The sequence below is a fragment of the Nycticebus coucang genome, chromosome 4 (assembly GCF_027406575.1).
Source record: "Nycticebus coucang isolate mNycCou1 chromosome 4, mNycCou1.pri, whole genome shotgun sequence".
NCBI classification, from domain to species: Eukaryota; Metazoa; Chordata; class Mammalia; order Primates; family Lorisidae; genus Nycticebus; species Nycticebus coucang.
Genome location: NC_069783.1, coordinates 110,791,240 through 111,014,028, shown reverse-complemented (window position 1 = coordinate 111,014,028; position 222,789 = coordinate 110,791,240). Strand labels below are relative to the sequence as shown.

The following is a 222,789-nucleotide window of genomic DNA, read 5'->3' as shown; positions in this document are numbered from 1 at the left end:
CAGCTGCATCTCCAGCACCAGTGGATTCAATGAATGAATGAGGGGATGTGGAGCCTGAGGAAAGGCTCATCTGAAGCAGCAGTACCTTAACCAACATCAGATGGCCAGAAGGGAGTCCAGCTGTGCACCTCAACTTTGACCTATGACTAAGAATCCCTAGGAAGAAGCCAGACACGGTGGTTCATACCTGTAATCCCAGCACTCTGGGAGGTCAAGGTGGGTGGATTTCTTGGGCTCAAGAGTTTGAGACCAGCCAGAGCAAGAGCCAGACCCCATCTCTACCAAAAATAGAAAAATTAGCCAGGGTTGTGGCAAGCACCTGTAGTCCCAGCTACTTAGGGGGCTGAGGCAGGAAGACAGCTTGAGCCGAGAAGTTCGAGGTTGCTGTGAGCTAGGCTGACACCAGGGCATTCTAGCCTGGGCAAAAGAGTGAAACAAATAATTAAATTCCTGGAGGGTGGGGGCTGGCTCTTGTGCCCCATCTTGGGAAATCTCCCAGGGCCTGGGGTGGGGCACAAAGGTTGGTGTCACTTTGAAACTCTCCTCCAGTGGGCAGCCTGAGGACTTGATAGGAATACAGATTGGCAGTCTCATCCCACCTATGAATCAGACAATCTGCGTTTCCTCAAGCCCCATGGAGTAATAACTGGAGCAGACTCTTCCAGAATCTTCCAGAAGGACAAATGCTTTTGAGCCATGCCTGGTGTTGAAGGGAGAGACTCCCACACTGATGGATTCTCCTCACCGAGACAGGTCCCAAGCTGCCTCTGATACTATCTCTTCCCTGGAGGCAAAAGATCTAGAGCAGCTTCAGACCTTGGGACCTTGAATTTATTGGCTTTAAAGTGTTGCCCTGACCTGGAATTAGTGCAATCTTCAATGGCAGGGCCAGGAGCAGGTGTAGGAAGGAGGGGGGATTCCTATCTCCTCCCTCTGCAACCCAGCCCTACAGGGAAGCAAGAAAGGTCTTATGGCAAGAAGTTCATTTCAGCAATGTGTTTACCAAGATCTTAGAACAAAGTTCCTGAAATATTATCCTAAGGGAACTCATTCAGAAAGAAAAAAGACACCAACCTTACTCCGTGGTTTGTTATTTGTGTAACAAAAGCAGGGCATTCGAATTCTTTTTCTCTTTATACTACTTCCATCTCTCTCTCTCTCTTTCGCACACACACACACACACACACGCACATGCACACGCACACACACACTCTAATCACTAAGATGAAATTTCTCTCATTTTGATATTTCCAGAACCGCTTCACTTCTCCCATCTGTGGTGGGCAGAATTGTGCTCCAACCCCAGGTGCCTGTGAATGTGACCTTACCTGGAAATAGGGTCTGTGCAGATAAGAATTAAGAGGAGGGCACACTGGATTAGGGTGAGCATCTTTATCAGAAGGGGAGGATCTCATCACGGAACGTCTTGGGAACGTCACAAGGGAACGTCTTGTGCCCATGTTGGCGTAGGTGGAGATGGGAGTTACAGCCCGCATTCCAGGGGATGCCAGGGATTGCTGGAACCACAGAAGCTGGAAGATGCAAGGAAGGAGCTTCCCCTGGAGGCTCTGGCGGGAACTCAGCCTCTTATCTTAGTGATTAGCTGGATGTCGACACCTTGATTTCAGACATGTGGCTTCCAGAACTGTAAGAAATGAATTGCTAGTGTTCAAAGCTGCCCAATTTGTGGCACTTGGTTACAGCAGCGCCAGGGGACTGATGCACCCTCTTTACCACCTTCGTTTAGTTCAGGCCAGAGGTTCTGACCCTTGAGCAAATATCAGAACCACCTGATGGGTTTGTGAAATCCAGACATCCCTTCCCAGAGTGCCTCATTCTGTAGGTGTGGATGGGCCTAATAATTTTGCATTTCTAGCAAGTGTCAAGGAGATGCTGAAGCTGCTGGTTCAGGGACCACACTTTCAGAACTGTTGATCCAGGTCACAGCTGTCTTTGCCCTAGCTGGACTGCTGTCATGTGATCATAGCTCACAGCAACCTCAAATTCCTGGGCTCAAGGGACCCTCCAGCCTCAGCCTCCCAGTAGCTGGGACAACAGGAGCCCCCTCCGCCCACAATACCTGGCTAATTTTTTTTTTTTCGGTAGAGATGGAGTCTCAGGTTGGTCTTCAACTCCTGTACTCAAGCCACCCTCCTGTCTCCACCTCCCAGAGTAGCTAGGATTTCAGGCATGAGCCACCTTGCCCAGCCCCTATATAAAATTTGATTTATAATTTAGGCACAGTAAGAGATTAATCACGGTAACCAATACTAAAATAGAGCCATCTAACAACATACTGTAATAAAAGTTATGCGAATGTGGGCTTCCTCTCTCTCTCTCAAAATATTTTACTATGTGTAGTATTTTCAGATCGCAGTTGACAACTAGTAACTGAAACTACAGAAAGCAAAACCATAACGGATAATGAGGAACTACTACGCATCTTTGAGAAGGGGAACTATAACTTCTCAGAGCTTGAAACCTCTCAAAGCCCCACTTCATACCTGCCACTACTAGCAGGTTCTGCCTGGTTGCCATTCTTCACCTCTCCATCCCCCCTCACACAACATGATGTTTTGTGGCCAGCAGTTTTTTGCACATCCCTCCCTGGACCTGGGATCTGCTGCCTGCATGATATTATAATACCTTATAAACATATTATAATATCATTATAATATAATACTTATAATATGCTTATAAGGTATTATAATACCATTATAATGTCATTACACCCATAATATGTTTATAAGGTATTATAATATCATTATAATGCAAAGTTTAAAACCATTCAAGTAAAAATTTTATTTTATTTATTTATTTTGAGACAGAGTCTCACTATGCCACCCTCAGTAGAGTGCTGTGGCATCACAGCTCACAGCAACCTCAAACTCTTGGGCTCAAGAGATTCTCCTGCCTCAACCTCCCAAGTAGCTGGGACTACAGGGACCCACCACAACACACGGCTATTTTTTTGTTGCAGTTGTCACTGTTGTTTAGCTGGCCTGGGCCGGGTTCAGAGCCACCAGCATTGGTGTTATGTGACTGGCGCCATAACCACTGTGCTACGGGTGCCAAGCCCAAGTAAAAATTTTAAATGTATATCAGCTATTTATATACATTTTAAATATACACATATGTCATATTCAGAAAAATCTCCCAGATCAAGGATTTTCTTTAAATCCACATTCTTTTCCAGTGTTTTTATTGTTAACTCTCCGCCTTACTTGGAATTCATTTGTTTTCAGCTATGGAATAGGGAAAAGATCTGGTCATCCCAAGCCACTATATTTCCAATCCTTTTCCCAGGGATTGAAGCAACTATTTTGTACATATCAGTTCTTCTATGTACATGGATCTCTTTCTGGAGTTTTCTCTCTTTTGACATTGCTCAGTCTGCCATTTCTTCTGTAGGACCAACTGTATTGAATAATACTCTAGCTTTAAAATTAATTAAAACATTTAGTAAAGCTAGTCTCTCCTCATTATTCTTCCTTTCCAGAATTTTCCTGGCAGTTCTCACACATTCATTACTTTTGGCCAACTTTGACTCCATTCTCTGAAATTCACCCAAATTTCCTATTGGTTTTTCCTCAGGACTGCATGGATTTCTGGTTAAATTTAAGAAATTCTGAGCTCTTCCCCAGACTGATTCTTCCTAAGGACAGAGATTGTCTTGTCACTAAACTCAAGTCTCCTTTAATATTATAATAGTAGAATTTTAAAGCTTTTTACATTTATATCCTCCACTTTGCTTGGGAAGTTTACTGTTGAGTATTTTGCCATTGAGTTTGCTATTGGAAATAGGGTCGTTTCTTTCATTATAAGTAAAGTTACCTATGTATAGCCAAGTCCAAACATTGATTCAGTGGGTTTGGGTTGAGACCCTGGAAACCTGCATTGTTAATTAATCATGAGTTAATTCTAAGGCACATTACCCCTGAGAACCAGTTTCATTTGGCTACTACCATCTGGCAGTAGTAGGGGCTGGGATATAACGGTAAACAAGAAGGCACAATTCCGATTCTCATGGAACTTCTATTTCCATAAAAGCCACTAAGCAGTGGCTTTAGAAAGGTAAAAATTAAAGTTGTATAAAAAGAAGAAAGACAGGCCTGCGCCTGTGGCTCAAAGGAGTAGGGCGCCGGCCCCTCATGCCAGAGGTGGCGGGTTCAAACCCAGCCCTGGCCAAAAAACTGCAAAAAAAAAAAAAGAAGAAGAAGAAGAAGAAAGACACCTATGTTAGAGTGTAAGATAAGCTGCTAAAAGATCCAAAATGACAGTGGCCCGGACAAACTGGAAATGCATTTGCAGCCTCTCTCCCTTAACAGCACAGAGGTAGGCTGGTGATCCAGGAAGGTAGATTCTGCTCCACGTGGCCATTCAGGGGCCTAGCCTCCTGCTTGTCTCTGCTGCCTTCCATCAGGGTCAAAGCTGGCTTCCTCAACCCTGACCATGTTCCTGCTCAAAGAGAGCAGAAAAGAGTCAATGACGGTGAGCGTCCTTTCTAACCATATGCCCCAGAAGTGTCTCTATCATGTTTGCTTGTACCTTACAGGCCAGAATATAACCTTAAGGTCACACCCACTTTTTTTTTTTTTTTGAGATAGAGTCTCCATTTGTTGCCCTCAGTAGAGTGTTGTAGTGTCACAGCTCACAGCAACCTCAAACTCTTGGACTCAAGCGATTCTCTTGCCTCAGCCTCCCAAGTAGCTGGGACTACAGGCACCCGCCACAACACCTGGCTATTTTTATTTAATTTTTTTTTTTTATTAAATCATAGCCGTGTACATTAATGCGATCATGGGGCACCCTTCACTGGTGTTATAGACCGTTTGACACATTTTCATCACACTGGTTAACATAGCCTTCCTGGCATTTTCTTAGTTATTGTGTTAAGACAAATACATTCTACATTTTTTTTGTGTGTGTGTGTGTGTGGTTTTTGGCCGGGGCTGGGTTTGAACCCGCCACCTCCAGCATATGGGACTGGCGCCCTACTCCTTGAGCCACAGGCGCTGCCCGAAATACATTCTACATTTACTAGACACGGGCTATTTTTAGAGATGAGGTCTCACTCTGGTTCAGGCTGTTCTCAAACTAGTGAGCTCTGGCAATCCACCCACCTCAACCTCCCAGAGTATTAGGATTACAGGCGTGAGCCACTGGCCTGGCCCAAGGTCACACCTACCTTTGATGGAAGCTGGAGAACTTCAACTCTACTCAGGCAGCCATATGTCCCTCTGAACATTAGGGACTCTAAGACTAACAGGAGAAGGAGACTAATAATGATTAGAGAACAATTGGAAATCTCCCCCATTTTAGGCCCTCTTAGGCCTCCTTGTCCTCTGAAACTGTACCCTGTGGACATGAATCTCAGATTGAAGAATTTTACTAGGGCAGCAGTTTGGAGTTCTTCCTGTCACCTCATTTTACATTCTTTGGAATTTCTGAAAAATAAAGAACTGAAATTAAAGCTTTGCTCAGCATAGCACTGACAAGAGGAACTGAGTTCTTATTTAAGGGGAACAAAACAAGAACTCTGGTGTTCTCCCCAGAACAGTAACTCTGGCGCTGTTCAGAGCAAACAGCCTTCTTTAAGAAATAACCTCCCTGGGGCGGTGCCTGTGGCTCAGTGGGTAGGGCACCAGCCCCATATGCCGAGGGTGGCAGGTTCAAACCCGGCCCTGGCCAAACTGCAACAACAACAAAAAGAAATAACCTCCCTCAATGAATCCCAAACAATAAAAAATAAAAAAAGATATTCCGAAAGAAAGAAAGAAAACCTTTCAAGTCAAGACAGAATCTTTAGAAATCTGGATAAGATAGAAGGAGGTCCAAGGAATGTGTGTCCTGAGTCCCCCACGACAGGACTGGAAAGTAGGATCTTTAGGAATCAGCCGCCCCAATTCCCTTATGTTACCAACGGGATATGGAGGCCACAGAGATCAGTCATGGCCCAGGTTCATTTCTAAGTTCATTGTGCATAAAAACAAACTTTTTTTGAGACCCTGGAAACCTGCATTGTTAATTAATCATGACCCAGTTTATTCTAAGGCACATTACCCCTGAGAACCACCCACCCGAGGTGGGTGTTTTGTTTGCATAAAAACAATTTTCTATAAAAACTTTACATCAAAAAGCTGCAAAGAAAATCTCCAGAAGGCACACAGAAACTAGTAACAGAGGCTGCCTCTGGAGAGGGCAGTCAGGCCAGGGCAAGACTTAGTTTTTGCCAAAATCCCTTTTATACAGTGATGGCTTTAAAACACCTGTGACATTCTTTGACATTTCTTTTTTCTTTTTTTTTTCTTGTAGAGACAGAGTCTCACTTTATGACCCTTGGTAGAGTGCTGTGGCCTCACACAGCTCACAGCAACCTCCAACTCCTGGGCTTAAGCGATTCTCTTGCCTCAGCCTCCCGAGTAGCTGGGACTACAGGAGCCCACCACAATGCCCGGCTATTTTTTTGGTTGCAGTTTGGCCGGGGCTGGGTTTGAACCCTCCACCCTCAGCATATGGGGCCGGTGCCTTACCGACTGAGCCACAGGTGCCACCCTCTTTTTTCTTTTTTTTTTAAGACAGAGCCTCAAGCTGTCACCCTGGGTAGAGTGCAATGGCATCACAGCTCACAGCAACCTCCAACCCCTGGGCTTAAGCGATTCTCTTGCCTCAGCCTCCCAAGTAGCTGGGACTGCAGGCACCCGCCACAATGCCCAGCTATTTTTTGGTTGTAGTTGTCATTGTTGTTTGACAGGCCCGGGCTGGATTCGAACCCGCCAGCTCTGGTGTATGTGGCTAGTGCCTTAGCCGCTTGAGCTACCGGAGCCGAGCCAACATTTCTTCATAAAAAAGGTAGAGCCTGGGCGGCGCCTGTGGCTCAGTGAGCAGGGCGCCGGCCCCATATACCGAGGATGGCGGGTTCAAACCCAGCCCCGGCCAAACTGCAACAACAAAAAAAAAATAGCCGGGCGTTGTGGCGGGTGCCTGTAGTCCCAGCTACTCGGGAGGCTGAGGCAGGAGAATTGCCTAAGCCCAAGAGTTGGAGGTTGCTGTGAGCTGTGTGACGCCACAGCACTCTATCGAGGGCCATAAAGTGAAACTCTGTCTCTACAAAAAATAAAAAAAAAAAAGGTAGAGCCTATTCCACATCAGAAGACACAATTAAATAGTGAAAAAAACAACCTATGGGAAGATAGAAATTATTTGCAAATTATTTATCTATTAGAGGGTTAATGTCCAAAATATATAAAGAATTCTCACAATTCAACAACAACAAAGAACCCAGATTTAAAATGGGCAAAAGACATTTCTGCAAAGACGATAGAGAAATGGCGAACAAGCAAATGAAAAGATGCATGATATCACTCATATAGGAAAAATGCAGATTGAAATCGCAGTGAGACATCACCTCATGCACTGTCAAAAAAACAAGAAAAAGGCCCGGTGCGGTGGCTCATGCCTGTAATCCCAGCACTCTGGGAGGCTGAGGCGGGTGGATTGTTTGAGCTTATGGATTGGAGACCAGCCTGAGCAAAAGCAAGACCCCCATCTCTAAAAATAGCCAGGTATTGTGGCGGGCACCTATAGTCCCAGCTACTTGGGAGGCTGAGGCAATAGAATGGCTTAAGCCAGCAGTTCTCAACCTGTGGGTCATGACCCCACAGGAACTGTATTAAAGGGTCGCAGCATTAGGAAGGTTGAGAACCACTGGCTTAAGCCCAAGAGTCTCAGGTTGCTGTGAGCTATGATGGCATAGCACTCTACTGGAGACAAAAAAAGTGAGACTCTGTCTCTAAATAAATCAATAAATAAATAACAAAAAAATAACAAATATTGGTGAGAATGTGGGGAACGGGACTCTCTGAGCACTGTAGGTGGGAATTTGCAATGCCAGGTGAAATGGAAAATTTTCATTGTGGGAAACAGTGTGGGCACCTGTGGCTCAGTGAGTAGGGTGCCAGCCCCATATACTGAGGGTGGTGGGTTCAAACCCAGTCCCGGGCCAAACTGCAGCAAAAAATAGCCAGGCGTTGTGGCGGGCAGCTATAGTCCCAGCTGCTCTGGAGGCTAAGGCAAGAGAATCGCCTAAGCCCCAAAGCTAGAGGTTGCTGTGAGCTGTGTGATGCCGCGGCACTCTACTGTGGGTGATAAAGTGAGACTCTGTCTATGAAAAAAAAGAAAAGAAAAGAAAGAGAATTACCATATGATCCAGAAATCCCACTTGTAAGAATGTATCCAAGAGAATTGAAAGTAATCCTAGTACTCTGGGAGGCGGAGGTGGGCAGATTGCTTGTGGATTGCTTGAGTTCAGGAGTCAACAGCAGCCTGAGCAACAGCAAGACCTCATCTCTAAAAATAGCCAGGCATTGTGGCAGGCGCCTATAGTCCCAGCTACTCAGGAGGCCGAGACAAGAGGATTGCATGAGCTCTGGAGTTTGAAGTTGCTGTGAGCTATGATGCTACAGCACTCAACCCCAGGGCAAATGAATGAGACTCTGTCTCAAAAAGAGAGAGAGAATTTAAACCTGGGTCTCCAAGAGATATTTGTACACTCATGTTCATGTTCAAAATGGTTAAGATGGGCTTGGCACCTACAGGTCAGCGGCTAGGGCGCCAGCCACATACACCAGAGCTGGTGGGTTCAAATCCATTGCCTGCCAAACAACAATGACGGCTGCAACCAAAAAATAGCCAGATGTTGTGGCGAGTACCTGTAGTCCCAGCTACTTGGGAGGCTGAGGCAAGAAAATAGCTTAAGCCCAAGAATTTGAGGTTGCTGTGAGCTGTGATGCCACCACACTCTACCCAGGGTGACATAGTGAGACTCTGTCTAAAAAAAAAAAGCATGGATTAAGATGGTAAATTTTGTTATGTGATTTTTTTTTTTTTTTTTGAGACAGAGCCTCAAGCTGTCTCCCTGGGTAGAGTGCTGTGGCATCACAGCTCACAGCCACCTCCAACTCCTGGGTTTAAGCAATTCTCCTGCCTCTGCCTCCCAAGTAACTGGGACTACAGGCACCCGCCACAAGGCCTGGCTTTTTTTTTTTTTTTTTGGTTGCAGCCGTCATTGTTGCTTGGTGGGCCTGGGCTAGATTCGAACCCGCCAGCTCGGGTGTATGTGGCTGGCGCCTTAGCCACTTGAGCCACAGGCGCTGAGCCTGTTATGTGATTTTTACTACACTAGGGTGAGGGGACACTAAAAAAATAAAAGAAAGATAATTTTCTTCCCCTTCAAAGTGGTGGCTCTATTTTTATCCCAAGAAAGAAGGGGAAAGAATAGAGGAAAACTGTGCTTCTTGCCCCCTTTTAAGAATGTGGCCTTGAAGTTGCACCTTCTTGCTGCCTGGCTTTGAATGCATAAAATGTGGTGCAAGTGAGGCTCTGTGGCTTTTGCGGCTGAGTCACCAAAAATGATTCAACTTCCACCTAGCTCTCATGGAACTCATGTTCCTGTCCTGTTGGGAAGAAGCCCAAACCACATTTAGGTACTCCAAGGAGTGTTCTCGCTGACAGCCTCACTGAGGCCCCAGCCCAAACAAGATCCAGGTGACAGTCTGAGTGAGAAAGCTTTCTGGAAACCCTTAACTGTGGCTGATCCCAAGTGCATGAGAGACCTGAGCAAGAATCGCCTTGCTGGGGCAAGATGGTTTACATCTTGAACGGACAAGTATTGGACAGCCGGAGTCAGTCTCCATGGAGATTATCTTTGATAACAGATTTCTTCTGGGGAATAGCTGAGTTTGTGGTTTTGTTTTTCAAAACTCTGCTTCAGCAAGATGTGAAGAAAAGAAGAGGCTATGGAAACTCATCTGATTCCAGATATGATGATGGAAGAGGGCCACCAGGAAATCCTCCCCGAAGAATGGGTCAAATCAATCATCTGCAAGGCCTCAGTCCTCCTCCTATGGCTGGTGGATGAGGAAGGTAAATGTCTGCTCTAAGAAGCAGACAAATGGACAAGTACGTTCATAGCAGAAGGAAACCATCAAAAAGTGAAGGGCTGCCCACAGGGGACAAGTAGATGAATGTGTACGTCTAAACAAGGATTGCTCTGTGTCTTCACAGATGAATGAGGTCAGGCTGGGAATTCTCTCTGCAGGGAACTGGCCTGACTGACATGCAGTTCTATAAATGCACCTTTTGTCTCATCTTTTTTGTATAGTTTACTAAAGTATTAATAGTTTTAATAAGTAAATATTTTTAGGTTGCAAAACCGATTCTTCATCTTTATATATTTGAATCACAAACTCTGAATCTGAAGAAATAAAAAGGTGTACATTCAAAAAAAAAAAAAGAACCGCCTTGCTGATCCCAGTCGTCCCCAGAACAGTGTGTGATAATAATTGTAGGTTGTCATCATTTTATATCACTTAATTTGGAATGCTTTATTAAGCAGTAGCAGATAATCAAAATAAAACTTGCAAGTTTTTAAAATCTTGCACCTGTAATAGGTGTGCTCTTAATTTTAAATAGACAGTTAAAGACTTCTGTTTTTATTTATTTATTTATTTTTATTTATTTATTTATTTTTGAGACAGAGTCTTACTATGTCGCCCTCCGTAGAGTGTCATGGTGTCACAGCTCACAGCAACCTCAAACTCGTGGGCTTAAGTGATTCTCTTGCCTCAGCCTACCAAGTAGCTGGGACTACAGGTGCCCGCCACAATGCCCAGCTATTTTTGTTGTTGTTGTAGTTGTCATTGTTGCTTAGCAGGCCCGGGTCTGAGTTTGAATCCACCAGCCCCAGTGTATGTGGCCAGCACTCTAACCACTGAGCTACAGGCACCAAGCCAAGACCTCTGTTTTTAAAGTCTACAGATAAGCCTTGGCCACACACAGTGGATCATGCCTATAATCACAGTACTTTGGGAGGTTTAGGTAGGAGAATCACTTGAGCCCAGGGGTTCAAGGCTGCAGTGATTGTGTCACTGCACTCCAACCTGGGTGACAGAGAGACATTCCATCTCAAACAACAACAACAGGTGGTGGGATCAGATGTGACCAAATGTCTACTCTAAGTTAGCAGGCCCAAGGAGACTTCTCTGTGGTCACAAAGCCAGGAGCAGGGAGCAGTGCCCACCTCCCTTGCTGTAGTTCAGACTGGGAATTGGCTGCAAGCTTCTGGAGGACAGATTGGCAGTGCAGTCAGAAATCAGTTCCATTTGGCTGGGCACAGGGGCTCACGTCTATAATCCTAACACTCAGGGAAGCAAAGGAGAGGATTCCTTGAGCTCAGAAATTCAAGACCAGCCTGAGCAAGAGTGAGATTCCATCTAAACTAAAAACAGAAAAATCAGCCAGGTGTTGTTGGGGGGTGCCTTTAGTCCCAGCTACTCAGGAGGCTGAGGCAGGAGGATCGCTTGAACCCAAGAATGTGAGGTTGCAGTGAGCTATGATGACACTTCAGCCTGAGCAACAGGGTGAGACTCTGTCTCAAAAAATGAAAGGGAAAATCCAGACATGGTGGCTCACGCCTGTAATCCTAGCACTCTGGGAGGCTGAGGTGGGCAGATTGCTTGAGCTCAGGAGTTCAAGATCAGCCTGAGAAAGAGCAAGACCCCATTTCTAAAAACAATAGCTGGGCATTGTGGCTGATGCCTATAGTCTCAGCTACTTGGCAGGCTGAGTCAAAAGGATCACTTAAGCCCAAGAGTTTGAGGTTGCTGTAAGCTATGACACCAGGACACCCTACGCAAGGTGACAGAGTGAGACTGTGTCTCAAAACAAATGACAAAAGAAAACAAACCTGTTCCATTTGTAGGATACTCAAGCAACAACGAAACAAAAAGGAGAAGGGAAGATTAGACTCTGCCTGGGACAGAGATGGGGTGGTGAAGGAATGTGTATTGGCTTTCTTAGTCATCGTGCACTTGGCGACCTACAACATCATGAATTTATTCTCTTACAGTTCTAGAGATCAGAAGTTCCAAACAGTTTCACTGAGCTAAAGTTAAGATGTTGTCAAGCTGCATTCCTTCAGAAGGTTCTAAGGGAGGATCTGTTTCTTGCTTTTTTCACCGTCTAGAGGCCACCTGAATCCCTTCCTTCATCTTCAAGGCCCATCGCTCCAGTCACTTGCCTCTGTCTTCACCTTCTCCTCTGATGCTGACTCCAGTGTCCATCTTGCAAGGACTCTTGTGATTACATTAACCCACCAGATAACCCAGAATTATCTCCCCATCTCAAGACCTTTGAACCTAATCTCATCTGCAAAGTCCCCTGGGCCACATAAAGTAACACACTCAGGTTCCAGGCAATTAGGATGTAGACGTCTTTTATTGGGGGCCCAGGGAGTTCATTATTCAGACTACCACAAAGGGCCTCTTTGATGGGGGTAAAATCTGAGCCCAAATCAAATGATTGACAAGTCACCCATGAGAGTAGAGAATTCTGGGTAAGGGAGCAGGAAGTACAAAGGACCGGGGGCAGGAGATAGTTGGCAGGTTGGTGAGAAGGAGGGTGGCACCAGAGGCAGGAAGGTCCAGGGCAACTAAGTTTTACAGGCTGCAGGCTGTAAAATTGCAAAATCGGGGTCACACAAAAGATGGCAACTCTGTTAGACAAATAAGAGATACATAGAACAGTCTCAGAGTCTTGCTATGGAAATGACTTTGATGTGAGACCTGAATAGTGGGGGAGGATCTGGAAGGCCTGATCCTGCCTTCTTGGCTTTGGAGAGGAAGCTGTATTTTCTTTCTGCACAACTATTTTATTTTTATTTTTTTGAGACAGAGTCTCAATCCATCATCCTCGGTAGAGTGCAGTAGCATCACAGCTCACAGCAACCTCCAACTCTTGTGCTTAAGTGATTCTCTTTCCTCAGCCTCCTGAGTAGCTGGGACTACAGGCGTGTATTTTCTTTCTGGACTTTGGGAAGAAGCCATTGGAGAGGTTTAAGCCGGAAAGAACAGCAATCGAGTGTACATGTTTAGGCAATCCCAAACTGCTTTGTGGAGAATGGAAGGGATTCAAATATGAGCTGAGAGTACCTAAATTGAATAGCTTTGCTCAACAAAATCAAAAGCGGAGAAGAAAACAGCTTGGTGGTTGCACAAGTTAAGCAAGTGATCTGTCAATCACTGACAGTAAGGGGCAGTTAAACGACCAAGCTCCATGATGACATTAGAACTAAGCTCCTTAAGAGAAACATCATGTATGATTTAAATAGTGACAGCCAGACACTCTTACACTTTGTCCGTAGTTAAACACAGAGTCATTACACGATCTCGCAATTCCACGCCTCGGTATATACCCAAGAGAACTGCACGCAAGGGTGCAAACAAATGCCAGTGCACGCATGCTCACAGCGGCACTACCGCACCTAGCCACAGTCAAAACCACGCATTGCATAAAACTCACCATTTTAACCATTTAAAAAAGGACTTGGGCTCTTTCTGTTACCCGGATCTTGTGTTTGGCAAGTATGGGCTCCGGAACAAACGTGAGGTCTGGAGGGTCAAGTTTACCTTGGCCAAGATCCGCAAGTCCGCCCGGGAGTTGCTGACGCTGGACGAGAAGGACCCTCGGGGTCTGTTTGAAGGTAATACCTTGCTGCGGAGACTTGTCCGCATTGGGGTGCTGGACGAGGGCAAGATGAAGCTGGATTACATCCTGGGCCTGAAGATAGAGGACTTTTTAGAGAGGCGCCTGCAGACAGGTCTTTAAGCTGGGCCTGGCCAAGTCCATCCACCCTGCCCGCGTGCTCATCCGCCAGCGCCGTATCAGAGTCCGCAAGCAGGTGGTGAACATCCCGTCCTTCATCATTCGCCTGGACTCCCAGAAGCACATTGACTTCTCCCACTGCTCTCCCTATGCGGGAGGCCGCCCTGGCCTAGTGAAGAGGAGAACGCCAAGAAAGGCCAGGGTGGGGCTGGAGCTGGAGATGACGAGGAAGAGGATTAAGCCCACCCATCACTTCCTGGGTTGGTGGATTGTCTAGTTTTCCAGTCAGATAATAAAGCAAGGTTGACACTTAAAAAAAAAAGGACCTGGGAAGCTACTCAAATGTCCAGCAGCAGATGAATGGATGAACACAACGGAATACGATTCAGCCATAAGAAGCAATGAAGTGCAGACACATTCTACGACGTGGAGAAACCTTGCAAACGTGATCCCGAGTGAAAGAAGCCAGACGTGAAACGCTGCACAGTATCTGAGTCCGCATATATGAAACGGCCAGAGTGGCAAATTGGTGCAGACAGGAAGCCAATTGGCGGTTGCCAGGGGCTGGGGAAAGGTACAGGGTTTCCTTTTGGGCGATGGGAAGGTTCTGGAACTAGATAGAGGTGGTGGTGACACAGCATTGTGAATGTTCTAAAGGCTGCTGCATTGCACACTTCAGAACGGTCAAAGGGTGAATTGTATGTCTTGTGTATAATAATATTATGTATTATTTTATCATAATTTTTTAAAGGAAGGAGGACATAGAGGAATGAAGGGAGGGAGGTGAGGGCAAGGAGTGACAGCTCTAAGAGCGATCTGCCCACCTCCCCTAGGTGACACTCTGCCGAGTCGCTCCTCACTCCCCCTTGTGGCCGCTGAAGGTTTTGTAGCGGCCTTGCAGAGAGCCCAGGTGCCTACACACTCCGTGTATAACTAAGCAGGCATCCAGATTTTGAGTCCTGGACTCTCAGCGTCAATTCTGTAACCTTTCGCCAGGGCCCTTTGCTCACCCAAGCTCACTGTGGCGCCGGGAAGCCCGCGGTGGTTCACGTTGTAGGCATTCAGAAGCTCCTCAAAGGGGAGACTCAAAGACGGTTTCTGTTTTCCCCACCTATTTTCTAAACATTTTCCACATCATGAGGCCATACACATTATGTTTTAAACACTTTACCGATTTTTAAGTGCACTGTGCCGTGGTGGTAAGCACATTCCAGTTGTACAACCATCACCACCAGCTATTCACAGAAATTTTTCATCTGACAGAGCTGAAACTCTGCACCCCTTAACACACCCATTCCCCATTCTCCCTCCCCCTGGCCCCCAGAATAATCTCCTCAAGGTCCCATCAGTGTCATAGCCTGTGTCAGAGTTTCCTTCTTTTCTAAGGCTGAGTGATACTCCATTGTACTCCATTTTGTTTACTCTTTTGTCCAGTGATGGACATTTGGGTTGTTTCCACCTTTTGGCTATTTGATTAGTGCTGTAATGAATGTGAATGCGAGCATACCATAATAATTTTAGATGTTGGGCGGCGCCTGTGGCTCAGTCGATAGGGCGCCGGCCCCATATACCGAGGGTGACGGGTTCAAACCCGGCCCCGGCCAAACTGCAACCAAAAAATAGCCGGTCGTTGTGGCGGGCGCCTGTAGTCCCAGCTACTCGGGAGGCTGAGGCAAGAGAATCACTTAAGCCCAGGAGTTGGAGGTTGCTGTGAGCTGTGTGAGGCCACGGCACTCTACCGAGGGCCATAAAGTGAGACTCGGTCTCTACAAAAAAATAAATAAATAAATAATTTTAGATGTTACACAGTTCAGTTAAGTCACCAGTGTTGCTTCTCTGCTGCTGCATAAATCTTAGATTCCAAGAGTAAATCAGTCTGTCAACATTGACAATAAGGGGCAGTTGGGCAGCGCCTGTGGCTCAGCGAGTAGGGCGCCGGCCCCATATACCAAGGATGGCTTGGAATGTGGCCCCAGCCAAACTGCAACAAAAAATAGCCAGACATTGTGGCGGGCGCCTTGTAGTCCCAGCTACTTGGGAGGCTGAGGCAAGAGAATCACCTAAGCCCAAGAGCTGGAGGTTACTGTGAGCTATGACGCCACAGCACTCTACCAAGGGGACAAAGTGAGACTCTGTCTCTAAAAAAATAAAATAAAATAAAAAAGGGGGCAGTTAAATGATCCAGCTCCACGATGACACTAGAACTAAGCTACCTAAGAGAAATACCATGTATAATTTAAACAGTGACAGCCAGACACTCTTACAGTTTGTCCGTAGCCTTTGGCATTCCATATCCAAGTCTGTCTTTCTCTCTGCACCCACCATAGCTAATAATTAGCAACTCACAGTTTAACATAAATGACCCATGAAGCAACCAAACAAACAAGAGATAACCTCTGGAGGGCAAAGTCCCCAGTTGAGATACAAAGGCTTCAAGAAATGTTTTCTTTCTTTCTTTTTTTTTTTTTTTTTACAATTCCCATTTATTTTTGGCTCTTGAGGCAATGTCATCTTTTCAATATGAAGAAAATCAGTAAGTTCAACACAAAATAGAAATCTGAAGAGTAGGATAGGACAAAACCGAAAGTAAGGAGAAAAAAGGCAACAGTAAAAGGAAATGATGAGATGTTGCAAAAAAAGAGTGTCCCATCCCCTCTCTGGAGAATGAATGACCCATTTAGGTGGCTAAACACACCTTCCCACATAAGTCAGGGACATTACTTTTTTGTGGGTTTAAGAAAAGGTGGGTATGGGCAGCGCCTGTGGCTCAAAGGGGTAGGGCGCTGGTCCCATATGCCGGAGGTGGCGGGTTCAAACCCAGCCCCGGCCAAAAACCACAGAAAAAAAAAAAAAAGAAAAGGTGGGTATGGGGAGGGAATTTCAGGAAGTTTAGGGACCAAGGCTGGTCTCTCTCCCCTCTGATCCCCAAAGGAAGGAATCCAATGTATCACTGAGGTGAAGTGCAAGAGGGGAGAATCCCATTTGACTGGGGAAAACACTCCAAAGGACAGGAGGTAGGTTGAAAATGAAGGTAATACTGTTAATACCTCCCTTGAAGCTGAGAGATGGAACCTGCAAATACCCGGAAGTTATCACTAAATATTCTGGATTATTATTATTATTTTTTTTTTTTGAGACAGAGTCTCACTATGTTGCCCTGAGTAGAGTCCCGTGGCGTCACAGCTCACAGCAACCTCCAACTCCTGGGCCTAGGCAATTCTCTTGCCTCAGCCTCCCAAGTAGCTGGGACTACAGGCAAGGCCCGCCACAATGCCCAGCCATTTTTTATTGCAGTTTGGCCAGGGCCAGGCTCGAACCTGCCACCCTCGGTACATGGGGCCAGAGCCCCACCCATTGAGCCACAAGTGCCACCCTAAATATTCTAGATTTTAAAGGAAGGAGGAAATAGAGGAATGACGGGAGGGAGGTGAGGGCAAGTCATGACACCTGTGAGAGCAATCTGCCCACCTCCCCTGGGTGACGCTCTGCCTCTCCAAAACCATTCTAGGGTATGAAAGTCCCACTCCCTTCCTTGGAGTTACTTCTGCTCCTACTTTCTACTCCCCGCCCGCTACCTGGGCACAGGACAATAGTCATCACCTGCATTTTCAGCATTCAGTTGGTTCTAAAATAAGTGGTATTTGGATGTGACCTATCTTAGAGAGTTATTTTACAAATAGAAGGAAATATTAACGGGACAGATGGGAGACATGGAACCAGAAGGAAATATAGGGTTGCCCAGAATGCAGAATCTAGGTTTCCCAAAGTGGGAAGGGAGAGGAGACATTCAACAAACAAGCATTTTTGCCTATGATGCTTATGCCTACTATGTGCCAGACACTGTTCTAGATCCCCCTCCAAAAGGAAAAAAAAAAAAGATAAGAGGCAGCAGGCTCGGTGCCCTTAGCTCAGTGGTTATGGTGCCATCCACATACATCGAGGCTGGTGGGTTCGAACCCAGCTCAGGCCAGCTAAACAACAATGACAACTGCAACAAAAAATAGCCAGGCATTGTGACAGGTGCCGGTAGTCCCAGCTACTCGGGAGGCTGAGGCAAGAGAATCGCCTAAGTCAGGAGTCGGAGGTTGCTGTGAACTGTGACGCCACGGCACTCTACCGAGGGCGGTAAAGTGAGACTCTATCTCTACAAAAAAAAAAAAAATAGCTGGGCATTGTGGTGGGCACCTGTAGTCCCAGTTGCTTGGGAGGCTGAGGCAAAAGAATCACTTAAGCCCAAGAGTTTGAGGTTGCTGTGAGCCGTGATGCTACAGCACTCTACCCAGGGTGACATAGTGAGACTCTGTCTCAAAAAACAAAACAAAACAAAAAAGATAAGAGGCAGCAAACATGAATCCCAAGGGAGAGGAAAGGGGTAGTTGAGGAAAAAGGCTAAGGGGATGGAGAAGCTTGAGGTGATAGGGTTGTGCCTTAGGCCTCCTCCTCAGCCTCTTCACCGAAATCTTCCTCCTCGTCTGCGGTGGCCTCCTGGTACTGCTGACCTGGAACTGACCTCAGAGACCTCTCAGCCTCGGTGAACTCCGTCCCATCCATGCCCTCGCCTGTATACCAAGGGAGGAAGGCCTTCCGGCCGAACAGGGCAGTGAACTGCTCTGAGATGCGCTTAAGAGCTCCCGGATGGCCGTGCTGTTGCCAGTGAAGGTGACCGCCATCTTGAGACCATGAGGTTGGATGTAGCAGACAGCTGTCTCGACATTGTTGGGGGTCCATTCAACAAAGTAGCTGCTATTCTGGTTCTGCACATTGAGCATCTGCTCACCTACCTCCTTCATGGACATCCGGCCACGGAAGACAGCAGCCACGATTAGGTATTGGCCGGAGGGCCGGGAGGGAAGGGGTCACGGGCAGCCATCATGTTCTTGGCATTGAAGACACAGTGAGAGGGGCAGTGAGAGGGGCAAAGCCAGGCATGAAGAGGTGGAGATACAGGGCACCATGTTGACTGCCAGCTTGCAGAGGTCGGCATTGAGCTGGCCAGGGAAGGAGGCAGTTGGTGACATCACTCATGGTGGCTGAGGCGAGGTGATTCAGGTCCCTGTTAAGTTGGCATGGTCAACTTCAGGGTACGGAAGCAGATGCCGTAAAGGGCCTCATTGTCAATGCAGCAGGTCTAATCAGTGTCCACCACCAACTGATAGATGGAGAGGGCATTGTAGGGCTCAACCACGATATCGGACGCTTTGGGCGAAGGCCCCACACTGAAGGTATTTATGACGGGGTCAGGATACTCTTCTCGGATCTTGCTGATAAGGAGCATGCCCATTCCAGAGCCTGCACTCCCGCCCAGCAAGTGGGTCATCCGGAAGCTCTACAAGCAGTCACAGCTCTCCGCCTCCTTCCACAGCACATCCAGGACTGAATCAACCAGCTCAGCCCCCTCTGTATAGTGGCCCATGCCTGTTTGTTGCCTGCTCCAGACTGACCAAAAACAAAACTGTTTAGACTGAAGATTTGCCCCTAAAAGCCCGAGTGAACAGAGTCCATGATCCCAGGTTCTAGATCCACCAGGATAGCATGAGGAGCATATTTGCCACCTTGCTTCATTGTAGTACACAGAGATTTGGCCCAGCTACAGATGGGTGTCCCCTTGGGAGGGACCAGTGGGATCAATGCTGTGTTCATCGCTGATGACCTCCCAGAACTTCACACTGATCTCATTGCCACACTGACCTGCCTGAATGTGCACAATTTCCCTCATGGTTAAATTTTATTTATTTTTTTGCTCACCTCAAGGTGTTTGTATAGCAACCAGAATATATAATACCAGAAGCAACCAGAATATATAATACCAAGGGATTGCTTAGCTGAAGTATGGTCCATCAACATAGCATTGCCCAAATATATATATATATGTTGTTATATGTATATATATATATGTATATATTTGTATATATATATATGTTGTTTTTTGTTTCCTCTCTGCTGGTCACAGAATGGAATGTGCCCCAGAAGCTGGAGCAGTGAGGTCTGAACCCACCGACAGTAAGGTTCTGAGAGGGAGAAAGAAGAGGGGAGGGTGCAGGAGGGAAGGCTGGCGGGGCCTCAAGAAATGTTTTCGTGGGCGGCGCCTGTGGCTCAGTGAGTAGGGCGCCGGCCCCACATGCGGAGGGTGGCGGGTTCAAACCCAGCCCCGGCCAAGCTGCAACCAAAAAATAGCCGGGCGTTGTGGCGGGCGCCTGTAATCCCAGCTACTCGGGAGGCTGAGGCAAGAGAATCGCGTAAGCCCAAGAGTTAGAGGTTGCTGTGAGCCGTGTGACGCCACGGCACTCTACCCGAGGGCGGTACAGTGAGACTCTGTCTCTACAAAAAAAAAAAAAAAGAAATGTTTTCACAAAGTGATTTTGTCCAGTGCAATAGATAATGAGGCCCTTATTGTGCTGAAGTAAAACTATCATGAGATACTATTACTCATCTAGCAGATAAGCAAAGATCAACACTGGAGAAGCTCCTTGTGCGGGCGAGGGTACAGGGGAATAGGCCCTGCGGGGTGCTATAGGCAGAAATGTAAATTTGTATAACTTCTTTGGAGGGGAATTTGACAAAGCCTGTCTAAATTTAAAATGCATATGGCCTTGGACTTAGCAAGTTTGCTTCAAGAATTTTGTCTTTCAGATATATACATACACAGGGTCAAAGATCTGTCTATAAGAGTAGTCTTCCTCGGCTGGGAAAAACTTCCAGACACTATGGGAATAAGAATAAGACAGATTATATGAACTGATTTTTTTAAATTCTCAAACTATTTTCCTAAGGAAAAAAGGCAATATAGGAAGAGCGTATATCAGATGTTTCCATTTATGCAGGAAAAAAGGGCATGCAAATAGTCTCCCAAATGCATAGACTATGTAGAAATATATACACAAAACTGAGAGCAGTGGAAAAGGGAACTGAGCGCCAAGGAGAGAAATAAGAGAAAAAAGAAATTTTTTTTATTTTTTTGTAGAGACAGAGTCTCACTTTATGGCCCTCGGTAGAGTGCCGTGGCCTCACACAGCTCACAGCAACCTCCAACTCCTGAGCTTAAGCGATTCTCTTGCCTCAGCCTCCCGAGCAGCTGGGACTACAGGCGCCCGCCACAACGCCCGGCTATGAAAAAAGAAATATTTTTATTCTAGTCTACTCATTTTTTTTTCTTTTTTCTTTTTCTTTCTTTTTTTTTTTTTGTGAGACAGAGTCTTACTTTGTCACCCATGGTAGAGCGCCGAGGCATCATAGCTCTCAGCAACCTCAAACTTTTGGGCTTAAGTGATTCTCTTAACGCAGCCTAGAAGTAGCTGAGACTACAGGAGCCCAGCACAACGCAAGGCTGTTTTTTTCAGAGATGGTGGGATCTTGCTCTTCCTCAGGCTGGTCTCGAACTCCTGAGCTCAGGGAATCCACCTTCCCTGGCCTTCCAGAGTGCTAGTATTACAGGCGTGAGCCCAGCCCTGTATTCTAATACATTCTAATTGTTCACATGCACATGGCTTTCTAAGGATAGTTGTTTTAATTCTATGAGAAGGATGCTTTTAATTCAGCTCAGCAATGACTGGCTTCAGAAGTAATGGATCATGCCTATTATCCTAGCATTCTGGCAGGCTGAGACAGGTGGATTGCCTGAGCTCGCTGGCTCAAGACCAGCCTGAGCAAGTTCGAGACCCCCTGTTTCTAAAAATACCCAGGCCTTTTAGCAGGCACCTATAGTCCCAGCTACTTGGGAAGCTGAGGCAGGAGGATCACTTAAGCCCAAGAGTTAGAGGTTGCTGTGAGCCGAGTGACGCCACGGCACTCTACCAAGGGCGGTACAGTGAGACTGTCTCTACAAAAATAATAATAATAATAATAATTCATGCTTAATAAACATTTTGGACTTGCTTCCTAGCCTCACTCCCTGACTAAAAACTATTTTCTCTTACTTGTCACGGTACACACTGGTCTATGGAAGAGTTCAACCTTTACAGAGCCCCTCAGAGGCCTGTGTCATTCATGATAATGCCCCACAGCCAGAAGCAAATTAGACAGCTGTGTTAAAAAGACAAGCCATCAAAAAAAATAAAAAAAGCCATCAGCTTGCCAGGTGGCCTGCAGCCCCTAAGGGGTCTCAGGGAAGCCTAAGTCTGAGGCATTTTAAAGCTAAGCTAACGCGCTCCTTCCGATCTCTGCTTCTTTCAGGCGTCATCCAGCTGCAGCCATGTGTCACAGCAGAGGTTTGGAGATTCTTCTGGCAGATTTAACATTTAACAATCTCAGGGGGCTCCACAAAGGTGCCTGGCACGTTTGGTGTAAACATTAACTCAGGCATCCAATTATAAGCAAGATCTCGGAAAAACAGAAATCAAGATAGAATGCCAGGTCACTGATGACACAGTTTTCCAGGAAAAAAAAAAAATCATATATATCCTCTCTACCAAGGGAAAAAGCCCACCACTAGGCAATGTCCTATGAATAATTCAAATAAAGGCCAGGCAAGATAGCACATGCCTGTAATCCTGGCACTCTGGGAAGCAGAGACAGGTGGATTACTTGAGCTCAAGCGTTCAAGACCAGCCTGAGCAAGAAAGAGAGACCAGGTCTCTAAAAATAGCCAGGCGTTGTGGTGAGCAACTGTCGTCCCAGCTACTCTGGAGGCTGAGGCAAGAGGATCACGTTAGCCCAAGAGTTTGAGGTTCCTGTGAGGTTCCTTGCTATGACACCAGGGCACTCTATCGCAGGTGACAAAGTGAGACTCTCTCTCTCAAAAAAATTCAAATAAATACCCTCCCTTAAGCTCAGGGCTTGAACTTTGGGAAAGCAAAATTATGACTCATCCATATCAGCCCTGCTATTGGAACTTTCAGCAGTGATGGGACTACCCTCCATCCATGCTGTCTTTTTTTTTTTTGAGACAGAGTCTCACTTTGTTGCCCTCAGTAGAGTGCTGTGGCGTCACAAATCCCAGCAACCTCAAACTCTTGGGCTTAAGTGATTCTCTTGCCTCAGCCTCCCAAGTAGCTGGGACTACAGGCGCCCGCTAAAACGCCCAGGTAGTTTTGTTGTTGTTGTTTTTTAATAATAAGCATCCTTTTATTTGCTGATATCATTACAAAAACCAATTACATTAGCAACAAAAAGTATTTTCTTGCATTGAAGTCAGAGCAAGTTGCTCCCCAAGATTTTAAGTAAAACAGTATTCAACTTCAGTATTAAAATATTAAATTTTACATTGTCTTTACCACTTTGATCTTCTGAACAATTTTATTGAGCAAAATAAGATAAAATATTATATGTTATTACATGGCTATTTTTGGAAGTGAGGTCTCACTCTAGCTCAGTCTGGTCTGGAACTCGTGAGCTCAGGCAATCCACCAGCCTTGGCCTCCCAGAGTGCTAGGATTACAGGCGTGAGACACTTCGGATACTGTCCTTTATGGCACCCGTTTCCATTAAGCCCTTGAAATGTGGCTGGTGCAACTAAGGAACAATTTTCATCTGATCTTAATTAAAATGTAAACAGCTAAGTGTGGTTATCATCGTAGAGTTAAGCCAGCAGTTCATGGCAACTTGGCTTTGTCTTTCATTTTTCACCAATAAGTTGTTCCTGAGAACTCCCTGAGGTGGATCATTTTGTCATTCCTAAATGGGGGTTTGGCACACTATTCCTGAGGCCCTCTCCCTCCAGCCCAGCAAGAAGATGGATTGCTGCTCCCAGACACACTCCTGGCCCTGAGTGCTGGAGGCTGTGGTCAGAGCAGTAAAACTAACAAAAGGCCCCCGTCTACCAGGTGCTAGGTGCAGGTCTGAGTGCATACCAGCGAAGGCGCCAGAGCCAGAGACTGGGTGACTAGCCAGCATCACTTTGGAGAAGTCACTTTACCTCTCTATGCTTCGGTTTCCTCATCAATACGACCTGAAGGATAACTGTGTCTTTGTCACTTCGTCACTGAGTTGTTATAATGAAGCAAGGAGCTTAGAACAGTGCCTGGTGCATTATGGGTGTTCATACGTGTTGGTTATTTCTGTTCTTTTTTTTTGAGACAGAGCCTCAAGCTGTCACCCTGGGTACAGTGCTGTGGCATTACAGCTCACAGCAACCTCCAACTCCTGGGCTCAAGCGATTCTCTTGCCTCCCAAATAGCTGGGACCCTAGGTGCCCGCCACAACGCCCGGCTATTTTTTGGTTGCAGCCATCAATGTTGTTTGGCGGGCCGGGCTGGATTCAAACCCCCAGCTCAGGTGTATGTGGCTGGCGCCTTAGCTGCTTGAGCCACAGGTGCCAAGCAGGTTATTTCTGTTCTGACGAGGCAAGGAAAATAACTGCACACATATACACACAGGGAAAATCCCCAGGCATGAGCCTGGTCATTTAAGCTGACAGCTGGGACTGTGGCATAGATGACCCTTGGACAGTCTTAAAAGCAGGTAGGGCTTCTTTTTTTTTTATTTTACTTTATTTATTTATTTTTGAGACAGAGTCTCACTTTGTCGCCCTCGGTAGAGTGCCATGCTTCACAGCTCACAGCAACTTCAAACTCTTGAGCTTAAGCGATTCTCTCGCCTCAGCCTCCCTGGGAGTTTGTACTGTCTCTTTGAAAAGTACTGAAAGGGGCCAGGCACAGTGACTCAAGCTTGTAATCCTAGCACTCTGGGAGGCTGAGGCCGGTGGATTGCTTGAGCTCAGGAGTTCCAGAACAGCCTGATCAAAAATGAGACCCTGTCTCTATTAAAAATAAAAACACTAGGGCGGCACCTGTGGCTCAGTGAGCAGGGTGCCGGCCCCATATACCGAGGGTGGCGGGTTCAAACCCAGCCCCTGCCAAACTGCAACAAAAAATAGCCAGGCGTTGTGGCAGGCGCCTGTAGTCCCAGCTACTTGGGAGGCTGAGGCAAGAGAATTCGCTTAAGCCCAGGAGTTGGAGGTTGCTGTGAGCTGTGTGACGCCATGGCACTCTACTGAGGGCAATAAAGTGAAACTCTGTCTCTACAAAAAAAAAAAAAAGTAGAAACACTAGCCACGCATTATGGCTGTAGTCCCAGCTATTGAGAAGCTAAGGTAAGAAGATCACTTCAGCCCAAGAATTTGAGGTTGCTCTAAGCTATGATGCCAGAGCACTCTACCCAGGCTGACAGAGTGAGATTTGCCTAAAAAAAAAGGGAGGGGGCTAAAGATCAAGACAATGTGAAATTGACTTCACTGATTTTGAACAAGGTCAAATAATTGGCTGGGTGCAGTGGCTCACGCCTGTAATCCTAGCACTCTGGGAGGCTGAGGCGGGTGAATTGCTTGAGTTCACGAGTTCGAGACCAGCCTGAGCAAAATCGAGACCCCATCTCTACTAAAAATGGAAAAACTGAAGCAAGAGGATCACTTGAGCCCAAGTTGGAGGTTGCTGTGAGCTATAATGCCATGGCACTCTACCCAGGGCAACAGCTGGAGACCTGTCTTTAAAAAAAAAAAAGGCCTAATCAGGATCTCAACGCAGGTGTGGTTATCTATTTTTAGGGTGACTCTAGTGATCTCCTCCTCCGGGAGTTCCTGCCCTGTATAGTCTTCCCACAGCAAACAGAGACAGCCTGTGTAACCGATAGGAGATTGTAGAAATCACTGCACCATCCACCTTGCGCTTGCTTGAAGCACTCACTCTGGGGGAAGCTAGCTGCCATGTGTGAGGTCACTCTAGCAGCCCTCACAAGAGGTAGCAACACCTTGTCAGTCATGTGAGGGAGCCCTTGAGGGAGGAGAGCCTCCAGCCTAAGTCAGGCCTTCAGATGAGACTAGAACTTCATTAGAGACCCAAGCCAGAACCACCAGGCCAAGCCACGCTCAAGTTCCTGATCCACAGAATCTGTGTGATTAAGCTGCTAAGTTTAGGGGTACTATGTTATACAGCATGAGATAACTAATAACAACAAGTGATCAGTGAGCACAGGGCGTGGAAGAGGCATGGCTGCTTACTGCCCCAGCAGCCACGACCACAGTCATCCTGCACCTGGAATCTCCTTGGTCTTTAGCTCATGTCCACTTGGTTCAGTAACAGCACTCCCACCCCCAGGAGAAGATTTTGGCTCACTTTTGTCAGTCATTGGCCATCCCATTCACCTCGCTGGCAAGTGGTTTAAGAACAACCATTTACTTGAAGTCTAGAAGCGTGAGAATGCTGTTGTTTTCAAGCTTTCAATATTTTTCTAATTCATCATTTGGGGAAAGACACTTCTTGTTCTAACAAAAAACTTTCAGTGAGTGTTTTGGCCCAAGGAAAAACCAAAATTCTATGCTGATATGACTTACAAAGAATAAGAAGCTAAAATTCCTGCAAATGAATATAAACTTTGTCTTTATCATGGGCAGAATTGTATCTCTAGTGGTCAAGTGTGAAGTGAATCTTTTTTTTTTTCCTTATACTTGGCTCCAGGCTTGGGGGATGTATGAAAAGTACTCCTAGCTTCTTTTCAGCGCTGAGGAAGGGTACTAGGTAACCCAGGGGAGGGGGAGGAGCGTGACCCTGGAGCACTAACATCTGCAGTATACAACTGTGATTTTGTTTTTTTGTTTTTTTTTAATTTTTTTTTTATTAAATCATAGCTGTGTACATTGATATATTCATGGGGCATCATTCACTAGCTTCACAGACCGTTTACCAAGTTTCACATATACCCTTGTAAGATGCACCGCTGGTGTAATCCCACCAATTCCCTTCCCTCTACCCACCTCCCCCCTCCCTCCCCTCCCTTTCCCCCTTCCCCCTATTCTTAGGTTGTAACTGGGTTATAGCTTTCACACTGCAGATTCTTTTCTTTCCCCTTATGTCTGGTTGTATTAAGGAAAGAGCCAGGTCCCTAAAGCAGTGCAGAGTGTTGCAACAGCCCAGAGAAACCATGTAAAGTATGGCAATAGTCAGGGCAGACTCTCCTGAAGCACTCAACTGGATAAGTAACAAGTGACTACAGTCTCAGATTTGTGGAAATTGTAAACATTCTTCAGAAATTCCCAAAAATACCAGCAAGGGGAAACTGGTACGTGAACTTCCTCGAGGCAGTCACACACAATACACCCTGGACTATTGTTATCCGTGCTTGAAAGGAAAGGCTGGCCCTTAAAGACTGGATCTCACAGACCGCTGAGTGACACGCTTCTGCTCCTTCCTGCCTACGTTCAAATTGGTCATCCCCCTGCCACGGCACTCTACCTAGGGCGACAGGTTGTGACTCTGTCTCAAAAAAAAAAGAAGAGTCCTTTTCTGAATGGTGATGTGCAGGCCTCACTGCAGACCTAACGTTTGGTACTTGTTGAAAACCCTTCAGCCCCATCTTCCTACCTGCTTCTTGCACATTAGCTCTGTTGGTCTCCTTTCTGTTCCTCAAATATGCACTCAGCCTCCTGCACCATTTTCCGCGGCTCCACATTTTGCAAAGCTGCCTTCACTCACCTTTCAGGGCTCACTAGCCTCTTCCCGGAAAGCCTCTCCTGACCTTCTGACCACAGGTGGGATCCCAAACCCCTCTTATTCTACTTGAGAGTCTCCTGCAGTTTCTGTTGTTATGTGATGAATGTGTACTATCAGATAAAGAATCAGAGCCAAGCTGTTTAAATGGAAAGAGTCTTAGTATAAAATCGAAAGAGCAATAGGATTTCAGGAAGACAGATAATTCCAGTTGGGACAGTCGAGGAAGGTTTTATGGAATCTTTGAATGAGGTCTTGGCATTAGGTAGGATTTCATTTGTTGAGGTGGAAGTGTTGGCATCTTAGAAAGAGGGACCAGCTTGAGTGAAAGAAGATAGAAAATAGCAGTGTGCATGTTGAAAAAGGAAAGTATTGGGGTGGTGCCTGTGGCTCAAGGAGTAGGGTGCCGGCCCCATATGCCAGAGGTGGTGGGTTCAAACCCAGGCCCAGGCCAAAAACTGCAAAAAAAAAAAAAAGAAAAGAAAAAGGAAGGTATTTGCTTAACAGATAAGCAAAACAGTGCTGCAGAGGTGTCCATTTTTCTTTCTTTTCTTTTTTCTTTTTGCTCTGCCACACTTTATAAGAATAATAGTTGTCTTGGGCCCCACAGTAAATGCACAAACACTAACGACATCTGATTAGCAAAAAAAAAAAAAAGGCTCCTGCATACTTTTCATGGTATCTGACATCACAGATAAGGAAAAAAAGTCCTCACAAAGTCAGCATGCAGCCATGGGCTGCAGGTTGGACACCCCTAACTAATCTAACTAGATATAGCAGGAAATAGAGGGTCCACCCTGAAAATAGCTATAACAGGTGTTATGGAGTAATTCCAGCTTGGGTAGAAAAAGATAACAGTTGCAAGACTGGAAGAGCAGCTTGTCCCAGGCAGAAAAAGAAGAAAGTGAAAGACCTTTGTGGGGACAATAAATTAACTTTTTCTTTTTACTTTTTTTTTCTTTGAGATGGAGTCGCGCTTTGTCCCCCTCGGTGGAGTGCTGTGGCATCACAGCTCACAACTTCAAACTCTTGGGCTTAAGCAATTCTCTTGCCTCAGCCTCTCAAGTAGCTGGGACAACAGGCGCCCACCATAACGCCTGGCTAATTTTAGAGCCAAAGTCTCGCTCTGGCTCAGGCTGGTCTGGAACTTGTGAGCTCAAGCCTAAGCTCCACCCACCTCGGCCTCCCAGAGTGCTGGGATGACAGGCGTGAGCTGCCGCCCCCCACCCTCAAGTAAATTAACTTCTACTGATCAGCAACAAGCCTCCTGAAGTAGAAAGGTAAAAGCATAAATTGCTTGGCCAACCACAACCGCGTGGGAGCGCTGCAGGCTTCCTTACTAAAACCAAAGTCTGTCCCAGTAGCTCCTCCTTCTGGCAAAAATAAGCACTACACATTAAGATAGCCACTCCTTTACTTAAAAGGCACTTGGCAATTCCGGGACAATGTATTTGTAGGGAGGCCATGTTGATAATATCTTGGTAAGGATTTCATTGTGCCTTCAGGCAAAGCATAAAAGGAGCACTGTTAAAAAAAAAAAAAAAAGGAGCACTGTTTTTTTTGAAAAGTAAATTTATTAGGAACACTACTTTAAATAAATACAAATACGTATTTTTTTCTAGTTTGTTCAAGACTCATGCAACTACATCTCTGTGAGTGAATCCTTACACAGCATTCATTCAAGTGTGAAACCAAACTTTGGGGTGCTTTAATATTTAATCATCCAGTGAAACTCCGTAAGTCTAGCATCTCAGTCCTTTTTCATTAGGTCAAGGACCCTTTTGTGGCAGAAACATTTCTCATTCATCACTGTATATCACTATAATTTCTGACATTCTTTTGTTAGATGGAGGGTCCTCTAAATGTTCACTAGGGATTGTGTTACCCTCCTGGTTTTCTTTATTCTTGAGAAAATTACACAAAAGATCTTTTTCCTTTATATGAAATGAGTGTTAGAACTCTGCCAAAACTTTAAAAAATATAAAGTGAAAAAAGCAGGGTTTAGGATAGACTGTACAGATCAGTTTGCTACCCTTTGTGTGAAGGGGAGTTAATATTTTATATATATACATATAGAGAGAGAATATATATAATACAATCACGCTTCTATTATATGCATAAAGTCTGAAAGTACATGCTAAGGGGTGGATGGGAGACAAGAATGGAAGATTTTTTATTACATACAGTTTTAACCTTTTACAATGTTTGAAATAGGCCAGGCTCAGTGGCTCACACCTGCAATCCTAACACTTTCAGAGGTGGAGGCAGTGGATTGTCTCAGCTCAGGAGTTCAGACCAGCCTAAACAAGAGCTAGATCTATCTCTAAAAATAGCCAGGCATTGTGGCAGGTGCCTGTAGTCCCAGCTACTTGGGAGACTGAGGCAAGAGGATCACTTAAGCCCAAGAGTTTGAGGTTGCTGTGAACTATGATGCCACAGCCCTCTACTGAGAGGCTCTGTCTCAAAAAAAAAATTTGAAATAGGGAGGCACCTGTGGCTCAGTGGGTAGTGTGCTGGCTCCATATACCTAAGGTGGCCGGTTCAAACCCAGCACCTGCCAGCTAACAAAAAAAAGCTGGGCGTTGTGGCGGGCACCTGTAGTCCCAGCTACTTAGGAGGATGAGGCAAAAGAATCGCTTAAGCCCAAGAGTTTAAGGTTGCTGTGAGCTGTGACACTATGGCACTCTACCGAGGGTGACATAGTGAGACTGTTTCTAAATAAATAAATAAATTTTTTTAAAAAATTGAAAAATAAGCCAGGTGCAGTAATGTGTTCCTGTAGACTCTGTTACTCAAGAGGCTGAGGTGGGAGGACCACTTGAACCCAGACATTTGAGGTTGTAGTTAACCATGATTGCACCCCTATACACTGCCCTAGGTGACAGTGAGACTATGTCTCAAAAAGAAAAATATCCTGGGACAATAAAAGAAATGCAGTTATCGGGGGGTGGGGCTTTGGTGTGTGTCACACTTTATGGGGGCAAGACATGATTGCAAGAGGGACAGTGCCTAACAATTGCAATCAATGTAACCTGGCTTATTGTACCCTCAATGAATCCCCAACAATAAAAAAAAGAAGTAATAAAAAAAAAAAAAGAAAGAAAAAAAAGAAACAAGTTGTGATTTGTCCCCCATCAAAAACAATCTCATGTCAAATACTTGGGAAATGTTACAGGTCATAAGTCACTGGATATATATTTAAGTAAAGGAGGAATACAATGAAAAAAAAATGCAGTTATCATGAATTAGTTATAAAATTAAGTGCTGAGGGGGCGGCGCCTGTGGTTCAGTGAGCAGGGCGCCGGCCCCATATACCGAGGGTGGCGGGTTCAAACCCAGCCCCGGCCAAACTGCAACAAAAAAATAGCCGGGCGTTGTGGCAGGCGCCTGTAGTCCCAGCTACTTGGGAGGCTGAGGCAGGAGAATCGCCTAAGCCCAGGAGTTGGAGGTTGCTATGAGCTGTGTGACGCCACGGCACTCTACAGAGGGCAATAAAGTGAGACTCTGTCTCTACAAAAAAAAAAATAATAATAATAAAAAAATAAAAATTAAGTGCTGAGACTGATTATTTACATTATTGTCAAGAAATTTATTAAAAGGCCGGGTGTGGTGGCTCACGCTTGTAATCCTAGCACTTTTTTTTGGAGGTCAAAGTAGTTGGATTTTTGAGCTCAGGAGTATGAGACCAGCTTGAGAAAAAGTGCAACCTTGTCTCTATTAAAATTGACAAACTAGGGCGGCACCTGTGGCTCAGTGAGTAGGGCGCTGGCCCCATATGCTGAGGGTGGCGGGTTCAAACCCAGCCCCGGCCAAACTGTAACAAAAAAAATAGCTGGGAGTTGTGGCGGGCGCCTGTAGTCCCAGCTGCTCGGGAGGCTGAGGCAAGAGAATCGTGTAAGCCCAAGAATTAGAGGTTGCTGTGAGCCGTGTGACGCCATGGCACTCTACCCGAGGGTGGTACAGTGAGACTCTGTCTCTACAAAAAAAATAAATAAATAAAATAAAAATAAAATTGACAAACTAAATAGGCTTCATGGTGAGCACCTGTAGTCCCAGCTACTCAGGAGGCTGAGGCAAAAGGGTCTCTTGAACCCAAGAGTTTGAGGTTGCTGTGAGCTGTGATGCCACTGCACTCTATCCAGGGTGACATAGTGAGACTCTGTCTCAAAAAAGAAAAAAATAGAAAAAAGAAATGTGAATCTCCTATTTATAGTACCTTTTCAAAATCTTTTAATGAGGTATCATCAAAGTAGATTTTGCTCTTTGGCCTCAAGTTCCACCTCTTGAAATCCTATAGTTCACTTTTTTTTTTTTTTTTTGAGATAGAGCCTCAAGCTGTCGCCTGGGTAGAGTGCTGTCGCATCACAGCTCACAGCAACCTCAAACTCTTGGGCTTAAGCGACTCTCCTGCCTCAGCCTCCCAAGTAGCTGGGACTACAGTCACCTGCCACAAGGCCCAACTATTTTTTGGTTGTAGTTGTCATTGTTGTTTGGCAGGCCCGGGCTGGATTCGAACCCACCAGCTCTGGTGTATGTGGCTGGCACCTTAGCCACTTGAACTACAGGTGCTGAGCCCATATTTCACATTTTTAAAAAATCAGGCTCGGTGCCTGTGGCTCAAGTGGCTAAGGCGCCAGGCACATACACCTGAGCTGGCAGGTTTGAATCCAGCCCTGGCCTGCCAAACAACAATGAAGGCTGCAACCAAAAAATAGCTGGGCGTTGTGGCACTCTACCCAGGGCAACAGCTTGATGACTCTGTTTCCAAAAAAAAAAAATTCAAAATTAAAAAACAGAATAGGGTGGGCGGCGCCTGTGGCTCAGTTGGTAGGGCGCCGGCCCCATATACCGAGGGTGGCGGGTTCAAACCCAGCCCCGGCCAAACTGCAACCAAAAAATAGCCGGGCGTTGTGGCGGGCGCCTGTGGTCCCAGCTACTCGGGAGGCTGAGGCAAGAGAATCGCTTAAGCCCAGGAGTTGGAGGTTGCTGTAAGCTGTGTGAGGCCACGGCACTCTACCGAGGGCCATAAAGTGAGACTCTGTCTCTACAAAAAAAAAAAAAAAAACAGAATAGGCTCGGCACCTGTAATTCACTGGTTAGGGTGCCGGCCACAAGCACTGGGGCTGGTGGGTTCAAACCCGGACCATGCCTGCTATAACAATGACAACAACAACAACAAAATAGCTGGATGCTGTGGCGGGCATCTGTAGTCCCCGCTACTTGGGAGGTTGAGGCAAGAGAATTGCTTAAGCCCAGGAGTTTGAGGTTGCTGTGAGCTGTGATGCTACAGTACTCTACTGAGGTTGACATAGTGAGACTCTGTCTCCAAAAAAAAAAGAAAAAAAGTTTAAAAAAACAGAATAGTGGCGCCAGCCACATAACACCAGAGCTGGTGGGTTCGAACCCAGCCTAGGCCTGCCAAGCAGAATAGTATGAAAATATGGTCCCTTTGTCAGTTCCAATGTTAGTAACTTATCCAACAGAAATACTGGTGTACAAAAGATGTGTAAGAATGTACTTTGCAGCAGCTATGTAATAGCAAAAACCTGGAACAAATGTTGGTGGACAGGTTAAAGTATAGGGTATCCTTATAATGGAATAGTAGCAAAAGTAAAAAGAATGAGGTAGACCTAGATATGCTAACACAGATGTCCCCATTTACCTTGTTTTAAAAAATCTGAGAAAAGAACTTGAGAATGGTTGGATTTGTGTGTACACATACATATGTACACTAGGTGGATTACTGTCACCCTTGACTTTATAAACCGTGCATCCAGTATATGTACATAGGCATGCATTATAATTAGAAACAAGAGGCAAGGGCGCCAGCCCCATATACTGAGGGTGGCGGGTTTGAGCCCGGCCCCGGCCAAACTGCAACAATAAAATAGCCAGGTGTCGTGGCAGGCGCCTGTAGTCCCAGCTACTCAGGAGGCTGAGGCAAGAGAATCGCCAAAGCCCAAGAGCTGGAGGTTGCTGTGAGCTGTGACGTCATAGCACTCTACTGAGGGCGACAGAGACTCTTGTCTCTTTAATAAAAAAAAAAAAAGGCAAATATACCATGTATTTCTAGTCTTTTTTCCTAAGAGCATATATGGAAATTTCACTTTCATCATCGCCGGTTTCATCAATGTCCTTGTATTGCTCTGTAACTGCTTTTCAAAACCTTTCTACTACCCACACCTATCTCCAATTCCTCTCATTGAACCTGATAGCACTTTAGTTCAAGGAGTCAAGTGTTCACTGAATATTCACTGCTGTTTTTTCAACTCAGGGGTTAAGAATTTTTGAGGCAGGGACTTCTCCCTGTCAGGATGATCTTTGACCCCTAGGCTCAAATCCTCCTTCAGCCTCCCAAATAACTGGAATTACAGTTAACATGCCACCATACCTAGCCACACTTTATTAAATAGACTAATGCTCCCTGCACCAAGATCCTTTCGGCTCTGTGCAATGCACCCAGGGTCCATATTTGTCTTAAAGTGCACTGAGCTGTTAACACTGAGATGACCCAGCCCTCAGTAACACCATTATTAACCAGACTTTATTTGCTTTCTGGATGTAACTTTGAAGCCTGTTTTCAAAAAGCACTCAACACTGATTCACAAACCTTACCATGACTGTCACTTGACACTACTCAAGTTTCTTCTCCCTACACCAAGACCACTCTGGTTTTACTGATGGTCACACAAAGACTAGCGTACTAACAAGAGATTGCCAGCCTGGTAGGTAGTTGGGTTTCTTGGGGTATGTAATGTTCCTGACATTATGTGCTCAGTTACATGGGCAAGTCATGCAAACTCAATTTTATCATAAATAAGCATTTCCGTTAACGTTAAGTAAAAACGCAAATGGATTTGCAAATTCCTCAAATGTATTGATCTCCTAAAGCTAGGACTGGTTTAAACCTGTTCACCCTCACCTGCTTTACAACACAAAATTATTCTAGAGCAGAGGTTATTCATAGATGTCCTAAAACTGAAGGAATGCAGAAAAGGAGTGTTTGTTTGGAAAGAGGAATCCCTCCTCTCCTTTTTTTTGTGAGAGTCTCACTCTTATCACCCTGGGTGGCATCATCCTAGCTCACAGCAACCTCAAACTCTTGGGCTCAAGTGTTACCTCACTCTCCTGAGTAGCAGGGTTTACAGGCACCCGCCACAATCCGAGTTTTCTACTTTTAATGGAGACAGGGTCTCCATCTCCTTCAGGCTGATCTTGAATTCCTGAGCTCAAGCTATTCACCCACCTGGGCCTTAGCCTCAGCCTCAAAGAGCATTAAGATTACAGGTCTGAGCCACCATGCCTGGCCCCTACTTTCTAGTCCTTTAACAGGCAGGCCTCTGGATTTCTGGGATGCCCACCAGGGGGTTTAAACTAGCTTCCCTGCCAAACTCCCTTCTTTGGTTCTAGTTAGGACATGCAATTCCTTACCAGTACCATATGGATTTGGCAACTGCCACAGAACACTTGTGCCAATAAAGACCAGAACCCAACTGCTATACCCACCAATTAGGTGACATGAAGAAACCTTCAGCAGGGTGGCACTTGTTGCCCAATGGGTAGAGAACCAGCCACATACACCGAGGCTGAGGGTTTGAACTCAGCCTGGGCCAGCTAAAACGACAACTGCAAAAAGCTGGACGTTTTGGCATCCGCCTGTAGTCCCAGCTACTTCAGAGGCTGAGGCAAGAGAATCTCTTAAGCCCAAGAGTCTGGGCACTCTACCGAGGGTGACATAGTGAGACTCTGTCTTAAAATCAAAAAAACCCTTCAGCAAGAGGCAGCTCCATGCTTGTAATCCTAGCACTCTACGTGGCCAAGGCTTATGAGTTCAAGACCAGCAAGAGCAAGACTTCATCTCTATTACAGAAAAACTAGCTGGGCATGGTGGCCAGACGTATAAGCTAGGCTGAAATCACAGCCCTCCAGCCTAGGAAGAGACAGACCATCTCAGGAAAAAAACCATCTGGCTCGGCGCCTGTGGCTCAAGCAGCTAAGGCCCCAGCCACATACACCTGAGCTGGTGGGCTCGAATCCAGCCCAGGCCTGCCAATGACAGCTACAACCAAAAATAGCCAGGCCATGGGCGCCCGTAGTCCCAGCTACTTGGGAGATGGGAGGCAGAATCGCTTGAGCCCAGAGTTGGAGGTTGCTGTGAGCTGTGATGCAACAGCAATCTACCCAGGGCGACAGCTTCAAGCTGTCTCAAATCAAAAAAAAAGAAAAAACCCATCAATAACCACTACCTAAAATTTGAAAAATCAAGTTCATTTTGACAATCTCAACAGTAACTTAACAGCTTTTATTCTTCAACCATTAATTCCTATCCTACATAATTTGCAATTACACATTTAATACACATTACCTGCCACATCCTTTTAAAACAATCTGACTGGCTCCCAGCTGCTCCGGAGGCTGAGGCAAGAGAATCACGTAAGCTCAAGAGCTGGAGGTTGCTGTGAGCCGTGTGACACCACGGCACTCTACTGAGGGCAGTAAAGTGAGACTCTGTCTCTACAAAAAAAAAAAAAAAATCTGACTGGCTTGGCGCCTGTAACTCAAGCAGCAAAGGTGCCAGCCATGTACACCAGAGCTGGTGGGTTCAAATCCAGCCTAGGCCTGCCAAACAATGACAACCACAACCAAAAAAAAATAGCCGGGCATTGTAGCAGGTGCTTGTAGTCCCAGCTACTTGGGAGGCTGAGGCAAGAGAATTGCTTAAGCCCGGTAGAGTTGGGAGGTTGCTATGAGCTGTGATGCCACAGCACTCTATCCAGGATGATAGCTTGAGGCTCTGTCTCAAAACAAAATAAACAATCTGACCAAATGAGTTCAATGTACATTTATACAGAGTTATGTATTAAAGCTGTTTCTTACCTAGATCCCTTCCAAACACTTTCTGGTGCCGGAGAAACTTTCTACTTTTCAGTTGTCTTACACCAAACCACAGTAAATCCACCTATGAAAAACAACTTCCACCCCTGAATATGGTTTTTATTTGTACCACCTGTTACAATTCCATACAAATCTGCCATCATTGACCATCTCTTACCTCATAATCACAGTATTTGAAAACTTAAGACCCCCCCCCCAAGACCCCATTGTAACTCTAAAAGAACCGTAACTTTAAAAGAAAAATCACATTATTTGGGAATGCAACAACTTTATTGAAAGAAAAGTGCAATGAAATTTGTTGAAAGCTTAGAATGGGAAACTTAGACACCTCCCCTCAAGCGCAGGACCAAGTGCAGGGTGGACTCTTTCTGGATGTTGTAGTCAGACAGGGTACGCCCATCTTCCAGCTGCTTCCCGGCAAAGATCAGCCTCTGCTGGTCAGGAGGGATACCTTCCTTGTCTTGGATCTTTGCCTTGACATTCTCAATGGTATCACTGGGCTCGACCTCAAGGGTGATGGTCTTACCGGTCAGCGTCTTCACGAAGATCTGCATCCCACCTCTGAGACGAAGCACCAGGTGCAGGGTGGATTCTTTCTGGATGTTATAGTCAGACAGGGTGCGCCCATCTTCCAGCTGCTTCCCAGCAAAGATCAGCCTCTGCTGGTCAGGAGGGATACCTTCCTTGTCTTGGATCTTTGCCTTGACATTCTCAATGGTATCACTGGGCTCAACCTCGAGGGTGATGGTCTTGCCGGTCAGGGTCTTCACGAAGATCTGCATCCCACCTCTGAGACGAAGCACCAGGTGCAGGGTGGACTCTTTCTGGATGTTGTAGTCAGACAGGGTGCGCCCATCTTCCAGCTGCTTCCCGGCAAAGATCAGCCTCTGCTGGTCAGGAGGGATACCTTCCTTGTCTTGGATCTTTGCCTTGACATTCTCAATGGTATCACTGGGCTCGACCTCGAGGGTGATGGTCTTGCCGGTCAGGGTCTTCACGAAGATCTGCATTCCACCTCTGAGACGAAGCACCAGGTGCAGGGTGGACTCTTTCTGGATGTTGTAGTCAGACAGGGTGCGCCCATCTTCCAGTTGCTTCCCAGCAAAGATCAGCCTCTGCTGGTCAGGAGGGATACCTTCTTTATCTTGGATCTTTGCCTTGACATTCTCAATGGTGTCACTGGGCTCGACCTCAAGGGTGATGGTCTTGCCGGTCAGCGTCTTCACGAAGATCTGCATCCCACCTCTGAGACGAAGCACCAGGTGCAGGGTGGACTCTTTCTGGATGTTGTAGTCAGACAGGGTGCGCCCATCTTCCAGCTGCTTCCCGGCAAAGATCAGCCTCTGCTGGTCAGGAGGGATGCCTTCTTTATCTTGGATCTTTGCCTTGACATTCTCAATGGTGTCACTGGGCTCAACCTCGAGAGTGATGGTCTTGCCAGTCAGGGTCTTCACAAAGATCTGCATCCCACCTCTGAGACGAAGCACCAGGTGCAGGGTGGACTCCTTCTGGATGTTGTAGTCAGACAGGGTACGCCCATCTTCCAGCTGCTTCCCGGCAAAGATCAGCCTCTGCTGGTCAGGAGGGATACCTTCCTTGTCTTGGATCTTTGCCTTGACATTCTCAATGGTATCACTGGGCTCAACCTCAAGGGTGATGGTCTTACCGGTCAGCGTCTTCACAAAGATCTGCATTCCACCTCTGAGACGAAGCACCAGGTGCAGGGTGGACTCTTTCTGGATGTTGTAGTCAGACAGGGTGCGCCCATCTTCCAGCTGCTTCCCGGCAAAGATCAGCCTCTGCTGGTCAGGGGGGATGCCTTCTTTGTCTTGGATCTTTGCCTTGACATTCTCAATGGTGTCGCTGGGCTCAACCTCGAGGGTGATGGTCTTGCCGGTCAGGGTCTTCACAAAGATCTGCATTGTCTGTTACAACCAAAGAGAACAAAAACCACCAGAAGAGTTTAGCGGACATTTCACTAGCCGTCCCAATGCTCAAAGTTAAAACATCATTTTATATTGGCCCTAAGACTAAAAAAGGAAAAAATCTTGCCTAAGAAACTTCACTAAACACGCACATCAGACCTGACTGACCAGTGAAAACCCAGGAGGCAAAGCTTAGAAATCTAACCAATGTTACATTCTTTTTCTTTGTAGAGACAGAGTCTCCCTATACTGCCCTCGGGTAGAGTGCCGTGGCGTCACACGGCTCACAGCAACCTCTAACTCTTGGGCTTACACGATTCTCTTGCCTCAGCCTCCCAAGCAGCTGGGACTACAGGCGCCCACCACACCAGTGTTATATTCTTAAGTTACTTTTTTTTATTGTTGGGGATTCATTGAGGATACAAGAAAGCAGGTTACTGATGGAATTCGTTAGGTAAAGTCCCTATTACAATCTTGTCTTGCCCCCAAAAGGTGTGGTATACACCAAGACCCCACCCCACCTCCACTCTTCCTTTCCTCACCCATCCCTCCTCTCGAATTAGCCTGCACTTATCCCCTCTCACCAGACGTCTGGCCCCTGTCAATGCAGGAAGGTCTACTCCAGGCCCACGCCCTGCGTCCTGCGTCCGACTGAAACCTACCACACACACACCGGCAGGTGGCCCCACCCCACATTATGAGCCAACATTAAGAGGTGACGTCACGTGACTGTAACGGCGCGCTGCGCCCCCGACCTCCCCGCCCCCCGGGAGTGCTGATCAGTTCCGCCATAGTCGCCGCCTCAACAGTAACGAAAGCAAGACCTTCCCGGGCAAACCGCGAAACACCGGACTTTTCGTCAGAGTCCCTAAACAGTGCCCCCCGGTCTAACAGCATTTCGTCATCCCTCGCCTTAATTAAGGCCTCAGGACCCTTCCGTGTTTTCCTCCCATCATCGTCCCCAATCTCATCTCGCCGACCTCACAGGGCTCCTTATAGTCAGGCTCCTTCCGATATGGGCTCGGAAACCGCTGTCATTTTGCTGCGTTCCTCCCCTTCAGGGCCACCCCGCTCCCGAGTCCTGGGCGACTGAGAGCGTCGGCTGTCTCTCCCACCCCGCGGGCGGGCGGGTGGGCAACCAGTCGGCCTTCCTCGCGGCCGGACAGTCACTAAGCCGCGAGCCAACTTCAACAGCCCTTCACTTACCAAGTAGCGATGTCAGCAGCTGACACTGAGAAACAGCAACTCAACTCCCGGCCTCGGCGGAACTCGCTGCGCCACACCCGGCGCTTCCTTATATAGCCTTCTTCGGTAAACCGCCCCGAGGAGATCCTTCCGCAGAAACGCCGAGAATGGACTACTTTTTTCCAGCACGTTCCGGTCTCCAGGAAAAAAAAAATAAGTGCCCAGAGTCATTTAGTTATCTTCAAAAGCATGTTCTTCTCCTGACATAGGAGCTTTAGGGATGAATCCATGGGAACTGGGCTGCCCATCTGAGCAGCCCGGCGGAGGGATCAGCGCGCTTGCTGCGCGCAGCGACACAACGTGGACGGTGCCCGGGGGGAGGGGAGCTGGTTGTGAGGAGGAAGGAAAACAGGGCGCGGATCCCACGAATCCCGGAGCGGGCAGGAGGCCCAGGTTTCTTACCCCCGGCCCCGGCGCCCCCTCCTCTCGGCACCAACGGTCTCCGCCGGGCGCGAGACCCGCCCTGGGCGGACAGAGGCCTCGGGCCGAGTGCCCCCTGCAGGGTTGATTCCCCGCACCCTTGGAACACTCTCTGCGTCACTGACGAATTATTATTTTGGGTTATTTTTAAGATAATGACGGTGTTTTTGTTTCGCTAAACTCCCCTGCCGCCGGCCCGGGCCCGGGACTCGGGCTCCCGGCGGCCACGCGACCCCGCCCGAGGCGGCCGAGCCCATCCCCCGCCGAGCGGGCGTCGGGACAAGGGCCGTGACTCGGCAAATCTCGACTCCGGACGCCGGCCAGGGCCTCGGGCCTTGGGGACAAGCAGGCGGTCCCCCAAACTGAAAACCGAAAGATAACTTTCCTGTGGGGAAATGACTCTGGTGTGTTCAGGTGGAATTTGGGACAGAAACGTGGAGAATCCACACAGCGCCTTAAAACTATTGGAGCTGGAGCCGAAGGCTGCCGGCACCGGACTTTCCGAGGCCGTTCCGGTTAATTCTGGGCGTCTCGGGGTGGAGGAGGTTGTGCTCCGTGTCCACAGGGAAGCCCCGAAATTTCTGTTCTGTAGATGTTTGCTCAGAAATTGAACCCATTTACGCCTGATAGTTCAAACACGAATGTCAAATATGAAATGTAATTCTACAGGCTCGGTCCATTTTGATTAAAAAGGGAGGGAGAAAAAAGCTCACCAGCTAGGTTTTATTTTCACCACATCCTGTTTCGTGATCCCTATGTGTCCTTCTTAAATGGTTTTAAAATATATGCCTCTGATGAAATTTTCACGTGGGCTTTTATAGGTTTATAGTGAAATGTCTCCCTAATGTCCTTAATTCTCCAGCAGCTTTCCTTCTGGCTCTTCTACAAATACTGTTTCCACAAATGTGTGGGTAACGAGCGTTACTTTGATTTCTACCCTTAAAGCCTTCCAGAACAAAGATTAAAAAAAGGAAGCTACTAATAAAGTGTCCTGCCTTTAGGAAGAGGCTGCATTCTTGTTTTAAATTATAAAGATTATGCTTAAAACATGAATCAAAACAAAACTGCTGGGTATTTTCTATGGTAACCTTGCATTTATGAAAATACAAGGTCTGCACCTTTTTCAAAATAGACTTTAACCTGTATAATTTTTAACATTTGCCAAAGAGAATGCGTTACTGGGAAACAATGAAAGACACGCATTGGATCTGAGTCCTCTGTGATTGTGGGGGAAAAATTTAAATGTGTGAAATGTGAATTGTATTTCTACAGGCAAATTCCATTTTGATAAAAGGGAGGAAAAAAGGTTCACCAGCCAGTGTTTTTATTTTTACCACAACTTATTTATATAAAATGTCGTTTTCCAGGGTTGGCAGGAGACCCAATGATTTCCAAAGCAGATTTCTGCAAAGGTTATTTCTACATTTCAGGAAGAACTTTTTAAAGAAACAAAAAGCTGAGATTCTTTCTAAGGTGAGCAGACCTGGCTTCAAACCACACCCTGTGAGTTTCTGGCTGTTGCTTTGCTGCAAGCCATGTGATTCATGTTTAAAGGCTGAGTCATCAGCTTTGTGACAAAGGTCTGAAAGGTACAGAGAAAACCAGCCCTGATTACAGAGGCAGGGGAAGAAGGGAAGGAAGGAGGAGGAAAAGAGAAGGAAGAGGAGCTCAGGGACAGAGTTGGAAATGGGGGAAGAAGGGTTAGCTCCAAAGAGAAACTTATGTTTCTAGCAGAAAAAATTATCAAAAAGGCCCCACCAGTCCCTAACTTAAGTCCACCAGAGGGCCGTTTTTTGAAACAAACATTTCTCCAAGAGCGCTGGGATCAGGGAAGGGAAAAGAAAATGGCCTTCTGAAGTAGAGGTGACAGATGTCTTAAGAAGGGCAGTTATCAGCTAGGAGTGAGGTGCCCTTCACAGGGGCATTTGGCAATGTCAGGTGGCATTTGGGGTTACAACTGTGAAGGCGGCAACAGGTATGGGGGCTACTGCTAGCGCCTAGTGGTAGATGCCAGGGTCCTGCTGGACATTGAGCAGTAGACAGGCCCCCCACAACAGAGTCATTAGGCCCAAAATGTCACTAGTGCAAGTTAAGAAACCCTGCCCTAGAGAGGGTTTATGTTGTTACAACTGCTTTTTCATTTTCTGAAAAGGGCTCCCTTAAGTCTAAATGTCCCACTTGGACTCATGACTCAGGTATCAAGTCACGCTCCTAAAACCTAAACCCTCCTGACCTAGAATGGGATGTGCTAGAATGTACGAGAAGCAAGATGAGTCATTGGATCCATTATAGGTTCATTCCACCCACAGATCCATCCTTTGCACGCTCCCCACAAAAGATTGCTTCAGAGCTGGCACCAATGAAAAAGGGACAGAGGCCCAGCAACAGGGAGGGATTGGCGGGCAGGCTTGAGCACGTGATTGGCTGAGCTCACAAAGGGTCTGGATGCTGGGCTGCAGCCTGGGAGGGTGGGGGTGGACTCGTGCCTGTTTGTCTGCCAGCTTTTTCTTCCTTCCCTGGAAGAATTCAGTCTCCCAAGGTCACAACCTTGTATGTGACTTAATCCAACACCAAGAAGCTATCTGAGAGTACAAAGATCAGCAAACATTCTCCCTCCAAGAGAAAGGGTGAAATCAGAGAGCTGGGTGGGAAGGGTTTGCCTTGCTTTGTCATCAGTTATATAACCATAAAAGGTTGTCAAAGGTTTCTGACCTTAGAGGCTTTGCAAACAGGAAAAAAAAAAAGCCCAAGGGATTTTATTCTTTTTCTTGTTCACAAATGTGCTTTTGAATGGTGTGGCAGAACACAAGAGGCTGCATCTTAAAAATAACCAATTCATCTTGCATATGTCAAAGTCAGACTTAAGTTCTGGTCTCTTAAGTTTGTCTATGGTAACCTATCTTTGTGTATATTTATGAAAACATAAGATCTGAGCCTTTTTCAAAATAGACTTTAACTTCTATAATTTTTGGAAGTTATTTAACCTATTTGGTCTTTGTTTTTTTTTTTTTTTTGTAGAGACAGAGTCTCACTGTACCGCCCTTGGGTAGAGTACCGTGGTGTCACACAGCTGGCAGCCACCTCTAATTCTTGGGCTTACGCGATTCTCTTGCCTCAGCCTCCCGAGCAGCTGGGACTACAGGCGCCCGCCACAACACCCGGCTATTTTTGTTGTTGTTGTTGCAGTTTGGCTGGGGCTGGGTCTGAACCCACCACCCTTGGCACATGGGGCCGGCGCCCTACTCACTGAGCCACAGGCGCCGCCCTGGTCTTTGTTTTTGTGTTTGTCTTTGTTTTTAAATTGTAGTAAAATACATAGGACATAAAATTTACCATTTTAAAGTGTACAGTTCAGTATTGTTATGTACATTCACATCCCGGGATGACTGCCACCATCATTACCATCCATCTCCAGAACTGTTTTTATGTTGTGAAACTGAAACTCTGTCCCCATTAATCAACTCCCCATTCCTCAGTCCCCAAGGTCCTGGCACCCACCATTCCACTCCCTACCTCTATGAATGTGACTACTCCAGTAACCTCATATAGAGGGCTTCATTTAATCTAAAATAAATTTTAATTGTTGGAAAAACATTTTCTCTTAAAGATTCACAATTTTTTTTTTGGAAAACTCTTATTTCCTACACAAGGCTTTAACAATAACAACTCCTCATGATATTTTTTCCTTGTTATGTGCTATTAGAAATAATTATAAGATACAAAGTAAAACAGAAGCACATAATCAGTTCTGTGTTAGGCCTCATCACTTTAGAAATAACCTTCAACATTTTTTCCCTTAAAACCTTGTTGAGGGGCACACCTGTAATTCCAGCACTTGCAAGGCTGAGGTGGGTGGATTGCTTGAGTTCACACATTTGAGACCAGCCTGAGCAAGAGCGAGACCCTGTCTCTGAAAAATAGCGTGGGTGTTGTGGCAGGGGCCTGTAGTCCCAGCTACCTGAGAGACTGAGGCAAGAGAATAATCACTTAAGCCCAAGAGTCTGAGGTTGCTGTGAGCTGTGACGCCACGGCACTCTACCTAGGGTGACAAAGAGACTCTGTTTCAAAAAAACAAAAAAAAAACAAAACAAAACTTATTGACATTTAGGGAGAAATAACCTTCACCAAAGCTCATTAGAAGCAAAAGTTGTCACCACTGTGTCACCACCTCACTGGTGAGTCACTCCACAGATTTCAGTTTCCTTATCTCATAAAAGAAAGGTTTGCAAAGACCAGGTCCATCCAGATCGGACATTAGAGGCTTTGACCATGTAACAGATGAAGTCAAGTAAATGAGAGGAGGCAACAGGGAGGAATTCAGTTACTGCACTCATAGAATGTAACTGAATCCCTTCTTTCTATAAAAGTATATCTTTTATTTTTAATGATAAAACAGAGAAACAGGATATGAATATAAATTTAAACAGAATGTTCATTAAAGTCACTGATTTCTTATGCCCCTTTGTGACATGTTACTGATGAAGCAGAAGCCAAACTGGGCGTGGGGAGGCAAGTCTGGGTACTCCTATTATGGGATGAAGAGGGTCTGGCCACGTGTCACTATGCAGAGATGGAGGGATAGGTCCACCAAACTTTGTCAGAAGGCTGGGATTCTGGAGAAGAGTGAGTAGCCTCTCCAGAACAGCGCCCTGTTCTGATTTTCTTTTCTTTCTTTTTTTTGAGACAGAGCCTCAAGCTGTTGCCCTAGGTGGAACACTGTGCCATCACAGCTCACAGCAATCTCCAACTCCAGGGCTCAAATGATTCTCCTGCCTCCACCTCCCAAGTAGCTGGGACTACAGGCTCCTGCCACAACAGCCGGCTATGTTTTGGTTGCAGCCGTCATTGTTGTTTGGCAGGCCCAGGCTGGATTTGAACCTGCCAGCTCAAGTGTATGTGGCTGGCACCTTAGCTGCTTGAGCCACAGGCGCCAAGCATGCATATATACTTTTTGAGACAGAGTCTCACTTTGAGGCCCTTGGTAGAGTGCTGTAGCGTTATAGCTCACAGCAACCTCAAACTCTTGGGCTTAAGTGATCCTCTTGTCTCAGCCTCCCAAGTACCCGGGATTACGTGAAAGCTTTGCAAAGACCAGGTCCATCCAGATTGGTCCAATGGGGGTCTGTCTTTTGCTCAGGCTGGTCTCGAACCCCTGAGCTCAGGCAATCCACCTGTCTTGGCCTCCCAGAGTACTAGGATTACAGGTGTGAGCCACCTTGACTGGTCTGATTTTCCATTTTCAACATTACAGTTTTGGGTGGCTCCTATGGCTCAGTTGGTAGGGCGCCGGCCCCATATACTGAGGGTGGCGGGTTCAAACCCGGCCCCGGCCAAACTGCAACCAAAAAAAAGCCGGGCGTTGTGGCGGGCGCCTGTAGTCCCAGCTGCTCCGGAGGCTGAGGCAAGAGAATCGCTTAAGCCCAGGAGTTGGAGGTTGTTGTGAGCTGTGTGAGGCCACGGCACTCTACTGAGGGCCATAAAGTGAGACTCTGTCTCTACAAAAAAAAAAAAAAAAATTACAGTTTTATACATTTAAGGTCAAAGTGAAGACCATGTTAACCCTTATCTTAAACAATAACCGGCAGAACACACTGTAAACAATAATCACTATGACTCATGATGCCAAACAACATTTCTTTTTTTTGCAATTTTGGCTGAGGCTGGATTTGAACCCGCCACCTCTGGCATATGGGGCCAGCGCCCTACTCCTTTGAGCCACGGTCGCTGCCATAATTATTATTATTATTTTTTTTTTTTTTGTAGAGACAGAGTCTCACTGTACCGCCCTCGGTACAGTGCTGTGGCGTCACACAGCTCACAGCAACCTCTAACTCTTGGGCTTACGTGATTCTCTTACCTCAGCCTCCCGAGCAGCTGGGACTACAGGCGCCCGCCACAACGCCCGGCTATTTTTTTGTTGCAGTTTGGCCAGGGCTGGGTTTGAACCCGCCACCCTCAGCATATGGGGCCGGCGCCCAACTCACTGAGCCACAAGTGCTGCCCCCCTAATTATTATTTTTTTATTGTTGGGGATTCATTGAGGGTACAATAAGCCAGGTTACACTGATTGCATTTGTTAGGTAAAGTCCCTCTCGCAATCATGTCTTGCCTCCAGAAGGTGTGGCACACACCAAGGTCCCACCCCCGTCCCTCCTTACCTCTCTCTGCTTTTCCTCCCCCCCCATAACCTTAATTGTCCTCATATCAAAATTGAGTACATAAGATTCATGCTTCTCCATTCTTGTGATGCCTTACTAAGAATAATGTCTTCCACTTCCATCCAGGTTAATACGAAGGATTTAAAGTCTCCATTTTTTTTTTTTAATGGCTGAATAGTATTCTATGGTATACATATACCACAGCTTGTTAATCCATTCCTGGGTTGGTGGGCATTTAGGCTGTTTCCACATTTTGGCCAAACAACATTGCAATTCAAAAGTTAATCTCAGTGAGTAGGGCGCTGGCTTCATATATGGAGGGTGGTGGGTTCGAACCTGGCCCTGCCCAAATTACAACAAAAAATAGCTGGGTGTTGTGGTGGGCACCTGTAGTCCCAGCTGCTTGGGAGGCTGAGGCAGGAGAATTGCCTAAGCCCAAGAGCTGGAGGTTGCTGTGAGCTGTGATGTCACAGCACTCTACCGAGGGCAACAAAGTAAGACTCTGTCTCTAAAAAAAAAAAGAGTTAATCTCAGGCCAGGCAAGGTGGCTCAGGCCTGTAATCCTAGCACCTTGAGAGGCCGAGGCAGGTAGATTGCCTGAGCTCACAGGTTTGAGACCATCCTGAGCAAAAGCGAGACCCCCATCTCTAAAAATAGCTGGGCATTGTGGAGGGCACCTGTAGCTTCTTGGGAGGCTGAAGCAAGAGAATCATTGGAGCCCAAGAATTTGAGGTCGCTGTGAGTTAAGATGCCATGGCCCTTTACCAAGGATGACAAAGTGAGACTCTGTCTCAAAACCAAAACAAAACAAAAAATCTCCTAAATCATCCACCTAAACTACTAAAGATAGACCTCTTCAGGGTGGGAGCTAAATTTACAAAACAGTAAAAATGGGAGTCGGGGTGAAGGTCAGGCAGGAAACAACCAGACCAGCTGTGTCATGTTGGCCCTAGCCTGTGATTCCATCTTATTTCCACAGCATGTGCTCTCACTCCCTCTGTGAATGGTGTGTTGCCCACAACAGAAAGGAAGAGAACTGACAAGCAGAGTAGCTCAGACCTGCAGGTGACTTACACGCTTGCACCCTGATGGCCAAGAATGAGTTCTTTAGGCCAGTTAAGTGCATCACAGTGCCACCAAACATAGAGTAAATTCCCAAAAGAATTGTTCTGCTCACTTTTGCTGTGGTTTTCATTGCTGAGTCAAGTTTTGCCTTTAGGTTTTTATGCTAATTACCCACTTCTGCCTTATAAGAACTAATCTACATTTGGATCTCATTCTGAATGTTAGGGAATTCAGAATGAGAAGATCATGCTTATCATGGAAATCCCATAGTGATACTAATTTCCCTTACTGGCACTTTAATAATATGAAACCATAAATTAAGAAAAAGTCTGAGTGGAGATGCCGGGGATCGAACCCGGGACCTCATACATGCAAAGCATGCGCTCTACCACTGAGCTACATCCCCCTCCCTTTCCACTCCCTATCTTGAAAATCTCTGCTATACTATATTCTTAAAGTTTTTTTTTTCATTTTTCTTTTTGTATGTGTTTATTTCTATTCTTGTTTTTTATCATTATTTTAATTGACTAATTCTACATATTTATGGGGTACAGTATGATGTTTTGATACATCTATACATGTGTAATGTTCAAATCAGGGTAATTAGCATATCCATTACTCAAAACATTTATCTTTCCTGTGTGCTCACATGTGGTATGTGTGTGTATGTGTTGTGAGAATGTTCCATATCTGTTCTTCGGGCTATTTGAAACATAAAATAAGTTATTGTTGATTATAGTCACCTTCTAGTACTATAGAACACTAGAATTCATTCTTCCTGTTTACCTGTACTTAACCAAACCTTGGCTACCCTTTTCCCTTCCCCAATTGTAGTAACCACGGTTCTACCCTTTACCCTTTACTTCTATGAGCTCAACTTCTTTAGTTTCCACATATGAGACCATGCAGTATTTATCATTCTGTGCCTGGTTTATATCATTTAACATAATATCTTCCAAGCTCATCCATGTTAGTACGAATGACAGGATTTCTTTCTTTTTTTTTTTTTTGTAGAGACAGAGTCTCACTACTTTATGGCCCTCGGTAGAGTGCCTTGACATCACACAGCTCACAGCAACCTCCAACTCCTGGGCTTAAGCGATTCTCCTGCCTCAGCCTCCGAGATTTCTTTCTTTTTTCATAATATTTCATTATGTATAAAGACCATTTTTTCCTACATCCATTCATTTGTTGATGGACACTTAGGTGGGTCCATATCTTTGCTATGTGGCTAACACTGCAGTAAACAGGGGGATGGTAAAAAATTTTATTCTAAATTAAAATTTTGTATGTTGTAATGGGTTTTAGAATTTAATAAAAGCAAATCAAAATAATTCATTTTATGTTCCCCAAGCAGGCCCATTCTTCATAGCCTTGCAACTAAAATTGTAGCTGATACCAGACCCAAGGAACAAATGAAAACTGACCCATTCTTGGGCGGTGCCTGTGGCTCAGTGAGCAGGGCACCGGCCCCATATACCGAGGGTGGTGGGTTCAAGCCCAGCCCCGGCCAAACTGCAACAAAAAGATAGCCGGGCGTTGTGGCGGGCGCCTGTAGTCCCAGCTACTCGGGAGGCTGAGGCAGGAGAATTGCCTAAGCCCAGGAGTTGGAGGTTGCTGTGAGCTGTGTGACGCCACGCACTCTACCGAGGGCAATAAAGTGAAACTCTGTCTCTACCAAAAAAAAAAAAAAAAAAAGAAAGAAAACTGACCCATTCCTGAATGTCACCCCTTAGAGACAATAAAAGGAAGGGAAAATGGGAGTTTCTTTCCAATAAATAATGGCATCGGCTCATTTGTATCTCCACCCACTCTCTGAGTTCTCTTCCTTTAAACCCACCTCAACCTTCAGTGACTTTGAGGTTAGTCAGGTACTGCAGCACACCAGCTTGAAGACTTTTTTTTTTTTTTGCTTCCAAAGAACTCTTCTGAATATAAAAATAAGCAAATTAAAAAGAAATAGACACGGCCCCTGGAATCAGGGCTTAAACACCAAGGTGTCTCACTGAAAAGAGCCCTTCTTTAACTGTGAACTAGCATCTCTCTCTTCCAGGTGTTCATTAAACATATCTGGGGCGAGAAGCTACACAGTGTAGTGTCCCTCGGGTCATCAAGGGGCCATTCAATGGGCAGGGAGTGTGTGAGAGGGTGGAACACTGAAAGTGTCACTTTTTTCCACCAGCCTTGAGATTTCCTGCCTGTGATAGGGATACCTCAAAAAAAAAATAAATAAATAAAATCCTCCCACCTCTTCCCCACCTGCTTCCTTACAGCCTGCTGGTGCTAAAACTCTTTGCACCTAAAAGCCACGTTGTTGGAGTTAGTACCCCATGCTCAGGAAGCACTAGACACTGTGCCATCGCTGGCATTATTATTATTACACAGAGTCTCACTTTGTAGCCATGGGTAGTGCAGTGCTGTCATAGCTCACAGCAACCACAAACTCTTGGGCTCAAGCGATCCTCTTGTTTCAGCTTCCTATCTGGGACTACAGGTGTCCACCTCAATGCCCAGGTTTTTTTTTTTGTAGAGACAGAGTCTCACTTTATGGCCCTCGGTAGAGTGCCGTGGCCTCACACAGCTGACAGCAACCTCCAACTCCTTGGCTTACGCGATTCTCTTGCCTCAGCCTCCCAAGTAGCTGGGACTACAGGCGCCCACCACAACGCCTGGCTATTTTTTGGTTGCAGTTTGGCCGGGGCCGGGTTTGAACCCGTCATCCTCGGCATATGGGGCCGGCGCCCTACCGACTGAGCCACAGGCGCCGCCCAATGCCCGGGTTTCTTTTTCTTTCTTTCTTTCTTTTTTTTTTTTTTTTTTTAAGAGATGGGGGTCTCGCTCTTGCTCAGGCTGGTTTCAACTCCTGAGCTCAAGCAATCCACTTGCCTTGGGCTCCCAGAGTGCTAGGATTACAGACATGAGCTGCTGCACCCAGCCTGGTGGCATTATTTTGGATGTGCATGAGAAGCAAACCAAGAGACATCCTCAGGTCAGCAAGTGTCCCTACTTCCTCCAGTGCTCACTTGCGTGGCAGCCAGAGTGCCCTACTCAACCTGATTCTATTTCTTCTTTGCAGGAAATTCTTAGAATCATACCCACACCCAACCCCCTCCTTGCCCTGATCTGTTGAATGCTCTGCCTTCATTTCCTCCTCCTCCTCTCCTCCCTTGGAGCACACAGACATACCACCTTCAGCTCACCACAGGGCCTTTGCACTTGCTACTCCCGCTGCCTGGAATGCTGCACCCAGCTCTTCTCTCATTGCCCAAGTACTGGCTCAAATGTCCCTTCCTCAAAGTTGCCTTCCTGATTACCTTTCTGAAGGGGCCTGCAAATCCATTCCCCACTGCACACCTCTGGTTTGCTTTGTTTTTCTTCATGGCATTTACCTGTTTTATGCTATTTGTTCATTGCCTGTGTCCCTCACTAGGTGGTCATGTAATCAATGCAGGACCTTGTCTATCTTGTTTCCTGCTGTAACCCTGTGGCCTGAACAGTACCTGGCACAGAACAGATACTCAGTAAATACATGTATTTGTAAAACAAATGTGAAAAATTATATAGGACCATGGGAAGAATGGCGGCTATATTCAGGAAGTTGAGTCTGCAACCGAATTAAGATAAGAAAACGTCTCAAATCCATTAACTTTTTTTTTTTTTTTATTGTTGGGGATTCATTGAGGGTACAATAAGCCAGGTTACACTGATTGCAATTGTTAGGTAAAGTCCCTCTTGCATCCATTAACATTTTCAGTACGAAAACCTCGGGTCGGGACAAAACATAAGATGAAATACAGGCAGCAGAATGAGCAGTTCCTGGCCTCAGAAGTTTACAGTCTTACACTGAGAAACCATTCTTCAATTTGTTTACAGAACTGTGCAGCAGGGGTGCAGAAAGTAGAGTAACACTTCAGCGTGAGACCACTGTCTTTCTTCCTTTCTTGTAAACCGTGTGACTAACCTTTGGGGAACCAGAGCGCGACAGGGACCCAGCAGTGAGTCAACAGAAAAACCTCAGAACCGAATCTCGCTTTTCTGCTGATTTGATTTTTCTAGGGAAGAGTAAGGACCTCCTATGACAGATGAAGAATTTGTTTGGAAGAGGAATGAAAAACGCAAAAGGCATGGGAAAAAAACTCAGCAGCCTCCCCGTCGGGGAATCGAACCCCGGTCTCCCGCGTGACAGGCGGGGATACTCACCACTATACTAACGAGGACGGTCCCTAAATGGGCATTCTCAAGCGACATTTTTAAAGTACGTGTAACTTCTCATAAGCAACACAGCAACAATTCCAAAGAATTAAGTATTTTACATTTTCCCACAAAATTAGTTCAGCTTGACTTACTGCCATTTTAAGGTGGCTGTTTCCTGCTCTTTGATTTAGTAGCGAGGGATCAGAGAACAGAAATTAACAAACAGAAAGCAAAAGTCAACGAACAGATATCAGCAAACACAACAGGTATTAGTAACCATTTAAGACACTAAAAAAAAAAAATGTAGCCAAGGAGAAACTCAACTTTGCTTGTCTTACTGTACTAGGGAACTGCAAAGAAGTTTTCATTCCCTTCTGGCTTCTTGTGGATACTGTTCCGGAGTCTCCTAATACAGAAAGTGAAGCCGATCCTCTTTTAAGAAGTGGGATCAATTTTATCCATTCCCTTTTCTTTCGCCTAAAATGGAAGGAAAACGGAACTGCCGAAACCCGGGATCGAACCAGGGACCTTTAGATCTTCAGTCTAACGCTCTCCCAACTGAGCTATTTCGGCAGCTACTGTAATGAGGAGGCACTTTTGTCCTCCTGGCTGTTTTGACCGTCCTGGCTCTTCCGCCTTTCTGGATTCGATGCCAGAAACGCTGGTTCAGCGAGAACCCACCGACCGCTTTCCTAGCCTGGCACCTGTGTGCAATGACCCCTTCTGGTCCTTCATGGCCGCCACCTCTGAGAAGCCTTCCCTGATGACGCTTCCCAACAGGACCCAGTCCCTTATAGTTTATTGTTAGCTTATTGTTTTCATGTCCATTATCTGTCTCCCCGGCTGGAATGATAGGCCAACGAGGAGCATATAAATCGTCTGCTTTGGCCACTGCTGTGTCCCTCAGTGCTTAGAATATTGCCTGACATATAGCAGGTACTTAATAAATATTTGTTGACCGAATGAATGAATGAGTGAATGAATGCATGATATGTGGCTCAGGGCTCAGCTTTGTCAAGCTCCCTTCCCTGTTCAAAGGAAATCAGGTCTCCCCTTGAGTGAAGCTCCCCAAGCAGCAGGAGGTGTGTCAAAAGTGCAGATCACGCAGAGGACTGCATCCGAGGACTCGAGGGCCAGAATGTGGCTTTCTTCAGGACAGGAAGTGATTCAGATCTGGCCTTCAAGTATGGCCTCCATACCTGCTCAGGTTCAAGGCATGCAGAAACAAACAGGTCAACATTTAGCCTGGGCTGTGCATGCTTCCCTTCCCTTTGAGAAGTGGGTGGATGGATGAGTGAGGGTGTCCCTGGGAGGGAACAAGGAAGTGGGGAGGGCCTTCATTATGTGCAGTCATTCAATAAGTGTCCACTGAGTGCCAATAATGACCATCCAGCCCATCAACAAATCAGTATACAAGATGATTCAGTATAATAGCAAATGCTAAGCAAAAAAATAAGTGGTAGTGATGGGGTGGAATGCCCATGTAGGGGCAGTGAGAGAAAAGAAGATCTAAGAAGACCTGAAAATGAAGGCCAGTCATGTTAAGACATGGAGAAAAAGCATCCCAGGCAGTGGGAACAGCAAGTGCAAAGGCCCTGAGGTTGAAATGACATTGAAAAGAGGCTGGCTTGTTGGAGGTGCAGAGGAGCAGGAAAGAGGATAGAAGGCAAGGCTTCAGGGGCAGGCAGGATTCAGATCTTGCCATCCTCTAAGGCCTCAGAGAGGGGCTGGGATTTTCCCTGTGGGTGATGGAAAGCCACTGGGGAGTGACATGATTGACATCTTCAGAGTCTCCCCTAGTTGCTGTACAGAGAATGGATGGAGCTGTCAGAGTGGCAGCAGGGAGCAGTACACAAGAATATGTTCCAGCTGCATCCATGTAAATATAAAGTCTCCATCTTTTTATGGTTGCATAATATTCCATGGAATACATATATCACAATTTGTTAATCCATTCGTGGGTTGATGGGTACTCGAGCTGCTTCCATGACTTAGCAATTGTGAATTGGGCTTCAATAACATTCTGGTGCAAAATCATTGTTGTATAATGACTTTTTTGTCATCTGGCTATATACCTAGTAGAGGAATTGCAGGATTGAATGGCAGATCTACTTTTAGTTCCCTAAGTGTTCTCCAAACTTCTTTCCAAAAGGGACATATTAGCTTGCATTCCCACCAGCAGTGCAGAAATGTTCCCTTCTCTCCACATCCACACCAACATTTGCAGTTTTGGGATTTTGTGATGTGGGCTAATCTTACTGGAGTTAGATGATATCTCAAAATGGTTTTGATTTGCATTTCTCTGATGATTAATCCACATAGAACTCAAACTAATCAATAAGAAAAGAACAAATGATCCCATTTCATTGTGGGCAAGAGACTTGAACAGAAGCTTCTCTGAAGACAGGTGCATGGCCTCCAAACACATGAAATAGGACCATTAAAGAGGTGATTACAAATTAGCCAGGCGTGGAGTGTGCACTTGTCATTCTAACTGCTCAGGAGGCTGAGGCAGTAGGATCGCTGGAGCCCAGGAGTGCGAGGTTGCTGTGAGCTATGATGATGCCACTGGCCCAGGCAACAGAGTGAGACTTCAACGTCAAAATAAAATAAAATTGAAAAGTAAAACACTAACTCAGTCTCAGGAGCACTGTTTTTTTTTTGTTGTTGTTTGTTTGTTTTTGTCGCCCTCGGTAGAGTGCTATGGTGTTATAGCTCACAGCAACCTCAAATCCTGGGCTTCAGCAATTCTCTTGCCTCAGCCTCCCAAGTATCTGGGACTACAGGCACCCACCACAACACCCGGCTATTTTCTTTTATTATTAAATCATAGCTGTGTACATTAATGCAATCGTGGAGTACAATGTGCTGGTTTTATATACCATTTGACATATTTTCATCACACTGGTTAACATAGCCTTCATGGCATTTTCTTAGTTATTATGTTAAGACATTTCTACATTTAGTAAATTTCACATGTACTCTTGTAAGAGGCACCATAGGTGTGGTCCCACCAATTACTCTCCCTCCACCCATCCTTCCCCCGGCTATTTTTTTTGGTTGCTGCTGTCATTGTTGTTTGGTGGGCCAAGGCTGGATTCAAACCCGCCATCTCAGTTGTATGTGGCCGGCGCCTTAGCCACTTCAGCCATAGGTGCTGAGCCAGTAAATATTTTGTTAATAAATGAGTTATGAGATCTTAATTGCTGCATTACACTACTGTTGTGGTAGCAGATCACCACAAACTAAGTGGCTTGAAACAACAGAGTTCTGGACACTGGAAGCCCAAAGTCAAGGTGTTGGCAGGGTTGGGTACTTCTGGAGGCTCTGGGAGTCAGTCTGTCTCTACCACCTGGATTCTAGTGGTAGCCAGCATTCTGGCCAGCATCTCAGTATTCTTTGGTCGGTAGACACACCATTCCACCCTCTGTCACCTTCACTTGGCCTTCCCTTCATGACTGTGTGTTTTCTCCTTTTCTATCTCTTATAAGGACATGGCATTGGATTTAGGAATCACCCTAATCCAGGATGATCTCGAGATTCTTTTTTGTTGTTGTTGTTGTTGAGGCAGAGTTTCACTCTGTCACCCTCAGTAGAGTGCCCTGGTGTCGTAGTTTATAGCAACCTCAAACTCTTGAGCTCAAGTGATTCTCTTGCCTCAGCCTCCGAAGTAGCTGGGACCATAGGCGTCAGGAGATTCTTAACTTGATGACGTCTGGAAAGATCTTTATCCCAAGTAAAGTCACATTACATACTCCTCATCCCACTATAATTACCATCACATTATTTTATTCTTATGACTTGATTTTTTACATCAAAATATGCTAGTATGACGAATCACAGACAATTATGAATATATGAGCTAACACACACTCACATCCCTCTGCTGGAAAACAGCCCAGATTGATATTATGTGAGCATCATCCCAAGCCCCCCTCTATGAATCTACCTTTACAGAGAGAATGATAAGATGGAGAGATCAATAGATCATTGTTATTAACATGGGATGGTCTTCTAAATCAGGCAGCAACATTAATTTTAATTAAACAAAAAGAAAAAGAGGATTATGCCTGTAATCCTAGCACTCTGGTAGGCTGAGGTGGGTGGATTGCCTGAGCTCAGGAGTTCCAGGCCAGCCAGACCCCATCTCTAAAACTAGCTAGGCATTGTGGTGGGTGCTTGTAGTCCCAGCTACTTGGGAGGCTGAGGCAAGAGGATCACTTGAACCCAAGAGTTTGAGGTTGCTGTGAGCTGTCACACCATGGCATTCAACTGAAGGCAACAAAGTGAGACTCTGTCTCAAAAATAAATAAATAAATAATAAAATAAATAAAAAAGAAATCATAAATGATATTGAAGGATTACTGAACTTTAGATAAATGTTTTTTCACCCCACAAGACAAATTAGTTTCTAGTCAATGTCTCTTCATTGAGAAAAAAGATTATGAAAAAAATGAGCATTCAGAAGCATTTTTAAGGAGTCTGCGTCAATTTAAATTGTCAAGTGCTATTCATCATCCGATACATAGTACTTCCTTCAGCTGTATTATGATCTGTGGCTATTTAGGTCTTTGTTAGGTTTTTCCCTTTGCATTTAAGATTTGTTTCGATAAAGGCAAAATTGCATATATGGGATTATAAAGTTAGAGTGTGGAATAGATACAGAGGATTCTGAAGCCCTCCCCTCCCCATTCCATCCCTTTCTTCCCCAACAAGACTCTTGATTATCTTAAAAAAAATAAAATTTATATATATATTATATATAGTATATATGTATTTTATATTACTATATGTATATATTATATTTAGTAATATAAAATACATATATACTATATATAATATTATATATATATTTATTTTTTTTTTTTAAGATGACCAAAAGTCTTGTTTGGGGAAGAAAGGAATGGAATGGGGAGGACAGGACTTCAGGGCTATAGTATATATAATATAACATATACTATATATATGATAGTATGCATATTTTATATTCATATTATATACACTATACTATATATGCAGCTTCTCTCTATGCCTGCATCTCCTCACCTGCCTGGTGTGCACAGAACCCACCTACCGCGTAGGGTCGTTGTGAGGATGGGCTCTTCCCTTCCCAGGTGAATGCGCGGGAGCGCTTAAGAATCCCTTCCGTACCTAACTGCAGTGTATTCTTTTTAATTATTAGTATTATTTTTAGACACAGAGTCTCACTTTATCGCCCTCGGTAGGTGCCGTGGCGTCACAGCTCACAGCGAGAAGTGTATTCTTGTCAGCTGCGGTGGTTGTTCCTGTGATGCCAATCAGATATATAAACAGGAACAGTCGCACATTTGTGTGTCATATACGTAGTTTTTGACGTAAAAGGAACCTGACTGCGCACACTGCTGAGCAGTTCACTTCTTCCGCTCAGCATAACCTTTGGGAGCGGGATGTCCCTCGCAGGGGCTCTTGTTTACACTGTCACAGGTATGACTATGTGACCTGCATGTTGCGGTTCATATGGACGGCATATCAGGTGATCCAAAAGACTCAAACCTCCCCGTCGGGGAATCGAACCCCGGTCTCCCGCGTGACAGGCGGGGATACTCACCACTATACTAACGAGGATTAACCTAGACGTCGTTTTTCCAGGTCCACTCCTGTAGGCATGGCGTCCTCCAGCTTCCGGTGAGGCTGTTAGAGAAGCAGCTTGGGAGGCCGCTGGCTAGGAGACTTTCCGGGACACTGAGAGGGTCCCAGAATCGATAGTAAGCGCCGAGCACCCCAAAGCAGAAAAGCTGGCGCAACAGAGCCAAGAACCACTTCCTGTATCTGCAGTTCAAAGAAAAACGGTTCTCGCGAAGGGGATGTAGCTCAGTGGTAGAGCGCATGCTTTGCATGTATGAGGCCCCGGGTTCAATCCCCGGCATCTCCACTCTTTTCTTCCCTTTTCTGCTTTTCCTTGGAAATCATGGTCACAAGGTTATAAAGCAAAACAGAGAAAGGGACCGGACCTAGGCTGGGCATTCCCGTCAAACTGGAAGTTGACGCTCGGGCGTTCCTGAGCGGCCCTGGAAGTTGCAGCAACCGCGCAGGCCCCAGCCCCCTAACCCTAACCCCTCCAGGGAGTTCGCAGCCAGTGGGCGGGCGGTGGGCCCGGTAGCCTGTCCTTTCACACTAGCATTCCTGCCCGGTGGGTCCTGTCTGGCATCCCGGCGCTTCAGGAGGTCGAGTCGGGAGGATCAATGGAAGCCAGGGATTCTAGAATAGCCGCGATAATAGCTAGAGCCCTTCTTCAGTCTTCACCCCGTCTCAACAAAAAATAACAATGTTAAAATATTATCGGGCGTGGTGGCACGTGCCTGTTGTCCCAGCTACTGGGGAGGCTGAGGCAGCAGGATCGCAACACAGGAGTTGGGGGCCGCGGTGAGCTATGATGATGTCATTGCACTCCAATCCCGGCAACAGAGCTAGACCCTGTCTTCATAAAATCCAAAAAACTAACATTTCTAGTTGTTTTCTCAAGCTGATTTCTACACTGTGTTCCTAAGAAGAGTTCTGCACCAGGCCGTTCTTCAGTGACTCCTGAACACCTAGTGTTAGGTAATGTGCAGGCATTGAGTACCTACTGTTTGGCCAGGTACAGTATAAGTACTCTTTTTTTCCCCTTCATATTATATTCTTTATTGTTTTGAAATGTTATGTTGCATCATGCACATTAGGTGAGGTTCCTCCCAAAACCCTCCCTCCTCCTGCCTCCCCAGTCCCTTCCCTTCTCTCTCCTCTTCCCTTCTACTTTCTGGACTGTAGTTATGTTTTACCATGAATGTGTAGGTGATTCTATATTGGATTCATAGTAGTATTGAGTACCTTGGATACTTTTTGTTCCATTCTGGAGATACTTTACGGAGAAGAATATGTTCTACCTCATCCAGGTAAACAGAAAAGATGTGAAGTCTCCATCTTTTTATGGCTGCATAGTATTCCACCGTGTACATATACCACCATTTGTTAATCCATTCATGGGTTGATGGGCACTTGGGCTGTTTCCATGTCTTTGAAATGATGAATTGGGCTGCAATAAACATCCTGGTCCAAATGTCATGGTTGTAAAATGATTTTTGATCATCTGGGTATCTACCTAGTAGAGGAACTGCACGATCGAATGGTAGGTCTACTTTTAGTTCCTTGAGTTTTCTCTAAACTTCTTTCCAAAAAGGTGATATTAGCTTGCATTCCTACCAGCAGTGTAGAAGTTTTCCCTTTTGTCTGCATCCACACCAACATCTGTGGTTTTGGGAAATTCTTTCCTAAAATCAGGCTTTTCATATGTACACTAAGGAAATGAGAATGTCCCCTCCACTTTCTCTGTTCGGCTCTTTCAATCTAGGCCAATATTCCCTTGCTCCAATCACTCTAAGGCCAAGTACCAGACATCTCTAGACAACCCCTACACTTCAGATCCACTGACAATATCCTGACTAACCAATCCCAAACCTGCTTGTCCTGACTCACTCATTCCTCCCCACAGGGGCCACTATAAATGTGCTCCTTTATGGAGTCCCCTATTCTACCTGACTACTCAGTCATCCTTGAACTTTTCCTCCTGGAAACTGTGAATAGCAAAATTTCTTTATTTCCACTTTTTTTTTTTTTTTTTGTAGAGACAGAGTCTCACTTTATGGCCCTCAGTAGAGTGCCATGGCCTCACACAGCTCACAGCAACCTCCAACTCCTGGGCTTAGGCGATTCTCTTGCCTCAGGCTCCCGAGTAGCTGGGAATACAGGCGCCTGCCACAACGCCCGGCTATTTTTTTGGTTGCAGTTTGGCCGGGGCCGGGTTTGAATCCACCACCCTCGGTATATGGGGCCGGCGCCTTACCGACTGAGCCACAGGTGCCGCCCTCCACTTTTTTTTTTTATTGTTGGGGATTGATTGAGAGTATGAGACACCAGATTACACTGATTGCTTGTGTTAGGTAAAGTCTCTCCTATAATTGTGTCTTGCCCCCAAAAGGTATGTCACACACCGAGACTCCACTCCTTCCCTCTCTCTGCTCTTCCCTTCTCCCAGCCACTCCCTCCTTCCTCTCTCTCTGCTCTCCCCTTCCTTCACCCCCCAACGTGTACTAAGTCATAAATTGTCCTCATATCAGTGTAAGTACTCTTGTATCCCTGGAGAAGACAGGCAAGGCAAGGTTTCTTCCCCGTCTTGGACTTTATATTTCAGACCGGGAGACTAACAATAAGCAGTGATATGTTTTATGAATACAATAGTAATGAGCAGATGGAAAGTTTAGGGGGTAGATGTGAGGAGCTGCTTCAGATAAACTGTCAGGGGATGCCCGTCTGTAGAAACAGCAGCATCAAGCAGTAGGGGCAAGTGCAAAGGCCCTGAGGCCAGGGAAGGAGCAGAGGCATGTGCCTCTGTGCCTGGGGCCTAGTGAGGATGAACTTCACTGGACGCTGGAAGGCTAGATGCAGGGAAAGGACAAGATCAGATTTGAAGTGCTCTCTCTGGCTCAAAGGAGTAGGGCACCGGCCCCATATGCCGGAGGTGGCGGGTTCAAACCCAGCCCTGGCCAAAAACTGCAAAAAATTAAAAACAAACAAAGTACTCCCTCTGGCTGCCATGTGGAAGATACTGTCTGGGCGGATTGCTGACTCAGGTCAGAGAAGAGGCACAGCCATGGTCCACGGGGCTGCCTGCTGAAGCTTTGCTCTTAGAGGGTAGCCATGGAAGTGCAAGTTTGGGTGTGTTCTGGACGTAATTCTGGAGGTGTTTGCCTTGTGTCCCACCACACCTCCTAGTCATCCAGGTGATTCTGTTTGTCTCACTGAAGAGTTGTCAACATCTAGCACGTATATCCTTGCCTTTTAGGGCATGTACCTCCATGGAGTAGGTTCCCATATGGAGCAGTGCAGAGCCAAAAGGCATGGATATTCTACTTTGAACATTTTTCTTTCTTTTTTTTTGACACAGAGCCTCAAGCAGTCGCCCTTTGTAGAGTGCCCGGGCATCACAGCTCCCAGCAATCTCAAACTCCTGGGCTTAAGCGAGTCTCTTGCCTCAGCCTCCCATGTAGCTGGGACTACAGGCACCTGCCACAACGCCCGGCTATTTTTTGGTTGTAGTTGTCATTGTTGCTTGGCAGGCCTGGGCTGGATTTGAACCTGCCAGCTCTGGTGTATGTGGCTGGCGCCCTAGCTGCTTGAGCTACAGACACTGAGCCTTAACAATTTTATCTCATATATTGCTGGATTTCTTACCCTAACAGCTGTGGCAATTCGCACACTCACTAATATATGAAAGTGCTCTTTTCCCTTGTCTCATCAGCTGTGGATGTGGCCACAATTCTTAATTTCCCCCCCCCAAATATATTGGGTCCGAAGTGTTATTACATTATATTTTATTTTATTTTTGGTAGACAAGAGTCTTACTTTATTGCCCTCGATAGAGTGCTCACAGCAACCTCCAGCTCTCAGGCTTAGGTGATTCTCTTACCTCAGCCTCCCAAGTAGCTGGGACTACCGGGGACTGCCACAACACGCCAGGCTATTTTTTTGTTGCAGTTCGGCGGGGCCGGGTTTGAACCCACCACCCTTGGTATATGGGGCCGGTGCCCTACTTACTGAGCCACAGGTACCGCCCTACATTAGTTTAGTTTTCATTTCCTGTATATTTGAGAGGGCAAACATCTTTTCAGAGAGCTTCCAGATATATATCTACTAATCATTTAGAACTTTTTTTTTTTTGAGACAGGATCAGGCTGGAGTGCAGTGGCACGATTGCAACTCACAGCAGCCTCAAACTCCTGGCTCTAGCCATCCTCCCACCTGAGCCTCCCGAGTAGCTGGGATTACAGGCACCCAACACAATGTCTGGCTATTGTTCTATTTTTAGTAGAGATGGAGTCTCACTCTTGCTCAGGCTGGTCTTGAACTCCTGAGCTCAAGCAATCCACCCACCTCAGCCTCCCAAAGTGCTAAGATTACAGGCATGAGCCACCATGCCCGACTTATGTTATTTGTTTTTCATTCATAGAAGGCTATACAGAGAAATGAGGTCTTAATTTTTTTTTTACTCCTACCTATATACTCAACGGAAAACATGGCCACACAAAGTTGTACACAAATGTTTATAGCAGCTCTATTCACAATAACCAAAATTTGGAAACTAAAAATGTGGTTTTATACATACATTGGTGTATTATTCAGCCATAAAAATGAACTAAATAGTAAAATGTGTACATGCTACTGAATGACAGAAGCCAGTCACAAAAGGCCACATATTTCTAAATAGTAAAATGTGTACATGCTACTGAATGACAGAAGCCAGTCACAAAAGGCCACATATTTTATGATTCTTTATAAGGAATGTCCAGCATCAGCAAATCCACAGGGACAAAGAGTGGATCAGTGGGGCCTGGAGTGGGGAGGAAAGGGAGCTGACCACTTTGGGGACAGAGAATGTTTAGGGTTATGAAAACGCTTGGAATTACATAATGGTAATGGCTACCCAACTGTGAATACGGTAAAAGTCATTGAACTGTACACCTTAAAATGGTGAATTTTGGCGGGGTGGTGGTGGTGTGTGTCATAGACACAAAACCTGTCTTGAGCATTACAAAAGTAATCCATGTAACCAAAAACATTTGTACCCTCATAACACTTTGAAATATAAAAAATTAAATAAAAATAAAAACATTGTCTCTTTTTTTGAGATAAGTTTTAGTTTGTCACCTTCAGTAGAGTGTTATGGTATCATCATAGCTCAAGCAACCTCAAACTCTTGGGCTCAAATGATCCTCTTGCCTCAGTTTTTCTATTTTTTATTAGAGATGGGGTCTACACTCTTTCTCAGGCTGGTCTCCAACTCCTGAGCTTAAACAATCCACCAGACTTGGCCTCCCAGAGTGCTAGGATTACAGGCATGAGCCTCTGTACCTGGCAAAATCATTGTTCTTTAAAAATCACCTAGTTATAGTTGTAGATCCTCTGCTGTGGTCTTGGACTGGGATGAGGAGGCAGGAACATCACTAGACACCTGGGCGGCAGGGGAGGCGAGAATGGCCTCCTCGTTCATCTCAGAACTGCCCACACTTATACAGTGGGAGATCTAGGAAAGCTGGAAGGCAGGATGAATGGGAAACATCCCAGTTCCACATGATTGCCGGTAAAGTTTTCCTCAGTTACTAGCAGGTTAAGCAAAACATGTCTTCAGGCTGTCTTGGGCCCCACCTCTGTAGCTGCAGGATAGGCTCAGCGCCCAGGGAGGGTGTGAAAGGAGGGGCAGGGCCATGGGTACTTCCTCCATGGGACAGGTGGAAGAGGGAACCTACACAGGTGAGGTTCCTTCAGTGTTGAGAAGGCAAGTGAGGCTGCCAGGCCAAGACCTGGGACATGGGACACTCTTCACCTGGGGTATCTTTCCCTGAGTTCATCCCACAAAACCAGATGGGTGCAGGGAACATTTTTATTTTATAATTGTCTTCACAGAAGCTGCAGAAGAAGAATGCCAGAGTGGAATCCATTCTGACCACAGCCCAGCTTGTGGAGACATCCAGGCCCCTCACTATGGAAGGTGGAGGGGCACGGGCCTCCTGACTCCTTGGTTCTCTCCCTGTTCTGCTTCCTTGCTGAGGTACTTACCCCAGCCCTTGTCCACTCCACCTCTGCCATGGAGAGAAGGAGGGAAAGTGAGGGGTCTTGGGTCCCCATTCAGGGCAGACAGAACACTCATGTGTCTCTGGCCGGGTGGCAGGCCCACCCTCTGCATCATAGGGAGGTGACACGTATGGACAAGGTCAGCTCCCCTCCTCGCTGTCCGAGATACCACCTGGGGCTATGACACGGGAAAGGTGCTGACAGCCAACTTTCCAGGAAGGTGTGGAGCTGGGAGGGCCCTGGTCAGCTTCCCAAGGTTGGAGCAGAACTCTGAAGTCACTGGTGTCTGGGACAACTGGGAGGCCAGGCACCACTGGAGGCCTCCCTGCTGAGGGAAGGAAGAAACACAGGGGGGATATTCTTGCCTTCTGGAAGGGAAACAGAGGAGGGCCTGCAGACGCCCCAGCTCTGCTGCTCCTCGAGGGAGTAATGTAGTCCAAAGGGCATGTAAAGCAGGGGCCAAGGCACATGAGATAAAACCATTACCCATCATGTAATAAATAGTTACAAAAAAGCCACCTTCAGTTGGATGACACAAGGTGGCAGCAAGCTTTGTCCAGAATCAGATTGAGATGCACGAGAGCTCTAGGGGCTTAGCCTGCATCCCAGGAGCAGGCACAGCACCAAGGCAGGAGCCCAAACCAGTCCTCAGCCCTGTGGCCAGGCATTGCTCAGGGGTTCAGGTGGGGGGCCAGGCTTTCTCAACACTGGGGTGCACGGCCTGTGGAAGCCACTCGCAGTACTCGGCTAGCAGGTCTGTAGGGGAGGAGGGAGGACAGCATCAGGCTGTGTGCCCAGGGGCTAGAAGGCACAGGCCCCTGCCTCAGTGGGCCTGTCCTGCATACTTCCACGCTCCGATCCTGGTCAACTCACATTTGGGGTTTTTCTTCCAGGCAGCCAGCAGGGCATCACGGCAGTCTGCCTGCTCTGCCACGAGGGCTCTCAGGAGGCTCTCCGTCCGGGGCTGCAGCCTGTGAGGGAGGCACACACAGGCTGGTCTGGAGCCTTGGGAGCCCCTGCCCCCACCACAACCCTGCCTGGGAGAGGGAAAGGTCCCCTTGTCCCAATCATCCCAGGATGGGAAGACCTAAACCCATTTCCTCCTCCCACTGCTATCTCCTGCTCCAGGCTCCCTGGCCTTTCCCACATTCCTTGCCCACTGTGGCTGCAATCTTCCAGGTTTGCACGACTGCACTGTTGGCCTCTCCCTGTGCTGTCCCTTTGGAGCTCAGTCATCCTCATCTATACTTGTGCTCTGTTTGGTATCACTCTCCCTGCACTGCAATGTCACTGCCATGGGGAAGGAGATAGGGATGGGGATTATGTCTATCCTGGCACTGAGTGGATGCTAGGAAATGTTTGCTGGGAGACAACGTGGCTGGTGGCAGCCTGGCTGGGGAAGCCCTACCCCACATCCCACCTCCAGTCCCCCAGAGGGAGGGCACATGGGTGTGTGCTGGTGCTTGCTACCTTTAAGCCCCCTTCACTGTCTAGGATGTTAGCCGTCTCAGGAAGGAGGAGGAGGCTTCTAGGAGTCTGTGCCACAGGTGGGAAGAGGGCAGGAAAGGCGCAGACAGAAGGGCAAGGCCCAGGAAGCTAAGGCAGCAGTGGCAGCTGGTGGGATGGGGTCTATGCTCACTGGCAGGAGGCCCTAAGGTCCAGGTGGGCAGGATGCCTCCTGCTGATACCCCCAGCTCTACAGAGGGGAGGCCAGTGCCCGTCCCCAGCTCATGTCCACCCAGAACCTCTGGGTGTGACTTTACTAGGAAAGAGGGTCACTGCAGATATAGATAGCGAAGATTTATTAAGGCAGGGTGGACCCTAAATCCCATGGCTGGTGTCCTTATAAGAAGGCCATGTAGGGTCAGGTCATATGAAGACGGAAGCTGCCACATGCCAAGGAAGCTCTGGATATAACAAGGCCCTGCTGACAGCTGGATGTCAGCTGTGTCCTCCAGCAGGAGGAAGAACACATTTCAAATGTTCTCAGCCCCAGAGTGTGGTCCTTTGTCATGCAGGCCTGGGGGAAGTCATATAGCCCCAGCCCCCGCCTGCCTGCTGTGCCACCCAGGGGAGGTGTACCTGGCCCAGGTCTTCAGCATGGTGCTGGGGCTGGACAGCAGGCAGCCCTGGTGTGAGGCCAGCTTGCGGAAGACCTGCCGAGAGGCCATGGATGAGACAGCTGAACCTGCCCCGCCCACATGCCAATGCCAGGATCAGGTAAGAGCCATGGACCACCTACCTGCCCTTCCAGCAGAAATCGGGCGAAGTGCTTGTAGCGGTCAATTCCTTTAGGAAAATCCACCTGGACGGCGGGGAGTGGCCAGCCAACCCGATCTGGGGGCAGGAGCTGATGAGCCGGGGATACCCCTGTGGCCGCCCTCCTGAGTCCCCTCCCTGCCTTTCCATTAGAGGGGTGGGAAGGGCCACTGAGGCTGCTGCCCTGACTCACAGAACGTGCTGGCCCGGTGGCATAGCACCTGGCCTGTCTTGGGGCAGTAGGTGGGAGCCGGCTCCTCCAGGGGCTTGTCAAAGTGGCAGTAAGAGGGCAGCAGGGCAGGGATCCAATGCACCTCCACGGCACAGACACCTGCAGGCAGGTCACAGTGCTTTGGCCCCAGGTCCCAAGTGCCCAACCCCCAGAGTCCACCTGCCGGCCTCTGTACCTTTCATGTACATCTTCGTGGTTTCCACGATTTCCTGGTAGACCACAAACTCGGGGAGCTCTTTGAAGAGGACGGAACCAGGGTGAATGAAGACAGGGTCATCCAGGAGAGGGGTCTAGGGAGACACAGGGTGTGACTGGGTCAGGGAGAAAGGCAGGCTTGGGGGCTGCTGAGCTTTTAACCCAGGAGAACTGGCTTATTGACCACCAGCCAAAGAGGAAGAGGAGCATGGCCCATCATTCCAGGGATGAGGTTGTCTACACGCTGAATGACCTTGCCATGAAGTGAGTGCAGCCCTTACATGCACTGCTGCATGGATGAGCCTCCAGAGCATGATGCTGAATGAAGAAGCCAGTCATACAGGGCCCCATGATGTCTGCTCCCATCACAGAAAACAGCCACAACAGGAGCAGGACAGCAGGCTCAGGGGTGGGGGGTTAACCAGAGGGAAACGGGAGACGTTGAACAGTTGTGAGGTTTCTTTGTGGGGTGATGAAAATGTTCTAAAATACTACAATTCACTAAAAGTGTACACTTTCTTTTTTTTTTTTTTGCAGTTTTTGGCCAGGGCTGGGTTTGAACCCGCCACCTCCGGCATATGGGGCTGGTGCCCTACTCCTTTGAGACACAGAGGCCGCCCAAGTGTACACTTTCTTTTTTTCTCTCTCTCTCTCTTTTTTTTTTTGAGATAGAGTCTCACTTTGTCACCCTTAGTAGAGTGCCGTGGTATCACAGCTCATAGCAACCTCAAACTCTTGGGTTTAAATTCATAATAGCCAAGACATGGAAACAGCCCAAGTGCCCATTGACCCATGAATGGATTAACAAATTGTGGTATACGTACACCATGGAATACTATGCAGCCATAAAAAAGATGGAGACTTCACATCTTTTATGTTTACCTGGGTGGAGCTGGAACATATTCTTCTTAGTAAAGTATCTCAAGAATTGAAAAAAAAGATCCAGGGTACTCAATACTACCATGAAATCAATATATAATCACCTACACACTCATATGAATGGCCAAACATAACTATAATCCAGAAAGTAGAAGGGAAGAGGAGAGAGGTGAAGGGAGGGGGGATATAGGAGGAGGAAGGGTATTTGGGGGGACCTCACCTAATGTGCATGATGCAATGGTACATTTCAAAACTATTAAGAAATGAATATAATTGTGATGGATGTGTCACTTAGTTCAATGTAAGCATTTCACATTGTATATTGAAGCAGTACCCTGAACCCTATAACTGCATCAATGTACAAAGTTATGATTTCATAAAAAATAATAATTTTTAAAAATAAAAATTATTTAAAAAATAAAAAAATTACATTCTAGGGAAAAGAGCAATAAATAAGCAATCAAGTCAATAAATACGATAATCTAAGAAGAAAAAAAGAAAGAAAGAAAAAAAAAAACTCTTGGGCTTAAGCGATTCTCTTGCCTCAGCCTCCCAAGTAGCTGGGACTACAGGTGCCCGCCATAATGCCCAGCTACTTTTTAGAGACAAGGGTCTTGCTCTGGCTCAGGCTGGTCTGGAACTTGTGAGCTCAGGCAATCCACCCACCTCGGCCTCCCAAGTGGTGGGATTACAGGCATAAGCCACCATGCCCAGCCCTGAAAGTGTACACTTCTAGTAAGTTTATTTTTATTTATTTATTTGTTTATGTTTATTTATCTATTTTTCTTTTTTTTTTTTGAGACAGAGTCTCACTATGTCACCCTGGGTAGTGTGCTGTGGCATCATAGCTCACAGCAACTTCCAACTCTTGGACTTAAGTGATTCTCTTGCCTCAGCCTCCCAAGTAGCTGGAACTACAGGCGCTGGCCACAATGCCCGGCTACTTTTTGTTGCAGTTGTCATTGTTGTTTAGCTGGATGGGGCTGGGTTTGAACCCACCAGCCTTGGTGTATGTGGCTGGCACTGAACTACTGTGCTATAGGTGCTGAGCCTCAGTGAATTTATTTTATTGTATATGAATTACATCTTAATTGTTTAAAAAAAAAAAGTTGGGGACGGCGCGTGTGGCTCAGTGGGTAGGGCGCCAGCCCCATATACTGAGGGTGGCAGGCTCAAACCTGGCCCCAGCCAAACTGCAACAAAAATATGGCCGGGCGTTGTGGCAGGTGTCTGTAGTCCCAGCTACTTGGGAGGCTGAGGCAAGAGAATTGCCTAAACCCAGGAGTAGGAGGTTACTGTGAGCAGTGTGATGCCACGGCACTCTACTGAGGGCGATAAAGTGAGACTCTGTCTCTACAAAAAAAATCAAAAAAGTTGGAGGGGAGAATCTAACCTCCAAAGGAAGACGGGAATCAACTATACACTGCACTTGCTCCTTGCCAGGAACTTCCCAGAGACTGCAGGGACCCATAACTGAGGAGACAGGCACCCTCCACCCGTGACTCAAGGGTCTTGCCCACCTGCCAGGTATCCTGACCGTGCCCCAAGCTGGGTATCCATGGTGGCCCACCTTGTAGGCGTTCCTCCACTTGTTGTCCAGCAGCTCCTCCCTCTGGACCCTGCGGGCCAGGTGGTCGCCCAGGCCAGCTGTCATGATCTGTCGGAGGTATGTCACCTGGCTCTCGGTGGGTGGCTGCATCTTGGGATCCATGAAAAGCTCAGCTTCAGGGCACACGGTGTTGACTAGGAGGAGATGCGAGGGTGAGGGTGGTGGTGACAGTGGGGCTGGGGTCTGGTTCTGCCAGAATACAGAAGGCCCCAGTCATGCAGCTCAGCACTCTGGCCTCAAACACCAGCTTGCTCTGGTCACTGCCCCTAGGGCCACCCTCAACAGCAGGACTACAGCTACCCCTACATCATCCCCTCTTCCTCTCCTGGTACAAAACCCCAGTTCCTCTGTGGGTAGCAGAGTGTTTGGCCAGAACACAGCTGGTCCCAATGCCCAGTGGCCATAGCTCAGTTCTGGTCCACGAACTGAAGATAAAAACTGCAGCTGGAGTTCCTGGGACCACTTAGCACCAGGGGTAGCACAACTGGCATGCGCCTTTCAGCCCCATCCTTCCCTTCTGCTTGGAAGACAGTAGGTGACTAAACCTCCTGCTGCCTTCTCCGCCCATGATGTGACTTTAGGTAGTGGCACAGAAATGCCCTGAGCCCCTGCAGCCCTGAGAAGTCTCTAAGGCTTCTGACTCTCCTCTTCAGCTCCTCTTTCTTGGGACAATAAATACCTAAGGTCGCCAACCTGCTATAATCAGCGCCATCTAGTGGCTGAATGCAACTGTGAGCTGATGCACCTGGGGATGAGGGCACTCAGGAGAGCCACAGCCAAAGGGACACAGCACAATGACAAGGCCACTGGGATGCACCTGGCGGAGGGGAAAGTTTCTACTGGGAAAAGCCATCAGTTCTGGTGGGAAACCCTGGCAACTGCTGAACTCAGGGAAAGGCCCATGGCACTCCCAGAAGAGATCCTTTTAAGCATGTGTCAGAAGGTGATAAATGTCTCTCTGCTCCCTCGAACCCCTGGGTGTTGCTGCGCCCAGGTAGAGACTGAGGAAAGGCCTAATCCTTTTGCACAGAAGGGTCTAAGAGTCTGGGGACATCTGGGAGGGAAGAGACATCCAGAACAGAGGATGAGCCAAGGAAAAGATATGACAGAGAGACAACCTGATGGGTGACCATGAAGGTCAAGCAGTTCAAATTTGTCGCCACCCTGCTTATGTGCACATCCACTTGTGACTGCAAAAGTGCCCTGAATATTGATCTTAAGTTATAAATGAATTTTAGCCAGTGGGCAAGTTTGCAAACATGGCTTCTACAAGTCACTTCGCTCAAAACAAATTTAAACATTAAAAAGCACCTGGGTCAAGTTGTTCGCTCATGCAGGTTGGGCGGGGGCCGTACCTGCAGTGGTCAGCTGGCCTCGGAGCCGTCGTGTCTCCATCATGGCCTTGAACCGCAGTCCATTGGTTTCACAGAACTGGGGTGTGCAACCGGCATACTCGCAGGCTCCCACGGCACCTGTGGGGTGAATTGGGGCGTGCTCACTCGCCAACCCCATCCCAGGCCCAGGGGACCCTCTCTGTACTCTCTGCTGGACAGGACGCTTACCCAGCAGCACCATGAGGTCACCGAGCTTCAGAGAGGCCCCTTGCCCTGCCCAGGCCTTCTTCTTCTGGGCCACCCGGGCCCGCTTGCCCTTCAGCTTGGCGAGCTCCTCCTCACTGGCAGCTGGTCTGTAAACATACACAGGGCCTCAGCCAGAAACACATTTATTAATCAGCCCAGTTTCAGGGGCCTGTGAGGGTCACTGATGAATGTAAGCAAGGTATTACACTTTAGTTCAAAATTCACCCGCAGTAGCCACCAAGATTAAAAATGTATGTACCTGCTGACCCACCAATTTCATGCCTAGAGATCAATAAGCCAAAAAATGATACTGTACATTGCTGCATTGTTTATAAATAAGGATTAAAAAAAAAAGAAAAAAACCCTGAAAACTGCTTGGATAGCCAGAAAATGGGGACTCAGTGAATGAATATGCCAGTGGTTTCCAAATCTGAAAATAATAGATAATATGTGTGCCTGGCATGGTTAAAAGTGCTTTGTTTGTATTAATTCTAACAATAATCCAATTATTGTCATTATCCCCATTTTCTAGATAGAGAAAATGAGCGTCAGGGAGGTGCAGTCACTTGCCCAAGGGCAGACAGCTCCCAATGGCACAGCAAAATCCAGGTCACACCCAGACTCTGAAGTCTTGGCCATGATGCTACAGATGCTACTTTTTTTTTATTAATTATTTTTTATTAAATCATAACTTTGTACATTGATGCACTTATGGGGTGCAGAGTGCTGCTTCAATATACAATGAAAAATGGAATGCTTCACGAATTTGTGCGTCATCCTTGCGCAGGGGCCATGCTAATCTTCTCTGTATCGTTCCAATTTTCATATATGTGTTGTTGAAGCGAGCACTACAGATGCTACTTGAGGAGTTTTTATTTTTTTGGAGATAGTCTCACTCTGTCACTCAGGGTAGAGAGTGCCATGGCATCAGCCTAGCACACAGCAACCTCACACCCCTGGGCTCAAGTGATCCTTCTGCCTCACCCTCCTGAGTAGCTGAGACTAGAGGTGCCTGCCACAATGCATGGCTAATATTTCTAGTTTTGGTGGAAATGGGTTCCTACTCTTGAGCTCAGGCTGGTCTCGAACTCCTGAGACCAAGCTATCCACCCGCCTCAGCTTCCCAAAGTGCTAGGATCATAGGTGTGAACCACTGCACCAAGCTAAGGAGTTTTTTTTTTTTTTTTTTTTGAGACAGAGTCTCACTATGTTGCCCTTGGTAGAGTGCTGTGGCATCACAGCTCACAGCAATCTTGAACTCTTTTTGGGCTTAGGCAATTTTCTTTTTTTTTTTTGTAGAGACAGAGTTTCACTTTATGGCCCTCGGTAGAGTGCCGTGGCCTCACACAGCTCACAGCAACCTCCAACTCCTGGGCTTAAGCAATTCTCTTGCCTCAGCCTCCCGAGTAGCTGGGACTACAGGCGCCCGCCATAACGCCCGGCTATTTTTTGGCTGCAGTTTGGCCGGGGCTGGGTTTGAACCCACCACCCTCGGTATATGGGGCCGGCGCCTTACCGACTGAGCCACAGGTGCCGCCCTTAAGCAATTTTCTTGCCTCAGTCTCCCACGTAGCTGGGACTACAGGTGCCCTCCACAACACCTGGCTATTTTTTTTGTTGTAGTTGTCATTGTTGTTTAGCAGGCCTGGGCTGGGTTCAAACCTGCCAACTCTGGTGTATGTGGCTGGTGCCCTAACCACTGAGCTAAAGACACTGAGCCCAGGCTGAGGAGTTTTTATTAGAGATGCTGGAGCCAAGAGATTCTGATCCAGGAATCTGCAGAGAGGCTAAGACATCTGGGTTTCAAGACCTTATGTATAATGGTTGATTTTATGAAGGATGCCAGGAAATCATTACATAGTCTCTCATCTTATGAACAAGTATATAGTTGTAACTAAAGTCTAGATTTGTTAAATGTGTGATAGGCTAAGCATACTTTCATATTATTTTTTTTTTGTTGTTGTTAGAGACAGAGTCTCACCTTGTCGGCTCAGTAGAGTGCCATAGCATCACAGCTCACAGCAACCTCCAGCTCTTGGGCTTATGCAATTCTCTTGCCTCAGCCTCCCGAGTAGCTGGGACTACAGGCGCCTGCCACAACGCCCGGCTGTTTTTTGTTGCAGTTTGGCCAGGGACGGGTTTGAACCCACCACCCTTGGTTTATGGGGCTGGCGCCCTACTCACTGAGCCACAGGCGCTGCCCAGCATACCTTCATATCTTAGCACTTCTTTTCACTACTTTGGTCTGTTTTAAAAGTGTTTGCTGGAATCAATGACCCTCCGATGATGAGGGACCTCCTACCTCTGAGTCTCACCATCTCATCTATCTCTAAGGGGCAGCAGTGAAAAACACCACAGCTGTAATAGAGATCAGAACATCGGAGGGCTCAGAGAGAATGGTCTTGTACCAGCTACCCAACAAACCACAACTCTCCAGGAGTGCCAGCCCTCAGTCTCCCACCTGTCTAGATCCTCAAACAGCTCCCGGACTGTCATGGCAGCCACAATGGTGATGGCGTAGGGCAAGCAGCCATGTTGCCAGCTCAGGGCCAACATCTTGGCATAACGGGGTGCCACGGGGAAGGCGGCCATGGTCCTGCCCAGCGCGGTGATGGGGCAGCTCAGTCGAGGACTCTGCAGCTGCTTCACCCTGGAGATGCAGGGTTGTGATGTTAGGGGGCTCCAAGGACAGCGAGGGAACTGGGTCCTCCTCTGCCTTCCCCCCCGACCCCCTGCCCTACCTCTCTGCTTCCTGGGGCGCCTCCAGGGCACCCAGTGCAATCAGCAGCTCCTCAGCAGCAATGAGAGCTTCCACAGATGGAGGTGTCGGGAAGGGGAAGTTGATGACCTGGGACACAGGGACACATGGCAGGGGCTGAGTTAATACCCAGAGGCAAGTGTGGTGCCCTCTTCCACCTGTCTCTGGGCACCGCTTACAGCAGCTGGGACACAGGGCACCAGGTGAAACCCAGAGCTTCCTTCGCATGACGTCCACTCACTGGAAAGTGCTTAATGGGCACCAAGGGCTGCTCTTGGCGGTGGGAGGTGGAGGAGCCCAAAAGACAAAACTCTGCATTCACTGTGCACTTACTTGGCCAGGAAGGGCCGCAGTGGTCAGTGAGGAGTCACATAAACAGAATCACAGGAGCAAAGGTGCAAGACAGTGAAATGGTGCAAGGACAGAGAGTGATCAGGCTCAGGGATGGTGGAATCTTGGAGAAAGTGACCACCCGAAACCAGTGTTCAGATCAATGCTTGTGCCCCTGTATTCATAGCAGCACTGGGCAACTCGAGTGTTCATCATGGACAAACAAGATATGGGCCTACCCCTACAGTGCGGTACGATTCAGCCACAGGAGGGAATAGGGGCACGTTATGATTCGATTTACATGTAATGTCCCGAACAGGCAAATCCATAGAGACAGAAGGCAGACTAGAGGTTGCAGGGGCTAGATAGGTGGCGAGAGGACAGCTGAAGGTCATGGGATTTCTTTCTGGGGTGATGAGAACAGTTACTGATGGTGACAATGATGCACACCTCTGAATATGCCCATACTGCCAACTCCACATTGTAGGTGGGAGGGCTGTGTGGCATGGGAATTATCTCGGTAAAGTTGCTTCAAAAGTGGGTGCAGGCTGGGAGGTAGCTCTAGGAGGCAAGGATGGGAAGAGGGCAGCCAGGGCCCAAGCTAGGCTGAGCCTCAGACCCCGCATTTTACTCAAGAGCTTGAAGGAAGGGCTGGGTGTGTTGGCTCACATCTGTAATCCCAGCACTCTTTGAGGCTGAGACAGGTAGATTGCTGGAGGTCAGGAGTTCAAGACTAACCTGAGCAAGAGCAAGACCCAGCTTTAAAAACCAGCCAGGTGTTGTGGCAGGTGTTTGTAGTTCCAGCTACTGGGGAGGTTGAGACAAGAGGATCACTTGAGCCCAGGAGTTGAAGGTTGTTGTGAGCTGTGATGCCATAGCATTCCACCCCAGGGCAACCAAGTGAGACTCTGTCTAAAAAAAAAAGGAAAAAAAAAAAAAGTCGGGTGCAGTGGCTCATTTATGCCTATAATCCTAGAACTCTGGGAGGCTGAGGTGGGTGGATTGCCTGACCTCACAGGTTCAAGACCAACCTGAGCTAGAGCGAGACACTGCCTTTAAAAATGGCCGGGTATTGTGGCGGGTTCCTGTAGTCCCAGCTATTTGGGAGGCTGAGGCAAGAGAATCACTTCAGCCCAATAGTTTGGGGTTGCTGTGGGCTGTGATGCCACAGCATCAACCCCAAGGCAACAGAGTGAGACTGTCTCAAAAAAAAAAGAAAAGATAAAAAGCTAGAGGAAGCCACCAAAGAATTCCTATGAACAGGCATCTTGATCTCCCTATGGAAAGGCATTTCTTAAGCCAGACTGAGGGCCAATCCATGAAGTAGATACTTTCTAGCCATGTGATCCATGGCCAGGCACATCTCAGTGCCTAAGTTTCTTCATATGTAAAATGGGGATGATAAAAGCCAGTAACTTCTTCCTGTAGTCATGTTGAGAATAAAATGAAACTATGCGTGTAGGGCGGCCAGCACATACCAGGTACCCAATGCGTGAGAGGTGCCATTTTTTAAATTAGGTAAAAAATATTAAGCCCAAGACAATATGTAAATATCATGCAATATTTAAAAAAACACAGTGATGGCTGGGTGCTCATAGTACAGTGGTTACGGTGCCAGCCACATACACCAAAGTTGGCCCAGGCCAACTAACCAACAATGACAACTGCAACAAAAAATAGGTGGGCATTGTGGCCGGCAACTGTAGTCCGAGCTACTTGGGAGGCTGAGGCAAGAGAATCGCTTAAGCCCAAGAGTTTGAGGTTGCTGTGAGCTTGATGCTACAGCACTCTATCCAGGGCGACATAGTGAGACTCGGTCTCAAAAAAACAACAAAAAAACATGGTGATAACAATACAGGATATTATGGGTTTGGTTGCCCAGGCTGGCGTGCAATGGTGCAATCACAGCTCACTGCAGTTTTGAATTCTTGGGCTCAAGTGATCTTCCTGCCTCAGTTTCCTAACTAGGATTGTAGGCTCATACCACCATGTCTGGCTAAGTTTTAAAACATTTCTTGTAGGCTCGGCGCCTGTGGCTCAAGTGGCTGAGGTGCCAGCCACATACACCTGAGGTGGTGGGTTCAAATCTAGCCCGGGGCCCGCCAAACAACGACAGCTGCAACCAAAAAAAAAAAAATAGCCGGGCATTGTGGCGGGCGCCTGTAATCCCAGCTACTTGGGAGGCTGAGGCAAGAGAATCGCTTAAGCCCAGGAGTTGGAGGTTTCTGTGAGCTAAGATGCCATGACACTCTACCCAGGGTGACAGCTTGAGGCTCTGTCTCAAAAACAAACAAAAAACATTTCTTGTAGAGGCAGGGTCTCACTATGTTGCCAGGTTGGTCTTGAATTCATGGCTTGAAGTGATCCTCCTGCCTCAGCTTCCCAAAGTGCCAGAATTATAGGTATTAAGCCACTGTGCCCAGCCTACCTAAATTTTTATAATTTTGAACATTATTATAATCAGAAAAACCAGAAGACCATCTGGGTTCTGTCACCTATTAGGTGTTTGTCCTTGGACCAACACCTTTGCTTCTGTGACTCAGTTTCTTCATTTGTTTAACAAGACAGGGTGGCACACGGTGCAGCATACAGCATGGTGCAGGGTACTCCCTGCCTGGCCCATCTCATCCTGGAGTGAACTAGGAGGCCACCTGGACAGGACTGCTCCTCTCCACTGGAGGACTGGATCAGAAAGACTTCAGAGAGGAAGAGTCAGAAAATTCTGTGAGCCCCAAGGACTGACAGCCTATGAGAGGTGTGTAGGACCAGGTAGCCATCCCCTGGGTGTCCAAGGGGGACTCAGATATCACAGGAGACCAGAGGCCCTGGGGCATCTGCTGATGCAACGTTCTGTAACCAGCTGCTGCAGGCTAGGCAGGCACCAGCAGGGTTAGCTCCTGGGTGCCCTAGCTCTTGGAGAAGGAAAGGTGACCCACTGGGGACTGGTGGGTGACAGCATGAATTGGGGCAGCGACTGACCTTCTCAATGTTGAGAGCTTTCATTTGAAGGATTAAGTCCTCAACAGGTCTCCGGGTGATTTCTGGAGGAGGGAACTGCTCAAAGTCACCAAATACTGCAGAGGAATATAGCCTGTGCAGAGAGGATGGATGAGAAAAACAAGCCTCAGCCAAAGCACCTGGGCCTGAGTCTGGATTCTGCTACTCACCAGGCAAGGTACTTAACGCTCATCTTCCTCAATTTCCTCACCTGCGAAACCTCATATGCCACATACGGAGTTGGGGAAGATTAATTAGATATTATACGTACAGTTCTTAAAACAGTGCTTGGCACCCAGAACATGGTAAATTTTAACTATTGCTACTTCCAACTGGTTTTCTTTGTATATTTTCTGAATCTTCTATTTTTATAATTAAGAATAATGTTGATGTCTTCTAGGAACTAGAAGTGAAATGTATTGTCCAGTTATAGTGTGAGTGAGTATGAGATTTAACTCAAAAGGCATCTTCCTTTAAAAAAAAATCTTTCTTGGGCGGCGCCTGTGGCTCAAAGGGGAAGGGCACAGGTCCCATATGCCAGAGGTGGTGGGTTCAAACCCAACCCTGGCCAAAAACCACACACACACACAAATTAAAAAAAAAAGAAAAAAAAAATCTTTCTTATAAAATCCAGTTTCTGTAAACGTTCTCCATAGTTCATACTACCTACCTTTTCCCTTAATGTTATATAACCTTTTGAATGTTTGCATCTGTTGGGAGTTTTGTAAATGTTGCTGTGCACATGTCTTGAGATCTCAAGTGTGTGTATGATTTAAGATTTCAAAAATATTGCAAGGTAATTAACCAATTTCATAAGTCTTCATTTTGCCAAACTAAACAAAGATTACCAATTAAGAATTTCATCTGCACTTTGGGAGGCCGAGGCAAGTGGATTGCCTGAGCTCACAAGTTTGAGACCAGCCTGAGTCAGAGCGAGACCACATCTCTAAAAATCACCAGGTGTTGTAGCAGGCGCCTGCAGTCCCAACTACTTGGGAGGCTGAGGCAAGAGAATCACCTGAGCCCGAGTTTGAGGTTGCTGTGAGCTATAAGACCACAGCACTCTACCAAGGGCAACAAAGTCAAACTCTGTCTTAAAAAACAAAACAAAACAAAAAAAAACATAATTTTAAGTGTTGGACACCTGGAATACACTTTTATTTTCCCTTCCTAATCATTCATAACTTCTCCACCATTAATGGAGAGTCATGAAGATGGTGAGAAAGAATGACTAGTTTCCTATTGTCTTCTGATATTTTGAAACTTAATATATCATTTTATTGATATTGTGGGGTTTTTTTTTTTTTGTATTTATTTGAAAGTCACAAATGATTTGGTCTGACTTGACCACAGGTTTAAACCAAGGCTGAGAACAGAAGAAATTAGTGGCTGCACAAACAAAAATACGAAAATCTGCAATTTGAGGATTAATAAAATAAGATTAATCTATTTAAAAATAATAATACTGGGCGGCGCCTGTGGCTCAGTCGGTAGGGCGCTGGCCCCATATGCCGAGGGTGACGGGTTCAAACCGGGCCCCAGCCAAACTGCAACCAAAAAATAGCCGGGCGTTGTGGTGGGCGCCTGTAGTCCCAGCTACTCGGGAGGCTGAGGCAAGAGAATCGCGTAAGCCCAGGAGTTGGAGGTTGCTGTGAGCTGTGTGAGGCCACAGCACTCTACTGAGGGCCATAAAGTGAGACTGTCTCTACAAAAAAAAAAAAAAAAAAGATAATAATAATAATACTGTTGAAAAGAACAGCAATAAAGCTATTAAAAATAACAGTACACAGACTGGGAGGAAATATTCGCCAATGACACATCTAAGAAGTATCTAACGTCCAGATTACATGAAGAACTCTCATAAATCAATGAAAGACAAATAGTCAAATTAAAAATGGGTAAAAGATCTGAACAGACAGTTTTCTAAAAAGATACATAAATGGCCAAGAAGCATGAGAAAAGATGTCAGTATCACTGGCCATAAGGGATATGGAAACCAAAAGCACAACATACTGAAAACAGTAAGCAATGTTGAGGATGCAGAGAAATTAAACCCTCATTCATTGCTGGAGAAAATGTAAAACGGCACAACTGCCCTGAAAATGGTTTGGCAGTTTCTCAAAAGTTAAACCCAGAGCTATCATGTGACCCTGCAATTCCTCACCTAGGTATGAAAAATAAAAATGGATTGTCCAACAAAGACTTGTACATGAGTGTCCAGGACAGCACCATGCATGACAGCAAAAAGGCAGAAACTGCCCGACTGTCCCCACTCTGATGAATGGACAAACAAGACAGTGAAAGATTATCTGGCCACCAGAAAGAATGAAGGGCAGACACGTGCTCCAACACGCATGAACCGTGAAAACTCATCATGCTGAGTGCCAAAAGTTACACTCAAAAGGCTGTAAAGTCGGGCAGTGCCTGTGCCTGAAAGGGGTAGGGCGCCAGCCCCATATGCTGGAGGTGGTGGGTTCAAACCCAGCCCCAGCCAAAAACTGCAAAAAAAAAAAAAAAAGGCTGTAAAGTGCTTGGGCGCCCATAGGATATGGCTCAGCCACTTGCACCGAAGCTGGCGGGTTTGAACCCAGCCCAGGCCTGACTTTCAGTGAATTTTAGTATTTTAGAACATTTTCATCACAGTGGCCCACAACTCTGGGAATACACAAAAAATCACAGAACTATACACTTTAAAATGGTCTGTTTTATGGTATGTGATTTACATTTCAATTAAGCTGTTAGCAAAATAAAAGTAGTCAAAAAGACCAGAATAAAAGTAGCAGAATAAAATAACAATGAACATCTGAGAGCCAGTAAGGAGAGGGAGGAGGGGACAGCTGGCCTTTCCTGCCCACTGTTGCCAGAAGGGACCCAGCGTAGCCCACCTGTAGCAGTGGCCAGGCTCTGTCCGGCCTGCCCGGCCTGCCCGCTGGTCAGCAGACGCCTGGGAGACCCAAGTGACACGGAAGGAGGACACACCAGTGACACGGTCATAGTAGCGCTTCTTGACCTTCCCGCAGTCCACCACATACTTGATGCCCGGAATGGTCAGGGATGTTTCGGCCACGTTGGTGGCCACAACACATAGCCGTGTCCCCTCTGGGGGAGGCGTGAAGACCTAGGAGTGAGGGAAGAAGTGGCCAGAACATCTCAGACTCAGGATAAAATTGTAGGGCAGGGACACAGCTGGTCAGTGAGATGGGCTGGGAGGGGGAAAGGTCAAGCCATTTCCTGCCTAGGCCATGGTGCTCCTGGGCATATACACTAGAAGGGTTTTCTGACCTTCAACAAGACCCTGATATTCTCTCAAAAAAGTGCAAGTGTTGGACAAATAGTGGATGGGGAGGATGACCCAGGGCTTGGCCAGACCCCAGTGCTACACCCTTAGGAGGTACCCCAGAGCACCAGCGTGGTTACCTGTGCCTGCTTCTCGGGGGCCAGCAGGGAGTAGAGCGGGAGCATGTGGAGGGGGAGAGAGGTGTTGGGCTGTTCACCTGGAAGGAAAGCAGGGACCGCTGTCACCCGGGTTGGGACAGATGCCCACGGGCAGGAGCCTTGGCTGCTCCAAACCCTGCTCTGGCAAAGAGGTCCCTATACCAGCTCTTTTGCCAGGGGCTGTCCTGTCAGCCGGCCAGCAGGTGCACTAAGCCTAAGGGTCCATCAAGAGGCTCCTGAAGGCTCTCTTGTCTCTACTGCCCTGATCCAGATCCGAAGTCCTGCCATGCTACAGTGTCCTCCCTGGGAGAGCCTAGGCCCAGTCCTGCCCCATGCGTCCTAGCAACATCACTGGAGGGGGCAGATTGAGCCTGCATGCAGTGTCTTTGGCTGCCCCGCATGACCCTGGGCTGGACACAGCAGAGTTCCTCTATACATAGGGCTTTAGCAAGTGCTCACCAGAGCTGGGCAAGCCCCCAGGGCCCCTATTATGCTCAACACAGCAAGTATCTGAGGGTACCACAACACAGTGGCCATAACCTATAACCCAGCTCCCGTGGGGCTCACACCGCAGCAAGAGACAGACGGGCTCTCAGCACATCAAGGGCAGAACTTTTGTTGCTTCTTGGCTGTCTCCCCAGGGCCTGGCTTGTGGTGGGAGTGAGGAAATGAACCCAAGAAATGTAGGGGCCTGGAGCCCCATCAGGGCCACACCTCCATCTGCCCCGTCGTCCCCCAGGTCCAGATCGAGGTCAGAACCCAATGTGCCCTCTTCATCGTCCATTTCCGCCTCTCTGTCCTCATCACCTTCGCCTGTCGGCAGCACAGAGTAATGGTCCAAGTTGATCTGGGGCAATGCCTAGGGTCAACAAGACACCAACACAACGGCTGCAGGAAAGACACGTCATGTGCAGGAAAACAAACCCAATTGTTCAGAAGCCAGTCTCTACCACCCACAGGCCACATGCCCTACGGCAGGTCACTTAACCTCCTTCTGCCTTAGTTTTCTCACCTAAAAACTGAAGACTATCACAAGACTTACACTTATCTCATGGGCTGGTGGGAAGATTGTCAGCCAGCACATGGAAAGAACCCATGATGCCTGGAACCCCTGTTAGTTCAACAGGAGCTTCAGAGAGCAACTACCAATCTGCACCACCGTCAGAAGACACCCTGGGACAGGCTCTGCCGGCCCAGCCTGTCCTTATACTCTGGAAATAGACCATCCTGCTCCTTCAGCAAGCATCTAGAGTCTGCTGGCCCTGCTGGGGTTCCTTGCAGGCCCTGCACAAGTGCTCAGGGCTTAGCCTGCCAGAAGCTTCCCCTGAATGTATTTCAAATCATCACCCACCCTGCAGCCTCCACCGCTGCACTGTTCAGCAGAGCTCCTTTCTGTGGGGGAGTGTCACAGATCTGCATTGTCCAATATAGCTACCAGCAGTCCCACTGGGTCTGGGGTGACTGAGAAACTGAATTTTTATTTATTTATTTTGGAGACAAAGTCTCACTTTGTCTCTCTAGGTTAGCAGTTCTCAACCTGTGAATTGCGACCCATAGGAACTATATTAAAAGGGCCACGGCATTAGGAAGGTTGAGAACCACTGCTCTAGGTAGAGTACCATGGAATCATCACAGCTTACAGCTCATAGCTCAAACTCCTGGGCTTAAGTGATCCTCCTGCCTCAGCCTCTGAGTAGTGGGGACTACAGGTGCCCGCCACAAAGCCTGGCTCGTTTTTCTATTTTTAGTAGAGATGGGGTCTTGCTCTTGCTCAGGCTGTTCTCAAATTCCTTAGCTCAAGGGATCCATTTGCCTTGGCCTCCCAGAGTGCTAGAATTATAGACATGAGCTACCACCGGATCATTGAGAATAATTTCATTCCAATTACAATTAAACCTAAGCAGCCACATGGGCTATTGGCCATTGTCCTGGAAGGTGCAACTGGACAGCCCGAACCGTCCCCATGAGCCCTCCGCATACCTCAGTCCTAGCCTTCTTGGCCCTTGCCCGAGACTTCTTAAACTTCCGCATGTCTTCTACAGAGTCTTTCTCATCTTGTTTTTCTGGGATGGTGAACAGATTGGGGAGAAAGACACCTGTGGTTGGCGCTGGCTGCCAGCACTATGCTTTTTGTTGTCTAGAGCAAGGTCATTTATACGAGGGGTGGGGAGGTGAAGGCAGGCAAAGTGGGTGCAGGGTCAGGCCTGGCTGCTCAGGGCCCAGTGCTGGTCACAGACATCTGGGAGCTGTTTACCTTGTGGCCAGGCCCTGAGAGGTGGGAAGGCCTTCCTGAGCCTGCGGCACAGTGCATGCACCTCAGCCTGCCCCGTCAGAAACACCAGGATGCCACCTGCGGAGAGAACCGGGCCCCTCGGTTATCTGCCAGTCACTTAGCAAGCATTTCCTTAGCAATAAGCACCTGGCAAGCCCTGAGAGCCCAGGATGGCACAGACACGAACCAGTGAGAGCCAGTTCTTCCCAGACTGATGGTGCTGCAAGGAGGGGGGTATGACACACAGTGACTGCACTACCTGGCACTGAGAACAGGTGCCCAGATGGACATTGGTACATACACAAGAGCACTGCCCCTGCCCAAGGCTGTGGGAGGCTTGCTGGCTCAAGTCCCCACTTAGCCTCTTACCAGTGCACAATCTCTCAGAGTGGCCATGATGCCTGGGACACTGAGATACCCTAAGTGGGCCAAGGACAGAGCATTACGGAGCAGTGAATCTCAGCTTCCTCAAAGGACAAGGTCCAGCCTGGCAGAAGCAGCTAATACTCTCTGCCTTTCTAACATAGAAGGCCAGCCTCGGCCTGGCTTTGGAAGACAAGAGTCTCCAGCTAGAAGTTATTACAATCTATTTGCCTAGTGAAGGTTGAGTCAATTTATTTATTTTTTTGAGACAGTCTCATTTTGATACCCTTAGTAGAGTGCCATGGAGTCATAGCTCACTGTAACCTCAAACTCTTGGGCTCAAGTGATCCTCTTGCCTCAGCCTCCTGAGTAGCTGGGACTACAGGCGCCCATCACAATGCTCAGGTGTTTTGAGAGATGGGGTCTCACTGTTGCTCAGGCTGGGCTTGAATTCCTGAGCTCAGGCAATCCACCCACCTCGGCCTCATAGGGTAGCAGGATTACAGGCAGGAGCCACCCTGCCTGGCTGGGTCAATTGAAATAACAACACCTAGTAAGTAACCTGAGCAAGTGTTGTGGGCATATGGAGGACCTCAGGCAGATGCACCTGTTCACCTGTCCCATGTCTGGGACACCTGTGCCCACCAGCTCCTGCAGACAGAAGGCAAACTACATTCTCCAGTTAATCACAGAAACCGCACAGGGTTTTGAGAAATATAAGGCAGGGCAGGTGCTGCGAACACTCTGGAACCAGTGAGGAAACTGAGGCACAAAAAGACAAGGCACTATTCTGTACTACGAGACCAGCCAAGAACCTGGGCCCTCTCTGCCTGTACTGCCATCATGTGTGGGTTCAGAGTGGGAAATATCCCTCTCCCCTTCCCTCTGGCCAAGGCCTCACCTGCAGGCAACATCCTGTGGATCTTACAGACCTTCCGGAAGCACTCGCCACTGTAGTCTTCCAGTGGCGTCCTTTTGTTAAAATGTACTGTCACCGGGAACTGCCTGGATTCAACCTACAAGATGCCCATGGAGGTGAAGGCACGTGGGGGTGGGGTGGAGAGGAGAGCTTTGGCCCAGGATCCCTCCCTTTTCCAGATCTTTCCAAGTTGAGGTTTTCATGCCTCTCAACACACTGTCAATTCTCACATGATAAAGTGAGCTCTCCCAGGAGCCACCCTGACACCTGGGCATCCCGGTACCACCAAGGCTCACGGATAGGGCTGGAACTGTTGCCTGGGCATTCATTACCTTGATGATTGGTGGAGGCTGAGCAAAGAGCCGCTGGTTCTGGGTGAAGTCCTCCACCCGCAGTGTAGCCGACATGATGAGCAGCTTCAGTGGCAGGTGCCTCTGTGGAGGACAGGCCCAGTGACCAGGTGACACCAGGAAAGTGATAACAGGGTAGGGTAGGGGTTCTGCTTCCCTGCAGCATCACCTCTGCCCGCTTCCTGATTGCCAAGACCCCTTAGAATGAGTGAGCTGACAGCAAGATCTGCCTCTCCCAGGGCAGTGGCTTGCTCAAGGGGGTCTTTCTAGTCTCCAGTAAGGTTGATGGTGGAACGTGAGGCTGGACGGCTAAGATGGGGCTCCTGATCCAAAGGCACAGCATGTGTAGCCTTTTTTAGCTCCTACCGATGTCCATCTGTCCCAGGGGTCCAGGGAGGAGCAGCCAGATTCCTCGGTTGCATGTTGGGTTCCCTGGTCCCAGCTCACTCAGTGCTGATGGGCCTATTTCTGGGCACTGCCCAAGCCCGGGCTGCCTTTTGCTGCTAGTGAACCCAAACTCAAAAGCTAAAGAATGTTGGGTGAAAGGGAAGGTCAGAAGCATAGCCCCAATCACAGGGCCCCTTGGGTCCCATGACAACCGTCTCCACCTACACCCTGTGTGCCCTCATGGCTTCACTCTCTGGAAAGCATGCTAGGCACCCTGATATTCCCCAGAAGACATACACCAAGACCCGGACAAGACTAACACCCCACACCTATGAGCATGGCTAGAATAAAAATGGAAAAGTAATGTTGGCTAGGACATGGAAAGAGCGGGACCTTCTGCCCTGCTGGGGGGACAGCAAAGGGAGCTCTGCCACCACCGCAGAAAACAGTCTAGCAAGGGGCTCAAAGGGTCAGGGGCAGTCACCACGTGACCAGCAGTTCCACTACTGAGTCTGCCTATACCCAGAAAGAATGAAACATGTCTACAAAGAGACCTGCATAACACAGCAGCCAGCCAGTGGAGATTCCCACATGTCCATCCACTGGTGGACAGAAAAATAAAATGTGCCCTGTCTGTGCAGAGGAAGTGGGTTCTGATTTCGCTTCACACATGGATGACCCTTGAAAACATGATGCTGAATGGAAGAGGCCAGCACAAAAGGCCACAGAGCGTATGATTCCTTTTACATGAAAGGTCCAGAACAGACACATCCATAGACAGGAAGTGGGCTCATGGTGGGCTAGAGATAGGAGGGTGACAGCTAATGAGTGCAGGGTTTCTTTCTGGGGTGATAAAAATGTTCTAAAATTGACTGCAGTGGTGGTTGGACAACTGTGTCAATGTATACAAATCCACTGAACTGTACACTTTGAATGGGTCACTTACATGGTGCAGGCATAATGTCTCAGTGCAGCTTGTTACCAAGTAGACAGACAGCAGGCAGACACCGCCCTCCCTGGGCCCTCTGCACTTCCTCTCCCCTCCCCGGGAAGGCTCCTCACCCCTTCAGCTCTCTGCTCACAATCCCCTTGCCCTGAGGTCTTCAATGACCCTCCCTGCCACCCCCTGCACCCTGCTTGGCTCTGTCTGAGTCATGGAAGCCCCAAGAGGGTGAAAGTGCTGGGACAGGATGGCATCCCCTTTGCTGTCAGCTCCTGGGCCTAGAGTGACCTGGCACAAAGCACACCCGGGGCACTGGTCTCTATCCTCACCAGGAGGGTCGGGACAGGACCCCTCCACCTAGCAGGCTTATCACCTACTTTTGCCTGGTCTCGGGGTGGGATAGGGGGTGGGGGAGGCTGCAGCCCTTTGCTTGGTGGTGGGAGAGGCTGGTGTTGGGTTCTGGGGAGCCCATCTCAGACTGCAGGGAGCATAAGGGGTGGCTGGGCCCATGGATCCTAAAACCTGGCCAAGCATTAGCTTCCTACTTGAGCCTCTAGCTTTTGGATGAAGAGAAGGATGCCCCTGGGAAGAGGAGTCACATGGGACCTGGACCCGGGCCCAGGGGACCCTATCTGAAGGTAATACTCTCACAGCAGTAGCCTGGGGTACAGAGGCATCTCCCACCTCCTGTGTTACCTTTGCCCGGAGGGAGACGATGCGGGACAGGAGGCCAATGAGGATGTCTGTGTACACGCTCCTCTCGTGGGCTTCATCGATGATCACCACCTTGTACCTCAGCAGCAGGAAGTCCTGGGGGGTGGAGGGCAGCGGCTGAGGTCTACTTCCCAGACCCGAGCCCTCCAGTCTCTTCATGTACCAAAACTTCCACTTGAGGGGCTCCTTTGCACCTGGCACAGACTCTGCACACTTGGCCTGGGGGAAACTCTATTATTTAATGAGCACCTACTAGATACTGGGCATTGTACAAGCTACTGTCATGCATTGTATGACTTCTGCACATAATGATCCCATGAGGAAGGCCCCAGTGTGCCGGTCAAGAAACTTAGCTCAGCTCCGCGCCCTTGTATAGGGGTTACAGTGCCAGCCACATACACTGAGGCTGGAGGGTTCAAACCCAGCCAGGGCCAGCTAAGACAACAATGACAACTGTAACAACAACAAAAAATAGCCAGGTGTTGTGGTGGGCACCTGTAGTCCCAGCTACTGGGAGGCTGAGGCAAGAGAATTGCTTAAGACCAAGAGTTTGAGGTTGCTGTGAGCTATGATGCCATGGCACTCTACCGAGGGTTGACATAGTGAGGGCCTGTAGCTCAGTGGCTAGTGAGCCAGCCACATACACCAGACCTGGTGGTTTTGAACCCAGCCGGGGCCTGCCAAACAACACTGACAATTACAACCAAAAAATAGCCAGGCGTTGTGGCAGCCATCTGTAGTCCCAGCTACTTGGGAGGCTGAGGCAATAGAATCGCTTAAGCCCAAGAGTTTGAGGTTGCTGTGAGCTGTGATGCCATAGCACTCTACCGAGAGCTTTAGATAGTAAGACTCTATCAAAAAAAAAAAAAAAAAAGAAATTGAGCTCAGAGAGGTTAAGTAACTCGCCCAAAGTCACACAGTAGCACATTGGCTACTGACATCATGGCTGACACCCTAATGCTCTAGCCCCAACCTCACTGGCCTTGCTTTGTGACATAAGACCAAAAACTAACCTTTTGGATTTCTTTAAGCAACACACCATCTGTCATGAACTTGATTCTGGTGTCTTCAGTTACATTTCCTTCATACCGGATCTGGTAGGAGACGACCCTGTGAAGATGGACCTCAGCTCAGGGCAGGTGGGTCTCCAGAGCACCGGCCAGATAGGGCTGCAACCACAGGGCCAATCCAAGGGTAGCAGTGAAGCAGAGTGCCCCCACTGGGTGGGCAGCCCCCACCGGTGACCCCAAGCAAGACCCAGACACCTCCCTAAGCTGCTCTCACTTCCAAAAACCTGGTCTCCAGAGAAAAGGGTGAGGGAGCCATTACTGCTGACCAAGGAGCCAGGCCAGCTGGACACAAATGTTTAAACAAGTGCCTGTACAAAAGTTAGCTAGGACATACTGACTCTAGGGAGACCTCCACAGGGACTGACCACTGGGGGCTACTACATACTCATCAGCTACATTAAGAGCATCGCAGCTGTGTTTCAAAGAGCCTCTGTCTTAAAAGGAAAGCCTCTGTCTTTTCAGATCTACACAGAGAAACACTGAGGATTAAATAAGACATCTGAGACTGGCTTTTAAACGATTGTGGGAAGGGAGAGTCTAGATGCAATAGGGTGGCCTGATGTGAACTGAGGTCCTGGTAGGTTCATCCCTGCCCTGCTGCCCCCTACTGGGCACACAGGAGACCTCTGCTTGGCATTCCCCAGCACTCGGATGCGAGGGTAATACTCTCTCCCAGCCCTTCATCATGGGTGTTGTTCGCTCTCTCCTCGGCGGCTGACAAGTAAATCACAGCTGTCTCTGGGAAAGGATACAGCACCATCCAACGACTCGTCCCTGGGAGGCAGAACCCTCACCGCTGTGACAGGTTCATCTCTCTGGCCACTCGCTGGGACATGGCCACTGCAGCCACTCGGCGGGGCTCTGTGATGCCGATGATGCTGTTGTCACTGGGGGAGGAAGAATAGAAAACATCAGCAGTGCTTGGCCCCACCTGTCCACCCCACAGCTCCCTGCAGTCTCACAGAAGGATTTACTGTCCTCACCCAGCTCTCACCCTCACCCAGGGGCCGTGGGGACTTAGGAAGTGGACAGTGCCAAGCAGCATCACTTTTCTGAGACAGAGTTTCACTCTGTCTCCCTGGGTAGTGCTGTGGCGTTATAGCTCCCAGCAACCTCAAACTCTTGGGCTCAAGTGATCCTCCTGCCTCAGCCTCTTGAGTAGCTGGGACTATAGGTGCCCACCACAATGCCTGGTTAGTTTTTTCTATTTTTAGTAGAGACATGGTCTCACTCTTGCTCAGGCTGGTCTCAAACTTCTGAGCTCAGGCAATCCACTTGCCTCAGGCTCCCAGAGTGCTAGGATTACAGCTGTGAGCCACCTCGCCCAGCTAGCATCACTTTCAATAGTGAGGGACAAAGCCCAAATGCCAACACACATTGGGTGTTTGTTGGGTGGACATTCATAGTGCCATAGAGTATCAGACCGCTGCAGAAGGGAGGGAGGCAGCCCTTGACACGCGACTGGGAAACATTTCTCTAAACAGGAGAAGCACGAGGTTCACAGAATACAATGTGGGGGCCTATGTACAAACAGCCCAGCCACAGTGAGCCCATCCAGGAGGGGACCCTCCCAGACCAAGTTCAGATGCCCACCAACGGCCCTCCCCACCAGCAGCCCTTCTGGGGAGGGCAGCCTCAGGCCTATGGCATGGACAGTCATGCAGAGCTAGGAACCAGCCATCACTCCCAGTCATTGAGAAACCTGCCTAGGCAATATAGTAAGAGCCCATCTCTAAAATAAATGTTTTTTACAAATTAGCCAGGCATGGTAGTACCCACCTGTACAGAAGAAGGATGCCAGGGACGGACTAGAGAAATGCAAAGAACGCCTGAGTTTGGATGACAGTGATATCCCAGTGCGGGTTCCTTAGCTATGACAACTGTGAACACCAGGGTACAATAGGCAAGGAAGGACTGGAACTGTCTGGACTATCTCTGCAACTCTTCTATCACCTAAAATCATTTCAAAACTCATAAGTGAATTGGAAAAAAAAAGCAACGTGCAGAATAGCATGTTGAACATGCCAGCAATTGGGCAAAAAAGAGAAAGAGAAGCTATTTGCACAGAATATCCCAGAAAAGATTCATAAAAAATGGATTTATGGCATACCTAGGGAGGACAGAGGGTGAGGGGTACAGAGTAGCTGGGGTAGGGGAGGAAAATCTTCTTCACTACAAATGGATTTGTAATTTTTGAATTCTGAACCACATCAATGTTCATTAAGAAAAATTAAGAAAATTTAAATTTACAAGAGTCTTTAGTTAGTATTTAGTTTGCCTATGTACTGTTCAAGATGCTTTTGTTTATATTTTTAGAGACAGAGTCTAACTCTGTGTCCAGGCTGGAGTACAGTGGCTTGATCATAGCTCTCTGTAACCTTGAACTCCTGGGCTCAAGTGATGCTCCTGCCTCAGACTCCTGCGTAGCTGGGACTACAGGTGGGTACTACCATGCCTGGCTAAACTGTAAAAAGGATTTATTCTAGAGATATTCTAGTAATATTCTTACTACATTGCCCAGGCAGGTCTCTCAGTGACTGGGGGTAATGGCTGGTTCCCAGCTCTGCGTGACTGTCCATGCCACGGGCCTGAGGCTGCCCTCCCTAGAAAGGATGCTGGTGGGGAGGGCCGTTGGTGGGCATCTGAACTCCGTCTGGGAGGGTCCCCTCCTGGTGGGGCTCACTCTGGCTGGGCTGTTCGTACATAGTTTATACCAAACATCTGCTTTCCTTTAGGCATCTGGGATTTTGGTTTCTGCCACACAGAGAAGGCTTCGATGACCCCAATAAAACCTGGTGCCCCGAGTCTCTAACATGCTTCCTTGGTGGATGACATCCTACATGTGTTGTAACAACTAGGTACCAGGGAAATCAAGAGTATCCCCGTGAATCTACTAGGAGAGGATTCCAGAAACTTGAGCCTAGTCCCCGGAGCCACCCCAGGTACTTTTCCCTCTAAAGATCTCATGTCCTTTCCCTATAGTAAATCACAGCTATGAGCATGACTCCACGGTGAGTCCTGGGGACTCAGACACACTCAGGAGGCTACACGGTGACAACAGCTAACACATCACTCTCTGAGCCAAGAATTGATCTTCCTTGTCATCCACCAAGGAAGCAAACCCACTCATTAATCCACATAATCCTATGAAGTAGGAGCTAGTATCATCCCCATTTCAACGATGAAGACACTGAGGCCCAAGGAGGTTAAGTGGCTTATTTGATGTCTCAGGGCACAGACAGGACCAGATCCCTGGGAGCCCAGGCTCTTAAAGACCTTTGGGGACCAGGGATCTGTGCTGTCACTGAGGGATCCACAGTGACCCCTACCTGCTGTAGCCCGCCTCATAGAGAAACTGGGGCACCTGCGTGGTCTTCCCACTGCCAGTCTCACCACACACGATGACAACGGGGTGCTCAGCCACAGCCTCCATGATCACTTGCTCTTCAGAGAGAATTGGGAGCTTCAGCCGTTCTTTCTGGCAGAAGAAAGGAAGTCAGTGTGTACCCAAGGGACCAGGGCATGTGTGCTGCAGGTGGCATCAGGCCATGACAGCACCACCATAAACCTTTGTGGTGTGAAGCATGTGGGGGTCCTTTGTTAGAACAATTAGCTTATCCTGATTAAGACTTTGTACATAGCACACATATAACCAGAATCAGCAGAGATGGGGAGCTTCGTGCAGACACAGCAGGACTACATAAGGTGACACAGTCTCCATAAGGGTGGCAGCTGGCACCTGGAGGGGTGGAAGGATGCACCTGCTGGAGAATGGGGGCCTTGGCAGATGTGGAAGGGGCAGAGAGCCATGGCTCACAGGAGACAGAGAATGGGACTGTGTCCTTTGGAATGCTCTCGGCTACTGCTGGGTTGAGTCTCAGTTGATGGCTTGATGACCTTGGTGAATAATCTGGTGCTGATTTTATCAAGTTGAGCATGCATGACCCAGCAATTCCTCTCCTAGGTATATACTCCAGAGAAGTGGCTTTTATGCATTTTTTTCCCCTAAGACCCATGGAAGGAAACACATTTCCTATCAGGACTCAGCACACACACACATACTATGTTCAGAAGGAAATGAACCGTGAAACCCTCTCATGTATAAAGCATGCTAACAAGTAAATTTTTTTTGTTTTATCTCTATTTAATTTCATTCCATTTACTTAAAATAAGGAAAATGCTAGTCATTTTATGACCCAAAGATGACTGACCTCCAGTTTGCAAACAGTACCCAAGAGAAACTTTTGCTCATGTGCTCATAAGAGGCAAACAAGAACATTTCAAACAGCAGTGAAGATGTAATAATAGCAAAATGCTAAAACCAGCCAAATGCCCAGCATCAGAACACGTACTTACACTGTGGCGTATTCACTGTGACAGCAGTGGGGTTAAGAATGAACCTGCATCAGCACATGATGTCACACAAACAGCATTACTTAGGCATATGGAGGGAGAAAAATCACCAAGAAAAGCAAAGGCTGAAGTCCCAAGGGATGGCAGGGACAGGAGAAGGAGGTTGAGCCCCTGACTGACCTGGGGGAACAGAGTCCCACACTCCCTGCTGCCACAAGGTGGCATCAGGCCATGACAGCACCACCATAAACCTTTGTGGTGTGAAGCATGTGGGGGTCCTTTGTTAGAACAATTAGCTTATCCTGATTAAGACTTTGTACACAGCACACATATAACCAGAATCACAATTTCATTAACTAGTACATGTTAGGAACAATGTACTGATATTATCTATTTTTTATTTTTAAAAGGGGAGCTGGGTGGCGCCTGTGGCTCAATGAGCAGGGTGCCAGCCCCATATACGGAGGGTGGCGGGTTCAAACCCGGCCCTGGACAAACCGCAACAAAAAAATAGCCAGGCGTTGTGATGGGCACCTGTAGTTGCAGATACTTAGAAGGATGAGGCAAGAGAATCAATCACCTCAGCCCAAAAGCTGGAGGTTGCTGTGAGCTGTGATGCCACAGCACTCAACCAAGGGTGACAAAGTGAGACTGTCTCTTTAAAAAAAGGGGGGGGGGAGCTGGCCATATTGCACCTGTTTCCACAATCTGCTCTTACTTGGTTTGGAAGCAGGTGCTCTATGGACCCAGCAGCCCTCCTGGCCCGGGGCCTCTGCTCATGCAGTGCTCAGTGTGAGACAGTTCCTCCCTCTCCTCAGCTGGTGCAGGGCTTTCAGCTCTTGGTCCTGCTGAGACCAGGACCTCTTAGGCTACCCTCTCACTTGATCTTCTTCTCCATGACTCTTGTCCCTGTTTCTTTCAAAAATTCTTATGCAGAGACAAGGTCTCACTATGTTGCCCAGTCTGATCTTGAACTCCTGGCCTCAAGTGACTCCCTCACCTTGAACTGCTAAAGTACGGGGATTACAGGCTTGAGCCACTGCACTCGGCCTCTTGTCCCTATTTACAGTGGTGTGTAGTTGACGTCAGCCTTCCCCCACTGGACTGAAAGCACCAGTGGGGTGCAGCACATTCCATTTCCTGAGCCCTATTCAGGGTCTGGCCTGTGGCACACACTCATCTGTGCTGATAGATGCACAGAGGGAACAGCCACCACCTGTGTTGGGCCAGACCCTGGGCTGAGTATCCTCTTGGTGCCCATGATGTCACCAAAGCCTCATGCCAAAATAGCCAATTACACCTGTAAGGTTCCAGAGCTCCTACCACGTGCCATAGGCTTTATATACCCCGAATCCTTTCATTGTTGTGACAACCCTCATTGTACCAGGTAAGGAAACTGAGGCACAGAATGAGGGGGGAACCTTAGGCAGGTGGAGGATCCCCATTTTGCAGGGGAAGAAAACAGGGCCAAGGAGATGAGCTAGAGTAGAAGAAACAGCTCTCGACTTTGAGTCAACTAATTCCTTTTTTTTTTTTTTTTTTTTTTGTAGAGACAGAGTCTCACTTTATGGCCCTCGGTAGAGTGCTGTGGCCTCACACAGCTCACAGCAACCTCCAACTCCTGGGCTCAAGCGATTGTCTTGCCTCAGCCTCCTGAGTAGCTGGGACTACAGGCGCCCGCCACAACGCCCGGCTATTTTTTGGTTGCAGTTTGGCCGGGGCCGGGTTTGAATCCGCCACCCTCGGTATATGGGGCCGGCGCCCTACCAACTGAGCCACAGGCACCGCCTGAGTCAACTAATTCCATTGCCCAAACTCTTATCTGTATCAGTGGCTACCTGGGCCAGGACGTGTAGTCAGAGGATGATGGTGACATGGCCAGCAGACACTTGGACACTGACCTCAATCACCCTGACTGTGTGCTGGTCCTGCGGTCAGCCCACCCTCACGTGCATCATGGATCAGAGCTCACTGATCTCCATAACAGCCCCAGTGGGCAGGCACAAAGAGAGGATTTAACTTCCCCCACCAGGACATCATCTCTTCGAGCCACAAACCACAGGGCAGCGAACCTGCATTTCAGGTGAGCGATTCACAGGGATGAACACAGCAGGCTTCACGGGGGTCCTGGTCAGGGTGGAGGCTGTGGCTGGAGGAGCAGGCACAGAAGTCCCAGCTGATGGAGGATGATCACTGGGTGCTGGGCTCTCGTCCCTAGCCTGCAGAGTTGCTGGTGGCAAGTGTGCTGCCGTTGTCTTTGCACCAGCCTCAGCCTGCTCAGTGGCTGGGACCTCGTCTGGCTCAGACTCCCCTGAGGATTCAGAATCTTCTACCGAAGGCTGGCGATTATGCTTCCGATGGGCCCCGCTGAGGCTGCTGATCCTTTCTGGGCCCTGGGCTGCAACCTCATCAGGTTTCCTGCTGGGGGAGCAGAGATTTCAGGCATGGAGGCCGTGGGACATCTAAGGCAGCCCCAGGCTGTCAAACACTTTCCAGAGGTCAGGACTCAAAGGCCACTCCCCTTTCTGCCCCAAGATCTTTGGACTTGCTGTTCCCACTCCCTGAAACACTCTTCCTGCAGATAATTCTCCTTCACTTCACTCTTTACTCAAGTTTCTGCCCCAGTGTCACCTAGCAGGGAGAATGGCCCTGGCTGCACAGCCCGAAACAGCTCCCTTCTCGCTCCATCCTCTTTTCCCGCTACATGTCCCATCTTCCCTCCATTAGGCTATAAGCTCCTTAAGGAAAAGGACTTTCTTTTTAAGTCCTTTTAAGTTCTTTTTAAGTCCTGCCTGGTCCCCAGGGCCTAGAGGATGACGAGGACATAGTCTACACTCAGTAGACAGTCACTAAATGAACAACAGAGCTTGCTGTTAGGGATGGCCTGGCCTAATGTAAATGAACAGAGCAGGATGAGACTGCAGAGCGTGGACAACTTGGGGAAGGTGGGCAGGCTCATCTAAGGGTCAGCTGCTGGGGGGGAACGTCAACTTGTTGTTGCCAGATGGTCCAGCTGGTCAAGATTAGGTGGGAACCTGGATTTTAATGTGAAATTTCTTATTTCTTAAACGTGGGCTGTCCTGGGTTAACTAATGTATCTCCAAAATTCCTGTCTACCCAGAACCTCAAAATGAGACCTAATTTGGAATAAGGGTCTTTACAGATGAAATTAATGAGGTCATACTGGATTTGGATAGGCCTGATCCCTCCTAATCCCACCAATGACTGTGTTCTTATAAGAAAAGCAAACAAGAGATCCAGGTTGAGAAGGAGAAAACCATGTGATGGCAGGGACAAACTCTGGAAGGACGCTATGTGACAGTGGAGGCAGAGGCTGAAGTGATGCACCTGCACGCCGAGGAGCACCACGGACTACTGCTGGTACCACCAGAAGCCAGGAAGAGGCCAGGAATAGGTTCTCTGGAAGCTTCCAGACAGAAGCAACTGTGCTAACATCTTGACTTTGGACTTCTGGCCTCCAGAATCATGATAGAGTAAATTTATCTTGTTTCAAACCACTAAATTTACAGTAATTGGTTACGGAAGCCCCGGGAAGCTAACATATTAGCAAACAGTCCTACTAGTCCTACTACCTTATTAACATTACACAAACCAAACCAAACCCGTGAATTGGCCAAAGCTAGCTCTTGATTACCTGCTGGCAACTTCTGGCCTGATCAGCTGTACAAATGCTGGAAGAAGCTACAATGCAGGACTCCAAACTGCAGGGAAACACCATTATCAGAGCGAGAAATCTGGCTGTCCTGCACCTTGTGGGAGGTTTAACACACCTAAGGCCTTTACCAACTAGAGGCATTTAGCAGAGACAATTGATCATCAACTACTCAAGCCACCACAAATATATTTCCTCAAACACTGCAACCCCAGAAGACCCCATAACCTGTGAGCCTTTCCTGGTGGGCTTGGTGGGAGGGAGAGGCTTTGGCCTCCAGGGGCTGGTCGACTCACTCTTTGGTGCGGTACATGCGGTCCCCAGTGCCCAGCTTGGATGTGGTATACAAGAGTCTCATCTCAGCTTCTGAAACCTGGACTTCACTCAATTTCTGTAGCATCTCTGCTCGCTGGGAAAGGAAATGAATGTATTATACATCTGCATCATGACACTCGAGGGAAAGTGACACTCTAAATAAAATTTCAGCATCCCTAGGGGAGTCTTTTTTTTTTTTGAGACAGAGTCTTACTTTGTCACTCTTGGTAGAGTGCCGTGCCATCACAGCTCACAGCAATCTCTAGCTCTTGGGTTTAGGTGATTCTCTTGCCTCAGCCTCCCAAGTAGCCTGGCTACTTTTTTTGATGCAGTTTGGCTGGGGTCAGGTTTGAATCCGCCACCCTTGGTATAGGGGGCTGGCGCCCCACAGGCGCCACCCTAGGGGAGTCTTTTTAAATGAAGTCTAAGGTTGTATGAAGGAGGCTCTCTCTGCAGCATTGAGCGTCACAATAGATGACTCTTGGCTATCCAGATGTCCATCAACAGGACACTGAATAAATAAAGCATGGGTCAGTCATACAAAGCCACACTCCCCAGCCATTATGAGGAGGGAGGCAGGTTCACCCATGCGTACGTGCACTGTTCCCTAGGCTACCTTGAGTAACATAGTCTCGGTAGTTTCTTTCTTTTTTTTTTTTTATAGAGACAGAGTCTCATTTTACTGCCCTCGGTAGAGTGCCGTGGTGTCACACGGCTCACAGCAACCTCCAGCTCTTGGGCTTATGTGATTCTCTTGCCTCAGCCTCCCAAGCAGCTGGGACTACAGGCGCCCGCCACAACGCCCAGCTATTTTTTGGTTGCAGTTCGGCCGGGGCCGGGTTTGAACCCGCCACCCTCAGTATATGGGGCTGGCACCTTAGGGACTGAGCCACAGGTGCCGCCCTCGGTAGTTTCTTTCAACTGGGTGACGGCTTCATGAAATTTTTGCTTTATTGTTTTTGAGATTGTAAATATAGCCCCCTTTTAAAAAAAAAAAAATGAGGTATTGGTGGGGGCTCAGTGGCTCATGCCTGTAATTCTAGCACTCTGTGAGGCCAAGGCAGGTGAACTACTTGAGCTCAGGAGTTCCAGACCAGCCTGAGCAAGAGCAAAACCCCATCTCTAAAAATAGCTGGGCATTGTGGCAGGTGCCTATAGACCCAGCTACTTGAAAGAATGAGGCAAGAGGACTGCTTGAGCCCAAGAGTTTGAAGTTGCTGTGAGCTACGATGCTATCGCACTCTACAGAGGGCAATAAATTGAGACTCTGCCTTAAGAAATAAAAGAAAGAAAGAAAGGAATAAAAGAGATGAGGTCTCGCTCTGTCACCCAGGCTAGAGTGCAGCAGCCTGATCATAGGTCACTGTAACCATGACCTCCTGGACTCAAGTGATCCTCCTGCTTTAGCTTTCCAAGGGTGTGGGATTATAGTGGTGTGCCACCATGCCTGGTTAATTTTCAAAAAATTTTTGTACAGATGGGATCTTGCTATGCTGCCCAGGCTGGCCTTGAACCCCTGGCCTCAAGTGATCCTCCCAAAGTGTTAGGATTACAGGTGTGAGCCACTGGGCCCAGCTCATATATGTTTTATACACACTACCATGTATATATTTCACAATTTAAACAAAGAACAAGGTACAGGACAGTGGGAAAAACACAGTGCAGTATTTAAGAAAGATATATGCAAAGAAGAGTGAGTCTTCACTCTACTAATCGCTCCAAGGACTGCACATCAATGACTGCTAAGGAGAGACCTGCATGCTTTCTGATGGAAACACAAGCACCTGAGGGTGGTGTACTTCTTGCCAAGAAGTCAAACTTGAATCTGACCAAGGTCAGCAACTACTGACAATTTGGGCTGAACATTTTTTGTTGTTGTTCTGTGCATTGCAGGCTGCTTAGCAATATTCCAGGCCTCCACTACCTACATGCCAGTAGTACTCCCAAGTTGTCACAGCCCAAAATGTTTCAAGACATTGTCAATTGTCCTTTTGGCAGGGAGGGGGATGAGACCAATCTGTCCCAATTCGGAATCATGGCTCCAGATCCAAATACTAATGCATAGGAAATTTGGAAGGCAGACAAGCATGTTTAAAATAAAATGTAGGGTGGCGCCTGTGGCTCAAAGGGGTAGGGCACAGGCCCCATACGCTGGAGGTGGCGGGTTCAAGCCCAGCCCTGGCCAAAAACTGCAACAAATAAAAAATAAAAATAAAAACAAATAAATAAATAACATGTAAAAAATCCATCACGTTGTGAGTTGATCTAGAAAACAAACGAATAAATCTAGGTGGTAGGAAACTCTACAAGACAAACAATCCAGTTTCTTTTGATTTCAGCACCTGTCACTGCACCAGTTTCTCAAACAAATAAATTAGAAGGGAAAAAGAAAAGCCAAACAAATGAGTGGGGCACTAACTATGAGCTAACCATAAATTTGACTGTTTACTGGATATTTGAGATTAAATAAAAGTTAGGTGTGCTAATGGTGTAGTGGCTATTTTTTTTTTTTTGAGACAGAGGCTCAAGCTTTCACCCTGGGTAGAGTGCTGTGGCATCACAGCTCACAGTAACCTCCAACTCCTAGGCTCAAGCGATTCTCCCGCCTCTGCCTCCCAAGTAGATGGGATGACAGGCGCCTGCCACAATATCCAGTTATTTTTTTGGTTGCAGCCGTCATTGTTGTTTGGCAGGCCTGGGCTGGATTCAAACTCACCAGCTCAGGTGTATGTGGCAGGCACCTTAGCTGATTGAGCCACAGGCGCTGAGCCATGTAGTGGCTATTTTAAAAGGTTCCTGTTTTTTGAGATACAAATTGAAGTATTTATGGATAAAATGCTCTATATAGCAGGTTGAACAGTGCTTATTCCCCCCAAAAGCATGTCCATATCCCAGAACTTGTGACTGTGACTTCATTTGTAGAAAAGGGTTTTGGAGATGTAATTAAGTTACAGGATCTCAAAATGAGATCATCCTAAGCATCTGAGCAGGCCCTAAATCCAGTGACCAGTGTCCTAACCATAGACACACAGAGGAAAGACCATGTGAAGACAGAGGTGGAGACTGGAGTGCTGTAGCCACAAGCCTGGGAGCACCTGGAGCCGCAACAGGCTTGAAGAGGCAATGGAATCTCCCCTAGAGCCCAGTAAGGGAGCACAGCACTGCTAACATCTTGATTTTGGACTTCTGGCCTCCAGAGTTGTGAGAGAATAAATTTGTTGTTTTAAGCCCCACAGTTTATGGCCATTTGTATGGAAGCCCCAGGAAACTAGTATAGATTTATAATAACTGGGACTTGCTTCAAAATGACTCAAGGGTGGGAGTGTGACCAGCAATTGAGATGACCCCAGACTGACCAGGGGCTGATCATTGCTAGAGCTAGTAAATAATGGGGACACAGGAGTTCATTATCCCGTTCTCTTTCCTTTTGTGTATGTTTGAATTTCCCAGGACCGACCTTTTTCCTTAAGTAAAATTAAGGGGGAAAAGTTTGAAATTCTCTAAAGAAAAAAAAAATTAGTAACATGAATGATTAGAAAAAGATGTGAGCAGGGGCGGCCCTTGTGGCTCAGTGAGCAGGGCGCCGGCCCCATATACTGAAGGTGGCGGGTTCAAACCCAGCCCCGGCCGAACTGCAACAAAAAAACAGCCGGGCGTTGTGGCGGGCGCCTGTAGTCCCAGCTACTCGGGAGGCTGAGACAGGAGCATCGCCTAGGCCCAGGAGTTGGAGGTTGCTGTGAGCTGTGTGACGCCACGGCACTCTACCGAGGGCAATAAAGTGAAACTCTGTCTCTACAAAAAAAAAAAAAAAAAAAAAAAAAGAAAAAGATGTGAGCACAAAATTTCTTTTTTTTCTTTTTTGTAGAGACAGAGTCTCACTTTATGGCCCTCAGTAGAGTGCTGTCGCCTCACACAGCTCACAGCAACCTCCAACTCCTGGGCTTAAGCGATTCTCTTGCCTCAGCCTCCCGAGTAGCTGGGACTACAGGCGCCCGCCACAACGCCCGGCTATTTTTTGGTTGCAGTTTGGCCGGGGCCGGGTTTGAACCCGCCACCCTGGGTATATGGGGCCAGCGCCTTACGGACTGAGCCACAGGCACCGCCCATGAGCACAAAATTTCAATTGTTCAGCTACAGTAACCACATTTCAAGGGCTCACTACTGTACAGGACCATGCAGATGCAGAACACTTCTCTTATTCCAGAAAGTTCTGTAGGCTGGGAGAATGCCTGCTGCAGAGACCATGTTGGGAGGACAGAGAGACACGCCCTCCCACCACTCCCCACTCTAGAGAGCTATGCCCAGACCTTGACGGGGGTGGGGTGGGGGCGGGTATACCTGGCTCTTTTTCTCCTTCTGTTCTAAGATTTTCTGCAGCACTTTCCTCTCTTTTTTGGTCAGAGGTTTCTTCTCCTTCTTCGACAGGGGAGGGGCTTTGTACTTCTTTTTCTTCTTCCCCGGCAGAATGAGTGCATTGCTTGCATCAACTCCTTTCAAGGTGCCTTTGTCTGAAAAGACACACTTGCCTCACCCACAACCCCAGAAGTCAGAGAGCAAAGATGCTCATTAAAGTCACCATTCTCCTCTGGGGTGGCTCTGTTTCAGAAGAAGGGGTCTGTGAGAACAAATCTATTTTCACAATAATACTATGGTACCCTCTTAAGAGTGTTCAGTGCATTAGCGTACTCAGTTTGCATCTATTTTTAAAAATAACGTTTGAAAGTATAAATAATCTAGATGGTTTTAGAAAAATTCAATGATCATATTACTCTTCAACTCCACCTACCTCAGAATCTTAGGGGAGGAAGGGCCTTGGGGGTACCTATTTCTGCCTTGCATCTGACACTGGGGTTCCCTCTCTGGTGCTCTGATATGGGCAGAATCTGATTCTTTGCTTAACTGCTTAGTTTGCATGTTTTCATTTACATTGCAAAGAGCAGGACAGGTTTTGTGACCTAAATTAAGAACAGTGAGACAGGCTCAACGCTTGTAGCTCAGCGGCTAGGGTGCTGGCCACATAACACCGAGGGTGGCTGGTTCAAACCTGGCTCAGGCCTGCCAAAAAACAACAACAAAAAAATAGCTGTGCGTTGTGGTGGGTGCCTGTAGTCCCAGCTACTTGGGAGGCTGAGGCAAGAGAATCATTTAAGCCCAAGGGTTTGTTTTGTTTTTCTTTTTCCTTTTAAGCCCAAGAGTTAGAGTTTGCGGTGAGCTGTGATGCCACAGCACTCTGCTGAGAGCGACATAGTAAAGCTCTGTCTCAGGGAAAAAAAAGAAAAAAGAACAGTAAGACAATTTTACTTCTTTTCTTGATAATGCTGGTACCAATTTTTTTTTTTTTTTAAGCTTAAAATTTTCCCTTTTTAAGCTGGTACCAATTTTTAAAAATTCCTTTTTGATGAGGTAATTTTAAGTAATACAACAATCTTCTTATCTATAGTTCTCAAATAAATGGAATTAAAAGCAAAAAAAGAAAAAAAAAAAAGGTACACAGTGGTGCTTTCCACAGGTTCCACATTGACTGACAATGTTGTTGATCTGACAGCAAATGAAATATGTGTTTACATATACAGAGTGTCCGTAAAGTTTGTATGCAATTTAAAATTTCACACGACCTTTATGGACACCCTATATATTCCTGTGTTTCAAAAACCTCTCAGTTTTCATTTCTACTATGGCAAATATCCATTCATGTAACTCACACTAACAAAAGCTCTTTGGGGATATCAATTTAAAAAAAAGGCAAAAGTGGGCGGCGCCTGGGCTCAGCAAGTAGGGCGCTGGCCCCATATACCGAGGGTGGCGGGTTTGAACCTGGCCCTGGCCAAACTGCAACAAAAAGACAGCCAGGCATTGTGGCGGGTGCCTGTAATCCCAGGTTCTCCGGAGGCTGAGGCAAGAGAATCACCTAAGCCCAGGAATTAGAGGTTGCTGTGAGCTGTGATGCCACAGCACTCTACTGAGGGCAATAAAGTGAGATTCTGTCTCTTAAAAAAAAAAAAAAAAAGGTAAAAGGGTCTTGTCCATGCACAATTGTTCAGCATTTGGGAGGCTGAGATTGGAGGATTACTTGAGGCCAGGTGTTCAAGACCAGCCTAGACAATATAACGGGAGCCCCACCTTTACAAAAAATAGCCAGGTATGGTGGCATGCACCTGTAGTCCCACCTACTTGAAAGGCTGAGGCAGGAGGATCACTTGAGCCCAAGGGGACCACTGCACTCCAGCTTTATAAACAGATCTAGATGCTGTCTCTTAAAAAAAAAAAAAAAAGTAAATGAACCAAAAAGTGTGGCTGGGAAGGCTCTTCAAAAAAGTCAAACTAAGTTGTGTTCTTTCAAGATCTCTCTGGTCCCTGAGAAAGATGGGATAAATGTTCTCTCTCTTTGTTTTTAGACAGTGTTTCACTTGGTGACCCTTGGTAGAGTAATGTGGTGTCATAGCTCACAGCACTCAGACTCTTAGGTTCAAGTGATTCTCTTGTCTCAGCCTGCCCAGAACATAGGACTACAGGTGCCTGCCACAATGCCTGGATATTTTTGGAGATGGGGTCTTGCTCTTGCTCAGGCTGGTCTCCAACATGAGCTCAGGAGATCCTCTTGCCTCGGCTTCCCAAAGTGAGCTACTTATAGGCGTGAGCCACTGCGCCTGGTCACAATAAATGATCTCTTACTATTAATGTGAACAAGAACTTTCCCCAAATCTCTGGGTCAGAGACCTCAGTCCCTCTGCTCAGAAGGCCTAGTTTCAAGTGTTGGCCAGTGTCTTTGGGTCTCTTCGAGGTGCTGTCCAGAGCCGTCACTGTTATTACAAAGGTTGACACCTGTCCCTGGACATATCCTGCTTCCAGAGCATTTCTTTACCTAAGCATTCTCATTTGAGTCGCAAACATATTTTCTCAAAACATCACTTCCAAAACTCTAATAGCTGCTGTGGTTGAGTATCCCTTATCCAAAATGCCTGGGACCAAAAGTTTTTACTTTAGTATCATCTATACACAGATGACTCCAAAATAGCTATCACCACCTGGACTTGCCTCTCTTGAACATCCAAGTCCTTGGCTGCTTGACTCTCTACTTGGATATCTAACAGGTTTGGAGCCACTCATACCCAAAGCTGTGCTCTCAATCCTCCCCACAAACTGCCTGCTTCACACCTGGGAATCATTTTTTTTTTGTTCTTGTGCCCCTGCTAGGACTTCAAAACACATCCCAAATCCAGGCACACCCACTTCTCACTTTCCCTACTGCTGTTTCCTGGTTCAAGCATGTCCTCCACCTCCCTCCCCACCACCCTTGTTTTCCCTTTGTCCTCTTATTGCTTTTTCTCAACACAGCAGCCAAAGTGATGTTAAAAATAAGCCCTCATCCTGCCCCTCCTGTGCTCTAAACCCTCCCATAGCTCCCTTCTCACTCACAGAAAAAGACCCAGTCTGCACCATGACCTATGAGGTTGGACGTGCCCAAGGCCTCCGTTTTTTCTCTCATCTCCGCTCAGGTCTTGACTCCAAGACAGGGACACCCTCCTCCCGGGCAAACCTATGGACCATCGTAACCAACCCAAGGGCCACTTCTGCTTCACATCCACACACGATCGATATACATTTTACACACGTGTTTCTCTTTGCCTATCTCCTCCCTTAACCATGTAAACCCAGGGTGGCAGGGGCTTTCAAAATCTCCTTCTCTGCTGTCTCTAGAGCCTAGGCTAGTACCTTGGACATAACGGGTTCTCTGGTTGAGAGAAATGACCAGCCTGGAGCTGAGCAGACAGTTCAGAGATTATACAGAGATTATAATCCAAGTTAAGGGAATAGATGGAACTACTTCATTTTCTCGCCAAATTCTCCATGCTACTATATGAGAGCGAAAGAGACTCCGAGTATTGTCCCATATTCACTGTTAAAACTAGGCTGTCACCACCCACCACCCCCCTTTAAATTATCTGCATTGAGGGTACCTTTCTGGGATTTCCCACCCCAGAGCTGTGAAGGCAGGACACCGGCCGGAGGACCCCTGCCCTCACTGGCCAGCCCTAGCAGCGAAGCTCTGGATGGTCCCTCCGGTGAAATCCATCTCCAGTCTCGAGTTGCCTTACCCTCTAGTTCCAGCCGCACAGGGGGCGGCTCCGGGGGACCCTTCGAAGGGCCGGGGCCTGCCTGCTGGCGCCCCCTGACGTTGTACCGCCGGCGCAGCTTCCCCATGGCGCCTCCGCCAAGCTCAGATCCCGCCAGCTACAGCACCCTCACAAACTAAAGGCCCAGCCCACGTGGGTGCCAATACCAGGAACCTCAGCCACGAGACGTGTGTTGTGCTATCGCGAGAGCTGGGACGCTGAGGGGCGGGGCTGAAAGTAAGACAGGGCGGGACGGCGGGACCGGTCCGGAGGCGGGGCGTGTGGGGTCGGAGCGCGGCTATTCAGAGAAGTGGGCGAGACCACCCTGAGGTCTCGGTCAGGTTAGGCCCAGGGAAGTTCTCTCAGGTGTGACCCGTGTGTAAATCGAATTATCTGCTAATACTAATTTGGCTACGTGAGAGTGGGAGTGTTGGGTCCCCTTTTAAAATACAATCCTGGTCCTAATACTACATTTATTTTCTCAGTTTTGTTCATCTGCATTTTTTAATATTTCTACAAGAAACATGTATCAGTTGTGTAGTAAAAAGGTGCCAAATATTTCCATCACGGGGACAGACGGAAGACCTAAAAGAAGGTATCTATTAGACAACTTTAAGCTCTCATTCACATTGTCTGTGATGCACTTGAAAATAATGCATTTTCTGAATCCTGTACTTATCTTGTGAATAGAACAGTTACATTGTAAAGTTTTTTTCTGTTAAAAGCATTAATTCGTTCAGAGCAAACATTTAAATTATATTACACAAAAAAGATAAATTATACTACAAAAAAGGTGAACTATATTATTTTAGAATTTTACAAAGGATGTAGTTATTTAAAAAAAAAATACTGCCCCATAAAAAACATAAAGAACCTAGAATAGGGTCTGGCTGCAGACTTGGTAAACAATAGATATTTGCTGAATGAAATAAACGTGTGAATAAACCAAGAATGTAATTGAATCTGGATAAGCTCCTCTCCTCAAAGAAAAATAAAGACAAAAAACAAAATACTACATTCAAGTGGTACAGGACAGGATTTAGGTAATATATAAGTAAACATTTTTTAAAAGCTATGTATTAATGTCAGTGTTTTTTTTTTTTTTTGAGACAGTCTCATTCTGTAGCGCTAGGTGGAGTTCCATGTGGCATCATAGCTCACAGCAACTTGAAACACTTGGGCTCAGCCTCCCAAGTAGCTGGGAGTACAGGAGCCGACCACCACGCCCAGCTAGTTTTTCTATTTATTTATTTTTATTTTTCTGAGACAGAGCGTCAAGCTGTCACCCTGTGTAGAGTGCTGTCGCATCACAGCTCACTGCTGTCGCATCACAGCTCACAGCAACCTCCAACTTCTGGGCTCAAGCGATTCTCCTCCCTCTGCCTCCCAAGTAGCTGGGACCACAGGTGCCTGCCCAATGCCCGGCTATCTTTGAGTTTTCCTATTTTTATGTTTAGTAGAGACAGGGTATTGTTCTTGTTCAGGCTGGTCTCGAATTTTTTTTTTTTTTTTTTGAGACAGAGTGAGTCTATGTTGCTCTGGGTAGAGTGCTGTTGAGTCACAGCTCACAACAACCTCCAACTTGGGGCTTTAAGTGATTCTCTTGCCTTAGCATCCCAAGTAGCTGCGACTACAGGTGCCTGCCACAAGGCCTGGCTATTTTTTTGTTGTAGTTGTCCTTGAATAGTAAGCCTGGGCCCGGTTTGAACCCACCAGCCCCAGTGTATGTGGCCGGTGCCCTAACCATTCCAGCTACAGGTGCTGGGCCTGGTCTCAAATTCTCGAGCTGGAGTGATCCACCCGCCTCTGTCTCCCAGAGTGCTAGCATTACAGGCATGAGCCACTGCACCTACCCGATTTTAGTGAATTTTAAAAATATATAATGAGCGGCCTGGAGCAGTGGCTCGTGCCTGTAATCCTAACACTCTGGGAGGCAAAGACGGGTGAATTGCTTAAGCTCAGGAGGTCAAGACCAGCCTATGCAAGAGCCAGATCCTTTCTCTACTAAAACTAGGCAGGTGGTGTGGTGGGTGCCTGTAGTCCCAGCTACTGGGGGAGGCTGAGGCGGGAGGATGGCTTGATCCCTTGAGTTTGAGGTAGCTGCGAGTTGTGATGACACATCACTCTAGCCTGGGCAACAGAGTGAGACTCTGTCTCAAAAAAAAAAAAAAGTATAATTGGCATATCAAACCTGTGTTTTCATGGATTTTGCTGCTTAGGTTGCTATTATCCAAAATTTCTTCTTAAATGTATTTATTTAAGTAAATTAAAAGTGTGCCATTTGGGTGTGGTGTCTGTAAGCCCAGACTGAAGCATGGGGCTTGAAGTTACAGTGAGCTAAGATCTCTCCACCGCACTCCAGCCTGGGCTACAAAGCGAGAGACCATGTCTAAATAAATAAATAAGTAAATATAAATATAAAAGTATATCCATTTAAAAATATTAAATAGGTGGTAGTATATTTTCCTATATTTTCTTCTAAAATATCATACATGGTATACTAAAGGATTACCTTCCAAAGGATGTAAAGAATATCCTATAAATCAAGAAAAAGGCATATACCCAACAGCGCGGGTGGATCTCATAAATATAAAATTGAACAAAAGCCAACCACAAAAGAATCATACTGTGTGATTCCATTTACATAAAATTCAGACACAGGCAAAATGAATTCTAAATTTTGGAAGAGATATAATGAATGGGAGGGGATGCAGGGAGGCTTTTGGGAGAGCTGATAATGCTCCATTTCTTAATCTGGGTGCTGGTTACCTTGTGTGTTGTTTGTAAAACTCAGTGACACGTTTGATACGTGTATTTTTCTGTATATTCTGTTATCAATAAAAAAATTCACTTAAAAAAAGATAAACACACAAAAAGAACGATCAAAAGATATGAACAGGCAATTCACAAACAGTGGAGTTAATAAAATGGCCAAATATGGTAATAACTCACCAGGAATCTAGAAAATGTAAGTTCAAAAATAAGACACAGATTTTCACTCTTTGGATTGGCAAAAGTTGCGTTTTATTTTCCAGTTTGTCTCCAAAAAGGAAAGAAAGAAAGAGAAAAAAGAAGTCTGGTTAGATTCGTTTTCTTTGAATGTAAACAAGATCCTTGCATTGCATTTCATTATTATGGCTCTTAAGACCTTGAAACCAATAATCCTCTCTTCCTCTTACCTTTTACACGATTTATTGATGAAAACTGAGTCGTTTGTCCCGTAGAATGCCCTGCATTCTGGTATTGGCTGACTATTTTGCCTGCTTCTTTTTTCTTTGTTCCCCATACTTCCTATGAAGTGTTGGTTTCCTCTAGAGGCCATGAGGCTCTCGCTCAGCTCGTCTTGGGGAGGCTCCGTCATAGGTGGCGCTGGTACTTCCTTCCGACTGGGGCAACCCGGTCTTCATTACTTGGCCCCTCGGTTTGCAACTTTCCCAGCAATCTTTCTCTTCTTGGTTTTAGTCTTTTTTGATGATTGTCGCCTGAATCCATCATTTCGTTAAGGAGTGCAAAATGATTTTCTAGTTATCTCATTCAAGCCGTAGTTTTACAAAGGAACTTTCCTTCCCAATTTTGTGGCTCTGAAATACAGTTCCTTCAGGAAGGGCAGGAGAGATAGATGCTTGAACGAGCTGATGCCCAGTATGGCCAATTTGGGGTACTACCATTGTAATAAATTCAGAAAGATTTTTATATACATATATATACATTACACACACACACACGTATATATTTCATGTTTTCCAGTCAGTTGCAGCCACTATTCTTGCTGAGGCTCTTGCAAGTTTTACAGACGTGGGTTGCTTTGCACAGTAAAGTTAAAAATAAAAATTATCTAAAAATTCATTGTTAAAAAACGGTGAAAAGCCCTACCAGGTCGGAGTAGGCTTCCGGGAGGACGAAGCGCCCACGGGCCCGCCCCGCTGCCCAGGTTGGTGGCGGGGCCTGGTGCTGGGGGCGTGGCTCGGCGTGGGCAGGGCTGTCGCGCCTTTGCGCGCGGGGCGGGGCAGGTGGCGCAGCGGCGGCGGCGGCGGCGGCGGGGGCAGCAGCGGCGGCAGCAGCGGCGGCGGGCAAAGGCTCGGCGTGCGACCCTGGTGCGCGCCAACGCTGTCCCTGCCGGAGTCCGAGGCGGCCCCGCGCGCGGCCCTCTACCCGCACCGCTACTCCGCACCCCACTGGCCGGGCATGGGCGCGCGCTTCTCACCGGGGCCCCGGGCCCGGGCCGGGCTTCTGCCGCTGCCGCTGTTGCTGCTACTGCTGCTGCTTGGGCTGCTGGCCCCGGGCGCGCTGGGGGCGCGGGGCCGCAGCGGCACGGAGAAGAACAGCTATCGCCGCACGGTCAACACCTTCTCGCAGAGCGTCAGCAGCCTGTTTGGAGAGGACAACGTGCGCGCCGCTCAGAAGGTGGGCGCCAGGCCCGTGCCCGCGGTCACCTTGTCCTGGGCACCGCGCACTTGGCGCCTGGGACCGGCCTGGGTTGAGCACGGCCTGGGGGCTGCCGGCCCTCCCCGGGCTTGGGATGAGGGTGGCCCTGGCTGGGGGGGAGGGGAGGGCGCAGGGCCTCGGGGAGCACTCTCCAGCGCGCCGCACTTCTCCTTGGACCTTGCCCCTGAGGGCACTGTGGGAGCCTCCTGCGGCTGTGCTGACACCCGCCGTGCCTCTCATTCATTCATTCACCACGTTTGAATGGGCACCTACTGTGAGCCAGGCGGCGTGCCGGCTGCCTAGGGGGCGCCCTGGCTGCCGACGCTCGCCTCCCGGTCCCCAAGCTGCTGCGCTCTTCCCAGCACCCCCGGATTTGTCCTAGCCTTGCTACCCGACCCACTCCCTCTAGCCCCTTGGGCCCTCCTCCTTCTGCTTCGAAAATACTTAGGGTTGTTTCTACCCTACACGAGAAGGAAGGGAGCAATGCGATCTGCTCTATTGCTGTGGTAGTCAGAGCACCTACTATGTGAGGGGCCTTTCACTTGGAGCTTTTTGTTTGTTTTGGGGCAGTCTACGAGCCTGCAGCCCCCAGGGAATGGTGTTGAGCTTTAGAAGGAGCGCGGGGAGTTTTCTCCTTCCTGCTTCGCCCTCTGGAGCTGGGTGGAACAGGTGCACCATTCTGGGCCAGAATCTCACCCCAAGCTCCTGAGAAAGAGGAAGTTAATTAGGGGGGACAGCTGCACGTGGTCGTGTCATTCCCTTGCTGTTCACCCTGTTAATTTCTCTCTTTGCTGCTAGCTCTGGGGTTTGGGGTGGAGAAAAGCTTGAGTTCACCCTGGAGCTCTACCATGTACAAGCTGAATGGCTTTAGGCAAGTGGCTTCACTTCTTTGGGCCTCAGTCCTTTATCTGTCAAATGGAGATGGTAATGATACTCCCTTCCTTATGAGTTTGTAATTTTTTTTTTTTTGAGACAGAGCCTCAAGCTGTTGCCCTGGGTAGAGTGCTGTGGCATCATAACTCACAGCAACCTCAAACTCCTGGGCTTAAGCGAGTCTTCTGTCTCCGCCTCCCAAGTAGCTGGAACTACAGGCGCATGCCACAATGCCCGGCTATTTTTTGGTTGCAGCCATCATTGTTGTTTGGCCGGCCCGGGCTGGATTCGAACCCACCAGCTCAGGTGTATGTGGCTGGCGCCTTAGCTGCTTGAGCCACAGGTGCCGAGCCATGAGTTTGTAATTATTAATAGTAGGTACCTTCCTGGCCCAGAATCATAGCTAAAAAATTAGTGTCTGTTGCTGTTGTTATTTTCTGCCTAGGGTACAAATCAACTTTGCTTAGCCATGCTGGGGGACTTACAGGGTTAAAAAAAAAGTTTCCTGGTCCTTGAGATGGAGGCAGAATAAAAGAACATAAAGAAATTGGTGGGTGGTGCCTGTGGCTCAGTGAGTAGGGCGCCAGCCCCATATACCAAGGGTGACAGGTTCAAACCCAACCCCGGCTGAACTGCAACCAAAAAATAGCCGGGTGTTGTGGCGGGCGCCTGTAGTCCCAGCTGCTCGGGAGGCTGAGGCAGGAGAATCGCGGAAGCCCAAGAGCTAGAGGTTGCTGTGAGTCCTGTGACATCATGGTACTCTACTGAAGGGGATAAAGTGAGACTCTGTCTCTACAAAAAAAAAGAAGTTGGTTTAGTGGTGGTGGAGGGAGAGGGGAGCTAAATATCTGACTGCCAAAAGGTTGCCTTGAGTCCACCTGGGCATTAAGGGTGTGAAGAAAGGGAGTCTGCATGCACCTTCCTCTTGCTGCCATGCCTGAGCCATCGGAAGGCAGAAATCATTTGCAAAAAGAAGTCTGTCTTTGTCTCCCAGGGTAAGCACGAGGAACCTCGTGGTTCAGGTGGTGGTGGTTTCATGGTACAACCTGAGGTTAACAAACATGAACTACTAAATGGATATCTAGGGATTTTTACCTCTGGGTTGGTATTAATAAGAGAAAATCTGAGAATCTAGGGGTCAGAGCTCTTTCTGGGGTAAACCAGAGTCTGTGCTTTCAAAAGAGATGGTGATAATTAGTAACTTATGTTATTTAATGCTTAACATGTGCCAGACGCTTTTGTAGATAAAGCTCATTGAATACTCAGAGTAACCCTATGAGGTAGGTACTGTTACTGTTTCCATTTTATAGATGAGGAAACTGAGGCACAGAGTGGTACAGTGGCTGGCCTCAGCTCAGACTGAGTGGCAGAGCTGGGATTTGACCCCAGGCAGAGTGGGTGAGGATCCCATGTTTATACTTTCCATGGGTTATCTAGCTTCATGGTCCCTTCTCTGTTCCCCTAGTTGGTGCAGCATCTGGAACGAACTGACCTGACTTATTTCCTGTCAAGTGTAGCCCAGACCAGCCAGACTTGAGGATATTGTTTTGTTAATTTTAATTAAAGGAAAACTGGGTCTGCTAGCAAGTGTAGTTTTCAGCATGCCTGAGTTTACTAATTAGAGCCAGGCCTGCTTTGTGGGTTGTGAAGTTTGATGGTATTTTTAAAAGAACACCCCATATTCTAATCTGGGACTTGTCTGAAATAAACCAGTGACCTTTCTGGTTAGAGCAGTGGTTCTCAACCTTCCTAATGTCGCGGCCTTTAATACATTTCCTGTGGGTCACAGCCCACAGGTTGAGAACCACTGAGTTAGAGCATGGCGCCTACTGTCCAACAGACCCGAATTTGAATCCAAGCTCAGCTTCCCACTCTGTGACTCAGGTCAGTTGTTTTACCTCCCTGTGTCTCATTTGTGCAGAAGAGATAAAGGTGGCAGGTTGGGTTGTACATTACCAACCACCGAATAAGCATTTAGTAAACAGTAGAATACTTATATACAAAAGGGGTTGGTCTACTAGAAGCGTGATAGACCCATTCATTTAAAAATTATTGTTTTTTTCAGAAGCAATAGAGCAATTGTTTATTGAAGATAGATAGGGAATAGAGGATACATAGGAAGTCTTCCAATACAATGGAAGGGGTCCCAAACGCATTGCCCCATTTAAAAATTATTAAGCAATTGGGTGGTGCCTGTGGCTCAAAGGAGTGGGGCGCTGGCCCCATATGCTGGAGGTGGCGGGTTCAAACTCAGCCCTGGCCAAAAAAAAAAAACTGCAAAAAAAAAATTGTTAAGCAACTTACACACGAGTGTTCATAACAACCTTTTTTATAATAGCCAAAAAGTGGAAATGTCCCAAATGGCTATCCACTGATGAAAGGATAAACAAAATGTGGTCTATCTGTATAGTGGAATATGATGCAGCCATAAAAAGGAATGAAGTGTGGTGGTGCCTGTGGCTCAAGGGGTAGGGCGCTGGCCCCATATGCCAGAGGTGGTAGGTTCAAACCCAGCCCTGGCCAAAAACTGCAAAAAAAAAAGGAATGAAGTGCTGGTATGTGCTGCAACATGGATGAACCTTGGGGAAAAATGAAAAAAGCCGGACACAAAAGGCCACATGTTACATGTGGAAGGAAGTCAAATGTCCAGAATAAGAAGATTCATAGGGATGGAAAGCAGCTTGGTGGTTGCTGGGGGCTGGAGTGAAGGGCCAATGGGGAATTACTGGTTAATTGATGTAGGGTGTCTTTTTGGGGTGATGAAAAAGTTGGGAATTAGATAGTGATGATGGTTATACAACCTTGTCAAGTCGTTAATGCCACTGGGTTGTACACTTTCAAGGGGTCAACTTTATGCAATGTGTATTTTATCATAATTAAAAAATATTAAGCACCTACTGGATGTGGAGTACAAGCCTACAGCAAAGGATTCCACTCAGAGCTTTCATGGCGGGGTGGCAGTGAGGGGACGTCATATATAAGTGGAAAGTAAGTAAAACAAGGTTATTTCAGGACGATAGTGCTGTGATGAAAGTAAAGCCAGGTGAAGTAATCATACTGGCGGACTCAGGATGTCACTGACACTGTTCTAAGAGAGGTTCTATTATTAATATAATCACCCCTATTTTGCAGATAAGGAAATGGAGGCATAGAAAAATGGCGTCTCTTGCCCACAGTTGAGCTGATCAGCGTTGGGGAGCTGGCAGCATCCACACTTGACCTCTGCAGAGTTGCAAGTAACTGGAATGGAACGGCCAGGGAAGTGGGCTGGCCTTGAGTGAGAAGGAGCTGGCCAGGGGAAGGCCATTGCAGGTCTTTTGCCACAATCAATTTTAGAATATTTTCATCACCCCAGAAAGAAACTCTGTATCTATTAGCAGACATTCCCTGTCTTTCCTCAGCCCCTATCTTCAGCACGAGGCCACCGCCAGTCTACCTTCTATCTTCATGGATTTGCCTCTTCCGGATACTTCATGTAAATGGAATCACATGATGTGGTCCTTAGTGACTGGCTTCTTTTGCTTAACATCATGTCTTCAGGGTTTAGCCACGTCATAGCATGTATCAGAACTTTGGTCTTTTGTGGCTTTTTATTTATCCCACTATCAATTGGTGGACATTTGGGCTGTTGCCCTGCTGTCTCTTATGAATAATACTGCTGGGAATAGCCATGTACAAATTTTGGTGTGAACATATGTTTTCAGTACTTGGGGGGTATATATACCTAGGAGTGCATATTGCTTGGTTATATTGGAACTTTTTGTTTAACTTTTTGCGGAACCACCAGACTGTTTTCCCAGGCTGATGCACCATTTTCCATTCCCACCAGCAACATGGGAGAGTTAATAGTTTCTCTACATCCTCGTCAATACTTTACTGTTTGTCTGCCCTTTTGATTGTAGTCATACTATTGGAGGCTAAGTGGCATCACTGGTTTTGGCAGACTAGTCTTTGGAAATGTCCTGCGGTGTGTATTATCTGATCGTTTCCTTAGGGCTGGACTCTGGAGAAACAGTCCTGACAAAGATACCTTCAGGTGGGGGTGGTCTTGCTGTGTCAGCCCATCGGGGGCTTGTGTCATCCTGCTTGTGCTATCAGTTGATGCTGAGCTCCATCTCTGGGGTGAGGCTGGGCAGACCCTCCCCAGCCATGCCTTTTCCCATTTGTGATTCACACATCCTCTATCTGTATGTTCCAGTGTTTTCGGTTCATCTGACCTTTGCATTGTTGTGTGTTCTTCAGATGCTTGCAAAACCTCTCAAGTGCAGAAATCTCTTGCTCCCTGTCTGGTTTGCTCGTGGAAGCACCTTTGCCCTTACCGTATGATGTTCCTTAGGGCTAGTGTGTGCTGGAGGTAATGGGGTTCAGGAGAGATTAGAGTGCAGGAAGGCTGTTGCCACCTAAAACCTTGGTTTTGAGTGTCTGAGCCAAGCTGCAAAAGAGCTGATAAAATCCCAGGCCTGGGTGATCTTGTTCCCTCCCACAGTGATGGCTGACCCTCATTCCTCTGAGGCCACAAGCCCCCGGAGTTTGTTATTCTGACCTCCCTCACCTTGCCCTCTAGTTATATATTCTGAAAGTTGTCCAACACATACATACAAAGATAGGGAGAAGAATAGAGTGAACTCCCATATCTAACTCCCAGGTCTTCTGTGTATCAACCTCTGCCACTCTGGTTACTTTTGTCCCCTCATGAGGACTCTTTTTTAGCCTGGAATGATATTTTCAAGCTAATCAGAGATATACTAGTTCATCCTTGAACATTTCATTCTACATCTTTAACAAATGCAGATTGTATAAACATCAGCACCACAATACCATTGTCACAGCTCATAGCAGTTCCTTGATACCTAACCCACGCCCACTTTCTGATTTCCCTGACTCAAAATATCTTTTTACAAAGTCGCTTTGTTTGAATTGGGATCTGAGCAAAGTCTACACGTTATTTAATTGATACAGCTTTTAAGTCTCTTTCTTCAAAAATGAACATTTAAAAAGTTCCAGAACAGTTTTAGATGTACAAAAAAATCATGACCTCATTTTAAGTCAATCATCTCTGTAAAGACTCTCCCCAAATACAGTTTTAGGGCCTGTTCTTAAAGCTTCCGTATCTCCATCCACACAAAGTAGGTCAGGGTGTCATGCAGAACAGTGGCCAAAGCAAGCAGGACCAGCCCTGCGGGGGACAGAGTGTGTTCTCCATCTGTGTGGTGGGGGTGGGGTGAGAAAGAACCTCTGGCCTGGAACTTTCTTCTTAGCAGTGCCAGGAGCTGCTCCAGCATGCCTGTTCCTCAGGTACGGCAGGTTTCACAGCATCTGCTTGTGGACTTGTGTTACGTGGGATGTGACTGCTAGGTATATCCTGGGCCTACCCTGACTTGCCAGGCACCTGCTCTGCGCTGTGCACCATGCTGGGGTCATCCCAGATTCTGATATTGAATCCTTTCTTTGTCCCATTTTGCAGCAGAGAAAACAGAGAGGTTCAACAGCACAAGTAATGTCTGTTCCTCCCAAAATAACTGTTCTTAGGGCTCCCGTAAGAACCTTTTCCATACACCCTTTCTAGGGCAGTGGGTGCCATTTAAAGGCCTGCTATTCTTTTCTCAGGAAGCCTTTTCCCCCCTTCATTTGAACAAGTTATAAAAATCACTACACATTGACAAATGGGTACAAGTCACAAATACTTTTCTTTTCTTTCTTTTTTTTTTTTTTGAGAGAGGATCTCTGTCGCCCTAGGTAGAGTGCTGTGCTGTCGTCATAGCTCACAGCAACTTCAAACTCTTGGGCTCAAGTGATCCTCCTGCCTCAGCTTCTTGAGTACCTGAGACTACAGGCGCCCACCACAGCATCCAGCTATTTTTAGTAGAGACGGGGTCTCACTCTTGCTCAGGCTGGTCTAAAACTCTTGAGCTCAAGGGGTCCTCCTGCCTTAGCCTCTCAGAGTGCTAGGATTGCCATAGAGACATAAAATGGATTAGTGGGGGCCTGGGGTACAGGAGGAGGGCATAGGAGTGACCCCTCATGGGCACAAGGTTCCTTTAGGGGCAATGAAAATGGTTCAAAGTTAGATTGCGGTGATGGTTATATACCCTGTGAATATTCTATTTTTGAAAATTTATTTATTTATTTATTTATGTTTTGAGAGAGAGAGTCTCACTTTATTGTCCTTGGTAGAGTGCTATGTCATCATAGCTCACAGCAACCTCAAACTTTTGGGCTCAGGCTATTGTTTAGAGATGGGGCCTCGCTCTTGCTTAGGTTGGTCTCAAACTCCTGAGCTCAGGCGATCCACCCCTCAAAAGAGCTAGGATTACAGGCGTGAGCCACCGCGTCCAGCCCCTGTGAATATTCTACAACCACTGACTTGTAGACTTAGGGATATAAACTTGATGGTATGTAAATTATATATCAATTAAACTCTTTAAAAAAGAGAATCATAACTAAACCAATACCAGTGTACTTTGGGTGAGTTTATGTTCTCAGGGACTCCACAGCCCTTGGGTGCTCCCTCCCACTGTCACGTGTGTCCAGGCTGTGGCTTGCTTCTGCTCTCCTGTTACCAACTCTGTGTCTATCTCTGAGCAATAAATCAATTTGTTACGAATTTTTCAACCTTTTATAAAAATATGCACTGCATGCATTCTGTAATTCATTTGTTTCTTTAATTATTTTTTGTAGCAACTGGGTCTCACTTTGTTGCCCTGGCTGCTCTTGAACTCCTGGCCTCAAGTGATCCTCCTGCCTTGCCTCTCAGAGTGCTGCTGTTACAGGCATCACTAGTAACAGGCATCATTTAGTCCCCACTGGGACTGACTTCTGTAATCTATTTCTTTACCCAAGATTATTTTTTGATGTTTCTCTGTGTTGCTGGATCTAAATGTGGTTGGTCTGGTTTTATTGCTGTGGCATCGCATTCCATTCTATGAGGAGACCATTATCTTATGTGTCTCTTGCATTGTTAATGCACGTTTTTGTATGTGCCGTGTCCAGTGGCACTCTGAATAAATACGTGCATGTCTTTCCTTGGATCATAGTCCCCAACCTGAAGTGTATGTCAGCGTCCCCAGGAAAGCTGTGAAAACACAGATCCCTTAGCCCCAGCCCTGGAATGTCTGATGTAGTGGCTTTAGGGTGGGGCCCAGGAATCTGCATTTCTGGCAAGCTCTGGCTGGTCCAGAGAACACACTCTGAGAAACACTGATCCCAGACATGTACCATGAGGTAGCATTTCTGGAAGTGCTTTCTCCTCTTGGGTAGGATTCTGGTTCATGCTGGAGAATTGCAGTTCTCTTCTCCCAGGTCCTCCCACCCACCTGCCCCTCCCACAAAGAGACAGGCAGTCCCTTCCCCCCTTTTCTGACTCATGTGCTTCCTTCTGACATTCACCATGTGTCTTTATTTTTAATGTAAACTCTTCCTTCATTTTTTTTTGTAATAGTTCCATTGAGGTAAAATTCACATACTGTACAATTCACCCATTTATTTATTCTTTTTTTTTTCTTATTGAGACAAGGTCTCACCGTGTGCCCTTGGTAGAGTGCAGTGGTGTCACAGCTCCCAGCAACTTCAGACTCTTGGGCTCAAGTGATTCTCTTGCCTCAGCCTCCCCAGTAGCTGTGACTACAGGTACCTGCCACAATGGCCGACTTTTTTTTTTTTCGTAGAGACGGGGGGTCTCACTCTGGCTCAGGTTGGTCTCGAACTCCTGAACTCAAGGCAATCCACCCACCTTGGCCTCCCAGAGTGCTAGGATTATAGGAATGAACCACCACGCCCAGCGCCATTGACCAATTTATAGTGTGCAGAGCATTTGTTTTTAGTATATTCACAGATATATGTAAGCATCACCACAGTTTTAGGACCTTCTCATCACCGCAGAAAAGAAATCCTGTACCCTTTGGCTGTCCCTCCCCATACCTCTCTAGCCCTGGCAACCCCTAATTCTGTTACTATGGATTTGCCCATTCTGGATATTTCATATAATATGTGGTCATGTTTTCTGTGTTCACTCATGTTGTTGCATGAATCGGTACTTCCTTTTTACAGCCAAATACCATCCTACGGTAAGAACAGACCACCTTCTGTTTACCCACCCATCAGCTGGTGTCCACGTGGTCTATAGATGTGCAAATGCTTGAGTGCTTGCACCTATGCCATTTCTTAATGCTAAAGGGTGAGTGTCCTTATAGGACACTGATAGCAGTTTTAAACGTGATAGTTTTGAACATTTACCATGTGCAGAAAGGATTTACACACGAATGTCCCATGTATTGCTCATAATAACCAGATGAGGCAAGTGCTGTTATCCCCATTTGCTAGTGGATCCCTGAAGCCCCACAGGGCTTATAGGTATATATACTATGCCTCTGGCCACCCAGCTAGTAAGAGGCAGACCTGGGATTTGAACCCTAGCAATGGACCACCTCATGCTTTCTTAGCCTTGATGCTAGCTCAGAGGTTGCCGTTACCCTCTGCTCTCCTGGTCACTGATTCAACCCTGCTCCTCCTGTCTTTTCTGTCTTAGAGGAATGATCCAGCCAAGATAACAGATTTAAAATACCATAGCTGGGCGGCACCTGTGGCTCAGTGGGTAGGGTACCGGCCCCATATACCAAGGGTGGTGGGTTCGAACCCAGCCCCAGCCAAACTGCAACAAAAAAATAGGGTGACGAAGTAAGACTGTCTCTAAAAAATAAAAATAAAAATACGTGTATTTGGTTCCTTGCCACAGCACCGTCTCTGATAGCAAAGATTGGAAACAACCTGGGTGTCCATCAGCAGGGGTTGGCTGCAGGTGCAACTGTCTTTGAAAAAGAATGTTGCATCTCTGTATGGTCTGAGTTTGAGTAAATTGCCAAGATAGAGCATTGCATGGGAGAAACTGGCAGTTGTACATACGCGTTGCCACTGTAGGAGAAAAAAAATCTATGCCATTATTTGCCTGGCATGTCTAGGAAGGATACACAAATGAGTGGTAATGGTGCTGCCTTCAGAAGGGGCCTCAGGTTGTGGTGAAATGAGATGGAAGGCTTTCCCTTTACTGCTTTATAGTATATGTATGTACTGTCGCTTTTTTTTTTTTTTTTTTGTGGAGACAGAGTCTCACTTTACCACCCTCAGTAAAGTCACAGGACTCACAGCAACCTCCAGCTCTTGGGCTTAAGTGATTCTCTTGCCTCAGCCTCCTGAGTAGCTGGGACTACAGACACCCGCCACAACGGCTGGCTATTTTTTGTTGTTGTTGTTGTTGTTGCAGTTTGACTGGGGCTGGGTTTGAACCTGCCACCCTCGGTATATGGGGCCGGCGCCCTACTCACTGAGCCACAGGTGCTGCCCTATATACTATCACTTATAAAAAAAAAATTTCCCTAGCCCTGTGGTTCTCCAGAATCACCTGGAAAGCTGACGAAGACCTCAGAGGCCCAGGGTCCTAAACACGGATAGAGCATGGGGTTTTGTCATTACCAACTTTCTAGGAGACCTTGACTTGCTGGAGTTGGAGTCACTGTTGTCACTCTGCATAGCTGCCGCCCTGTAGCACCCAACCTCCTGAGGGCCCAGGTTGGGGGCAAAAATTCACACTCTTTCAATGGCAAAAGACTTATATGATTTGAAAGAGAAACCAGAGAACACCCACTGTTTAAAAATGAGAAGCCTGGCCAGAGTTGGTGGCTCACATCTGTAATCTTAGCACTCTGGATGTGGAAGTGGGTGGATCACCTGAGCTCAGGAGTTTGAGACCAGCCTGAGCAAGAGCAAGACCCCATCTGTACTAAAATTAGAAAAACTAGCCAAGTGTTGTGCCAGATGCCTATAGTCCCACCTACTTGGGAGGCTGAGAGAAGAGGATCACTTGAGGCCAAGCATTTGAGTTTGCTATCAACAGTGACAACAGGGTAACCTACGCAGGGCAACAGAATGAGACCCTTTTAAAAATAAGAATAGAACAAAAAATGAGCCTGGCAGAGGAGAGGAGAGCCCCTGACCGAAGAGGGAACAGAAAGATGACAGGAGACATGGCAAGTGGAGTGCCGAATTCTGGCTCCCGTAGATGCCGCCAGCCTGGGTAAGGGAGGGGCTGGGCTTTGCTCTTTCACTGAGTGGTTGGATCGCCAGGCTCCAGCTAGTCCCCCATGCTAGTAGACAACTCTTGGGACATTCATTGTCAGCTTGATCTATTTCCCTGTACACGTATACACTCTCAAACTCACGGTTGGCTGCTGGACTAGTTGAGGATGACAGTGGAGGGCTGCGCAATTCCATAATGACCATTTGCTTACTTTTGCAGTTCTTGACCAGGCTGACCGAGAGATTCGTACTGGGAGTGGATATGTTCATGGAGACATTGTGGAAGGTTTGGACAGAGCTCCTGGATGTTCTTGGACTTGATGGTAGGTATGGGGATGGCATTCATGTAAGGTGCCCTTTTATTCCATTAGCTCTCAAAGCGTGGAACTCACGGTAGATGGTATGTGAGAAGGTGTCAGGGGCAGGGCAGTGAGGATGTGTATGCATGAACATTATTTATTATATTTTAATAGTTGCATATATAAGCGGCCTGTCAAAGTGGGGATTTTTCAGATGCTGTCTATCCATCTTTATTTATTCATTTATTTTAAATCCCCTTATCGTCTAACCAGAGGCTATTTAGGGTATGGTACCAGTGACCAGTGCCAACTTCTCTGCCCCTCAGCAATCCTCATGGGCCAGAGGTTAGTGCTCTGGTTTATGGGAATCTGTGAAAGAGGCTACTGTAGTTCTGTAGGCAGAAGGGGATTTCATGAAGAACCAAGTCACACATCCATCAGAAACGCTAAAGGAGTGATGTGTGTTGCGTGGTGCCTATGGTTCAAGGGAGTAGGGCGCCGGCCCCATGTGCTAGAGGTGGCAGGTTCAGGCCCAGCCCCCGGCTGGAAATTGTAAAAAAAAGAAAAAAAAAAGGAGTGATGTGTGGCTCCAGAAACTGCCAAAAGGGCCTGCCAGGCTTACTGCTGTTGGAACTGTTGAGTTCAAGGTCACCAAAGGTGAGGCAATTAGTTGAGAAGCTACTGACACTGCCTCAGAGACTAGATTTTGCACACTGCTGAAGGGACACCTGCTGTTTCTGAAACTGGGTTAGTCGGGCGGCCCCTGTGGTTCAGTGAGCAGGGCGCCGGCCCCATATACCGAGGGTGGCGGGTTCAAACCCAGCCCTGGCCAAACTGCAACAAAAAAATAGCCGGGCGTTGTGGTGCGCGCCTGTAGTCCCAGCTACTCGGGAGGCTGAGGCAAGAGAATCGCCTAAGCCCAGGAGTTGGAGGTTGCTGTGAGCTGTGTGACGCCACGGCACTCTACCGAGGGCAATAAAGTGAAACTCTGTCTCTACAAAAAAAAAAAAAAAAAAAGAAACTGGGTTAGTCAATAGCTCCATTTCCCTCACTTTTCAAAGTTGCTGGGTCAGGGGAACAATTACAGGGCAGATCCTAATTTCCGTCTAGTCTTTAGCTACAAGGAAGTTGGGGTAATGTAGTTCCAGAAGCCCGGCTAGAAGGGGTGGCAGTGGGTGTTGCATGGGCTGCTGGCCTGCCCTGCCCACTGCAGTGGGTGAGAATTGCCAGGCCCCCGGCTTTTGTTGGTTGGCGGGGAGAAATGTAGTACAGTTTGATGGTGCAGTCCAGGTCACACATTCTAGCATGGAAGAGAGTACTGGTGGGGCACAATCCTGCCCTTTTCACACCTCTGGGAAGGGCCTCATATTGGTTCTGCAGATGTCGAGGCAAAGGCAGTGAGATGGAGCCTTGAGGTAGCAATGGCCCTGGGAACTGAGTGGAGTGCCCTGGTCTGGGTCTACAGCCTGTGGCGCTTCCTCCACCCCCTACTCCTTCCAGGGTGGCTCTGCCCTCCTCCTGTCTGCAATGATGAGGGCTTGGTGTCCCATCTAGGTGCGATGGGATCTAAGCTGGGCAGAGTGCCTACATTGTGCCAACTTTTATGTCTGGAGGTGACTTTGTCCTTTATAGCCTTCAATTCTTTAGTGGCTTCCCTCATTGCCAGGATGAAACCATGCCCTGAGGTGCATCAGGTAAGCAGGAGTCTCCCAGAAGCCCCTGGCCCGCTGTTCTCCTTCCATCCTCAGGGTCTAGGGCACTGTCTCCACCTGGGGCCTGTCCAGAATAGGTCCCAAGCTGGGCAGTCTCTTGGGCCAGGCTGCAGCCTTCTTAACCAGGAAGTCTTCAGTACCTACTGGTGTCGCAGTCCCCAAGACCACCTCCAGGTTCACTGGTTTGCTAGGAAGATTTGCAGGACTCAACATGGGGCCCTGCTGACAGCTGAGATTTGTGACAGTGAAAGGACACAGAGCAGCGTCAGTAAAGGGAAGTGCTCATGGGGCAAGGTCCAGGGGAGACCAGACTCAAGCTTCCAGAGTTGTCTTCCCAGGGGGTTGCTCAAGATGCTCTTTGTTCTTCCAGCAACGAGTTGTGATGACCCACATGAAACGTTGTGTACCAGGGAAGGCCTTTAGAGATATAGGGCTCAGGGTTGTTATGTGTGTTTGTGTGTGGCGGGGAGCAGGGGTGGGGGGTGGTAGGGTGGGGGCTGGCCACATACTCACCCCTTGCCTGATAATGTGTCACAGTTCTAGAACAACAGGTGTTCCTCATGAGCTATTATTGTGTAAACAACCTCAGCTGGTCTCTACTCCTGGCACAAAGAGGCCCTTTGTTACTGAAAGTGGGGGGCCATGGGTTTTGCTGCTTAGTCTGTCATCATGGGGGTTGAATTGGGCCCCCCAAGAAGATGAATTCAAATCCTGACCCTGGGACCTGTGTATGAGCTCTGATTTGGGAATAAGGTCTGTGCAGGTGTGGTGAAGTTAAATGACATCATCTTGCATCAAGTGGACCATAAATCTAGCAACTGATGTCCTTGTAAGTGGGAAATTTGGACACGGAAACATGAAGGGAGAAGATGGCTGCATTAAGACAGAGACAGAGTTTGGAATGACTCAGCCACCAGAAGCTGGAAGAGGCAGGAGGGGTCCTGTCTAGAATCTCAGAGGGAACAAGGCCCTGCTGAGACCTTGATTCCAGCTGCTGAGTTTGTGGTGGTTTGTTGTGGCAGCCATGGGACACAGATATAACCCTGTTACATGAGGAATCTCTCAGAATCTCCTGCTGGTCCTTGACACCCCAGTTTGCAGATAGGAGATGGGGGCTTACAGTTGAACCCGCTGGTCTTGGTGAGACACACTGGTTTATACCTGTTGTGGTCTCCCCAAGCCCCTCAGAGCCATCTCCGGCCTTGGTTCACTGAGTTCAACCTCTAAGAGGTCTTAGACCCACTCAGAGCTCTGCAGTGCTCAGGCAGAAAATTGAGGCAACCATCTGAGAGGATGTCAGGCAGCCCACAGTCCCCCAGGGCCACTGACAGCCCCTCCTGGGACTTGGCTGAGTCAAGCATTACTCGGATAAGGCAAGGGTGTGCAATCTTGCAAGCATCCACACCTACCCCCTGTGCAGATTATTAAACTCTGGGCATTCCCATCCCTACCAGTGAACCTGGAGAAACAAACCTGATTGCAGGAAGTTGCATGTGGCTTGGAATGGGTAACTAAGGAGTAGGAACAGCCTTCTAATCACGTGGGAGAAGATGGGAAGAGAGGCCTTCTGCTGCCAGCTGGAAATGCTTGCATTTTAATGGGGGTAGCTGACACCTTCTGGAGGTGAAACAGACTCACTTCCATGTTGGGGTTTTATTCGATGTGTGAGTGTCAAAGCATCTGACGGCCTTTGGAATTTATGTCGTATGCTTAGAAGTTTGAGTGTGCAGCCGGGCACAGTGGCTCACACCTGTAATCCTAGCTTCTGGGAGGCTGAGGCAGGTGGATCTCTTGAACTCACGAGTTTGAGACCAGCCTAAGCAAGAGTGAGACCCCGTCTCTACTAAAAATGAAAAACTGAGGCAAGAGGATCACTTGAGCCTAAGAGTTTGAGGTTGCTGTGAGCTATGACACTATGGCACTCTACCAAGGGTGACAAAGTGAAACTCTGTCTCAAAAAAGCAAACAAAAAAAAAGAAGTTTGATTGTGCAAAATGCTTTACTGGAAATTGAATACCAGAATATCCTTCTTCAGAATTTTTTAGAGTGCTGCTTAAAATGGAGACTTCTTAGCTCAGAGCAGTCCAATAGAGAATTCATAGGTAATATTAAATTTTCTGGTAGCCATATTATAAAAGTAAAAATAAACTGGTGAAATAAATTTTAATAAGATATTTTGGAGTTAACCTAATGTATTCAAAGTATTATTATCTCAACTTGTAGTCAATATAAAAATTATTATATATTTTTTGAGACAGAGTTTCACTGTTGCCCCAGGCTAGAGTCCAGTGTGTTGGCTTAGCTCACAGCAACTTCACACTTCTACGCTCAAGTGATCCTCCTGCCTCAGCCTCCCAAGTAGCTGGGACTACAAGTGCCCAGTACACCAACTGGCTAATTTTTTCTATATTTAGTAGAGACAGGATCTTACTTTGCTCAGGATGGTCTCAAACTCCTGAGCTCAAGAGATCCTCCCACCTCAGCCATTCAAAATGCTAGGATTACAGGTTTGAACCACCGCACCCAGCCTATAAAAATTATTCTTGAAGTGTCTTACATTTTTGGGGGGCACTAGTACTTGGACATTCACACTTAAAGCACACTTGTTTCAGAATTGTCACATATTGAGTGCTCAGTACATGATGGGCAGCACAGCCTTAGTCCCTCTTCTGTTTCTGCTGGCACAAAAGACTTTCCTAGGAAATAGAGCACTTGTCCAAGAGTTAGGAGGATGGATTTAAGTCTCACATTTTCATCAAGGTGCTCACTGCCTCCGAAGCCTGCAAGGCCACTTACAACAAAATAGAGAAAATAATCCTGCATGATGCGTCTGTGCAGGGCAGGGATTGTGTGGCTCTGGAAACCAGACCCCCTGGATGCAAACCTCAGCTCTGCCCTGTCCTAGCAGTGGGACCCTGGGCCAACAGGGAAACAGTGTGGGAAGCAGTGTCTGCCTCATCAGCAGGAGGAATGAGTGATAATGTGTACAGAAGGCTCAGATAGCACCTGGCCCACGGTCAATACTCAATAAATACTTGGTGGCTTATGAAGGGGTCTTGCTCCAAAATCTATGTCATCGTGTAATTCTGGGACCTGCCTGGTCTCCATCCTCCATTCTGAGGGCCGTGCATCTGTCTGCACCCAGAGCTGGCTTCCCCTACTGCACTAGTGAGGACTTTATAGGTCTGCAGTGACGTGAACCTGCCCCAAGCTGAGAGAAAGGGCTGCCACCAAAATATAGGAGTGTAAATGTATCTCTCCAACATTCATGTGGTGAGGTCCCAACCTCAAATATCTCAGAATGTAACCTCATTTGGAGACAGGGTCGTTAGAGATTTGATTAATTATGAGGAGGTCATGCTGGAGTAAAGTGGGTCTCAAACCCACTGGAGCCCTTATAAAAAGGGCACATATACACGGAGAAGGCCATGTGAAGACAGGCAGAGTTCAGAGTGGTGTCTCTATAAGCCAGGGGACATCAGGGGTTGCCAACAGCCACTGGAAGCTGAAGGGAGGCCTGGAACTGAGTCACCCTTGCCAGCCTCAAAAAGAGCCAACCCCACAGATATGTTGAGCTCAGGCTTCTGGCTGTGGAGTCTACGATCAAGGCACTGGCAGATTCAGTGTCTGAGGGTCCTTTACTTGTAGGTGAAACTTCTTGCTGTGTCTTCACATGGTGAAAAGGCTTTCTGGGGCCTCTTTTATAAGGGTACTAATCCTATTCCTGGGGGGGGGTGTCCCACCCTTATGAACTAATCATTTCCCAAAGGCTCTACCTCTTAAGATCATTATTTGAGGGGTGAGAATTTCAATATATAAGTGAGGTTTTGGGGGACATTCAGACCATAGTACCCATAATGGGTTCAGTTATTTGAAAATGAATAAAAGCAATGTTTAAAATTTATTAACTAATTAAAAATTAGTTTCTAGTACAGTAGAATAGGTAGAACCCACATAAACAAAAGCCCTTGGGGGTCTTCAGTACTATTTAAGAGTGTAAGCAGGATCCTGAGACCAAAAGGTTTGGGAAACACTGGTTTAGTCTCCTGTTGGCCTGGGTTAGGCATGAACATCAACTCCAAAGTCAAGATCACGTGTAGTCAAGATGCGTAGAGGCCAGGCACGTGGCTTATGCCTGTAATCCTAGTACTGTGGGAGGCTGAGGCAAGGAAGTTACTTAAGCTCATGAGTGAGTGTGAGACCAGCCTGAGCAAGACTGAGACCCTGTCTCTACTAAAAATGAAAAACTGAGACGAGGATCTCTTGAGCCCAGGAGTTTGAGGTTGCTGTGAGCTACAATGTCTTGGTACTCTACCCAGAGTGACAGAGTGAAACTCTATCTCAAAAAAAAAAGAAAGAAAGAAAGAAAAAAGATACTTAGGAAGGAAGGCACAGACTGGCACCCTGGCTGTTGGGGAGTCCTGGTGACCCTGCACCTTCAGTCCTAAAGAAAACTTCTATTTACGAGGTCAGGCCTCCAACACTGTGGCCAGCTGTGCAGGACAATGTCATCACTGTAGGCCTTTGAAATGCTCATGCTATGGACACGGCTGGAGACCTAAGGAGTCCCAGGCTCGTGTCTTCTGTCTAGGGTTTGCTCTGGCTCCAAGTCATTGTATTACACATGTATCCTTCACCCTACTTCTCTTTCTTTCTCCTAAGGCATAGAGTTAGTTGTGTCTAAACCAGTGGACCTCAGAGCATGACCCTCGTAGCAGCCATAGCAGCATAACCTACCAGTGTGTAAGAGATGGCCCTGCTGAATCAGATGTCCTGAGGCTGGGGCCTGTTTTTTCAAGTTCTCCAAAAGATTCCAATGCACACTCGAGTCTGAGAACTGCTTGTATTAAATGCACTTAGGATAGAACTCTCCTTAAATTTGTTTAACGGTATCATGAGGGAACAAACAGTTCCAGAAGGTGGGACCTTCTGTAAGAAAACTAATCTGGGAAAACTAGACTTCAGAATGTCAGTGTCATGGGACTCTTCCTGATTAAAGGAGACTAGGGCTCTGGCACCTGCAGTTCACAAACCCTCACTGGATCTTGGTTGAGGTGGGAAGGGAATAGCTGTATTCCTGGATATCTGGGAGATTAGAATATTATGGAATTATTGACATTCTTAGGTGTGATGATAGTTAACATGATTTTGAGGTGAACTAATGTTTTTATTCTTAAAAGATGCATGATGAAATATGATGTGTGTGTCTTTCAATGATTTAAACCAAAAAAAGAAAAACTATGTAAATAAGAGAAAAAGCAAAATATGGCAAATTTAATGGTTGTTAAACCTTGGTGGTTTTGATGGGAATATTTACTGTTCTTTCAACTTTTCTATATGAATTTCCCTTAAGTTGGGCACACAGAAGATGCCACCCCTCCATTTCACCCCCTTCTTTAGAGAGAACACCACGTGTGTACTGCTTAGGATTAGGTTTGGCTATAACAGGGATCCAAAGTAACAATGGCTTAAACCAGATGGGTGCTTATTTCTATTTAATGTAAAAATTCACAGGGAGGTCCCTAAGCAGGTATGATGGCTCTGAGGCCTGTTGCATTCCGGGCTGAAGCACTTTCTATTTAATGCTATCCCATAAGAGACTGCCCTGTCCTCATGGCTCAGTATGGCTGCTCCAGCGTCAATCATTGCATCTGCATTCCACCAGGCTAAAGAAGAGTTAAAGGGCACTGCTTTTAGGGATAAGTCCCTGTGACGTTACTGCAGATTATCTCTTCTTAGTCAAAGCTTAATTTTGTAGCTGCAGGGGAGGATGAGAAATGCCTTCCCAGGTAGCTCTGTGTGTGCAGCCTGAAATGGTGCGTTTATTACTATGGAAATTGAATTTGTTAAACAGTTATCATGTAGGTTCTACTCTACTATGAGAGGTGTTTTTATTTTCTTCGTTTTTCTTTTTTTATGAGACAGAATCTCACTCTGTTGCCTAGGTAGAGTGCAGTGGCGCCAGCCTAGCTCATAGCAACCTCAAACTCCTGGGTTCATGTTATCTTCCTTCCTTAGCCCGCCTGAGTGGCTGAGACTATAGGTGCCTGCCATAACACCTGGCTAATTTTTCTATTTTTTTAGTAGAGATATGGGGTCTTACTAAGGCTGGTCTCGAACTCCTGAGCTCAAGGGATTCTCCTGCCTTGGCCTTGTAGAGTGCTAGGATTACAGGTGCAGGATGCTAGGATTCTAGGATTATATGTGCAGCCCCTGCGCACAGCTATGAGAGATTTTTTTTTTTTTTTCTTTTTTGGAGACAGAGCCTCAAGCTGTCGCCCTGGGTAAAATGCCAGGGCATCACAGCTCACAGCAAACTCCAACTCCTGGGCTTAAGTGATTCTCTTGCCTCAGCCTCTGAAGTAGCTTGGACTATAGGCATCTGCTATAATGCCTGGTTATTTTTTTTTGGTTGTAGTTGTCGTTGTTTGGCAGGCCTGGGCTGGATTCGAACCCGCCACCTCTGGTGTATGCAGCTGGTACCTTTAGCCACTTGAGCTACAGGCGCCAAGCCTTTTTTTTTTTTGCAGTTTCAGGCTGGGGCTGGTTTGAACCCACTACCTCTAGCATATGGGGCCGGTGCCCGACTCCTTTGAGCCACAAGCGCCGCCCTATGAGAGGTGTTTTAAACTCTCCATATGGCAGGTTTCTCAAAGGGGTGCCCTGTGTCTTCTCACAGGGCTTACTGTGCATATTAAGGGAATAACTTACTTCAGTTCTTTGAGTTGTTACAAAGGCCTCGCGAGCCCAGCAGGTGAGCTTAGCTACTTAACTCTGTGTAACCAGCCCTGTTCTTCTTTTCTCTTCTGCAGTCTCCAACCTGTCACAGTATTTCAGCCCAGCCTCAGTAGCCAGCAGCCCGGCCCGCGCCCTCCTGTTGGTTGGTGTTGTCCTCCTGGCTTACTGGTTCTTGTCGCTGACTCTAGGCTTCACCTTTAGCATCCTGCACTTGGTGTTCGGCCGCTTCTTCTGGATTGTGCGGGTTGTCCTGTTTTCCATGTCCTGCGTGTACATCCTGCACAAGTACGAGGGGGAGCCTGAGAACGCTGTGCTGCCACTGTGCTTCGTGGTGGCCGTCTACTTCATGACCGGGCCCATGGGCTTCTACTGGCGCAGCAACCCCAGCAACCCCAATGTGGAGGAGAAGCTGGAACACCTGGAAAACCAGGTCAGACTGCTTAACATCCGCCTCAATAGGGTGCTAGAGAGCCTCGACCGCTCCAAAGACAAGTGACGGTTAGCCAACCGGCAGGGCCTACCTTTACCAGTGTGCTCTCCCGGAAGACAGCAAAAGAGGAGAAAACAAACAAACAAAAAAGCAAAAGCAAAACCACCAAATCCCAAACAATCTTAATAAACATTACTGAGCAAGAAAGTGACTCTTTGTGAGGGTGTTTCCAAAACCGTCCGGCAGCCCTTAGGACCAACGTCCCAAGAAGAATGAAAAAGTCATTGATGTAGAACTATACACCGAGTGTCATTAGTGGGGAAAAAATATTTTTTAAACAAAGGATATAACCATATTTAGCTGTACAGGAAGAGAAATTTATCTGTGCAAAGAGCATAAAGTTAATTTTTTCAGGCATTTAAATACATCTTTTGTAAGGTTTTTTAATAAAGGCAGATCGAGTCAAGTTTATTAAAACTTTAACATTTGGGGGAAGAATATGCTAATTTGACATTTTTGAAAAGTTTAAATGCAAGCGTTGGTTTTTGCAGCTTATGAATTGGTGGATGAGGTCTGTGTGCAGTTATTGTCATGTTCCAAAACTGTGAGCTTTATGTTATTTTTTGGGTTAATGTTGACTTAGGGAATGTTATTCCTTCTTAGTGTGGACAGTTGGGCTACAGATGAAGTTCAATCTCTTGTGTCTTAGTGACCCCTGCTGGCCCCTCCATCAGCTATATTTCTAAATGAAGAAATCATTATTTCTAGAGTACCCGAGATTTTTTTCTCCCTCTGTACTTTCATATATTTGATGTTAATATTTTGAAAAGCAAAATGCAAGGAAAGGTAAAGAAATGTCTACCTGAGTGAGCAGTGATGATCACTCAAGAATCTATTTCATGTCCCACTTCTGCTGTTTGCCAGGTAGGCCTATATAAAAAAGCTACACCCTTGGGGATTTTTTCTTTTTCTTTGTTTCATTTTGTTTCTGGTGGACTCAGGACCTTGGAAGGAAAACAGTAGCTAATAACATTTTCAATTGTTCTCAGGAACAATAAGCAGTAATACACGAGCCTTGGGACAGATCTAAATTGTTTTCCCTGAAGTTTTTACAATACCTGTGTTAGGTGCTTTTTGTCTAAAATTTGTTAATCCTCATTTTAGGTGGTCCCTAGAGGTGGCGAGTGGTACACAAGGGTGGACAGCTGTGGGGGCCCTGGACAAGGAACTTCAGAAGGCTGTGGTCAGGGCTGGTGGAAATGCCCCTTTGCCAGGACCCGTTAAGAAAGGAAGCCCAGTGATTGCAGGATGTGGCTTTAAAGACCACCGGGGATCAAGGTGTCTCCAGAGACCCCTGTTAGATTTGCTAGAACCAGGATGTTACGGTCCAGGTCTCAGTTTCAGGAAGACTTAGCTGTCTACCAAGTCTTGTGCAGAATTTCTGCAAAGTTTTATTTTCGGTTGCAAGTGTCTGGGAAACAGGTACAGATGGTTTTGTGGATGTGAAACTTCTATTCTTAAGGCGCACATCCTGGGACCTAAACTTTGCTCACTTCCTGAAACATACCCGTTCTCTGGTATTTACCTGAATAGGTCTTTATCAAGGGCATGGGAAAATATGATTTCCAGATTGAAACCATTCCAGTTTTGTCATTTCATACCTACAGATGCATCTATGTTAGCACAGGGTATAAATAACTTGGGGAGGTCACCATTGGCCTCTTTTGTGCATTTGGCTATACCATGTTCAGGTACGAAAACATAGCCTTGCTTTTTTTGGCCGGGGGAGACTGGTGTTCTGTGCACAAAGCCAATGATCGCAGTCCTTGCCTGGGTTCCCCTGTTGTTTGCAGTCATTGTAAACACTCAGGATGCCCGAGTGTTGTCTTAACTGTCACTGGGCTGGGTCGAGTGTCTACACTGCATTCCACCTCCTGCCCTCATACCTGACACAGGAAGGGCATCGTGCTCTATTGAGATCTGGAAGGATAATTATTTTAACGTCTAGTAAACTGAGGGAGGTACGTGTCATCTGGGTGCTGATGGATTTGGACCTCAAACATCAATTGAAAATGCTGTAAAAATATGCCCCATTTTTTTTACAGTTTGGTTAAGTGTAGACCTAAAGCCGATTTTATAGTTTGATAACCCTCAAGTGAATGATGTCTTCATTTTTCACAAAAGAACCTACAGTTAGTTACTGAGTGTCACTTCAGGGAAGAACATTATTTGAAATTCCAATGGAAATCCTAGATGCTAGTTTTGAAAAAGTCTTGGTTTTTAATGCATAAATTTCACTTCCGTGGGCATATTCTTAACTCCAAGTAGTTGGAGACTTTTCTTTCTCCATTCCATGGAAGCCTGTAGGGTATTCAGCCTCCCCCGACCCTCTTTTTTCTCTTTTGTATGTGGAAAAATGTATTTTTGTACCCTATCTCATACCTTGAAGAGAAAACTTTTTTATATCTTCAGGGCTGTAGAGTAGATTAGTGCAACACTTCACTGAGTGTGATATAAAAACACTGAGAGGCAAACTGTGGATCTGTTAGGATTAAGACTTCATTTTTTTCTTACTATCTTAAAGTTTATCAGTGTTAATTTCCCAGTGCTTCAGTATGACAGTAAATACTTGCTTTACTGAGAACAGAAAATAATCTAGAAAAGAAAAAAGATCATTCATCTCCAAATGCTGGGATTGTGTGGGTGTTAGGGCCATGTTTGACACTCTAGCCAAGATGCTTTCGTGGAGCAGAAGCCTTCCCTAAGTAGACTTTCTGATACCAGTCAGTGTTACCTGCCTTGGGGTTTCTTTTCTTCAGGTTTTAGCTACCATGTTGTTTCAGGTAACAAAGCACAGCAACAGAATTCCTTGAAAGCTGACCCTTGTGCCTGGGTCTTCATTCATAAAGTGGAAGTGAATATAACCAAAAAGTGTTTAAGACAGTTGCCCTGGAAACAAGCACAGCAGGCCACAGCCTGTCTCACCCAGGGGTCAGGAAGCAGAGAGGTCAGAGAACTAACTGGGACTATGTCTGTAGGACTGTGGCGGTGGGAAATAACTGAATAGGCTGCCCTTTGGGTCCTAAGTACAAACATGCAAGGTGGGGGAAGATTATAACATAATTTTCACATGCCTAAAAGGGCTGCTCTGCAAGGAAGATGTAAACAACTTAGCTTGCCCATCTGGCCCTGTGATTTAGCAGACATATGGAGTGGTTAAGAATAATAGGTGTCAGACGGCCAATACCAAACCCAAAGGCATTGTTAGTACAACTTACCACTAGTAGGAATCCTGAATCACCTCATTTCCACAATTTCCGCAGTCCCTGCTACCCCTCACGATGCTTTTGATAAATGACATCTGCCTTACTGGTTGACACCTGGTAACGTCTCCCCGTTGCTGACTTAATCCAAAAGCCTGTTCTTGCCATCAACTGGCATTAGAAGGAATTCTTAAGGCTCCTAAGGTGTCAGCTGCCTCACTCCCAACATTTTTTTTAAACGATGTATAACCTTCTGCAAAACTTTTATGGTCATTTGAATAGTTGGACTTCTGCTCCTCACCTGTGCTTAACAGAATTATATATATTTTGTAGGATCTAATGCAGTACCCTTAAAATTTGTATTGGATAGCCATCAATATGATGTACAGTATCAGGCATAAACAAACTTTATTCAGCATATTGAATTCTGTGTTTGGCTCTTCTTGATATGTAAGAGATGCAGGGTACCAGTTTTTCTCTTGTGGTGGCATAAAAAGTTGATTGTCATTTGCATCCTCTGCTGAAAACCTGTGGCAGCTCATGGTATTATTGACCATATGTCCTAACGTCTTTTTGCAGATTTAAAGGTTTTATTGTAGCGTCAACTTAATAATCCGCATGTGTGTTAAGTCTCTGAATACCGTGTAATTCACTTGATTTCTTGTGATGGTGATGGTGATTATTAGCACACACTTAAAATCCAGCAAAGCAATTATTTCCCTCTTCTTAACTGGAAATCATATTTGTGAGGTGTGGTACCCACTCTCTACAGTGTATTCATGATTCCACTCATACTTTGTGTATCTGGTTATAAATTTTATATAGTATTTAATTTGACTCAATATAAATTCATATGATTTGAATATAATGGTGTGTGTGTGTGTGTGTGTGTGTGTGTGCACTTTAGTTCCATGAGCCTTAGGAAGCTGATTCTACAAATATCTTATTTAGACATAAATGTATTAGGCTTATTATTATTTTTTTTTGGCAGAGCGATATATACATTCCTTTTATTTATTAAATCACTGGCTTTGGTGTTATGTAGAGATATTTGTAGATCTCAGAACAGAATTAAAATATTGTGAAAATTATAGCTTAATAAATGTGTATTGTAATTTTGTTGTACAGACTTTTAAAATGTATTTCATCACTTCTAGCTAAACATTTATGGAGTTTCCCCCCATTTTTCCCCCTTACCTTTTTCCCTTTCTCTTTTGTAAAGCATTTCCCCAATTCTGGCATGGAAGAGTGATTCTATGATTCTATTCTGTAATCTGGGAAGAGTCACAAAACCTTGAATTTAGGAGTTCAGTTGGTATAGGGTTGCCAAACAAAATACAGGACACCTGGTTAAATTTGAATTTCTGATGAAAAACACAACTCAACTCTCTTTTAGTATATGCCGCGTGAGTTATTAGAAACTAAAATTTATCCATGTGTCCTGTGCTTCTATTTGCTAAATTGGGCAACACTAACAGGGTAATGTAGTTGATGTTCACCCCTCCACCCATCCCTGAACCCGTGCTTTCTTAGGTGCTGAAAATCCTTTCCTTAGCAAGCATTTAGGAACAAAAGCAATAGGAGGGAATACAGTCAAGTTAAATACACTCATGACCCAGGAGTACTGCTGGGTGTATGTGTATATATACACACATATATAAATCTACATATACATACATATATATATATACACATGCACATACATATCACAATGGCTGGCCGCAAGCCCTCCCCTTAGGGACCTACATGAGACTTGGTACATGCGCACTTGCTCTCTCTCTCTCTCTATATATATATACACATATATACACACATATGTATATGCATAAAATACATATACACACATATGTATGCATATTTATGTACATACATATGTGTGTATATTTAGAGCTTATACAAAGTCTATTTGTATATATATAGAGAGAACATTTACAAATATATATACATACATCTATACACGTTATATACATATATACATATATGTGTATATGTGTATGTATATATGTACATGCTCTCTATACACACATGTATACATATGTGTGTATACATAGATGAGTATGTATATATGTGATATAGAGAGCATACATATATATGTATATATGTACATATGTGTGTATATAGAGAGAGCATGTACAAATATATGTGTGTGTATATACAGAGAGAGAGAGAGAGAGAGCATGCATGCACAAAGTCTCAGAAAGGTCCATAAGGGGATGGTTTGAGGCCAGCCATTGTGTTGGTATTTGGAGAACACCCATCCCTGGGAGAGTGGGCCAGTGAAGAGAGGGGCGAGGCAGCAGGACAAGGCAGCCACTAATGGTGACAGCAGCACGAGAGTGAGAAAGTAGACACCAGAATGAGTAACAAAACAATCCTTTGAGCAAATTCAATATTTGTGATTAACATTTAGTAAGAATGCATTAAAAAAAAGATTCAGCCTGGCACAGCGACTCCGGGCTATCTGTAATCCCAGTTACTTGGGAGGCCGAGGTTGTGAGGATTGCTTGAGCCCAGGAGTTCAAATTCAACCTGAGCAGCATAGTGAGACTCTTCCCCATCTCTAAGAAAAATGTTTAAATAAATACAAAGTAAAAGATTTGAATTAAATGTGGTAGATTGGGAAGGAAGATGGGAATAGGTAATGGGCATCAAGAGGAATGCAAAATAAAACAGGAGGAGCAAGACCTCGCCAGGACCTGGATGTCACTGAGGGAAGCCAACTTGCACCTGGATTACGCTTGTGGGAAATGACACAGAAATATACACGCTCCAATACACACACGGACACCATGGCCGTTAAAACATTTCCAGGAGAGTGCCCATGCCAAATGTATGCTTTCTCTAAGTCCTATTGAATTATCAGAGTCAACCTAACATGTGAGCAGGAGAAAGGGAGCAGGCACAGGGGATGGGGCTCCCCGCCCATCTGTTGGCCTTCTGCTGAGCTCTTCTGCCAGCTTGTTGGACGGTGAGGAAAGGCACTTGGGGTGGCTGTACCAGCTGGTCTACTGTCACTGCCTCAACCTTGTCATAGCTCATCAGCCCCCCACATCTCAGCAACTTGCCACTCTGTGCAATCAGGGTGGCTCTTTGGTCTTGAGTTTTACACCGTCCAACATGCATGGGCTCTTGTCATACTGTTCTTCTGATGGCAGCTGGTGCCTGCAGCCCCCATCCCTTTTGGGTTTCTCTGTTCTTTCCTCTTTTATGTAGGCCCATATTTCTACTTTGGGTGGGAGGAAATGGTAGGAGCTATTACAGTTTAAGACATGAGCACCCTATGGCCCAGCAAAGGATCCTGCTTTTGCACCTCATCTGCAGGACAAACAAATAAGCAAACATCCATAGGAACTCACAAGAGCTTTGAGTTCAGTGACAAAAGAAAAGGCTCCGCGCTTGTGGCTCAAGCAGCTAAGGCACCAGCCAAATACACCTGAGCTGGCAGGTTCAAATCCAGCCTGGGCTGGCCAAACAACAACGACGGCTGCAACCGAAAACTAGCCAGGGGTTGTGGTGGGCACCTGTGGTCCCAGCTACTTGGGAGGCAGAGGCAGGAGAATCGCTTGAGCCCAGGAGTTGGAGGTTGCTGCGAGCTGTGATGTCATGGTACTTTACCCAGGGTGACAGCTTGAGGCTCTGTTTCAAAAAAAAAGAAAAGAAAAAATTATTTGCAGGACTGAAGCACCCACAAAAGATATGAATTAAGCGACACGAGGAGAGCTGTTCCTTTTCCTTCTTTTGTGCTTTTGGAAGTGTGGATTCTTCATTTCTGGACAACTTAGTGAAGTGTTTGAGTGGCCTCTCTGGACCAGGGATAGAGAGCTGGCCACAGGAGATGGGGAGAGAAATGGGCTCCTGGTGCCTAATCCACACGTGGATTTGTGTTTTTCCTATTTTGTGGTTAGAATCCAAAACAAAGGCTTATAGCAGCCATTCTTTAGGATTCAGCAAACGGCAGCCAGTTGCCTGTCTTTGTAAATCAAGTTTCACTGGACCACAGCCACACTCATGGCTTTACTTATCACTTGCAGCTGCCTTCATGTTCCAAGGAAGATTTGAGTAGTTGCAGCACAAAATATTTACTATGTCATCTTTTACAATTTTTTTGGATGACCCTCCTTGTCTACACCTGTGTTGTCCAGTATAGTTGCCACCAGCCACTAGGTTACTAAGCACTTGAGATGTGGCTCCTCTGAATTGAGATGTGCTGTTAAGTGTAAATAAAATACACAGCAAATTTCAAAGACATTGTGCCAAAAAAAGAATGTAAAATAGCTCATTAATAATTTTTAATATGGGGTGGCGCCTGTGGCTCAGCGAGTAGGGCACCGGCCTCATATACCAAGGGTGGCGGGTTCAAACCCGGCCCCGGCCAAACTGCAACAAAAAAATAGCCAGGCGTTGTGGCAGGTGCCTGTAGTCCCAGCTGCTGGGGAGGCTGAGGCAAGAGAATCACGTAAGCCCAAGAGCTGGAGGTTGCTGTGAGCCGTGTAACGTCATGACACTCTACTGAGGGCAGTAAAATGGCACTGTCTCTACCAAAAAAAAAAATAATAAAATAATAATTTTTAATATAGACCACATGGTTGAAATGATATTTTGAATACCCTGGGCTAAATAAAGTTTATTATCATATTTTACTTTTTTGTGTGTGTGTGTGTTTTTTGGCCGGGGCTAGGTTTGAACCCGCCACATCCGGCATATGGGACCGGCGCCCTACTCCTTGAGCCACAGGCGCCGCCCTCATATTTTACTTTGTATCTCTTTTATTGTTTAAAACATGTCCATTAGAAAATTCTAATGTACATATTAGCTTGCATTTTAATCTATCAGACTGCATGGTACCAGGAGAGGGCCACCTGTCATAGGCCCCAACTTCAATCACGCAGCTGTTTATCAGTTGGAGTATGGTAATATTATAAATAGTAATTCCTCACTCTGCTGTTGTAATAGTTCTTGGGGAGGGAGGGAGCTCAGGTTCACTAACTTTATGTCATAGGTGCTCAAGCATATGTATTAGAAAACAAATGACTCTCAATGACCACAGTCCCCAAACTTGGGACAGTCATTCATTTGCACAATACAAACTACTTGTGTCTGTGCCTAGAAGTGGTCTCCTTCTGAGATAATTTATTGAGTTAGTCAATTCTGGCATGACATTGGCCACTGTCTTGCAAACCATTGTTAGGTGAGATGGAGAACTTCCACCAGTTTTCCAACTGGAATCAGAGAAATGCAGGTAGGTGAAGGGGGAAGGCCCTAGAGTATGAAGAGTTTTCAGGACCACAGGTTGGCACGCAAGGCAACAGGCCAGAGACGGTGACTGCATGCCCCTACAAGTGATGGCGATAATTCTCATAACTAAGGACTTCTGTGTGTCTAACTCGCTGTACGTGCCCCGGCTTGCTAAAATTGCACAATCACTCTGCTAAGAAGGGATTATCTCTAATACAAAAGAAAAAACCCAGGCTCAGAGAGGTTGAGAAACACTGCCCAAGGTCAAATGGCTGGTCCCCAGGGAACCTGGGTTTGGGCCCACTTTTTTACCGCACCTCCTTAAGGGCAGAACAAAAGTGTACCCTTTACTAGCTCTCTTCTGGAGAAACTGTGGTTTTTGAGAGTTTTTTTAACTTGTATAAATGGAGATGTTAACTGGTGGCCCTGATGAAACAATGGGAATATATATCAAGACATTAAAAAAGCTGAAATAACCACATTTTTTTTTATGACATAAGAGCGGCCACCAGAGTAATGATAAATGGTATTTGTTGCTTTACGGTTTGTCAAAATGTTTTTTTCATTTAAGCCTTATCACACATTCCTGTTTTGTATGGGGCTCAGAGTGGTTAAGTGACCTGCTCAGAATGGCACAGCTAGGAAATGTGGGGAGTTAGGATGGTAATCCAGTGGCTCTGACTCCAAATCCAGTTTTCCACGGCATGCCAGGCACAGAGAGTGCGAAGTTCAGGGTTACCTCTGTAGTGTCAAAACTTAGACATAGCTATCTTTTCTCTTAAGTTTGGTATTTTTAAATTAGTGTGTTTGGTCATTCTCAGTCGGTTAAATTGCTCTCCAAGGGAACTGAGAAAATAAGAACTTAATGTACATTTACAATAGATTAGACACCCAGGAGAACTTTAACTTGAAATTATCTTTTCTGTATGTTTTTTGACTTTGAGGCATCTCAATCAAGTTGCCCTATTCAAAGAAGCTATGTTTGTTTGTTTGAGATAAGGTCTTGCCTTATCTCAAAGTTCCCCTGGGTAGAGTGTAGTGGTGTTATCATAGCTCACTGCAGCTTCAAACTCCTGGCTCAAGGGATCCTCCTGCCTTAGCCTCCTGAGTAGCTGTGACTACAGCTGCCATCATGCCTGGCTAATTTTTTCTATTTATTGTATACATGGGGTCTTGATCTTGCTCAGGCTAAGTCTCCAACACCTGGCCTGAAGCAATTCTCTTGCTTCAGTTTCCCAAATTGTTAGTATTGCCGGTGTGGGTCACTGTGCCCAGCCTATTTATTTATTTATAGACAGTCTCATTATGTTGGCCTTGGTAGAGTGCTGTGGCATCACAGCTCACAGCAACCTCAAACTCTTGGGCTTAAGCGATTCTCTTGCCTCAGCCTCCCTAGTAGCTGGGACTACAGGTGCCTGCACAACACCCGGCTATGTTTTCTTGCAGTTCTCATTGTTGTTTAGCTGGCCCAGGTCGGGTTTGAACCCACCAGTCTCAGTGTATGTGGCAGGCACCATAACCACTGTGCTATGACGCTGAGCCCTATTTATTTATTTATTTATTTTTTGCAGTTTTTGGCCGGGGCTGGGTTTGAACCAGCCACCTCCGGCATATGGGGCGGGCGCCCTATTCCTTTGAGCCACAGGCGCCACACCCTATTTATTTATTTTTAAAAGACAGGTTCTCCCCATTGCCCAGGCTGGAGTACAGTGTGCTATCATAGCCCACTGCAGCCTTGGACTCTTGGGCTCAAGCAATCCTCCTGCCTAAGCCTCCTGAGTAACTTGGACTATAGGTGGGCACTACCAGCCCAGCTAACTTTAAAAAATTTTTATAGCATTTTGTGAAGAGACGAAGACAGAGCGGTTGCGGCCGCGTTGTCGACCTCGAGCAGTACTCGGCTTCTTCACGTAGAATCCGGGAGTAGGAGACTCAGAATCGAATCTCTTCTCCCTCCCCCCTCCTGTTATTTCGCTTTGTGAAGAACCTTATCATCAAACGCAATGGCTAGCAATGTTACCAACAAGACAGACCCTCGCTCCATGAACTCCCGTGTATTCATTGGGAATCTCAACACTCTTGTGGTGAAGAAGTCTGATGTGGAAGCAATTTTCTCGAAGTATGGCAAAATTGTGGGCTGCTCTGTTCACAAGGGCTTTGCCTTTGTTCAGTATGTTAATGAGAGAAATGCCCGGGCTGCTGTAGCAGGAGAGGATGGCAGAATGATTGCTGGCCAAGTTTTAGATATTAATCTGGCTGCAGAGCCAAAAGTGAATCGAGGAAAAGCAGGTGTGAAACGATCTGCAGCGGAGATGTACGGCTCCTCTTTTGACTTGGACTATGACTTTCAACGGGATTATTATGACAGGATGTACAGTTACCCAGCCCGTGTTCCTCCTCCTCCTCCTATTGCTCGGGCTGTGGTGCCCTCAAAACGCCAGCGTGTATCAGGAAACACCTCACGAAGGGGGAAAAGTGGCTTCAATTCTAAGAGTGGACAGCGAGGTTCTTCTTCCAAGTCTGGAAAGTTGAAAGGAGATGACCTTCAGGCCATTAAGAAGGAGTTGACCCAGATAAAACAAAAAGTGGATTCTTTACTGGAAAACCTGGAAAAAATTGAAAAGGAGCAGAGCAAACAAGCAGCAGTAGAGCTGAAGAATGATAAATCAGAAGAGGAGCAGAGCAGCAGCTCCCTGAAGAAAGATGAGACTAATGTGAAGATGGAGTCTGAGGGGGGTGCTGATGACTCTGCTGAGGAGGGTGACCTCCTAGATGATGATGATAATGAAGATAGGGGAGAAGACCAGGTGAAAACCATGGGAAAGCTGGAGCTGATCAAGGATGATGAAAAAGAGCCTGAGGAAGGAGAGGATGACAGAGACAGCGCCAATGGCGAGGATGACTCTTAAGCACATAGTGGGGTTTAGAAATCTTATCCCATTATTTCTTTACCTAGGCGCTTGTGTAGATCAAAATTCTCACCAGATCCTCTCCCCCTAGTATCTTCACCACATGCTCACTGTTGTCCCTATCCTTGTCCTTCCCATGTTCATTAATTCATATTGCCCTGCGCCTAGTCCCATTTTCACTTCCTTTGATGCTCCTAGTAGTTTTGTTAAGTCTTACCCTGTAATGTTTTGCTTTTAATTTTGATACCTCTTTATGACTTAACAATAAAAAGGATGTATGGTTTTTAAAAAAAAAAAAAAAAAAAAAATTTTTATAGAGATGGGACTCTCACAGTGTTGCCCAGCTTCTGGGGCTGGGATCAAGTGATCCTCCTGCCTCAGCCTCCAAAGAACTGGGATAACAAATGTGAGCTATCACACCTGGCCAAAGAAGATACATTTGACTACAATTTAGGATTTTCTGCCAGATAGAGCAAAATTGTGCTTTATTCATGTCAGGATTCAGATAAAACAAGGGTACAAATCCACTTAGATTTTGAAAGACTATAAAATTGCTCCCCCAAGTTTTTAGGTACTTTCTTCATATTGCATACCCTGTGTGAATTTTAAAAAATCATTTGGGGCGGCACCTGTGGCTCAAGGGGTAGGGCGCCGGTCCCATATGCCGGAGGTGGTGGGTTCAAACCCAGCCCCGGCCAAAAAAAAAAAAAAAAAAAAATCATTTGAATGTTATTCCTACGGGATTTTTTTTAATTTTATTTCCCTAGGATAGCTACATTTGCATAATCAGAGATAGCCTGAAGCCTCTGCTCTTTTTTTGTTTTTTATTTATTTATTTATTTATTATTATTTTTTTTTAGCAGTTTTTGGCCAGGGCTGGATTTGAACCCACCACTTCTGGCATATGGGGCCAGTGTCCTACTCCTTTGAGCCACAGGCACCTCCCTTTTTTGTTTTTTTATTAAATCATAGCTGTGTACATTAATGCAATCATGAGGTACAATGTGCTGGTTTTATATACCATTTGAAATATTTCATCAACTGGTTAATATAGCCTTCATGGCATTTTCTTAGTTATTGTGTTCAGACATTTATACTCTACACTTAGTAAATTTAACATGTACCCTTGTAAAATGCACCGTAGGTGTGGTCTCACCAATTACCCTCCCTCCATCAATCCTCCCCTCTCCCCAAGATTTTTTTTAAGTATTAGAAAAAAGTGAAGAATTAAAAATGTTTATTCCTCCATTTTTTATTCATTCATTTGCATAGATATTAATAACAGGTTGTCTACATTTTCCACTCTCATTCTCTCACGAATATACAGTGGAGTTCACCAGAGGCTGTGAGACCTGTGCTCTTGGAGTGGAGTGAAAATCAAAGCTGAGATAAAGATTTAGCTGTCTTCCATTGAACTAGGAGGCAGAGATTTGCAAAAATGTAAAACAATGCCACTCTCCTTACCAATTTTCTTTTGTTTTGCAAACTATAGTTATTTTCATAAAAGTATGTTATTTATGGTCACATACGATGGGTTTATCCTTGTTATTTTATTTTATTTTTTTTATTTTGGCCGGGGCTAGGTTTGAACCCGCCACCTCCGGCATATGGGACCGGCGCCCTACTCCTTGAGCCACAGGCGCCGCCCTATCCTTGTTATTTTAAAGTAAATTAATACTTTTGTTGTTTCTGTTTTATTTCTAATTTGGTAATTATTCCTGACTGTATTGTTAATTCTAATCAGTAGATATAATCCACAGAAATACAAGCTCTTGGATTCCTCAGTACTTTTTTTTTTTTTTTTGGAGATAGAGTCTCACTCTGTTGCCCAGGCTAGAGTGCTGTGGTATCAGCCTAGCTCACAGCAACCTCAAACTCCTGAACTCAAGCAGTCCTCTTACCTCAGCCTCCCAAATAGCTGGGACTATAGGTGCTTACCACCACCCCTGGCTAATTTTTCTATTTTTAGCAGAGACGAGGTCTCATTCTTACTTAGGCTGGTCTTCTGAGCTCAAGGGATCTTCCCATGTCACCCTCCCAGAATGCTAGGATTACAGGTTGGAGCCATTGTACCCAGCTCTCAATAAGTTTTAAGAGTGTAACTATGTCCTGAAACCAATATTTTTGAGACCCACCAGCAAAGGCAATTCATCGCATAGTAAGTACCTAATTCAAAGCTACAAATAAGTGTTGAGTCAACACTGGGTCAAGCTCCTGGCTGGCCCCCCTGGAAACACAGTGTTCTCTTGCTCTAAGGCAACCCTTGTTACCAGTTTCTTGTGGTTCCTGTTAGGGATATCCAATGACTGCATGAGCCAATATGTATTTATCATTTTAAAACACAAACAGCACGTTATACACACTTTCCTAGACCCTGGTTTGTTTCTTTTTCTTTCCTTTTTTTTTTTTTTTTTTTGAGACAGAGTCTCACTTTGTTGCCCTGGGTAGAGTACCGTGGCATCATACCTCACAGCAACCTCCAGCTCTTGGGCTTAGGTGATTCTCTTGCCTCAGCTTCCCGAGTAGCTGGGATTACAGGTGCCCACCACAACACCCAGCTATTTTGTTGTTGTTGTTGTTGCAGTTTGGCCGGGGTCAGGTTTGAACCTGCCACCCATGGTATGTGGGGCTGGCGTCCTACTCACTGAGCCACAGGTGCCGCCCTTTTTTTGTTTATTTTCTTTTACATGTACATCAGCCAGCTGACCCCTTCTTTGAATGGCTATGTAGTACCCTGTTTTGTGGATGTGCCATAATTTATTTAATCATTCTCTTATCCACAGACAAGTGACTATTATGCAAGTTGTTGAACTTGGTGTAAACTGTAAAACATTAAATGTTCAGTTTTGCTCCTAGCTTCTTCTAGAAAGAAGGCTGTTAGTTTCACCTTATCCAATTGTATGGCGATTGAATATAGAGGGCATTTACCTCATTAATCTAACGGATAAGCTTAATTTTTTTTTTTAAACACTTCACTTGCCCTATTTCAGCTGTGACACAGGGGAGGGATTATTAGCCACAGTGAAGTAAACGTGAATACTAGTATGATATTTAATCCTGTAGCTCTTTAGGCAGGCTTTATTCTTTCGGGTCCAGGGATCTGGGGCTCTTTTACAACCTGTGCACAGTAGGAAGGTTTTGTGTGTTCTCCTGAGACAAGGTGTACAGGCCCATGTTGATGCTGGTTGTATTTCTACAGGTCAGTGTCTGTGTCTACTCAAGAATCTTGAGGTGTATTAAAAATTCAGAACTCTATTTTCTTGGCTCGAACCCAGGCTGGGCCTGTTAAACGAAACAAAACAAAACAAAAGAACTCTTATTTTCTTGTCCTACGTAAGAGCCACTGGATGGCTTCTGCCCTGTGGGGCTCTAAACAGTTTTTACGAAAGCACTTTCTCACAACAGACAAGTCCACAAGTCCTGAACATAAATTGATAATGTTGGAATTAGGGATCTTAACAATTTAAAAATGTCAACTATTTGTGTTTAACATGTGAAACATGTTAGCAGGGCATAATGGCTCAAGCCTATAGTCCCAGCTACTCAGGAAGCTGAGGTGGGAGGATTGCTTAATGCCAGAAGTTCAAGACCGGCTTGGGCAACAATAGCCAGATATTAGCAGGGCATAATGGCTCAAGCCTATAGTCCCAGCTACTCAGGAAGCTGAGGTGGGGGGATTGCTTAAGGCCAGAAGTTCAAGACCAGCTTGGGCAACAATAGCCAGATCTTATAAACATTCACCCTTAGCCATCCACCCTTACAGTCATGAAAGTTTATCTTTAAAAGCTGCTGAATTTTAAAATTTTTTCTCAATACACCTGACTTCAATATTGATCACATCATAACACATAATCTTAAAGTTATAGCCCATGAAATCGAAAATTAATGGAATTAGCAAAATAAACGGCTTGACAAAAAGATTGTCTCTTAAGAATGTAAAATTAGCACCCCTAAATGTCAACCAATTTGAATGAGAAATGGATGAAAGGATCAAATCTGCTTAAGCCTAGATAAAAGTCAGAAAAGCCAAAATCAATGCTAAAATGATATTTTCTCTCCCTCACTTCCTCATTACTCCATTTTGTGTCCTGTCAGCTTCAGGGGGGGAAAATGCACCTGTGAATAAAGAAATATAGAATGCCTACTGTTTGCCTTACATAAATTCTCACCTTTCTTACATTTATTTTTCAGTATCAAAATTGTTCTTGAAGGGTTTTAATTGAGTGATTGCAGGTCTTAGTTTAAGGGTTGGTCAGAGCATAATACTATCATTTAAAAAGAGCTAATTTTTAATTAATTAATTATTTATTTATGGCAGAGTCTCATTTTATCACCCTTGGTAGAGTGCCACAGTATCATAGCTCATAGCAACCTCAAACTCTTAGGCTGAAGTGATTCTCTTGCCTCAGTCTTCCAAGTAGCTGGGATAACAGGTGCCTGCCACAATGCTCAGCTATTTTTAGAGATGGGGGTCGCTCTCTGGCTCAGGCTGGTCTCAAACTCCTGAGCTCAAGCAATCCACTCACTTCGGCCTCCCAGAGTGTTAGGATTATATAGGTGTGAGCCATTGTGCCTGGCCTCAAAGAGCTGATTTTAGAAATCACATGTAGGGGTGGCACCTGTGGCTCAAGGAGTAGGGCACTGGCCCCATATGCTGGAGGTGGCAGGTTCAAACCCAGCCCTGGCCAAAAACTGCAAAAAAAAAAAAAAAAAAAAATCACATGTAAGTGACAGAAATATCCTATCATATCTGCATGCTTAGAAAACATTCTTTTTTGTGTGTGTGTGTGTGTGTTTTTTTGGCCGGGGCTGGGTTTGAACTCGCCACCTCCAGCATATGGGACCTGAGCCCTACTCCTTGAGCCACAGGCACCGCCCAGAAAACATTTAAAATAATAGATCTGGAGAAAACAGAAGGGAATGGATTAGTGTGCAGCCCCACCAGAGCTAGAAGATATGAGCTCAGGCTAAATGATCTTTTCTAAGACAATTTCTGGAGTTATATGATTGTGCTACCTTTTCCTTCATTCTAGTTTAGTATTTTCAGTCAAATACGTGTACATTTTTTTCTTTTTAAGACAGATCGTCACTTTGTGACACTTTTATTACATCTAATACAGGCTAATATGCCTATAATCCCAGCTACTTGGGAGGCAAGTGATCCTCTTGCCTCAGTTTTTTTTTTTTTTTTGAGACAGAGTCTCAAGCTGTTGCCCTGGGCAGAGTGCAGTGGCTTCACAGCTCACAGGAACCTCAAACTCTTGGGCTTAAGCGATTCTCTTGCCTCAGCCTCCCAAGTCGCTATAGGTGCCCGCCAAAATGCCCGGCCATTTTTTGGTTGTAGTTGTCATTGTTGTTTGACAGGTCCGGGCTGGATTCAAACCCACCAGAACCCACTCCGGTGGATGTTGCTGGCACCCTCGCCGCTGAACTGATTACAGGTGTATCCTAGCACTGTGCCTGGCCCATGCGTGTACATTTTTACAATGATTTTAATTCTGCTGTGGATCTCACAAATTTCTCAAGTTAGACTTTAGAATTTATCTCTAAAAGTGATTATACCTCCAGCTTTTCTTTTCCCAGACCAATACTTTCTTGGAGATCACTGAAAGCACCTCATATTCATCATATGACTTTAAACGAACCCTCTGTCATAACCATGTCATGCTTAAAATCTTAAATAAATCCTGAAGTTTTCCTCTGAATAGCACAAAATATTGCACAGTGTATATATTCTAATGTTATACACATTGAAGTAATTAGCTTTTATTAAAAGCATCACTTTATTAAATGTAAACATTTAAAACCGCCATTTACAGCATAACTCACTTTCGGCATTTCTTTACTTTTTTAACACTAAAAAAAATTGAAATGGCCTGGCCCTATTTTTCAACCTCTGAGTTTGGGTGGGTAGTGTATTACTATTTAAAGAAGATGCTGGGCGGCGCCTGTGGCTCAGTGGGTATGGGTGGTGGGTTCAAACCAGGCCCGGCCGAACTAAAACAAAAAAATAGCTGGGTGGGCGCCTGTAGTCCCAGCTACTCCTGAGGCTGAGGCAAGAGAATCGCTTAAGCCCAGGAGTTGGAGGTTGCTGTGAGCTGTGTGATGCCATGGTACTCTACCGAGGGCCATAAAGTGAGACTCTGTCTCTACAAAAAAAAAAAAAAAAAAAAAATTAAAGAAGAAATGCTCTGGAATTGTTGAAAGACTGAATTCCTACTACAGGCATTTTCCTGCGGTTTTGTCTTTGACTTTAATTGTAATGTCTTGGGGGTGTTGGGGCAGGCTGCCTAGAAATGCCTGCAAGGCTCATTCGTGTCACAGGATCTGACCAGTTGCCCTGGGCTACTAAGGTCCCTCAGCTCATCAGACTTCATTCCAGGGCAGCACAACCTAAGCACTAAGCAAATCACACGGACATATTCCAACCCTGCCGTCAAGTCATTTTGTGATTAGGAAGAGTGGTGACAACTCTGTTTGGAACAACTGGGGTAGGAGGAGGGAGTAAGACGGCGTTTAGTCCTTGCTCTGCCAAAATATCTCCATTCTAGGCCTTTGCGTTTGTGGGACTCCAGCTGGGGGTCCCCTGCCTCTTCTCGCCCCATAACCAGGGAGAGGGAATAGTGGAACAGCACCTGTCACAATACATGTTTCCCAAGAGCCCAAAGGTTAACTCAGACCATCCTATCAAAGCATCCTGTCCTCACCTGCACCCCCAACCACGATTGTGGGGCCCTGTTTATTATCTCTAGAGGCACGTATTACTATCTTACGAATTTGTTCATTTTCGTCCATTGGACTTCGTGGAGTTCCCTCCGATCCCCCAGCAAGTTGAGTCTGGCTCATACCAGGAGCTCGATGTACATATTTGAATGTTCAAAAGGGAGAATAAACATTTTCCAGACACTTAAGGCCCAGATCCCTCCTTTGGTCACGCAGGAGTCAGGCTCAAAGTCGCCGCTCCGTGGAGTCACGGTGGTTTCGGGATTCCGGGAGACAGGAGGACTGGCCGGACCCACTTGCCGGAACGGTTTGGTTTGTTTCGGGTTGTCAAGGCGACAACTCTTGGCCTTGGCAGTCGAAGGGTGACTCCGCCCCATTGCCCAGCTCCAATTGGGCACACCTTTTTCTGAATCTTCCTTAGGATTGGTTGAGAGGCGCGGTCCACGAGCCAGAACGCCTTGCGATTGGTTGGAGCTCCCTCCAGCTCGTCCCGGCACCGCGCCCTGGTCTGATGTGGGGCCAGCCCTCTGCCGGCCAATCAGCGCGTGAGCTGAGTGTGGTACGTGCGTGAAGCCCGGATCCCTCCGCCGCCTGGGCGTTAGTATGCGGAGGGGGCGGAACCCGAGGGGATGCGAGGACTTGGGAAACCAGGAGGGAGGAACTGGCCCGGGCGCGTTGACCTCGGGAAGGCGGAGAGGACTCTAGCTGTGGCAAATAGGGGAGAACCCAACAGAGCTGAGCAACTTCACCAAGAGGAAGCTTCCCCTATTGCTAAGGACCCGTCCCGCAAACTCAGACACTTTGATGACGTCCTAAAGACTAAAATAAAATGTTTGGTGACTGACGCCTGTAATTCCAGCACTTTGGAAGGCTGAGGCAGAAAGATCACTTGAAGCCAGGAGTTCAAGACCAACCTGGGCAAAATAGCAAGACCCCAGCTCTACAAAAAATAGAAAAATTGGCCCGGTGTCATGGCAGGTGCTTGTAGTCCCAGCTACTAGGTAGGCTGATTCAGGAGGATCTCTTGAGCCCAGGAGTTGGAGGCTCAGTGAGCTATGACAACACCACTGCACTGGACAACAGAGGAAGACTCTGTCTCAAAAATAAATGAAATAAAACAAATTAGAAATTAAAAAGTGTACTTATCAAATGAATCCATGAAAACAAAGAAATAAAGTAATGCTAATAAAAATAAAGACTTAAATTGCTCCAAACATCTAAAAGAAATGTCTGATATGGACAATTGAGACCTACCAATTCTGCACTGGCAGGACCTTCAGTCTTCTCATAGATGTTTCTGGAGCTGCTGCCCTGTGCCCTGCCTGGTGCTGGGGAGGACACCCTGGCCCCTGCAGAACCAGTCTTGCCAGGAACAAGAGCCCTGCTGTCATGGAGCTTAGATGATGAAAAGTGCAATGGGGGAAAACAGGGTGACAGAATGGAGAATCTGGGCCCTCCTTTGAATTGTAGCCGTAAGCTGTTAAATACTGTGGGAGAGGTTTCCAAACAAGCAACAGCCTTTTTGAGGCCTTTTGCTTTTTGCGTAGGAGATAACATAAAAAAGTAAAGGGAAATGTGTGTGTTTACACATGTGTATGTGTGTATGCATGTGTAAATAAGATCTCTTTCCATCTTATTACACCCTCTAGCTAACTTCCTTCACTGCATATGCCAGCTTAATACACTAGATACTTTGTATTTTTCACAATCCGTTTCTCTAGAAGACTGGCTTCTGAAGAGGGAATTCAAAACTACATAAAAGGAGAAAGAAGCTAAGTCAAGCCAGAGGGTGGAAGGTCAGATCATCTGGTCACTTTTTCTTGTCCTGTTAGAAACAAGAGAGAAGACCGTGGCAAATTTCAGATGGCTGGTCTGGCTGTGTTAAGTCTCTTTAGGATTTGATGAGGCCTGTGCTTGTGGGGATACCACTGTTCCACTTAGCTAATAGGGATTAGCACTGCCTAAAACCCCTTTTATGGTATATTACCTCGTTGTTGTTGATGTTGAATCACAGGTATCACACAAAGAGTGGCACAAATGCAGCCCAGGCCCTCTAAGTATTTGCCTTTAGTCTATAGTAGCAGATATCTATGACCTGAAGGGCACATCCATTCATGTAAAAATAGTTATTGTGTGTCTGCCATGTGTCAATACAAGGAGAAAAAGCCCTGTGTTCATGGAATTTCATTTAATGGTGGTGGGGGGAGACAGAAAAGTGAAAAAGTAAGCAAATTACTCATAATAATCAGGATGTTAGCCTTTCACTGTGAAGGAAACAAAACAGGATCATGTGTACAGTGCCAGGGGGATGTAATTTAATGTTTGTTGGCTGGCCAACGGAGGTCTTTTGCGGGGGTGACATTTGAACTAATGTCAGGTGATCCCAAGAGAAGAGGGCCAATTTATTGAAAACATCAATTTGTTGAAAGTCAATGTGCCAAATAATCAATTTGCTGAATTTGCAGAATTGTCCAGATTTATCAATTTACTGAAAAATGGTGTTTTATTTCTTAATTTTCTTGGTTTAATTTTTTTTATTAAATCATAACTGTGTACATTAATGCAATCATGGGTTTGGTTTAAATTTGATGAGTAAGAACAGAGTCTCTCAATTTTTTTTCATGAATATAAAAAAATATGTTTTATGAACATTCCTATGCAAGATGTTGAGGAACTCTCTCTCCCTGCCAGAGAACCTTGAGTATCAATCAATGCTCTTTATGGAGCATCTACTTTGCACTAGGCACGAGCTATGGTGCCAAACAAAACAGACCAAGATCCCTGCTCTCATGCAGTTGATGTTTTAGGAGAAGCCAGATCATGAACAGGGAAGCAGAGACAGTCAATTTTAGCATTACAAGGAATAACTGAATACATTCTCCTTATGGAAAATGGAAACGAAGAAGGCAAGATTATAGAATCTTTTGGTACCTCTCTAATTATGGGTCTATCCTCCTCCCCCAGGGTCACCCCTGTGAGCAGATTAATGGGTACATAGTATCTGTATTAATTTCCTAGGTTCGGTGTAAAAAATGACCACAAACTGGGTAGCTGAAAACAGCAGAAGTTGTATTTTCTCACAGTTCTGAAGACCAGAAGTTGGAAATGAAGGTGTCAGCAGGGCCATGCTGCTTCCAGAGGCTGGAGGCTGGGGACAGGGTGTCCTTCCTTGCTCCTGCAGGATCTTGGCATTCCTTGGCTTGTGGCTGCACCACTCTACTCTCTGTCTCTGTGTCACATGGCCTTTTCCTCTGTGTCTTTCCTCCCTGTATCTCTTATAAGGACACTTCCCATCAGATTAGGGCCTGCCCAAGTAAACCAGGATGATCTTTGCATGTCAAGAGCCTTACCTTAGTTATATCTGTAATGCTCTTTTTCCAAATAAGAAATATTCCTATGTGGCAGGTGGACATATCTTTTGGGGAGAGGCCATCACTCAACCTACTACAATAGCCTTCCAGTTCTTTCTCTACACATACATTTATTGTATAGAAAATACATATTATATCGGGCGGCGCCTGTGGTTCAAGGAGTAGGGCACCGGTCCCATATGCCAGAGGTGGCGGGTTCAAACCCAGCCCCGGCCAAAAACCACAAAAAAAAAAAAAAAAAGAAAATACATATTATATATACCAATGAAGACATTTTAAAACACCAGTGGAGTCTTGTATTTTTCTATAACAGCACATGTTCTTTTTTTTTTTTGCAGTTTTTGGCCAGGGCTAGGTTTGGCCCCATATTCCCCTTCTTATTGGGGACGTGGAGGCGCGTAGCCACATTTTCTCTGCTCTTGGGGGGGAGCTGGAGAGGATTCTGAACTCTGGGACATCACTTCAGGCACTTCTGGCACCCACTGATCTCCACTGCCCATTGGGTGGATGGAGAGGGCTGATGAAATCACACCATGGAGGCCAGAAAAAGAAACTCGTCCACAGCCCTTTAGCCTGATAAACTCAAGACCTGGGTGACTCTTGAACCCACCACCTCCAGCATATGGGGCCGGCGCCCTACTCCTTTGAGCCACAGGTGCTGCCCCTACATGTTCTTTTTTAATTTAATTTTTAATTTTTTTTAAGCAGTGAGGGGGGGGCACAGAATGAGGAGTTTGATCTCTAACTGACCATGAGCAATTAACAGTGAGAAGTCAAAGCTCCCAGGTCAGCCTGATCACAGCATTCTGCCATTTGTTTTCTCTCAACATCCTCTTTAAGAACATTCTGATTATTTATTTATTTATTTATTTTGAGACAGAGCCTCAAGCTGTCACCCTGAGTAAAGTGCTGTGGTGTCACAGCTCACAGCAACCTCAAACTCTTGGGCTTAAGCAATTCTCTTACCTCAGCCTCCCAAGTAGCTGGGACTACAGGCACCCGCCACAACACCCAGCTATTTTTTGGTTGTAGTTGTCATTGTTGTTTGGCAGGCCTGGGCTGGATACGAACACACCAGCTCTGGTGTACGTGGCTGGCGCCTTAGCCACTTGAGCTACAGGCCCCAAGCCATTCTGATTATTAACTGGTGTGTACAGTATTGCACAGCATGGATTATAATATACTTTATCAGCCATTCTCCCATTGAAAGACTTCACTTTCTAACTTTTTACTCTGGGCTTAGTGAAGTAAAATAGTCATTAGGATCATCAGAGTTTGGGGGCCCTGCCTTTATTTATTTTTTTAAACTGTGAGATGTGTGAAACATACGAAAAGACCACATATGTGTACATGTGCCATTGGTAGAATGATAAATTTACACCATGGACTTGTCACACAGCTTAACAGGATGTGACCAGTATCCTGGATATCCCTCCTTAAATTTCCCTTAAAAGAAACCAGTGCCTTGGATGTTGCTTCCCTTCCCTTCCCCTCCCTTCCCCTCCCTCTCCTCCTTCCTCTCTCCTCCTGTCCCTTCCTCTCCCCTCCCCTGCCCTCCCCCCTTCCCCTTTCCTAGTACATATAGTTTCCTAACAAGAACACTTTTTGGGTTTGCCTGGTTTTGACCGAAACATACAGTTTGTACAATTCCATGGCTGCTTTTTCTTTGCTCAGCATGATGGGATCCCCCGCACTGATGTATCTGCAGAGCATTCATGGTCCCCGCTGTAGAGTTCTCCCTTGGATGACCATATTCCCCTTCTGTTGGGGACGTGGAGGCGCGTAGCCACATTTTCTCTGCTCTTGGTTGGGGGGGGCTGGAGAGGAGGCTGAACTCTGGGACATCATCTCAGGCACCTCTGGACCCACTGAGGGCTGATGTAACCACACTATGGTGGCCAGAAAAAGAAACTCATCAACAGACCTTTAGCCTGATAAACTTGGGACCTGGGTGACTCTGCAGTTGCAATCACCCCTTGCCTTCCTTGTGGGCTGATGTAGTGAGGTGGTTGTGTCAGCAGCTGCTGCCCACGGTGATGCCGTGACTGCCTGCCCCTCTGTGCCTCTGTTCTGGTCTGTCTTCATCACTGCTTTGGTGACACTCAGGTAAAAGTAATATATATATATTTTTTTCTTTGAGGCAGAGCCTCAAGCTGTCACCCTGGGTAGAGTGCCATGGCATCACAGCTCACAGCAACCTCCAACTCCTGGGCTCAAGAGATTCTCCTGCCTCTGCCTCCCAAGTAGCTGGGACTACAGGTGCCTGCCACAACACCCGGCTATTTTTTGGTTGCAGATGTCATTGTTGTTTGGCGGGCCCGGGCTGGATTCGAACCCAGCAGCTCAGGTGTATGTGGCTGATGCCTTAGTTGTTTGAGCCACAGGCGCCGAGCCAGGTAAAAGTAATTTGAAGCTGGAACTTCTCCTTGTCTAGTGTGGGCTCCACGTGCTGCTCATCCAAGGCAGCAGCATATCCCGCTGTCTGTACCTTCCAATGTAGTTCTAAGTACATATAGCTAGTTACAGATTTATATTTTTATAAAAATAAATGGAGTAGTCCCAGCTACTCGGGAGGCTGAGGCAAGAGAATCGCGTAAGCCCAAGAGTTTGAGGTTGCTGTGAGCTGTGTGACGCCACGGCACTCTACAGAGGGCCATAAAGTGAGACTCTGTCTCTACAAAAAAAAAAAAAAAAAAAAAAAATAAATAAATAAATGGATATTTATATATAGGTATCTAGAGCTATAGATAGGTATTGCCCACTTAGGTATAGAGAGAAAGGGCCCCCTTCTTATCACCTCCACCTTCCCCTCTGGTCCTAACTGCTGTGATACCCATAAGAGCTTTCACAGTATCCCCTAGCAGATCTCCTCACGTGTGTTCCATCATCCCCAAATCCAACTGGATTTGATGACCATACAGCAGCCACAATACTCCTTTGAAAATGCAAGTCACATCACTTCCCTGCTCAAAAACTTCCAAAGTGTGGCTTCTCACCACACTTTGAATGAAATCTAAAGTCCTATGGCTTGGCCTACCAAGGCCCCTGGAAATACCTCCAAGGTAGTAGGGTCACTACTGTTATGACCGTGTCAAGCATGCCTCAGGGCCTTTGCACTTGCTCTGCCTATGCCCTCTGCAAGGCTCTCCCCATAGCTCAGCAATGGGCTGGATGTGGCACTTCCTTTAGGTGTCAGCTCATATTATTTCATTAGGGAGACCCTTCCCCGACCAGGTTTCTAAGATGCCCTCCCCATCCCCTTGGGACACTCTTTCTCCTTATTTTCCTTTAAAACAATCATACATATAGTCTCTCTCCCACTCTAATGTCAACTTCACATGCACAAGAAATTTGTCTGTCTTGTTCATTGCATATTATATCCTCAGCATTAGAACAGTGCCTGATAGGTGTTCAACAAATAAATAAATGTTAAATAAATGGATAAATTTATATTCCTTTAGTTTGAATTCAGTTAAAGAGGTTAGGATTCTTGGGAAAACCTGGCAAAGAGTTTCCTCCTTACCTGCTCTCACTGTCAATTCTCACTGCTTAGTTCTAACTCATTTAGGAAAACGGTGGGGGATGACTAACAAGGTGGGGCCCTCATCTGGGCTACAGGACTGGCCAGCAGGTCCTTTCATTCAATGGGTGTTTGATACATCCCTGGTTGTGATGTTGATCCCTGGCTCACATCCTGTCATACACTATGACACTCAACTCCCTGTGCTTAAACCAGGACAAGCCCAGGGCTAGGCCAAAAAATGCTTGCTCTGGCAGCTCAGTGGGAAGACTGGGGATTTCTCCTTTCTTTTTATTTATTTATTTTTTATTTTGTTATTTAATATCACTATATTTTATTTATTTTTTGCAGTTTTTGGTTGGGGCCAGGTTTGAACCCACCACCTCCGGTATATGGGGCTGGTGCCCTACTCCTTTGAGCCACAGGCGCCGCCTCCCCTTTCTTTTTCAATATCCTGATTCTGTCTTCAAAGAATCTCCCATACTGGATAATTGGAATGAAAAGAGATTGAAATGGAAAGTCAGAAAATGAAAACGAGCCATGTGGGCTTGGTGGGGCATACTAAGGAGAATTACTGCTCTCTAAGGAGGGGAATCCACAACCCTAGTGGGTTGTTGCTACCGAGTCTGATATTGCCAGAACTTTCGAATTTCCAACAAAAAAAGTCCCAAATCTGTATTTTAATATGACATCTCCTAATTTTTAAACATTGTCAGTAAGACATTCAAAACAAGTTTTAAAACGACGTGAATGGGGTGGGGTGGGCGCTGGGTGCCGTGACTGACACTTGTAATCCCAGAGTTCTGAGAGGCCGAGGCAGGAAGATCTCTTGAGCTCAGTAGTTCCAGATCGGCCTGAGTAAGAGTGAAACCCTGTCTCTACTAAAGAAATAGAAAAATGAGCCCAGCGTTGTGGAGGGCGCCTGTAGTTCCAGCTACTCCAGAGGCTGAGGCAGAGGCTCGTTTGACCCCAGGAGTTGAATTTGCTGTGAGCCAGGGTGACATCATGGCTCTTTAGCCTAGGGAGCAGAGTGAGACTGTCTCAAAAACAACCCCCCCACCCAAACAAACAACCTGAGCCAAACAAAACATGCTTGAGGCAAAATTCACCTTATAGAACTATTTGCTTGTGTTCTTTGCCAGAAACTCTTTAATTTTGAAATCATGGCGCCTGTCCCATCCTGTCCTGTGGCACCCTGAGACCCAGAGGCTGTGATAGAGGGGCCTGACACGGGGACCTGACCCTTCCTAGTTTTTCCTGGTGGTTTCATAACTCCAGACCAGCTGGCCTAGGGCACGCAGGTGACAAATGTCTCTGAGTTTCCCCAGGGCAAAACAGAAGAGAAATAACCTTTGGTGACTGCTTCAGCCAGAATGCTTTTGGCAGCACACTATGACACTCAACTCCCTGTGCTTAAATCAGGATAAGCCCAGGGCTAGGCCGACATGTACTTGCTCTGGCAGCTCAGTGGGAAGATTGGGGATTTCCCCCTTTCTGTTCTCATATCCTGATTCTTTCTTCAACCTTCTTTCTTTTTTTTTTTTTTTTGCAGTTTTTGGCCGGGGCTGGGTTTGAACCCATCACCTCCAGCATATGGAGCTGGCACCTTACTCCTTTGAGCCACAGGGCCGCCCATTCAACCTTATTTCTTTAGGCTACAAATTAACCATCACAGCTCCAAGCAAAAAAAGTCTCGCTCATGGGGAAATAGAAGGAAACGTTTCCAGACGCCCTTATAATACTCTTTGGGTCTCATTGGGCCAAGCCTGGTCACATGCCCACCCCAGGCCAATCAGCACCAAAAGGGAAAAAGGAGCATTGTGATTGGCTTACACCTGTGGGTCTTTAAATTAGGGCATATTTATCCTTGGGGGAAGGCTAAGACTTTCTAGGGGGTTTGAAAGCACAGATTTACTACAGATAATTTGCAGACCCTCAACCTCTTATGTACTTGGTTTTTTAAAATCCGGCTGGGGGGGCGGGGAGTAGGGGAGGGACATGCCAGAGAGAGCATCTGTCTTCTCCACTGCCCTTCACAGACTTAACAGTAAAAGCAGTCGACTCATCCCAGTTTGTTCTGTGGTGTCTTGCCCAGGGGGTTTAAACAGCAAAGGCACCAAAGCCTCCTTTTATGAGTTATGGGCCGCTCTCTTGACTTTCTCTGGCTTACACATTTATCCTAGGAGTGAAGTATGGCTTGGGTTGTGATTTTAGAACAACCAAAGCAGTGAAATGTATTGACCCTGATCCTTTTAAGTGTAACTAGAGTATTTTTCAGTACTTCTAAATTTTCAAGATATATTTGAAGAAGTAGTACATGTACACTGTAAAATGTCACTTCTTTCTGTTTTGGTGTGCATTACTCAATATGGTAGGCAGAAGTTTATTTTATCCACTCACATCATGGCATTTTTATTCTAATTATGGCCAATCCTCATCTTACTTGTTATAAAATGCTCCTTTTTTCTTTTCTTTTCTTTCTTTTTTTTGAGACAGAATCTCTCTATGTCGCCCTCAATAGAGTGCTGTGGCATCACAGCTCATAGCAATCTCAAATTCTTGGGCTCAAGTGATTCTCTTGCCTCAGCCTTCCTACTAACTGGGACTATAGGTGCCTGCCACAATGCCGGGCTATTTTTTCTTTTTCTTTCTTTTTTTTTGTTTAGCAGGCCCTGGACTGATTCAAACCCATCAGCCATGGTGCATGTGGCCAGCACTGAGCCTCTTTCTTTCTTTCTTTCTTTTTTTGCAGTTTTTGGCCAGGTCTGGGTTTGAACCCACCACCTCCTGCATATGGGGCCGGCGCCTTACTCCTTTGAGCCACAGATGCCACCCTTCTTTATTTCTTTTAAAGAGTCTTGCTGGGGTACAGTGGCATCAGCCTAGTTCACAGCAACCTCAAACTCCTGGGTTCAAGTGATCCTCCTGCCTCAGCCTTCCAAGTAAGTGGGACTACAGGTGGCAGCCACTACAACTGGATAATTTTTCTATTTTTAGTATAGACTGGTCTCCAACTCCTGAGCTCAAGGGATCCTCCCACCTAGGCCTCCTAGACTGTTAGCATTACAGGGATGGGTTGCTGTGCCTGGTCAAAATGCTTAATTTTTAAATATCTATTTAGGCCTATGATGAAAATATAAGTCCCAGTACAGACTCTGAGGCTGGGCACAGTCCTGGTAGGAGAGACAGCAAAGTTGGGATTCTGTTCATAAGGGAGACAGTGGAGCTATTGAATAGTAGCCATTAGTGTCCACCGTGCTGATTTTCTTTTCCAGCTCTCTCCCTAAGATTAATTTCTTTTTCAGCTTCATCTTAGGATTGTGGTATTTGTTTCTATGTGTACAAAGAAATATCACACTTTGAGTTGAGGGGAGAAAAAGGAAATCCATACTATCCAACACATATGGACTATCTTCAGGTACTTCTGCTTTCTACTTCAGTTATGGTTGCTATTCTTCTTCTAGACCATCAGTTTGGGCCTTTTTGGGAAAACTGCTATTTCCAAATATTTGTGCCTTTTACATGAAAATCCTTTTAATATATTCCAGAGGACTCAGTCTGTCTGCATTAATGTACTGTATTGGTTAATGGTCCACTGTACAAAACTGAGAACTCTGCACACAGAAAGCCTCGCTGAAAACATGCCAGTGTGGGGAAAAAAATCCAAAGAAATACTTGTGGACTCAGACTTGGAGGGGGAAGCAGGGCAAATTCAAAGAAATGACTCGGAGGTCAGCCATCTGATGAAAGTGTAAGTGCACTTGGCCTGCCAACTTTCTAGATTTTTTTCTCCTGCCCAGGCTGGGGTGCTGTGGCAAGATGATAGCTCACTGCAGCCTCAAACTCCTAGAACCAAGAGATCCTCCCATCTCAGCTTCCTGAGTATCTGGGATTACAGGCACCCACCATCACCCCTGACTAATTAAAAAAAAATATATATATATTTTTTTGTAGAGACAGAGTCTCACTGTACCGCCCTTGGTAGAGTGCCGTGGCGTCACATGGCTCACAGCAACCTCCAGCTCTTGGGCTTACGTGATTCTCTTGCCTCAGCCTCCCGAGCAGCTGGGACTACAGGCGCCCGCCACAACGCCCGGCTATTTTTTTGTTGCAGTTTGGCCAGGCCGGGCCCGAACCCGCCACCCTCGGCACATGGGGCCGGCGCCCCACTCACTGAGCCACAGGCGCCGCCCCAAAAAACATTTTTTTAAGAGATGGGGTTTTGCAATGCTGTCCAGGCTGAATACCTTTTATTTTTATTTTTTATTTTTTTTGGCCGGGGCTGGGTTTGAACCCGCCACCTCTAGCATATAGGGCTGGCGCCCTATCCCTTTGAGCCACTGGCACGGCTCTGAATACCTTTAATTATACCAATATTTTTTTTCTTTTTATTTAGGTTTAGGTATCTAAAAAACATTACTGCAATGTTATATACTACATGTATTCTTCTGAAATGTATATTCTGATACTGATACACTGTGTATATTATTGTATGTATTCATGTATGATATTATATCTACATACACGATGCATTTATTTGTTGTTTTCCCACACACGCACCTGTTCCCCTCCTCCCATCTGTTGACAGAAGGGCAATAATTTTGCTTTGTTCACTGCTGTATCCTCAAAGCTCCACCAAGCGCCCGGCACACCATAGGCGCTCAATAAATTATCGGCAGGAAGAACAACAGCGAGTTGTTCTTCAGTTATCAATTATCCAACAGCGAGTGAAAGGGTACACACATACATCAAGGAGCCAGCGCCACGGACGCCCGGTTGCCGGTGCTGCTTTAACTCCCTGCAGCCCCGGGTAAGGGAGGGGAGCTGAGGCCCAGGGCACCTGCGCAGCCGCGCACCGGCCCAGCCCCAGACGGTGGGTTGGAGTCCCCGCGCTGCGAGCACTCCTTTGTGAGGCGGTCCCGGCGGAGGGTTACAGGCGGTAAGGGGCGGGCCCGGGACCAGTCCCGAGGGGCGGGGGCGCGGCCAGCCGGGCGCCCCCTAGGTGGCAGCTGCAGCTGCGCTGGCTCTGGCTTGGGGTACTGCTTCGGCTCAGTTGCTCACGCGCCAGGCGCTGCTCTTGTAGCTGCTCTCGGCTCCTGTGCTGGTCCTCGCCGCAGCCATGTCTAAGGGGACGCGGGCCGGGCAGGAGGAGATCCTGGAGTGCGAGGTGATGTGGGAGCCTGACAGCAAGAAGCGCACGCAGATGGACCGCTTCCGGGCGGCCGTGGGCGCCGCTTGCGGCCGGGCGCTGGGTGAGTGCGGGGCGCGCGGCCGGGGTCACCTCTCGGAGCCGTGGTGACCTTCCCGGATACAGGCTCCGGGTGGGTGCGAGGGACCACCTGGTAGAGGGTCTTGCCTCCCGGCGTGGGGGCGCTCCCATTCTGGCGTCGCTCCTCTTGGTTGGGAGCTTCTCCCGAGGTCCAGTTTCTGCTTCTGGGGTCGGAGATGACACTGACATGGGGACTGTTATTCAGAGGGTGGGGGGATCTTCTCACTGGGGTTTTGCCTTCCTGTCCGCTGACCCTCTGCAGCATCTCCTCCGTATATAGGTGTCGCCCTCTCCCTGGAGGGTCATCCCTCTGGAAGTGGCAGCCCTGCTGTTGAACGTGAGGTCCCTTGCTGGGCTTTCCTGCCTGTGAGGGGCTCCCTGCTCTCCAGCCAGTAGGGGCTTCGTCCTGGGCATAGGGTCTTTCTGACTTGTGGCTCTTCCTATGTTTGTGGTGATCCTTTGCCAGCTCACGGTACCTTGAGCTACCCCTCTTGTCCCTCACATGCTGCTTCTCCTAGAGGCCAGCGCCTGGACGGATCGCCAGGTGGGAACCCTCGCCATTGTGTTTACACTGCCAGTCCCCTAGCAGAACCTAGCCAAGGAACCTCCTTCCAGGCACAACTTTGGTCCTCAGAAACCACCTGTCTGGGTGAGGAGCATTCCAGGTGCTTTGTCTTGAGCTCCAGCTGGCCTGTCCAGCTTCCTGAGCCACCTATCCCTCCCCCCTCCCCTGGGCGTTGCTCAGAGATTTTTCAACTCATGGCTTTCTTCTCCCCTCAGCCGGTTTGGTGCAGGGACTCCCTGGTTTCTGTTGGTGGCATCACTGTTCTTGGTCATCCTCACAGAAAGTGAGACTGAGTCATCTGCCTTGCACCAGAAGCCTGCCTCAGTGACACAGCTTTCCTACATTCCTCCTTTCCAGCCCTATGCCAGGGTCTGGGGGCCTCCTTTCCTCTTTTCTGAACAGTGGTTGGTTTCTCTGCTTCCTGCTTCCCTTCCCCTGTCAGTATACCCTGCTTGTTTTGCCAGAGTAATCTTGGAGCACCGGTCTGACTTTGTCACTCCTTGGTTCAGATGTTCTCAATGGTTCCTTGTTGACCACGGATTTGCAAATTTCCACCTGGCAGCTTCCAGGCCCGCCACAGAGGGAAGGGCAGGGACTCTGCAAGTCAACTCTGTGTGTGAGTAGTTGGAGTAGAGTTTGCCAACAAATAGAAGTCCACATTCTTCAATAGCTCAGTGAAGATGGAGAAGGCTCACCCTGGGAAAAATGGGCCACAAGTTAGTCTGTGCTGAGCATCCAGTGCATGGGCAGATTGGGGTCGGCATTCTGAGTACTTCACTCTGTACTGGGTTTAGCAGAGAGTGCTGCTTAAAAGGGCAGATGAAACCTTTAGCTGAGATTTGAAGGTATAGGCTGGTCAAAGTTCGCATCAGTGGAGAGGAAGAAGGGATGAAAATTCAGAAGCCTGTGGGGCCCAGACAGGTGTCAGAGATATTAATAATCTCTGGTTAATATTTGGTGAGTACTTTATAGATGCTGGCCCGCATTCTGGCACTCGATGTGGATCAGCTAATGTAACCCTCACAGTGATGCCACCATGTGGGCAGTACTTCTGTCCCCATTACACAGCTAAGAAAACTGAAGCACAAAGACTTTGCAGCTGTAGGTAGTGGAGCTGTAGTCTGCCTCCAGAGTCTGTGTTCCTAACCACCATTTTTGTTGCCTCTGGCATTTAGAGGGCCAGATGGGGCAGCCACCCCTAGTTCTAGCTGATTGTGTGGCGTGGAAGTACATTAATTATCTACTGCTTGCCACAAACCGACCCCAAATGTAGCTCCTTAGAACAACAAACATTTGTTACCTCTCAGTTTCTGTGGGTGGCTCTGGCTTAGGGTCTTTCAGAGGCTTGACCGGGGCTGGAGGAGCCTCCCCAGGAGATGCACTCACATGGCAGGAAGCCAGTGCTGGTTGTGGGCAGAAGGCCTGTGTTGTCTGCCATGGGGGACTGCTTGGGTGTCCTCACAACGTGTCTTATTGGTTCTTCCGGAGCAAGTGACCCAAGAAAGCAAGGCAGATGTGATGTCTCTCATGACTTGCCCTCCGAAGTCACACTTGGTCATTTGCACATGTCCTGTTGACTATGAAGATCAGCCCTTTTCAGGTTGGGGAGGAGACAATTTGGGGGCATAAATGCCCGGAGGTGAGAATCACTGGCTGGCTACCACAGTCAGATAATCTGCTTTTCTTAGGAGCAGCCAGAACTCCAGAATTTTATTTAAACATGAATTCTTAAGTGCTAGCAACCATTTCAGGCTCTAGAATATTCTAGCAACTGGAACATCTTGCAGCCTGACCCAAATGTGCCTGTGGTCACCTAGGCTTCCAGATTGTAACTCGTGTGGCACCCTCCTCATCTGAAGAATCGCATTTGGTGCTATGGCCGAGTTGCTGATGGTGGAAAAGTTCTTTTCCATAAAGTTGACCCACTTTGCCATTGTCTCCTAGGGTACTTTGTGGCTGACTACTTGTTCCCCAGATTTGGTGGCTGGTCACATCTTCTTCCCTCAGTGATGCTGAGGGTGGATGTGCTTTCATCATGGGCTTTGAGGTTTTCTCCAGAGGCCTGGATTTCTACTATCAGTTTAGAAGAGTTTGTGCTGCTGGAACTCTGCCATTTGTGAGGACCAAAGTGATTATATAAAAGACATTGAGAGAGGGCGGCGCCTGTGGCTCAGTGAGTAGGGCGCCGGCCCCATATGCCGAGGGTGGTGGGTTCAAACCCAGCCCCAGCCAAACTGCAACAAAAAAATAGCCGGGCGTTGTGGCAGGCGCCTGTAGTCCCAGCTGCTCGGGAGGCTGAGGCAAGAGAATCGCGTAAGCCCAAGAGTTAGAGGTTGCTGTGAGCCATGTGACGCCACGGCTCTCTACCCGAGGGCAGTACAGTGAGACTCTGTCTCTACAAAAAAAAAAAAAAAAAAAAAAGACATTGAGAGAGAGAGGAACTATGGGGGATGATTATCAAGAGCTGTTTCCTGCAGGTACATCTTGGCCAAAGAACTGGCTGAGCCCAGTGCTTCCTTCCCTCAGCTGAGAGCATGGCACACTCCTATGTACAGTGCTTCTTTTACCCCTGTCTCCATGTCTTGGTCCATCTCATACTATTGGGTCCTCATATGTGATACTCCTGCAGAAGGGGCAGACATGACACTGGTAGCCAACACCCTTGGACGCTTTCTGTCTGATGAGTATTATTTCCAGCACTTTAGGTTCTGACTCATTTGGTGCTCACAGAGCCCCTATGATAAGTACCATTATCCCCCTTTTATGAATAAAACTGAAGCCCAGAAAAGATACATAACTTGTCACCCAGTTGGAGAGTGGTGGTCCCAGAGCCTGTGCTCTTGCCATGCTGTGCTTTAGAAGTGTCCCAGCTGTTATCCCCATTTTTCAGGTGAGAATACTGAGGTTCAGAGAGGTGAAGTAGCTTGTCCAAGGTCTAGGCAGGGGTCACACTGAGGTTCTAGTCCAGGTTATCCAACCTGACCCTGGAGTGCAGGCTTGACTATTCCACTATTCTAGGAAGAACCATGGCCTGCTCCAGTGAACAATTTCCAGGTGACCCATTAGGTAAACTGAGTCCCAGAGGGGCAGAGTGGCCTGCCTGAGATGTCCAAGCCAGGTTGCCAGGGTCAGGGCTCGTCCCACCTTTCTGGACTCACTCCATTGCATTTTTCTCTGCAAGCTTGATTGACCTGGTCCATGGTCCCTGTCCTTAGTAGGAGGAGTGCGGGTGGGGCAGGGGAAGTTGTCTCATAGGGCTTAGAGGAGGTGTAGGCATCATTGCTGGATTCAAGCAATCTTCCCACTTCAGCCTCCCATGTGCCACCATACTGGCTAATTTTTAATTTTTTTGTTGAGATTGAGTCTTGCTATGTTGCCCAGTCTGGTCTCAAACTCGTGGACTCAAGTAAGCCTCACACCTTTTTCTCCCAAAGTTCTGGGATTATGGGCATGAGCCACAGCACCCAGCCTTGCCTTTCTTCTTTGAGCTTGGAGCCCTAAATTTCCTGTAATCTGACCCCTGATTGTGGCTGTCGGATCTCTGAGCCAACTGTCCACACTTTACCTGGGTTGATCTTTGTTTCTTCCCTAGACCTACTTTCTCCAGCTCCCCTTTCCAAGGCTCTTGGCATTTTGACAGCCTATGAGGATTTCTTCCAGGCATCTTGACCCTGCCTCTGCTGCTAGAGCCAGCCTGGGCCCACCTCCCCTTGCAGCCCATCCCTGCCACCCTGGGTCTTGCTGATCTCTCTCCTTTGTGCTTATTTAAATCCTCACAGTAGCCCTGTGGCAGGAAGGAGATATTCATCACCCCTTCCCTATTTTATAGGTGGGAAAACTGAGGCACAGAGACCTTATGTCACTTGCCTGAGGTCTTATAGATAATAAATGGCCAAGCCACGATTTGAACCCAGGCATTCTGCCTCCAGAGTCCATGTTCTTGGGCATAGTGGTTATGATGTGAAATCACTGCCCTCGCGCTTTTGTTCCTTTTGAAGACTAGTAGTGGAGGTTTGCATCAGTAAAAATCAAGGCCGAGCACGGTGGCTCATGCCTATAATCCTAGCACTCTGGGAGGCCAAGGCAGATAGATTGCCTGAGCTCATAGGTTCGAGACCAGCCTGAGCAAGAGGGAGATCCCATCACTAAAAATAGCCGGCCATTGTGGCAGGTGCCTATAGTCGTCCAGAGGCTGAAGAAAGAGAATCACTTGAGCCCAGGAGTTTGAGGTTGCTGTGAGCTGTGATGCCATGGCACTCTACCAAGGGCAACAAAGTGAGATTCTATCTAAAAACAAAACAAAATGAAACAAATGAGAAAGCCAATACCATTTCTTTCTTTTTTTGCAGCTTTTGGCCAGGGCTGGGTTTGAACCCGCCACTTCCGGCATATGGGGCCGTGTCCTACTCCTTTGAGCCACAGGCGCCGCCCGACCATTTCTTTCTTTCTTTCTTTTTTTTTTTTTTTTGTAGAGACAGAGTCTCACTTTGTCACACTCAGTAGAGTGCTGTGACGTCACACGGCTCACAGCAACCTCCAACTCCTGGGCTTAAGCGATTCTTTTGCCTCAGCCTCCTGAGTAGCTGGGACTACAGGCGCCTGCCACAACGCCTGGCTATTTTTTTGTTGCAGTTTGGCCAGGGCTGGGTTTGAACCTGTCACCCTCGGTATATGGGGCCGGCGCCCTACCGACTGAGCCACAGGCGCCACCCAAGACCATTTCTTAACAGACGCTTTTGAACCACTCAGATGTTCCTGCCATTCCTTAGGTGTGTCCATCTTATGATTGAACTTCAAAGACTTCCCTTCTGAGGTTTATCTGACCTGTCTGCCATTTTATTTTGGTTTTAGAGAATTATGATGACTTGTACTATTGGTCAGTTGAGTCATATTCAGACTTCTGGGCAGAGTTCTGGAAATTCAGTGAAATTGTCTTCTCACGTATGTATGATGAGGTAAGGAGAGGTTTTCCTTGCGCATTGTCTTTTTTGTGGCCGTGTTTCAAGGTGAAATGTTAATTTGGGGGAATATTAAATCATAATCTCCTTTTACAAGCTCATGTTGATGGGAAAGAGTCATTGTCCTAGAGAACTGGCATTAACCTATCATTGACCCCATGGAGACCTTGGAATCTGTGCATTCTCTGTTGCATGTAGATCCTAGGCCCTGTTCTGGGAACTTGAGAGTTCCTAAGTAGTAGGATTCTCAATAGTAGATATTTTGAATGTTTAATTATGGTAACATACACATAACATAAATATTACCATCTTAATCATTTTGAAGAGTATAGTTTCATGTTCAGTTGTATTAAGTACAATTACATTATTTTTAATCTATCAGTAATTTTGTCATTTTTTTTAACCTGCATTTTAGAGAACTTTTCAATCCCTATACTGTAAATCAATAAATGTCTGGGGAAAGGGAGTCCTGTTATTCGGGGTATAATCTATTATTGTCTTAAAAAATAAATTCTGAAAGGTTTATCTGTCAGCACTTTGAAACTAAAAATCAAGGCTCCAGCACCCCAAAGAAGTAAGCAGGGTCAAATTCCAGAAAATTGTGGGGGAGGCGCAGGTGGTGTCTGGTCACAGCTTGCCACCCTGGGCAAGTGCCTCGTCTGTCTTCAGCACCTCTCCTGAAGTAGGTGCTCAGTAAGTATTTGTTGACAGAGTGTTAATAACTGGAGATGAGAGTTTTTTCCCTTGGCATTTATTTCTGTTTTTAGTATCAAGCCTTTAGGACAGTTCAAAATTCAATGTATAAAATAATTTATTTAAACCAATAAATTAACTTCCTGGGAGGCAGGCTTGCATTTATTTATTTGTGTCATTCTGTATAGGTTGTGGACACATCAAAAGGAATCGCAGATGTCCCCGAGTGGTTCAAAGGCAGTCGTCTCAACTATGCAGAAAACCTCTTGCGGCACAAAGAGAACGACAGAGTTGCCCTTTATGTTGCAAGTGAGTCCTGGTGACACTCAACTCGGGTTTCCTCCATTGACGTTCTAGATGGTGCATACGGGCAGTGCCACATATTTGGAGAGGCTCTTGACGTACGTAGAGGTAGACGTATGGGATTTTCAAATAATATCCTGGCACCTGTCTGATGTAATTGAGCCTTATGTTGACCATATTTTTCCTGGGGAGGAATAGGACTGGTTGTGTGGTTATGTTTTGTGGGAGGAACAGAGATACCCAATATTAAGTTCCTGGCATGAGTCACTTGGAAAGTCGGCAATAGAAATATGGCTAGAATTTCTTCCCGCTGGTTTCTCCTTTTAAAATAAAGTTTAGAGACTATATCAATTTATAAACTAAGCAGTCTCGGGAAAAACTGTAATGAATGAAATAGTCTAAATAAACTAGGATTTTTTAAAATAAGGAGATTCTGAGGTTAACCTATAAATAAATTAGCTTTTTGATACAGTTGAATATTTTATGAAAAGAAACATTGGATATATCTAGTATTGTTAGGATTTGAGGTATTTCACATAAGTAGGTCTCCCAGGTGACTGAGCTTTTCCCCTTTGAGTAATAAAACTATATTCATTTTGGACATAATGTGTTTTTATTTATTTACTTTTTTGAGACAGAGTCTTATTCTGTTGCCCAGGCTACAGTGCTGTGGTGTCAGCCTAGCTCAGACAAATTCAAACTCCTGGGCTCAAGTGATCCTTTTGCTTCAGCCTCCTGAGTAGCTGGGACTACAGGCAGGCGCCACCACACCTGGCTAATTTTTCTATTTTTAGTAGAGATTGGGTCTTGTTCTTCCTCCAGTTGGTCTCAAACTCCTGAGCTCAAGGGATCCTTCCACCTTGGCCTTCTGGAGTGCTGATATTACAGGTGTGAGTCACCTTGCTCAGCCCACTATGTGTTTTATTAAGTTGTGGGGAAATATGCTAATTAGAGGAGACAGAACATCATTAAACTTTTTGTTTTCATGACTCAGACTTCTATTTTTTGGATGGTGCCAAAATCTAATGCTCTTGAGGTATTGAGGTATGAGAGTTGGTTTACCTTTATAGGTAAAAAGGGCCCAAGATTGCTGTGTGCTCTGCCATCACATCTAGATTTTTGTGGAGGTGTTTTTGTCCTGTCCTGCTGCCTGATGCCTATCCTTGCAGGTGCTAGCATCCTTGCCGTTAGCAACCCTCATCTTCACTAAAAGTCACTGTATTTGACCAGCAGTGGTGTGGGGATCACACTGTTGTGTTTGTACTAGGGCAGTAGTTCCTGCAACAGGAGGACATAGGCTTGAGTGGGGATTTGAGAGCTCAAATTACAGTTGCACACCCTCATAGTGGGACTATGCATAGGTCACTCAGCCTCTGGGGTCTGTAAAATGGGGCGATGATACCTACATCAAGGTTATTATTGGGATGAAGTGAAAGTATCTGCGTCTATGTAGCTCAGCACAGTCCTCAGCACGGAGGAGAAACACAGAATTCTCAGTCTAGGTTACATGTCTAAAATCTGTGCAGCTTTTGTTTATTTTTGTTTTTAGTATTTTAAAAGTTGTACTAAAAGCTTAATTGTACTAAAAGCAAGAATTTATTGAACACATCTTTTGTCTAAGACAGCTTGCAATATAAGACCGAAAAATCAGCTGAAATCATGTTCTGCCTTCAGGATATTAACATTTAGTCCCGGAAATAGGGCCAACGTATACTGGAAACAGTTGACAGTCTAAAGTAGCTATGTAATTAAGTGCCAAGATGAGTCTCAGAATTGGCAATTTCTATTAGAAGCCTAGAGAAAGACTAATTCACTGTGGACAAAATACTTATCAAAAACTGAATTTCCATTTTTCTTTTCTTTTCTTTTTTTTTTTGCAGTTTTTGGCCAGGGCTGGGTTTGAACCCGCCATCTCCGGCATATGGGGCCAGAGCCCTACTCCTTTGAGCCACAGGCGTCGCCCTGAATTTTCATTTTTGTAGATATCCAGGAAATGTCACTGTCTCACTAGATCACACGAGAAGCCAAAGCACTGGTGACAGGCACCGAGTGGCCCAGTCTGCCCAGGCTCAAGAGCAAAGGGCTCTCTCTGTTGCCGCGGGAAGGACCAAAAGCCCCTGTGCAGCTGTTAATATCACGCTGCCCAGCTCCCACTACGCTGCCCAGCTCCCACTACGATTTGCTGGTCTGTGCCTAGGGCTGGAGCCCAGGCTCAGGTCAATCTTTAAAGCTACAGTCGCTTCTAATGAAAATTCCTGGTTAAGCCACAGAGTATTGTCTTTATGTGGTAGTCTGTTCACTATCATTCTACTCCTTTCAAACCTGGGTCTCAGCTTTGATCTAGTTAAGGCTGAGTGGATGGGTGACCCTGGGGACACACACCAGTGCTCTGTCTCACTCTTGTTGCCTGAGGAGGCATCTGCACCCTTCCTTCCATCCGCTTCTCCCTCAGATCTGCATTCACTAACCCCTTTGTGCAGGGTGCTGGGAAGACAGTTGAATAGGACAGACAAGCTCCCTGTTCTCAGGAGGCTGACATTCAGGGGGTGGGGGCAACAATAAATAAGAAAACATATGTAATAATATTCTAGATAGCTTACAGCGCTTGGAAGAACAAATGAAGTACCGTAATGGGAAAGAGATGAGAGGTGGGGTGCAGAGCTGTTTTAGACGGGCCGCCAGGGATGCCTGTTAGAGGAGGTGAGATTCCAGCCGGAGCTTGAATGTGAGCAAATGAGTCATGCAGCGGTGGCGGAGGTGGTCCCAGGCAGAGGGAGAGCAAGCAGGCGTGTGAGGTCGATGGGGGAAGCTGGCAGGGCCTAGGAGCACCTTAGGGCCTGGGAGCCCAGGGCTTCTAAGGTAAGCTGGGGGCCCTTATGAGCCGTGGGCACCCTGCCGCCAGGTGGAGAACTGGAAGAGATGGCACCGTGGGAAGGCAGATTCCAACTCAGGAAACTGCCAGGGTTCCCCAGGGTTGTCCATAGGGCTGTGGCAGGGATGGTTCATGTTCACAATTACGGGGCTCCTGGAGGTGTCCTCAAGGGGTACCATGCTTTTGGCAAAAGTATTATATTAAGTTCTAGCTTTGCAAAAATGGGTGAATGAGGACATTCCCTCTAGGACGTCTTTACATTCTTTAAGTAGAGTGAGTACCCTCGCTGTGTTTCAGAATAGGACTTGTTTATACCAGTATTTCAGGAGTCAGGAGTGTGTGTTGTGTGAAATGGGGCAGGTCTGGGGCAGACCCCGGCAAGGAGACTCACGGGGAGTACTGGATGGCCAGGTGTATGAGGGGAGCGGGGTGGGAGTCAGAGGTTCTTTGTTTTTAATTAGGATATAATGCACATGCTATCAAGTTCACCCGTTGAAATTATATAGTTCAGTGGTTTTTAGCGTATTCATAAGGGTTGTGTAGCTACCACTTCTGGTTACAGATCATTGCCGTATCCCAGAAGTAGTCACTGAACCATTAGCAGTCACTTCCTGTTGCTCCCTCCTGTAGCCCTGGGGCCATCAATGTGCTTCCTCCAAGGATTTGCCTGTTCTGGATGTTTCACATGTATCCTTCTATGACTGGCTTCTTCTTTCAGCACGGCTGTATTGAGGTTCATCCACACTGTAGCGTGGATCAGTACTTCATTCTTTTTATGTCCTAATAATATTCCCTAGTAGGAATAGACCACATTTTGTTTGTGCCTAAGAGACCTGCACAGGGCTGTCCAGCTTCTGGGACTACGATGCTATGTAGATCTCACCAGGCATCAGCCCATAGGTGTCCTTCACTATCCTGAAGAGCGGGAGTGTGGGCCTCTCCTTTTTTTTTGAGACAGAGTAGAGTGCTATGGCATCACAGCTCACAGCAACCTCTAACTCCTGGGCTCAAGTGATTCTCCTGCCTCTGCCTCCCACGTAGCTGGAACTATAGGTGCCCGCCACAACGCCCGGCTATTTTTTGGTCGCAGCCATCATTGTTGTTTGGCGGCCCGGACTAGATTCGCGAACCGGCCAGCTCAGGTGTCTGTGGCTGGTGCCTTAGCCGCTTGAGCCACAGGCACTGAGCCAAGGGCCTCTCCTTCATGCTCTGCTCCTGATCCTGTTCAATGTGCAGGTACTTTCACCCCAGGTCACAGACATTTCATGAGGTCCTGGTTTTTCCTGGTTTCTTTTAATGAATTTCCTGACTGGAAAGTGGGAACAATCAGATGTGGATCTTTTTTTAAAAAACGCCAAAAACTAAAACTCAGTAGTAATACACCTGCTTGCTGCTGGTGGTGATACCAGTCTTCCTAGAACTTGTAATACTGGTGTCTGGGTGGGGATGGAACTAGGTGTCCCTCCACCTGCCTCTCTCTCTGAGATACACAAAGTATTGGCTGAACCCAGCCAGTTGCCTTTTACTAAGTATTTTAAGCCCACCTCTGTCTCCAGGGTGGGTTATAATTCCATGTTTTACACCCCTCCTGTCCCCCTCTGTCCCACCCCCACCATCCTTTTCCTTTCTTTTAATGAGTTCTCCCCTTCCTCGTGTTTAGAATGGGAGTAAGTGCCCACAAGCCAGGGATAAAATTTAGTTTACAAATTGGATATTTTACCTAAGCAGGGTCCTGAGTTGGCTAGTTATTGGCTTGGGTACTTTTAGATCCTTGTGCTTCATTTTCTGCATGTTTTCCTGATTGGTTGCTTACTCTGGCAGCTGGGTGCAGGCGCTCACGGAGCTCTGCGCATGCTCACTCAGGCATTCTCCGCAGAGCTCATCTTCCTGCATGTGTGTAGGCCCAGGTGAGGCCGTGCGATGCTCTAAAAAAACAAACAAAAAATAACCACGTGCACAGTTGCCTTCATGCTCCAGTGAGTAGAGCAGAACAGCACTTATTAGCCCATGCGTGTTTTAATTGTTAGAACAGCTGCCCGTGCAGCACATTTTGTCTTGGAAGAGTAGATTTCAGGTTACTGATTATTTTTATGGGATGGAGAATTATCTGGTCTGGGAATAAGGGAGAGGTAACTGAAAGGCTACTCCAGGGAGGTGGGAAAGGATGCTGAGTCAGCGTATATGACTTTAACCATAGAAGAAAAAGTCAGATTTATACCACAGAGACATTCGGATATTTATTCACTTTGTAAACTTGGAAAGCCATTAGCAATCAGGAATAAAATGTTGGCATCAAAGATTAACAGTCAAGTGATCCTTGGTTTACCCAAATGCTAGGACTACAGGCATGAGCCATTGTGCCTGGCCTTTATTTTCTTCCTCATACTTTTTTTCTGCAAAGTAAAATTTTTCTGTAGTGAGTTTGCATTTATAATTTTTTTTTTTTACAAACTAACAGAACCAAAGGTGGTATACTTCTCAGTGAGGAAAGGAATGAATTACTGATGCATGCAACAACTTAAGTGAATTTTAGCAGCATTGTACCAAGTGAAAAGCCAATCTCAAATGGCGACCTCCTGTATGCTTCCGTGTATAAGACAGTCTTGAAATGACAGAATTGTACAGCTAGAGGACAGATGAGTGATTGTCTAGAGGGTAGAGATGGGGGTCAGCTATAAATGGGCAGCAGGAGGGAAGTGTCTGAGTTGGTGAAAATGTTCTGAATCTTGGTTGCAGGAAATGCTGTAAGATGACAAAGAACCATGCACAAAATGTTTAAATTAGCCACCATGCCTGACTAATTAAAAAAATTTTTTTTAAAAGACAGGGTTTCCCTGTGTTGCCCAGGCTGGTCTAACTACTCCTGGTCTCAAGTGATCCTCCTGCCTTGGGCTCCCAATGTGCTGGGATTATAGACATGAGCTACTGCACCCGCCCACAAGAGGAAATCTTTAAATGGCAAATGTTGTTAGTGCATTTCCGAGGCTGATTTCCATACGAGCTTTTTTTCCCATAAAGTTGAGTTGACCCATCTGTATGATGTATTCCCTAGGTATAGGTTAACAACCTGGACTAAAATAGGTGGCATTTTTCATTCAGTGTCTTTGATTTGGAACCTTTCTTCTTAGGATGGTCTGTGTACGATTTGTCTTTTTTTCTCTTCCCAGGGGAAGGCAAAGAGGAAATTGCGAAGGTGACTTTTGAAGAGTTGAGGCAGCAAGTGGCTCTGTTTGCGGCAGCGATGAGGAGAATGGGTGTGAAAAAAGGAGATCGGGTTGTCGGTAAGTATTTTTGGTGCTTGTGATGGTTTTGGGGGGAAGCCAGAATGAATGGCTTGGATGACATTTGAATAAGGTAGAGTCATGGTATATTACATAAAACCTTGTAAGACTGGACTTGGAAGGCAAAAAAATAGACGAGGGAAATCATTGAAAGAGTACCCTGTTCTGTGAAGGTGAGACTTGTCTTTGTTTTGTTCCTTATTTTGTCCTAGAGCCTAAAACGATTCCAGGAACATCAAGGATGTGCAGTCAGGACTAGTTGGCTGGATTAATGAAGGTGTATGTAAGAGTTAGACCTGCAGTGAGGGAGGAGAGGAATAGTCAGTCCAGGCTACAGTGACAGCCTGTGCAAAGGTCCTGAGGCTAGTGAGGTGTCTACAGGGGTGACAGGAGCTCTGTGGGCAGAAGGTGAGGCAGGCACCAGGACTGGTCCCAAGAGCCTTGTCCACCTTCACCTGCCTCTGTGTAGAGATTCCTAAGGCTTGGTCTGTTTTGACTACTTTCCCCCTCCTCTAAGCCCTTGAGCAAGGGAAAGAGGGTGTATAGGACCCAAAGGAGCAGGACCTGCCAGACTCTGTGCTGAGACCCTGTAGGGGGCCATTATTTCCAAAAAGCACCCAGGGCTAGAGTCTGAAGATGGTGACTGAGGCCTGAGGTCTGGCTGGCTCTTCCTCCCTGAGAGCTGGCCCCCTTTTTGCTCCTTCAGACCGCAAGTAATGATTTCCTCCTGAAAACTGATTTCCTCTTTAGGTATTTTTCTTATAGTTTTCCTTTCACCTGAATTTCTGGAAAAAATCTGAAGTTCTGTTCAGAGTTTTTGAATCTGAGCTAAATGTACCCGTTCTCTGCCCCAAGGAACTTGGTTTCATTCTGATCTAGGTGGGTGTGCACACAGGGAGGAGCAAGTGCAGACAGGGTGAGTAACTTCCAGTGTGGCCCCTGTACATCCTCCTCTGTCCCCACCATGGGGCAAGGCCACAGGACAGGGGTGTTAGGAGAAGCTTCTGACCAGGGGCTTGGACTCGGGAATTTTGGCTTTTGGTGGGGGTGTGCCTCTTCCAAGAGAACTTATTGCGGCTTATTTGCAAAGAAGGATGAGAAGCTGGATGGCCTTATATAAAACGCAGTGAATGGCAGGCCCCGTGTCTTCTCAGATAACAGAATTGGCCAGGGCATTAATGCTCAACATATTTTGGTTGACTAGAAAAGAATCAAACAGAAAGGGACATGTTAAGTTACCTCCTGTCTCAGCCCTTGATTGAATGTTCTCCTTTTGCATATCTTCAGGGTTCACCCCATTTTTGTTGGGGTTTCTGTTCAGATGTTACCTCTTCAGAAGCCATCCCTGGTTAGCCTTTAGAAAAGCCATCACTCTTCCTGCACCTGCTTTGCTTTTCCTTATAGTCCTTATGTGTCACACTGGGCCATGTGTGCGTGTGTCCTCCAGTGTGCAAGGCTGGGGCCTTGTCTTTTGCTTCCCTATCTACATCTGTGAGGAGTGCCTGGCACATGGTTGACATTGAATAATTACTTTTTGAATGAATGAGTATGAGTCCTAGGTCAGTGCTTGGAACAGGCATTTTTTGAGGTTGAAAGTTTGCTTTTCTTGGTGGCTCATGGCTGTAATCCTAGCACTCTGGGAGGCCAAGGTGGGTGGATTGCCTGAGCTCACTGGTTCAAGACCAGCCTGAGCAAGAGTGAGACCCTGTCTCTGAAAATAGCTGGCAGGTGCCTATAGTACCAGCTATTCGGGAGGCTGAGGCAAGAGAATCACTTGAGCCCAAGAGTTTGAGGTTGTTGTGAGCTATGATGCCGTGACACTCTACCGAGGTGACGAAGTGAGACTCTGTCTCAAAAAAAAAAGAAAGTTTACTTTTCTTGGGTCCTTCTTGGTCCAAATTAATCTGTATTCTTTCAAGGTCTAGCAAAGAAATGCAAAACATTCTATTGTCCAATTTTATTTTTTAAAATCTCTTTTTGGAGTAACATTTCTGAGAGAAGGAGAACAGAACAGGGTATGATGGGGGAGACAGTCAAGACACCTTTGAGGGGTGTTTCCCAGATCCCAGTTTGGATATCAGTTTTCCCTAGGAGATACACTTCAGGGGAAGGGCTGACTCCTCAGCACTTGTCAGTCACCAAGTAGTCAGCTGGCTCTCCCAGTCTCCCAGACAGTGAGTCCCACCTTGCCCTTGGGGATGACACTGTTGAGACCTTTTAGTGTACACACACAGCCAGGTTTCATATGCACAGGAGACTCCTCACAGATCTGCGAGCAGAGCCCTGGGGGCTGAGTGAAGATGGTATTTTCCACCTCTGTGTCTTGGACCCCTTGGGTGCTTGTGGCCTAGCAGGGGAGATGCATGTGAAGCCAAAGAATTGGAAGTATAAACTACAGGGGGCAGGAGAGGAGGAGGGAGAGGGCTGTTAGGTGAGGCCTTTGGCCAAGGGCCTTCTGCTCCCTAATGCCTTGTGCCCATGTCTTTTCCTCTGGAATGTGTAGGGCGATTTGTTTAATTGAGCATCTCTCTGGCCTTAAGGATTCTCTGCCTCTGTTGTCATGAATGCCAGTGGGCGAGGGCCTGAGCATCTCCTCTGTTCCTGACCGCTTGGTCCATGGCTCTTGACTGCACTGCTGTGTTCTTGGTTCCCTCTTCCTCCTCTCTCCACCCATCCACCCATCCATCCACCTGTTTCTTTGTCATCCATCCTTTTATCTACCAGCCAGCAAGTATCTGAGGGCTCTGAAAGGCAGGGCACAGAACAAAATAAATGGACAAGGCAGGAAAAGTCCCAGCTCCCCATGTGAGAACCAGACATTAAACCCCCAGTTACACAGGTGATCATTCATTTGCAGTTTTGGTGAGTTTGGTGAGTGAGAAATACGGAGTGTTTTTCAGGTGACTAGGAGGGGACTAAAGTTCACAGGGAGGGGGAAAGAAAGGCCTCGAAGAAGGCCTCTTTGTGGAAGTTTCCTTTATGTTTAAGTTAGAATCTGAGGGATGAGCATGCCCTGAATGGAGAAGGCTGGTGCTGTCAGGCAGGGCAGACAGCCTGTGCAAAGGCCCCGTGGCAGGAGTAGCTTAGAGCAACTGAAGAACTGAAAGGCTGCTGGGAACAGCTCCTGCAGAGGAAGCAGAGGCCCCGGGAGGATGGGGCTGGTCACGCAGGGCTGCAGGGTAACCTGATTAGAATGTAGAGAATGGACCTGTGTTGGGGGTAGTGGAGAGTAGACAGGCTGGAGGCAGGTGATTCGGGTAGTAGAGGATAGAGGGAGGGTAGAGAGGATATGATCTGTGGGCAGCTCAAGCCAGCCTCCTTCTCTCCACTCTGGCCCTGTCCTGGCCCTCAGAGGAACCTTTGGAAGTCTGCCTACTGTGTTGCCTCCAGCACACTCGCACCCAAGTCTTCCTCCCTGTGTCCTTCCCACAGGTTATTTGCCCAACAGCGAGCATGCTGTGGAAGCCATGCTGGCCGCAGCAAGTATTGGGGCCATCTGGAGCTCCACATCCCCGGACTTCGGTGTGAACGTGAGTCTGGGTCCGCAGCGGAGGGGGTGACTGTGCCCTGTGAGTGTCCTGGGCAAAGGTGGCTGCAGGTAGAATTCCCGTGGGGCTGTTCAGCAGTGCCATAGAGGCCTCCCATGACCCTGGCCAGTGACAGGAATAACAAGAGAGAGAGAAAGACCCAGAAGGAGCTGCACCTTATTTTTAAATGTAAGATGAGCTGGTTCTTTCTTCCTTTCAAGTGGTTCTAACAGCTCCACTGTGTAGGGATGACCTTGGCGGGTGATGTGTGCAGTAGCCAGTGTCATTAAGGTCCAGTGAGATCATTCTGTCTTCCCCACCTGTGAAGTAGTGACCACGTGGGATTTCCTAAATGATTATCCTCTGAGGAAAGTTTTCCAGATTTGTTCTGAAGCTGTTGCTCACAGAAGTCCTCCCAGGGCCTCCTTGCTTTGACTTCTGTGGTTCCATCCCTCCTTTGGATCATACTCTGTGCTATGTGGGCATGTGCTCTGGGAGGGGGGCCTCTCTGTCCCCACACCACCCTGAAGGAACCATACCACCCCAGGGCGTGTCCATCGCCCAGAGGGGACAAGGCAGTGACCAGAAGTGCACAGTAAACTCCGTGGGGCGAATGACGCAGCAGCAGTGTGGGACTTGCTGGATGCCCCAACCCTGCTCCCCGGCCAGGGCCCTCTCTTGGCTGCAGAGTCTCGGGCATCAGGGACCTTCCTGAGCCATAAGGACAGACTCTGTTAGAGGACACGTGGTGTCTATGTCCCTGAACACTCTTCCTGGCACGAGGCTGCTTTTGTTCTGGGCCAAGCCCACTGTGGATAGGTTGGGGCAGCCCAGTGGCTGAGTGCTGACCAGGCGCAGCTGGCCACAAGTCCTGGGAGAGTCATTTATCCACTTTGTGCCTCAGATTTCCTCATCTGCAAAACAGGTGCAGAGCCAGGAGACAGATGTAAAATAAGTCTGTGCACGCAGGACACCTAGAGCAGTGGCGGCTTGCGGGAGGGGTCAGTGCCCGGAGTCAGTGTTCATGGTTGCCCACAGGTGAGGCTTTTGGGGTGTGAACTTGAGGTGCCTGTCTCCTTTGAAGCTGGCTCTTCCAGTAGGTCTTTGAGGAGTAATGGCATCTCTCCCACACTGCGTGGAGGGGAATCAGACATAGAAGCCTGCAGGGGTAAATGGTTGACCAAGGCCAACCGTCAGTTGAAGGTGCCACTGAGGGAGGGGATGACGGCCCTGTGGCTCCCTGCTCAGTGCCCCCTTGGAACTTGCCTGAGCCCTTTCCCAGACTGCCTCAACCCTAGGACCTCCTGGGTCCGTGAGGATCCTCCTGAGACAGCAGTGCTACCTGTGGCCTGTTCTGTCCCCAAGGCCCTCTATGGGGAATTTGTGAGCTGCTTGGGGCTGGCAGGGTCCTATGGAAGGTCGGGGAGGGTGAGATCCCTATTGTTGCTGGAGTCCTTGGCAGTGCAAAGGGAAGGGCTTTGGCCAGAAGGTGGGTTGGTGTGGTGGGCACCCTGGGCTCAGAGGGCTTCCCAGCTCTGTGTCCTCAGGTGGGTGCTCTAGATTTCTCAGCGGGAAAGGGAGGCAGTAACATGCACACTGCAGGAGCTGTTGAAGATAGTTCCTTGGGGTTGGGGACAGGGCTTGACCTCTTGGCAAGTGTGGTGTGACCTACTATTAACTAGTCAGGAGATGGGAGTGTTTTGAGTTAAATTTCAGCCTTTTGTAAGTGGGTTGTGAGATATTGGGAGAGCTGTGTGTGGTGTGTGTGTGGGTTGATGAAGACCACCACGGGACAGTGGGGCTCCTGGAACTGGCATTTGGTGGCATGGCTAAAGCCTGTGGGGAGGGGAATAGGTAATCTCTGCTTGGCAGCAGTTGCCACCCATAGCCACCCATAGCCTGTTCTCATGGCTGCATTCGGTCTGGCTAGTCTACTGTCCTTTGTATATGACGCTCCCGGCCGGCTCTGGGTAGACCTAGGGCTGCTTGTGGCTCTGCAGTGACTGCTGTCTGGTCTTTGGGATGCTACTTCCCTTCTCTGGCTTCTGGACTCACAGTATCTGTGGGCGCTGCCTGGCAGCGTGAGTGCTGGAGCAGGACGTGTGCTCTAGGTGGCAGCACAACTCTGCTCGCACCGCACTAGCAGCTCCAGGGAGGGAAGCTTCCCGGGCGTCCTGGGCTGTGTCTCAGGGTCAGAAAAAATGACAGGGCCAAATGCCTTCCTGCTAAGATGCTGGGGTCTGCCTCGATTGTGGGAATGGGTCTCATTTTGCTGGTGTCTGAGATGTAGAGTCGTCCTTCCACCTTGCTGTGGATGGGGCGTGTGTGCAATCCGTGTTGCTCATGTTTGTAGTGAAATCCAGCCAGCAGGCCTGAGTTGGCAGCTGTCCCGCTGCTCACCCCGTGTAGGAGGTTGTGTGGCTGACGCGTGGCATAGTGCTTGCTTGGACACTTGGTATCTGTGAGCTGAATAGGGATATGGGACGGATCAGTGGTGCCAAAGCCTGCAGTGCTGGCAGGTGACACTCTGTTCCCCTCCTCTGCCATCCTTGTTCAGGGGCTAAAACCAACCGGGAGGAGTCCCCGAGTTGGGCCAGTGAGAGTCCCCGGAGTGAGCAGAGGCCGAGAGACTGTAGGCTTTTGAACTCTTCTCTTCAGTTTGCAAATCTGCACTTAGGAAAGAGGAGCCTGTTTTTAGTTTCTGCCATCACCAATTTAAGCTTCAGATGGTGCATTTTGCTGAAATCTGCAATGAAACATGAATGTCTTTCCTACTTTGAATCGTGTTTTCTGTTGCAAATCACTAACAGTTCCTATTATGAAGGGAAAATTGCCACTGTGCTACAAATCCTTTTTTGAATTATTTGGTCTCATTATAGCCCAGTCGTCCTGGGCTCTGAGACTGCTGTGGAGTTGCAAAGCAGGTGATTTACCAGTATGGGGGCAGGGCCTCCTTCCAGGTAGATACACCTGCCCACAGACAGTGGAGGTAGCTCTCTGCGCCTGGATAGGCTGAGGGCCGAAGAGACCCTCTCTGTTGCGGTACTGCAGACTGTGGTGAGCTGTCCATGGAGGGCTGGGGCACCCATCTTTCCTCAGCGATCCCAGGGGGATGTGTTTTTGGCTTCCTCACCGCCCTGTGCTTTACTTCCACCCTGTCCCTCTCCTCCCCTCCACCTCCACCGGCTGCCCATGAGTCTCAGTGTATCTAATCAAGACATCTGGGCTTGGAGGGCAATACCAGGTAGGGGGGGTGCCCTGTTCTTGGGGTTCCCAACCTTTCAGCCTCATCAGGTCTTCAGGTCCTGCGTTTTTTTTTTTGACCTTGTTGGTTTTTTCTTTGTTTCGCTGTTTACCTTTGAGCCTTTGGCATTTTCTTTTCTTCTTCTTCTTCTTTTTTTTTTCCCTTTGGCATTTTCAAAGGTGTTAGTGGAGGCCACTCTCTGACAGTGCATACCCCGAGGGCCAAGCCTGCAGCCCTCTTCCTCCTGAAGCATTTTCAGGTGGCCCTGTGAGAGCTTGTGTGTATTTATTTGTAAATAGGGCAGCCGCTTCTCATGCCGGGTGGCTGTCCGCACGGGTGGCTGTACGCATGGTTCCTCCGGCTGCTGGTTTCAGTGCTTGGCTGGTTGCTAAGCACCGTATTCAGGGCAGATGCATGATCACAGGTGTGTTTTTTTCATCACAACATGAAGCAGTTTTCAAGCAGCTCTCCGTCAGGCCAGTTTTGGATGCTCAGAGGTCTTGACCTTGGCTTCCTCACCAGGAGGATGTCAGGCGTCTTGTGGGAACTCTTGAATCTTTTCACATTATTATGGTGCAGGACTCTGATTCTGAAACATTGGTTGTCTCTACAGTCTGGTCACCGGGACTGGGGTCACCTCTGTGCCATTGGAGCTCCAGATCCCTGGCAGGCTGGGTCTTTTCACCCTGAGTGTGTTGCCACCTTGTGTGGGGATAGTGGCTGTGTTCCACATAGACAGTCTCTGTCCCCTGCCAGGGCTCTCGAGTCTGGATCCGTCCAGCTCCACCCCAACCTCAGGCTTGCTAGCCGACCTGGCCTTTCCCTTCTCTGAGCTCTGCTTCCCCTCTGCCCCGTCTGGTGGGGACCTTCCTGTTCTTGACCCCATCTTAGGACGTGCACCCAGCAGTCTGGGTTTCCTCTTTCTCCTCCTCCTGATTCAGTCTGGCCCAGGATGTGGGCACCTGATTCTATTCTGCTGTCATTTGGGTTTCCTCTATCACACACAGTGTCAGTCTCAGCGGAGCCAACACCCAGGGTCAGACTGGCCTGGCTGCAATCCTATTGGTGCCGCTGGCCAGTTGTGAGGCTTTGGGCAAATTACTTGCCCTGTTCCTGCCTCGCCAGGGATATGGAGCTAAGAATGTTACCCCTCTCTTAGGCTGTAAAGGTCAGATGGGTTAGAATGGCGCCTGGCAGCACTCAGTAAGTGTTAGATAATTCTATCCCTAGCTAAACCAAAGACTCGCAGTTCAGTCTGTCTTAGAATCCTGGGCACAGACGGGGCATTGGTATAGATGTGCCATTTGTGGTTTCTGTGTTCACTACACCAGAGGTCTGGAGAGGCCCCATGTCCATGGGTGAGGGAGCTGAGGCATCCTGGAGTGTTGGGACTGGCTTTGCATAAGGCCTTTGGCCGGAAGGAGCCAGGTACAGGATGCCGTGTCCAGAGCCTCAGAGCCGAGTATGGGGGGAGTAAGGAGTAGAGAGAAACTGCTGCCTTGATATTTGCATAGCATTAGTCTCAGAAATAAATGGAGTGGCAAAAAAGTTCACCTTGTCCCAACTCGGATTGTCTTTCCTGGGACAAACAATTCTGGGAAACCAGTGGGATGTGACATTCTTCAGGGAAGAGCTAGTCCTTGCTTTCTGAGGGCGTACTGAGGATGAGGCGAGTCTGGTTTACCAGGCTGGGTACTGAGGATGAGGCGAGTCTGGTTTACCAGGCTGGGTACTGAGGATGAGGCGAGTCTGGTTTACCAGGCTGGGTACTGAGGATGAGGCGAGTCTGGTTTACCAGGCTGGGTACTGAGGATGAGGCGAGTCTGGTTTACCAGGCTGGGTACTGAGGATGAGGCGAGTCTGGTTTACCAGGCTGGGTACTGAGGATGAGGCGAGTCTGGTTTACCAGGCTGGGTACTGAGGATGAGGCGAGTCTGGTTTACCAGGCTGGCACGAGCTATTCAGGTGCTGTCTGGGGAGGTGGGAGCCCCTCTACCGATGCTCCCATCTTGCTCTGTCCTATGCATTGGAGAAATCTGGGAAGGAGGAAGAGGTGGGACTTGGGGTAGCCCAGGAAAGGCCATTTCTGGGTTCTGTCACTTGCCTTCTGGTGGTTTTGGGCAGGGTGTGCATTAGCGTCAGACCTGAGCAAGGCCTCCATGGGGCCTGTGGCGTCAGTGCTGGCAGGGCGGGTGCTGCCTTGTGGCTTTCTGCAGCCACTTCTGTGGCAATTTAGAGGGGAAGAAGCAGCAGCAGAAAACAGTCTGGGACCAGCAGGGGTATTGCCAAGGACAGAGGAGGCAGACGGCGATGGAGGACCTGGTGTTCTGAGGCTGGAGGCTAAATCCCTGTCAGCTATGTGTTCAGTGCTGCTTTTTTTTTTTTAAAACCAATGATGAAATTGGCCAATGCTTTATTTAATGATCTTATTAAAAAAAATGAGAAAGGGGGCTTCCTGTAATAATGTTACAGCCCTTCCCTCGCATGCCCTGCACCTTCCTAAGAGGCCGGTAAAGTGCTGGAGAGGAGAGATTTGGCTCTGGGGCTTGCATACCTGCGCCTGCACCTCTGCACCCTCCTTTCCTTTCCCATGTTTGCAGATGCCGGGGAGTTTAGCGGAGAAGGGACCCCCTTTTGTTATTGTAGTCACTCTTCTGAGAGCTCTTCCATTCTTTGTACTTCATCTCTAGCTCTGGCTGGGCTCAGGAAGTTCTCGGTCAGGCTCAGTGAGCCCCAGTGAGCTCAGATCCCCCCCCCCCCGTGTCAGTAGCCCCTCAGCACACTCCTGCCCACTCCGGGGCCCCAGGCTGTACCCCTTCCCTCCCTGTGGTGAGCTCCCTCCTTCCTCAGCCCTGGTCTAGGTGCTGTCATCACGCACTTGCAATGTCACAGCAGCATTCCAGTGGTCTCTTTTCTGCCTCTCTCGAGACATACCTCTGAACAGACAGGTCTGAACGTGTTTGCTTCCTGTCAGGGGTCTCTAAGACTCTTGGGCTGCCCAGTAGACCTGCTCCTATTCACTCAGTGGACTAGCAAGTTCTGGGAGTTAAAGTGAAAATGAAGTAAAGGGGGAGGGAGAGTAAAGCAGCCAACACTCCCCAGTGCAGCAGGACAGAAACAGTTTATTTAAAGCATTGGTAAAGCATAGCCTTTTCCAGAGAGAGTAGAAAAGGATCAGGACATGCCACACGAAGGCCGCACACAGGTACAGGTCCTCATCTTAGTTCCTCTTACAATTATCTATAAAGTTTTCATTGATCCCCTGAAGTCCTTTGGTATCCTACTTCTCATCGGTCACAGATTACCTTAGTTGCCACTTGGGCCCATTTTCCTTTGTTTTTTAGCCGTAATAGCTACCTGCTATTTTCCTGGCTCCCAGGCAAGAAAGTTAAAAAGGACCCTGCAGCAAGCAGAGAGTTTTGGTTATGACTCAGTTAATCAAGTCCATAAAATGCAGCTTCCAGCTTGTGATGCAAAGTGGGGTAATGTCCCGGTTATAGAACAGAACACATCTGATGTCACAAACATCAACAAACATTGCAAGTAGCTGGGACCACAGGCGCCCACCACAACACCTGGCTATTTTTAGAGACAGGGTCTTGCTCTTGCTCAGGCTGGTCTTGAACTCCTGAGCTCAAGCAATCCACCCTCCTCAGTCTCCCTGAGTGCTAGGATTATAGGCATGAGCCACTGTTCCCGGCCTCAAAATAATTTTTTAAATCAGTAGGGCGTGGTGGCATATGCCTGTAGTCGCAGCTAGTCAGGAGGCTGAGGTAGCAGGATTGCTTGAGCCCGAGAGTTTGAGGTTGCTGTTAACTGTGATGCCATGACATTCTACCAAGAGCAACAAAGTGAGACTCTGTCTCAAAAAAAAAAAAAAAAATTCTGTAGTGATTTGCCTTTTCATTTTATTTTGTTCCCTTTTCCTTATTAACTTTTCTTTTGTTTTTTGTATTATTATTATTTTTTTTTTTTTTGTAGAGACAGAGTCTCACTGTACCGCCCTCGGGTAGAGTGCCGTGGCATCACATGGCTCACAGCAACCTCTAACTCTTGGGCTTACGCGATTCTCTTGCCTCAGCCTCCCGAGCAGCTGGGACTACAGGCACCCGCCACAACGCCCGGCTATTTTTCTGTTGCAGTTTGGCTGGGGCTAGGTCCGAACCCGCCACCCTCGGCCTATGGGGCCAGTGCCCTACTCACTGAGCCACAGGCGCCGCCCCCTTATTAACTTTTCAAAATGTCTTGCTGGGGTGGAACAGTGCTATTTATTCTTCTGTATTGAGTTTGGACATGGCCATTTTGCCTAACTTTGATTCCTTCTAATGGTTTTTCTAGTGATTTTCATGGATTTTTTCCACACAGCTGTCCCCATGGTCTTCATGAGGCCAGCCATTTCTAACTTCCACCCATCGCTTTGGCAGAGGGAGGTCCTGGGGACTGTGCTCTCGTATCACTGAGATTCCCATCTTTTACCACATGTGATGTGGGCCATCAGTGTCTGCTACATACCTTTTGTCAGTGAGTAAATTTCCTCCGGTTTCCAGCTTATGAAAGCTTTTTGGACAGAAAGGGTGTCACATTTTGTCAAATGCCTCTAAGACAATCATGCAATTTCCCCACCCCACCCCTTTAGACTGTTTTTTTGTTTTTTTTTTTTTTGTAGAGACAGAGTCTCACTGTACTGCCCTCAGGTAGAGTGCCGTGGCATCACACGGCTCACAGCAACCTCTAACTCTTGGGCTTATGCGATTCTCTTGCCTCAGCCTCCAGAGCAGCTGGGACTACAGGCGCCCGCCACAACGCCCGGCTATTTTTTTTTTTTTTTTTTTTGTTGCAGTTTGGCCGGGGCTGGGTTTGAACCCGCCACCCTCCGCATATGGGGCCGGCGCCCTACTCACTGAGCCACAGGAGCCGCCCACCCCTTTAGACTGTTACTGTGGTAAATAACATTGGTCTGTAACCTTTCTGGTTTGTGTATTTTCTTTTTCTTTCTTTTATTTTTTTACAGTTTGTTTATTTATTTATTTGTAGTGTTTGGCCGGGGCTGGATTTAAACCCACCACCCCCGGCATATGGGGCCGTCACCCTATCAGTTGAGCCACAGGCTCCGCCCCAGGTTTGTGTATTTTCTAACCTTTCCTGCCTTCTGTGATGGTTTCTATCTCCCTAACTTAGGGAGATTTGGTGGGCCTGCCCTGCAATGCTACTCACCATGGTGTCTGTGTTAGGAGGCCTTTCTCTCTTCAGAGCTTAAACCACTTCTCAAATCATTTTTTGTTTTTTAGACAAGGTCTTGCTCTGTCTCCCAGGCTTTAGTGCAGCGACATGATCATAGCTCACTGCAACCTGAAACTCCTGGGCTCATGTGATCCTCCCGCCTCAGCCTCCCAAAGTGCTGGAATTACAGGCATGTGCCACTGCGCCTGATCAGTGTTATCTTTCTTGTTGATCAGATTTGCCAAGGATTTTATTTTATTGGGTGAAAAGATTTCAGTTTTCATTATGTCCTGAATTCCCTCCTTCCTTTCTTTTCTTTTCCCTGGCTTCCTAAACTGTGAGTGTAGTTCTCTGGAAACAATTGGAAGTGGAAAACAATAATATTTATAATTGTTTTCCTCCTGTGTTTCTGATAGCTTGTGTATTCCAGGGAGTAGGAACCATGTCTGTTTGCTTCACTGGCACTGTGCCTGGCACCTAGTACATGTAATAGAAAATGCTTCCTCCCCCCTACTCTTCCGTTAGCACAGCTTCTGGTTTGGAAAATTGGACAGCGTTGAAAGCAAACTCTCAATCCTTGAGCTTTTTAGCCCAGAGATTCTGAAATTTTATCATACATGGGGCCATCTGGAGGGCTGGTGAAAACAGATTGCTGAGCCCCCTTCTGCACCCCCCACAGAGTTTCCAATTCATTAGGCCTGGGGGAGGCGGGGCCCAGGCAGTACTGATGCTGCTGCCCCTTAGGCTCCTGCTGAGTGCGGGGCTTCTCCTCTCCAGCTAAGAGTCACCTGGGAGCTCTGAAAACAAAACCAGCTAATTAGTTACTCTAATGAGCTTAATTAGCTTAATAGTCCCACCTTGGGTTGCTCTAACAACACCCACCCCTGCTCTGTGGCGTCATTACCAGAAGGTTTCCATATCACTGTGTGTGCCCCTCCAGTAGCCCAGGCATTGATTGATCTTGAACCTTTACAAGGGAATAGCCTTGTTTGTGGATAAAAATCTCTTCCTGTGTTCTGGACCGAGAATGGCGAGGAGGAGAGATGAACAGAGGCCTGATTTTAGGGGGCTTTAATCTGTTATCTCTGGACTAGCACGCAGGGAGCTTCAGGGTGTGTCATGAGGCCACCCTTGTCAGCTTACCTCAGTTCCAGAAACAAGCCCCCTGACCTAGGTGGGAGGAATCCCTTCTTTTAGGAAAGAGGTGCCCTTGGTGGGATGGCGGGTTCTGGGTGCAGTGTAGACAGACACCTGAGTGTGGTGAGCCTGCGTGTAAGATGGGCTCATTAACTAGTGGATATTTGCATAGGTTTATGCATTTGGTTGGCAAAAATGTAGCATTTACAAGATTTAGATTCTTTTTAACTGAACATTCAAAGAACCAAAACAGGGGACCACTGTATAATGCTATAGTTAGCGTTTTGGAAGATGAACCTTTCATGTATGCTAGAGAGTCATGTTAAAAGGTTCTTTTTTTAAATGGGGAATCTTTTTGGTACTGCAAATATGCGCCCTATGATTTCCCGTTTCAGTACATGTCTGAAAATCCTTTCAGTATTTATTGATATTAATGTCTTCCTCGGCATGCTGGCAGTTTATCAAATGGAGGTTGTGCTTTCATTGGCTTTCTGTATTGGCCATGGGTGCTGGGGACACGGAGATGTGGCTTGTGCATGATGCTCCTTTGGGCCACTGAAAGTTTTTTTTTTTTTTTCTTTTTTTTGAGACAGCATCTTACTTTGTTGCCCTTGGTAAAGTACCGTGGTTTCATAGCTCACAGCAACCTCAAACTTTTGGGCTCAGGCAATCCTCTTGCTTCAGCCTCCTGAGTAGCTGGGACTACAGGCGTGCACCACTACATCCAGCTGGTTTTTTAGAGATGGGTGATAGGCTCTTGCCTAGGTTGGTCTCAAACTCCTGAGCTCCGGCAATCTGGCTGCCTCGGCCTCCCAGAGTGGTAGGATTACAGGTATAAGCCACTGTGCCCGGTGCCACTGAAGGTTTTTGCCTTTTGGATGATCAGTGATGACTTTTTCTTCCCTTTTTCAGGGTGTCCTGGACCGGTTTTCTCAAATTCAACCAAAGCTGATCTTCTCTGTGGAGGCTGTTATCTACAACAGCAAAGAGCACAGCCACCTGGAGAAGCTGCAGCAGGTGGTTAAAGGTGTGTGGCCCTTCACCCTGGAGCTGGCATGTGTGTGAGTGTACGTCTATGTCTGTGGGCTTGGGCCCTTGGAAGCTGCAAGCTACAAAAACCAGGGGTAGGCCCCAGGCTAGATCCTGTTACATTTTGTCTAAAAAGAAATTAGCCACTAAGTATCTTTGACTTGTAACCTTGTGTTTTATCCTCCCTTACTTTTTAGGACTGCCAGACTTGAAAAAAGTGGTGGTGATTCCTTACATCACCTGCAGAGAGAAGATCGACCTTTCCAAGATTCCAAATAGGTAAGGAGCCAGCCACACTCTAATACACAGGTCTGTGTAGAACATACTCAAAACCTGGCTGGGAAGCAGGTCTTCATGGATCTTCCCACTTGGAGTTGGTCATAGCATTTTAGAAGCAGAGGAGGTTTTAGGTAAAATAATCATTTTGTAGGTGAAGCACCTGAGGCCCCAGACTGCATTTCCCAGGGCTGTTAGGGAATGAGTGGCATTATCCTTCTTTGATCTTTCTTTTTTCTTTTGAGACACAGTCTATTTTACCCTTGGAGAGCCGTGGTGTCACAGCTCACAGCAACCTCAAACTCCTGGGCTTAAGCAATTCTCTTGCCTCAGCCTCCTAGTAGCTGGGACGACAGGCGCCCGCCACAATGCCTGGCTATTCTTTGTTGCAGTTATCGTTGTTGTTTAGCCCGGACTGGGTTCGAACCGCCAGTCTTGGTGTACATGGCTGGCACCATAACCACTGTGCTATGGGCACCAAGCCCCTTTGATCTTTCTTTTTTTTTTTTTTTTATTGTTGGGGATTCATTGAGGGTACAATAAGCCAGGTTACATTGATTGCAATTGTTAGGCAAAGTCCCTCTTGCAATCATGTCTTGCCCCCATAAAGTGTGACACACACCCCCCTCCCTTCGTCCCTCTTTCTGCTTTTCCTCCCCCCTGCATAACCTTAATTGTCATTAATTGTCCTCATATCAAAATTGAGTACATAGGATTCATGCTTCTCCATTCTTGTGATGCTTTACTAAGAATAATGTCTTCCACTTCCATCCAGGTTAATACAAAGGATGTAAAGTCTCCATTTTTTAAATAGCTGAATAGTATTCCATGGTATACATATACTACAGTTTGTTAATCCATTCTTGGGTTGGTGGGCATTTAGGCTGTTTCCACATTTTGGCGATTGTAAATTGAGCTGCAATAAATAGTCTAGTACAAGTGTCCTTATGATAAAAGGATTTTTTTCCTTCTGGGTAGATGCCCAGTAATGGGATTGCAGGATCAAATGGGAGGTCTAGCTTGAGTGCTTTGAGGTTTCTCCATACTTCCTTCCAGAAAGGTTGTACTAGTTTGCAGTCCCACCAGCAGTGTAAAAGTGTTCCCTTCTCTCCACATCCACGCCAGCATCTGCAGTTTTGAGATTTTGTGATGTGGGCCATTCTCACTGGGGTTAGATGATATCTCAGGGTTGTTTTGATTTGCATTTCTCTAATATGTAGAGATGATGAACATTTTTTCATGTGTTTGTTAGCCGTTCGTCTGTCATCTTTAGAGAAGGTTCTATTCATGTCTCTTGCCCATTGATATATGGGATTGTTGGCTTTTTTCATGTGGATTAATTTGAGTTCTCTATAGATCCTAGTTATCAAGCTTTTGTCTGATGGAAAATATGCAAATATCCTTTCCCATTGTGTAGGTTGTCTCTTTGCTTTGGTTATTGTCTCCTTAGCTGTACAGAAGCTTTTCAGTTTAATGAAGTCCCATTTGTTTATTTTTGTTGTTGTTGCAATTGCCATGGCAGTCTTCTTCATGAAGTTTTTCCCCAGGCCAATATCTTCCAGTGTTTTTCCTATGCTTTCTTGGAGGATTTTTATTGTTTCAGGACTTAAGTTTAAGTCCTTTATCCATCTTGAATCAATTTTTGTGAGTGGGGAAAGGTGTGGGTCCAGTTTCAGTCTTTTACATGTAGACATCCAGTTCTCCCAATGCCATTTATTGAATAGGGAGTCTTTCCCCCAAGGTATGTTCTTGTTTGGTTTATCGAAGATTAGGTGGTTGTAAGATGTTAGTTTCATTTCTTGGTTTTCAATTTGATTCCAAGTGTCTATGTCTCTGTTTTTGTGCCAGTACCATGCTGTCTTGACCACGATGGCTTTGTAGTACAGACTAAAATCTGGTATGCTGATGCCCCCAGCTTTATTTTTATTACTAAGAACTGCCTTAGCTATACGGGGTTTTTTCCGGTTCCATACAAAACGCAGAATCATTTTCTCCAAATCTTGAAAGTACGATGTTGGTATTTTGATAGGAATGGCATTGAATAGGTAGATTGCTTTGGGAAGTATAGACATTTTGTTAATCAACAATTAACAATGTTGATTCTTCCCATCCATGAGCATGGTATGTTCTTCCATTTGTTAATATCCTCTGCTATTTCCTTTCTGAGGATTTCATAATTTTCTTTATAGAGGTCCTTCACCTCCTTCGTTAGGTATATTCCTAGGTATTTCATTTTCTTTGAGACTATGGTGAAGGGAGTTGTGTCCTTAATTAGCTTCTCATCTTGACTGTTATTGGTGTATACAAAGGCTACTGACTTGTGGACATTGATTTTATATCCTGAAACATTACTGTATTTTTTGATGACTTCTAGGAGTCTTGTGGTTGAGTCTTTGGGGTTCTCTAAGTATAAGATCATGTCATCAGCAAAGAGGGAGAGTTTGACCTCCTCTGCTCCCATTTGGATTCCCTTTATTTCCTTGTCTTGCCTAATTGTATTGGCTAGAACTTCCAGCACCATGTTGAATAGTAAAGGTGACAGAGGACAACCTTGTCTGGTTCCAGTTCTAAGAGGAAAAGCTTTCAGTTTTACTCCATTCAGTAAAATACTAGCTGTGGGTTTGTCATAGATAGCTTTAATCAGTTTTAGAAATGTGCCACCTATGCCTATACTCTTCAGTGTTCTAATTTGAAAAGGATGCTAGATTTTATCAAATGCTTTTTCTGCATCTATTGAGAGGATCATGTGATCTTTATTTTTGCCTCTGTTAATATGGTGGATAACGTTTATGGACTTGCATATGTTAAACCAGCCTTGCATCCCTGGGATGAAGCCTACTTGATCATGATGAATGACTTTTTTGATGATAAGCTGTAATCTATTGGCTAGGATTTTGTTGAGAATTTTTGCATCTGTATTTGTGAGTGAGATTGGCTTGAAATTCTCCTTTTTGTTTGGGTCTTTTCCTGGTTTTGGTATCAGGGTGATGTTTGCTTCATAGAATGTGTTGGGGAAGATTCCTTCTTCCTCAATTTTTTGGAATCATTTCTGCAGTACAGGAATAAGCTCTTCCTTGAAGGTTTGATAGAGTTCTGGTGTGAAGCCATCTGGACCGGGGCATTTTTTGGTTGGAAGATTTTTTTATTGTTTCTTTGATCTCAGTGCTTGAAATTGGTCTGTTCAGGAGCTCTATTTCTTCCTGGCTGAGTCTAGGGAGAGGGTGTGATTCCAAATATTGATCCATTTCCTTCACATTGTCAAATTTCTGGGCATAGAGTTTCTGGTAGTATTCAGAGATGATCTCTTGTATCTCTGTGGGATCAGCTGTTATTTCCCCTTTATCAATTCTGATTGAGGTTACTAGAGATTTTACTTTTCTATTCCTCGTTAGTCTGGCCAATGGTTTATCTATTTTATTTATTTTTTCAAAAAACCAACTCCTTGTTTCATTAATTTTCTGAATGATTCTTTTGTTTTCAATTTCATTGATCTCTGATTTGATTTTGGATATTTCTTTTCTTCTACTGAGTTTAGGCTTCGATTGTTCTCCTTTTTCCAATTCCATTAGATGGCTTGTGAGATTGTTGATGCGCTCTCTTTCTGTTTTTTGAATGTAGGCATCTAAAGCAATGAATTTTCCTCTCAAAACTGCTATTGCAGTATCCCACAGGTTTTGGTAGCTTGTGTCTTCATTGTTGTTATGCTCAAGGAAGTTAATGATTTCCTGTTTTATTTCTTCCTACACCCGTCTGTTATTCAACAGAAGATTGTTTAATTTCCACGCCTTTGTGTGGGGTCGAGCGTTTTTGTTAGAGTTGAGTTCCACCTTTAGTACCTTATGGTCTGAGAAGATACAAGGTAAAATTTCAATTCTTTTGATTCTGTTGATGTTTGTTTTGTGTCCCAGGATATGATCAATTTTGGAGAATGTTCCATGGGGTGATGAGAAGAATGTATATTCTTTATCTTTGGGATGGAGTGTTCTATATTCGTCTATCAAGCACAGTTGTTCTAGGGTCTCATTTAAATCTCTTATATCTTTGTTTAATGTCTGTTTAGAGGATCTGTCCAGCTCTGTAAGAGGAGTGTTAAGGTCCCCTGTTGTTATGGTATTATCAGATATCATATTGCTCAGACTGAGTAAGGTCTGTTTCAAGAATCTGGGAGCATTTAAATTGGGTGCATAAATATTTAGAATTGAAACATCTTCTTGTTGTATTTTTCCCTTGACCAATATAAAGTGACCATCTTTGTCTTTTTTGACTTTAGTTGCTTTAAATCCACATGAATCTGAAAATAAGATTGCAACTCCTCTTTTCTTCTGAATTCCATTTGCCTGAAAAATTGTCTTCCAACCCTTGACTCGGAGCTTTAATTTGTCTTTTGAAGCCAGGTGTGTTTCTTGCAGACAGCAAATGGATGGCTTGTGTTTTTTAATCCAGTCAACCAATCTATGTCTCTTCAGTGGGGAATTCAAGCCATTAACATTTATTGAGATAATTGATAAGTGTGGTAGTATTCTATTTATCTTATTTTGTGAGAGTCCATTGCTTAGTTTTCTTTTGCATCAGTGTGGAGGTTAGGTTCTGTCCTTTAATTTCTGAGTTCTTACTTTGATGCTGATCCATTGTGGTGGTCAGTATGCAGAGCAGGTTGAAGTATTTCCTGTAGAGCTGGTCTTGTTGTGGCAAATTTTCTCAATGTTTGTATATCTGTAAATGATTTGATTTCTCCGTCAATTTTTAAGCTTAGCTTAGCAGGGTACAGAATTCAGGGCTGGAAATTGTTCTGTTTAAGTAGATTAAAGGTAGATGACCATTGTCTTCTTGCTTGGAAAGTTTCACTAGAGAAGTCTGCGGTCACTCTGATGGATTTGCCCCTGTAGGTCAACTGGTGCTTACTCCTGGCAGCTTGCAGAATCTTTTCTTTTGTCTTGACTTTGGACAGGTTCATCACAATGTGTCTTGGAGAAGCTCGGTTAGAGTTGAGGCGACCTGGGGTCCGATAGCCCTCTGAAAGCAGTGTGTCAGAATCTTTGGTGATATTTGGGAAATTTTCTTTTATAATATTCTCTAGTATGGCTTCCATTCCTCTGGGGCATTCTTCTTCCCCTTCTGGGATTCCTATAACTCGTATGTTGGAATGCTTCATAAAGTCCCATAATTCTGACAGTGAACGTTCTGCTTTCTCTCTCTTCTTTTCTGCCTCTTTTACTATCTGAGTTATCTCAAGAACTTTGTCTTCTACCTCTGAAATTCTTTCTTCTGCATGGTCTAACCTGTTGCTGATACTTTCCATTGCATCTTTAAGTTCCCTGATTGACTGTTTAATTTCCTTCAGCTCTGCTATATCCTTTTTATATTCTTCATATCGTTCATCTCTTATTTGATTCTGTTTTTGGATTTCCTTTTGGTTATTTTCCACTTTATTAGCAGTTTCCTTCATTATTTCCGTCATTTCTTTGTTTTCATCATGTGTATTCTAAATTCCTTTTCTGTCATTCGTAACATTTCTTTACAGGTGGAATCCTCTGCAGTAGCTACCTCATGGTCCCTTGGCGGGGTTGTTCTGGACTGGTTCTTCATGTTGCCTGGGGTTCTCTGCTGATTCTTCCTCATGAGTGATTTCTTTTATCTGTTTCCTTGCCCTAATTTTCCTTTCACTTCCTCTTGCTCTTTAAGTTCTTGTGCCTGTAGACTAAGGGTTCGATGAGTCCTTTTGGTACAGGACTAGAAGGGTGAGAAGGTTGAAGAGCAAGAAAGGGATGAAAGAAAGGAGGACTGAGTGAAAAGAAAAAAGAATAGAGAAAGGAGAGGGGGTGGGTAAAAGGAATATTGACAAAAGGAAGAGAGGCACAGAAATAGGGAGACAGAGCAATATAGGTGTACAGTAGGGTACTTTGACACAACCTTAAAAAAACCCCACCTTCTGGGGGTGCCCAGTTGGGTGGTTCCCTTGAGGTCAGCAGCTCTTTGCTAACCTGATCAGACACAGTACCCCACCTCCACCAAGTAGAGAGGAAAGACAAAAATGCTATAAATCAAACCAAAACAAGCAAACAGAAAACTTTACGGGATAAAATTGGGTGAAAAACCAAATAATAGCGGTAGAAACACTAGCAAAAATGAAGTTCTAGTTATTAAAAAAGGCAGCAATAGGAAGTTATAATTAACTAGAAAAATTGAGAAAAAAGATCTGTATGGAAAAGGTTGAAATTAAAAAACAAAACAACATCAACAACATCAAAATAAAGAAACAACCAAATAAAAAAAAAAACAAAACACAACCAAAAACAAAGCAGTATGTATATGTTGTTGAATATTGTCTGGGCAAAACGTGGTCTTCTGGTGTATGAGATGTTAATCACAGTTCTGATACGACTGGAGGCTGCTGATTTCTCAAACCCCAGCAGGTAGACACCCTAAATCTCTCTTCAGCCCACTTAAAAGGCACTTTGAACTTGTAAACTTGCTGAGCAGAAGCTTTCCCAGGAAAGTGCTTGTCGCTGGAATCACTGCTGAAGTGGCTATCCACTTACCCAGTGTGCCAAAACCGGTCTCACTCTGCCCCTGAGGGTTAGGGCTGCAGGGCGGCTCAGACCCCACCCTTAGGCTACTTGGTGCTGGGTTACCAGCTCCCACCCGATTCCAGCTCTGCGACCCTGAGGGCAGAGCTTGCCGGGGCAGATCGCTCACAATGGCTCCCTGTGGCCCACAGCCAAACACTATTAGCTCCGTCTGGCTCCGCGGCTCAGACTGGGACCCTAGACAATGGCCAAAGTTCTCCGCATTCCCTCTCAGGCTCTCCCCAAGGCAGCTCAACTGAGTGCCAAGTCCAAAGACACCAAAACAGTTCACAGGTAAGGCCTTTCTGGTTTGCAGTCTCGCTGCTACTGAACTTACAGTTGCAGGTGGGTTTAGACCTATTGAACACACGTGACCACTTGCCAGTTTTCCACTGTTTTAGTCCTCCTCTTGGGGTCCAGAAGTCTCTCGCTGACTCTCTGTATCCTCGCAGGGGTGATGATAGGCAGATCCCACCAGCCAGAGATGCCTGGAGTCCTATCTCCCCAGACTCACGGTGCCCAGATGCAAGGAAGCTGTTACTCGGCCGTGATCTTGCTCTCCTCCCCTTTGATCTTTCTTTAAGGAGAGAGGGAGAGGGTTTGGGGATCAGGTGTTTACCCTTGTAGGGTAAGGTTTGCTTTTAGTTTCTGGCCTGGGCCACTGACAGTAGCCTTGTGAGCAGCCCATTGAGGCCTAGTGATAAGGAGCTGTAGAGACATGGCAGGGCATCCTTTGCTCACATGGGGGCAGAGGTAGAGGACGGGAGGAGATTGTAGAGGCCTTTTCATTCAGACCCATGGTAGTTAACATATGGCTTATTCTTATCACATATTAGGATGCTCTCTGGGGGCGCTGAGAGGTACAAGGCATTATGTCCTGACCTCCAGGGCTTGCAAAATAGTTTGGGAGGTGAGACACACCTGCAGGGAGGCTCAGTGGGCACAGCTGTGCCTACTGAGTGGGAGGGGAAGGAAGTGCCCAGGAATTGGGAGCAGGGCCTTATTGGTTTTCCGTGAGGCCTATGAGTTGTGGGGACAGCTGCATGTGTAGGAATTCCAGGGGATGAAGGTTGCTGCAAGCGAAGTGGTGGTTTGGTGAGGGCTTCAGTCTCTAGAGGTAGACTTCTTGGGTTCAGATCTCAGCTGTGTGACCCTGTGCAAGTGACTAACCTCTGTGCCTTGGCTTCTCCATCTGTCCAGTTGGGGATGGTGCCTTCCTCATGAGCTGTCAAGAGGGGATTACATAGGCTGATGTGGAGCAGAGTGCATGCAGTTAGCTCTCAGCAGAACTGTCTGTTATGGCTCTGTCCCCCAGGCTGCCCGAGTCAGGGCAATGTGTGCCTCCAAAGGCAGGCCCAGGTGCTTGTCCCTGTAGTCTATGGGAATGCTGCTGACAGAGCCCTGGTCTTAGGTTGTACAAACTTGGATTTAGCTCCTTAGATTTAACTGATGGAGCCCATAACTGGGGTCTGCCAGGTCTATGACAGCCTGGCTTTTGTTTCTCTGAATTTGCTCATCAATACTTGATAAAGAATGAGAATATCCAGTGGAATAATATTAGCCACTTCACTTGGCTTTAGATGATGCAAGAGCTCCCTCAGTAAGCCCTAGGAAGCAGGCTCCCACTGCTGTTCAGTTTTTTCTTTTCTTTTTTTGAGACAGTTTCACTTTCTTATTCCCAGTAGAGTGCAGTGGCTTCATGGCTCACAGCAACCTCAAATTCCTGGGCTTCAAGCAGTCATCTTGCCTCAGTCTCTCAAGTAGCTGGGATTGTAGGCATCTGCCATAATGCCCAGCTACTTTTTAGAGATGGAGTCTCGCTCTTGCTCAGGATGGTCTTGAACTCGTTAGCTCAAGTGATTCACCCACCTTGGCCTCCCAGAGTTCTGGGATTATAGGCCTGAGCCACTGTGCCTCCCCCCTGCCCCCTTTTTTTTTTTTTTGAGACAGAGTCTTACTCTCCTTCCCTAGGTAGAGTGCTATAGCATCATCACAGCTCACAGCAACCTCAAACTCTTGGGCTTAAGCAATCCTCTTGCCTCAGCCTCCAGAGTAGCTGGAACTACAGGCGCCTGCCACAACACCCGGCTAGTTTTTCTACTTTTAGTAGAGATGGGGTCTTGCTTTACTGAGGCTGATCTCAAACTCCTGAGCTCAGACAATCCACCCATCTTGGCCTCCCAGAGTGCTGGGATTACAGGTGTGAGCCTCCACAGCTGGCCACTGTTCATCTTTTGATTGCCAGATGCCACAGATAAACCAAAACTGAGTTTGTGCCTGTCTGTCTGCAGGGAGCTGGAGGGCGAGAGCCACCCTTTGGGCTTTTCATTTTTAGAAAAGCAATACAAGTAACCGTTATGTACTGTGATTGATAAACCATTTGAAAGAAAAGAGTTTTCTCTGTGTGAAGTGTCTGGTTAGATTGGGCACTTCCCACATGTGAGATTCGTGTTGGAGGTGGGGGTGAGCGGGGCTTTCGTTGACTGTGAAGTTCCCCAGTGAGCGATTTTCTGACACGCTGGAGCAGATGCCTTTGTTTGTTTACCGCTCAGGGTTGGATTGGGTTGGCTGCCCCTGTTTACTGGGTCTCCCTCTGGAGAGTCCCTCATCTTTAAGGCCTTTCCATGCAAGACTGCGACATTCTCCATTGTAGTATGTGTGCATTTGTATTTCAGGGTAATTATCTTCAGCAAATTGCTACAGGCTGAGTTTAACTGATTCCCCCGCTTCTTCCTTGAAAGAAAGTTCCATTTGTCAAAAATCAGTACAGGGCCAGTGTTTGGGGATTGGTGTTTCTGCTGATTTCAAAATAGAAAAACTGCCCTTCCCAAGATGGCTTTTGGCTTCTGCTGCTGTTTTTAGCTCAGAAGACAAATCTCCTGTTTACATGGCCCCTTTGGTCATTGGCCCCTAGATGGATGCTTTATGTCAGCTTTGGGGTGAGGTTGGGCAGATTTCTTAGGTGACAGCCAATAGCTGGGATTAATTTTAGCTTGGGCAAATATTTGTGTCTTGTTATGGTGATCCTCAGGATATAGTGAATTGATGATAATACATGATATTTACCTAGCAGGTCTATGATTGAGTGATGGTTTGGGGACATTGGCCCACATGTGCGGGAAGGGCTCATTAATCCAGCACCTGCCCCCTCCCCGCTGCCTAGGAGGGAAGCATCCTAATTCAGACCCACTTGGCCAGTGCTTCCCTTTGGGCAATCACTGGAAACAAGGCATTTGCTAATCAGGTGATGAATGGGGAAGAAAGGACATGGGCTCAGAAGACTCCAACACTATTTCCAAAGCCGCCTTTTGCAGTGTTTGCACCAGATAAAGCACTTGGAATCTTCACTCACTCAGTGAGCTTTCCTCCTTCCATTAGCTTGAGTCCCTGAGATTTGACTTCCTCCTTTTGTCCTAGGAAGCTTCCAGAGCATGCCAGTGTCCCCCAGAAATCCACGCTTTCTGGTAGAAGTTGGAGGGAGCACACGTGCACATCTAGTGCAGCATTCCAGAATGTTCACTGCTTGTTTCCCTTGTGTTTTTGCCCACAGTGTGTTTCTGGATGACTTCCTTGCTGGTGGCTCTGGTGACCAAGCCCCTCAGCTGGAGTTTGAGCAGCTATCGTTCAGCCATCCACTCTTCATCATGTTCTCGTCCGGCACCACAGGCGCACCCAAGTGCATGGTGCACTCTGCCGGGGTAGGTCTCCTTGGTAGCTCTGCCAGGTCTCCCGTCACTGTCCTCTCCCAGTCATTGGCGGTGGCATCCAAGCCATCAGAGGTTCCAGCGTGCAACTTCTCTCTCTGAGTGGGTGTGTGGAGCTCTAGAATGGGGTCCAGATGGATAGAGAGCTGCTGTTCTGGGGACTGTGGTGGCACCTGCTTCCACCTTTACAGGTGTAGAGGCCCCTGCATAGCACACTGTGACTGTGTCACCAGGACAGGATGTGCACCAGCTGAGCGAGCAACTTACCTCCTGCAAGTCATGACCCTTGGGGGATTCTGAACTCAGCCGATGGGTCCCCCATGTGTTTTAAAAAGAATGAATCATAGAAATGATAACAAAATGAAACCAAAAACAGCAAAGAAAAAAATAAAAAGAATGAATCAGAAGAGTGGAGAGTAGAAAGTATCGGTGCGTGGGGACATGAGAGGTGCGGGTGTTGTTCCCTGAAGCAGTTGCTTCGTGGTGCAGGTGCAGATGTGTTGGGGCATCGTAAACTCACATGTGACCGCATGAGAAGGAGCTGTGGTGCTGTGTCAGGCTCTCAGGGCTGCTGGCGTGGCAGGATACCACAGACTGCCTGGCTTAAACAACAGCAGTTTCTTTTTTCAGTTCTGGAGGCTGGAGGGTCAATGTCAAGGTGTGGGCAGGGTCGGTTTCTTCTGAGGCCTCTCTCCTAGGCTTGTGGATGGCTGCCTGCTTGCTGTGTCCTCACTTGGTCTTTCATGGGACACCTCTGGTGTTTCTGTATATGTCCAGATTTCCTCCTTTTATAAGAGCACCAGTCAGATTGGATCAAGGCCCTTTCTCATGGCTTCATTTTATCTTAATCACCTTTTTAAAGGCCCTATATTCAAATATGATCACATTCTGAGATTCTGGGGGTTTAGGGTTTTAACACATGAATTTGTGTGTGTGTGGGGGGGGGCGGAGACACAATTGAGCCCATAACACTTGCCTTTCATTTTCCTTATTTCGTCCAAGGTCTAACTTTATTAAAGTACCTGAAATAATACATTACTGCTAAGCAGATTTTATATGTATAGAACAGTATTTTTTTTTTAACTTTTTATTTCCAAAAAAATAAACTACCTATAGAACCTATACCTATAGAAAAATTTTAAGAATAGTATGGTCAGCTCCACAGCACTGATCAACTAGATTCATCCATTGCTAATGTGCTGTTTTTAACATCTTCAACATCTGTTCTTAACATTTTGCTTTCTCTGTCACATTATTGTTTTGCTTTTTGCTAAACCAGGTGAGATTACATTTCAGCCACAATGATCTTCTACCCCTGAATATTTCAGCTTGCATCTCCCGAGAACAAGAACATTCTCTTATAAAAGTGTAGTACACGCATCAAATTCAGGAAAGTTGACGTGGATGCAACACTGTTGTCTAATATACACTCATATTCAAATGTTGCTTGTCTTCTAACAAGGTCCTAGCAGTTCAGGCTGCCTTGCATCCGTTATTTTTAATCTTTCTCTCTTTTTTTTTTTAATTTGAGACAAAGTCTCACTCTGTCATCCAGGCTGGGGTGCAGTGGTATCATCAGAGCTCACTGCAACCTCAAACTCCTGAGTTCAAGTGATCCTCCTGTCTCCGTCTGCAAAATAGCTGATTACAGGTGCACCCCACTGTTCCCAGCTGATTCTTCTATTTTTTGTGGAGGCAGGATCTCACTTTTATTCAGGCAGTTCTCCTCCTCCGGCCTCCCAAAGTGTTGGGATTACAGGTGTGAACTCTCCCCCACACTTGATTTCTTTAATCTCTTTTGATCTGGAGCAATTCCTTGGCCTTTCTTTTTGTCTTTCATGACATTGACATTTTTGAAGGGTCCAGGTTCGTGTCTTTGCAGAATGGCTCTTGTTGGGTTGGTCCAATGTTTCCTTGTGGTTAGGTCCATATTATGCATTTGGGGAGGAACACCGCAGAAGTGATGATGCTGTGTCCTTCTCAGCACATCATAGCAGTGGGCACACAATGCCAGTTTATTTCATTCTTATGGTTCCACTTGGTCACTCTTCAGAAATAAAATTTCTGGGTGAATTTGGTACTTTAATAACTGCTATCACGTCTTATTTTCTCTAATCCTCCTCTGCTCCTGAAGTTGATGAGAAAGCCTCTTTCTGACTCAGGTTAAATCCTTACCTCCAACTCAGACTCCTTGGTGCGAGGGAGAATCCTGGCTTCCCCCAAGGCTCTCCTCACATTGTTTGGGGCTTTCCTGCTCTTCGGCTCTCTCTCTATCTAATTTCCTAGTTTTTCTCACATTGGCTTAGCTTGTAGGGAGGAGAAAAACCTGCAGTTATTTTGGTCCAACCTTGTAATCGCTACCTTTTTTGCCCCTAACTCAGAAGAAGAAAATTATCCAAGTGGAGAAAACTCATGTTCACAAACAGCTCGCTATATTTTGCTTGATAAGATGGTGGTATTTGGAAATGAAATATCCAATTTCTTTCATTCTAGCTCGTTTATCTTTTACAGATGTTCTCTATACCTAGAAGCAGTTTGAATCCCTTCCACAAAAAGGAAACATTTACCATGGAATCATTTTAAAGCCTTATAGTGCTTTGTACAGAGTGTTTTCATCAGAATGTGGAAAGGTGTTAACATGGCCCCGTTATTACCTGGATTTGGATACACTGAAGGTCAATTGCAGGCTGGGAAACAGAACAGTAGGCACAGAGCATGTTAATCCTCGGTGTGTGTGTGTGGGGCTGTTTCCTTAAGAACCCACAGGGAGGGAGGGAGGGAACCCACAGTGGGGTGGGGTGGCAGAGGCTTTATTTCTAGAAGTGACACTGGCTGGCCTGAGTTGCCTTTTTATTTTTATTTTTGAGACAGGGTCTTTTTTTGTCACTCCAGCTATAATGCGGTGGCATCATTATAGCTCACGTCTACTCCTTGGCTTAAGAGATTCTCCTGCCTCAGCATTCCGAGCAGTTGGGACTATAGGTGCCTGCTACAATGCCTGGCTACATCTTCTTTTATTAGAGATAGGGTCTTGCTCAGGCTGGTCTTGAACTCCTGAGCTCAGATGATCCACCCTCCTCAGCCTCCTAAAGTGCTGGGATTACAGACTAGAGCCACCATGCTTGGCCTTTGTTGTCTTTTTGTAGGCAGTGAGTTGTCTTTGTTGCTCAAACCATGCTATTTTATTAAATCAAGGCTGGGGCATGTTCAACATCTAAGGTGTGCTTAGAATTTGTTTTTCCTTGTGGAGGGGTGGCCCTGGTCACCTGGCCACAGGTCTGTTCATGAGTCCCAGAGATGAGCAGTTTTAGAAGCTTTGCAGACAAGGACAGGGTGTTATGTGGCCAAACAAGGAAAAATTGAAATGTGTAACGGTACTTTTATTTTTAGTGCTTTTTGCATAGTGAATGTCATTTTTTAAAGGAGAGGAACATAAAAATGTATTAGATATAATGTAGTTTGCTCATAAAATGATCGTGCCTGGTATATTTGGAGTGTGGGAAAATCAGGAAAAATATATTTATTCTATCTTAACTGGGCTCTTGCTTCTCCAGAGAAGTGACTAAGCATCTTGCTCATTTTCAAGAGTTATCTTGACAACAAACTTAAAAACAGCAAGGTGAATCAGGCCCCAATCGGGTTGCTTATGGTTCCCTGGGTTTATTGGGGTGGAGGGTAGTGTTACTGGGCTGTTGGTTTGTGTTTTCTAAATCCATGAAAGGTCTCAGAAGACAGCTTCTTGTCCCTTCTTTTAAATTAAATTACTTTCTTGCTTGAGACGCAGGAAACCATGTCGTTTAAGATTCCTTACCCTGAGGGAAAACCTTCAGTCTTGGCCATAAATATGTAAGAATTAAGGGGAAGGCTATTGATGTGAATTGTTAAGATTCATAGGGAGAAATTCTTGAGAAGGAAGCTAAGCCTCCTTTGTTTTGTGCCATCTGAGAAAATGAGAGTAAAGAACAAATGTGCAAAGGTGGGCTTATAGATCTGCTGTGTGGGTGAAGGTACATGTTTAGATTAAATGCTGATTTTTAAGTAAAAAGAAAATGGGTGGGGGATTTGCCACAGGTTCGCATATTTAGAGAGTGCTTTGTCCTTTAAATGGATTCATTGTGTAAGGAGTTAGTTATAGAAAGAATTCCTGAAACTTGGTCATCCTCAGATTGTTCCTCACTCACTCTCGTGAGAATAGCATGTCAGGGGATGTCCCCTGGAAGCCTGTGAGTGCCCAGGGCAGAGGAGGCCCCTGACCCTCATAGCACAGGGAGTGTGTAGGCTCCGCGTCAGGGCCCCACAGAAAGGATTGTCTCCCCCAGTGCAGGAGGTAGTGTCTGCCCCCTTGGAGACTTCAGTCACTGACCTCATCCCTGCCTGTCCTCAGAATCCCACACCTGTAATCTCAGCACTTGGGAGGCTGAGGTGGGTGGGTGGGTTGCCTGAGCTCACAGCCTGAGCCAGAGTGAGACTCCTCTGTAAAAAATAGCCAGGCTTTGTGGCGGGTACCTATCGTCCCAGTTACTTGGGAAGCTGACGCAAGAGGATCACTTAAACTCAAGAGTTTGAGGTGCTGTGAGCTAAGATGCTGCGGCACTCTACCAAGGGTGACCAAGTGAGACTCTATCTAAAAACAAACAAACAAACAAAAAACCAAAAAAAGTGCATGCATATTTTTCATGATATCTGATACCACAGATAAGCAACAACAAAATATCCTCACGTAATTAGCATGTGGCCCTCAGGCCACAGGATGGACACCCCTGCTTAGAGGTTTGGACCATGCCAATCTATTCCTCACTAAACAGTAAAAATAGAAAGTTATAGAAAGTGTAGGGGTGGGCTGGGGGTAGGTATTTTTTTAACATCTTTTTTTTTTTTTTGTAGAGACAGAGTCTCACTGTACCATCCTTGGGTAGAGTGCCGTGGCATCACAGGGCTCACAGCAACCTCTAACTCTTGGGCTTATGCGATTCTCTTGTCTCAGCCTCCCAAGCAGCTGGGACTACAGGCGCCCGCCACAAGGCCCAGCTATTTTTTTGTTGCAGTTTGGCCGGGGCGGGTTTGAACCCACCACCCTCGGCATATGGGGCCGGCGCCCTACTCACTGAGCCACAGGCGCTGCCCAAGGGGGTAGGTATTTTGATTAGGCATCTTAGCTCCGAGTGGGGACTGGTGTTGCCCTTGGGCTGAGGCGTCCCTGTGATCCAAGCTCTGACCCGAGGCGTGCAGATGGGTGTGCTATTTGCCCCAAGCCCCCTTCTTTTGCTCTCAGTTAGGGTCACTTCTCTTCTGCCTGAATTGGCTTGGGCATCGAGAGCTTGTGGCAGGCAGGAGCAAGCCAGGGTTTTCCTCTCTGTGTCTTGAGCTGCCCTTGGGTGTCAGGCATCAGAGTGGCAGGGACAGTGGGGGCATCACTCACCAAGATCACTCACCAAGGGGGAGAGGGGCTCCAAAGTCTGCTTCCTTTAAGAGAGAAGAGAGATTTCTTGGGCTTCTTCCCAAGAATGTCTATGTGTGCTTGTGCCTTTGTCCCTGCACTTTATAGAGAGCAGCCTGCTTCACCTGTGTGTCTCCCCTCCCCAGGGCACCCTCATCCAGCATCTGAAGGAACACCTGCTTCATAGCGACATGTCTAGCAGTGACGTGCTCCTGTGCTACACCACGGTAAGGGCTTCCTGAGGGTACATGCGCTGGGTGGGTCCCCTGCTGGGCATCGCCAAGGCTGTGGGGGCGGGAATGGAGATGGGCTAGCTTCCTGCTGCCCCGCACCACCACAGTGCGACATTAAACTTGGATGTGTATCCAAGTGCTGCAGGGACTCCTGTCCTTGTCGAATGCTGAAAGGTGAACATTTAGGACAAGTTGAAGGAAGTGTATTTCACCCTAAAGGAGAACTCAAAATTGGCTTTTTCCAAGATTGCAAATATCAAGAGGTTCCAGAACAATGTAGCTAGATCACACTTTTGTGCTGCGCTTTAAAGGAAACAGAATGCTGGAGGCACATTCTCCACCTGTGGGGTTGATGCCCCAGGTCCTGGCAGTGCTCTGTATGACAGGCCCCCCCAACCACACACAGACACAGGAGGGGACCCTGGGTGGCTCTAGGTGTGTGACTATGGGCCGGTAATTTTATGCTCTCTGTGCCCTGCTGGGGGTTATGGGGTGTGGGCAAACGATTTAGGTTACTTTTGCTTTCACCACCCCTTTCCTAACAATACCTGTCCTGCCACCACCAGTGGGCCCCGGCAGGCTGGGAGCCCAGTGGGGCAGCATCAGCACAGTGGTGATTGAATTGCAGCAGCCCCCTGCAGCTCTAGTGGTGCAGGATTCAGCCATCTCTCCTGGGCACAGCAGTTTGAAATGACAGGGTTTTGTAATGAGAGGAAACACATCATGGGAAGAACTCAAACATTTGGAGCGATTTTCTTCAAGGCATTTCATCTTTACTGGAAGCATCCTGCCCACAAAGGATTGGTGGCTGGATTTTTCTATGGAGCTTTAAGGAGTGGCAGTTGTTTCAAGTATCCCCCAGCCCTGGGCCAGGCCAACACTGTGTCCCTGACTGACCTGACTTTGAACAGCTATGTCGGACAGCGAGGTGGCCAGGAAGTCTGTGTTGTTTGGGCCTCCTAGACACTGGTTTCTTTTCCTCGAAATATTTCCTTAATAAAATAAATGTAGCAAGCACATTAAAACCTGTTAAAAAAGCAGTGCGGCTGCATTTTGGCTTTTGCCTGTGCTTGCTGTTCCCTCTGGCTTTGTGTGCGGTGCTGAGGGGGAAGCAGGTGCAGAGGAGTCTTGGGGGATATTAGATTTTGATCATTGTAGCCCATTCAGGGTGGGGACAGCTGTTGGCTGAGGATGGCAAGGAAGGGTGGATTCCTGACCAAACTATGTCACTTATGCATAGGTGACCAGCTTGCTTGGCACTCTGTTCTGGCCACCTGTTAGATTTTACTGTCTGTGACCTGTGAGTTTCTGTCTGAGGGCTCTTACTCAGGGTCATATGAAACCCAAGTGGGGTGCTTCCTCACATGGCTGCCCGGCCCCATCTTCTGAGATCCTGAGCTCAGGGTATGGAATGAGGCTCTGGATGCCTCAGTGCTCCCGGGGCCTTCTTGCTCATGTGGTAGGGTCAGGGTACCCTTTTTAACCTCTAGGGCCAACAATCTTGCTGGAACATGTCTGCACCTTCTTGGCTTTAAAAAAAAATTATATTAATTGAACATTTTCAAGTAAAATTTAAAACAATTTAAATTTATTTGCATATGGTAAAAATTTGAAGGGGCAGCAATAGAATAAGTGGTGAAAGGTTGGTGTCTGCAGGGCAGAGGCAACCACACCTGTCATTGTTACGTCTTCCAGTGGCACCAACCGCTGTGTGACTCTAGGTCTTTCCGTGTGTGTGTCCTTTCCTTCAGACTAACAGGGTCACACTGCACATGCTCTGCTGTCCTTGTTTCATGCTTGTTTTGCCTTAACAAAGTGTCTGGGAGACTACTCGCGTCAGCCCAGACCATTTCTTCTTAATGACTGCATGATGCCTAATTTCTTTTTTTTGTTGCAGTTTTGGTCGGGGCTGGGTTTGAACCTGCCACCCTTGGCATATGGGGCCAGCGCCCTACTCACTGAGCCACAGGCGCCGCCCAATGATGCCTAATTTCTGACTGTTGCGAGGTACCATGTGCCGCCCGCAGTGTTTCATGTGGGCTCAGTAATGAACTGTGCAGTGTTCAGTACTGTGTGTGCACCGCTTGTGTCCATTCTGGCGTGAGCAGGCGTTTCGGCCTCTTGTTATCCCGGCAGGGCTGCAGCTGACGTTCTTTGACATGTCTTCAAGCATGTGGGTGAATACGTCTGTACGATCAGTTCTTGCCATGGAATTGCTGGGCCAAAGTGGTGTGCACTTGATCTGGGCAGTTAGCACCAAACTTTGACTCAATTTTAGGTGGGTTTTTTTTTTTTAGGGACACAAGAGGCTGAGCATTAGAGTCAAGGGGAGCTGGCCCTGAGCCCCGCTTACGCTGTGCTCCTTCTCTCTGTTGCAGGTCGGCTGGATGATGTGGAACTGGACGGTGTCCGTGCTTGCTACGGGTGCGTCCGTGGTCCTGTATGACGGCTCTCCTCTGGTCCCGACGCCCAATGTGCTCTGGGACCTGGTTGACAGGATAGGGTAAGTACCGTGATGCCATGCTCAGGACAAGGGACGGGGCCAGGCTGGCATGAGGATCAGATGCAGAGCCACCACAGCCTTCTGTCACTGTCACCATGCTGGGTGCCACCTTTGGAATGTTTCACCTTTCTGGATGTCCCTTCAAAGGGCGGATATGGGGGATGCAAGAAGCAGAGGCGAAGTTCTCAAGGAGGAACCAGGATTCTTTCTTGCAGAGTGAGGGGCTGCCTCGGGGTCTGCAAATGAACTCTGAAAGATCACAGGGCGTCAGAAGAAGGGATATGATCTCATTTCTTTACTTTTAAAAATTTATTTTTATTTACAAATTTTATTTATTTTTAAAATCATTTGTTAGTAATACTCGTATATATTTAAGGTGCTTGCCATGTTTTGCTGTATGTATACACAGTGTAGTCAGTGATTACTGTGGTTGAGCAAATTCACATGTCCATTGCCTCACCTCTTTCTGTTTTGTGATGAGAACGCCTGGAATCTCCTCTCTGAGCAAATTTCTGGTATACAATGCAGTGTTACAAGCTATGGCCACTCTGCTGTGCATTGACCTTATTTCTATAGCTGTGGAATGTGCCAGAGAAGCTCAGAACAGAGGAAAAGCTGGGTGCTGTAACTCTAACATACTGGAAGGTCGAGGTGGGTGGATTGCTTGAGGCCAGGAGCTCAACACCAGCCTGAGTAAGAGTGAGACCCTGTCTCTACAAAAAAAAGGAATGTAGCTGGGTGTAGCGGCACATGCCCCATAGTCTCAGCTACTCAGGAGGCTGAGGCAGGAGGGGCACTTGAACCCAGGAGATCGAGGCTGCAGAGAGCTATGATCACAGCACTGCATTCCAGCCTAGCTGACCGAGCACGACCCTGTCTCCAAAAAACAAACAAACGGAAACATAAAACAGAGAAGAACTAAGGGTCAGCATAAGGACTATTTCACACGGGGTTCATTGAACTGGAGAATCAAGTGTAGTAAAGGCTGAACATACAGTTCCATCCAGACAGAGTGGGGATACATACAGCATTGCTTGCCCTTGGGGCTGGTGGTCACCTGTGTCCTGAGTTCATCACCAGTATACCCCAAGACTCTTCCCCTGGCCTCCAAAGGGGGTTGCTGCCTCCCTGTGTCCTGTTGACACTTCTTTCCTGCGTGGTGGATTGGGGGTGGGCACCCCTCCCAAGGCCTGAGAGCTGTGAAAACAGGGAAGGGTCCAGAGGCCCTTCCCTTCCCTCATTGTCATTTTTTTTTTTTTTTAATTTACTTTTTTTTTTTTTTTTTTTTTTTGTAGAGACAGAGTCTCACTTTATGGCCCTCGGTAGAGTGCCGTGGCCTCACACAGCTCACAGCAACCTCCAACTCCTGGGCTTAAGCGATTCTCTTGCCTCAGCCTCCCGAGTAGCTGGGACTACAGGCGCCCGCCACAACGCCCGGCTATTTTTCGGTTGCAGTTTTGGCCGGGGCTGGGTTTGAACCTGCCACCCTGGGTATATGGGGCCGGCACCCTACCAACTGAGCCACAGGCGCCGCTCCCCTCATTGTCATTTTTTTGAGACAGAGTCTCAAGCTGTTGCCTTGGGTAGAGTACTATGGCATCATAGCTCACAGCAACCTCTAAATCTTGGGCTCAAGTGTTCTTCTTGCCTCAGTTTTTCTAGTTTTTGTAGAGACGGGGTCTCGCTTTTGCTCAGGTTGGTCTTGAACTCGTGAGCTCAAGCAATCCACTGGCCTTGGCCTCGGCCTCCCAGAGTGCTAGGGTTACAGGCCTGAGCCATCACACCTGGCCCCCTCATTGTTATTGTGAGAAACCATTAGAAGACCCTGTTCCATCAGCACTTTGCTGATAGATTAGTCTTGACTGTTGGCACTTCCTGGTCACCATGCTTTTGGTCCCCATCAGCTGAATGACAGCATTTCCAGGAAGTGAGCATGCTCTGAGATGCCCTGGTTCCTCCGTGTTTGAATCCATTTGTGGTAGGGACAGGAGGAGACATGAATGGTTTAAATCCTTGGCCATTAATGTTTTACATACATGTTAGTGTGGCCTGAATATTTAAAGCCTGACATTTGGCTCAGCATGTTGGTGAGGAAGGTTATTTCCTAACAGGAGTGTTTTCTGGCAACTCAGGTGGCTTGGAGTCTTTATCCTTCACATCTCTCAGCCAGGCTGCTGGTACTGAGTGTGAGACATCCATGTGGGGCTGGAGCAGGAGTCACAGAGGCAAGGAACTTGGGGCCCACTGGAGGGTGGAGTTCCCTCCAGTGAAGCAGACACCATCAGACAATCTGAATTGGGGCAGGGACCTGCTCCAGCTCATGCTGGAAAGGTCAGTGTGGTGTCCACATGGACAGCAAATTGTGGGACAAGAGCAGAAGCAGGGGAAGCCTCAGGTGGCTGTCACCCACAGGTGCGTGGGTGCCCTGGAGGCACCACCTGTGGGCTAGTCCACTTCTGGCTCCTCACAGGGCTCCAGGTACCTGCCAGGACACAGGGTCCCAACAGTTCAGGGTCGTGACACCGTCTCATGCTCAACATGGTGACTCTTCATAGTACTTGCGAAAAAAAGACACGGCACGCAGCGCCCATGTGGGCCCCATGCTTACATCTTACATGAGCTAAGATGCCACATTTTTAAATCATCTTATGCAAGTCCTGGAGATGGATAGGGGATTCTGCTGTTTCTTCAGACAAGCAGGGCTGTGACTCACCAGCCTGGGGACACCACCGCCAAGTCCTGGCAGCACCTTGCCGTGATCAGGGTTTGCAGTCTCACCTGTGCTTACACGCTCTCTGGAGCCACAGGGAGCCTTTGAGTGTTTTAGCAGGTGGGTGGAGATGAGCCTAATAAAGCCTGCCTATCGTTTGGGGGTGGTGGCTGGTGGTTGGACAGGTCTGACCCCATAGCTGGAGGTGGTCAGTGCTGTCCCAGGTGGGTGGTCACCATCAGAGTCACAAGGTCTCTGGTCCTGGTGACGCCTTCATCCCCAGAGAAGGGTTAATAAGACTGAGTTCATAAGCATGGTGGTGTGGTGGGAGGAGCCTGCTCCCTACGCCCTACCTCCTTTAAACCCCCCAGCCATCTCTAGGGTACAGTGACCCAAGAAGTGCGCATGGGATTAGTGGTGGCTTTAGTGGTGGCAGGTGGTTCTGATGAAGTAAGAATGAAGGCACAGGAGGTAGAAGGACCCCGGTAACCACCTCCTCGCTCTGAGGGAAACCCACCCTGCTGTTGGCTTAGCCATGCTCAGCCTGAGCCCCTGAATGTTGTGTGTGACTTTGCCTCGTAGGTCAGACAGCACATGGCATAGCAGGCTCACCTCCCATAATGGATCTCTGCACCTGAGTGTGCAGGGTGACACAGAAGAATCTCGGTTTTGTGGCCTCCTGTGTATCCGAGAGAAAACATTCTTTAGCTGTGAAGATGGAGGTTTCATGTTAAGGGCTGCCTGGCTAGAAGAAATCTGGGGAAAGGAGAGCATATTAGATAACGCTGCCCTTGAGAACATGGTGGTTTATCTTCTGAGTGCAAACACGGGGATAAAGGAACGCAGATTCTGAATGTTCGAGAAAAGAAGAGCTGCAATTTCCTAAGTTGCATAAAAATATGAACTCATTTAAGGCAAGGGGATTGGTGGAGAATTTAAAGTATGGCACCTGGTTTTAACAAGTAGAGAATTCTGTAGCCCTCCCATCCGTGTTGGAAAATGAATGTGTGAGGTTAGAATTTGAGAGTGTCTTGATTTTTATGGCCTCCTTTGATTCCCCCAGGATAAAATACTCTGTAGTTGGGAGGAGAATGGGTTCATGAGTGGATGCTGGTTTTAAATAAGGCCAAGTGTGCCCTGCATGTTGGAATCGGGGTGAAATGCTTGTCAGGTTGTACCTTGAGGTATACTCAGTGCTATGACTCACTCTCAGATAAATATTGGTTCAATCCAGAAAAATGCTGTATCTTGGATTTTGCAAATTTATCTGATAGAAATCACCAATTTCAGAAAGCTTTGCTGTGTGGGATATATAAGAGCCTTGAAGGTCTCTGGTGTTTTCTTTCCTATCCACACTTAGCATCACCATCCTCGGAACAGGGGCTAAGTGGCTGTCTGTGCTCGAAGGGAAAGACATGAAGCCAGGTGAGTGTGCTGCTTCAAGTACCTGTTCCCCGAAAATCAAGTCCACTGTATGACTATTTCTTTTTTTTTTTTTTTGAGACAGAGTCTCATTATGTCACCCTCAGTAGAGTGCTGTGGCGTCACAGCTCACAGCAACCTCAAACTCTTGGGCCTAAGTGATTCTCTTGCCTCAGCCTCCCAAGTAGCTGGGACTACAGGTGCCCGCCACAACGCCCGGCTATTTTTTGTTGCAGTTGTCATTGTTGTTTTAGCTGGCCTGGGCTGGGTTCGAAACCGCCAGCCTTGTTGTGAGTGGCCTGCGCCCTACCTACTCAGTGACAGGCGCCGTCCTGTACGATTATTTCTTGCTTGCAAGTGACCCTTACAGCTTTGCACTTAGTTCTAACCTTTTGGTTATTCTTAACCCTAGGGGAAACCCACAATCTACAGACGCTGCGCATGATCCTGTCTACCGGCTCCCCGCTGAAAGCCCAGAGCTACGAATACGTCTACAGATGCATAAAGAGCAGTGTCCTCCTGGGCTCCATCTCAGGTGTGGCTCTTGCTCTGTGTCCTGGAGTGATGAGGACAGTCCCCCTCAGTCCTCCCTCCCCCTGGAACCAGGCAGGGCCCCTGTAAGTGTGCGCACCCTCTGACCTAGCAAGTCAGTGTCCTTGCACGTGTCCCAAGGACACAGTCAGCAAGGCATGTTCCTATGCACAAGCAATTCTCATTATTCATTACTTGAGGTAGTAATGTCCTTCTGGGAGTGCTTAGCTGGCGGGGAGGGATTGGCTCTGGCCCAGCCCATCTCTGGGCAGCCACGTCTGTTAGGATCTTGGTCTGTCTTTTTGCGCTGTCCTGTTTGTCCCAGTCCTGACCCTGGAGCAGGAAAAGCAGAGGCCCATCTGGTCAGCATCCCTGAGGTCTTGGCGGGAGCAGAGTGCTTATGCCTCCTATGAGGCCTGGGGAGGCCTGTCAGACCTCGATGGTGCAGAAACAAACTTGACTCATTCATTTTCATGGGACACATCAGTCAGTGACATGAGGTGCCAGAGGAGACAGGATAGACATCACATTTTGATTCTCTGCCTGAGAGAAGAAACAAAATTATTATAGAGTGGAGGCCAGAAAAACCTTCCTGGTTTTTGGAGCTACTGAGTCATTGCATCTTAACACCTTCCCCCCACAATTCATACATACAGAGCCTGAATAGGGAAGGAACTTGTTTTATTAATAGTTATAAATGTGTGGTTTTTTTTTTTTTTTCTTTTGAGACAGAGTCTCACTCTGTCACCTAGGCTAGAGTGCCATGGCATCAGCCTAGCTCACAGCAACCTCAAACTCCTGGGCTCAAGTAATCTTCCTGCCTCAGCCTTCCAAGTAGCTGGGACTACAGGCACCCACCACAATGCCTGGCTAATTTTTCTGTTTTTATTAGAGATGGCGTCTTACTCTTGCTCAGGCTGGTCTTGAATTCCTGAGCTCTAGTGACTCTCCAGCCTTGGCCTCCCAGAGTGCTGGGATTAGAGGCATGATCCTTTGTGCCTGGCCAATATGAATGTGTGTTTTTTTTTTTTTCCAGGTATACAATGGGCACAAAGAGCAGCACGGACACCAGGCACTAAGTTAGGGAAAGGTCTCTGCTGCTTCCCTGAGCACGCTCCTTGCTTTCTTCTTTCCACTGAGCACCACTGGCCTCTGTGAGTGGAGTGTCCCAGTTCCTGCTGTGCCCTACCAACCTAGCCACGCACCAGCGTGGTGAGAGTCTGTGCCCTCCCTGCAGGTGCACCTGGCTGAGTAGCACCATGAGTCCCTCCACGCACAGGTGCTGGGTCAGCGCTTGCTTGTCAGCAGCTGTGTGTCTGGGGTGGTGGCCTCATGCTGCCTCCCTGCTTGATGGCCTTGGAGTCTGACTCCATACTGAGCTCAGAAGCAGCACTGTTTTCCACCTAGTGCAGCCTTTGATGTGAGAAATCACGTTCCACAGTGTCCTCAGCTGGGAGGGTTTCTGTTTCTCTGACCATCAAGCGAATATAAACTATAGCGAACCAGCCCTCCCACATGACCCTCTGCCAGGGCAGTGCCTGCAGGGCGAAGCTCCCATGTGCTGTGACCCTGAGTCTGGAATTTCAGCGTGACCATGGGAGATCATTTATTTAGAGCATCCTCTAGCAGAAGTCTCAGTCAAAACATAAATCACCAGACACTGGGGGTTCATGCTGATTTCTAAGTCATTTCTTCATTTCTCCCTTAAAAAAACAAACAAACAAACAAACAAAAAAAAACTCTTGACTTTTTCTTTTTCCTAGTATTTATCTGGGGAGAGTAGCAGGTATTTGTCCTTTTTGGCTCTTTTTCCTTTGTTGTTCATTAATAAAAAATCAGCAATTCATCTTAGTTTTCTGAATTTCGACTCTCCTTTTGCCCTTGCTCACAGGTGGCACTGACATCATCTCCTGCTTCATGGGCCAGAATCCTTGTGTCCCTGTGTACAAAGGGGAGATTCAGGCCCGGAACCTGGGCATGGCTGTGGAGGCATGGAGTGAGGAAGGTGATGGCTTTGATGACCTTTCTTTTCTGTGACTGGGTGTGAGGAGCAGCTGGGAAGCTGCTGGGATATGTGACATTGCTTGGGGATAGTCCTTTAAAACAGCCCTGTCTGAGAGGGTGGCTCCTGTCACTTACAGTGTGATATCCTTTCCCCTCAGCCTGGTTTCACCCCCTGGGGGCTGCCTGTCCTCAGCCCCTGAGAAGACGGTGTTGGGCAGGAGCACAGTTGGAGAGTTGTGTGTCCAGGAATGGTGGCCAGGCAGGTGGTTCTTATCTTGAATCTTGACCTTGGTGCTAGAAAAATGCACAGTGGCCAGCTTACCACGTCTAAGAGCCTAGCCATGGGCGAGGACACTCTCCTGTCCTCTTTTGCTGGCCTCTGTGGCCCGTCCTCTGCCTGCTCTAGTGTGGGGGCCTGAAGGACTCAGGCTCTAGGAAGCAGTTGAGGAGACACGTATGTGCCCTATGGTCTAGGAATCCCCCCTGGGGAAAAATACTTGCACATCTTATGAAGAAGGTCATAGAGGCAAGAATGTTTGTGGCCCGTTGATTTGTAACAGAAAACATGATCGGGAACAATATAAGTGCCCATCCTCAGGAGGAACAAGATCTCTGATCACTTGTGGAAAGTGACCAGAGTGACAGACACATGGCAGCCTGAATGAGTTGCCTAGGTGTTGCCTTGAGTGAACAAAGCAAGATGCTGAACACGTTAACAAGGAACTGCTACGGAGTCTAAAGATGTGCAAGATAAAGACGCACATTGCCAGGGATGCGTGTGTGGGAATAACAGGGCACTACATTCAAGGGGGAGATTGGGGGGGTGTATGGGGAGGAGAATCCTTTTGGGGGGGGGCTGTGGGTGTAGATTTCTCTGTACCTTGCGTGTGTCTGAAATACCACACAAGTAACCACTCGGGAGAGCGCACTGCACCAGGGAGCAGGGCCAGTGTGCGTCCTGGGCTTAATTTTTGTCCTTTCACACCAGGAAAGGCCGTCTGGGGGGAGAGTGGTGAGCTGGTGTGTACGAAGCCCATTCCGTGCCAGCCCACGCACTTCTGGAACGACGAGAACGGCAGCAAGTACAGGAAGGCGTATTTCTCCAAATTCCCAGGTAGGTTGATGAGACGCAGACGGAGCCTCCATGTCTAATTCTGTCTACCACTGCCCACTCCCCCGACCTTCCCCTTCTCCCCAAACCCACCCCTGACAAAGCCTGGAGCAGCTGCTCACAGCTCACTGTGCCAGTGGGGTGGTCAGTATCTTGTCATCTTCAGCCTGAAGCCATCCTGTGAAACTGTCATCTGGGTTTAGTTGAATCTCAGCCACCCTCTGTGACCAGAGCCCCTCAGCCCCGACCCCTGATGCTGGAAGCTGGCCTGAGCCAGCATTTGCCCGTGGGAGGGCGTGGAAGAGGCGCCCGGCTCAGTCTCCCCCAGTCCTGATGGGCATGTTAGAGGAAGAGTATTCTCGCAGTGGGACGACTCATAACCAGACACGTCATTCTCACACAGACTGACACCCTTGCCTGTCATCTTTTGAGGGGTGCCTTGCCCCAAAGTGAGGAAGTCTTTTATTTAAAGCTCTGGTTCCTGCCTCCCTCTTATCTTATTTCATAAGCAACCTCGAGTTGTTTCTGCTATATAATTCATAATTTAGCAAGCCTTCTGTTCTGGAGTTATTTATACTAACTACTTGCTTTCCGCAGTCTCTAGAAAGGTACTTTAATTTTATATAAACCATGTGTGGAGAATCAGAAAGTGGCAAGTGACCATTAGTGGTAGAGTTTGCCACGGATCCTTCACATTTCTCTATTTGGCCTTCCCTGTTTGTACGTCATGTGTCAAGGCCTTTGTACCTAGGATAGTGCCTCCCAGGCAGGAGTGTGGGGCTCAGTTTCCCTCAGTGCAGCTCAGCCTCTGTCAGATCCCTGCTGCACTTAAGCCCCACCTTGGCTCCTGCCAGCATGCAGATATCCAGACAGACTTGTGCAGAAAAGCAAGTGCATTCATAGAGAACTACTCTTCACATGACTCTGAAGGGAGCAGGGGCTCCTGTGTTAGGAAGGGAGGCTAAAAGGATTAGAACCTGCTCTTGAGGGTCCATCTAAGACATGGACCTTCATCTTCCTCAGCATTGCTTTTTGAAAAGGGTTTCTGTCACATGCATAAGGGTTCATGTGCTAAATGCCTCTCAGGATTAATTTTAGAATAAATCATGTTCTTCTTGAAATTCCGATATTCCTTCTTGGAGAAAGCAAATACCTTATGACCATTCTTATTTCCATTTTTGCCTTGGCTGCCAGGAAACTCAGAGCTGAAAGCTTTGCTTTGTTGTAGAAGTCCTCTTATCCCTGGGCAGAGTTTTCATTCTCTTTAAATAATCCTATCATGAAGTTGGTTTTACAGGTGGCTTCCTCAAATATTTTCTGGGAATAAGTGGGAGAGATATGAACAAATATGGAATTATAAAGATAGATAATATAATGGTTCTGAAGCTATTGGTCATGGACAAGGTGAAATTGGTTGAACTTAGACTATTTCCTCAAGCACCAGCACTGAGCGAGGGATTCTTGGACTGTGTAGGAAACAGATTGATGATAAAGTAAAGCAACAAAAGCAAAGTCTTCCTTCCTGCAACAGGGAGTAGATTTACAGACATCATTGCCTTAAAAAACGATGCCAGGTGAAAATATAAATAGGCCATATGCTGGTGTGGAAAGAGAGCCAAGAAATTATTAAATGAAAAACGAGAGTTCAGAACAGAGGGCATCGTATCCCTTGTGTGATTATGTGAATAAATGCTGAATGAATGTGTGATAAGGGGTTACACGAGTGGTGGAGTTATGAGCCATTTTGCCTTTCTTTTTGGCTTTTTGTTATTTTTAAAAACCTATAAATATTGAAAATAAATTAAAAGCAGACTTAAGAAAGATTTGGATAATTGCAGATGACAAATTCCAAACAAGCTTGGTCCGTTGTCATCTGTGGTCATCTGTACATACTGTATTTCCACTTCTGCCAGGTGACTCGGAGCTGACGCCACTGTTTTGAGGAATCAGAATGAGCTAAACTTGTCGTAGGGAGGGAGACTTTGCTTTTGTGGCTTGGTCTTGTCAGTACACGGTTTCCTACACATCGGCACAGAAGCCAGCAGTCCCTTGTGGGTTGCTCCGCATGGCCTGGTGTGGCAAGGGGTCAGAGTGTTTTCAGGGGAATGTCTTCACAGAAGAAAATTCCTTTAGGGTGCATGAGCATCTTCCTTTTCTTCTGCACTTCTAGGGCCTTAGTAATCAAGGCAGGGTACTACAAAGGGCCCAGAAAACTCAGAAATTTTCATCAAACCCAGGGGAGACCTGACTGCACAAAAAACAGACTATATGTTCATCCTGGCACTGAAGTTCTAAGTGAAACGGGATTCCCAGGTGGGAGGGGACAGGCTCTGCAGCTGTCCTGTCTCCAGGGCCTCCATGCATGAACCTGGTTTATTGTTCATATTGATGCGCTGGGAGCCATAACAGGTGTGCTTTTGGAGAAACTTGGTAGGTCATATGCAAGCCTAGGGATGGATTCTTTGCCTTGTTTATGTCAGTGAATCTTTTCAAAGTCCAATGAGAAAGAATTAGTTTCATGCTTTAGCTGGAAAGATCTGGAGGCCCGCAGTTCTCTTTTGCATCAGCCTAAATAGCTCATGGCTGATCTCGTGCCCTTTTACTGCCTCCCAGGGACCCTGCAGACAGGCCTCCCGGCCTTCACTCCTGCGGAAGGCCAAGCCAAGCATTGGAGAAGTGTCTCCTTCATGGCATCGCACAAACAAATGAATACCTGGAATGTGTCCTTGTAGTGTGGGGGATCAAGGGCTGACGTTACCTGCGGGCAGGAGGAAGCCTCCTTGGTGGTATCCTCAGAAGACCTGGCTTCTGCTTACTGCTTGGTGTCTGAGTAGGGGGTGTGGGAAAGGAACCATTCCCTGTGGATGTTACGTCCAAAGCTGGGGGTTTGATCCCATGGGTTGATTAGTTTTGGTACATCTCAGGATGGAGACCTCCTTCTGCATGTTGCTGGCCCTGGGCCCAGCTGCATACATGGCCACGCTTATGGCTTGATAAAAGCATAGAGAGTGCTCAGGACAGCACAGTGTCACCCTCTCTGGTTCTTTCCTCTTTTCCTACCCCGCGTGTCCCCTGGGTTTCACCTGCTGATGGGCTTTACGTCCACAGGGCTGGTATTCTAGCTCAGGCCTGTATTGCTGGGACCAGTGCAGTAGTCTCCTGCTGGGCATGCTGATCATTTGTTTCACTCCAAGATCTGCCAGCCCCTGCAGGCTCAGCACCCCTGCTGCCCTGGCCATGCTTGCTTTCCGAGGCTCATTCTTCCCCATCCTCCACTCAGAGTGGCCCCCTCCGGGTGTTCCTGCTGACCTCCAGTGTCATAGCTGAGGTTGGTCTTGCCCCCTTGAGTTCCTGTAGCCCTTGTTGGTATCTACAGGAGAGTATTTCTCCACATGCCAGAGCGGGACAGGTGCAATCACCAGTGGAAGGTGTGCTCCTGGGGGCAGGAACTGACTAGTTCCCTTCTACCCACACTCCAGAGCCCTCAACCCCACACATACCTGTTTTGGGGCCTGGGTGGTGTCTCTGGACAGCCTCCCATTGCTGTCACCTGTGCCTTGGGTGTCTGTCCAGGCCACCAGTCACAACCCCTTTTCCTTGGGGTGATGTAGGGCTCTGCCTTCCTTGTAGGTATCTGGACACATGGAGACTACTGCAGGATTAACCCCAAGACCGGAGGCATCACCATGCTTGGCCGCAGGTGAGGGGTCTGTGGACTTGGCTTCTCTTGCATGGAGCCCCTGTCATGGGGCATCTGGGGAGGGGGAGAGGCAGCACTGCCCATGAGAATCAGTGTCCCCTGCCCCACCTCACCATCAGGGTGTCCCCACCACGCATGCCTCTTGCTGGTGTCTTGGACCTCCCTTCCCTCCCTGCATTCCCCAGGTTCTCTGTGCTTTCCCACCCATGGCCTTTGCACATGCTGTCCCCCTGACTGAAGACCCCTCTGAGGGTATGTCATCTGTTCAGTCTGTGGCATGGGCTGACTGTCCCCATGTTGGGCCCTTCTTGTGTTGTTGCTGGAGAAGGGTATTCCTGTGCCAGCCTCCTGAGGGCCTGCAGTGGTGGGTTTCAGACAGGGGCCACAGCAAAAGTGCAGCCACTGTCTGTACCCGGGAGGGGGAACATGTGTACAGGTGGGAAAGGCTGAGATGTTTCTGCACAGAGGGGCCTCCCTGGGTGTGTAGTTTAAACTTGGGAAAAGGTGGGTGGCAGGTTGGAGGTAAGGAGCTGGCAAGGGAATCTTCAGCAACTGAGCCTGGGGGCTACCATGTGTAAAAGGTGGCAAATGCTCTCTGCTGGGGACCCCTGGTCACTTGCCTCGCTCCAGAGCTGCTGTGTGTCCCTGACTGACCTCATCTCTTTTTCCAGTGACGGCACGCTCAACCCCAATGGAGTGCGATTTGGCAGTTCGGAAATCTACAACATTGGTGCGCATTTCTTCTCCCAGATTGTCCCTCGGTCTTCCAGGGGGGAGGGCGTGTCCTAGCAGAGCCCCTCGACTCTGGCTCCTTTGCCTCTGGTGTGAGACGGGACCTTTCCAGAGTGTACCTGTCATGTTGCTGTAGCTCATAAAACCTCAGAATGGGATTTTTAAGGTCCCTTGGCCCATCCCCTTCCCCATTATATTTCATCCTCATGGTGATCTTGGTTAGGTTGGTAAATTGTGCCTACTCTTTATGGGTGACGAAAAAGAAGCACAGAGAGGGTGCAGGATTGCTGAGGTCACACAGCACAGTGCTAGAAACCAAATCCTGGCAGGGTAGCTCCCAGGTCTCATGACTGCATAGTGGAGTCACCTGTGGGCATTCAGAACTGCAGGGCCAGGGACCCAGGCCCAGCCCAGGCCTCAAGGTCAGGGGGCCTCATACGTTAGTGTTCAGGTCAGAATCCTAAAGTTGCATCAGGGTTATGTGTGCAGCCAGGGTGGAGAAGTCTTCATCTGTCTGACCCTGCCACGGTACTTGCTTCCTTTGTATTTTGAATTAATTTCTTGTTAGTAAGCAAGGTGGCACCTGGCCCCCTTATAAAGCCTTACATGGTCCAGGGGACGCCAGAGCTCTGCCTCTCCCTTGACTGCCATTCTTGCACTTGCGAAATGGCTCCCTCTGCCACTGTTATGCAAGACGCTCCATCTGGGGGGCTGGGAAGGACATAGACACCCCTTTCAGGCCTGGGGAGCCCAGCGTCTCCACCTGTCTGGCCAGTCAGGGCTGGACCTCAGCTGAGGAGCATTCTGTGTGCATGTCCCCCTGTCCTGTCTCCACAGTGGAAGCTTTCGAAGAGGTGATGGACAGCCTATGTGTCCCCCAGCAGAACAAGAATGGGGAGGAGAGAGTGGTTCTCTTCCTGAAAATGGCTTCCGGACACTCATTCGGGCCAGACTTGGTGAGGCGGATCTGCAACGCCATCCGCATCGGCCTGTCTGCCCGGCACGTGCCCAGCCTCACCCTGGAAACCAAGGACATCCCGGTACGGCCAGTCTCCTGCCACTCTGTGGTGACCAGACCGCTGCCATCTCCCGGGAGCCTACATGTGCCAAGCATTGCACAGCGCAGCCTGCTCTGGCTTTATATAGCGCGTGTCCGTGTTGCCTGGCAACGCTGCCCCTTCCCCCATCCTTCCCTGTCCTCAGATCGCATTCTCAGCAGCTTCTGCTAAATGGCTATGTGCAAGGGTCAGCAGGTCCAGCCCGTAGGCCCTTCTGGCTTTTTCCCAGTGCAGTTTTAGTGTCTTCTCACAATCATTAATGAGAAAATTAATTTTAACTTTTTAAAGAGCTGTTGGATGCTCTTGTGTTTTAGATTTAAGTTCTACTCATGGAGATGAGACAAGAGTCTATTTAGAGGCCAGTCTTCTGAAGGCTGCTTCCCCCATTACCCTCTGTTTAGGTTCTAAGTGGAGGAGGAGGCTCCCCCAGACTGGATGGCAGTTTTCATTGCATCACTTACAAAACGGTGCTCCTGCAAGCTGGGAGGCACTGCCCTGTACATGCATGCGTGTGTGTGTGTGTATTTGTGTCCACATGCAACGATCTGAGCACACTGCCACCAGGCCGTTTGCGTTTGAAGCCTGCAGGATGGCTGCTCACTAAGGAGCAGGCGGGAGAAATACTAATCAGGCTCACAGGAGCAGGGATGAGTCTGTCTGGCACAGTTAGACACTGGATTTAGCAGGAAATACTGCTTTTTGGACAATATTGAAATATGTGAGCCCATTGACTTTGAAACTGCCAGAGCATACTTAGATCATTCCCTTTGTCAAATGTTCTTTCAATGTCTTGCAAACAAACCTGATCAGGAGAAGGGGTTGCGGGGAGTGCTCATGGTGCAATTCCTAACTGTCCCCTGGACAGCCGGTCTTCCCTCAGCCTCCACTTGAGCCACCTGCTTCCCTCCTTCTTCAGCCACTTGTCTGCATTTGCAGAACCGATTCTTTTTCTATCCTTGTGTTCACACACTTCCTTTCCATGTAGGTTATACACAGGAGGGGCCTCAAGGCTAGGGGGCTTTCCTTCTTTCCCCCTCTCTCTTTCTGGCTGGTGACTCTCTGTAGAGACATCGGTTCAGGGTGAGAAGGCACAGTTTTGTTTCCTTGTTTTTTTTTTTTTTTTTTGACTATCTCACTCTGTTGCCCCAGTTAGAGTGACATGGCCTCAGCCTAGCTCATGCAACCTCAAACTCCTGGGTTCAAGGGATTCTCCTGCCTCAGCCTCCCAGGTAGCTGGGACTACAGGCATTCACCATCACGCCCGGGTAATTTTTCTTTTCTTTTCTTTTTGAGACAGAGTCTCACTCTGTCACTCTGGGTAGTGTTGTGGTGTCATGATGCCTCACAGCAACCTCAAACTCCTGGGCTCAAGTGATCCTCCTGTCTCAGCCTCCTGAGTGGCTGTGACTACAAGTGCCCACTACCACGCCCAGCTAATTTTTCTATTTTTGATAGAGGTAGATTTCCCTCTTGCTCAGGCTCGTCTTAACTCCTGAGCTGAAGAAATTGTACTGCCTGCACCTCTTTGAGTGCTGGGATTGCAGGCGTGATCCACCATGCCTGGCTGAGAAGGTGCTTCTTGAATCATGACCCTTACTGTCTTCCCTGGTGGAGGCCCAGGGTTTTCCGTCAGTGCATCAGTGTTGCCTGCATCTGGAACATTTAAGTCTGATGTTTTCCCCCTTGGCTTAATTTTGTTGAAAATGTGTCCTTTGCTGCCAAAATGATTATTCCCAAACTGTGTCTGATCACGAGCGTAGTGGAGAAATTTATTAGACAGAAAACCACAGATGTTTCTTTCTGTCCCTGTTGTGGCTTTCACTGGGTGCCCGGCTGGGTTGCAGGCTCTTCTCTCCCCAGTTCTGTTTTCTTCGGAGTCTCATTGCTCTGTGAGGTCATTTTGAGGGTTACTTGGGATTCTCAAGTCCCCTTGTATCTTCAGACTCCCCTGGGGCATTTAGGATCAGCTTTACCTTGCGTGTCACTGCTGGGCAGGGTTTGGCCTGGCCTCCGTGGGGGTGGTGATACCACATGGCCCAGCCTGCCTTGTTGGGAACTGGACCCACCTCAGGGCCAAAAGAGGATGACTAAAGTCCCAACTGCAGAGGTTTGGGGTCTTGCTGAGGCAGGAGGGCCTTTTCTGGGGCTGATGACCCACATGATATTTGTGGAGAGTGGGCTGTTCCCCAACCACCCTGGGAACAGCCCAGGCTTAGAATATGTTCTGCCCTGGGTCACTTGTGAAGGAGGCCATGCTGTTCTGTTGCTGAGGAGTTGGTGCTGTTTGGAGCATTTGCGGGGGCCCTGGAGAACAGAGCCATCTGGGACCAAGGCCAGCCACACTCCTCGTGCCAGAGCAAAGCCCTTCCCACCTCTGGTTTGCAACATGAGGAGAGGAGCCCTTCACCCACCTGCCAGGCTCAGAGAGAAGATGTGGTACAAGGGAGTGAGAGACCCTGGAATGGGGCAGACTCTGGGCTGGTCTGATCCTGTAACTGCTGGTCTTGCGGGGGCTTGTTGCGCCAGGGCTCTCACTTAGGCTCACTCCATTTGTTCCTTTGAGGCATGACTTTGGGCCATGAATTTGCATCCCTGAGTGTTTCCTCACCTATAAAATGGATTGATAGCAGTGCCTGCCTGTTGGGTGTAATGGACCTCGTGGTACTCAGAAGGCAGTCCTCATGCCTCAGTTTCTGGGTTCCTTCCTTGACAGTCTGCCTACTTCTTGAGTCGGTCTTTGTACAAAGCCCTTTTCTGTACTTTATCTCTGCTCAGAGAGGGCTGCCCTGCATTTCCTGTTTAAGGCTGTACCCTCCGGGCTGCATCTTTATCCCTGACAGCAATTGCTGTGGGTTTGAGGTGCATTCTGTGTACTGTCCACGTCTGCCTGGAGTGGAGGTTCCTTGGAAGTGGGAACCTTGTCAGCTCAGCCCCTTCTTCCAGAGCTCAGCTCATTGCCAAGGCAAACAGCAGGTGCTCATACGCATATAGGGAGTGAACTGTGAGTGGAGACAGGTGGGACAAGCTTGTCTTTTTCATGCCTGTTTTATGGATTCAGAAACTCAGAAAGGTTTCTTCCCAAGGCTGTGGTCTCCACCGACAAACCCAGAATAGAGACTTTGGGGCTCTGGATGGGCCCAGGGGAACAGGCATGGGGCGTTAGAGGGGTCTCTGTCTTCAGGGGTCATGGCTGGGATGCTTAGTCCTTCCTGTCTACCTGTAGCCGGGGAGGCCCATGCCTTTCCCTCTGCCCTTCTCCCAGAGCAAACAGCCACGAGATTTCTTTTAAGATGATGCCTTTTGTGTTTTGTCAGCTGACGGAAGATGATACAAAGTATTAGGTCCTACAAGCCATCCCTGGAGCTTCTGTGTAAAGTTTAGTGGCACATAAAGCATGAGAGACATTTGCCTTTCACAGAGAGAGGGCTGATGACACCACACTGAAGTGACAGGCAGTCCCTTTGAAGAAGCCGGCACTTAGATCCTTAATTAGTTCACACGTTGGTTGAATTTTTCAAATGAATGAATTTTAATGACATCTCATTAAAGGTTAAAAAAAAAACACTAGAGCTTCGAAAGCTCTGGGTGTTGTAGCCTTACTGGGCTCTGCTGCTTTAGAAGTTGCTTAGCCCCTAAACATTCCTGCACTGCTGAAAGCCCGTTTTGATTAAAGATGGAGCACACAAATTTGAGAGGGAGCTTCAAATGTTTGGAAAGAGTCTGTGAGAAAAAGTAATGTGCTGTCCCACACAGATGGGGGTTCTGAGACAGAGTTTGTGGGGACTTGGGGGAGGCTTTTGGACATAGTCCCAGGAAGCCAGACTACTCTTAGAGTGGTGATAGATAGTCTTTATAATAAAATGTGATAAAATACATATAATGAAATAAATTATAAATATAAATTAAAATGAAATCATCATAACATTTAATAGCAGGTGCTCCTGAAGCCATATGTGTGTTAAACCCATTTACTTTTGTGTCCATGTGCTCCCCAGGATAGGGTCTGTCACCCCGATTTGACATTTGAGGAAATAAACTCAGGGTAAGGAATTCACTGGGGGTCCCCAGATGTGGAAGTCACATCACTGTTGGAAACTCCCTTCTTTGAGGTACATGTTGGGAATCGGGAATGAGCTGTGGATTTTCCTAGTCTGTAGTCCTGGTGAGGGAGGGCCTGAATTCTGGGAAAGAGACCCCTTTCCTGGTTTTTCTCTCTAGAATATGCATCACTGGGGGGCAATGGGGGGGGGTCTGGCTCGGGTGTAACACACACAGCTGGATTCTGATCAAATGTGCAACATTACAAGAATTCATTGCTCACACTGACCTCACGATATTTTTGTGATGGCCTCATGTTCTAGATGACCCCCCTGGGGGCAGCATAGAAAGGTTCTAGAGAGTTGGTTCTGGCCTTGAAATTGCCTTTCACAGCACACTTTTCTCCCCCCTAGACGGGACAGTTGTATTTCCAGGCACTTTGGTGTCTCTTTTCAGACCTGCTGGGAACAGGGGACCCTTGGAGCTGAGACTCATCTGCTGTTGGTGCTCTAGGTTGAGATGGGGCCTTTGGGTTTGGATGAGAGCTGAGGGATCATTTTCTCTTCAGGTTTAAATGTTCTTTTTTGTTTGTTTCTTTTGCCTTTCCCTCACAGTATACACTTAATGGCAAGAAAGTAGAAGTGGCTGTGAGGCAGATCATTGCTGGCGAAGCTGTGGAGCACCGAGGGGCCTTCTCTAACCCCGAGGCACTGGATCTGTACCAGGACATCCCTGAGTTGCAGGACTTCTGACGGCTGGCATGGCGCTCAGCAGCACACGTGCACTATGACTGCTGTATGCTCGAGACATTACTTGGAAACCTACAGCTGTTTCAAAAGGATGCCTGTGCCAAGCGCTCTGTAGTTTAGGGTGAGGGAATAGGTTCTGTTTAGTAGTTAAACCCGGGGACACCTGGGTCTTCTGCATGCTTGAGTTGGACTCCGGACTTTAGAGACCTCCACAGGGAGCATCTGGGTTGCATTCACGGCACCGCAGTGACAGCGTGTGTGTCTTCTGTGCACTCAGTGAAGAGGGGCATAGTGTGGCTGGTGCTCCTGTGACAGGCATACACTCCTAAGCCACGATCTTACCCTCTACCTCCTGCCCCTGTTATTCCATTTCACTCTGTAAAGGTGCAGCCCCATTTCTTCCCTTGGCGCCTGTTTCTCCTCAGGGCCATCCATCCGCTGCTGAGATTTAGCTGTTCCGAGGGACCCTCCAGCACAACTTGACACATATTTTCCTGGCTGGCTGTCAGACCTGTGCTGGCCACTCACACGTTTTCTGCCTCATGGGCAGAACATGATTTCCAGGAGGACTGTGTGGCACACGCCAGCCAAAGAACACCTCTCAGCCAGCAGGAAGGCCTTCTTTTCACTCTGTAATAGGATCTCTTTATTGCACAGACTTTGCATTTAAATGTATTTAATGCCGAGCATCTGGTGTGTGGTGTATGATGCAGCGGGTGTCCACTCTGGTTCTTAGCGGATGCCTGCCCAGGCAGTGTGCTCACGAGGGTCCTCTGGAGACAGAGCTGCCTGGCCTCTGCACCACCTCTGCCTGAGAGTTCTTGGTGTGTACATGTTGAAACTATGTCATCAGCCCTTACAAGTGCAGTCATGGGCTTCGACAATCAGGTGGTTTGTATGTACATTTAGTTAGTAATCCTGATGTTCATTTTTGTATTTTTTTAAAACTGAACACAGTGAAATAGTTTCCTGAATCCTTTTTCTTCTGGATAATAAAAATATAGGGGGAGGGTGCAATGAGGAATTTTATGCAATAAATAAACGTATAGGTGTATGTGTACACCCATCAGTGCACACATGCGCGTTTTCTCCCAAGAGGGTGACTGCATCTGCGTGTGTGAGGCTGCTTGTACCAAAGCACCAGCCCATACCTCTTCCCTACTGTTGTTTAGGGCCTAATTTGTGGGGGCATTTTCTGGGCCCCTGGTATTTAGCCAAGGTCTCCCGTGACTGGCCAAGGATGCTGCTCAGTGTGCAGACAGCACCCCGGCTGCCCCACGGCCCAAAGCCCGCTGGATTTCTGGATGTCAGCACTTATTGTCGCAAGAGCTATGTGTCACTTGGGTTGTGCTTGGCTTCATGCTGGAGAATCCAGGCTGAGCCCAGAGGGGTTTGCAGTCTTTATGTCACTGAAAGTAGGAGGCAGGATGGTCTTCTGGGGCTGAGTGGTCCCCAGCCCCTACCTTCTGCTCCTCAGTAGGTGGCTGCCCCACCTCCAGGCAGGAAGAAGGAGGCAGTGACAAGAGGGCTAAGTTAAAGGCAGAAGTCTGTACCTCTGGGGGCTGTCCCTTTTTATCGGCAAGATGATGACTTTTCTGAAGACCCCCATCTGCTGTGCCTTACCAGCCAGTATGGGGGCACATGGGCCCTTGCTGCAAAGGCAACTGGGGATCTGAGAATTTTGGAAAGGACCTGTTATGTTTTTCTATTTGTTCCTATGGTTGTGGTAACAAATTATTACACACTTAGTGGCTTAAACAGCCTCAGTGTATTATATATTTCTGGAGTCAGAAGTTGGGCGTCAGCAGGCCTGTGTTCCTTCTGGAACCCCCAGGGGAGAAGACACGTCTCTGCTATTCTCAGCAGTGGCTGGTTGCACCTCCTTCCTCCTGCTGTATTCTTGACAGTGATGCTCTCACCTCTCTCTCCAAGTATAAGGACCTCCCTATGGCTACCCTGGGCTGCTCGAGTCACCCAGTGTG

The 222,789-nt window shown here is 47.1% G+C and overlaps 5 protein-coding genes, 6 non-coding genes and 3 pseudogenes across 17 annotated transcripts; 6 read left to right on the top strand and 8 right to left on the bottom strand.

Moving 5' to 3' along the window:
* Positions 1–9,635: 9,635 nt before the first annotated feature.
* LOC128583075 (selenoprotein K-like) lies at positions 9,636–10,213 on the top strand (annotated as a pseudogene). The gene has a single exon (XR_008379377.1). The product of XR_008379377.1 is annotated as a selenoprotein K-like (transcript).
* Positions 10,214–13,113: 2,900 nt separating this feature from the next.
* Positions 13,114–13,984, top strand: LOC128584383 (40S ribosomal protein S9-like; annotated as a pseudogene).
* Positions 13,985–17,897: 3,913 nt separating this feature from the next.
* On the bottom strand, positions 17,898–19,300 carry LOC128583690 (tubulin beta chain-like; annotated as a pseudogene).
* A 16,923-nt stretch (positions 19,301–36,223) lies between these two features.
* UBC (ubiquitin C) lies at positions 36,224–39,307 on the bottom strand. Its single transcript, XM_053588148.1, has 2 exons — positions 39,104–39,307; positions 36,224–37,897 (listed from the first exon to the last, which is right to left on the bottom strand). Exon 2 carries the CDS (start codon positions 37,892–37,894, stop codon positions 36,293–36,295), a length of 1,602 nt encoding a protein of 533 aa, XP_053444123.1. The 5' UTR covers positions 37,895–37,897; positions 39,104–39,307; the 3' UTR covers positions 36,224–36,292.
* Positions 39,308–47,119: 7,812 nt separating this feature from the next.
* Positions 47,120–47,191, bottom strand: TRNAA-UGC (transfer RNA alanine (anticodon UGC)). The gene has a single exon. It is a non-coding gene; the product is annotated as a tRNA-Ala (tRNA).
* Positions 47,192–50,930: 3,739 nt separating this feature from the next.
* Positions 50,931–51,002, bottom strand: TRNAD-GUC (transfer RNA aspartic acid (anticodon GUC)). The gene has a single exon. It is a non-coding gene; the product is annotated as a tRNA-Asp (tRNA).
* Positions 51,003–51,479: 477 nt separating this feature from the next.
* TRNAF-GAA (transfer RNA phenylalanine (anticodon GAA)) lies at positions 51,480–51,552 on the bottom strand. Its single transcript has one exon. It is a non-coding gene; the product is annotated as a tRNA-Phe (tRNA).
* Positions 51,553–56,511: 4,959 nt separating this feature from the next.
* TRNAD-GUC (transfer RNA aspartic acid (anticodon GUC)) lies at positions 56,512–56,583 on the bottom strand. The gene has a single exon. It is a non-coding gene; the product is annotated as a tRNA-Asp (tRNA).
* Positions 56,584–56,818: 235 nt separating this feature from the next.
* TRNAA-UGC (transfer RNA alanine (anticodon UGC)) lies at positions 56,819–56,890 on the top strand. Its single transcript has one exon. It is a non-coding gene; the product is annotated as a tRNA-Ala (tRNA).
* Positions 56,891–61,249: 4,359 nt separating this feature from the next.
* Positions 61,250–102,550, bottom strand: DHX37 (DEAH-box helicase 37). 3 transcript variants are annotated; one of them, XM_053588812.1, is made up of 27 exons: positions 102,352–102,550; positions 98,594–98,763; positions 94,237–94,349; positions 92,340–92,688; positions 89,244–89,392; positions 86,709–86,801; positions 85,858–85,954; positions 84,827–84,940; positions 82,783–82,884; positions 82,433–82,547; positions 81,151–81,246; positions 80,877–80,959; positions 79,611–79,755; positions 78,879–78,955; positions 78,347–78,579; positions 75,444–75,555; positions 72,118–72,224; positions 71,838–72,026; positions 69,359–69,483; positions 69,152–69,268; positions 67,758–67,930; positions 65,289–65,403; positions 65,075–65,212; positions 64,865–64,959; positions 64,705–64,778; positions 63,496–63,593; positions 61,250–63,378 (listed from the first exon to the last, which is right to left on the bottom strand). In XM_053588812.1, exons 1-27 carry the CDS (start codon positions 102,455–102,457, stop codon positions 63,302–63,304), a joined length of 3,462 nt encoding a protein of 1,153 aa, XP_053444787.1. In that variant the 5' UTR covers positions 102,458–102,550; the 3' UTR covers positions 61,250–63,301. The 3 variants fall into 3 exon arrangements, with proteins under 3 accessions (XP_053444787.1, XP_053444788.1, XP_053444789.1); XM_053588813.1 differs by having other exon boundaries at positions 92,340–92,685; XM_053588814.1 differs by lacking the exon at positions 98,594–98,763 and having other exon boundaries at positions 102,352–102,484.
* On the bottom strand, positions 70,119–70,225 carry LOC128585113 (U6 spliceosomal RNA). Its single transcript, XR_008379859.1, has one exon. It is a non-coding gene; the product is annotated as a U6 spliceosomal RNA (small nuclear RNA).
* A 3,824-nt stretch (positions 102,551–106,374) lies between the features above and the next one.
* Positions 106,375–131,333, top strand: BRI3BP (BRI3 binding protein). Of its 2 annotated transcripts, none has more exons than XM_053589012.1 (3): positions 106,375–106,773; positions 117,956–118,058; positions 126,673–131,333. In XM_053589012.1, the coding sequence occupies exons 1-3, from the start codon at positions 106,555–106,557 to the stop codon at positions 126,978–126,980; spliced, it is 630 nt and encodes a 209-aa protein (XP_053444987.1). In that variant the 5' UTR covers positions 106,375–106,554; the 3' UTR covers positions 126,981–131,333. The 2 variants fall into 2 exon arrangements, with proteins under 2 accessions (XP_053444987.1, XP_053444986.1); XM_053589011.1 differs by having other exon boundaries at positions 106,376–106,773; positions 126,559–131,333.
* A 5,921-nt stretch (positions 131,334–137,254) lies between these two features.
* On the top strand, positions 137,255–138,629 carry LOC128583559 (heterogeneous nuclear ribonucleoproteins C1/C2-like). The gene has a single exon (XM_053587798.1). It carries the CDS (start codon positions 137,416–137,418, stop codon positions 138,319–138,321), a length of 906 nt encoding a protein of 301 aa, XP_053443773.1. The 5' UTR covers positions 137,255–137,415; the 3' UTR covers positions 138,322–138,629.
* Positions 138,630–156,930: 18,301 nt separating this feature from the next.
* AACS (acetoacetyl-CoA synthetase) lies at positions 156,931–221,874 on the top strand. 3 transcript variants are annotated; one of them, XM_053587795.1, is made up of 18 exons: positions 156,931–157,187; positions 162,621–162,724; positions 163,609–163,729; positions 169,763–169,876; positions 173,309–173,406; positions 183,917–184,031; positions 184,231–184,312; positions 194,426–194,573; positions 200,163–200,243; positions 202,628–202,752; positions 206,823–206,887; positions 207,297–207,419; positions 209,307–209,420; positions 210,408–210,533; positions 214,161–214,230; positions 214,902–214,960; positions 215,800–216,002; positions 220,673–221,874. In XM_053587795.1, exons 1-18 carry the CDS (start codon positions 157,055–157,057, stop codon positions 220,808–220,810), a joined length of 2,019 nt encoding a protein of 672 aa, XP_053443770.1. In that variant the 5' UTR covers positions 156,931–157,054; the 3' UTR covers positions 220,811–221,874. The 3 variants fall into 3 exon arrangements, with proteins under 3 accessions (XP_053443770.1, XP_053443771.1, XP_053443772.1); XM_053587796.1 differs by lacking the exons at positions 214,161–214,230; positions 214,902–214,960; positions 215,800–216,002; positions 220,673–221,874 and adding an exon at positions 213,144–214,118; XM_053587797.1 differs by lacking the exons at positions 202,628–202,752; positions 206,823–206,887; positions 207,297–207,419; positions 215,800–216,002.
* Positions 221,875–222,789: the final 915 nt, after the last annotated feature.

What these genes read in the sequence shown, in the direction of transcription:
- BRI3BP (XM_053589011.1), top strand. Translation starts at nt 106,555, where the DNA reads ATGGGCGCGCGCTTCTCACCGGGGCCCCGGGCCCGGGCCGGGCTTCTG. An exon ending in ACGTGCGCGCCGCTCAGAAG is followed by an intron (nt 106,774 to 117,955) that starts GTGGGCGCCAGG and finishes TTACTTTTGCAG; the next exon opens with TTCTTGACCAGGCTGACCGA. An exon ending in GGATGTTCTTGGACTTGATG is followed by an intron (nt 118,059 to 126,558) that starts GTAGGTATGGGG and finishes TCTCTTCTGCAG; the next exon opens with TCTCCAACCTGTCACAGTAT.
- LOC128583559 (XM_053587798.1), top strand. Translation starts at nt 137,416, where the DNA reads ATGGCTAGCAATGTTACCAACAAGACAGACCCTCGCTCCATGAACTCC.
- AACS (XM_053587795.1), top strand. Translation starts at nt 157,055, where the DNA reads ATGTCTAAGGGGACGCGGGCCGGGCAGGAGGAGATCCTGGAGTGCGAG. An exon ending in CTTTCCAAGATTCCAAATAG is followed by an intron (nt 184,313 to 194,425) that starts GTAAGGAGCCAG and finishes TTTTGCCCACAG; the next exon opens with TGTGTTTCTGGATGACTTCC. An exon ending in ATCACCATGCTTGGCCGCAG is followed by an intron (nt 214,231 to 214,901) that starts GTGAGGGGTCTG and finishes CTCTTTTTCCAG; the next exon opens with TGACGGCACGCTCAACCCCA.
- UBC (XM_053588148.1), bottom strand. Translation starts at nt 37,894, where the DNA reads ATGCAGATCTTTGTGAAGACCCTGACCGGCAAGACCATCACCCTCGAG.
- DHX37 (XM_053588812.1), bottom strand. Translation starts at nt 102,457, where the DNA reads ATGGGGAAGCTGCGCCGGCGGTACAACGTCAGGGGGCGCCAGCAGGCA. An exon ending in ATCGCTCACCTGAAATGCAG is followed by an intron (nt 89,393 to 92,339) that starts GTTCGCTGCCCT and finishes TTCTTCTGCCAG; the next exon opens with AAAGAACGGCTGAAGCTCCC. An exon ending in GAGATGAACCTGTCACAGCG is followed by an intron (nt 85,955 to 86,708) that starts GTGAGGGTTCTG and finishes CCATCTTCACAG; the next exon opens with GGTCGTCTCCTACCAGATCC.